Below are 288,358 nucleotides of genomic sequence, written 5' to 3'. Positions count from 1 at the left end.
GTCAAATAAATTTAAGATCCTGCTGCATTCTTTCTCTCAGTATTAGAGTCTCTCAGAGAGTTTTTCACTTTGAACACCAAAATTTGTAGGAATTTAGTGTCTTTGAACCATACTATCCAGTTTGCTTGATATTAGCCACTGACTAAGGAGGCAGAGGTAGAGGAATAGCTGTGGAGGCAGTATAATCTCATACATTTTGTTACCATAGAAAATGAGGCTAACAATCATAATCTTTATGAAGTTGCTTTTTTTGAGTGTAGATAATTGCATTTTCCTGGTTTATGTATTTCCATCATTATTGCTTAATGCAAATCACTCTCTATCTACCCAGCATGATTTATTGCCAGGATGTTTAAAAGGGAAGAGTAAAAGCTGAATTGCTATGCAGTGGATAAAATATATTTCAAATAATTTTAAGTATATTGATTTTTACCTTTGAAATTGAAAAACATAATTTAGGAGGGCATGGCTATTAATTTGAATTTGGAAATAAGAAATATATCTCTTGATTTCCTACCCCTATAAACTAGATTATAACCATGAATTTTTGAGATGTATTGTTTTATGTGATGAATTCTTCACCAGCCATCTATTTAGGAAATCTTATGAAAGCCTCCCAACTAAGACTAACCTACAGATTTAATAGGGTAGTAAACTTTACAGGGCAAAAACATTAAAAAATTACAAGACAGTTATAATCTGACATTACTTTTCTGTAACACAGTTAACCACATAGCATCTGTCTTGGCAGCCTAGTTAACAATCCCCATTCATTTCATCAAACATAATAAAACTAAACATGCGAAAACGAAAGTAATTAATTAAAAATCTTATGCTTTATTTAAGTTGGAGGGGTTCTTAGTTTTCAGAATAGATTGATTTCCCACAAGTTCCAAGAACTGAAGGGAAAGAAAACAGTCATGTAAATTACCTAAAGGTGATTACTTTTGAGGGTTGATTAACATAAATTAAAAATAACAATATTAAGATAAAACATAAAGAGTTCCCTTTTCCTCAAATCATAAACATCTTTCAAAAGCAAATGGGGTGAAACCTACACTTAAACATATAACTACTCACAGTTAATAATGCTGGTCAAAGAGTTCAATGAAGATGTATATACATCTAGCCAAATTAGCTAACAATAAGGTCAAACACGGAAAATTCTCTTCTGTATTCTTGCTAAGAGAATGATGTAAAAGAGCTTTAAGCAAAGGGGCTTTTTTGTTTAAGCAAAGTAGTGAACAACAGTAGATCAGGTATTAAACTAATTTAGCCAAATACTCTTTTTCTCAGTAGTGCTTCCTACTACTGCTTCTTTCACAACATAAAGCTGTGTATTTGTGATACTTCAACACTTACTTTCCCTATCTAATTTCAGTGCTAATATCTCATGTTCCATGAAAGATATTTATCATTGATGACTTAGAAGTCTGAATTTATACTTATAGATATGAGTGAGGCAACAGGATTTCAAACTCATTGATACTATTATATACATCCAGTGGAGTGCAGGTCAGGCAAAAAGTCATTTCTCAGACGTTCGATCGAAAATTGGCAGTTAATTGGTTACTTTCACACTTTAAGATTTTCCAGAACAAAAAAATTGTTTCAAGATTCTGAGAGTTTTGGTGATTGTTGGGGTTTCATCTTTTTTTTCTTCAGCAGCATTTTGGTCAGCCCTAATGTATATTGTTTGTTTTGCTTATGACTGAGTTGGATATCTTGTTATAAGTGTGCAGTGATATATCTGTCCCTAATCTCGAACTGACAGGGTTGTCAGTCACCAAGTACTCTGCATTTGATCTGAGTTACAACAAAATACACATCCCTGAGCAAGACGTCTTGTATGTTCCTCTTTACTGGTTTTACCATTCTTCAGATTATTTGATCATTTATCGAAGTCAGGGTAATAAATGAAAATATGTCTGATTTCTCTATTTTTTTCTGTATACAGTAGATTCTTTTTAATTTAACTAGGTAATTTGGGATTTATATGCTTATTTTCTCCCTTCACTAATTTCACCTTATTAGAATGTGACCTTCTGGATGTCTCTGAGGCATACATCCATTTATCACTTGTACTGTGAAGAAAGTTCCAGCTTTCCATCCCTGCCTTTTGTTAATAGTCTCCAAGTTCATATGAAATTGCTGTCCAACATGTCAACGGCAAACTATCAAATGAGAAACTCTCTCACTGATTTTTGTGAGAATAAAGAAGACAATTACCTCTAATCTAGTCTGTCAAGTTTCTGCTTCAGAATATCTCTGGCCCCTTAGGATTTATAGTTTTCTATTAACGCTTTCAATCAACCAGACACATATCTTTCATTCCTAGAGTCTACAATGCATTGGACTTTAAAAAGGACACTGCAGGTTCAGTTCTAACTCATTCTTAACTTCAATAATAACCACATGCCAGCATCTCAAATACAATTAATATAATGGGGGAAGATGAGGCTATATTAATAACCTTTGTCTTAACTGCAGTCCAAAGATTCAGATTAAAAAGTGTAAACATTAAGAAATCGTAGCAGTAAGGACCCTCAGAAGAACTTACATTCCTCAAGTACAAAAAGAATTTTTGCTAATATTTACTTCTAAAGAATGACCTATAGTTGCAATGCTGAAATAGAGAGCACAGGTAGTTCTGGGAATGAAGAACGCTCACTACAGTTCAGGTCACTATCTTTCTCTACTTGAGTACATGCATGAGGAATAATTTCCTATGATATTGGATACAAAATAAAATGCAAAGTAATTACCTATTTTTACTGATTTGATCTTTAACTTAAGTTATGATGATAGGGCAGAGGTTTCTGGTCCTAAACTAAATTTATTTTACAAGAAGAATCTAGAGAAAGTAATGAGTTTGCCACCTATTCACTTTAAAGTTAATGCTGGAGTTAGACACACTGTGACTGAAAATACAAATTTGTAAAGTCTAATGAGACAAAATGTAAAATGCCCTGTAATTAGCAAGATTCAGGACATCACACAGACAAGTCAATTTAATTCTATTCTTAGAAATACTCTTTCATCTTCCTGCGAAATGATCAATCATAGCAACTAGGGCCAGACCAGGGCCATACTTAATTAAAGATCTATAGGAAAAAATCCTGAAATCCTGCAACACTAAAAAACTGGGAAAAATAAATGTCATCCCCAAGACATTGAATAATCCTGTTCATAGAAACTGCTAGAATTCATGGAAACAAGAAAATTTTTAGTAATTAAAACAGTATTAACACAAACAAAAAAAAATCAGGGAAGGAAATTCTGCAATAAAGAACATAATACCCTACCTTACAATATCTTTAGCAGCCATATATGTTACTTGCAGCAGTCTATTTTACTTTCTTCCCAAGCAACAGTATCTTAATCACGACACATTGCTATATACATTAATCAACTGCCAGTAAGATGGTAAATCAGCAAATAATGTGATCACTTCTTGCTATTCTGGCTCCATGCAGTCTTCATATTTAGTGTCATGAAGAGATAGTTGCTCACAGATTAAGTGGTTTAGCTTTATTGGCAGTGTTGATTCTCTCTAGAAGAGCTATCTTTTACGTAATCTTTCTACACACACTCCATTCCCCCGGTTCTAAAAAAAAAATAAATAAAAAAATAATTCTTAAGCTATGGCATCAATAGCTGCAATATATACTGGGAGAAAACCTACACGGACTTCAACATTTGGAGAAATCTACTTGCCTCACCACAAGAACTTTCCTTTATTACATTTTTTTGTGGTACAGACACTTCTAGAGTGTGCTCTACTTCTTCCTAAATGAATTCCTGTAGAATGAAGCCCTCATCCTAAAACAAAACACAAAAAAGTTTAGAGAACTGTGAGCTGAAGCATGGCTAGTGGACTACAAAGGAAACGTACAGCTACTTTATTTCTACTACCTTAGATGGAGAGGTTTAGGACTAGATCACAGGAAATTTCAGTGCCTGTTAAAGTTATGGAGAAGATTATTCTGGGAGGTATTGAAAATCAAAATGCAGTCATTGGTCACAGCCACCACATCACCAGGAGAGGAAAGCTCTGCTTATCCAACCTCATTTCCTTTTATGACAAAGTAACCCACCCCGTTGATCAAGGGAAGCCTGTTGATGTCATCTTTTTAGATTTCAGTAAAGCTTTTGATACTGTCTCTCACAGGATCCTTCTGGACAAAATACCCAGCACACAGCTGGATAAACACATCATGCAGTGGGTGAGCAATTGGCTCACAGGTCAAGCACAGAGGGCTATAGTGAATGGGGGAACATCAGACTGGTGACCTGAATCTAGTGGGGTTCCACAGGGCTCCATCTTGGGCCCTGTGTTCTTCAACATCTTCATAAATGATGTGGACACAGAACTGGAAGGGATACTAAACAAGTTTGCAGATGACACAAAACTGGGAGGAGCTGTTGACGCCCTCAAAGGCAGGGAGGCCCTGCAGAGAGACAAATTAGAGGACTGGGGAGTCACCAACCATAGGAAGTTCAACAAGGGAAAGTGTTGGATTCTGCACCCGGGATGGGGCAACCCTGGATGTTCATACAGACTGGGGAATGAGATACTGGAAAGCAGTGCCATGGAAAGGGACCTGGGAGTCTTGGTTGATGGCAAGTTAAACATGAGTCAGCAGTGCCCTGGCAGCCAGGAGGGACAACCGTGTCCTGGGGGGCATCAGGCAAAGCATCACTGCACTGGGGCGGCCTCACCTTGAGTATTGTGTGCAGTTTTGGGGACTGCAATATAGGAAAGATATTAAGTTACTAGACAGCATCCAAAGGAGAGCAATGAAAATGGTGAAGGGCCTTGAGAAGAAGCCATATGAGGAGTGGCTGAGGTCATTTGGTATGTTCAGCCTGAAGAAGAGGAAACTGAGGGGAGACCTAGCTGCAGTTACAACTTCCTTGTGAGGGGGAAAGAAGGGGCAGGACTCAAGGGAGTGGAGTTGTGTCAGGGGAGGTTTAGGCTGGATATCAGGAAAAGGTTCTTCACTCAGAGGGTGGTTGGGCACTGGAACAGGCTCAGTAGGGCAGTGGTCACAGCCCCAAGCCTGGTGGAGTTTGAGAAGCATTTGGATGATACTCTCAGGCACATGGTGCAACTCTTGGGGATGGTTCTGTGCAGGGCTAAGGGTTGGAGTCAATGATCCTTGTGGTCCCTTCCAACTCGGCATATTCTCTGATTCTGATTCTGTGAATCTCAACCCAGCTGTCACCAAAATGCTCACTCTCCAATAGGCTACCCAAATCAGAAAATATTTCTGCCTTCTCACTAACAAAAGAAGCTTATTTACCACTAGAAATTCTGCTTGAGGGAGGTTCCATTTCATCCCCAGGAACACCATGAGAGACCTTTCAAACACTGATAACTCTAGGCACACACTAGATTTGGATTTCATTTATCTGCATATTCATGGGTATGAACAGAAACAGACTCACCTCTTGCAAAATTAAGGTTCTTCTTGCATTAAGAAAACTCTTTGAAGAGGTATGACTTCAGCTGGATTCGAGTTATGCTCACACACAGAAAGCTCCTTATGCCCTTCTGCTGCTTTTCTTTTTAAGACTTATTCTGCTTTCAAAAATTCATGGTTTTTACTATGGTCAAGGTCCTTTTGAAGGTCTTCCTGTGTATTTATAATAGTAAAAGTATATCTTTCAAAGCCAATATGTCATTTCCCTCAGCACTCTGTCTTTCTGTGTTCTCTTCCCAGAATCTTCTTTCATTCAATAAACATGAAGCAGTTAGCAGACATTCTTTGTCACAAGCATTAGCAAAAGCAGGCCCAGGGAGTTAAAAAAGGAAAAGAGAAAAAACCAAACCAAACCAAACCAAAACGACAGAGTAAAATGCTTTAACTAGTTTCTGAAACATTCAAATCTATCAGAAGAATCAATTTACAGTTCTTCAGCACTTTGTGTCAGCAGTTCTAAGTATTTCATTCTGGAGAAATAACCAAAGCAGCAAGTACATTGGCAGCAAGGCACCTATATTCCAGGTACTACATGGCATCTCCAGTGTATGGGAGCTGCCATCTTTTCCTTCTCCAAGGTTCAATCTCTTCTAACATTCTATTCTGCAAATCACATTCTTAAAAGGCCATCTACACACTGACATATTCTCTTAAAAATAGTGGGAGAAATCCCATCTCTGTAGAAAAAAATGAATCTGCAGATTTTGTCTGAACCTGTGCAAAGTTGCCATTCTTATTACCCTAGTTTGGCAATGATTTTACATGAGTTATAGAGCACACAGAGTCAAAACACCCTAGTATCATTGTGGGTATTAGATGTAAGTTCATTTAAGCATAAAAGAGATTGGTAGAATCAGAAATTTAACAGAACTTTCCTATTTTAATAGAAGTTTTCTGGTATTTCTAGCTGTAGAATGGTCAACACAACATAGAAATAGAAAATCTACACTACTCCATGCACGTGTTAGGATCCTTCAGCATAAGTTTTACTTATTTTTTGGAAGGGACCAGAACAAGAGAGTACTCCATGCACTAATATTGTGAACTATTACCTCTTCTGGCATATTCCTCTACCTACCAGTGTCCTTCCCTCGTTTGTGTGCAGTAGTCAACACAAGCTTCCCTAGAAGGCACCAATAGCTTCCTTGTATCCCTTCAAGCCCAAGCTTTCTGCCACAGGAATAACAGACGACCGGGTTGCCACAGCTCATAACATGATATTGTGAACTAAGCCCAGGATTGAGAAGGGGTGGGGGAAACTGTACAGTGATGAGAGACAATATTACCAGTAAAACTGTACAGTTAAAACTGTTACCCTGATCAGTACATGTACAGGAAATAAGGAGAAAGATTTTTTATTTCTTAGATCCAGGATTTAGAGAGAGAGATATCATATATTTTATACAATTGAGAGATCACACAGTTTGTACACTATTACAAATAATTTGCTAATTTCTAAGAGCCAGACTTTTGATATACTAAAGGTTATCAACATTTCCACTAGCTTTCAAATCTACATTATGTGGGCAATATAATAATTTGCATATTGCTTTGGATGTAGATTAATTTCAGCATAAAGCCTGCCTTTTTGATCATACCACACTTAGAAGAGAATAAGGAGGGTTTTACTGATTACATATATGCACATGACTGCACTTGTATTTATAAACTCCTATCTCTTTCACAGGTTATCTGCAGAACTTGTTGGTGAGTAGAAACATAACAGCAGTTCTTTACTATATAAATAAAACTGCTATTGTTTTTATCTTCAAAACAGACAGTATAAATTATCCCAGCTCCCACATCTATTTAAATCCTATACATGAGAAATTAATAAAACTAACTGACAAAACTGTAGCAAATTTTTTAAAGTGTACTTTATGAGAATAGAAACAACCTTCTGTGAGTACCAGGGAAACACCACCATTAATGCCGATGTCCAAAGAAAAAAATTCATCACATTCACTATCTCAACTCCTACTGTGATCCGGGGTGATATTAAACAGAAGCAACTGTAGCTGTGAGCAATCATGTCTTTGACCAAAATGTGTCAATACTTGGCTGAAAGGGAATACAATGGAGAAAACTTTTTTTCTGCCTTTCTTCCTTTTTTTGCATATCCGGCCTGAGCTTTCACACAGAAGTCAGACAAGAGATAAGCATTGAAAAGAGCAAACATTAAATGTAAAAGTTTTCCCCACAATGATTTTTTGTCATTTGCTGAGTTATGTAAAATGGGGATTTACTATGACAGCAAGTAGGACTTCAAAAGTTGGCTACAGTAATTTCTAGAGACACAAAAGGAACACACTCAAACAAGTCCTAAATTATTTCTGCAACATAACTTGGAGTTGAAATGGTAACGTGCACTGCCTTGTTTTATGGGACACTTACCTTTGTTTCCACGGCAAATGTAAGGGAAAGGTCACATTTTTTAACTTCACATACGAGGTCACTGACAGCTGGGAAACTTACCACTGTCACTTCCCTTTGACCTACACAACTGCAGTATGGTTACAAATATGATAATAAGTTTGGTAATCTTATTTTTTAAAAATATAGAAACATAGGAATGTTTGTATTTGGATTGTTTAGAATTTAGACATCATCTTCTGGATTTATGGTTCTTATGGATCAAAGGAGTATCCAAAATGTTTTCTAATCTGTTCACCTGCATACCATAGAATTTGAAAGTTCTACTTATTTTTCTTTGTATTGAATTCAGAAAAACAGAGAAAAGAAATTCTAATTTGTAAGGAAATTGATTGTTCTGAATGAAATACGAAATAAGAAAGCTGGTTCCTGTGTTTATTTCATGTATATATATACTATATATATATATACGTATATAAATTTCATATAACATTAAAACATGCTACTGCCTTCAGTGACCTACATTGGCTAAACCTCTGGCTATTCACATTTCATTCTGTATTAAAATATGACTACTGAATCATTCATTTAAGCAAAGCTGTACCACACTCAACATATTAATTGTGTTCATTTTTTTCTGTTTCTTTTCCTTTACATCCCACAGCATTGCTTAGAAATATAATATAAAATCCTCTCCCACAGGATTGCTTAGAAATATAATATAAAATCCTCTTCTGAGACTCAGTATCAAAGATCACCAGTCAAAGAAAGTTCTAACTTCAAATTCCATTTTGAAAATTATGGGGAGTTATTCTAATAGATTATTTATTTTAGAAAGATTTTTTTCTGAAATTCTTCTACCAAGATGCTAGCAATCACTGCACTGAGGTAAAAATGACTACTTGGACCACAGGGATTTGCTACTATGCACTTCAATCTTGGAGACAATCTATATTATAAACAATTTTTGAGACATTTCTCATAAAATGTCAACCATGCATGCCAAAGGCTATTTTCTTTTTTTTTTCTGTGATTTGTGGATCATATTTGCATGATTTTGCAATTAATCTACAGTGTAGGTTGTCAAATAGAAGCTATAACTCAGAATTAACACTCTGAATAGTTGAGATGCATTGGAAAACCCAAGAAATCAATTTAAGGTGCCACTCTCATGCAAGCTGAAGTTCACCTTTCAAAATGAGCTCCACTAAACCCAGAAAAACTTAATTTTATATCTTTTAATAATGGTATCTCTTAACATATACCTAGACTGCTGTTTGGTTTACTTCTCAAATATTTATTGTTTATAGAGCAAAGTCTTACTTGTCTTAAAAATGTGGGTCTTTTGTAAATATTTCAGCATCCCTGACTCTGGAGGTGGGAGAAAGTTGGAACTATATGATCTTTAAGGTCCCTTCCAACCAAGTCTGCCTCCTGCTCATATGAATACCATAAAAAAATTATTTCTGATCAATTTAGTAATTAACTTTAGTAGCATGCATGGGTCTTGATCAATTTTAAGAGCTTTTTCCAACCTCACTGATATATATTATGTTGAACCAAGATCAGGACCGATATTTTTAATTTAAAAAGGTGAAATTCTTGTATCTTCTGTGAGACTATATCTTATTTAGGACTCTTCAAATTTCATTTCATATAGTCTGACCTGAAACATACTGAATATTTTCTAAAAATACTCTCTGTTTTTGAAAAGGTCATCAAAGCACAACAAAGAATGAATATGTCATCTCAGGCATGTGAATGTTATTGCTTTATTCTACGTAATTTAATCATCAAACTTATTCATCTCATGAGACAGTAATTTTCCTCCAAGTGCAATTATATTTCACAGTAGGCCTGCTGATTAGGCAGAAACAGAAATAATTCACCAGAAAATTACAAAAAGAATTAATCATCACCAACATGTAAAGTAAAAAATATGATATTCAGCAGCCAATAAATAATTAAATTCCTTCTTTCCAAATCCACCAAAGCTTAATAGGAAGCATGTATATATGTGCCAATAAAGAATAAAGATCATATAACCACCCATTCAGGGTTTACATTTTGAATGGTGCAGGAAAGATAATTTATTGCTTGTTTCTTTACAAAACACTGCTCTAATAAATTAGGTAGAAGACAGCCCCTTATATTGTAAATATGTATTTTATTGCAAATTGTGTCTCAGTCTGCAACATTAAAATCCTAAAATAGAAAAATTTAAAGACAGTATTAAAATATAAATTGCTATTCTTACATCTTGTGTGACATTTTCATAGAATATCAAAGTCAAAAACAATTCTTTAGAAAATGACAGCCTAATGTCGTACATGTCTATTAGTTTCTGTTAGCCTACTCAAGAACAGGCACATTAAACAGGCACAAAAATCTTTGCAGGATTCAGGCCTAAGACTCTGTCCCTTCAAGTCATTATGTCACTTAGATATAGAAATTGCTTTGCTTATGGCAGTTTCTATATTAGAGAAGTCCAGCAGTACATTCAAAGTTCCTGTTAGAGAGAGTAAACAAAAAACATCTCTACAAGACACTGAAGAGTTAATTCAGATTACAAACTAAAATGTCAGATTCCTAGCAGTTTTTGTTTCAGAACAATATTCATTTCAACGTACATAAACTGAAATGTCAGGTTCCCTGAGGTTCCTCACAGCCTTGATTCAGTTGCTCTAGACTCAGTCAGATAACTGGTAGATAAAATATAGAAGTGAGGACAATAATATTCTCAGAAACAATGCATGACACAAGATTAAGTTTGTAATCTTGCAAATGGTCACTAACACTGATGGAAATCCTGAAAATACATGTGCTGTTGTACTGAGAACCTGTTCAGACCCTAGAGGAGATGCTGGCAATGAGGACAGCGCAGTGACAATAGAACTCCCCGTCACAGGTTGCTAATACTTGAATATAAATGAAATGTACAAAGCAACTATGTCAAGTAGCTAAAAATACTATGGAGAAGTACAGAAAAATTATACAAACATCACCTCAGAAATAGTAATGGTCTTTTGAGAAATATACAGAACCTTTTTCATTGAATTCTGGAGGTAGCTTAAAGCAGAACTCCATGAGGAATAATATATAACAAGCCTGAAAGCACATCCTGGAGATGGAATAAGATTTTTATCAACAGCAGTGAACATGTATCTTATACATATTTTTCTCATATGTATAACCTTTTTCCACGAGATCTATTTATTAACAATTTATATATGTATCATGTGTCTCCATTTCTTCATAAATAGTTATTGGCTTATATCTTCCTTGGCAAAGAAGTTCTTAAAAACCGTGAAAGTAATGAATATAGTAATTCTCAAGGAAGACTAAAGTAGTATAGACTCATCTGACCCTGAGTTAATATAGCTAAAATTAATCCCAATGTTGGAAAAATCACACAGAAGGGTCCGGGTCCTCTTATACACAAAGGAGAGAGATGGGATTTTCCCAGATTGAATCAATCCCATGAGAGATTTATCACCTTATGTCTTTTACTAAGACGTTCATAACAGAAATATGATTTCTGCTATGAAAATAACAGAAATATTATAAAAAGGTACATTTTCTGGATGACATTAAACCTTTCACTAGTGATTTTTGTGTTTGAAAAAATAAATAAAAAACATGTGAAGGACTTTGACATTGGAAAAAGCAACACTGGGTCTGATTCTGATCTCATTAACAACTCCTGTAGATAAAGTCCATATTTTGAGTAAGATTAAAACTTCATAAATTGTGTCTAATAAAAAGTTGCACAATTCCTCAATCATAGATTTGAAAATATTTAGCAGTCTTGGGTTCCCAGCCTTCTGTTAATTTCCCTGCATAACAAAGCCTCTTTTAAGAGACTAAAAGCAATTCTTCTGCATCCAGAACATTTCAACATTTCACCATAACAAATGTATATTCCTGCTATTAATTTACCTTACGTTATCTATAAAGAAGTGACAAGAAATGTAGAAGTACAGTACATTTCAGGTATGTAACAAGAAGGAAGAAGAAAAAGAATAATACAATTTACTTCAAATTTGTTTTTCTGCAGCATGGAAGTGGCTATAAAATTAGGCAGGGTTTAAATAACATCAGAACTAACTCAAACTTTCAAAACACAAAAAAGTCAACTGAAATGTCAATGTAATCAGTTCTTTCATGAGCTTCACTGATCACACAGTTATTTTTTCAATATGTTTTGCATCCAAGTACCTGTCTGATTTACTTAAATAATTATCAACAATTAGGAAGATAGCCTATATTAAATATGAAAGGGCATTCAAAAAATTGTATTTTTCACTGTGATGTATATGACATATCTTCATCAGTTTGCAAAATCATATGACAGTGTGACTTTTAGTTAGTTTTTAATACTGAAAAGAGCTCTAGCGTAACTAATTTGAATCAGTAAAATATATTATTATTAACTTCATTTGTGAAATCAGTATAAACTCTCTGAAAAGAAAAACCTGTTGCAGTTCTGCTAGTATAAGCCTTGCTATGATTAGGGGTGTATCTAATAAAAATATTCTGACCAAGAGATATAACATCAAAAACCCTTTTCATAACAGAAAACATAATCTTGTTCAGAGCTGTTAATTTTAAAATCCTCAATACTTTGTTCTTTTAATTATTAACGTGCTAAATGTGATCTTAAAACTGAGTGTTGGATACGTTTTCAAAAATACACATCTGCAAATGTAAAGCAGAAAAAAAAGGGAGTTGTTGGCCTGTCTGCACTTACCATCACTGCACAAAAAAATAACAGATAGGAGCACTCTCATACAAAGTTCCCAATTTTTTTTAACTGATTTGAGTGTAATCTATGCATACTCCATATATCAGTGTAGACATCACAAAAACTACTTTTATACCAGAACTTATTTTTAACATACGGTACTACACATTTCTGTATCAAAGGAACTATAAACTGAAGAAATAGAACCCAAAACACTTCTCTTTTCCTGTATCATTTAATCAGTCTGCAAGTTATACCACCCATTGTGTTACTTCCTTATATGAAAATAATTAAAATTAGAGTGCTACAACTTTGACTAATTGCATTAATATGTAACAGCCTGAACCAGAGTTTTCAGTACATCTATACTTCAAGAAGGGCATCTGTAAGGACTCAAGGAACAACAGGTAGATCCTCTGAGAAGCTATTTCAACAGAGATGAAAGACAAACAGATGAGCAGAAACAGACCAGATGGATTTACTAAGTGCAAATCATGACTGACCAATATGATTGTCTTCTACAATGAGATGACCAGCTTTGAAGAGAATGTTTGAACAAAATGCATACATGTTGAGACATTAGAAATGCAGGATTTCTATCAGAACATTTAAGGTTCATTTCTGAATCATTTTGGTAATCTAAAGTCACAAAATAGTTGATTTCAAGTTAACAACTGTACCAGTGCAAAAAGAATCTTCTATAATTGATAGCTAACAAGCTTCAATGAGAGTTCCTCTTTCAAAGTGAATATTAATTTAAGCCATATTCGTTCCTTCCGCAGCTCCTTCAAGATACATAAGTGTGAAAGATTGCAGGTAAAATTTCAAATCCTCAGAGTCAAGGTTTTTAATCTATCTATTTTGTTGTATTTAAGATAAATTAGAGATCTAAAGCAGAGCTAGAAAATCTGCAACTCTAGGTGACATAGAACCTTAATGTAATAGTTTTTTTCTATACTTCTTGTTAAGTGTTTTCTTTTTAACCCAGCAATGATTGTATGGATATAAAACCTTTCAGAATTACCAAGCTTTTTGCAAACCAATTCATGAACATTTTTACCTTTCTATGCTGATTTCTTTTTCTGAAATGTAAGCTATCAGTAATTTACTTTTGTAAGGTACAGAGAAATCAAACTACTTCAGGACTGTAAGAAATTTTTTATAACAGAACAAACTTCCAGAGAACCTTCATAATAAATACTACATTTATATTATAATGTATTTACATATAGAAACATAGAGTAATTAAGGTTGGAAAAGACTTAGAAGATAATTAAACATCAGCAAAGCACTACCACCTCAATGCCATAAGCACACATTTTTTTGAACACTTCCTGAGATGTTGAACTCCACTACTTCCCTGGGCAGTCCTGTCACTTGTTACCTGGGAGAAGAGACTGACACCAACCTGGCTACAACCTCCTTTCAGGTAGTTGTAGAGAGCAATAAGGTCTCCCCTCAGCCTCCTTTTCTCAAGGCTAAAGATATATACACATATAAATACAAATATGTATAAAAGCATATGGACATCCCAGGTGTCTAAATAATATATGTTCAAAATTGTCGATTCCAAATTTTTATTCGTAATTCTAATTTTCACTGAAATAGTGAGAACTTCCAACACACTTTTTAATAAAGGTCTTGGGCCACAAAACAAGTGAGAATTATTTACAGGAATAGTGAAAGGTATGGTTGAGTATGGAACAGACCTATGGAAGGCTGTACAAAATAAAAAGTTTAGGGTTAGTAAGAAAAAACACACAAATGTTCTCAAGAAACACTGTAAGCTCTTTCAAGTAAAAAAAATCTTTCAAGTAAAAAAACTAGATTTGAAGGGGGATAGGAACATAGCCAGGCTGGAGGGACACAAGGTATGTGAAGGGGAAAATGATAGCAGCCACCTAAGTAGCAAACTGAGGCTTAAGAGGCAATACCTCCAGCAAGTGCAAATACTCAAAGACATAACTACAAGAAAGGACTATGGGGCATCCCTTACTGCAATATTGACACAATCAAATACTTCTATAAGGTGCGTGTACACCAACGCACTCATGGGGAACAAGCAGGAGGAACTGGAGATCTGTGTGCAGTCACGGGGCTTTGATCTCAGTGCAGTTCCAGAGGTAATGTTGGACAGCTCACATGACCGGAATTTTACCATGAAGGGCTGCAAACTCTTTAGGATAGACAGACTGGGAAAGCATGGTGGCGGAATTGCCCTCTATGTGATGCCTTGGGACAGATGATGAGCAAATTGAGAGCTTATGAGTTAGGATAAAAGGGCAGACTAGTAAGGGTGACACTATCGTGGGTGTTTGCTACAGGAGGAGGAAGTGAATGAAACCTTCTATAGGCAACTTGAAGCAGCTTCAAAGTCACAGGCACTGGCTCTTAACAACCCTGACATCTGCTGGAGAAACAACACAGCAATGAACAAACAGTCCAGGAAGTTCCTGGAAAGATTGAGGACAAATTCCTGACATATTCCCACAAGTAATGGTGGCATACTCAACCTCATACTAACAAACAGGGAAAACCTTGTTGGAGACGTGTCTAACATATATGTTAGCTGTCCTACAGTCTTACTCAATAGAGTTCCCTATTTTACCAGGTCATGTTTTTTCATTACCTGCTAAAAGTGAGATGCTATTATATCTTCATTTTAATTAATAATGGATATAGTACAACTATAAAAATGACCCATATTTGATTATTGCTCATAAATCATCAACAGAAACTCTCATTAAGGACCTCTTCCCACCAACATTACTTAACTCATACAAGGTGAAATGAGAAAATCTGTCCCTGAGTTCAGACAGTTATTGTAAAAACAGAACTAAAGGACATCATATTTTCAAACTCACTCTAAAACTGCAGCAGTTCTCCTGAGGTATTATTATTATTTTAGCTTCTGATTTCTAGATGTAGTAGGAAAAGCATTTTCTGTCTCAATACTAGTTTCAGTACTTTTAATTTAGTTCATATTCTGATTGAAAAAGGAAAATCAAATTATTGGAAAAATTCATAGAGTTATAGAAAGATTTGAATCCAAAATGACCCAATTCCTGATTGAAAAACAGAAACGGTCAATTGAAACCCACTCTCTCCACTAGAAAATGTGATTTTTAGTCACATCACATTTCTCATAGTTCAGTTTTTCACATAAAATATTACCACTAAACCTACCTATTGTTCTACATATAACTGTTCATGAGTATGACATTATCATCATATGAAGGTTTCAAAATCTTTCTAGAGGCATTTTTTGCAGGCTTTCATACTGACACATTTGTTGGGAGCTGTAAAATTGCAGATGTGTCTGTACCCCCATACAGAGCCTACAAAGTAAGAAAGAACTGTATCCCAAAGGCAGTACTAAGTACATGCTCATAATGATAGTCTAGTTTTACCATGCTGGAAATGTGATAGCACCTTCTGTGCTATTGTTTTCTAGACGAATTTATGCTTGCATTTAAATATGCATATATTTACCCTGAATTTACAGTACTTCTTTTAGCCTGCTGCTCAGGACGCTTCTGGTCAGAAAACAGTAGTTGGTTTTTTTTAATTAAAACTTTTCCTAAATATCTTGAGACACAGTATCCACTTCAACCTATGCCGAAAAGTGTACAGCAGTTAATCCACTGAATATTTAAATGAAATCCCATTATCAGCATTTTCAACATTGGTTTCACTTGAAATTCTACACATTGGAAATGCATAAATAAATAATATTTACTTTCACATATGCAACTGCTGCAACCACAAATTCTTTCAACTTACTCATAAATTTTTTAAAGGTTTTTAATTATTTCTATGCTATTTGTACACTTTTTCTAAGAGTTACAGAAATACACAAATTGAAGTGCCAATAATGTATGTCTTGATATGCTGAATCTTATCTCAAATTTTTGCTATAAATATGTGTGGTTGTATCTGCATTTATGCATGTATAGGCACACTTACACCACACAAATACAGAGGGCCAGATTCTACCTTTGGATTCAAGTTTGAGAGCAAGACTCGTGTTTTGCTGGAATGTAAGTAACAGGAGACAGCATAAGTGGCTTTCCCTTCTCTCACGCCGAAGTGTAATCTCAGCGAGCTCAGCTTGTAGAAATAGTGGTAGCATGGTGGTCTACAGGGAAAGAGACACAAAACAGAAGACTATGATGGTGTCGAGTAGTCAGCTCCCATTTACTTACTCATGCAATCTGAATATAATTTCAATCAAAAGCAAACCAAACAGACTCATGACAAACTCTTCCAGTGCTCAGTGGTTTAGGATAATGTTATAAGACCTGCATTTAAATCCATTCAAACTAAGGGCCAGAAGCCCTTATCTTTTGCTTATCAGTTCAAATGACTCACGCCTGGAGTTCATGCTTTTGTGAGATTCCCTGTTTTCCACATGCATTTTACAGGAAGCTTAAGTGATTATGCTGAGATTACAAAAGTGACTGAATAATATCATGCTTTAAAAGTACATGCTGTAATTAGGTTCATAAATCTTCTTTGTGAATCCTGACCTTATTTTTTTTAAATCATTGAGCAAACTGTTAAACTGCCTCAGCATTAAGTGGAGTTAGCCCTTCCCATGTTGTTTCAGTCTCAACATTCATCTACTGCGGGTGTATTCATATTCCCATAGTCAAAACAGTGACAGTGCTGTTTTAAAATTAGACCTGTTTCTTTTTTTCAATTCATTTACTTAAGTATACAAAGAATCAGTGTAGGCATTCCTTTAAGCATAAGTAACTCGAAGACAAATGGTTCCATGACAAAGAAATTCTGACATAGCAGCTATATTTTTCAGAATAATCTTTATCTCATAAAACATTCGTATAGTATGATTTTATTAAACTTACTAAAATCAGTTATAAAGCACACACTAGTTTCAGTAAAACCAAAATTTCTGCCGGGGAATTCATCACATTAATCCTAAGAGCTGCCTTTTGTCTTTCAACACTGTAAAAAAATGAGTAAAGTCTAAGTCAAGCTTGAAAAAGACAAATGACTACTTACGGTAGAATGAAAATAAATATATTCAGACAGAAGGAAATACATAAATAGATTTATTTCTATTGCTTCCATAAGTATTCACAAGAAAATTTGTGTGGTTGTGTTGCATTTCCATTTTTGCTTACAAAAGGAGGAAGAAGTGATGTTTGTATACACAAGTCAAATGGATTTCAATTTTCGGTTGAAAATGATCCAATGATGTTGTAATTTCATGAGTTACTACTGCAATAATGACAAAAATTTGATTACTGAATCCTACAGGAATCCTATCATCATTTAATAATACAGATGTCCTAGATAAATGGTTCTTTGAAATTTCAGCCACATCAGGATCAAACAAGAAACCCCATGCAAGTCACCATTCCACCACTTAATCAAAACTACATTAAATGGTTTCATGTTCAGAATCAAATGCAAAATGTTTTACATTCTGCATGAAAAATCTATCTTGCATTTACGATATGCAGACACCCACAATTAAAAAACAAGGAAATCTAGCCTCAGTCACAGTACTGTTTGTATGTGCTGTAATTTCTACTTCTCGCACACTCTCAGATAAAACCTACATACATCAAATAAAATTAGCTCTTCCTTGTGATGTTTGTGTACTAGTCATTAAAACTTCCCTCACATTAGTTTCATTCTAACTTTTATGTTAAGTTAGAACATAAGTTAGTTAAGATTCATCTTAACTTTTTTCCTTTAATTTTAACTTATATGTAGTGGTAATATGCAAATAATTGAATACTAATTCTTTAATTTAGGAATAAAAATAACTACAAAATAAGTATTTACATATGTATTATTAAATAGAATATCTGATCTGAAGACCTATTTAAGGCAAAACTCTACTTCAGCCACAGGTACACACTTCAGCAAGGTTTTTGTTTAAGTAAGAACTGGAGGATCTGGGTTAAAGTAGTAAAATAATCAACTATGCTAATTTCATATTCACGAAGACATTGACCTCTTATAAATAATTTGACCAAATCAAAATTACTGTTGGTGTATGAAAGTGAATCTGAACAAGCATAGGGAACAAAAGTATCGCAATTACAAAAAGCATGATAACCTTATTCTACTAAAGGCTAGCATTAATTTTGTAAGGTTATTGAGAAAATACTTGTTTTAAAGAAGCAAAACTATAGAATGCTGATTTTTGATCTTTTCAAAATTTACAGAGTTTAAACAAGAATCTTCACCAATGAAAACACAAATAACATATTTTCTTCATTTTTTAGGATTTTAACAAAATAAATTGTCCTTTCTTGCTCCTCTCCTGGCACATAGGTTAAATATGCTGGGCCACAATGAGTTCATATCCTTAACATGCTATCATCACAACTGCATTTTTACTAACAGGGGACAATAAGCAATAGTCCACTGTCCAAATGCTTAATTTCCCTTTGAATATAGTAATAAACTCTTATCTATAAAAATACAGAAGTTTTACTTTTCAAAGACAAATGCAAATGTGTTGGATTTGATAAAAAGGGTTCACATGCAAACATTCATAAAACACACTGAGTAAAAAGGGATAAGAGGCAGAGAAATAAAAATTAACTACAAGGCTTTGTTTGAGAAGAATGCTGCAATAGTTTGAGAAAATTACAGGAATTTTATTAAATAAATTAGTAAAATAAATATATGGAGAATACTCAACACATTCCAAGAAAAATATCATTAAAAGTAAAAATGTAACGTTCTAGCAATGCTAAACAGATTTTCTGAAAGATTGATCTTATGCATATTTGTTCTTCAAGCAAAGATAAATATTGATAGAGTCCCACAGCTGTTTATCTTGCAAAAAAAAAATTAACATCATAATTTTGTATAACAAGTATACTCCAAAAGTGAACACAATTTTACATATATATTGTGCCCTCATAGTCATTCTTTATTTTTTATTTCACTTGTTTCTATTTTTTCCCTCTCTGTCTAATATTTTTGTTTCTATCACTGAATTCTCCCAGTGTCTCCAGCTCTTCTTCCATTTCTATCTTGTGTATGTCCATCTCATGCTTTACCACATGATAAACTTGCTATATTTTCCTTTTCCTTATTCACCCTCTCCTTTTATGTTCCATCTTTTCCAACTATACCATCAAGTGTAATATACTGCTGCCTAGCCTTGCAGTTATCTCGGAATACGTTACTGTATTAAAGATCATCTCAAAAAGAACCAGTGGCAAACTAGATGTATGTGAAATACCAACACATAATCTTGATTGACCTTACACCATGGGTAGTCAAATGGAAAAGGTAAGCAGAATGAAAGTACCTTCCTACACAGAAAACATTAAATTAGGAAACTAAACTATAAAAAATGATAAAGCTGGTGCTGTTTTTAGTTGTAGTAGGTAACTTTCTTCTAGACTTCACTGTGGTTTTTGCATTTATGACCCACAGTCAACTATGGAGCAATTGTACTTTAATGTTAAAGCCTGTGTGAACTTTCTAATAAAATCTTCAGTGCTGATGCCACTTGATGAGCAGTATCTCTTCCATGAAAAAACAGATGACTTCACCTTTCTCTACTGTCAGTCTGGCACCTTTCACAAACTTTGAGTTCCCTTTAATATACAAAAATAAAGAATTTCACTGTCAAAACAGGTTTGACCTGACAGATGAATTGAGTGAGAGATTTCAGAGATGTGGATAGTACATTACCCTTCAGCAATCTCTCTCATCTGGACTGAAACTGAAAGACACTAGCATATTTAATCAGGTTTTTTTTAAAAAAAAAAAAGAAACATAAAAGCCATCTTTTATCTCAATCTCTTCCAAATAAAAGTAAGATAAAGTAAAATACTACAGCATCTTGATTAGTACATTTTCCTCTTTTTTCCCCCTGCTCTGTTTCTGGCTTATAAACTTGGGCAGTTTATCAAGTACAATATCATTAAGGAGATCTTTAAAGCACAACACAGCTACTTTTTTAGATATTTTAAACAACATGGATATAGTCCTACAAAATTATTAAAAAACTGTTTACTTATTGTATCTATTATAAAAATTATTAAGATGGAAAAATATTCATGCATATAGAAACTCCATTAATAACCATAAGAAAAATCATATAATAAATCAATTTAATGATAAAAGGATTTAATGAAAATGTTATGATCATAAGCTAACAGTAGATGCAATCAAAATTTTTCAGATGTGGTCTTCTCTATTGGCTTTTTGAACTATACATATTCCTGTTTATTAAAATTTTTTTGAGGAAAATTGTGTGCTCTTAATGATCACCAATATAATTTCTGATTTGCCAGGATAGATAGAATCAGTTCAGTTTTTTTTAGTGATAGGGTTCAGAAAAATGTATACACACAGAAAACGTATATACATGCATTCATCATGGCACAAAAAATCAGCACAACACATTCCAACCCTGTCAGAAAGGAAGCACAAGAAAACCTGGGTATTCTCTTGGGATCGCTTCTGAGCATCAGTCTGGTATATACCATTCTGTGTTATCTCTACCGTGACATAACCATGCAAAAACCAAACAAACCAAACAGAAAGTTGTATGAGCTCATGACTGAGTGCCCCTGGTTTGATTCACTGTTTTTTAAGAGTACAAAGAAGTAGTGGAAATATAAATACTTCTGGTAGAGACTCGATAACTATGAAAAAACTTCTTAAACCTTTGATTTAATCTTTCTTACCATGGAGTCATGATGTAAGTTTAAAATATCTAGCTTATTTTCTTCTTATTTTAGCAAAACAAGTTTAAAAACTTACTTCAGGAAGGAGCAGCAAGGAGTTCCATTCCAAGGTCTCTGGCCAAATCATGATCACATTACACAGAGCAATAAATCTACCTTGACTTTACCTGATCAATAGGTATCTCTACTAACACTTATTTGTCATCTTGCACTTGTGTTCCTTGAATTTCTTCTCTTGGTTCACGCACTTCAAAGACACTTGATGCTCAAATGTAACGAAAAATTTTTCCTTTGAAATTCTATGCTCCTCAAATCCTTTAATAAAACTCACTATGTTTCTTTATTCTGAACTTTCCATTTTAAAATATGAAATAATTTGAAAATTACTGTATAATAAAATAGTTCGCTTCAATCTCTTTACTTAGAACTGAGTAAATTATTTTCTCTGAATAACCTCCTCAACAAAAAGTAGAACTGACTTCGAAGTATTTAGTAAATTTTACTGAAAATATCCTTCAGAATTAGGTACTGTTTTCTATCTTGTAATAGTATCGGATACTTCTGGTATGTGGAGTTGTGCCATACAGTGTGGCACTAAGTATATCTTTTCCACTAGTGTATATCAACAGAAAGGAGGTTATATATGTTATTTCTAGTTAAAATCTTAGCATTAGAAGACATTATCCATGCATCTAAATACTATTTCCTTTACAGGTTCATTAAACTGCAGTTAACATTATCCTAAAGAAAATTCACAGTTCTCCCTTATCCTGCCATCTCAAATATTGGATGTTTGTGTAAGATAGAGAGTAGTTCTGACAGAAAAGACTGAATAGTACTCATTTCACAACACTTCATCTCACAATTTATTTATGTTGCCTAAAGATATCACCTATATGTTATCTTTGGTTATCTTTAACAAATGATGGATGTGAAGTCCTCTCAGGACTTGCCCTCTTGCTTTTTCCATAAAAGTTTGGGTTTGATTTTTCCATAAAAGTTTGGTCTTGATTTTTCATCTGCTATTTTTGTATTTTTAATGGGTTTTCCTGGAGGTCTCCTGGGGGATTCCTTGGTACTTGATTTTTCTGACTAGTAAAACATAAACAAAGAATGTCAAAATAGAGACTAAACAGTTTTGATATACTGATAATTATGCCTAAATAATTTGTTTTCACTTGTGAGTATTTAATGTAACTAATACCAATGTTCAGATTTATTATGTCCATAATCTCTTTGCTTTCTAAAGTTAGTTTGATTTTGCAAAAAGTGAGAAAGCAACTGCAGCTCTTATGCACATAATCTCATATTTCAGTTACTGTGTAAAATCATGAACTGCAGTTAGACTTTATGGATTACATTAAGAAAAGTTAAACTATTTTTGATACCTTTAAAAATTTTAAGGGATTTTATACAAAACTACAATATGATCACAACTGATCTTTCAATTTCAAAGAGGAAACCATTAACAACTCGTCATCACTCCTTCCAAAATGCAGGTAACGTAGATCACATAGTATTTTTATGTGTTATTCAGTTGGAAATTATCTAGTTTAAAAGGACATCATAGCCAGCATGTTTCCAAATTCTCATTGTGGCCTACTTAGCTCATCAGTGAAGGGTTATTCCCCTTCTGGGTTCCAGTTCCCACTTCTTGAACAATTTCAGCCCTTGCACCATAGTACACATCAGAACACAATAGTACACATCAGGATTGTAAACAATCCTGAATCCTTACAACTTCCCTTTACTGCAAGGCTTGCTATGACTGGATTTAGATCGGTTAGTTGTTAGGAATTCAAGAGCTGTATCAGGCCAGGACTTAAATTTAATGTCCCAGTGGATTGCAAGTAGCCAAAGCTTGTGCAAATTCAGTGCATTGATATTTCTAGAATTATGATTAATACATATGGAACTGTCATATATACTAGAAGAAAACAAGAGAGAAAAAAATTTTAAAAAAGCCAATTGTACAATATTAAAAATTATGAATATAAAAATCCCGTTGAAGGTAAAATATAAACTAATTTTCATCACAAAAATATATTTTTGTTTTTATGATGCAATCTTTCACATGAAGAGACATTTTAAAGAATGTAGCTGTGAATATAGCCAAGATAAAACAAAAAAGAAGGATTATAATAAAAGCCTATCAATAATAAGTGGAGCACAGATGGCGTTCATCTCAATTCAGGAGCAGCAGAATAGCCAATAAAATTACAACATAGATAGAAATAAGTGGAACTTTTATTGCATGACAGATACTTTCCATGTAGTTCTTACTGTTTAAAAAACTAATATCTCAGTAACATTTAGAGAACATTTACATTTATGCACAGCTACATTAACCTATTAACTCTAAAATTTATGAGATAAATCTAGTACAGAAATCAAACTGTGACTGAAAACATTAAAGGAAAAATTCTCTTATAAGTAATACTGAGCTCCCTCCATGATTACCCAACTCTCCCCAGGTGAGGGAAGATGACTCTCAGGCTCAGGTACTCTGTGGCCTCATCATTGTTCACTGAAATGTATGCTGTGGATTTGAAACCAATTCTCCAGTTAAGACCTTAGACAGCTAAATAGTTTATGAAAATTACTTCTCTCTTCCCTCTGAGGCCTTTCCCTGTGTTTTCTAAAACAGGAGAGTGGTCCAGTTCCCTATACCCAAATGGCGACAGGAATGTATAGACTCTGAAGGAAGTATTACACCATCAATCTCCTTTTCTCAGAGGTGACTATTTCAAGGTTTCCTGTCAGCACTTAACTCCAAGAAAATAACAATATTTCCAATATACTCCTTTTATTAGTGTTCTCTGCTAGCTGATTTATGCAATGCTCTATGATATGTCAGCTATTGTAAGTCTCATTATGCAATACCCAAAAATTTCCTTACATGTCCTTCTCCAGCAATAGCTACACTGGTTGCAGTAGATAGTCTTGTGCTACAAAAACAGTGATTCTAATAAAACTATGACAAAAATTGCCTAAGTAAATCTAGCCCACTTCAAATGATAAAAAACCTCAACTGGTAGAGCTAAGGTGATAACTAGTTCAGGAGCAGAAACTAGCAACAGGAGTAGGCTGAAGGCAGCAGCCTCTCAGAGCTATTGTTACAGAGAATGACTGATGATTTGATATGGGTGTGTGTTACAGCTTCTAAGACAGATTCCAGTTGTGTTCACTGGCCATGTCCCAGCTCTGTGCCACCATATGATCTAGACGTATGCAATCTGAAAAATATATGTGCATCTTGCCTTGGTCTCCTTACTGAAAGAGACTGCACAGACTCAGTATAGAGGACAACCAGCTGACCAAGGCACACAGTGGATCACCCGTATCCACTATTTAGATGCAGCATCTCAAGTCTAGCTCTTCGCAATGAGCAAAGAAACTACAACAAACAATTTTAAAGTTAATTTCAACATATGGACTCCCAAATTTATTGGCTTTCTTGATTTGCATCTTAGAGCCTAAATCTCTAAGTTTATGCCAGAAGTTCTTTCTATAAACCACACAATATCTGTAAGAAAGCAGAGACCAGGAATCTAAAAACATTGTCATCAGTGGTTTTTATCCATTACTTGCTTACAAGTCTAACAAGAAATTAAAAAGTGGAAGAATAGTCTTTTCCTTTAGCCTGACTTTTTTTCCCTTAGGCCCTTTGAAAGTTGCTTATAATAATGCTAAAAGGGTAATTATAAGTAATTAAAATAAAAATTATAAGTCATTTCTGGAACACTCTCCTCTTTTAATAATTATAACTAATTGGAGAATAGATGAAAAATATTCCTGGGGAGAAAGACTTATTTGTGGACAAAAAGCTCAACATGACCTGGCAACATGCACTTGCAGCCCAGAAGGCCAAGTGTATCCTGGGCTGCATCAAAGGAGACATGCCCCACAGGTCAAGGGAGGTGATTCTCCTCATCTATTCTGCTATTGTGAGACCCCACCTGGAGTGCTATGTCCAACTCTGGTGCTCCCAAAACAGAAAAACCATGGACCTATTGGGATGAGTCCAGAGGAGAGACACTAAGTCGACCAGAGGGCTGGAGCACCTCTCCTATCAAGAGGGGCTGAGTGAGTTGGGGCTGTTCAGCCTGGAGAGGAGAAGGTTCCAGGGAAACTTAGAACACCATCCAGTACCTAAAAAAAAAATTACAAAAAAACTGCAGCAGGAGCAGCACAAGGGCTAGTAGTGAGTGACAGGACAAGCAGGAACAGCTTTAAGATGAAGGAGAGTAGGTTTAGATTAAATATTAGGAAGAAATTCTTCCCTGTGAGGGTGTTGAGGCAATGGCCTCAACTGGTTTCCCAAATAGGTTGTGGACTCCCCATCACTGGAAGTGTTCAAGTCCAGGCTGGATTGGGCTCTGAGCGACCTGGTCAAGTGGAAGGTTCCCTGCCCATGGTAGGGGCTTGGAATGACATGGTCTTTAAGGTCCCTTCAAACCCCAAAATAATTCTAAGTTGACAATTTTGAATGAAAAGTATTACAATGAAGGTTCTCCCACAAAAAAACCACCATAATTTTACCCAAGTAGTGGCAGTATAAGGCATGTCAAAATGATGAAACTGCTGCCTTTTATAGTCAAATTTTGAAGAAATCATAGAAATTTCAATTAAATCAGCAGGTTGTCTTGTGAAGTACCTGGACACTACTGGGAAACATTTTCAAAAAGTATTTAGACATTGCTAATTGGTGTGAAATCATCAAGTCACTTGATTTAGATCCACAAAAGACTTCCAAATGCAGTCATTTCTGTCTCCCATAAGTCTTGTCCAAATTTACATTCCTTATGTACGAGAGGCTGAAGTGTTACAGTGCATATCGCCTTGAATTACCAATACTCGATAATTATGAGAATTCATTCCATAGACTCGTAAACTAGGCATCAGTTTTAAAATACACTCAACTGATACTTAACACAGTCTAATAAAAATACTGTTATAATAAAAATCAGATTATTTATGCATTAGTTCTAAACCCAAAGGAATAAAATTATCTTATAAGCTGTCTTAAATCTATCTCTAAGCACTGTAAATCAGAATGTGTTTTGTAGTTATTCAAGTAAGCACTAACAAATAAGTTATTTTTATGCAGTCTATTTTATATATTACAGGTATCTGTGTCTAATTTTCTTAGTTCTCATATTTTCTGTGGAACTCTCATTTACTGGGAAGCTGTTTTTGAAAGAAAAACACATGATATCAGATTAGTATCATGAATTGCTCATGGAGGTACATCAAGAAAGACTGGGAAAATGCATAAATAAATGAATATATAGTTTGTCACTTTTCCATTAATTTAAACAGCTCATAAATTTAGAAATTAATTTGTTAGATGATTCACTATTTGCCAGATGACCAATTACAATCTAAATAAGAGAGTACTGTAAAAACCAACTTGACTTTCCAAAGAAAAAATATTAGGAGAGCTTGAAAGAATTATTACTCACAAATGGAAAGTTTAGCAGGCTGAGCGAAAATGCCAAACAGATCAAATCAAAAATACAATCAAACTATAAAGGTAAGATGTATACCAACCCACAAAAGATCTCTGCTCTCAATAACTGTGAAAGCAGTAACAACATTATGTCAAATCATACTACAGAAGAAATGCAACATAGTGTAGGTAATAAAAATAATATTCCAAAAGGTAAAACCATGTTGTTCTTCATAAAATAAAAAAACTGCCTGAAAAAAGCTTTCAAACAGAAAGTAGGAATGTGAGTTCGTCACAACTGTAAGTCGTAATCTTTTCAAAAACTATCATAATAGAATGTCTCAATAGGAGATACAAAATCCAAACCAAATGCTTTTGAAGAACAACTAGATAGCCTGCGTTAAAGACTTCTCTGTATTGACCTACCAAACCCACAATTAAGTATAGCCATTTCTGATCCAAGAAATCTGGTGTCTTGATTAGGTTTATTCCTGTTTCACTGCTATCACATATTTTTTGTTGTTTTTCCAAACTACATTAATCTATGTTGGCAGTCCAATGCATGGGCTATGAAAGTGGATCCTCTAGTCTGTCTCCAAATCCGTTTTAGCTCCCGTCGTGAAGGTAGGATTACTTTTATACTAGATACCCAATATGTATATGCAATATGACAGCAAAGATAGAAATCACAGAAATGGGCATCTTTCTGTTCCTTTGGACTATGTCCTAGACTCAAACCGGCCTACCTATTTCAGCTCACCTATTTTCATGCTATTTCCTAGATGCAAATTTTGTAATAGCCAACCCTTGCTTGGTTCTTCTTGGAGGAAGAGTGAGACGACTTTGTAATTGTTAGCTGCTGCACCTAGCTAAGGTTGTTTGTAAACCCTGCTTGATGTAAAGAAGTAATTGCATTTGCTTCTCAGCTTCCCATGCATGAGAAACCAGCACTTTCTGAACAATCTGAAACCTTTTGTCTACCCTAGAAGTTTAGTATTCTAGGGAAAAAATAATAATTATCTAGTGTCTTGACAGTTGTACCACAAATGAATAATGATCATATCTTATCAACAAGTACAACCACTGTTGTCTTCTCTCATCTCACATTAACAAGCTTTCAAAGACCACAGTCAGTGTCACCACCATTTCCCAGGGCAACCTATTCCAATGCCTGACCTCTCTTTCAGTGAAGAAATATTTCCTAAGGTCTGACCTAAGCCTCCCTTTGAGGCCATTTTCTTATGGTTAAAAAAATTCCTAATATTTAATCAGAATTTCTAATATTGGAACTTGTGTCTGTTTCCCCTTCTTGTTTCATCAGGCCCCTTGGTTAACAACCAGGGTTCATCTTGTCTCTTGTTAGGTAATTTAGAAGCAATGGTGTCAGCTGTAAGCTTTCTTTTTTTAAGGTTGAACAAACCCCGTTGTCACAGTCTCTTTTTGCACATCATGATATCCAACACCCAAATCCTAGTATCATAATAAAATTGAGCTATCTTCCCAGTCCTCAGAAAAGGTAATCTGAACAAAACAGAATATATTTGCTTAATTATTCTTAGAAGTGCCTCCACATTGTTTGATAATCATATGCCCTTTACTTTACCTCATGAACCCAAATTGGAAAAATGGGATTTGTGAAAATCCTGTTTCTTGTCAGTGTGACAGCAAAGTTCCTTTATTACCCATTATATGACAAATATTCACCCTAAAAAAATGTGACTAAGGAATCAACATTAGCAGAGGAACACATTATTTCAAATGGAAATAATGTATCAGTTTAGACAGTAAATTTTGAAGTCAATACAGCAGTCAAACCAAAAGATGTAAGGAGTGAGCTCTTATCAAGTACTTAATAACTGTCTTGTCCTTCAGAAGAAATAGGCAAAAGTTGCTTCCTTACAAAAGACCCAGCATTTGGTTCTCCATCTTACTAGTGTAATGCTCCCCACCCTGCACCCCCACACGCAGTAATATGAATTGCAAGTGAACTGCATTAATTGGCCACACAGCAAAACACCACAAACTGTGGAGGATTGCTTTAGACTTAAATTATGTCAAGGAGCTTTTAAGAAAGCACCTAATAACTAAGAAAACTGATGTCAGTAGTTACAATATCATTTTAAAACAAAATTTGGTATATTCTGGTGGATTAATATTACATTTTGACAATACTATTAAATTTGATCCATTGATCCATTAAAAAAAGTATTAAAATTTAAAAAATAAAAATTAAAAAAAGCCAAACACTGGAATAACAAGGAGAAATCCTGTTAAAACTAAAAGATAATATTGTCACCAAAACAACTGTACACCAGAATGTCTATGACAAAATGTAGGCTGAAAATCATGTTACTGACAACTAGATTAATGAAAATCTGGAGTCAAAGGGACAGAGCAAAAGCAACACATTTTTCTTAAAATGAAGCTTGACTATTCTAGAGAAAGGATTCCTATCTCATGGTTTTATATGACAGAGAACTGGTAACACTTGTCAGCATCAGTCAGCAGCTGAACGTCTTCCCACTTGCTTTGGCTCAGATGTTAAATTCATTCTTGAAAGTTTTGGTTAATACAGAGAAAAAGCAGTATCTCCTGGTATTTCTTTACATGCACTCTATTAATATTACCAATAGAAAAAGTACTTAAATTGTGTACTTACAGACAAATAATTATGTTACTATTAAAACATTTTTAATTATATGAAAAGCCAGTACACTGCAATGTTCCTTCCAACAGCATTTTCATAAGAGTTTCTACTTTAGGAAAGGTACTTCATGACCAAAGAGTTTCATTAGCTTACAAGTAAATTTAAGTTTTAGATGTAGTGGTTTGAACCACTACAATAGTCACATGGCCTCAAGAAGAAAGCCTAGCTAGGCTATATCCATGCATGATCTTCCCAAAGAGTGTCAGATGGTTAATATATTTTGAAGGAATAAAGAAGTTTTGCTCAATAGATGTGTCTGTTCAATATACAGAAAATACATAAGAAAGCTACTGTAGAAAACTCTTAAACACTGTGGTGTATGGCACAAGAATTTGCAGATCTGAAGAGGAATTTCACCAGACTGGCATATAATTATTCCTCTCCACTCATCATACTGAAAGAAATATGTGACTGAAACTGGATTTAGCATGGGTAAACAAAATAAGCATTTCAGCAGAGGAAGTTGCTTCACTATGCCTTCACTCTAACAAATGCCTGTGATCACAAATTTTCAGAATTATCTCAAAATTCGGGATTCTAAAGGAAGTGATATTTGAGAAGTGGTGGACAGAAATGTTTTACTTTACCTTCAACTGGGCAAAAGATTGAGTATTTTCATTAAAAATCTAGTACTTAAACAGTAATTCATGTATCTGACCAGATCAGTATAATAACTAAACACCGTAGATTTTTCCATAATCATTCAGAAATGTTGTCTAGAACAGAACATACCAGTTTATTTTTTGCTAAACATATTACATCTGTGCCTCCCTATTCCATGATACATGGTAAGTCAATTCCAGACAATTCAAGATGATAATCACATTTACACAGGCTAAATTTAACATTACTACCCAATTACAGCATTTGTACAAAAATCAAGCAGCTTCAGGATTGCTAATAGAACTTCAAAAATAACAGAAAGCAGATTATTCATTTATCTGCTACATTTAATTTCAACATTACACTCAGATCCATGAACTAATCATCACACTTTTTTCAGATCAGACAGTGTTTAAATGTTAGTATTACAAGATGCTGAAATACAGTTCTATCTCTTAAGTTACCGAACACATGAATGTGAGAACTTTCCTGTTTGGTGGTATTGAAATGACCCACCATTAAGAATTGGACAATTTACAAATACTATTCATTTTGCATGTATATTTCATATTATAATTAATTTATCATTTAACTGTTTTTGTTACAGTTAGAGACATGCTTACACTATTAATTGCGTAATTTCCCTCTGAGGAAAATTCATCAGGACCTTCATCAACAAATAAAACGCATGTATACTATTCATAAACACAGTATCAGAACCCAATGACTTAATCATTTTATAAGTTCTAATACTGTGAAAACATATAAAAAATGTAAAGAAAAACTTAACATTAGACTAATGAAGATCTAAAACTAGAATGTAATACGGTGACATAATGATGTCTCAAACAATTGCCAAAATATAAACCATTACTATGATAACAAAGGTAGAAAGAAAAAAGATTCATGCTGACAACCAGAAATACCCTAAATATTTCCAAATGAACTAATTATTATAATATGAGAACATTACAGCAGAAAAAATAATTAAATTTGGTGAATAACATCCTGTCTACAGGGTAATTCCCATAAGTGGTTGTTTCAGGATGGACTTAAACATCAAAATAAATTCTGTAGCGTGTAGACGCTTTTGCTGTTCATGTCAACAACTAGTGAATTTCAATTACAGATTGTAAAAAAAAAAACAAAACATTGTTCTTTCACTTGTATTGGATCTGTGCTTATTTCTTGAATTACAAAATTGCACACATTACAAAGCTGCACACTCTAATATCTATTCTTCTGATACTTAAATTTGTCACTTATGCATTACTGAGAGGAAGTTTGATATGAACATACCAACCAAAAACATCTTTTCCTGTATCAAAGTTACATGAAGTCTTTCATGCTCATTAGTTAATTTAAATGAGCAATCAGAAGTCATGCACTGTCAGTTAATTAGCCATTAAAAATAATAATCGAGGAACTGTGTGTGAAGTATAAAAATTAAAAGGAAGATGAAAAAATAAGAGAGCATAAAAGGAAAAGGACATTTTGCCCAGCGTAATTTAAACAGTCCTGCAGTATGCATAACAATTATTAATACTTTTGTTTTCTTCCCACCAGGATCAGAATTCAATGTGAAAAAACAGTAGTAAAAGCCTTTTGAAAATACACAAGTATTATCTATCCAGTACTGCAGATATATTTTCATAAAAGAATCAGTTCAGTGTAGTCAACAACACACAGTAACAAGACTTCATCATGAGTCCTAATTGCAGTAACTTTTAAGACACGGAAACAGTCATTCACCACAAATTAGGAAAAAATAATGCTTAAAATGCTAACAAAGAAAGAACAACATGTGCATTAAAAGTTAAATTATAATCAGACAGGAACATCTTGATAAAATCAATGTCATTGCTGTAGTAGGTGAGATGAGAAATAGAAGAGAGTACAAAAAATACAGAGAATAATAAAATTCTGAAATTCCTTTTCCAACAGAAACAACACGTTGTGTGGGTTTATTCCATTAAGAAAATTAGCATTCAATTTAAATCCTAGTATGGCACCAGATTTTTTAGCTAGGTGGAAAAGTCTTGTCGTATTTGCCATAAGCCTACCACTTCCAGAATATGAGGCTGCACAAAAACTTATACAATGAGGAAGCTGAGTAAAATAACCATCAGAATAATTCTGAATAATAAAAATCTCCAGATCCAATAAATTATGTAGCACGATAAGCAGACAAGTTAATCACTGTGTGTCATAAGAAATGCAATGAACCTTGACTATTTAGATGGAATACTGTCATTTGTAAGGATGTATCTAACCATAGAAGATCCATCTTCTTTTAACTCTCAGAGCCATCAATCAACCAATCCATGAAGAGAACTGAGATTTCTGTTCTAAAACTGGTTCACATTATACAACTTCAAAAAAATCACTGTCTTCAGAGGTAAGGCAAGCTGTTGATTCTAATGTCTGCTGTGGGGACCAATGTGTTGATGATCAAAACGGTACCTACATTCGATACCATACTGATGGAAGCCTATTCAACCTAAGGTGACTGAAGGCCCACACCAAGACCTTAAACCATCTTGTCCAGGAGCTGCTTTATGCTGATGAAGCTGCCCTCATCGCCCACAGAGAAGTAGCTCTGCAGCTTTTAACATCCTGCTTTGCAGATGCTGCTGAGCTCTTTGGGCTGGAAGTCAGCTTAAAGAAGACAGAAGTCTTCTATCAACCTGCACCTCAGGAAGTCTTCCATCATCCCCATTTATCCATTGGACAATCAGAGCTCAAATCAGTCCAGCAGTTTAGTTACCTAGGTAGCCTCATCTCCTTGGTCGGTAAGATTGACAGAGAGATAGACAACAGGTTAGCAAAGGCATATAGTACTTTTGGAAAACTCCATAAAAGAGTTTGGTGTAATAAACACTTGAAGAAAAGTACAAAGATCAGTGTTTACAGAGCCATAGTGCTGACTACTCTTTTATATGGTTCCGAATCATGGGTCATCTACTGCCACCACCTGCGTCTCCTAGAACTCTTCCATCAATGCTCCCTCCTTACAATCCTAAACATCCACTGGTCAGATTATGTGACCAATACATCTGTTCTAGAACAAGCAGCAGTCACAAGTATTGAGGCCATGTTGCTGAGAATTCAGCTGCGATGGGCAGGACACGTCTCCAGGATGAAGGACCACTGCCTCCCTAAGATCTTGCTTTATGGTGAACTTACCACCAGCTACTGCATGAGAGGAGCCCCAAAGAGGAGATACAAGGACTCCCTGAAACATCTCAGCCTCGGTCATATTGATCAACATAGCTGGTCTACTCTGGCCTCAAATCGGGAGATCTGGAGACGCACCACCTATAACGCTGCTGTTTCCTTTGAGAACACACGCAGGATCACTCTTGAGGAGAAAAGACAACGCAGAAAGAATCGTGTCTTGCAGAGTGTACCACCTAAGGAGTCTTTCTGCTGTGCCTTTTGCAATCGGACATGCCTGTCTCGTATTGGTCTTATTAGCCACCAGCGTGCTTGTAACAAATGTGGATAGAGCCTTTTCCAAGTCTTTGTTCACGAAACCTAGCCGTGATGGGACCAGTGAGGGATTAAAGAGCTATGGTTAATGCAAGCACAGGATACTCAGTGCTTGCATTAACTTCCCAAGTCCTCCTTCAGTTTAGACAGTTAAGTGGAAATATCTGACAGAATCATTATGAGAATAAGTTTCTTGAAAGTCCAATTATGTAAGCTGATTTCTCATGATAAGCCACATTGTTTTGAAAAGCATACAGATTTCTAAAATCCAGAATGGGACTTCAAGTTTGATCTTCAAGTACTCAGCAAGTAACTGCTGTACGAACTGCTTCCAGTGAAAATCAGTTCTAGAAACTTCCTCCAGAATAAAGTGGTTTTGATCTAGTCATCTGAAGGTGGATTTGGAGGAGTCTAGAGTCCATGTATGGGCAGTAATAGCCAAGGAGGATTTTAAATGTCTCTAACAAGGTTGTGTTGGCTCAGATGATCTCCGTAGAAATTTCAGAACTTACCTACAATCATACACAGAGCTTTCAACTGTCTAATCATTGACACGTAGTACACTTTCAGATACCTATGGAATCTGAGACATAGCAGGTGGCCTGCATGACTTCTGGAGCCTCATGTCACTCTGGAGCAGCAACTGGAGGTCAGGTAGGATACAACAGAGAATTTCAAACAGCAGTAGATGTCTATAAGAATCTCATTTCAGATGTCTATACTGGTAGCAATAACAAACTGTTCTGATAAAATATTTAAGATGTGGAATGATGTCTCAGTAGCAAAGAAATAAGGATAAAAGTTTTACACAACAGAAAACACGGAAAACCAGCTCTATTCAGCCAGCTGACTGAGAGGAACCGAAAGGGAAATATATGTTGTACTTCTTTTATAGTAGCATAAATGTCAGGAACAGCAAAAGTGCTTGGGGCATGTTCAAACTGCGTTCTCCACTGCCTGTGTATAAGGAAATCATGACAAGCAAATTGGATGTACTAAAGCTTGCATCTAGGAGGGAATGGTGGATGGTTGACACAAGGCACCTTGAGGAGATGTCAGCTTGACCACAAACTCAACATGAACCACAGAAATTATCACTGCGACCCAGCTGTGATTTTGAAAATAAAAGATGGGAGCTGAGCTGCTTCTTTTTTTACACTACATGCAAAACGAATGTAAGAAATAAAGAAGAAATTGAGCTCCACTGTGGCTGCTGAGGCTAAAAGCTCCAAAATTTGCACTTATATACTTTCTCTCAAAAGAGAAATAAATTTTATGAAACATATAGGAGTTAGTGTAACACACACTTTGATGGGTTTTCAGTGTTTAAAAAAAACTTGACTGAAAAAACCAAAAGGAATATGTTAACATGGTTGTAAAAATCAAGTTCCAAACTAAAGAATTAATTTAACAAAAAAGCCTACTTAGTCTGTAAGGCCTTGAATGGCAGCTTCTGTGTAAAGCAAGAGAGACAGCATCATATTTAAAGAATAAAACATGCTGAATTTATAAAATAATCTCTACAAATAGGAAAGTAAAATTTTCTGTGGTAAATAATGTGCTGGTTTGCAGTCTGCAGTTCTGAACTCTTGAAATATTGTTACCAAAGAAAAAAAAACATATCTTCTGAAGAAACATAGGCTCTGAGGGATACACATGGAAAAACAACATAACAAAGTTCAGTGTAATGTTATTTTTTATTTGTATCTTTTAGGAATGTTTCTGCTGCCAGACAAACACTTTCAACATATAGATAGATCTGAACAAAACCGTTGCTTAGAAAGACTGAGAAAGAATAATTAAGTGATGTTGAAATTATGATAAGTGAGAAGTGCATTTTTGTAATTCCTCCAAGATTTTCGTATTACAAACACTTTCCCTAAGACTCTCTGAAGTGTAAAGATTCTGATAACTTAATAATTAGAGAAAAGATCCTAAACATAAAGGGAAAGATATTTTATCATCTCTGACTTAGACTGAAGATTTCACAAAAGAAATAAATTTCCATCCTGGGAAATGAAGACCTTTTTCTAAATAGGTAGAACTCTTTTCTTTTGTTTTATTTTATTTCTCTAGTGACACACTACAAGCTCACCATGTGACTTACTCTATTTTTTATTTACAAATGGAACACAATCAAAACCAAATAATAATATGGAGAAACAGTTGATTCAAGAATAAATCTCGCTGAAGTTATAGCATCTGGCTATTAAAATATGATTTTAAATGCTAGCTATTCAAATATAATTTTAAATGCTTTTTCATACTTGCAACATCACTTAATCTTGTCTTTTCCAGTTAATACTTGTTCATTTTAATTTGTTGGTCTAACCTCTGCAGCTGTGACTATTTTTTTATTGATTTTTATAACCTTGAATAGTTATAGTTATATAACCTTAATAGTTGCGTTAAAGTTGTGGTTTCCTAGAACATCTATTTCTTAAAGTAAAACATGACCTAAAACAATGTTCTGAAAAATCAGACCAACTACTACTAAATAATGCTAAATCTTGGGACAGAAGGTCACATCCTGTTGCTCAGTATGACATGATCACATATTGGTTGAACTCATGATTCCAGCTGGTTGGAAACATGGACTCAGTTAATGCATGATTGACTACACTGAGGCCACATCCATGGGAGAAAATTAAGTATATATTTTAAGGAGTTGTTAACCTAGAAGCTTGGAAAAAATCCTGCTTTTATGGGATTTTCTTCATATGGGTCATTTTTCATATACTTCATGTATAATCAAACAGTGAAAAGTCATGATTTGATGCATGTTATGTAAATGACCTATGGATAAAGAGAGTGTTAAACTGCCTGATTGAGCAATTTTACTGGTCATATTAAATTGTTGATAGTTTCTTTCACCTGTGAACAACTCCTAAATGAAGAAAAATTCTTTCATTTGTTAGGGTAAGCTTTTCAGAATAAACCTCAGTATGAGAAATTTATAAGTGACTTGACCCTCTCTACATTGGGGAAAACACTGCCAAGAGGAAAAGAAGGTATTTTTCCTCAGTAAGAAAAGTAATAAAAAGCAAAAAGATAAAACTTACTAATTTGACAAAAATGGTATCACTTGGACCATTATTAGTAGTACCACTTACCCTTCAATAGTTCATTTTAAATCTTAGTGTATTTCATCAAACTTTAAATCCCTTTTAAAAAAAACAGAGGATCATATCCTTAGTGCTTTCATGATAGATAAGCCAGCATTGTCCTTCAGGCTTCATCTCCAGTGTCTTTATGTTATTCAAAAGTTATCATGATTCCCAGCAGAAGTAAGGTACAGTTCATTAAAACAGTTAGCAAATCAATAGTTTTTTTCATTGCAGTCCACACTGGATGTTATGTCCAGTTCTGGGTTCCTCAATATAAGAGAGTCATGGGCTTGTTGGAGCAAGGCCACAAAGAGCGACAAAAACAAGGAAGGCATTGGAGTATGTATATGATTATGAGGAGAAGCCAAAATAAGTGCTACATCCGGAGAAGTGAAGGCTCAGGAAGGCCTTACCATGTGTATAAATTCCGGATGGAGCAAGTAAGTGAACAGATTCTTTGAGGTGGTGTCTCACTACAGGACAATAGGCGCACACAGAAAGATGGGAAATTCCACTTAAGCATAAGAAAAACCTTTTTTACAGTGAGGGTGGGCAAACACTGGTATTGGTTGATTAGACAGATTGCACCATCTCCATGTTTGGAGATACTCAGAACCTGACTGCGTATGGTGCTGAGCAACCTGCTCTAGTAGATGTGTCTCTGAGGAGCAGTTTGGACTGGATGACCTCCAGAAGTGCCATCCAATCTTAAGAATTCTGATTCCATGTGATTTTGTATCCATGGCAGATTCTGAAAACTCATTTATTCTGTTCTTTCTTTCCCTTTTACCATACACAAATTCCACTAAATCAAGAGAAAAATGTTTAGATTTCTTTCCATATTCTGTGTACAGTCTCCAACAATTACATTTTCTAATTGAAAAAACCCACAAATAAATATGGAAAAGCCACCTTCCTCAGCCCCTAGCATTACACATGTATTCTCCTTGAAATGCCTCACTTCTTCCTTTACTTCACAAGTTTAAGTTTCTTTTGTACCTTCTGAAGATTAGCTATAACTCACAACCCATTCAAACATGAAAATACTTCCTTTCCTTTTCTACATCACTAATGACACCAATTTTAATAGTTAATTTTTGTTCATTATTCATTAATTTTCTTTCATTAAGTAATTTCTCTTTTTTTGATATTGAAGTTCAACTGAGAATTCCTTGCATTCTTATCAATAAATAATTTCCTAATAAACTTTTCCATACTGAAGGTACAAATGACACAACTTACATGTTTACATTACATGTAAACATTATCATCTACTTTGTACTATTTATAATTGCTATCAAGAGTTTGATCTTATATCCAGTCTCTCACCCAGAACAATGACAAATCTTAGAACCTGATCAGACCTATAAGAACGTACATAAAAAATAACTGATGTTCTGCTATGAGTCCAGCATTTTGCAAGCAGATTGCTTTGTCTTGTAACATGAAAAATGGGTTGGGCAGGAAGCAGCATTTATAAATTTACAGCTGAAAAAAAACCCTCTGTTTTAAAAGGCATTTTGCAACCCAGGTTTAAATCAGACATTCCACGCTGACAGTGATGCAAATCTACTCTAAAATGCTTTAGAAAGCACATTCTGTGTTTTCTTTAATGACAAAGTAAGTTTTAAGAAATTGTGTGTGTATATCAAAAAGGAAGTTGAAGCTGCTTCTGTGTAAAATAGGGAGTCTAACATAATTTAGATGGCATAAAAATTAATAATTATTTTACCAACTGCTCTATACAGTCTGGATTTAAATGCTCAATACTGAACAGCTTTCTTCCCCACTTTTATTTTTTTAATGTGGAATATTATTACGTACTTTGTTGTTCTAAGACCAAGAAAAAGTATTTTAATCATCTGTTTATCTTGCAAATGGCAAAATATAACTTCCTACATAAGTAAGAATACCATGGCAAGCAAAATGCTTTCCAGGAACATGTGTTCATTTTTTTAAGCTTCTTTTTTTTTCCCTTTAATAAATAAATAAAGTTGCCTGGGGCAAGTCCTAGCACAGTGTGTCAAGTTTCAGTCAAGAGCAAATATTTATGTCTGCATGCCACATTAAAACATCTTGAAGCAATAAAGCTGGTATTCAGAAGAAGTTTGGGGCCATCTAGTGGAACTTCAGTAAGAGCCAGTAAAAAGCCTGGGGATCATGACGAAATGCAGTTTGCTAGAAAAGGGAGATCCATGCTTCATTTTTAGCAGCTTTTTCCTCAAATACATCACGTAGCTTGCCACAGTTTTTGTTGGATGAGTTTAAGAATAAAATATCTACACAAAGACCTTACTGTTAATGTAAAAATTAAAAACTGCAGAATGATTCTCCAAGGACTGATTTAGAAACATCATCCCTAGAAACACATAAACCTAGGGTAGACAAAGAAAATACACGGCACAGTGTAAGGCATGGCAGCCACGGAAATTAACTACATGATCTAAAAAATTTTCTTCATCTTCAAATTCTGTTGTTTTAATTTGGCAGTGGAAGTTATACAGTGTTCAAGAATTATTCAATCAAATAAACACACACTTCCTTTCCTTGAAGAAGCAATTCAGATCCTATGTCAAACATATTTTTCAGTTTATATTATTTATCTTAGTTCTTGATTTTGACATTGGAATCGTGTGTGATTGGTTGATTGCAGAAAAATTAAATCTTTCAATGTTAGCCTCACAGCAAAATTTTCTACGTCAGCTTTGTATTTATTTCTGGGTGCAATTTAAACATTATTGGCTTTAATGTGCAGATCTTTCTATAGGGTTTATCATTATTATTTCGAATATCTCCACAATATAGTTCCAGATAAGATCATACAAAGTTTTATGGTTATCAATCTACTCATATACAGGAAAAATATATACCATCATCAGTGTTGTCTTCAAACATAGAACAAATGCTGTAGGTGTCAGAGTCCAAGTCTACTGTTCTTCAGTTAATGCTGAGAACACATTTGTTTTTCCTTCCCATAACAGACAAGTTTTTAAGTGGAGATGATAGAAAAGGTCATATAAAAGCTCTTTAATTATAGAATGACACTGCAAAATCTGCAGAGCTTTTTGATCTCTCTGTTTTATAACTTGTTAGAATTACCTACATGTAAACACTGTCACAACAAAAGTTTGAATTATTAGGAGTTAAGTTGTAATCAAATTAAAACTTAGGTAAGCAACTTTTATAAACTTCCACCAATAGCCCTTTCTCTGGTTATACTATTTTTAATGCTCATCACTTTAAATAATAGTTTCTCCATTAAATAAGTCTTAACACGCAGGATGAAGAAACGATATATTATTATATTTTCTGCTTCATATCCAACACTTTATTCCCCCATTCTTGCATAATCGAATTGTTATGAGAAGCATCAAAACTCCAAAGAAGGTGTTTTTGCTTGAATTTTGTTAGACACATTACTTGAGTTGTTAAGTACTGTAGTCATAGTACACTTCATTGTATACCGAGGCAGAGTGACAAAAGGTACATGGAAGATAAATGTGAATTATTGTTCTCTTTTATTATTAGGGCTTATTATAGAAAGTTTATGTAATATCAAACAATAATCTGTAGGAAATCAGGCTTCATTAGTGGCTCACAGAATTAATTTTTCAAATTCTTCATTCATAACACCCTATTGTTTCAGAAATCTCTGTGATATTTTGTGATTATGAATTTTTTTCTAAATAACCCTTGGATTAAGTGTCCTTTTATGGTATTATCTATGATGTATAAGCATTGTATCATATAACTTTTCTAAATATTACAAAATGTTTTTTCTTTAAATTTCACTAGCATAAAATAACTATGCATTGCAGTACATCATCACTCTCAACTTATTTCCTTTCTTAAGAATACTTTGGAAAAATTAAACCTACTGTCATACCATACAAATTTAGCTTTAATTCATGGTATCTAAATCAAGACACTGACCATTTCAAATCATACCTCATTAACCAGAGTTTCACTGCACACATTCAGCTTTTGGCTGAACATGGTCATTTGTATATAGAGTAGAAAACTTAAAACCTAAAAAATTGTCTTATTTATAATATACTTCCTTGATATTATGTGGCTTATTATAGATAAATTGCCATCTGGAAAGCACACAGAGAGTACTGTGAACTATTGGTTTAATCTGAAGAAAAAATAAATCCTGCATCATTAGCTGATGCAAGATGTTTAAAATATTTTCTTCACAGAAGCATTCCTTAAATATCAACACTGGTCCTATTTTCAAATACTGTCTTTCTTCAGTGCAATATGTTACTTGTCAGTATTTTGGAAAATCTGTCATAGTTGAGGAATTCCGAAGTTTTCACTGTTTCACGTCTTCTATACGCAAAAACCTGAGTCATGTTCCTTCACCATTTGTCCAAAAGATTTTTCTGTTTGGAAGCAGCTGACACAATTTAATCAACCAGAGAATTCACTGTCAAATGGCCTGACAAGCTCTCTCCCCTGAGAAAATACACTCTCACCTCAGCTTTTCCACTGCTTGCTAAGCCAAGAAGTGAAAAATTGAGACTTGGAATCATAAAGGGTTTCCCACACAGGACTTCAAACCAGAATAAACAGTTAAATATTTATAGAAGTAGGCCAGTAACTCTAAAACCTGTTTTCCTCACCTTCTGAAAAATACATTGCAGGCAATCTTTTGCTTCGGTTTATGTTATAAAGCCCTGTTATCATTAATGTTACTTCAGCAATTGCACTTTTATGTAACTTCAATCTGTTCACCCAAATGAATTCACGTTTTTTGAGAAGAACCCAGTAGATACAAAGATAGGCTGTTAGAGTAACTGCAAAGATAGGAAAGCATAAATCTCTCTAGCATAAAATCTGTCCTTAGATGCAAAAGCTGCAAGTGTTACATGAGAAAAAAAGTCACAGTCCAAATAATCAGTGAGACAGAGTTCTTCATTGATGGGATTCTATCAGCAAACGTATAAGGCAAGGAACTGGTTAGACATAAAAATCTACGTTTTCTCTTTCAGCATCCATGTGTCTTTAACCTTGAGTCAATCTCACTAGCCATATCTGTACAAATAACCAGGGACTCAATGGCACAAAGCAGAGTATTCTATGCTCATAGCCATATCTAAACACTCTTCACAGAACAGTCTATCCTCTCCATAAGGATTGTGAATCTCAAAACAACGACATTGTCTGAGTGGTAACTGACATTCGCCCAAAATGTCCCAGCAACTACACTAACAAATTGGAGATTTCATTCTATCACTTGCCAATCCTTAGGACCATGTTCTGGCCCTGTCCTATGGTGAATGGAAGAAATGAGGCTGTACACCACAGAGTTTGATTTTGGGATTTGTCCACAGATCCTTCTGGTGTTCCCCTTTTATCAGGATTCTTTTGTCAACAGCACCTGATGTTTGTCTTTTAGTTAACTGGAATTCCCAGGATCATCCTAAACTAATGCCTTGATCCCACACATACCCCTCTGCATCATGTGGTGGCTGTGTTCAGCAGACTGTTCAAAGTGGTTTTTGCTTTGAGAATGCAACACTCTCTTTATCAAAAACACCAATCAAGTCCAAAACACTCCTTTTTGATCCTAATTAACTTGGCTTAACTTGTTCCTGCACTGTCCATACAGTATGAAGCTGGACACTGAGTGCTGTTACAGGTCTTGATGGAGTATATGTTAATTGATTGGCAATGGTGCAACTTATGTTTGCATTTTAGTCCTTTAATTTCCACTTTGTCTACTATTTTTCTAGTTTTAAAGAATATTTGTAGAGTACAACAAACCCCTTAAACTGGTAAAATATTGCAGGACAATTTATCACAAAATCCTGGTCCCCCAGGATAGCCACATAAGAACTTGCTACATATAAGCTACTGAGCAAAACAGTGACAATACTCATTGCCCAGTCCCAAAATCACATGGCATCATCTCTCTACTCCATTATATTAAGCTCACTTAGTCTCAAAAATAGGGTTCATACTTATTGAGAATGGTCTCTGATCCATCCTAACTTCTAGACAGTGACTGGGATATGATGCGTGACCTGGCACAAGCCAAAAGCAAGTCACAGCACAGATAATTCAGTTCCGGTATCCAAATATATTCTAGGAGATTGTTTAATGTACTAATATGTTGTAATATGTAGCCAGAGGGACACAGGTTCTGGCACTGTGTATTATAGCTATAGCTATTTCCTAGAGGTCTCTTTCTGACCATGTTCCTGGTATCATTTAAGCGGAAGGGAAAGTAGAAGAAGGGAAGAATAATAAACCCCTAAGTCTCATCATGACATACAGACAAGATACAGCTGGACTGACCACCCCAGCCCATGAACTGGTTTTCCCAGGTACTTAAGTCATCCACTCCATAATCACTTAGATCTGATCTCTCTGCCTTTCAGTCTATATACACAAACAAACAGAATTTGGCTCTAAATTCAATTCAATAGGGAGAAAATAAAAAAAATATATTGCAAGTGTCAATTCCAAACTGATATTCTGTAAGTCTTCTCTATTCACAAATCACTCTTATGAGGTACATCACAAACAGCTGTACAAAGATAAATGCTACTGTTTAAATTAGATGTTTGTTTCATTAAAATAAATTTGAAAATGCAAGTCTAAGAATATAAGTTTACTGTTAGTTTTTTATTCACAGTAATGAAAAGGTTAATTTAAAGGGGTGTTACTATGGCATTTTGCAAACTTGTAGTTTAGTAATTTATATTGAGTATGTATCAAGGTAATAACCAAGTTTCAAGAAATATAGTTCTTATTTATATAAAAATTGGTTAGAATTAATTTATTTATTATTAACTTTGTTTATTCTCAGTAAGAATGGTAAAGTTTCAATGAAGCCAGCAGCCTAGCCCAGTTCATTTTGACTATATTTTATTGTCAAAGCAATGGCAGAGTCATTGTAAATCTCTATTTCAAATCAAAATCCAATTACAATTAAAAATGTAGAAATTTACCAAAAGGCTTTCCCTTTTAAGTGTCATGAATCCAATCCTGTTTTCCTGCAGTGCCATATGGGAAAACGCAAAGATCCTGTTCAAGATGATAATGAAAAGCTCTGACTGCCTAAGCATACTCAAAGGAACTCTGTATGGGACGCAATCTGCATCACATTGAGATTACTTTATACAGTATAGGTGTAGCAAGAATGGACTCAAAATTATATATTAAGTGAGACAGGACACATATCCAGTCATTTGGACTCTGCCTACTCTGCAGAGGGAGAAGACCAGACAAGGACCAGATTAGACTCATTGTATATATGAAACAGACTTACTCTGTATATGCACATAGCATTCAGGGCTTCCTTCAATCTTAATATAGCCCAGTATTTCATTTGCTTAAATTCCAGCAAAAGCAATTTGAACCACTCAGAATATATCTGGGGGATATAAACGGGACTTTGGTAGTGCCAGCCTTCCATTTTGTCTCTTATGTCCCAGGTAGTAATATGTTATTATAATGATTAATACAGCAGAGATGTCACAATGTAAATGCACATGTAGCAGGTCAAACTGCCAAAAACGGCTAAGAAAGGATATACAGTTTAACATTACATTATCAGTATCAATACTGTCTCAGAAACTCCCTGTAATTCATGTTAGCTGGATTAAATATAACTAAAACACATCTGTTGGGAAAAAAGCAGTTAGAAAAATAGTCTGTATGTATTCTGTGTGACCAAGTCTTAGCAGATTTAGGTTTATGATCTGTGGTTCTTACCTTCTAATTTTGAATGTTTCTTATCTCTTGTAGCAGTTTTATTCCAAATAAACAAACTTAACATGTGTGTGATCCAGGTCAGTCTCTCTGACTTCACACAGGTATAAAAATGAGAAGGCCTCACTTACTTGGCATCGGTTTCAGCTGAGAGATGAAAACCATCCAAGGTCAGATCTTTTTTACAGTAGTCAAGCACTGGAACTGGTTGCCCAGACAGATTGCGGAGTCTCCGTCCTTGGAGACATTCAGAACCTGACTGGACATGGCACTGAGCAACCTGCTTTAGTGGACCCTGCTGCTCTGTGGTTTGGACTGGATGACCTCCAGAGGCCCCCTCCAATCTCAACAATTCTGTGTCTATAATTAATCACTAAATGTCATCTACAGTTCACGCTGTCTGAACTTCTACCTGTACACTCTACAGCAAAGAATGCAGGAGAGTAATAGTTATTCTTAATTCCTGAAAATATTTATTGCCAGTCAACTGATATTTAAATAGTTACACAGTAAGGACAAAGGAAAGTTAGGACAATTTAACATTATCTTTTTATTCAAAATTTAGCATAACGAATCTCAGGCAGATTATTATTATTATCATATCAAATTCTTCCCTGAAATAACACACGTTAACTGTTAAATATAAACTATACAAGTGTCGCGGGTGGGAGTGGGAGGCTTAGACATATTTATTAAAAAGCAAAGCTTTGCCGGTGAGTCTCAAGGTACAGAAAGGACTCCCTTTCTTCCTAAACCCCTTCTCAGAGATGAGTCTAGGTGGCTCTCTGCCACCGTTTCTTTGGTCAGTGCAGTTCTGCCACTGCATTTCAGTATCTCTTGCTGCGGCTCACAGTGGAGAAACATCCCCTGGTTCAGCTACAGACACTTAGTCCAGTCTTACACTGTTCCAAGTCTCTGCAGCCCTCAACCAGGGACTAGGGGGCCAGAGCCCCCCCCAGGGGGCTCCTGCTGCTTCTCCTCGTGGCTTTCACAACATGGCTACTTCTTCTACGACAACTACAACCTCATCTTCTCTTCCGTTCTCTTTGTGCTATGTTTATATTTTGCAGAAGCACTCATTGGGTAAAACCTCAAAACTTCAAGGGTCACCACCCCCTGGGGTTTTACCATTTTATAACTTCAGAGGGAAAACTGTTTCCCCCCACCACAGCAACTAAACCCACTCCTAGCCTCGAATTATGTTAATGGTTTAAACTTAAGGAATTATAGATGTATGATTGAACAACTTTTGTCCCGCGGGTTTTAATGATTGGCAAAATGAGAATATTTATATAAAATGAATAATTTATTTTATACAAATGGTCAGACAAAAGACCTTAATTAGAACTTTTTACTACACAATATAAACACTAAAAATCTACTGGTAGTGTATAATATAGCATAAAGTAGCATAGTGTACTGTAACAAAACAATTATTGAAGCAGTTACATTAAAGCTAGCAAAAAGAAATAATTATTAGGTAGAGATCTGATATAACTCACCCATACTTGTGGGAAGATCTCTTTTGCTCAGCCTGAAGGAGTAACTTTAGAGGGCATCCTCAGCCAAGGGAGGAATCTCCACACATATACCCCAAGAAGGGTTATGTTAGAAGAATCTGACTGTATGCAAGGCGACTGGACTTTTATAGTATAAAGGTAAAATTTGAACTCAATCTAGCCACTTCTGTTAGGGATAACAAGAAGTGCTTCTACAAATACATCAGTAGCAAAAGGAGGGTCAAGGAAAACCTCCATTCTTTGTTGAACGGGGGGGAACATAGTCACCAAAGATGAGGAAAAGGCTGAGGTACTTAACACCTTCTTTGCCTCAGTTTTCAACAGTAAGATAGGTTGTTCTCAGGACAACTGGCTTCCAGAACTTGTAGACAGAGACAGGAAGCCGAAAAGCCCCCGTGTAATCCAGGAGGAAACAGTTTGTGACCTGCTGAGCCACTTGGATCCTCACAAGTCTATGGGACCAGAGGGGATCCATCTTAGGGTGATGAGGGACCTGGTGGAAGAGCTCACCAAGCTGCTCTCCATCATTTACCAACAGTTTTGGCTCACTGGGGAGGTCCCAGATGATTGGAAGTTGGAAAACATCATGCCCATCCACAAAAAGGGCTGCAAGGAGGACTCGGAAAACTACAGGTCTGTCAGTCTGACCTCAGTACCTGGCAAGGTTATGGAGCAGATCATCCTAAGTGATGATCTAAGTAGATCATCAATCACACAACACCTACAAGATGGACAAGGGATCAGACCCAGCCAGCACAGGTTTAGGAAGGACAGGTCCTGTCTGACTAACATGATCTCCTTTTATGATCAGATGACCCACCTGGTGGATGAGGGGAAGGCTGTGGATGTGGTCTATCTGGACTTGAGCAAAGTCTTTGGCACCATCTCCCACAGCATACTCCTGGAAAAGCTGGCAGCCCATGGCTTGGACAGGGGCACCCTGTGTGTGTTAAGAATTGGCTGGAGGACCGGGCCCAGAGAGTGGTGGTGAACAGTGTTGCATCCAGTTGAGATCCGGTCACTAGTGGTGTCCCACAGGGATCATGTTGTGCCTAGTCCTGTTTAATATCTTTATTGATGATCTGGATGAGTGTACCATTAGCAAATTTGCAGATGACATAAAGCTGGGGGGGAGTGTTGATCTGCTGGAAGGCAGGAGGGCTCTGCAGAGGGACCTGGACAAGTTGGAGAGATGGTCTGATTCCAATGGGATGAGGTTCAACAAGGCCAAGTGCTGGATCCTGCACTTTGGTCACAACAACTCCATGCAGTGCTACAGGCTGGGCACAGAGTGGCTGGAGAGCAGCCAGGTAGAAAGAGACTTGGGAGTTTGGATTGACAGAAAGCTGACCGTGAGCCAGTAGTGTGCCCAGGTGGCCAAGAGGGCCAATGGCATCCTGGCCTGTATCAGGAACAGTGTGGCCAGCAGGACCAGGGAAATGATTCTTCCCCTGTACTCAGCACTGGTGAGGCCACACCTGGAGTACTGTGTCCAATTCTGGGCCCCTCAGTTCAGGAAGGATATTGAGGTGCTGGAGCAGGTCCAGAGAAGAGCAACAAGGCTGGTGAGGGGACTCGAGCACAAGTCCTATGAGGAGAGGCTGAGGGAGCTGGGGTTGTTTAGCCTGGAGAAGAGGAGGTTCAGGGGAGACCTCATCGCTCTCTACAACTACCTGAAAGAAGGTTGTAACCAGGTGGGCATCGGTCTCTTCTCCCAAGCAACCAGCAGTAGGACAAGAGGGCAAGATCTTAAGCTGTGCCAGGGGAGGTTTAGGTTGAATAGTAGGAAGAAATTTTTTTACAGAGAATAATCAGACATTGGAACAGGCTGCCCAGGGAGGTGGTGGATTCACCATCCCTGGAGGTTTTTAAGATGAAACTGGATGTGGCACTTAGTACCATGGTCTAGTAACAACGGTGGTAGTGGATCAAGGGTTGGACTCGATGATCTTGGAGGTCTTTTTCAACTCAGTCAATTCTATGATTCTGTTCTATGATTCTATGGTTGACTGCTAGTTGCAGATCTACAAGCCAGCAGACTAGCTTATCTGTCAAATCCTGTTTCAAGAGCAGGATGCATATTCAAATTCCTGGTGAACCAGGATGGTCTTAGCATACTTTAACACCAAGACAGCACCCTGGTGCCAGCAGCTGATAGCTTGCATTCTGTTGGATTTTAGGTCTTATCAGGGGGTAGGCTTTCCTGCCACAACATGTATAAAGGAATGAATGGGTATTTTTTCATAGTAATTTAAACTGGCAGTATTCGTAATTAAACACTCATCATCATTTCTTTCTTTTTCCCCTCAGGCTTTTTAATTTCTATTTCAATTTAACTGTAGATGAAAAAAGGACATAGTAGATAAAACTTGTTCATTTGTACCCAAATGAAATAGACAATAAAAAAATACTTTGGCCTCACTCTGATATCCTTATCTAGTGACTGAGACACAAAAACAGGACATGGGTAACATCCCTTCAACTTACCAGAACTGGAAACTAAATGTAAGATATTGTCACCACCACAAAGTCTGAAATCCATCAGGCACAGGGCTCCACATATTTTTAGGCTTTAAACCACTTCCAAAGGGCTGCTCAGAAATCCCACTCTGCCAGAAATTGCCTGCAGATAGCCAGAAAAAGGTACTAGCCACATATAACTGTATGAAATACAGTTGCACAAAATAATTTACTGAGACAAGGAGAGAGAATGCCCTCTGTCAGCTCTCAGTCCTGAGTTCAAAATTCTCCTTGAAGACTGTTATATATCTTCTCACGACTGTAGCTAGTGATGGCACCATCCATCTCCAACACCACAGCCAAATGACTAACATAGTTTAACTAAATCACTGTGGTTTAAGTTCTGGCCTATAGTTATTTTTATGAGGCCTACTCCAATATGTTGCACTTATGTATATATGTAAGCATACAGAGTGAGAGTTTCATGGCTGGATTTACTCAGTTCCAGAACAGATTTATGTAAATGGTCCATTAAAATCCGATTTTTGAAATGGCTTTGGCTGTCTAAAGAGGCTGATCCACGGAGATATATATAACAGTAAATATATACAGTATATAACAGATATACAACAGTAGATAGCCACCATTATGTACATGCCAGACTTTATTTCTGCAGGGGTTTTTTTCAATGAAATTTGACCAATATTTTTGTGCAATCTTCAGTGCCATAGCACAGGTAAGCAACTACTCATGTTGGATATCAAACTAGTTAGATTAATTTTGTTCGAGTTGACATCTGCCAACTAGCTAATCTTGTCCCTGAAAAGAAATAATTCCTTGATTTCACAGGAAAGTGATTTATTACTCAAAGCAACTTAACTGCAGGTTAAAATTTTGCAACTTTCAGATTGACAGGAAATACCAAAAACTAGAACAACTCACAAAATACGTCGCAGCAAAAATAAGCACAAAAATGAGATCCAGCATGAGGAGACAAAGAAAAAAAATTGTCTTTGTTGCTAATTCAGCCCTGGTGAGGCTGCATCTGGAACTGGTGTCCAGTTCTGGCTCCTCAGCAAAAGAGAGACATGAAGGTCCTGGAGCAGGTCCAGCAGAAGGCAACAAAGATGATTAAGGGACTCTTATGTGGAAAGGCTGAAGGAGCTGGGCCTGTTCAGCCTTGAGAAGAGCGACTGAGAGGAGACCTCATCAATGTCTGTAAATATCTGAAGAGAGAGTGCCAAGAGGATGAAACCAGGGTCTTCTTAGTGGTACCAAGCAATAGGGCAAGAGGCAACAGACAGAAAATGATGCACAGGAATTTCCACATGAATATGAGGAAGAACGTTTTTACTGTGCGGGTGACAGAGCCCTGGAAGAGAGGTTGTGGACTCTCCCTTACTGGAGATGTTCAAGAACCATCTGGACACAATTCTGTGCAATGTGCTCTAGGATGGTCCTACTTGAGCAGGAGGGTTGGACCAGATGACCCACTGTGGTCCCTTCCAACCTGACCCATTGAGTGATTCTGTGAGTATATGGGGTTGTCATCAGTTGCTGTGTAATGCACTGAATTGCTGAGTCCTGAACTACATGGCTGGTACTGAAAAGAGTCTGAAAGTGTTCAGACCATTGATTCAGAATGGAGATTTTATCTGTGAGAAGCATTTGACCATCTGCTCTGAGTAGAGGGCTTTGGACCTGGTATGTAGGCCCATATGCTGTTTTCAAGGCCTCATAGAACCCTCTGTAATCACCAGTATCTGCATATAATTTAATTTTTCTGCTAGACTGAATTGGATATTGCCCCTACTATGGGAGAAACTCTCAAGGCCATACAGCAGGTGAAAATTGGCAAGCAGCTGGGATTAATGGAATTCCACCTGAAGTCTGGAAGCACGGGGGCCAAGCACTCCATGCTAAATTTCATGAGTTTGTGGTGCGCTGTTGGTAACTAGGTGAACTACCATCAGACCTTTGTGATGCAGTCATCATCACTTTGTATAAGAAGAAGGGAGATAAATCAGACTGCTCAAACTATCAGGGTATTACTCTGTTCTCCATTACTGGCAAGATCCTGGCAAGAACACTTTTGAACAGACTAATACCCACTATAGCAGAAGGAATTCTACCTGAAAGCCAATGTGGTTTCAGAGCCAACAGGAGTACCACAGACATGGTATTTGTTCTCAGACAGATGCAAGAGAACAAAACAGAACAAAGTTCAGAACAAAGGGAACAGAACAAAGGTCTCTATGTGACCTTTGTTGATCTCACAAAGGCTTTCAATACTATGAGCAGAAAAGGTCTGTGGCAGATTTTGGAACGTTTAGGATGTCCCCCCAAGTTCCTTAAAATGATCATATCACTACATGAGGATCAGTATGGCCAAGTCAGATATGGTAATGCACTTTCTGAGCCCTTTCTCATATCCAGTGGTGTGAAACAAGGTTACATTCGTGCACCAACCCTATTCACAATTCTTTTCAGCATGATACTCCAAAGGGCCACGGCAGACCTCAATGATCAAGATAGTATCTACATTTGATATTGTACTGATGGAAGCCTATTCAACCTAAGGCGACTGAAGGCCCTTACTAAGACCTTAAATCATCTTGTCCGGGAGCTGCTTTATGCTGACAATGTTGCCCTCGCCGCTCACAAAAAAGTAGCTCTGCAGCTTTTAAAATCCTGCTTTGCAGATGCTGCTGAGCTTTTTGGGCTGGAAGTCAGCTTGAAGAAGACAGAAGTTCTCTACCAACCTGCACCTCAGGAAGTCTTCCATCATCCCCATTTATCCATTGGACAATCAGAGCTCAAATCAGTCCAGCAGTTTAATTACCTAGGTAGCCTCATCTCCTCGGACGGTAAGATTGACGGAGAGATAGACAACAGGTTAGCAAAGGCGTATAGTGCTTTTGGAAAACTCCATAAAAGAATAAACACTTGAAGAAAAGTACAAAGATCAGTGTTTACAGAGCCATAGTGCTGTCTACTCTTTTACATGGTTCCAAATCATGGGTCATTTACCACCACCACCTGTGACTCCTAGAATGCTTCCATCAACGTGGTCTCCATACAATCCTAAACATCCACTGGTCAGATTATGTGACTAATACATCTGTTCTAGAATAAGCAGCAGTCACAAGCATTGAGGCCATGTTGCTGAGAACACAGCTGCGTTGGGCAGGGCACGTCTCCAGGATGAAGGACCACCACCTCCCTAAGATCTTGTTCTATGGAGAACTTGCCACTGGCTGCAGCAAGAGAGGAACCCTGAAGAGGAGATACAAGGACTCCCTGAAACAACATCTCAGCCTCGGCCACATTGATCTTCATCACTGGTCTACTCTGGCCTCCAATCAGGAGGCCTGGAGACACACCATCTATAATGCTGCTGCTTCCTTTGAGAACGCACACAGGATCACCATCAAAGAGAAAAGACAACACAGAAAGAATCGTGTCTTGCCGATACCATCCAAGGAGTCTTTCTGCTGTGCCTTTTGCAAGTGGTCTTGTCTATCTCACATTGGCTTCTTTAGCCACCAGCGTGCTGGTAGTAAATGTGGGTAGAGCCCTTCCCAAATCTTCATTCACAAAGCCTAGCCATGATGATGATGGGGTTGTCAAAGTAGCTATAACACTGAAGGAGGGCCATGGTTAAAGATTCTTTACAGCCCAGGAGCCAGAGACATAAACCTCTGGTTTTTAATGCTAAGTCTTCCAAGCCCTTCGTTCCCTAAATATCTACATCTGTGCTGGTATTGGCAATACTGATGTATGAAGAAACCTTCAGAATTTTTAAGAAACCATATGCATCAACTTCCACTAAGAAAAAAAGTTGCTCACAAATGGTGATAAAAAATACCCAACAGAAAGCACAAAAGCTTATCAGTCATTCAGGATTTGAATTCAAATTATTGAATTGTGTTTTGCAGTGGTCCATTAAGTCTAGCACTGTTAAAAAAAAAAGGGTAAAAAAAAGGCCACTGGATGTTTCTGTTATTCCACTTGAATTTATGAAGCTCTTGATTATTTCTGCTGTACTCTGAAGTTCCTCAGTGCAGCAGTAAAACTGAATAAATCTTACTGGTTTTGACTTGTTTGACAAAACAGAGACCTAACAGAGTCATCTGTATATTTGGGAAGATTATTCATTATTTGCACAGAATTTCAGGATAAAAAATGTAACACCCTAAAAGCTCAGTGATCTCTTGCCCAAAATCACTACCTGCTGTGAGCACCATCACTCTTACTGGTAAAAAATCACAGTTTTGTTTTGCTGCTACTGACAGCATTGATGTTGCCTTTTCAGAGCACGAACAGCTGAACTTTGTTACAGCCCTCCATATGAGAGCAGAGAGCTCTAAGATGAGCTCTGAAAAATTTTACAGGGTGACAATTACAGCATTAAAGAAAGAAAAAAAACCCTTTGATCATCACTGTTTCTCAGAGGAGCAACTTGACTAAGTAAAACTTAGGTGTTTTCTCCAGTAGGCAATTTGCCTTTCCGCTGTAATAGGTGGTGGGGAAGAGTATTTCCATACCTCCTCCTCTTCCTTTTTTATGCTTTCAGGTATATTTTGGTTGATGTACAGTAATTCACAATGAAAAACCTTGGTAATGCTAAGGCAGTTTATAACCCCACGGGACAGGGCAGCCCTTTCCTGCTGCCGCATTGACAGAGACAATTTAAATGGTCAAGGACAGAGGCCTGGGAAGCATAGTTGATAACGGGTTTCATGAAGGTTTTCACCTTCCTCACCAAGCACTATGATGGCCCCTCATGACCCCAGGAAGCCCAGTGTGGGGACCAGACAGCCCTGTGATCTCTCCTTGGGGTTCAGCTGAGACAGCTGGGAGCCAGAAAATGGTATCCTACCTCCCCCTACCCATCGACACATCCCGCCTGCTCAGCCCAAGGAGTCAGTCATTTCAGGGGGGCATGGATATGGGCTTTGCCAGGGTCAGATTCACAAAGGTGATGAGAATGCTGAAAACTCCTGAGGTTCATTGTCAAATATTGCAAATGTCCTGAGAAACATCATGTTCTGGGGTGGATGTTACAGGCTGCTTCCCAGTTAACAGAAAATAAGCTTTCAGAATTAGCAAGACCTACCTGAAATATGAGGCTTTTATGTCTTTGCATGAGTCATTCCTTTCTCATTCCTTTCTCTTACTCCATGTTTTTTTTCATGGTTGTTTTTTCTTCTCTAACAGATGCTGAGGTCCTTGGGGAGCACTGAGGAGGGCAGCCAGCCTCCTGGAGCTGCAGAGGTGGGGAAGAACTGAAGAGTTCAGCTGGGGCTCGTGTGGAGATGCCTTTCTCTTCCTGGATTTTTTTCACAAGTTTAGAATGTCACTCTTGAGGAGTTTCTTATTTTATCTGGATTTCCTCAACAGTTTTACTCCTTTCCAATAGGACAGTCAGCATAGAAAGGGGTACTAAGGACCCAAAGTCCTTACATGAAAGACAATATCTAAAAAGAGTTGTTTGGTCTAGTGACTCACAAAGTTTGCCCTTACACAGACAAAAAAAAAATAAGCTTATTTAATAACCAGTGAAGAAGTATCTGATTAAATAGAAACACAAAAAATGGAAATGCAGATAAACTAAAAAAAAAACCCCTTTTTATGATAGCATTACACACTGCATCATAGGCAATAACTGTACTGTGGACCAGAAAGGAACAGAAGACCAGCTATGAAGACCAGGTTGTTTCTAGGATAAGATACGAGATATCTCCATTGGTATGGAATAAAAGTCCTAAGGCTAACCTGGCTCTGGAGATGTGGAATCAAGTTTCATATTTTTTACAGACTTCCTGTTTACTGTCTCTATATCACCTTGTTTCTGCCTCAGTTTTCTGGACAAAATAGATATTCTGGCACTTGGCTGTCACACAATGTATTCCGAGAAAAATGTTACAAATGAGAGCTATTTCACTACTTTAATGTTATATTGGTTTTAGTTACATGGTTACATTATTATTGGTACACGCTGGTTCCGCCGGGGCTGCGCTGCGGGGCCACACACTGGCCTCCAGGCTGTACCGCGGCCACACAGCCACCAGGCACACCACACAGCCACCAGTGGGGATTGTGCCCTTGTGGAAGAGGAGAGGAAGAACTACAGAATGCACAGAGGTTTACCAGTCCAGCTTAGGGGAGGGGAAGGGTGTCGGGTGGGCCATAGGGGTCCTCAGACTGGCGGGAGGGTGGGCGGGGCAGTCCTGTATGGAGTGTCGCAGGTGAGCAGTGTGAGGGAAGATCTGTGGTGACATGGTAGGAGGAGGATAAGGCCAAGGTGGATAGTGGGTTCTTCTGGGGGGTTGAGGGGTTCTGGACAGGCTGGGGTCATGGGAGGCACCCAAGCCCCGGGTGGGTGCGGGGGCCAGAACAGTTTGGTTTTGGCTCACCTGCGGCTACTGCCCAGGTTTGGTTTGTTTTGGATTTATTTATTGCGTCCCAAAAGGGTGGTCAGGACAAAAGGATGTTCCTGGGTATTTCCCTGGGTTTGAGTATAGATGGGTGGCAGAAAAGTAGGGAACGAAGGGCCTGCCCTAACTGTTTTGAGTTGGAAAGAAGCCTATGTACCCCCATGAGGTTGCGAGCTATGCTGGTGATGGTACATGTCCTCAGTAGGGTCGCCCATGACAGACAGGTCCAATTTGAAGCGTCAGATAAAATATGTCCATGGGCAGGATGAGCTCGTTAGCCTTCTGGCAATCATCCTAGGAGAAGAACAACTCTAATTCCAAACCTGGGTAGATGGAGCTCGCTTAGCCCTGTAAGGTCATCCATCTAAGAGAAGGACAATCTAATCAAACCTACGTCCTAAGGACCTCGCTGTCAGCGTCCAAGCTTGCTAGGCCCTGGCAGATGAACTTTAGGATTAAAGGGTGAGTTCAGTTCCGCACATACTGCATCTCACCTAAAAAATTCATTGTGCAGGCTCGAGGGTGATATCCACATTTGTAAAGCCCTGTAGTGACAGGTGAGGGTCAAAACGGTAGGTGAAAGGTGCACTGGAAGTCGCAGACCCAACCCTGCATGCAGGTGGTTCAGGACATTGGTCGCCTGAGACTGACCCCAGAGATGACAGTCTCTTTGGGCAGCACCCTGAATGACCAAGTAGACTTTTTCAAGGACAGCACTGCTTGCTCCACTTGGAGAGGGGCCTAGAAAAGGTGATCTAACCAAAGCTCATCTCTGCCTTTCACCCGGTTGGTTAACCACGGCCAACAGGCATCTTCTACTAATGCAGTCACACAAAGATCAAAAGACAAAGGCATAAACCTGCCTTCAAAGGTGTACCCAAATTGACTCTCGCAAGCTGGAACATCAGAACCATGCTTGATACTGCGGATAGTGGACATCCTGAGTGTCATTCTGCCCTAATTGCCCACGAACTGTCACGTCTCAACATCGACATAGCTGCTCTCAGTGAAGTTTGTCTCCACAAAGAAGGCAGCCTTAGAGAACATGGTGCTGGTTACACACTCTTTTGGTCAGGTAAACCCAGAACCGAAAAGCATCTCTCAGGAGTTGGCTTCATGATTAAAAACTCTATTGTTCCTAAACTCGAAAATCTGTCGACAGGTCACTCTGACCACATTATCTCCCTACGCCTTCCACTCCACAACAACCAGCACGTCGTCCTCTTTAGTATATATGCCCCAACTCTCCAAGCTGACCCTGCCAAAAAAGATAAATTTTACACCGACCTGCGCCGCCTTACTCAAAAGGTGCCTGTAGATGATAACATCATTATCCTTGGTGATTTCAATGCCAGAGTAGGAAAGAACTTTGAAGCCTGGAAAGGAATATTAGGCAAGCATGGTGTTGGAAGCTGCAACGATAATGGTCGCCTTCTGCTAGAATTCTGTGCGGAGCAACAGCTCACCATCACTAATACTATCTTTCAGCAGAAAAATAGTCTGAAGACAATCTGGATGCATCCTAGATCCAAGCATTGGTACCTCATTGATTATGTCTTGGTGTGACGGAGAGATGTCCATGATGTCCACCATACCTGCATGATGCCTAGTGCAGAATGCCAAACAGACCATCAACTCGTGTGCTGTAAACTTAACGTCAGCCTTAAGTTTGATCAACATAACTGGTCTACTCTGGCCTCCAACGGGGAGGTCTGGAGACACACTGCTGCTATAACACTGCTGCTTCTTTTGAGAACGCACGCAGGATCACTCCTGAGGAGAAAAGACAACGCAGAAAGAATCGTGTATGCAGAATACACCATCTAAGGAGTCTTTCTGCTGTGCCTTTTGCAACTGGACTTGTCTATCTCATATTGGCCTTTTTAGCCACCAGCGTGCTTGTAAAAAATGTGGGTAGACCCCTTCCCAAATCTTCGTTCACGAAGCCTAGTCATGACGATATTATTATTTCTGAAGTTAATATTTTTTTATAAACTTTCTCATGTATTTAAAAAAGCAAACTATAGGAGTCATGCTTCGTGTCACAATTTATGTTGCCATATACATACACAGAAGAAATCAAACTAGACAACAAATTATTATTCAGGTGCTGGTTTTTAAATTAATAAGATGTTTAATTCTTCAAAGACGTATTTGGGTTTTTTTACATCTCCATACATTCACAGTATACCTTCAGTGGTGATAATCTTCATAACCTAACACTATTTAAAATTTAAGTTTGGAAAACACAATGCCTTATGTTGCATTTTGCATCAAAATGAGTGAGCAAAAATTTTTAAAGAGATGCTGATTCAAAACAGTGTAAACAATAAAGAACTTGCATTCCACAGTTATCACAACACTAAAAAAGTGACCCTGCATCTTGTATGAGCTGTCGAAACAGAAAATTACATATTAACATTGCATATGAAGGTCTGTGAGGTATTATATCTTCTGGTCAAAAAAAAAAATTATCTTAGCTAATTCTTTCAAAGTACCTTGGTTCTTTGTTTTTATATTTTCTGACAAATCAAGTTCCCTTTGCCAGGCACAAAACAATCCTTGGCAGTGAAGCCAGAGTAGATCTGCCAGGCAAAATGAAGATCTCAAGGGGAGATGTTGAAAGAAGTGTTGAGGGAAAACCACAGTGATATGACACCTGTGTTGCACGGGTTTTGTTAAAGTTGATAGCATCTCAGTGATCAGAAAAAAAAGAGATAGAGGCAGATAGGCAAGTTTGCCCTGCACTAATTCCATAGTCTTCTTCTGAGAGTGATATTTCATTTGGTCTTATGGGAGCAACTCAGGAATCCTCTAAGGAAAATGGTTCTCCAGATGGTTACTGGCCTTGCATCCTATATGAAGGATTTTTCTTCTTACAGCCAGAAGATATGATCTTCTTTAAAACCTTTATTAATGGCAAAGCCTTAATAAAATATATGTGTTAAAAAGCAATGAAATCAGCTGCTGTTTCTTCTCTCACTCATTCCCACTGAAATTTTGTCCTTGATAAGACATAGCTATTGCAACACTATTGTTTTCTAAATGTCATTTTTAAGGAATTAATTATGACAATTATGAGCTCTGAAACCCAATTTCTCCTAGGTAAATTGGTACCTGTGGCCTTAATTACACAATGTAATGATCCAACAACTCTTTCTCTAAGAAATCTAGTAACTTTTCAGAAACTAGCATTTTACCTTGTTTCAAAATAAGTCTTTTATGTCACTTCAAACACGCTGCTTGAACTCATAAAAGGGGAACACAGTTTCGATCACAGAAAGATTTACCTGTTAACAACAGATAATGCCAGGTGCTCACAGCTGGATAACGGACTGATCATGCCTGGTAAAGAATAATGATATATAGAGAATATAACTTTTCTTTTGTTTGTAACTAAGATAAAAAGATGTGTACATTCTCTAAACTTCAAAAACAAATAATATTTTAGCACATGGAATGTGGCAACATTGAAAATTATCTACAAATGCAGGTTGTGAAACAAAAATCAAACTACACCTGCAAAGCAATCAAAAACCCCATAACACATCCCAATTTTTTTTCAAAGAATTTGCATGGAATCAAAACCATGTGAAAGTATTTATCTTAGATTTATTTGGGGTTTAGGAATAGCATTCACTTACCAATTTGGCTTCTGGAAAGCCACTAGACCAGGGAAAAGGGAGTGGTCTAACTTTCTTCACCTTTTAGATATGAAAGGAAAAGTTCAATTGAATCATTTAAATTGAAAAAATTAATTGAAAAATTCTTGAGAAAAAGAGTATGACTAATTTAAAATGTATATATGTATTGGTTACAGGGCTTAGGTATTCATAGTGAGCATAATAAGCACTAAAAATGAGAATTTTTTTCATTGGGATCCTGATCTGTGAAGAAAAGGCTTTCAAGATTTTGCTGGTTTTATCTGGACTTTTGGCCCAGTTCATTTTTTTAAAAGGACCATTTTGACCATTCACACCAAAATCTAAATTTGGCTAATGAAATTATTCAGTTGCAAAACTTCAGTCTGGATGTATCTCTATTTTGAAATAACCACTATAACCACTGTCAAGTTAAGAAAATTTTCAGAACTAATATATTTCAGTGTAAAGTAGGAAAAAATTAGTATTTCCCCACTATAAGGACCATTGCAGAATAGACTTGTGGCACCACAAAAAGTACCCAGATATATGTGAAGCTCTTCACAGCCCAGTAGAGATTAATTTTACCTACTGGGTAAACAGGAGAGTTTTATGAAAGCTGAAGCACTGCATTCTCAGTGGACGAAAACAAAATCTGCCTATATATCTTATTGCTGTATTATTTAAAAAACAAACACACAAATGCAAAGATTTTTACTTGGTTTCTTTTAAGGTTTGGAGCTTGTCAGAAATTTCCTCGCATCCATTAGAAAATAAGGGATTTGACAGGATCAAAGCATTCTTCAGGAATATGCCAATTCTGTTGCAAAATGGTTGAAACCATTTAAGGTTGGAAAATCTAGTCATTTGTGGCCACTCTGCAACCCACCCCCCCAGCCCACCTCCTGGGAGCTTGGCTGCTAAAGTCCTTTATCTAGCCAACCCTGGCTGCTTAATCTCTTGAGCCCTGTAGAGGTTTTATAAATGGTCTGGTTGGCAGAGCTCTCAGCACCGTCCAAGCTCTTAAAGGAGCTGGTAAGGTTTAGCAGTTCCCTGGGCAGCTGGAAATCAAGATAGTACCACAACAAAGGTGAGCTCTCTAGAGCTACTGTAGCCAGCTGGCTCACATGCCACAGGCAATACCAAAACATCCTACCTCAGCAGCTTCCCAAGCTCTCTAAGCTACATGGGTAACCAGTTCCTTAATAACTCAGCTCTCTGGACATTCCCAGTAGTTTCTTTCTCATCTCTTCATCTTCCCGGCAACACTGCTTCACAGATACTCTTTTACAAGATGGACAAAAACATTAAAAAATGCATTTTAATTTTACCTCTTTTTTCTCCTTTAAATTATGCCTAATACTAATCATCATGCTTCTGAAATTTTTTTCCTAGTGCTGTATTTGGGTTTTAAGCAAAAAAAAAAAAGATTTTTGCAACAGTCAAAAATATACTTACCTGGTTTTCTTATCCAAAGTATCAGAATGACACTGAAACATTGTCACTATCAAAAACAAAAGGGGATGTAGGAGCAAGAACACAAATATTGTTTAAATAATTAGCATATCCTCTACTGAAGTTTGGTCACCACATTCTGCTTCATTTGACAGTTGAAGTGAGCAGTGAGGGAATGGAAGCTAAATGCTCATAAATTTTCACTCCATCTACCATTTCAAAATCTTAACTGTCACACTGGTCATAACTTTTGTATCTTGTTGATACACTTTCTAGTAATTCATCCTTTATGTACATAACTATTGAATTTTCTTTGGCAAACTTTTGCTTCTTGGCATATTGGATGACAACCAGAGTCGTCAGTGGAGCTCCAGGACCACATGTAATCTTCAGGAGAAGTAGACAGCTCATCTTACCTCTTTTTATAGAGAATATGCAAAGTTCAACCCAGCTCACTCAGCAAGCTGAGATCCAAGAATAAGAAATATAAGAGATAAAAGAACATGAGTAAAAAATCCTGATATTTATTGTAGAGTTGACAATTTCTGTGTAATACCAACATGAAACTAGACACACAGACTACCTATTTGTTTATGTACATCATGATTACTTCTAGTCTCCCCTGCCCTACTGGATTTATTTGGTTTTTATAATATGCAGACTCTCTAGTCTGAGCATCGCCCTACTGTACCTTTAATAACTCTTCTGAAGATGCAAAAATCTTACCTGAAGTAAAACATATTTATAAAGAAAAAAAAAAGAAATCAGAAATGTAATACTTTGTGAAAACTTGTATATCAAACAAACAAACAAAAAGAACCTACACATCTGCTTTCATTTGTGACCAAGCACTTTTCACTTTTAAAAAATAATCATCTTTTTGTTCCCTGTGTTCCTGATCTAGAAAAGTGAATTAGTCCTGAGGATCACGTGAAAAAGAAAAGCTCTGTGAAATCAGTTCACAGATAAAATAATAATGTCTGCTGGTGCATATGCAGTCTTGTGTGAAGTTAGTCTTGCTTCAAGCAGGGGCTTGGACCAGGCAACCTCCAAAGGTCAGTCCAACCTCCTCTGCAATTCTGCATCTTACTGCCAAGGGTATGCAGCACACAGCACATCTGTCATTGCAAAAACAGCCTGCCAGATAGCTCGTGTAATGGGATCATTGCGGGAGCAGAGAAGTGAAATGGCCTCATCTCCTGCTGCTAAGGACATTACTAGTCATCTCTTCCCCTCCTTTCTGACAGAAACTGCTGTCATTGTCCCAGCAGTAAGAGAACCAGATTTGTGTCTCATTTCAGTCACCCCATTTCAGTGTTTTAACCCCATTCACTGTGAAGAGAGAACTGTGTCAATGCGCAAGGTGTGACCAGGAGTGGGCAAAGTGCAGCAACCTGTCCCATTTTACCTCTTCTGCTAAGTACTGGCAACCTCTGTCAGAAAAACAGGGCAGGCAGGAGAAGTAATATTTGAAATTGCTGCAGCTAAATATATCAGAGCCTTTTCACAGGTTTTCGAATACAGATAGGCAGGGTAAATTTTTGCCTGCAGTCCCAAAGTTGCCTGCATGTTTTCTCAAGGTCATCAACTTCTGTATGTGCAATTGCTACTTCTAATAAATTTAGTTATTTCACGTGACATTTGCAGAGTTAAGTTCCAAGATACTCCTCTGCCTATAAGAGGAGCCACATGCCCCTTCTCTACCAGCTAGTTTGATTTCTCCCCATTTTGATTTATAAACGATTCAGTAATGCACTATAAAAAAAATCTTTTAATTACAAATAATTTTAAAGAATAAAGTCTCTCTTCTTTCATACAAATGGATATAAGCATGAGATTTCATAATACACAGCAATTCAACAGGATATTTTCATCTTTTCATTAGCAATCTTTCCCACTTATAGTATATAATTCCATTTATTTCAAAGGCAAAAAACCCCCAAACTGATTATGCTAGTGAGCTATAGCGTATGGTGAAGTATATTGAGGAGAGTGTTTTGCCAAACAAAAATTAACTTCCTTCTTATTAGCTCTGCTGTAGGCTGTTCATACCCACCCTGAGAAGACAGGAACCTCATTTCCAAGCTTTAAAAAGATTCAATATAAATTTCAATGAGTTATATTAGTAGAATTTCAATCTGTACATCTACTAAAATTCCTGAGAACCACTTATTTTAGGAAAGAGCTTTAATTAAAATTATGCTGAGGATTTCCGGACTTTATTCTGATTTTTATCACACGCTTGCAAATGATACGGTTCATAAATCTGATGATTTCTTTGTGCCTTAGTCTCTCCCACAAGTAAAATTAGATCATAATGCACAGGGGTGTTGAGAGCCTTAATTTTTACAGTCTATGAAACACTTTTTGATCTTCACCTAGAAACAGAAGTTTACTTATCTTCATCTTCTTTCACATTTAGTTGCTCGCATATAGGGAAGCAGATAAATATTGATAAATACTGCTTTGAGATGACCAGACTGTTACAGATCATTTGTTTTGCATGTTCACAACTAATATGAATGGAATTATTACGTATTAGTTTCAAAAAGCACATACATGTCTATTCAAGATACTGCTTTACTATCTACATGTTTTACAATACACACATACTGAAAAATGTAAAAGGTATGTGTTAGATGACAAAGACTTGTAGAATATAACTTTTTAAAAGTTATATTTCCTTCATGGATGTAAGGTTATGGTTTTATTTTATTTATTTGCATAATATCAAAAGATATACCTACCACAAGCATTATTTTTACTAATAAGGGTGATTCCCAGAGGCCTTGATTGGGTAGGAAGCACTGGGCTAGGGCCACAGCAAACTGATGGGCCTCGATCCATGTCCTGCATAGCTTAGACATTAAGATAGCCCAGGTTCATCCTAGAAAATATATTTGTGCTGCTGTAAGACGTTGTCTGCATCAGGGACACAAGCAGTAGGTACAGGGAGCTGCTGCGAGCTTTTTTCAGTCAGAGATTTAGTAATTTATTTCCAGGGTTCTGAGCATCAGTTGTCAGAACACCATTCTGGAGAACAACACAAACCAAAGCAAAGAGTATAGGGCAGTTCATGTGGAGACAGTGAAGCCCACTGAAGCCTTCTAAGAAAAAACATATCCTATATTACCTCTGTCTCTTCTTTTGGCTGAGTCCAGCAGCTGGTCCAATCCATCACTTACTTCCTGAGCAGGACATACTGTAGTGTGAAAAAAGGAGTGGGGAAGTGGCAGGGGAAGAAGAAATGGTAGGGTCATACTTACAGCCTTGAAATAGGTGAGAACCATCTAAATAGACTAGGAAGAGGGATGAGTTACAGTAGAGGCCTGTGGATTTGTGTGAAGCACACACGGTATGGAAAGAACTGACTATTCATGGGCTCTTCCCATGCAAGTCCAGCTATCAGATAAAGCTAGTTGGAGTCATGCTCAGTACAAGCAAATGTTGTGAAACACTTCTTGAAACATTTACAAGGGTTCTTTGAAATTACTTTAGAAAACAAATATTGAAGTTGAATAATTAATTTTTGTGGAACTACCCTTATATTTCTATGAAAAGTAATTCAGCCTCTCAAAAATATTACTTAGAAACCCTAAAAAAATAATTACCTTATGCCTGTTTTCACTCTAGTATCTGCTACAGACTGTCTGTTGAGATATCAAAGCTGAGAAAACATTATGAAAATCCCAAAGTAAAGCTATACCTCTGAGCAGCAAGCAATCACTGGACTTAATCTTGATTCTAAAAGGCCAAACACTCATAGTTTATGTTTCCTTATCTTGGAGTGATATTGTATGTGTGTGGGTGCAATTCTTTTTGCAGTGTAAACACATATGGCTATTTATATCCTAGCATTGCAGAAGTTAGCCTAACATGCTTACAGCAAGATTGCATTTAGAGCACATTCTCCTGGCTGCCTCTGGCCTGTGTTACACCATGCCAGGAGCACAGCACAGCACAGCATTAGCACTTGCATTACCAGCCACAGGAGCTTACCCTGTTATTACTTGATTTGCCCTTGGTGCTGAGCCAGCCCAAAGGAGCCTGAGCTACAAATGAGAGCTAAAAGGGTTTTGGACAGGAAAATCAACAAAATCCTCACAGCTACTGGAAGTCAGCATAATTGTGCATTCTTGATGCTGAGCAGGCATAGGTAGGTAGCCACATCAGCACACAGCTGGCTGAGAAGGCTCAAAACCCTATTTGCACAGTTCTGCTTCACACTCATTTTAAAGCATTGCTACACTACACTCTGCCAGGAAAAGAAGCTGCAACATCATGGCAGTGGCCACAGAAGGGATCAGAGAAGGAACTATATAGCCCAGTGGCTTCCTATTGGCAAGACATGCCAGTAACGCCTACCTCTTAGGGGTCTTTTGCATTTCCAGCCACCACTGCTGTAAGTGGTAACTCAGAGGAGAGCAGAGGACAGCAGCAGTATAGGTTGGTGTGGGGAGGGCAGGATGGTAGCAACAAAGAAAAAGCAGGGCTGGGAGGCAGAATGGAGAGTAGCAACAGGAGTCAGAAGCGGTGGGGCACGGAAGAGAGATTTAAGGCAGCAGCAGAGAGATTTAGCTGTGGCAGTATTAGGAATCACAAGTTAAGTCCATCCACAGGAACAAGATTCAGTTTGTGTTGCCTTTAAAACAAGGCAAGAAGAATTTTTTGCAATTAATATGGAAATATTTCCAGTGAAGAACATGGAAATGTGATTATAATAGTAATAACAATAATAGATAGCACTGCTTCACTATAAAGCCTGTTTTAGAGCTTAACTGTCGCTTTTGTTAGATTTTTCCTGGTATCCATATCAAATCCTATTGGTTACATTTAGCTTATTTTTTCGTGACACATCCTGAGTGGGCATTGGAAATTATCAGTTACCATAAAAGCCTTTATATCTTGTATCATACACTTCCTTACTTAAGGATTTTCTAGATTAAATGGAGCTTATTTCATAGGTCATATTTTCCAGCTGTTGATCAGTTTTACTGCTCCACTTTAGGATTCTCAATACTTTGTCTATACCCACTGTTCAGAAGTGAGCCCAATATTCCAGCTGAGACCCCACCTACACAAGGGAAAAGAAATTAACTCCCTTGCACATCTTTGAGTATATCTCAGACTGAAATATCTTGATAAACCAACAAATCTTCAAATCTTTTGCAGTTTAACACTGACATTAACTCTGAAACCTCCCAACCTTTTCTGTCTTTCACATATTCTGCGGCATTTAGTCACTTTTTCTTAGGTATAATACCTTTCCCTTTCTGTTACTATATTTGATATGGCATTTTTCCATAGAGTAAAAATAATTTTTAAACATGATCCTGTCTCCTACAGTTCTTGAAATCCTCCTTACTCGTTCATTATGTCATTCAAAACAGCAATATAAATACTGAGTAGAATTGTGTTCAGGGTAAACCTCACAGAATTTTAACTTAAAATGCCCTCATGTTTTTAGCCCATAGCACTGATAAGGTTTCTTTGACAGTAGTTTTTTTAAGCAGTGCATTCACTTTATAGCAATTAATCAGTTATTCCCCATTTGGTATGTGAGCATTAAGAAATACAATATTTTACTGTTTTTCTACACTCTGTGGATCAGCAAAGAAGTCAAAACCATAAAGGTAGTTTTGACATGATTTGTTCTTGACAAATCCACAATTACTATCTCCATCACTTTATTGTCTACTCAGTGCCTTCCCTTATTTGTTTAACCATTTGCTCTGGTATCCCAGTTAATCTGCCTGATGAGCTACTTCATATTTCTTTTTCTTTAAATACAGGTACTACGTGAAAGCTTCTCTAATGCTCTGAGACCTCTTGATCTTCCATAAGCTTCTGAAGACAACCACTAATAGTTCAGCAATTTCTTTGGCAACTTTCAACCAAATTTCACCTGACCCTGCTGACTAGAAAACTTCTAACTCATCTAAATATTCTTTAACCTGCCCTTTCTCTCTTCTGACCTGTGATTCTCTTACCCTGTTAAAATTAATTGCATCAAAGATCTGATTGCAATTAACCTTGAGAGAGTGAATCTTTCAGCCTTTACTATTTCATCATAGCAGACAAAAGCTTCTTCCATCAAATTAAAAATGTCTATATAGTACCAGCACCTCAGTAGAGCATTTTCATGATGCATCTCCAGGCATTTGTCCTCTTGGTAGTAAAAATACAGTTGTGCTCCCAAGCAATGCTGCTGGATTTTCAGGTCTGACCCCTCTCTCTGCTGATTAGCACTGACTGTTGTGCCAGGACCACACGATGTCTCCACACTGCTCCACAATGGCATTTTACCCCAGTGCACACTTAAAAGAGTAGAGATATCACACACAGAGTATGATGTAGGAGATTCAAGTGCTGTTTCCCAAACTGGGAACAACTGTTTGATTTTACATTTATAAGCAGGAAGTCAGTAGTCTTTTTAACACATTTAATATGGTGTGTTCCCATCTGGGTTATGGAGCACACACACAGTTTTTCTCTGTCGAGCTTTTGCTGCTGAAACTAGTCAAGTGAGACATTCTGTGCATGGAAGTCACTGAAATGGTGTCTGCTATGTCTGTGTTTGTGGTTTCTTCTTTCTGGTCTCTCCTGGCGGTGCTGTTTATTGCTCTGCAGCACAGATAAGGAAAGGCAAACATCACAGTTTGCAGGGAATGAAGAAACAATGCCAGGCAACCATTATTCTCTCTCCCTCTCTCATGCAAGGAAGAGAAATAAGAAGAAATTCAGCTTGCCTGTCACATAGTGATCATAACTGCCAGTTTGAGAAAGGAAGAAAGGAGAGCTATTTTCTGCAGGTAGAGCATTGATTTTTTTCCTGTGTGTGACTCATGAGTCTGTACCACACCGGGCTGCATGATAGAAGGGGCATCTAGATCCACCATGTGACAAAAAGTCACCCGTCGCAGGTCATGCTCTTCCAGTGGAGGTCACACCCCCTTCACAGTCTCATACCGCCTCTCTTCATAACCTTACATGACAAGCACAGCTGGTAAGCAAGAGAAACATCTGAGTGGTAGTTCCAAATAATGGGGATTTTGTGGTGGAAGCTCCTGAGATTTGATGGGTGGGATTCATCTGATCAGTCAGAAATGTCTGCATTTTAGCTTGTCACCTTGGTCTCACCTCAGGGCAAACGAAAGAAATGAGGAGTCAGAACAAGGAACATTCCCATCTCAATTTAGACATCTAAAATAAGAGAGGTGAATCATATCCTGAATGCACTTTCTCCCCATAGACTAGAGAGACAGTGTGACTAGCTCAGATGCAGGTATCTACAGTACTGATGTTAAAAACTAGAGAAGACAATTCCCAACCAGCACACCTGAGCCAAGGGTTCTGGCAAAACCAGAAAGCTGAACTGATTATCATGATGGGCTCAATTCAGCTGCCTCACACAGAGGTACCAAGTGCCCTTTGAGGCACCCTAAGACATCCAAGACACTCGCTCAGCAAATTCATCCACTTGTCTCTGTTCAAGGAATGCAAAATTTGACCTCAGCTAAGCAAAACACCTACCAGGTCAGGTTGTCCACTGCAATGCTGCTCCCAGTACAGTGAACCCTACAGTTCACAGCAGATGAACCATCCTCTATTACGAGATTGACAACAAAGCAGGGATTGAGATCGTGCAAAGCAACCCATAAGAATAAGCCAAAAAACGGTGCCTAGTTTGAAGAAACCTTTTTAAAAAACAGTTCAGGGCAATTGATGATAAAATAGGCTCACCAAAAGCCACAAAAGTAAGGAACAGCCCAGTAAATTATGCTCCATGATTGCTCTCATTTAATCCTTTTTACATTAAATATTACTTTCTTATTTTCAAGACTAGTTTCATACATAATCATAATTCCTTAGTTAATATTGATTTCCACTGTGTTTTTCCTCGATTTCTTTTCATTTTCATTACATACCTAGCAATAAATCTAGTCTGCATAATCATTATCATACTTCTTAAGATCTTCAAAGATTTCATAACAGGTTTAAATATTCCTCCTGTAATCTTATGACAAATGATTTTTCCCTGTCTGCTCACTATTAAAAATGGATTTCTGTGAAGGTACTTATCTGCAGCCTCCAATCACACATATACATTATTTGTTTAAACAACAGAAAAAGGCCTTTTTTTTTTTCCTATATCCCATCTCAGCATAAACAAAGCAAACATAAAACATGCAGTACATATCCAGCAGAAAAGGTGGGATGCACAGGAGTTTATTGTCCAGCTCTGTCTATGCCCGTTCTTGCTCCCAGGAGAGCCAGGACAATGCTGAGCGATTTTGAAAATTCTTTCTTCATACCTGGCTAGTGATTTTGACAGGGGAGGGGAAAGGCATAGGTTCAGTTTGAGATTAAGTAAAAATGTGATCAAATATCATTTACACTCAAATCACAGCAAAGCTGATTAAAAGTGACATGTATGGAAAATGTTCTTTTCCAGGATAAGACATGTTCTAATGATCCCTTTTCCCCACAGCCAGTATATCATCAACTGGACATCATAGAGCAGATGAGTTGTTCCGTGGGCAATCAATTGAGAAAGGCTATTTCCTATAGTATCCATCACTACTAGCTCAAGTCTTCAGTACCTAAACAGGAAAATTTCTAATCAAATCTTTCTCTATGGTTATTTTGTATAGTCTGTCTCCAAGATGACTCTTTAGTGTTTAACAACACATGAATTCCCAGTGCAGCCATCTCCTGAGGAGGGAAATCTTTTTCTGTTACCCACTCACATCTTTACACAAAGTGTTTAAAAACTTCAGATCCCTGAGACCTTCTGTCACACCTGTTAGAAAATGGTTCAAAAGGTTCAAAAGTTATAAGAAGGAAATATGCCATGAAATTATTAGTTTTGTTCTTCAAAAACCAGGCTAACCCTGCTAACTGAAGAAGCAGCCGATCTGTAAGTGGCACCAAAACCAGAGATTTAGGGTTGTGTAAAACTGGCCAAATGTAAGGCCCACAAAGCAACAGAGTGAGTGTCCTTGGTGTCAGCTAATAGTGGACATGCCACAGTACAGCCTGGGGTCAGTAAACTCAGGCCCAGCTTTACCTGAACTTAGAGATTTCTCATCTGTTAGCAACCAGCCTGTTTCAGTTTAATTTCAAATCATAAAGCAGATTTGTCTTGTAAGTTAGATTTGTATATATACTATTTTCTCTAAATCAAAAAATGTCTAGACTTAAAGGAGATTTGCCTTTGATAAGGCAATAATTTAAACCATATTTCCAAAGGATTCCTTTTGAATTACTTATGATTCAAAACAACTGCACAGGCAATTCAATTCCCAAGATACTACAGTATGGAACATATAATAAAAGGACATAGTTAACTTCACTTTTAGGTCTGATCAGATGCAAAAGGAAGAGAAGTTTTAAGAAGAAAATTGATGACACTGTGTAGACCAGGACAGTAGCTTCAAAGAGCATTTTTTAAAGAGACATAATCACTAAGTGTTAGGTATGGTGTCACCACATCAGCTGTAAGGCATTTATACTTTTGTAATGCAGGTTAAGGGATCCAGAATTTATCTTTCACCTTCAGAAGCTTCTGAATAGTAAGATGTGACCAAAAAGCAACATGGAAAAGGAATTCTCTACATCAAGGTCAACTATAAGCTTTTCTGCTAATCCAGTTGGGGATATGAAGAAGTGATAGCGAATTTTACTTAGGTAAGTCTCAAGTTACTATATTAGACTTTTTTATCTAAAGCAGAAGGGAAATGATGCTGGGGAAGAAGCAGGGAATTGGATTAAATATAACAAGCTCATATGTTTATGTGCAGGGCCCTTTGTAATAAGGAAATCAGTATTTTGCATCTTTATACCTTCTTTTATTTCAGTGTGCTCTACAAACACAGTTGACTGAACATATTGCTCAGTTTCCCTCTTGTAGAATGTCCACATCATTCCATTCACACTAAGAATAAAGCAGGAACAAAGTGGATGTTCAGATATGCAACAAATCTTTTCTTCACTAGATGGCACCCTGTCTACTCCTATGGATCATTGTTGAGTACGGCAAAAAGAAAGATTTCATTTTCATAGAAGAATATAAAATGATAGAGGACTTACTCTTCATATGGAATGCTTTTACTGCTTCTTTTGTGTTCTGCATCAAACCCCTTGTGTACTTGCAAGGGTAAAGCTTCTCATCGTACATCTATTTCAACTGTTTTACGTTCAATATTTGTCTCACAACTGATTATAGCCCAGAAATTTCCATGGGAGATGCACTCATTACAGTAGCTCAGACTTTAAGTAACAGTGATCAGAATAAATTATAAACATCAAAATACCACTTTCTCTTTTTCTGAAATAAGCATAGATCTAGAATTGATGACAATACTTTGTCAAATCCTCTCCAGGTATAAATCAATTTGGCTTCACTGGAGTTGATTGATGCCAGGTGAAGATCTGCACCTGCAATTTAGGTGCTGGCCTGCAGAGCACAGCTTGACTTGTTTTCTTTTGCTTCACTCCAAGGCATGATAATTGAGCTCATTTGGACACACTTCTTACTTCTTAGTCAAAACTTCCACCTGAGAATTGGATTTAAAATCAGTGCACGTCTCTTTGTAATAATTCAAAATAATCTTTTCACAAAGAGAAGAAGAAAGCTGACAACAGACTTTGGAGCTGAAAAATCAGTTGTTCTATACAGCATCAGTGATTGCACTCAATAACATAGCAACTGATACAAGTAGAAGCAAAACTCAGCTCCTTCATTTTGGCTCTTACTGCCACTAGATGATAGTATGGTAACACACGTATCGTTCAGCTGCACACTAGACCTTTTGTTGATGAATTCTTGGCAGTATTCACACTTTTATATGTAAAGAATACCCAGAAGCTCATCAATACTACATAGCTAGCCTTTGAATAGCAGTGCTTAATTATATCCCCTGTGATTTCAGGCATTAATATACCCAGAGTGCAGTGAATGCTATTATTTGGCCATAGACCCAAACTGGGCTTTATTTAAACACAGACATTATGCTAAATTGGTCACCTCCTTCTATTTTTGTAGCTATCCATCCAGAGCCATAGTGAGACATTTTGATGGAAAGGGCAAGATAATTACATTTCCCTAGCAGGAAGCAGGAGAATGGCTGGAGGTAACATTTACATTCCGCCTCTTGGGCATCCCACTCCCTGCCAGCTCTGCACATCCACTCATTGCTTCTCTCACCTTTTCTATTTCATGCTCTCTCTCTTGAGAGGACACTCCTTCTCATCCAATTGAAAAACTCCTGGCTAGGAGGAGACTCACACCCAGAAAAACACATTGAGCGCAGAGCTGCTGTCCTCTCCACAAACACTTTCTCTCCCAATTCACGTAGTTTGTACTCTTCTAACATGGCAAAATTAAAACCAAACTGTTCTTTCTCACAGCTACTCTATGAAGTAAATAGCCAAAATCCTCCACTGCACAATTTTTTCCCTAAGTAAATCTTAAGACTCTAATTTCTTTTTACCCACAATAACAAGGTCAGTTCTTCTCTTGGTAGGCTGGGCCGTGTCTCCCTGACCAGGAATATGCACCCCAGGGAATGGGTGAGTGGTCAGCTCCAGGGCTGCACAATACCTCTCCCATCACAGCTGGTTCCATGGAGCATTTCTAGCTATCTGCTGTGGACAAAATACCCACCTCTTGGTCCATTACCTGTGGCAAATGTTGATTGACATGGACCTATTGACACCACAGGGCAAGCCAAAAATTGAAGACCAGAATCTCCAGTGAAAAGAGACTGATCCTTGGGACAAACTCATCACACATTTATATACATAGCTAAGTGAGAAGAATGCTTGGAAATAATGGCTAAGGGGAAGCAGTTTAGAAAGCACAAGGGGGAAAGTCACATTGCATCATTGCGACTGTTGGCTAATTCTCTACTCTAGGATTTGATTCAGCCATAAGCATCTCAAGTCACTGAGTTTTCCACAAAAACTAGATCTGGATCTAGACCTAGGGGAAACCCTGAGTTTCTGCTTTACTGTAAATTTGGTTACTTTGACATCTTTGTGTTTTAATTCAGGATGAAAGTGTATTTGTAAGATTTTCAGGTTTTAAAAGTTTTGCATTTATCTTATTTAATGATTGGTTTGGACATTAGTGATAGTGCACAAACTGCTAATTATATGGCCTAATACTTAAATGAATAATTTTCATAATCAGTAAGAATATCTTCTTTGTAATGTTGGTTGAACTATCTATTGTTGTATATTCATAGTATTTACAGTGTCATAGCAAGCCCAGAAGAAGAAAGCAATTGCAACGTCAAACTTTTTCAGTATGGCAAACAGAACCCTCAAAAGATAACTTGTTCCCATTGGAAATCAAGACATAAAGAATAGAGTAAAATCTTTCAAGCATTACACTGAACACTGTCACTGACATGATGTAAAACATATTAACAATAACATAAAAACCTAATCCCTTTATGGGTCAAAATAAAGTTTTAGAACTCAGAAATTAAATTCTGACAAATTCCAAAAGTAAACATTTTGAAAAATGTCTACTTCAAAACTCTTTGTCCATTGTAAACCTTAATAGTATTTTACAATTAAAATTATTTTAATTACATCTTATTTCACTTTTCATCAAAATCTGTAACGAAAAAGTCCAACCAGCTGCTATTTTGTAATGCATATTTAAACTGGCATTTCCTGAGCTTATGAAAAATTAAGAGCTCCATTTTACTTACATGAATAAGGATGCTCTATATCCCATGTATGAATATTAATTTTTTTACAGTTCTTCTCTGTGATATAAGACTGTGTAAAACTCACAGTCAGGGAGAAGTTCTGATGCTAATAAACCTGTAACGAACACATATCTCCGGGGATAATCGTTTCAGCTGTCAGAGCACAGTGAGGAGCAGCTGGTTCTCGAGGGATGGCAAGCCAGGAGCTAAGCAGGATAACAAGGCAACTGGGAGCAGCACCTTCCACCAAGGAGTCAGGATGTGGAGAAGCAAATCTGAATGGTGATCAGGATTAGACATGATCCAGTGCTCTCCTGAGATGTCCACAGCAAAGCAGAGCTCTCACTGGCAATGGGACTCCCCTTGGACTCAGACAGTTAAATGCTTCACCTTTACCAAGCCATCTCCTAGAGCAGGATTGCACATCTGACCCTGACATCAGTAATACAACAACACAGTCTTAGCAGCTAAAGGTGCAGTGTATAGTTGAATGAAATACACATTTTATGTGAAGTAATTCAAGCACTTGAGTGGGTTATTATTATATTATGCTTATATTATACTACAAAAAGCAACTGCTATTGTTACCTTCTTAAAAGAATGCCCTTTATTTAAGAATAAAATAAATAAGGGCTATGGGGAAGCATTTATGAGGAAAAATCATCCAATCAAAAATAGAGCATATAAGAACAGTCTGAGAAACACCTGTGCCTTCTTCCCAGACAGACATGCTCCAAAGGCTTCCACAGAGCCACATGAAATGAGTAATGATATTAAAATGCAGGTTTTAATGCACATGGAAAATACCCCAAATAGAACTAACTTGTCAGCTTTCAACTGGAGGCAGAAATCAATGCTGCATGTAATGCTCAGCCTGCACAAAGCCTGCTGACATGCTTGGTAACTTGGAACTATTGTTTAAAAAAAATGAAATTAATTAGGAGGTACTTTTATTTGGGGTATTTTCCATGTGCATTAAAACCTGCATTGTAATGCCCACCTATGGAGGTCAGCAACTAGACAGTGAAAGAAATGATGAAGAGCTCATTCATTTCCAACCCCTCCATCATTTCTTGCCCAGTTCCTCAAAGGGGTAAATATCAGATGTGCAATCGTCGCTTCTTGCAGGACAGCCAGAGACCTTACACAGTAGCTTTGTTCCTCTTGGCCAAATGATGAAATAAGGGCTTTGTAGCCACTGTACAGGATCTGACAATGAAACTAATTTAGTTTATATCCAACACATCAAGTACTGCAAAACTATATCCTGAAGTACATGAAAACTAGGGGAAAGAAATGATTTTTTCCATTGCCTTTATTTTTTATCCTAAATTTTTATAGAACTTGAGACTGTTTAATGCTCTCCACATCGAGGCAATCTTTAAAATGTTGTGTGACTTCCAGCTGTAATAGGAGCATCTGGCATCTCAAAAAGCTTCCCACCTCTCTAAAAGGCCTCTTTTCATCTTTCTGAGGAAACTGAACAATACAACAGAGACTTTCAAAACCTAGGTGAGAAATAAACAGCAACTTCAGCACACATAATGAGGAAGCTCCGGGTATCTCAGGTTCAGGCTGTCTGAATATAGCTACAATAATTTGACAAAAGTATGTTGGAAATTTAAATGGTTTGTGAGGATTTCTACAGCAGGTAGGAAACAATCATGATATTCAAAAGGCGTGATTATAAACAAATTGCTCTACTGGCATTGTTAACTACCTGAAAATTCTGTAAAGAGTCTTTGAATATTAGTGTAGAACCAGATTAACGTTATTTCATATATTTCAATATGCAGTTAGAAGAATGACTAACATATAGGTATCATACCTATCTTTATTAAAAGAAAGTAAATCAATCAAAGGACCAATTCATTTTGAGTGATTGCTCTGGAGCTGAGCTGATATTCAAATAATATAGGATACTATAGTATGGATAATGATCTTCAAAATTAATAGCAAACATATATACATAACAGATTCAAATTCGCAGAGTAAATATATCAAGCAAAATGGTTTGTTCTTGTAGGCAGACAAATCAAATGGCAGACTCTGTGGATATGAACAGAATTGTATGGTTATTGATTGTTTACATACTACAGCACTGCAGAGTTGATATGAGTTGGTTTTGCCTTGTAGAAAAATCTCTGGGACCACATGCCACATCCACTATGGATATCTTGTATACCAATCTCCCATAATGAGCAGATACATATTTTGATTAGTATGTTATGCAAAGGATCATTTACCTTAAAAATAATCTTAAAGCACTCTGCAAGGTATTCCTGAAGAAATGCAGTCAGAGATTTTGCTGATTTTCCTATGCCTAACAACGAGATAAGATGGCATGCAATTGGCTTCTAGAAAGATCCAAAGTAATTTATGATTTCCTTTGTGAAATATGATGTTGTTGGGTTTTTTTTTTAAATACACATCACATTTTCCATCACATGCAATTGTAAATTTGGTACATAAATTATTTGTGCAAAGTTACTTATTACTGCTATATATATGATCAGGAAAATTTTGGAAACTTTTCTTCTTTTCAGGGGATCATCCTTACAAGCCCTGTAAACATGTAAGCTGTTTTCCTGCCAAAAGGAACTGCTAGCTAAAGCGTTTCTATGAGCTTCTTTGTCTATTTATGAAATCTGCCTTAAATTGTGGAGGGCTAGTATTTTGCTTGTTTTGGAACAACATGCACCAAGATCATATTAATGTGAAACGTGCTTACTTTAAGAAATTATTTGGGGTCTGAAATACTTCATGCACCGAATCATTCTCAACTAAGGAATGCAGAAAATCATCTTACTTTTCCCTTTAGCCAACTCCAAAACACCATCTGGATGGGAACCCTCTTTAAGTACTAAATTATAAGAACTTTCATATCATAGAATCATGGAATCATAGAATAGTTTGAGTTGGAAGGGACCCTAGAGTTTATCTAGTTCTAACCCTCTGCTGTGGGCAGGGACACCTTTCTCTAGACTGTCCTCCCTCACCACTAAAACCCAGTTTACTTAAATGCTTTCTCGTCATACATCTGTGAACAGTTTAATAAAGAAACATTACAAAATTGGTAGGACTTCCTATTTCTTGGCTTGCTTTGGCTGTTTTAAAAAAAAAAACAAACAAACTTTTAACAACCAACAAACCTACAGTAATATTTGTACTAATTAACTGGAGTATACAAAATATTTGTCTTGTTGCTGAAATATCCCTGTAGCACTACAAGCAATTAACATTTATAACTACAAATTTTGCTAAGATAAAAGACTATCAGGAATCTAATTCTAAGCATTCTAACAACTAGAGGCCAAATTCTGCCTTCCCTTTACAGTCATGTAATCACATTCGTTAACTGTTGTAAGGGCAAAATTTAGCCCCAAACCACATTTTTATCTAAATATATATATTTTTCTACAGAAAAATAAAAAAACAAGCTATGTCTTATGACTGCTCTTCCCTTCTAAAGGGTAAATACTGATATTTGAAATACCTAAATTGTATTTACAGCTGTACAACATTGGTGCTACATACTTGCAAAATGCCACTTGAACTCATAAACATGGAGTAACCTGTAAAATTGGCTTAAAAACTTTTCTTAAAATAAAGAAAGAGCAGAGAAGCTTAGACATTTTCTTTGTCAAATTCACACACAAAATACATGGTAATGTGACATGCAACATCATTCCACCCTCCAGAGGCCACCATCTCCACACAGTCCTCCTCATCATAAGCATTGTTGGGCTCCCCACTGCGCCACTTGTTGAAGGTCTGCATGGGTGACCGGTCAGAATAGACAAAATTTCCCTCTTTCTCTAGGTCGTTAATCCCAATGAAGACCCTGGTGAGCCCAGCTTGGTTGATGTACGAGGCAATCAGACTGTTGGCAGTCTCATCCTTGGGCATGCTCAGCGTCCCTCCTCTTCCATGGCAGTAGAGCTGGGCTTCCTTGTATCTCTTCTCTTCCTTCACCAGCAGATATATCTTATTATCTGTCTCACGCACACCAGCAACAGCTGCGGGGGAGGGCAGTGCTGAAAAGTGAGCACTCGCATTTCTATAAACCAAGTCACTGTACACCCCAAAATAGCTTCACAAATCAGATGTGGAACGGTGACACTCTCTACGAGCAATTGCACCGGTAAAATGAGGCAACAAGAAAGAAAAACAGTTATATAAAATTAACCTACCATTTTTTATGAATTTTAGTTCCGTTGTCAGCTGGGCTACTTGGATATCCATTTCACCAATAGCCTTCCTTAGCTGGCTGCACTCACAGGGGATGCCTGTGAAATGATACAGATATACCCAAATCAAAAAGCTACCCAATTTCAATAGTTATCTCAACAAGTCTATGAAAAGGCCCAACCTGACAGCCCTGGAGAGGGCTGTCTTGCAACTAACAGACAGAAAATTAGAACCTTCACTACCCTGCACCATTATATGATTCTCTATGGGCCTGTGCAGAACAGCTCAGCTCACTTCCCATGAAGCTTCAGCCCTGCATGATTAGTGCTAATCTAAACACAGATAGATATTCTCTGCAAACAACCACAATTTCTTTGACAACTAAAAACATTTGTCAAAATTTCCCATTTTCAGTAAAATTATTCTCTTCAGTTTTCTCACAGAGTACTTCTTTCACAGCAAAAACCTGCACACGCACTGTTTGACATTCCTCACAAGGAACATAACACAGCAGATTCAAAAGTTCCAACCATTTGATGCGAAATGAAGTTCTGTACTTTTGAAAATACAGAATTTACAGTAACTCTTACAATATAACAAGACAATAGAAAACCATCTATTAACCAAAATTGGTATAGGTTTGACAAAGCTAATCTGAATGTGAATACTAAAAGGATAATTGTTACATCTTTGAGCACAAATCTCCATGAGGATCAATTTCAGTTTGCATTTCTGTGTGTGAGTATTAAAATCTGCATTTGACTACCCAATGAATCATCTTAGGTGTCTAAGTCAGCCTAAGCACAGGGTACTTGCCCTGAAAAACTGTGCATGATGGCTAGGAATATGGTACCCTGGCTCAAGAATTAGAGTGACAAATTATATTCTCATGAGAAAACTAATTGGTGTACCTCTAGTGAACTCTACCAGGAAGGGACAAATTCAGTAAAATCTGAACCTGCTGCTCTTGTAAGGCTTACACTTCTTATGTCAGGCTTTCACCTGATTCTCTGGAAGATCTATATACCTCTGGAAGACCTATATACCTCATTAATACATATAATTATCCAAAGGGGGGGAAGCCAAGAGGATGGAGTCAGGCTCTTCTTGGTGGTGCCAAGGACAAGAGGCAATTGGCAGAAACACATGCACGAGAAGTTACATCTGAATATGAGGAAGAAATTCTTTACTGTGCAGTGACCAAACGCGGGAACAAGTTGCCTAGGGAGATCGTGGAGTCTCCCTCACTGAAGGTGTTCAAGAACACAATCCTGTGCCATATGCTCTAGGATGACCCTGCCTGATCAGGGGGTTAGACCAGATGACCCACTGTGGTCCCTTCCAACCTGACACATTTGTGATTCTGTGATCTGTATTCTTGACAATCTCCTGGTCTTATAACAATAATCCAGCTTCTAACCTCCTCCTTTGTGTTGGCTGGAAGACAGAGTGGGATATGCAGAGACGTCTCTTTGCACTGGAGATGAATGATATGGACAGTCTGCACTTTGGTACCTGCCAGACTTCCAGAGAGGTTACATCTCTGAGAACTCTGAGACACTGTTGTAACACATACACTACAAATCTAGCAACTACTGCAACTTCAATGATTATAAGTAATTTGAAAATATCACAGTGAAATAGTATAGTATCTATGTAAAAAATTATTCATTATTTCCCCCAGTATGTAAACAGACATAATTTTGGTGATGATGCATGCATGTTGTAAAGTCTTTCACATACACAAGGTGTGTTATGGTTACCTGGGTCACCATTAGGACCTGGTGGTCCTATGTCACCATTATCTCCTTTTTCACCTAAAGACATGAAAAAGAATATAAATTTAAGGTAGCTTTTTTTGTCAATAGTTCATTTTTTCTCTAGTAACAATTCAAATGTGGAAAGTAGAAATATGCTCAAGAAAAATAAAGATTTTTCTATCCTATTCATTCCACAACAAAGGTTGACAAAGCTATGAAATTTGAACACAAAGAATATATACCAATATCCACTTTTTGACATTCATGAACTTCACAGAACCAGTAAATTCAGATGCTGTAGAGGGAAAAGGGCTGGACAAAGTCCCATAGGAAGTCACTATGGAGTAGGCAACATTAGAAAGCAAGTCTTCTGGCTCTTAAAAGTCTGTAAAAGTACAGTGCATCTTCCCACCTGCTTCTCTTAACTGTCTACTCTTGTGTGACAGTGGACAAAGTTCTTTATTTAGCCTCAAACCAGGATACTCATGCTGCTTTAAGGCTAAATATACTGCTGTCAGAGGAAAAGGTAGCTGGCTGAGAGATGTCAGTAACCTGGCTGACTACAGTGTGAGAAAATTCCCATCATGGTAAGCTCTAAGACTTGGTAACCATTTTTTAAGCCCCTAAATTTTCTCAAACATAAATGATCACACATTTTCATCTGAAACACAAATGGAGAAACAATTCAATTAAGCATACCTTTTGAACCAATAGGACCAATTTTTCCATGCCGTCCTATGCTGCCTTTCTGTCCTTTGTCTCCCATTTCTCCTATACAACAGAAAGACAAAAGACAAAAAGTAGCAATGTAGCCTGATTCATTCAGATTCTAGTATGCGTGCAGCATCAGTTTTTACAATGAGCAAAAACATGCTATATCCCCAATATTTATTGAACTCCAGAGGTCCAGCTCTCTCCTTGTGAAGAACTTGCGTATGACAACCTAGACAGTGACTAAAACCTTGCAAAGCAATTGACATTAACAAGGCATGAAGGTGTAATTGAAAATGGATGTTGGCTGAGAGCCAGTGGAAAAGCTTTTGCAAACTTCTTTCAGCTGATCCTGACAGAATAATGTTGACAATGAGGGGGTAGGGGGATTGCTTCAGACATGAATCAGTGGAGTAAAACTGTCATGGAGTTGAGAAGACCTAAAGGATCCAAGCACAACTGACATTTCATCTAAGACAGTAGATCCACTGTAACTGAGGGCTGACTTTGGGCTTACTGTCTTATTTATACAATATAAATATTGTCATAGGAGATAATATTTTCCACTGTACCAGACTATTAATGGAGAGTGGGTATGGGGGGACTATAGGGATGAATGCCCTCTGAGGCTTCCATCCTGCAGAAACACAGGTCTGTTTTAGGAAATATTTATGCAGGTTTTTTTCAATGATTGTTGAAAAGATTGTTTCTTTGCTCTAAGCAACATCTATTATGTACCGTTTGTCTACACAGGAGCAAGGAAACAATGAGACAAGTTAGGAGGAAAATCTACCATAGGGATCCAGCAACTGGACTTGTACAAATTGTCATAGCTCAGCCTCAGTTGTGGATCTATGCAACTGAAGGTCTGTTGCCCTCTGTTATTACTGCAGCTGGACAGACATACATATTTTTGAAAGCTGGATAATATTATGACCCGTTTCATCATAATGTTTAACTTAAAGGTGTAATAAATAACAAGTTTCAGAATATAAACTGATCACCACTGGGCTAAGAGATGTCCTCTGTATTATTCCATGAAGTCTCAAGCAACTGTAACTTGATGGCATGAACCAAGAAGAAATAATTTCCTCTGAACTGAGAGAAGCCAAATGTGTATGGTTTGTTGGTCTAATTAATTACTGGCAAACTCTACAATCAATAATCTTCTTTTGTTTCCAATAAGTATCAAATTCAGACACTACTGAACACAGGCTGTCACTAGAAAGCAAAAATATTTTTCTGCTTTTCCTAATGGAAGAATGGAAATAATCCACTGAGCCAATTGAAGATCTGCTTTCTGGAATACAGCTTCATTTTCAGAACAGTTTCATGGCTTGACTTAAAGATGCAATCCTTTGGGCTGTGCAGGCTGATGCTACCACTGGATATTTATCCAATATAGATAGCATATTGAGAGGGTTTTTCCTTGAGAAACCTTAAAGCACCAGCTTGTAGTGACTTTATCAAGCGGCTCTGAAAGTGACCTTTCTTGCTTTACATATTTATGAATTGGGATTGCTGTAACAGATTATCAGATGTTTGAATACTTTTTCTTTTCAGGACAAAATTAAATAAACACATAGATCTAATGCATAAATAAAATACAATATATAAAATTAATTCACTTTCTTTCTCATAAATACTGCCCAGAAAATGAGCTGCTTCTCAGTCATAGCCAGTAAAAGCTACGTGATCTGGTCAGAAGTAAAACTGTGTTATCTCAAGCAATGAAGACATACATTAAATCTCCTGTGCTCATTAAAAGAACTGTTTGGATTTGGTTTTTTCTTACAGTGACTAACCCCTGCTTCCACTCCAGGGGTTTCCTTATTCTGCTTCTGCAGACTAAATCACAAGGTTTCAGGAGAGACACATCTGCCTTGAGGGTTTCAAAAGTTTTAATACTTTTTGTAAAGCACTTTTTAGTGGCCCTATGGTTGTCAAAAATGCAGTGTGAAGAGTCTTAATGAAATCAGGAAGTAAGAGCTGGAAAGAAATGAGGACATAAAAGAAATTAATTCTCCATAGACCAAAAGTGGGAAGTTGAACATGAAGTTCGAATGGAGAATATGAAGCAAGTTATCTGTTATCTCCTAGATGAAGGTGGCATACATTGGAACCAATTATAGAAGACTTAAAGGATTTTAAAAGGAACTGAAGATAAGGAAACTCTAAATGATCTTCTTGGTGGCTTTTTCAGGCTCAAAGAAAAAACAACAACAACAACAACAAAGGAAGAAATAAAATACCAGAGACAAACTGTGGGCTGCACAACCAGGGAAAAAATTTAGGGTTTTGGCTCTGTGCAACACTATAGATGGGAGTCATCATACAGTATGGCAATCACTTCAGATAGGATTAACTGGAACAGACGAGAAGGTATAAAACTACTTAGAAAAATAAAAAGGTGTCAGAAAGGCAAATCCAGCAGAAATACAAATTCATCATGTCACAGAAAAATCTAATTGAATTGTGTCAAAGAGAAGAGAGCTTTACTAATGTTTTGAGTTTACTAATGATTTGAAGACAAATCAGAAATTCTTCATGATTAGAGGACATCAGAGACACCTACCTAACAAGGAAAGTAGAAGTGTACCAAACCACACCAAAGGCCTCTTGACTCTAGTGCCATCTTTGACAGCAATCTGCAGAGGATACTTAGAAAAAGAACATAAGATACAGGCAAAGATTAAAAAGTCTTTCCCAGAGAGTACCTTGACAGTCTTGCAGTAGTCAGTATTCCCAATGCAAATAGTTAACCAAACTTGAATGAGAATGGTATTTTTAAAGGATTTAATTATGTTATAGTAGTAATCTACGTTCAGGGCACTTAACTTTTAAAAACTACTGGCAACTGGAAATTAGAAAATTCTCATACACCAATAAATTACAGCACCACCTTATGCTAAATAATCTGAATTATCCACACCAATGACGGTCGATGATTAGTGAGGGAACAGTGGTTACAACATAGTTACATCTTACATAGAATCACAGATTGGTCTGGGTTGGAAGGGACCTTAAACATCACCTAGTTCCAACAGCCCTGCCATGGGCAGGGACATCTTCCACTAGACTGGGTTGCTCAGAGCCTCATCTAACCTGGCCTTGAACACTACCCGGAATGGGGCAACCACAACTTCTCTGAGTAATCTATCCCAGGGTCTCACCACCTTCGTGGTAAAGAATTTCTTCCCAATATCTAATCTAAATGTGCCCTCTTTCAGTTTAAAGTCATTCCTCCTTGTCCTATCATCACAGGCCTTTGAAAAAGTCCCTCTCCAGCTCTCTTGTAGATCTCCTCTGTACTGGAGGTGTTAAAAGGTCTACAATAAGCCTTCTCTTCTCCAGGATGAAAAAGCCCAACTCTCTTAGACTGTCTTCATAGTAGAGGTGCCACATCCCTCTGATCATGTTCGTGGCCATCCTCTGGACTTGTTCCAGCAAGTCCATGTCCTTTTTAAGGTGGGGAACCAGAGCTGAATGCAGCACTCCAGGTGGAGTCTCATGAGAGCAGACTAGAGGGGGAGAATCACTTCCATCAAATTTTGCTGGCCACACTTCTTTTGATGCAGCCCAGGATACAACTGGCTTTCTGGGCTGCAAGCACACGTTGCTGGGTCACGTTAAGCTTTTCATAAAGCAACACCCTCAAGTTCTCCTAGGGCTGCTCTCAATCCATTCTCCACCCATTCTCCATTTGTGCTTGTTGAACTTCATGAGGTTCACACAGGCCCACCTCTCAAGCTTGTCAAGGTCCCTCAGGATAGCATCCCTTCCCTCCAGTGTGTTGGCTGCATCACTCAGCTTGGCGTCATTGGCAAACTTGTTGACAAAGATGTTAAACATATATTCTTATGTGAACAAACAGTGCATAATCCCAGGTGGCATTTTATGTAGTTGAGGCAAGCCAACTACATTCACCCAGCATTAACCACCTGAAAGTTGGGTTTTTTAGTCTAAACTGTTTATCTAAGCTCCCATGGTAGGCAATGGAGAAATAAACACCTCTCAGCAGTGATTCATCACACTCGTTGCAGACTGGTAGTTTAATGACAAAGTGAAACTTTGAAAGCTTTGCACAAAAAACAAGAGGGAAAAAAAGAATAGACTATTATCAATCTATACTGACTAGAAATCAGAATAGCTAAGAAAACTAAAGAGAGTGAGAAAAAAATACAATCTAGGAAGGCAGCAAAAACGTTTAAAGGATTTTAAAGTACACCCAAAACAAAAGAAATGGTAATAGTATGGTACATTCCTGAGTGGAGGAGTTTGTAGTTGGATGCACATAAAGACAAATAACTGCCCTCATGAAACATCTATATTGCTAGAATTATGTTAGCAACGTAATACTAAGCTGGCTCAGACCAGTGATCCCTCTAGCCCAAGATTTTGTTTCCTGTGGTGGTAGCAAAAGATGCAATACAGGGAGATCACACAATCCCATCTACTATTTGAAGTGTATTACAGGTAGAGTGCTGGATCAGTCCCCAGCAGCTTCAGCTATGACGGGATCTGGGGATTCTGTAACCTTGATCACAACCCTCTCAGACTCCTCTGTACACGTTCAAGAATCTCAACCTGTCCAGTTTCTCCTTATGAGGCAGCTATTCTTTTTCACATTTCTAGTGCCCCTCTCTTACCTTTCATGTCCTTCTTGAGAGACAGAGGCTAGAGCCACACTCATTATTCGAGACAGTGCGTATCAGGATTTTACACAGAGCAAAATCAGCTGCAAAAAGTAGTTCCCTGTTTTGTCCTTGGTGTCTTTTCTGATAATGGGCAGTGTTCTGTTGGCTTTGGGACTGTTGCTAATGACTTCAGCACAGTTCTTGAGTTTTAAGTGACAGTTTTGGGTTTTGGCATCATGTAAGTATGGATTAAATTATGCATCCCTAATGTCCCTAGGCAATATATTTATTTACATTGAAGCCCATCTGCCATTTTTTTGTCCACTCAGTTTACCACAGATTTTCTCAAAATCTTACTGGGTTCAGGTGGAACTGAAAGACAGTTTTGAACCAGATACCCACTTTGTGAATTCACAACTGTCAATGTCAGGACTTTTATATGGAATACTGCCTGCAGCACTCCTTAGCGAGCAATAAATTCATGTAAAAGTTGACTCAGAAACGCAAAGGATTGATTGATTACATATTAATGAGCAATCAGTAATAATAAAATATAAATTAAGATATTATTGCCTCTTTTTAGAATTTGATTATACAAATGACTGAGCACTCTGGCTCCAATCCAGTTAAATTAATGAGTCTTCTCTCCTACTTAAGAGGCTCTGCCTGTACTAGTAAACTAAATGCCTGGGACTGTTCCCTGGCAGTGGGAACTAGGTGGCTGAGAATGGTACACTCCACGATACTAAATTGTCTTACTCTTCAAGCCAGGATAATCACTTGCAAGCTGCTCATTGTGACAGTTCCCGAAATATGCCCAAGAATTACCTGGGAAAGTGTTAGCTGGCAAAAGCCAAAGTCAGTGTTGCTGTGCTAACACTGCAAAGGTACTGACACTTGAGTTCCAAGCCCAAGAACAGGATGAGACTTTGCTTAACATACCATTGAGTATAAATGAAATACAATGTAAAAAGGCTGAACTTAAAATACTAAAATAATGCGTTTTCAAATGGCTACAGTTCTTAGAAAATTAAAATGTCTTGAAGAACACATTTTTAATGTGCTGTTCCTTTGATGATGCATTTCAACAGCAAATTCACCCTTTCCTCCTTATTTTGATTGTCATAAAGTACTCTGGGAATATTCACAGGACTGTACTGTTACTGAACTATCTGTATGGAATTTGTATACATGGAAGTTATGGCCTCACAGACTGCATCATGACTCAGTGAAATAATGAAGTTCACTCCCAACATGGGAGTGCACAGTACAGCCATCTGTGCACGTAGTGACAGTTACTTCCATGAACTTCACACCCCAGAACTTGCACTGCAGTACACACTGCTTGTCTGAAACAGCCATTGTACTTGATACAGTGCTTTGTGCTTTACATAAGGCCAACACAGTTTTATATTCTGCTGACATGCTATGCATCATAATTGACCTATACAATTAATTAAAAGCAATGAAGAAAGTAAGTGGAATTTAACCTTAATCAGTACCCAAAGACATCTGTATCTCTGATGTCACCCTGAAGCATCAGGACAGTCAGAACAAGATTTATTTCAGGTAAGCACCAGAAACTTTTAATGTTTCTCAGTTTCTGAGTTACCAAAATCTGAAAATATTATGAGGAAAGGGTAGGATAAAAACATTTGCAGCACTTTCTAATCTTGAGCTGTTCATTTCAGGTCTAATATACCATAAGAAAACCATTTCTTTTGTAAGTTATTTTGTTATTACATACCAATGGAGTTCTAAGAAACTAACCGTATTTTCTTATATGAACTTGCTAGTAAAATGAAACAAAGAAAGGCAACAGAAAAAAAACATTAATGTGATTCTGATAATGTACAGCATTAATGAAAAACTAGTTAATTAGAATTTATTTAAAACAAGACCTTGTTTGTAGACATTTCTGGATGCATAAAGGGAAGCTGAAAAAATATGTTGCTACAGTAGAAGAAATTTTGCCTGTGTTTAACTGAAAGCACTTCTTAGAAAAATACCAATACAGTATGCATTAATATTTGATTTTCTCTCATCTCTTTTCTGTTTCAAGTGTGTTTTCTTGCAGTATATTTCCACTTCAGTGTTCCTTCTTTTAATCTCATCAAAATTTTGGACTTTTGGAGGTATGGAAAACTGGAAAATCATCATTACTATTAGAGTTAATCAAAGATTCCTTATGAGAACGATTTTCCAAATAAATCCAATTCAACAGTATAAAATAAATAAATGAAATGCTACATCATGGGTTGGACTGACTGAAAAAGAGTACTTCCACTTTTCAGATGGTCTAAAGCATTTTGAAGGGATTAAACAAACTACCAAGCTAGAGATACATGCAAGACAGTACAATGAGAGAGGTTCTCAAGAGGTTAAGACAACCTTGTGCCAAAGGAGGCTGAGAAGGCAGAGGCTCTTAGTGCATTCTTTGTCTCTACTGGCAAAATCTGCTCTCTGGCCTCCCAGTTCTGCACATCTGGTAGCAAAGATCTGAGGAGGACATGCCACTCCTGGCATTGGATGATTGAGTGAGGAACTACTTCACCTGGATGTACACAGGTCCATGGTACTGCCCAGAAGCATTCAAGGGGGATAAGACTGCTATCTGGCACTGTTGCAAGGCTGCCAAAGTCTAATCAGCAGGAATGCCATTCCTCAGGAACTAGTCCTTCACCAGGAGGAAGAAGAGGAATGAGCTCCATGCTGGCAGGAATGGTGCGCTGGAGGACACCGCTGCCAGTCAGAAGAGCTCGACATACTACAGAAATACATTGACAGGAATACCATGGGTTCAGCTAAGTTCCTCACTTGTTATACATTGATGAAGTCTGGCCAATGGCTGGCTAAAAAAAGGCCTTTGCATAAAAGGACCCAGAGATTTCTGGGCCCTCGTACCTGGGAAACAAACCAGAGTCCAACTGAGAAAGATGGTTTTGCTTAGCTTGCAGTACAGAAAGGTAAGGGGGGACCTAATTGCAGTCTTCCAATACTTACAAGCAGTTTCTAGAGAAGATGCAGCATTTTCTTCTCAGAGACTCATAGAGAAAGGACAAGATGCAATGATTACAAGCTACAACAGGAAAAATTTCAGTAGGCTTCAAGGAAAAGGTCTTTCATTATGAAACTGTTGAACAGACTGATCAAAAAGGATGTGGAATCTCCATCCATGGAGATTTTCAAAAGTCTACTGGAAAAAAACCCCGAGCAACCTACTCTAATATTGACGTCTGCCCTGTTTGAAGCAGAAGATTGGACTAGATGAGCTCTTTACAACCTTTTAACCTAAATTATTCTGTCATACTTTAACTTCATGCTGCATTACCTTGCAAGAGCTGAAATTTTAGTTTCCAATATTTTTTCTAGCAGTTGTCCTTGAAAGTACACCTACATAAGGTAAGTACACTGACTGAACACACATACATCTCATGGGAGTTATAAATTTTTCAATGCATTGTAGGGGGAAGAGCTCTAGCTATGGATTTTGGTCCCAGGGAAAACTGCAGGTATCAGACTCCCATAATTGCTTAAAAGAACAACAAGAGATCATGCATTATCATAAGGAAGTATAAATTACCACTATGATTGCCTTGAAAGGAAGACTGTAAACTCAGATCAGTAAAAACTAACTCACACCATAGTTCTGATGACAGGAATATCAAACCTTTAATTTCGATATTGAAATAAAAGGTTTTGACTACTCTTAATGTGAATCTTTCAGAACACGCACCTCCTGGAAAGCTTATGAACATCAAATTTCCTCCTTGCTTCAGGAGGAAAACAAACATGAAAAGACAGCACTTCCTGCAAGACAGCAATGCCATGTTTCTCTCACTGTATAACTGAACACTATTGAGCACCATTCCTCCCAAGAGCTCCAAATATTTTTGAACTACAACGCACACAGCCTTATCACCATTTTGCCATAGATATTACAGAACTGGGATCCAAAATATGTGGAAACACTCATGGCCATCTCTGCCTATTATGCCTTCCCTCAATGGTTTTCATTAATGAGTGTTCACATTCACAAAAAATAAAAAGGAAACAAGAAAATTGAACCTTGTGATTTTTTTCCCTCTGATCTCATGTGAGGTTTTCATTTGCAGAAGGCAAATTATGAAGAAGACATTATGATGTCTTTCTTCACAGAGATCTTTCTAAAAAATCAAGACTTTTTTTTTATTTCCAAATGAATCTTTTTGACCAGAAAGTAATACTTAGTCTACAAAGGAATGCATACAGTCGTACTGGTTTCAGCCAGGATAAAGTTAATTTTATTCATTGTAGCTGGTATTGTGCTATATTTTGGATTTGTGACCAAAACAATGTTGATAACACAGAAATGTAATCTTTATTGCTGAGCAGTGCTTGTATAGAGTTAAGGCTTTTTCTGCTCCTCATCCCACCACACCAGCAAGCAGGCTGGGGGCACAAAAGAAACTGGGAGGGGACACAGCCAGGACCCCAGAGAAATTCCCTACCACATGGCATTGTGCTCAGTATATAAAGACCAGGGAAGAAGAAGGAAGGGGGGTGTTGTTCAGAGTGATGGTGTTTGTCTTCCCAAGCCACTGTTACATGTGATGAAGCCCTGATTTCCTGGGGATGGTTGAACACCTGTCTGCCTATAGGAACTGGTGAATGATTTCCTTGTTATGCTTTGCTTGTGCATGGCTCTACCCATGAGTTTTCTCACTTTTACCCTTCCAATTCTCTCTCCCATCCAAACTGGGGGGAAGAGAGTGAGTGGCTACATGGGGCTGAGCTGCCAGCTGGGGTTAAACCACAACAAAAGTAATCAAAAATGGCCAAGGATGTTTTAGTCACCCAGCAAAGGGAGAGAGGATTCCCATCATCATCACCTCACAAGAAAAGACAGCATTTTGTCAGGAATGGCTTTCAAAACATCTTCTTTAACAAAATTACCTTTTTCTCCTGGAGGTCCAACTCTGCCTGGACGACCTGGAGCACCTTTCTCCCCCTTTTCTCCAGTCTCCCCTTGATACAAATGGAAAAAAAAGAAGAATCATATTAAACCAGGACTATTTTCTGTTAGCAGCAGTGACAAGAGTGCCATTCTCTCCAGTGAAAAAATAAAAGCAGATGCAATCTGATTTAACAGCCTTACTTGATGCACAGAGAACAGAATTTTCTTCAGTTGGAGTAAATATAGACAAACTCTAAGTCAATACATTGCTGAAGTCTCATACAACAGGTCTATTTTTGTGGATGTTACTTGCATCATCAACCTACAAAAAACCCAACAGTACCATTCACTTAAGTAGAATCTTCAGAATTAGTCCCCAGCTTAGCACATAAATTTCTGGGTCTGTGTTCACCAAACACTTTTTGAGCCTCTGCTAAGGATATCCTTAAGTCTCAAGTGCAAATGGCTTAGCTATAATCTCAATTTTTTTTAAAAAATGCCATTCATCAGACCTATAAAAAGGCATTGCTACATCCATCATTTAAAGGATCATTTCTAAGCATGAAAGAGTAACTCCCTACTCCATATCCTCAGTATATACTGTACCTTATAATCTCTGAGGTATGAACCACTATGCAGTGTACTGACAAGCACGTGGCTCATGGCACATCATTATAGTCACCATATTTAAACATCAGTTTCTGTAAATGTTTTCCTTCCTGGTTCCTTTCATTGAAAATTTGGGGATGCTTAGCTCATCTTGCCCCCTACCATTGTAGTTTGCCATTGACTTAACATTTCTTTCACAAACAGAAATTTAAAGAATGATTTACACAGTCACCTTGACAAAAAAAGATTTATATGAAGGAAAAGAAAGTTCTATGGCTCCCACAGAAATTAAGATGCCGGTATCTAAAACCCAGAGCCAGTACAGCGCACACGATGCCTCACCACTGCATTTCTGTAGAGGAGAGTTATTAACTGCTCTCCAGGAAGCTGAGGGGAGCACCACAGCAGTAAAGTCAAAGGTTATCATGCATCCCACAAGCTCTGCTCTCCGGCATAGCTGGCAGCTATGGTTCAGAGAGGGGCCAGAAAGATGGCATGCCACAACATGGTATGTTTCAAATGCACAGCCTCCAGCTCTCTTTCTGTCTCTCTCCTTATTGTAGACCTAGATGACTGTGAACTGAACTTGGTCCTCCGTCTGTTATATTTTCATTCTTCAGGCTGTCAGCAGGCTCCAGACCATCTTCCCTGCCTTCAGACATGCAAAAATAGACCATTCTCTGACCTTAATGAGGACAAACTTCACATAATCCCCAGTGAATAATATTGTTAGTATGAAACAGGCTATAATTTGGCACATTTGGGAACGTCACATTTTTATTATCAGGTAACCAATAGGCTTTGTATGATTGCCTTTCACCCCTCAGGGCTGGTTATGAGTTCTTTGCTTCCCAAACATAAATCCTGACAATGACTTTTCCCTGCTCTCTGGAGGCTGAGAACAGGCTATTACAGCCTATTGCTTTACACGTTCTTCAGAGTGAAAGCTGTGCATTAGGGATCAATAAAATAGATCACTCTTGCTTCAGGCCATTACACTTGCCTGCATTTATTCCTATAATAAGATGGCACCACGTTCCTTAGTGTGGGTGTTTTAGAAACTTTCTCTGGGAGGAGATTACCCCATTACAGGCCCAGCTAGAGACCACTCTGCACTTTTTTGTTATAATGTGTTTTAAGGAGCAAGACCTTGGCCAAGAATAACTGATCAGTGGTCCAGCTCAGCTTTGTCACATTTAAGTCCCTATTTTTGCTGTATGTATCCTGGGCACCGTGCAAGCTGAGGAAGCAAAGCCTGTGCAGGTGTCATGGGCAAAAACGCAGCTTTCTGTTAAGGAATTTCAATCAATTTAATATCTCACCAATTAACAATAACTTTAACTTTTGATTCATGCATTAGAGAAAGACACCTCTGTGCCTCCTTTCTGGTCTCCAGCCTCTTCTGGTCTACAACCGAGTCACTTCAGAGCAAGAGGTTGGGATCTGTGCATCACAGTCCCTACCCAGTTGCTCTGTTTTGGTCTTTTCTGCCAGACACAGTCCCTTTGCAGTCATATCTCCTGCTCAATCTCCTCTCCATCGCTTTCTGGATGTCTCTTTGCTTCAGCCCCACCGCGTAAAACAGTACCTTCTTCATCAGCACAGTGCAGCTGAGACAGGGTGAGATGTGCTTAGCAGTGCTCCACAGCGCTTAGAAAGAAATTTAGCCCTGTCACCAAACCGAGCTGCAGTAGGATCAGGGGTATCAGGCACAGCCTTGGCACTACTACAGTCTTCTTCTTCCATCATCTCTGGGAAAGATCTTTCTTAGTTCAGGTGATATGTCTTACCACTGCTGTTTATTTGCCCTTTTTTGTGGATTCTTTGGGACAGGATTTGTCTATGTTTATGTTCATATCCTCTCTCTCTTAAGCTGTACCATCTATGCGCAATGAAAATAGCACACCAAATATTAACTATGTGAGCTATTAAGCATTCTTGGCTGGTGATAACTTTCTTCCATTACTCATATTCCCTGGGTGAGTAGATGCATCATGTGTGGGTGTAAAATACTGTTGGTTTTATTTATCTATCATCAACTTTTTTATGTATTGAATGTCATTCAGACTATTAAGACAATTACTGCTTTAGATTCTAAAAGGGAGACAAAACAAGGTAGCAAACTGAGAATTTAAGCATTCAAGAATTGTTCCATGTTATTTTTTTTTCTCCACAACAGTAGTAACTTCAATTTCACGGATCTAACAAAAGGAACTGGACTTAAGGAGGAATATGAGTGAGCTATGTAGCAAAGCTTCATCATCCATCCCTTTTTCACACACAACACACTTTTCCCATTATTAATATTGTCAGCTTTCTAAAACATGGTTCAGTCTGCTGTCTGCCTTCTCAGAGTCATGGTTTTTCCATTCCTCATTTCATCTTATTCCTTTATACTCTCGAGTTTATAAAAAAAAAAACCCGCACGAATAAAAAACAAACCTAGTCCCTAAGACCTGAACTGCTGACCTTAAACTCATTTGTGCTTTTTCTAGTCTTGATGTCTTTACTGGTTTTCTTCATCATCCATTTCTACCTCCATTCTCATCTCATGCCCCTTTGATTCTTTCTTTTTTTCTGTGGGCTCTTAATTGGGTTTGTGTCTTTTTTTTTTTTTCCGAGTTTCCAGTCTTTTCATTTGGTCTCATTCTTTCTGCTCTTCTGGTTTTTTGTTTGTTTAGGTTTTTTTCCCCCCGTATCTCTTCCTGTTCTTCTAAAATTCCCCGTGCTTTTGGGTACTTTTCCCTGATGACTTTCTCCTTCACCACCCCATTTGGGCTCCACTTTCTCCACCACCTCTTCAGCTTCTATCTTCTGCCATTCTCATATCCCATGGTCTCCCTAATTTCTTCCATTTCTTCCCTGTACCTATTTTTCCCAAATCCTGACAGTGTCATGCCCAGTAGCAGTATGGTGGTCTGTTCCCCCACCATTGGAGATGTTGCTGGCACTCCAGCTGATGAGGAGATGGCGCAGATCTAAAAGCTGCAGTGAACAAATCCCACTGCATGGGAGCTGAAATTTGGGCACGTAGCCAACATCTGCTCAGTTTAAAGGAAGCCTTGGCCACCGAAATGGGTTGGAGTTGTGCCAGTGGGGGACAGCATTGTCACTTCTCTGAGCCAGTCCCTCTGACAGCATAGCTGGAGCATTGAGAGCTTTTTGGGGATTTCACATTAACTAGAGCTGTATCAGGCCATTTTGTGCTTCACTGAATTTGTACATCAATCTCTCTCAATTTTGCAAGGCTTACATCTCATGAAATGGAGTGAAATCATTAACGTATGATGGTTTTCAGGTCTATTTCTGCTTTCCAGGTTCAGAATTGCCTTTTGCCAAAGGGTCAGGGTCCTGCACTGTTTATACACTTCAGAAACCTCTGCTGTGTATAATAATAATAATAATGATCCTTGCACTAAAATGGTAATCATAGATGTTAATTTTGACTGATTACACAAATAAGGAAACTAAGGCAAAGAGGTCACAAAACTTGTCCAAGCCTGTCAACTTCTTTGAAATGAAAAGTCATTTCAAAGCTTCAGTCCCCAGTGCTGTGGAGTCTGACCCTTCAACTGATCTTTCATGTAATTTTGGACAACATATATTTAACTAGCTTGTGTTCTTCTCTGAAGTCACATTAACAGCACTATCTTGTGCCTTTTCCACGGTAAACATATTAAACAAATTACTCAAGTCTTAATCAAACCTCAGAATTGAGGATATAGTGTTGTTCTTTATAAGTAGGACATCTGCAGAAGGTCTAAATACTATTAAGACTTCAAAAGTCACTTATTGAAGTAAATAGAAAAAATAGCTTTTGGTTGAGTTCAGGCATCCAAAACTGCATCTATAATAATAAACAAAACAACAATAAATAATAATGAGTAAACAAAGGGCTTTTTTATTCCTAAAGTCAACTGGCCAAGCAGAGCCTGCACCCTACAGCCCAATTCTCTTGCTTCAAGCACAGGGTAGCAACACACAAATTGGGCAATGTCTAGAGAGGGCAGTTTACACTACAGCCAAATCTATGGCCAGGCTCTGCTCACAATTTAACTGTATGAACAACTGCAGAACAGAAGTGAGCCTTCTCTTACCAATCAGGTAACCAGAACAGACAGTGCCTGCAGCTCATACTATGTTCCTCAGGCAACTGGGTAAAGCCCAGGTTTGTACTAGAAAAGATTAATAGCTCACCTGATTAGGTGAGTTTTGTGATAGTACAAGGCAAAATTACAAGAAGAAAATGGAAGGTTCATTGTGTGGTTCTTAAAAAATGCTTTTTTGATATATTGTTAAGGATAAACTAATAGGATTTATGGGTTTTTTTTCCTTAGTTAACAAGTACTTCCCCACATTCATAGGCGCTAAATTCCAATAGAAATACTATAGCCTTCGCAAGGGAAATTACTGTTATTGACTAAACAGGGCTGGAATTTCACACTGTAATGGATGCTGTTGCTTTAAAATGCTAATTCTTCCCACTGGTTGATTTCTTATGTAAGGTATATTTTTTGCTATGAAAAGATCAATAACTTATTACACCATCTTCTTTGGGCAATAGTTTAGGGGTATATTTTATAAAAATGTTGTCTTTTCCCACAAAAACTACAGAAATGCCAAAAACCTAACTACTGTTTTCTTTCTACTAAAAAGTATTAGAGCTTTTAGAAATCAAGAGAATACAAACAAAATACTAGAAAACACAAAATACTTCACATTACATTGCAACATGGAAATTAAAACCTCTCCAGGTGTAATAAAGTAGGGCCTGATTTTGCAGTCTTTGGCTACATGTACCACTGTTGAGTATAAACCCAGAGAGAGCAACCAGGCAGTGTATCATAGTAACAAGCACTGCTGATCAGGAGCAAATTTGGGAGATTTGTATGCATTCTCTGAACCATGTTTATTTTAACACATTTAATTTCACCTTATGGACCTTAAAACTGCATTTTTAAGGAGGCTACAAATAGAACAAATAAGAGGGCAACTGAAAGGCACCTTCTTTGTCTCTGTTAGAAACTGTCAGTGGTGCAAATGAGCCTGTTAGAAGAAAAATATTAATATTTGAATAATGGAGTAGGGTTTCACATTACCTTTGAGGCCTGGAACAAGAATCTGAACAGAGCAGGACTCCTCTGCAATGTGTTGAGGATATCCAGACCTTAGTAGTGACAGGAAGGCAAGGCTAATTAGAGTCACCAAGAAAACCAGATCTCTCTTCATAATGAGCACTTACAGGTCACTGACTCCTAAACAAAAGAATGAGTAAACAGTTATAAGAATTCCAAAGACTCTCAACAGTTTCTGAACACATGCAGCATCCTTCTACTAACGCAATGTATTTTTGCATGCCACAATCCACACAGCATGAGAAGAACAGATGCAGTTCCTCCAAGCAGTTTGTGTGTTCCTCAGACACACATGCCACTTGCAGCAGCACATTTAGCAGTTTGTTTTGCCATTAGATTGGGTGAGATAAAGCTCAGAAGAAATTTAGTTAACAAGGAGATTAAGCAATGCTAATAATGGACAATTGTATGTTTGGGTTTCTCATTAGAGACAGGGATCTGGAAAGGTGAACAGAGAAAATACAGTATATGGGTTTAGAATCATAGAATTGTTTAGACCAGAAAAGACCTCTAAGAACATCAAGTCTAGCCATTAATCAGCAATGCCAAGTCCACTACTAAACCATGTCCCTAAGTGCCGCATGTACATATCTTTTAAATGTCCAGGCGTGGTGACTCAACCTCTTCCCTGGGCAGCCTGTTCCAATGGCTGACAACCTTTCCACAAAGAAATTTTTCCTAATATCCAGTTTAAGCCTCCCCTGGCACAACTTGAGGCCATTTCTTCTCATCCTATTGCTTGTTATTTGGGAAGAAAAGACCACAAACTCCTTTCAGGTAGTTGTAGAAAGCCATAAAGTCTCCCTTGAGCCTCCTTTTCTTCTGTCTAAACAATCCCAGCTCCCTCAGCTGCTTCTCACAGGACTTTGCGCTCCAGACCCTTCACCAGCTCCATTGTCCTTTTCTGGACACCCTCCAGCATCTCAATGGCTTTCTTGTAATGAGAGGCCCAAAACTGAACCCAGGATTTGAGGTGTGGCAAGTACAGGGAGACAATCACTGTGCTGGTCCCGCTGGCCACACTGTTGCTGATACAAGCCAGGATGCCATTGGCCTTCCTGGCCGCCTGGCCTTGCACTAAAAGATGTTAGTTCCTACTTAGAAAGAGTGGATACTGTTCTAAAGAGGCAAGTCAATAGAAGACGAAACTTCACTTCCCATCTACCTGAGCACTGGAATTATGCCCAGCAAATTGTCTGATACAATAGCCCTCATGTAAGTCATTGAGAGTGGAAAGTGGGTAATATTTCACTGTATCATGCAATGAAGTTACATCAGAGTCTTCAATAACTCCTGAAGAGGATAACCTTTGAAACATCCCCTTGTCCAAGCCTACAAGTGAATGGATTGCCTGAAATTAGGCTGTGAAGAGATGTCTCAGAAAATAACAGCACAGAAATGGAGTTTGTGTGAAAGGACCATCAAAAGACAGTAGTTAGGGGGCCTGTAGAAATACTTTCATAAAAGTGTTATTTATGTACTTCTAGTATGTTTTTCTAGTCTTTCTTTCACCAAAACTCTGTATTACACAAATAAGATGAAAGTCATATCAGGGTTTCAAGAGAAAGTACCTGTATATCATCTTTTATAGCTACAATACAGACGCGCATTTTATATCTAGAGCTATATTACTCTCTTCTCCCTGAATCTCTTCAAAAATAAGTCAAGTAAGATTAGGTACAGGTATGGGACCAGTACATGGTATGACTTAACATATTTGGGGTCTAGGACGGTGGAACTGTTAATTTTGGGATGATCTGAAGGTATTAAACAGCATAACAGACATCTTAGCAGCAAGACCATGAAGATGACTTTGAAGTTGCAGGAATAAATTGTTCCTCTGAATTACTGTCTAGTTTGTACTTCCATTATCCCCTAGGAGACTGCAGAAAGGGGGTCTGATGGGAGCAGATTTTATCTCCCTTCTCATGTGTGGAGGGTATGGCATGAGTCCCAGGTCAGGCTGTTCTGCCTCACAACACCCTTGCTACACCATCTGAAGCTACACCCACCCACACTGCAGAGAAGGGGGACTCCACAATACACCCCTAAGGTCTCACTGATCATCCAGATCTGGGGTAAAGACTTGTGAGCCCCTTTTGACCCAAATCTTTTCCTCATCTTTCCTTCCAAAGGAGAGAGAGCTGCAGCTAAAGGTCCATGCCTTAAAAAGGTGGTGTCTATGCTTGGGCCTGGGAAGAGCTCTAAGGCAAGAGATCTCAATACAGTCATAATCTAGTGAGCTACAGTGGGGCAGGAAATGCTAGGGAAAATCTCAGGTGCTGGGTAATCCTCCTATGGGGCAAGGGAGGAACACAGAAATCTGGGGATTTCCACAACACACCATGTGCTCCTCTAACGGGCCAGGCATGAACTGCTTCATAGACAAGCTTTGTCAATCTGAAAAAATATCCAGAAGACTGTGGAACTGCTGTTTAAATATTTAGGCCATGATAAGTTTAGTCACAATTGCAGCAATATCACTCAAGGCTTCTCAAGAGTGCAGGCAAAATTGACTTTTGCCACCCAATCATGAGGAACCAGAGTTAGAGGAGAGGGCATACCTTAAAATCAGGCATGGCCCATTAGAGTGGATCCAGAGGAGGGTCACAAATATGATCAGAGAAACGGTATCTCTCCTATGAAGATAGGCTGTTCGGCCTGGAGAGGAGAATGCTCTTGGGAGACCTCATTGTGGCCTTCCAGTACTTAAAATGGTCTTATGAAAAAAAGGAGAGTGACTTTTTACACAAGCAGACAGCGATAGGACAAAGGAGAATGGCTTTAAACTGAAAGAGGAGAGATTTAGATTAAATGCTAGGAAGAAATCCTTTACTGTGAGGGTGGTGAGGCACTGGAACAGGTTGCCCACAGAAGTTGTGGATGCCCCATCCCTGGAAGTGTTCGAGGCCAGGTTGCATGGAGCCCTGAACAACCAGGTCTAGTGGAAGATGTCTCTGCCCATGGCAGGGGGATTGGAATTGGAAGATCTTTAAGGTCCCTTCCAACCCAAGCCTTTCTATGATTCTATGATAAAGGTGAACACACAGAACAGCAATAGCTGGGGAGGAAAGGGAAAAGAAATGGAAATTTGGATGCCATGGAGAAGGAGCAACCAGGTCAGCTCCTCAAGGCTCTGACAGACAAAAGCAGCAGGAAAATATTTGCTGTGTTGCTGTCCTCTGCTGTTCTGAGGCTGGCCCTCTCTTGCCTATGCACAGGGACAGCCAGAATTACTAGAAATCAAGTCAGGCTGCTGGCCACTTTACAGCTATTTTCTAAGGTTATACAAATAATTTGAACACAGTCTTGATATATTTTTGAAGTATCAACATCTGTGAGAGCACTTTCCTCCAAAATACTTTCATGTGCATACTAAAATTACTTTACATACATTAAGCTCGAATCTGGCTACATCTCCCCAGGAGAAGACTCCTAATCCCAGAGTACAAGGAGTTGCATCCTGGTGTATCTTGCAGCCTAGAGAAGCTCACTGTATCCACCGTGGACAGTCCTACCTCTTTTTCCTGTCTGTGATTCACAACCATCAGCAAGTAAAAGAGAGAGCAACAAAAACTAGCCAGTAAAAAAGGTTGAGGAGAAGGGTGTTTCTCCAGATCTTCAAAGGTTTCTAAGGTCAGTCTTGGCATTTGAGTAGTTAGCGCTGGTTGACTAGAAAGTGAAGGGGTCCATAGCAGGAACAGCCTTCATAGTGCCAAGCTAGGGACCAGTGCTCCCTATAGGAAAACCAGTGAGTTGTGGTTGCAACAGTCAGCCAGGAGGATATGCCAGAGGCTTATGCCTGGAAGGCTCTTCCAGACACTTGAATGTAGGTGTTTAACCCTCAGCAGCAGCCACCCTTGAGAGAAAGGATTTGTGGGCTGAGTAAACAGAGGACGTGGGTCCTACCTGCCTCAGCCTGCAGGTGCCACCCCACAGCCCAGAAGAGCACCTGGTCACCAGTATGCAGGACATCCTAGGAAGGGCATCCCACCTTTTTTTTTGTAGCAGGGGCACTTCAGGATTCAGAAGATCAGACAGAGAGGCTTTCAAGCCAAGTGGTTCAGATACACAGCTGAAAGCCTGGAAATTAGGCAGTTTCAGCATGAGCACCCAGCAGACTGGTGATAAGGTTTCTTGATAGACAAGCTGGAGAGCAGAATTAAACAGCCTGAGATGGAAGAAGGAATTGAAATTAGGAGGGTGCTCCAGTCTCTGCATCAGTGAATAAAAGGCAGCATCATCTCCTCTGTCTGCATTTTATGAGGATTTAGATGTATTCAGACTCCAATTGAAAGATCAAAGACTCCAGGTATGTTAAATATTAATCTGCCTTTGCAAACTCCTACACAGCTCGGAAATGAGACAGACATTGAGAAGTAGAGAACTGTCAAGGCTGCTTGTTAGCTCTGCTCAGCAGCCAGATATGAAGGATTTTCTGGGGAAAACAAAACCTCCAATGAAGCTTCAGCACATTCCCCACTAGCTCTAGCTGCTGGGCTTACAAGCCTCAGTGACAGAGGAGGTACACCTCACCCTATTTTGTGTTAGGTAAGCTCACAGAGAAAACGGACTTGTTCTAGAAAAATTAGCTTCTTTAGTGTCAGTCAGGTCACAACACCCAGATCTGTACAAATGCTCAGGGAAATTACCTTGGTCTGAGAAGAGCCACTAACAGAAGAAATCTCTGAAGAGGTTGCAGATTAAATACTTTATAGAGTCTGCATCTGCAGTAAAGGGACACATTAGTAGTAGAAATAAAACCCAAAGCACTTTGGATATCACTTTCTCCACCTTTTCCTGCTTTCAAAAGAAACCTCTCCTGCAGCTAAAATTGCCTCATATGATTGAAATAAGAGTTTGATATCCAGGTATATGCCACAGCAGCATCTTTCATTTTAAAATCGTCAAAAATTCCTTGCCTTTCCGACCTATCTTCAAGTCCTTTCAGACTCAGATTCATAGAGGCATTTAGAAAACCAAGCCCCACTGAAAGTGGTCCTTAGAACAGGTACCAGCCTGTTTTTTAAAATGCCATCTTGGTCTCAGTATTTGGAGTATCTTCAGCATCAGTAAAACCAATGCCAGAGAGAAACCTAGAGATGTTCAGCATTTATAAAAGTATGAATGTTTTCTCACTGTCTATGCAGGGGTCAGAAGTTTAATTTGCAGCACTTATAATAGTGGCCATTAAATCAGTGTAAGTTGAAAGCACTGAAAAACAAAATTAGAAGAGGAGGAAAAGGCAGCATTTACTTAAAAAAAAAAAAAAATAGTAAAATGCCTCTATTTCCATTAGGAATGAAAACATATCAATGCAAACAGCACAACAATTTCCAAACAACTTTTGAGACCTGTCAGCTTTAGGAAATCTACCACACTTGACAAGAGAGAAGAGGCTTTACAAGCCAAACTTCAAGTGACAAGTCCTTGAGAGACCATCGAAGAACCCCCAAGGCCCCACAGGCTCACTCAAAACTGCTGCAGGACTGGCCAGGCCAGTTGGCCTCTAGCACTCCTTGAGCTCCCACACTTCCTCCCCAACACTGGATCGAAAACTTGGAGAACACTTCAGCCAGCAAATGCCTCATGCATGGAGTTCCCGTATCTGCCAGTGGCTGCTCCACAAGGGTCAGCAGCTTGTTACATGCTGTTATTTTGGATTTAGAATCAACAACACCGATGATCTGCCCAGTTGAAACCAAAGACTGAAAAATGCAGAAGGTAAATGATGCTTGCTGGCATTAGTGCTCAGCCAGCCAACAGTTATGGAGTAACTCTAATCCTCTGTATAATCCTATGGGATCTTTGAGCTGTTTTTATTTCACTATTACTGAGTTGTTTTCATTCTTATTATGATTTTTTGTTGTTATTTTTAAAACTATACTTTATTCTCAGGTATCTGAGCTGAATTATCTTTATTGTGAATAAAGTATGTTCCTAGTACAGACACACACATAAATCTGCAGAGCCACAGCCACATTTGGTGACTTTCCCAAGCAGGTTTGAGTCAGCACTACAGACATAGCAATAACTTTCAAGGGTTTTCACTCCCCTGACTTTTCAAGCCCTCATCATTCATGCCCCGACACCTCCCAGAACTATCTGGCAGCTTGTCTGTCCTCAAGCACCGTGGTAGGCCCTAAGCCACATTCTAGCAGATGCAACACATGCCCATAAAATCACGCCAGTGAAATAGCAGGCTGTGACACAGACCTCATGCTATTTCAAACATTTTGAACAGATGATTTAAATTAAATTAAGTCCCACGGTACAAGGGTACCACCAGTAGTCAGCACAGACTAGGGATAGGTTTCTGGGGGAAGCGGTGAGAGGCAGAAGGGACAAGCCTCCAGTGCTGTTCACACAAGCTGCTTTTCACCCCTTGGCCCAAGGGCTCCAGATCCTTCCCTGGGGAAGATGCCTTTCACACTAGAGACGAAACTTGTGTCACTGACCTCTTCTTTCTCCATTACAGCCTTGTTGATCATCCTAACCTACAGATGTTTTGTGTAGTTATGCTTTTACTTTATCTAAGCGTTTTCTCATTTGTCCTCCCAGCTCCCTTGTGCCTTACCTTGGGTAATCAAGAGTTCACCACTTAGCTAGACTATAAAAATCAGAATCAGTTACAAAGCTGTTTAAACAATGATCATTATCGTAACATTGCAATGCTCTCAAGTTAAATTCTACATGTTGATTTAAAGGTTGAAGCAATGGACTTGAAAGACTGAAAAAAAATCCCTAAATATTAATACTGTAGAATTGCAGAAAAAGAGGACCATAACTGCTGCAGTTACCAAGTCTCTGTGAAATCTATGGAGCATGGAGTAGTATAAAGCAGAGATATAACAGGTCCTGATGATGCTGAAGAGCAGCAACGTTTGTTGTAGAGGACAAAAGAGTGAGTCTAGCATTACCTAAAAACCTAACTGATAGGAAGTCTTTGGTTACTCCCCGAAGTGCACTTAATTCTGGCACAATAGAGCCGTTTCCTCAGCCAATATTTGTGAGGTATAAGGGACTATTAGTTCTGCCTGTACAATGCCTTTGACATATGTAGGAATAGTAGTCTCACTTTTCATCAAGAAGAATGTAAAAATTGAGACAAATTTTTCCTGATGTTGTTCTGCTGAAGTCAATGAATTCATGTTAGAATTAACTTACTGTAATCTGTGTTAAAAATATAAAATCAGGGCTTCAGGGTAAGATCAAAATAGTGCCAGAAGGGGGTAAGTATGTTTTCAAAACCTTTAACTAGAGGGAGATGGGACCCAGGTGCCAAATCTTTCCACAATATTTCTCTATGGTTTTTCAGTCACTAGAAAATAATGCTCAAGTAGAATTTTATCTTTATGTAAAATGTTGGTCAGATACAACTAAAGAGAATTTCTCCTGCAATGTTTAAATCAAAGTTCCTACTAGATTACAAGATCTCTGCTGTGTGCAGCTATATTTTACAAAAACAGTTTGCAGTTTTGGATGCCATCCTTAATATATGTCAGATCAAATTTTCTGTATTCTTTACCTCCCCAAAATGCCAAAAAAGACCCCAAACACACACAAAAAAAGCCCACAAAAACACCACCAACAAAAAACTTACCAGGGTTCAAATGTAGGTGTCAGTTCTTCTAAAACCTATGTCTAAACCATCTCAGTTCAGCCCCATTCCTACAAAGCATTGACATGAGTACCTGATGCTATTCCCACACATAGTTTTATTTCTGTAGGAAATAAAACACTAAGGATTCACCATGAAACAGTGAATACTGTGGAGAATGTTGCAGGGTACTTTTCTTTACATGAATAAATATATATTATGCACATATGCATTTGTAATTTTATTTATGAAGCTTTAAGGCATTGCTTTTCTTCCCTTCTCGTCCACAGAGGCTTAGGACTGGTTGCAGAAGTTCGGGTATTTGTGCAGTATTTAAGTGGTTAATACCCATTCAAGCAACTTATACTTTCCAACACATTATCACTCTCCAGGTGCTTGGAAGTTTTCCTAGGGGGGTCTGACAGTTGTTTTCTTGAGGGCACTGGACAGGTTCAAAAGGCAAACTGTGCATGGGGAGGGTGGTCCTAGTCCTGTAGCTACATTTTTGGAGGCACAGAGAACAGGCAGAAAGGTCTATCAAGGCCCCATCTGATCATCCCAGCCATGGCAGCAGTGGCACTTGCCTTTTGCACAACAGAAATGCCACTCAAGTATTGATCCAAAAAGTGTGAAGTACCAGTTATGGAACATCCTTAACTTAAAAGGATTTGAACCCACAGCTCCAGATCCCCAGGAGAGTAATTGCTAATATTGGGTGGACGCAGTCAGTGAAATTAGAATGCACTCAGGCATGCCACATTAAAGGATGGAAGGAAGTAGGGAAGAAGCCTGATGATGAAGCCAGCTCAAGCTTAGTGTGGTAGGACACTAGATTAAAAAGGGGAAAAATTAGTGTTCTCCCTTCCCTGCTTTCTGTTTTCATGTCCCACAATGGACTCACGTATAAACACAGGGGTAGATCAGGAATGCCCAGACAGAAGACAAAATCTAAGCAAAGCAGTTTATGAGGCTAGAGGAAGGGAAAGACAAGATAAGAGACTTAGAATGTAGATCACTAGTTGGAAAAACACAAAGCAAAAGTGAAAAACCAGAGGTCTGACAGAGAAAGGACAGATGACCAACAGCACCATTCCGGAGGGCAAGTGGACAGGAAAAATGTTTGCTTTTGGTTGCCACAGCATCCTACTGAGGAGAACAAACACAGAGCAGAAACAGCTTTTGTCCCCATTTTCTCACACATTAGATAAGTGACAGCTATTTTTAAAGGAGGTTCTAAAAATAATGGGAAGCTGCCTAAGAATAAAGACTGTTGCCCAGTTCCTCCCAACACTGCAAGTATGACACCTCAAAAAGTGAACCACAAGACAGAGCACAGCTGGCATTAGCAGATGCCTATTTATCAGAACAATTTTGTTTAGATACAGACCTCAAGCTGAGGCTAGTTATAAACAGACCCTTGGGTGGGATTTATCTGTTCAGGCTTAGGTGGTCAGTCTGAGAAAACCACCCTGAGCTCCCTGCATTACCAAGTCAGAGAAAGGCACCTTGGCACGTGGATACATTTCATCTCAACGCAGGATAGATAATTGACTCTGGAGGTACCTACTCATTGCCCAGTACGACTAGCTCAGCCTTGTAGGTAGGTGAGGAGTGTCCTACCATCACTAATTACCTATGTCAGTCTATGGGTGGGCTAACAGCAGCCTGGCTTCCTACAGCAGTCACATACTACCCTCCCCTTCTCTGTACTGTCACCAACTGCCAGCTGATCCCATCATGAGCTAGCACAGGTAGTAAGCTATTCTTCTTTCTGTAATGTTGTTTTTCTGTTGATTTAGATTCTCGGTTCCTGGTGAGGGTAAAATGGCCATCATTCCTGCAAAAATTATGCCAGGTAAGGAAAGAAATGCCCTTGGCAGCAGCTGAGATGGCCTTCAGTGTGTTGCTAAACTGTGCCCTCGCATGCCAGAAGCATACAGAAAGCAGAAAGATGCATAAGTGAAAGAATACAAAGGACTAAATTCACCAGAAAAAAAAAAGTCCAGCACATAATTAGAGTGGGAACATTTTAAAAGGAGGAGAGATATGGCAAAATACCAGGCTGCAATGGAAAATAATATCCAGCAAAAGATACAGACCATAGGAAGTAGAACGACATCAGGCATTTTGCAATAGCATGCAAGCCACTAAGAGTCATGGAAATGATCCAAGGGTGTTATCCTCAAATGACAAGCACATACTTCTTGGAATTATATCCTCAACATAACAAAACACCATGGTACATAAGCATGCATGATCAAAATCTGGCATTTGAACTGGGGCAGTATCAATGCAATTTCAACAAAAGGTTCTTTTTGTTCTCAGGCTGGGAGATGAAATAACACTCTCTATGTGATCCTATGCTGAAACTTTCCTAAAGGTTTTCAAAGGCAAGTCCTGCCTGATCAGCCCAGTGGCCTTCTATGGTGGAGTGACTACATCAGTGGACAAGGGAAGTGCTACAGAGGTCATTTATTAGGACTTCTGTAAAGTCTTTGGCACAGTCCCCCACATCATTGTTCTCTCTAAACTGGAGAGAGATGAATTCGATGAGTGGACTGTTAGATGGATAAAAAACTGATTGGATGGTTCCATCCAGAGGGTTGTGGTCAATGGCTCAGCGTCCCAATGGACATCAGTGATAAGTGGTGTCACTCAGGGGTCTGTGTTGGGACCAGTTTTATTTAATATCTTCTTTAATGACATTTGCAGATGACACACCTGAAGGATGGGAGGCCATCGAGAGGAATCTGGACAAGTTCAAGAAATGGGCCCATGGGAATACCCTTGGTTCAACAAGACCAATTGCAAGGTGCTGCACCTGGGTCAGTGTAACCCCCAGTATCAATCCAGGCTGGGGGATGAACAGATCGAGAGTAGCCCTGCCAAAAAGGACTTGGGGGTAGTGCTGGTGGATGAGAGGCTGGACATGAGCTAGCAATGTGCACTCAAACCAGAAAGCCAAACGTGTCCTGGGCTGCATCAAGAGCAGTGTGGTCAGCAGGTCGAGGGAGTTGATTCTGCCCCTCTACTCTGCTGTCATGAGACCCCACCTGCAGTGCTGCCTCCAGCTCTGCAGACCCCAGTACAGGGGGGACATCGACCTTTCACAGCAAGTCCAGAGGAGGCCACCAAGATGATCAGAGGAATGGAGCACCTCTCCTGTGACATAAGGCTGAGAGAATTGGGATTGTTCAACCTGGAAAAGAGAAGGTTTCAGGGTGACCTAATTGCAATTGCAGCCTTACAGTACCTGAAGGGAGCCTACAAGAAGATGTGGAGACTTTTTACAAGAGCATGTAGTGACAGGACAAGGGGGAAAGGTATCAAACCAGAGTAGGTTTAGATTAGATATTAGGAAGAAATTTTTTACTGTGAGGGTGGTGCAGCACTGGAACAGGTTGCCCACAGAAGTTGTGGATGCCCCATCCCTGGAAGTGTCCAATGCCAGGTTGGACCAGGTTTTGAGCAAACAGGTCTAGTGGAAGGTGTCCCTGCCCATGGTAGGAGGGCTGGAACTAGATGATCTTTAAGGTCCCTTCTAGGGGCCCTTCCCAGGTCATTCTGTGATTCTACGATATCTTCAATGGAGAAATGACAGCTGACCTTCATAGCAATAGTACTACCCAATGTCCTTTTTTTCTTAGAGTGTTGACACACCTTTCCAAGTGCAGATAAGGGAAAGAAGGCAAAAGAAAGGGGAACCTATCTAAACAGCTCCCCACGTTAACAGAAAATATATGGTTGGTACACAGAAATGGTTGTAGAAGCAAAACGCAGTGGGCAAATAAACAGGGTTTTATGGGTCTGATGTGACTCAGTAGAAGCACACACAAAGACACAATTCCAGCAGACAACTAGACATTGACAAAGTTCTCAGAAGTCAAAGTATTCTCACACTAATATGCTACAGCAGACTTTCACTAATCAGTCTAATATCAGTAGCAATAGTCATAACCCTACTTAAAAGGCATGCCAAATGGAACCTAGCTGAAGGAATATCTTCCAGTGGCAAAATTTCCTACAGCAGCTCTTACACAGACCACAACACCTGTGCTCAAAATCCTTTGCTATGTACAATGCACCAGTTGACAAATATTTTTAAAAATGAAAAAGAGTAAAAGTGACTGTATTCAGTGTGAGATGCTTTTGACAATCTCATCTCAGTTTGAAAAAGAAATATGAATTCAGGAAAAATAGACAGAATGTGTTGAACACAATTTGAAAACAAGCGTGTTTATCTGAATTCATATAACCTGAAGGTGCTACTTCCCTGACCTGTATACCATGATGCTTCTGCTACCAAAAGATTCTTTAGGATGATAACTCCCTTTGGGAATTTTTCATTAAAGTCCTTTCATCTAACCAACTGCCCTGAGAGATTTCTCTATTTTAATAATGTACATTTCTAGGGAATAATACAACAAGCTATGTTAGTAAGTGATAACTACTGGCATCTCCATCTGCTTTGGTACTCAGCAAATTCTCTAAGAATAGCAGCAGATGCACCTTTCACACAGTTAGAACATGACCACAGGCCAGCTGTGCACAAATTAAGAAGCTGCAGAACAGCTAAGCAGTGATCACTTGAACCTCCACTTGTGTCCGTTCAGAATTTATAGGGCATGTACAGGAAAAAAACTAATGCTACTGTTTTGATTTTGCAGCTACCAGTAAAATAAAAGGCTTCAGAGGAGTTAAAGAGTACACTAACCTGAAATCCCAACATCTGCCAGTTGACTTAAGAAAAGGAAGAATGAAGGACAAAAATGACATGTGTCGCAGTTACTCAGTGCTGCCAAAATGATGGCACCAACTCTACACATAGAGGAAACTCCACGTACCCAACACTGTAGTTGCAACATTTAACATTGCCTTCCCTAAAATTAAGGAACAATGGGAATGCAATCACGTGTGAATTAAATCTGAATGGGAAAATGCATGTTTAAACACAGGGTTGCTTAGGAGACAGAGTAAAAACTGTCAGACCAGATGTGGTGAGTTGATCTTGGCTGGATGCCAGGTACCCACAAAGACATTCTATGGGTTTTACATAAGTCATAAAAAGTAGAGAGTGACTAAAGACTTTTCGACGCGCCAAAATTATATGAAAGGCAATTCTGACACATGGCCTGGGTTGGAAGGGACCTTAAAGATCACCTGGTTCCAATCCCCCTGCCATGGGCAGGGACACCTTTCACTAGACCAGGCTGCTCAGAGCTCTGCCTAACTTAGCCTTGAACAGTTACAGGAATGGGGTATCCAAAACTTCCCTGGGCAACATATTCCAGAGCCTCACCACCCTCACAGTAAAGAATTTCTTCCTAATATCTAATCTAAACCTACTTTCTTTCAATTTGAAGCCCTTTCCCCCTTGTCTTGTCACTACATGCCCTTGTAAAAAGTCTCTCCACATCCTTCTTGATGGCTCCCTTCAGGTACTGGGGAGGTTGCAATTAGATCACCCCAAAGCCTTCCTTCTCCAGGTTGAACAAACCCAATTTGTGATGATATTGAAGAGGAAAAGAAGAAAATCTCCAATAAAGAGGTTTTTCAGCTGCAGCTCTTAACACAGCTCTTGTTACATCACCTCACTTTATCTCCACATTAGCTTTAAACTTTGAGTTCACTGCACCTGCGGGTGCTGCCTACAGATCCATTGCCCTGGAGTCTCCCCAGCATGCATGATGAGCCCTTCTCTTGCTCTGCCACATGTTCTCAGTATCTGTTTCCTTAACATTTCCTGAACGTAGCTCTACCCCAGTGAGCCATCAGAGACCTGTTTTCTCATTAACACCATTCTGACAAGGAAGTTCATTGAGACACATTTTTCTTTTCCTATGTAATAAGACATTTTTTGCTGTTCTCTGGGCTAGGCCTTCATTACATTCTTGTCTGATGTTTTTATCTTGATTGGCCATAATTACTGTGCCATCTAACATTTCCAGTTCTTTCACATAAGAATTTTTAAAAGCTCTTTGTTTTAATTCCCAAAAATTAGATGATCTCTTACAAATCTTTCTCTGATGATAATCAAAAATTCTACTTACAAGTAGAATAAAAATTATAAAATCACTTATATTGTTTTGTCCTTCCAAATGAGCAGATTGACCCTGGCATTCAGACCACATGGAGATCAAATCAACATCTGATCCATGGTCTCTTGAAGGCCCATGGATCATTTCTAAAGAGTCCACTAAAGATGCATAAATGCATGCCTATTTTCAGCAAGTTTCAGTATCTGCTAAAATCATCAGCACCATAACAGGAGATTTTGGGGTGATCCACAACTAAGCCTGATAATCACTCAAATTAAACTGAAAATCTTAGAGTGTTGTCTGTAGGAATGTTTTCTTGTTATTATTTATACTTATTCTGCAGTTAGTAAGCAAGACAAAAAGAAAATAATCACAGAGTGAGCCACGCTTAAGACTAGACAAAGACAGGCACCAGGAACCTAAGCACACCTATGTGTGCACAGCTTTGCTCTTCAAGATCCCTACTCAAAAACCAGTCAAAGCTGAGGCAGTTTCTCTTTCCACTCTCCATCCTTTGCCCACATTCTTCACCCCTAAACCTCCAGATGAGAGCTGCTTAAGTCAATACTACCACTGAATCTGTACCTGTGGCCTCATCCCATGTTCAAAGCATCCAAAAACATCTCCTAACAATTCAGCCACCTTAAGAGGCAGTAGGTTCCTGTGGTTTTATTGGAAAACTTGAGCACCTAAGCTTTTCTAAGTGCACAGACCAGGGATAGTCAACATCTTGCCTGAAGAGAACAAGACACTATTCTCCCACCTAGTCCTTTTATGCCCATCAAGAAAACATACCCAAATTCATTCAGTCTCCTCTAAGCACATGATAAACGGGAAGGATAGAAAACACTGCCATTCCCTTCTAAAACATGGTGGGGACATGCCATTCTCTTGCAAGCTAGCTTCTTATGCAGGCTAGCTTCTCATGCCAAAGGAATAGACTTCCCTGGACTGTTTAGACCTTCTCTTTTTTCTTGTATAAATTCAAAGCAGTATCAACAATCCGAAATTGCCTTGGGAGCTGTGGACACAATCCACAGTGGTCCCATTTCCAAATTACTATGTTGGTTAGAGACAAGGGCACCTTTTCAGCAGATGGGAGGTGGGGGTTTGAAGCAGTGCAATGAGCTGCATCTGGATCTCCTGTTTCCCAGATAAGTGGTCCCAGACAGTATGTTATTACATGATAGTTGGGTAGCAGCAGTTCATTTTTCAAAGAGAACTGTACAAAACTCTTTTCTCAGAGCCATTTTTCAAAGCCTCCATGCTTGAAGGAAAACTGGGCACACACATTCAAGGCAAGCTTCCACCTCCTGGAACTTGAGTTTCTCCAGGCACTTGGCACTAGAGATAGTGAATTTATCCACTCCTGCATCCAGCAGAGGGAATCATGAAGGACCTCTCTCACAAACAATTTTCAGACAGCTGCTGTGGCCCTCACACACTTGGTTGTCTGTGGTGAGTCACCTTCTTCAGCACATAGGTCTTCTCCATTCACTCCATATAACAGCTAAACATTGCTGATTCTTGGTCTGGAGCCTGGTATCGACCTTGCAGCACTGTGACACTTTGTTCATGTCTGTGCTTCACTCATGTGCTGTACTATTGGACTAGATGATTTTTTAACCAACCCAAACCATTCTATGATTCGTTGCAGAAGGAAACCAATGTAAACCCTAAAACTCCCCACCATCTGTCTTACTGCTCTGTCCTGGCCTCCAGGACACCCTATGGAACTTCTAACTAACCTTCTGATACAGTTTTGAGGCAGTAGCATTCGAACAGTCCCAGCAGCTAAGGAACCCTGGATCCTAATGAACAAGTAAGAGACTGGTGCACTAACAAAGAACTTGAGCAGACCAACTTCCATTCTTTTCTTGTCTACAGACATCTTATACAACTAAAGGCAAATCACCCAGGACTACATTTTTCTGAAGAGACACTTAAATGGGTGAGATGAGACCTTGCTGGGTTTTCAAAAATCGCCTCTTTCGAAAGTTTCAGGTTCCTACTAGGTTGTTTGCCTCTTGACTTCAGAGTTCTTAAAAGATCTTAAAATTCAGCCATGCTCCCTTGCGTTTTTCTGTTCTGAATATATAAAATGGAGCACGTTTAGCACAAAAGTTGGCAGAAGCACTAACAAAGCCTTAGAAACATGTACAGTTGTTTGCATGGATAAAAACGTCAAAAGGCTTTAAACCTTCTACTGACATATTACTCTGTTTTGAAGGGTCCTACTCTCACAGCTGAAAAACAGGATGGCTCGTGCAAAACAGAAGGAAGGAGTCGAAATTTAAGAAGCTGCCAACTAGTTATTGACCAGCTGATGCCTTATGAGCCCAGTCTGTGCCTCTTTCACTAGACTACCTTTTCCAAAATACATCTTAACACTCCTTTCATCAAGGGAAATTAAAATAGCCAGACCCTGACCACACAGCTGTATGGGAAGCATGGTTCAGCTGTGAAGTTCAGCCAGTAGTGAAAGGCAGTGCAAAGCACAAACTACGCTTCCCCAGAGAAACCATGAGAATATTTTTGGCTAAACGCTCCTGGTTTTCAGCCAAAATAATGTGACAAAAGAACTAAACTATCCCAGAGAACTGACACTTTACTTTAAAAAGGTATTTTGCCAGAAGTCTTCCTCCTTTAAAAGGATTCTGGCTCAAGAGTTTCTGAACAGCCCTAAAGATGACTAAATAAGAGCTTTAGAAACAGTGTAAAATCACTCAAAAGTAATCAGAAAAAATAGTTTTGAACATAATGTACAGTTACAAATTACACAGTAGATTTCTGCTGCTTCCACACTGCAATTCTCTGTTGACTCTGGGACTATGCCATGTTTAAAATGCCATTTTGACTATGAATTTAAGTTAAATATTTTCTTTCATACATTAATCCAAACAATAATTTCATTGTAACAAATACATCTAAGAATTTTATGAAAGACAGTCCAAACATTTTTAAAAGGAATACTCAGCTTGGAAGTCTAACTTCTTGTCTACAACATCAGAATACCTTACCGATGCTGCATAAGTAACATACTAAAATTTTAGGGATGGTATCACTGTTATAAGTGAGACCTTTAAATCAGTGTTTGTATTGTATTTTCTGATCACTATAATGCCTTAAATGTTCATGATCATGTAAACAATTATATAGATATGAAATATAAAAGATCTCAGCTACAGAGAGGAAAACATAGGGCAACAGTTTTTACATTTGCCATATTTTAAAAATCTTTCAATACCCAAGGGTCAAAGTTGTAGTATTTCCAGTCCAGTTGCTCTCTTTCACTATATGGCAAGTAAAGTTGGGTAAGATTCTCCACATCTATTTGATTTCGCTCGAAAACAATCCCCCTTCAGAATTTCACTGCCTATACTGAGCACATATATATGTACGCACAGAGGTCAGAATGGAAACTCACAAATCCCTTATGAATCTCAATTTTTCATAGCTCACAACTGAAAAGCAGACATACATGCCCTTCTGCTTACCAAAGTATGGTTTATTCTCATATTCCTGCTCATTTAGAACAAGATTTTTTATCTTTATACATCCTTATATCTCATTAAGCATTTCTGCATAGTACTACTTCCAACATGATTTGGTTTTCATTGAGATTGCTCTTAATTATCCAGTGGTGTAACTCCAGCTCTTACTGGACCTTCTGTCATGTTTCACTTCTGCAATGCCAGCCTTGCAGCTGTATTAAAAGATCACTTTTTAAAGCAGAAAACAGAGAACTGCCTATATCTGTTACCAGTAATTACAACCCGTTAATGAAGTAAAATAAGTTTCAATTGTAGAAAAAGTTAAAATTCATATACTGCTTTGTCCTTCCCTGCTAAATGGAAAGTGAGCTCTTCCAATGGCATTTGTATATTTTAAATACAACCCCCCTTAAACGAAACAGGAATTCAGTGATCTAACCCACATGGGTGCTTCACAGTAGAAAGGTCCAGTGTTACCCGATAGATATCAAGCTCTTTTTTTCCTTACCTTCCCTTACTATTTGGGGATTGTCAATCATATTTTGTCTTATACAAGGCAGCCCCCTAACAAACACAGACTTTTTCCTCTACTTGCTTCTACAGAATTAAAGCATAAAAGTCTCTTACCTTATGGCTGCTGAGAAAATGGGAACTGCAGAATGCTCTGTGCCTGCAGGGACACTGCACAGATGAACCTCATTGCTGCTGTTTACAGAAGTCTGACAGTTTTTAATTTGAAAAGAGGTTGTCTTTTGCTTTTCGACAGTTCAACAAATCAGACAAAACAGTTGCAAGTGTTATCTGTAAACAGCTTCCTGTTTGAAATAGATCAGCTGTCCTGCAGGATAATAATTAGGAAAGAAGTGTGGGAAAACTGAAGAGGTCCATGATGTAAGCTTTTTATTTTGGGAATGTACTTTTTTGGGAATGCACTCTTACTTTCCCCTCCTCCTCTCTAGCAGAGAACCCCTTTTTAACCATTTACATCTATTCAGCTCTAAGCCATGCATGCACACTGCCCCAGCACAACACTTTTCTTGCTTTGCTTCAGCAGATATGAAAACATATGAAACACAGCAGCAAGTGTGAACATCTTGCATGGATAATTAACACACTTTCCCCTTACTGAAATTCTCTGTTCTTGCCATTGCCTGCAGCATTCTTGACTTGAGTAAAACATGCGACTATTTCAGAGTCACATCTCAACACTTCACAACAACGTAAGTGCTGAATTATCCACATGGTAGGCATCTTCACAAATTATTTCTTTTTGAAACACCTTTTGATATCACTTTTGTGATATCAAAAATAGCTTCTAAATAAACAACTCTGATTTTTACCTTAAACAGCTAGACTAGTTTGAGCCCTGGGTAAACCACAGTACTCCACATATGTTCAAGCAGGAAAAAAACTGGGGCCAGCTGCCTGTGGTAAGTGGGATTTTGAGAACACCCCCCACTGTTACAGAAGTTTATACTTCAACACATATAAATGGCTTCTCTCAGTTTCCAGAGCAAATAGAGAGTAGCACGTATGACTATACCAATTAATACTCCCTAATGAATAGCTGCTATATTTGTAAGACAGTAGCTCTGATAGCTACAAAAAAGGCTTGTGAATTATCTGTCTGCCCCCTATGCTCACAGTTTTTCCAGCTAAGGTTTGAGGGGTCATGCTGTTAAGCAAGCACCCAGAGGGCTGGGAGCCTGGGTAACTCCCAATATGTGACCTCTTACTGGAAGAACAGGATTGGGACTTAAGGGCAGTAGCAGGGGGTTCTTTTCCATCTTCCACAGTCCCAAGATCAGGAAAGTATTAGAACACAGAAAAGGTTTTAGACTGAGAGACTTGAGGACACTGCAGTAGAATCACGTGTGTGTTCACCTTATCACCTCTCAGATCTACTCTGGTGGAAGGCATAGGTCCACTCCACTGAGAATTTTGTGGTGGGGCTTCCAATACAAGCTGATGACACATAGCACTAATGCACTCTTTTCCTGCTTTGCTCACGAGATTACGTATCCTCTCTCCCCAGCCCTGGGGTGTACAACTTCCTTACCCACCACAGCTCATGATTTTGCAGCCCACAGCAAAGCACACACTGACCAGCTTTGCTGGTAAAGATAAAAAACAGGTACAAAAAGAGGTAGTGATGTCTCATACTCAGGACTCCCTGTGGACTACCTTCATAAAGGCAGACCTCTCCTAAACCACCGTTTCCATGTTGGACTGGAACCTAGCTACCCCCCTCCATTGCTACAGACTCCTGTATTTTAACACACAACAAATGGTCATGAAAAGTTAAGAACCAATGATCACTTCCAGATCACATCAGTAAAGAAAGGACAAAATGGTAGAACATGAACATAACTGTGTAAAGAACACACAACTCTAATTTGAAAGTTTGGGGGATTTTTTTTTTTTTGCATATAAGCCCCATGAGTTCAGTGGGAGCAGGAGGCAATTAGCAGGATTGGGCCCTTGCAGCAACTTTGTTGGCAGCAACTTGCCAAGAAAAACATTTTGTGTAAAGAATGCAGTAAAGTGACTGCAGTCCAAGCCTTTGAAGATCATATTACCATGGCAAAGACAATTCCATTTACATACATATCTACTCTCCCTGTAAACATATGCAAATAATTTTGAGGCCAGAAAAAGAATTCAAGGGAGAAATAGAGCCATTCAGGAAAAGTTAGTAGAAAAGGTAGGATTCAACACTGGGGATGGAGAAGTGAAAACAAACATAAATTAATGGAATTCAAAAGGAAAGGGTAAACACTATAAATGCAGTAGAAGTGCTTTCTCTAGGAAAGGGAAAAATAAGTAAGTACATAGTTTTCTTCCACGTAAGAGGAAAAAGGCATAGTCCCTATACAGAAGGGCATAAATAACTTTTGCCCACCCTGAAAACCAAGTGGAAGCTGTGTAGCCATATTGCTTACATCATCTAAATCAGGCTACTCTGTGCAAACTGGGGTTCTGATGCACGGACCAAACGGGAGCAGCTCAGGCCATCAGCAGGTTGCAGTAGCTGTTGGCAATTAAGCTAAAGTTCTTTATTATGTTAACATGCCTGCCTGAGACACTGTAGCACCTAAGAGCTGATTCAAAAGACTTTCAGCCGCCCTTGCTGGATGAAGAGGGACAGCCTCCAGAGGCTATGGTATACTAGCCCACACAGATGAGCAACAAACTCTTGGACTAACTGAAACACAAAGAGGAAGCCTACACAGAGTGGAAGTGAGGACAGGTAGCCTGGGAAGAATACAGAGAGATTGTCTGAGTAACCAGGGGTCATGTTAGGAAAGCTAAAGCCTCAAGAGAATTAAAAATTAAAATCAGGCCAGAGATGTCAAAGGCAACAAGAAAACCTTCTTTAGGTACATCAGTGATAAAAGGAAAATGTGGGTCCTCCTTGGTAAGGAAATAGGATACATGCTTACCTGGGACATGGAGAAGGCCAAGGTACTCAACAACTTTTTTGCTCAGTCTTCACCAGTGTGAAGTGTTCCAGCCACACCTGATTCTCCCTTGGGTTTAGCAAAGCATCCAACAGTATCAGCAACATTCCCAGTCAGATATTCCCAAGGGATGAAAATTTCCAATGCCCAAACTCCTTAATAAATCAATATCTGAGCTCAATTGCTTGAGTTCAGTTTATTGCAGGCCATCACAAATGCTGTTCTGGCTCTTGAAAGTAAGGGCTGCCTCACTAACCAGCCCTTAGTAGGCCTCCCAGGGCACTCAAAATACTACCAGAAGAGGCAAGGAGATGCAGGACTCCTCCATGGTACAGACTTGCACACAGGCACACGGAGTGAAAACCCTCCACTGCTCTTGAGATAAATAATGATGTGTCCCATTCCCTCTGGCTTCACATAACAGTAACTGCTTAGCCACGCAAATAGGAAACTCTAATAAACATTAAGATATGTTTATTATATAAACATATATATATAAACATGTCTGGTAAAAACCTGTCTGTAGATTTATCCCTCTGAAGATATCCATCCGAATCACTTTCCTTAGCACAGCCCCAACACCACTGCACCTGTCTGTGGGCAGGTAGACACCAGCAGCTATCCTTACCACCTCTGCTGTGCAATACATGAGATGTATAGTGGGAAAGATCAGTCCAGACACAGTAAAACACAGCATTAATTTTATTTGCAGCTGTGTAAAATCTGGCCTTCAACTTCATTAGTGATGTTGCACTAACGTTTTTTTTTGCACAAAATTTATAAGCAGCATTCACTGCAGCGGTAGTGCTTTTTCTGTTAGTCCTCATCTCTCAAACTGAAATTCTCTTCAGTGCTTGGATTTAATTCTATCTTTGCTGCTCCAGGGGCAGAACACAACTGAGCCAGACATGTTAACTCAATATTCAATAATGAAAAACGTTAGCTATTCATCAGTTAGCAACAGCGAGCAGCAAGCGCATGTTGTTAAGATAAGAATGATTTTCCTGAAAACAAGAAAGAGTAACAGTAACTGGAAGGCAGAGGAGGAGATACCTGAAGTCACAGACTGTAACAAATTCAACAAACTTTATCCTCTTGAAGGCAAGACATAAATAAGATCCTTTACCTGTTGCTCTCTGCAGGGAACAGAGCACTAGTACAAAGAGATTTCATGTCACTTTTCTCTTGCTCTCAGCAGAAGGCAGGTTTTTCACAGGAGCACCCTTAAGGCAGGGAGCAAAGGGCAGAGCAAAGTCACTTGATTAAAAAGCAGTCAAGCACTGATCAATGTTGCAGTCAGAGCCCTGTGGAGGAGAGGAAAACTCATACTCCCACAGCCTGGCACCACAGTCTTCTTTCTGTGAGGCTTCATGACTTTCTGTAATCGGTACCTTTATCTCTGTCATTCTGATACACTTCTAGTGGCTGAGATAGCACATCCCACAAAGTAGAAAAGGTCTAGCTTTGGGCATTGCTCTGACTTCCAAATGTGACCAAGAATCAAACTCAGGCCTCCCACTTAAAAAATTCAGAAAAAACAAAAGCATAGGAAATAGATTTCAGTCCACAATGCAGGAGTGATAGGACTTCCTTCACACACTACTGGGAGTATTGCTACACTAAAACTCACCAGTTGTTTCCACCTGCACTCAAGAGGGGCTACTCAAACATGATGTTATCATATATTACCATATTAATACAAGATAGGTTAAGCACTTACCACCCAAAATTTCAGCAAGTTCTGCCACACTAGAATTGTGACACACCTACAGACCTTTTCAAATTAAAATCAGGGCACAGGCTTCCATACAGACAAAAAATATTTGAAGACATTTGTGAAAGGCTGCACATGAAATAAACAACTAAAGCTCTAATATCAGGTGGAAGGCTCAAGAGCACCTAACAGATGCAAAGGCTTTCCTTGCTTCTCATTTGGGGCTACTACAGGAAAGAACTGGTCTTTTCATACTGTTCAGTATGTGGCTGTCTCTTCACATTGATACCACTCACATACTACTGCTGCACAGGGTCTTAGTACAGAATGCCCCCGTTTTCACCTAGACCAGCTGATAAAACTCAGTGAGGAATCACATGTTCAGAGTTCAACTGTGCCAATATATGAAAGATACAGGAAAAAGTCTAGCATCATCTCACATGGAGTCTGTTTAGGTTAAGGTAACATTTGACACTAGCATTCCAGCAGCCTCATTAGCACTTGACCAGATGGCATCAACTGACTTTCCAGATTGCAGGCATGCACTTGATATGCTTGTCAAGGGACGGAGGGATTTGTCTGACTGGATCGCTGACACAAAGACACGAGGGAGTCTGTGAATGAAGGTAAACTAGGACTAAAGTCTTTTGCAAAGCACACAGCTTCGTATTTTTATGCCACAAATATCCACCTTTACTTGTAGCTTAGTTGATGTAAAAACCACAAAGGGCTTTGACAGTGTTATCCTTTCACTCAAAGAATTTGCTTATGGGGCCATCATGGGCCTTTGCATTTCTTAAAGTTCAAAAGGGCTTGCAACAAGAGCCAAGAAAAATCTATAGCCAGCTGGCAGTGCCTGGGAACATTTGCAAGCTTTACATTCAGTTTACTAGATTTCTCCTCCCCCACCTACTCCCTCCCAGTACTTCAAAAGAAACTCTAATGATATTTTTATTATGATGAAGAGATCAAATCTGAGTTACATTTCACCACGAAATAGGAAATGCTGTCTACTGAAGCCTGCTGAGGATCACCTCTTCTTGCAGAGGTTACACAGTCCCAGCAGACTCACCAACCTCTAACTAAAGATAGTTAACATCTGGTAAGCCTCCAAATACTCCCCAGACTGCTTCTTCCAATCCACACCAGCAAAGATCTATTTGCACAGGCTGCCATCTGTGACTGTTGTAGCAGGAAGCTTAGTAATGTCTGACTCAAGACTGGAATTATTTTGGGAGGACTAGAGCGGGTGGCATTTCCAACCTAAGAAATACCCATTTTAGCAGTGAAAATTTAAAATTCAAAAGTTCTGGCACTGCTAGTGTAAGATCTTTTACAATTATTCTCCACAAAAGGAGACAGGATTTGCAGTTCTTCTATACCTATAAATCCCCTCATCTAATTCTAAGGGAAGCAGATGAATTCTCTTCTGCTGAATCATTCAAGACAAAAAATAAATAGTCAAGGAATAAAGAAGGAATTAAATTATCCTCCAGAGACAGAAGTTTGAAAAGGAGGTAGGAAAAGGCTTCAAGGCAAGGCAACTTCTTCAAAGATACAGCCTGCTTTTTGTGCAAACATTCAAGCCTTGTCAGCAAGTAGCAGGAAATTACCCACTAATTACATCAGGGCACATATTTTCCTTCTCTCTGCATTCTCTGAACCAAAAGTTAACAGCACACAGCTATCTGTCCTGCCCTACTAAGTCATGCCATAACTTGTGTTAAAGTCTTGACTTTTTCAATGCAAAAGCAACACAGAACTTGTTTTAACCTTTTATCTCTCCACAGCTAAAGAAGAGGTGTCAAATGGGAAGCAACCAAAACCACTCTAAATGGGAAAAGGAAGTAAAGATACAAAGACCTTCAGTATGTGGTACTTGTCCTCCATTTACTCTCAGGTAGGACAATGCAAGTTATTAAGAGCTCCTATTACACAACTTCTTCCCAACTTAGCTCTCCACCAAATAGACTGACTCCATAACTAGTTGTCTTTTACTGTGTTAAACAATGACTATACTGAACAGGCTATTAGGAATAATTCATGTAATTTGCTCAGAACTTTACATGCCCAACTCCATGCTCCCCTCTGAGCTTGTGTAAAGTGATTCTAAACAAAGATACTGAAGTAAAAATGGGACCCTACCACTCAGCCATTGGATGCCAAAACACATAGTCCTTCCCCACCTCTCTCTGCACCACCAAGCATGTGCTGAACCATGTTAAAACATCACTCAAAAAAAAATCCCAAACATTTCTGAAAGCAAGATCAATAGCTACAAAATTGTAGTTTATGTCCAGTAATGTAGTCAAGCACTCAGAAGTGAAAATTTCTCCCCATTTCCTTTTGATATAGTTCAGAAAGTACAGGACCTGCTTTTAGGTAAGAACTAGAAGGCAATTTTGCCACTTAGAGCAATTTAAGTTACCTCAAATTTAACCTATACCTTCCCCAACACATTTCCTAAGAATTCAAACCCCTTATTCAGATGTCATTGCTTCGTATTTCAGAAGTCACACATCACCTGCTATGTTGACTTCTTCCTGTGTCAGGAACATGTAGGTCTCCAACTGGTATTCTTGTGTGCAAAACTCAGCAGTTCCACTGCTCTACAGTAATTCTCCACATTCTCCCCAAAAGGTGAGACTCAGAATACTTAGGTTTTTCACTGCCAATTCTTTTTGCAGACTCTGGACTCTTTTGTCCAGAGTTGTGCTGCAACAGTGCCAAGAACAACCTAAGAGGGCTATCGTTAAAATGCTGGTGGACTTAATATTGGATACACAAGAGTCACTCTCCAGACAGTAGAGAAGTCCCATGAACCAGTTAATCCCCATCTGCGTTTACGGAATTCAAAATTTAAATGAAATTACTCTGTTATATGAACAGTTGTTTATTCAGCCATTTTTTGCACTTTACAGCTGGAATTCTGGAAATTCAAACACCACATCTTTGCCTGTGAGCTTCTTGTAGACACCAGAAAATGTTTCCACCTGTGAAGAAAAATAATCTTGTTTATACATGCTGTGTAAACAAGTAACTCTAAGTTAACATACTTAATATACTCTAATATTTGCCACTTCATCTTCACTCTGACATGAGCTCTGAGGATAATTTTCTTCCAGATGAAGATGGCTGACCGTTTACACAGAAGATACATTTTGTGAAGAGTATTTGGAAACGCTTTGATTTGCAACCATGGGAGACCTTGAGAGTTGAGCAGGCCCAAACAAACCCCTCTAGAAAAAATCCAGGCAAAGTGCAGGCTGTATTGAGCACATCTGTTTAAGGTCAAAACTAAGTGCTTCACTTGAAAAACAATAAAACCAACTAAATAAAACAAACAACCTAACTGACTCCTAAACATACAAACCCCCCAACAAAACACAGTCTGTTCCCATGAAAGGAACCAATATAGCTACTTTACAATCCAGGGGTTTTAGCAAGTAGAACTAGAGCTTTAGTTTAAAACTATCTTGCCTTATCTTCAGCACCCTATTCGAGATACAAACAGAAGCATCTCTACTGCCAAAAGCCAAAAAGGACTCTTTTGCTGTATCACTAAGCAATCTCTTAAGTGATGTCAGAATGCCATCCTGACCTGCATGAGAAAGTAAGTTTTTACATTTACCTTGTGTTCAACATTGTTCTGCTGTGCTTTGTCCAGATGGACTTTTATAAGCCTGCTGCCGTCCAGTTTTACGCGGATTCTCTTGCCCACAATTTCACTGGGGAAGACCAGGTCTTCAAGGATAGCATCGTGCACTGCAGTAAGCGTACGGCTGAAATGCCACATTTGTATCATTAAAACACATCCTCTTGAAAACCTTGGTTTGTCAAGCCTTTTGCAAGCATGCTTTAGCTGAAAATTCAGCAGCATTTTTCTCCTTAATGCCACAGTGTGACAATATCACACTATCACAGGTTATGCAAAAATAAAAGCCAAATTCTACAGTGAGTGCAGGAACTTAGTGACATGGGGGAAAAGTAGCCAGGTTTCTGACCTTTTAGATCACACATTGCTTTGTAACAGCCCTGAAACATTCTTCTATTTCTACCTATTTAAGGAATATTTTATTTAAATTGAAGCCAAACTGTCCCACCTGCAATTCTGCCAGAGACACTTACTGGAAGAGTTTAAGTGTGCGAATATCTTCAGCTACACAGAATACATTCATAGCAGACCCAGTTTTGAAAACACTGGTTTCTTCATCTGCCTAAGGCCAAGCAGCTTAGAACTCCAGTGTATTATAGGAAAAGACTAGCTAGTAAGTTTAGTCCACACTTTGAAGACTGATGTCTACATGTGTGTTCTTGAACTGTCCAGAAGCGAGTCAAAGTGAGAAAAATTAGCCCAAGCTATTTTGCATGAGTCTAGAGGACTAATAAGATTTCCAGCATCTCCATCTTCAGTTTCAAGGCAGTACCACTAGTAACTAAGACCTGTGTCTACAGCAGCACTTGAAACCTGTGAATATTGGGATAGCCAAGGGAGACCAATCACATTTCTATGCTTTGCAATGCATACAGCAGTTTTACACTACCAGCCTGACCTCTCTCAGGTCCAGACAGGGACAGTCCTGCACACTTGCCTTCCCTCATGCAGAAACTGGCAGGATGCTAATCACAGACACAGATGCCAACTTCTCCAGCCACTGTGCAACACTAGTTTTAACAGAACACAGGTAGAGTCCTCCGAAGGCAGGACTGCAGACGAGTACTATGAAATTGTAGTTTTAAAATCTATGCCTAAAGATGGCAAAACACAGTAACACATACAACAGAGGTGTAATACTGGGGCTGGGAGAAGTTGCAGGACATGCCACAACTCATAAAGAGGATAAACTTTTAAGACAGACTACATAATGACAGAGCAAGATGTAGAACAGCATAAATGAGGCACTGACATCCAGAGAGACATAGCAGTGTTGCATGTCTAGCAATCAAGAGACTAGATAAGAGCAAGGGAGGCCATTTAACACAAATGACTATACTACTGCTAATAAATTCATACCCAGAGGGACTACTACTCATACCTATACCCCTCCTCAGCCACTCTCTCCCTCATTGCATCCCCTTCAGTGTGCCAGCCTTGACTTCTGTACAAGTTTAACATGTGAAGTGGAAGAGGCTCTTCCTACAACTTAGAAAAAAATAATTCTTGTCAGCACACTGTGATAACAGATAGCAAATTGGGGTTTCTTAAGTCAGCATTGCTGGCTAAAAATCAGCTACAGCTGTAGCTGGAAATACAGACAGAGTGCTAAGAAATGCAACACAGTACCCAAAGATGAGCTTTCTACTGCACACTTTGGCAGTCAAATGACAGATACTATTTCAAGCAGTAGCAGAAAGGACAAGACCACTTAAACACTTGAATTACTTCTCAAAAACTCAACTAACCATTATTTGACTAAACTACCATTTACAAAAGAAGGCTGTCGTACTGAATCAGTTTTATTTACTAACCTCCTGGGACGCTTTTGCTTGTTTTTTGTGCGGCTTTTTCTTGTTGGCTTAGGTAGAATCCTTCTCTGTTAAGAAAAATAAAACAACAACAAAGGGATTTCTCAGCATCTAGTGGTTGCAATATACTCAAAAACATCAACAATACATGTACCTTCTCTCCCCAACCAGAAAATGCATGAAAAATCAAAAAAGGAAGAGTTAAGGATACTCAAAGCTACATCAACATTAGAACCTCAGGTTACTTGCAGAAGCTGAAGTGCTGTATTTCTTTATTTTGCAATTACTAATCTTGTATTCAGTGCACTGAAACAAAAGTTTTGTATTTCATCCCCTCCTCCCATAAATACAACCACAGTAGTTCACTGGGTCTCATTAGCAATGTGGACACACTTCCCTGGGAACAGGAATTCCAGAGAATTTTACAATTTCTGTGAGACTGAGCCTCTGGTGCAACCCAGTGTAGTGAGCTCAGTCCCACAGACAGCTAGGTGACGTTAGTTTGAATAATGAGATGTATTACACAATTCAGATTAAACTCTGGCTAAAATGTAACCTGTTCCAAAAGTAGGCTCCAAAGGAATTTATAGCACCTAAGAGCAGTAAAACTTATTTTCTACTTCCCTACTCCAAGGGTAGATGTTTTAAAACACTGAGTTTTACTTGCAACTGTAGCCACCTGAAGTATTTTCTACCATCACACCACAGCTGCTCTGTGACTGTATTCATGATGGGGTTACCATAATCCCAACTGGGTCATGTCATACTCAAGAACACTTCACCTACAGCAGAACTGCACATGATCCCCTCTAAAATGCGTATTACTGAACTGACAAGGAATTCTCAAGCACATAGGTAAAGTGAGCTAGAGGCACCTCATTAAAATAAACCTTCTTGGTCACATGAAGATTCAGGGTAAAGTTCTCTGGCTCTTAAAACTATATTAATAAGTATTTTTCACTAATAACAGCTTGTCCACTCTGCAGACAGCTCTCCACTTTGTCCACCTCTCAGTACTGCCCAGAGAGCCCTCCATCACCTTCTCACACCTTAGCTCCTCCATAGATTTAGAACTTAAGTCAGCTTTTTTCTTCCTCTCCTATTAACTTGAATTTTGAGTGCTTACATTATGTAAGTTTAGTAAAGAACCTATTAATATTTGCTCCCATTTACTTTCAAACTCTGCTTCTCAAACATCTGGAGTAAGAGAGGTCAGAACAAGAAACTTCTATCCCTGTGAAAAAGCTTCACATCTCACCAAGTTTACACAGCCTCAGTTGCCAGCTGAAATCATTTTACCTAACATCCACATAACATTTCCTGCTGGAACAAAAATATGCATTGTATCACTGTTACCTCGAATGGGCAAGACAGAAGGGTAATGCAGCACTGGAACAGGTTATCCAGAGAGGATGTGGAATCTTGGATGTTTTCAAGACTCAGACAAAACCATGGCTGACCTGATCTAATGCTGACAGCACTCCCAGCTCATGCATGAGGCTGGACTAGATCACCTCCACAGATCCCTTCAAATCAACATTTTTATGATTCTAAAATGTTTTACCTGAGCAATGAACACCACATGTTTTCCACTAAATTTCTTCTCCAGCTCACGAACTAGCCGCACCTGAATCTTCTGGAAGGACTTCAGCTGAGGAACTGGTACGAAGATAATGATGGCTTTTCTGCCACCACCCACTTCAATTTCCTGAAACAGAAGTACAATGTTACCTAGGGGCCGAAAAGTAATGTTTGCTTTGATGGTGAATCCTCTGAGCACAGGTATTTGATAGTCTTGCTTATGACTTTGTGGGGTGTGGAGTACATCACACAGCAGTACTGCCTTAATGCATTTAAGACAAAACACCAAATAGAAAAACCTTTATCAGAGCACTTGTTTTGCTGTAAAGGAGTGACTGGGCAATAAGTGCCACCACTCCTTTCAGAGTCACATCCTCTGAACAGCAAAGCTCATTTTTTTTTAGTACGAAACTCAGATGCCAGAATAACTATACTGAATGCTTACAATCACATCTGCAACAGAGCTTACGTGCAAATAAAAAAGCTTCAAAAATCACTTGCCTCTAAAGCAGACTGCAGACAAAGCTTAATTTAACAAATCTCATATTTTTGAGCTACTGCTTCATGGAAATCACCTGTCCACCACTTGCCAACCCCTGCATCACTACTCAATCAAAACATTTCTTTCTCCTCCAAATGCCAGTAGGATTACAACACCCCAACACTTTACCTTTCCCCTAGTTTATTCTCCAACAATTGATCAAACCTAAAGTTTGTATAGCTTACAAAGCATTTTCCCACAAACCTGGCTGCAGAGGCATCCTCATTCTCCAATAGAATGGAAAGATGGATTGTTTTTCACCAGCTACATTCCCACGTAGGCCAATTCAGATGCCCACAGAAGATTTCTTACAAATAAAATCAAGCACCTAACTAAACAACAGAGACACTTCTAAAAGCTCCTCTCTGAGGACAGCTCACATTGCTGTACTTCAGTCAGCAGGGATATGGTTCTTCTGAAGGCAAGGCCCCTGAACTCATACCCAAGCTGCTTTCTGCACTGCCAGATTCTTTAACTCCACTCTAAGCAGCCATGCCCCAGTGTCTGTACTGTTGGGCCAGGGCAAGAACCAAAAGCTTATTTAAGTTTCTGATTGCAGTGACCAGCTTCATCGATGACATCCAGTCTCCCAGGCTGACTAACCCTAATTTTCTTCTTCCTTTTCCACTAATTGTCTTTTTCCTTTTCTTCCTTTAAGTTTCAGTTACCTGTATGAACTAAAACTGAAGTGTACAGGAAGGCTAACCTACATGATCAAGTCAGACTATCACACTAATCCACCTACCATCTATTACTTGGTGCATAACAAATTCACAACAAACTGATTTTACAAAGAGTATGAGAGTTGACGTTCCTGATGAAGTTTCTGCAACACCTACATTTCCAGCCAATATCCCCATGCAAAAAATCAGTTTCAAACCCCAAACCTAGTCTGCAGAGACAGCAAGCAGAACAACCATTTTCAAACACTTTTATTTAACATACCGAACTGCTACTTGAGTTTTTATAATGACTTTTCAGACTAGTTACCAAGAAAAACACTAAAACAGAATTCTATGTGCTAACAACAAGTACCAGAAGATGATAAGCCACAACAGCAGACAATAAAACCACCACAGGCCCTAAGAAAGGGCTGAAAACATTCATCTACTATGTTAACATTTACAAAAATTAAACACACACAGAGCAAGTCCCCATGCAGGTCTCCGTGGAGAAGTCCAACCTACCTTAGCTGCTGTGATGTTCAACTCCCGCAGCTGAGCTTTTAAGTCAGAGTTCATTTCCAACTCCAGCAGAGCCTAGAAAAGTGAAGTTGCAAAATAATCCATTGCATTTGTTTTAATTCATAAAAACTATTGAGCCCGAAACCTGTTCACAGTGCCAGGGAGCAGCTATGAACTTTTTACCACAGTTAATATCAAAGATTTAACTTCCTATAAGTCACACTGACATGCAACAAATTCAATTGTTGGGAACAGAGGCTAACCGGCCCATTTCCCAAGTAAAACTAGGAAAGAGAACACATTTAGATAGCCTCAACCTCAAAGTTTAGACTCTGGACAACTATCACAACACTGTTTCCGTAACTTGCAGTAAGTTACCAAACCGCAGAAGGAAAAGCCACACACATACCTGGGATATACCAGACTCGAACTCATCTGGCTTCTCGCCATTAGGCTTCACAATCTTGGCGCTAGAGCTGAACATGGCCTCTCTGCAACGCAAAAGTACATCTCGGCTGTGACCAGGCAGATGTCACCTGCTACAGTCAGGACTCTGTAATCCCGCTGCGCAGCCAGACGCTCCAGAGCGAAGGCAAAGTGCTCCAGGGCCCACGCCAGCCCCAGCACGCCGCTCCAGGCGGTGCCACCACGACACAGGAACAACGTCCCGGGAGCGGGGCCTGACCACCGCGGGCCCGCTCCGAGGCCCCGGGAGCCCCAGGGAGGCGGCCCCGCCGCTCCCGGAGCCCCACGTGTCCCCAGTGGATGCTCGGGCGGCGCTCCCGGGCCCCGCTCCCAGCTCCAGCCCCCTCCTCCCGCCTCCCCCAGGTCGCCAACGGGGGAGGGCGGAGGGAACCCCCGCCAGCCCCCACCCCGGCGCCGGGCGCCACGGCAGCCATCGGGCCCCGGGGAGGCGGTAATCGGGCGCATCCCCCCGCGGGGGTGTCGCGGGCGCCTCCGCTCCGTGCCCGGCCCGGTATCGCCGCAGCCCCGGGAACGGAACGGCAGCCCCAGCCCGGGCACCCACCTCTCCCCGCGCCGGCCAGGAAAAGGGCGAGCTCTCGCGAGACCCGCGCTGATCGCGGCCCGCGAAGGCGCTCGCCCCGCCCACGCTGGGGTGAAGCCAGACCCGGAAAAAGGGCAGAGTGAGAGCCGCGTGTCCTGGAAGCACACCCAATTTCCGCTACTGCGAAGCACGAGCGGACATTGAGAGTCCTGGCACAGGGGCCAGATTGGCACATGCGCAATGCCAGCGGGTCGGGCGGCAGGAGCTGCCCTGAGCCTTTCTTGGGGATGCGCTTCCTGTGGCAGGGAGCGAAGGAGGGGCAAGAAAAGGCCGTTCCGGTCTGTTTCTCGCTGTTGCTGCAAGCCTTCCCCACCACTTGCTTATTTGTGGGCCCAGGCGGCGTGAGGTGGCAGAATTCCCGGCTTGCGGTGTGGAGATGCAGCTCCTGTAGAGAGTCAGCGGGATCTCAGCGGCTCAGAAGAGCTGTGCAGAGCGGCGGCCACCGGCCCTGTCAGCGGCGGGGGAGCGGGCGGTGTTTGCCCTCCGCTCTCCGTCTCATCGCTCCGCGTTAGTTCTGCGGGCTGGGAGTTCACCCGGGATGCTCATGCCTTTCCAAATAGAGGACACTTGCTGGAACAGTGTTGGTGCAGTCACCCCTGCCCCCAGCGGGGCGTTGTGCTGGGGACACGCGGCCAAAGCCGTGCTAGGCCCTGTGATGGCAGCCAGGGAGTGTGGGTGATCATCGAGTGCCAGCGCAGGGCCGTGCCTGGGCTTTGGTTTGGTTTACCTCTATAAACACGACCTCTCAGCTGCTTCTGCTAAGGCAATGTCACAGCAATCAGTTACTAGACTGCTGTTAGACAAGAAATAAAGCCTAAGTCTTCAGCTGTGTTCAGGTACTAATTCAAGATGTGAGAGTTCTGGGCTTGAAGTATTCTGTCATCACTGGAAGCACTTTTTATTATCTACTATGTTATCTAACAAAGAAGGCTCTAATAATACTTGGGTTGCACACAAGCTGTACTCTAGTTCCAAAAGAAGTGACTTGCGTGTTGATTCAGGTGGAAGTGCCTGGCTGTGCATCTGAAGTGAAGCTAAAACCTTGCCTGGACAAAAAATCCCCACCTTTTCACTTCCCTGTTGGCTGATTTAGGGTCCCCAGTCAGAGGCAGGTGTGCAGCTCTTGGCACACACTGTCCAGAGAGGTTAGACCCAGGGGTGGGGTTCAGAGCACTGTTTCTGTGATCAGGTTCCCTGGATAACCCTAAGAGCAGTCAACTTTAGCTTGTAATACCACATTCACTATTAATATGTAATGGTGTGTGTGAAGTCTGTTACTTAAAAAAAAATAAAATGCAATAATGGAGTAATAAGCTCTTGTTGTAAACAAAAAACTGACAAAGACCACCAGCACCCCAAGCTAAGCAACCTCAGCATCTGCTGAGTTTTCATGTTTTCTAATATTTTCTAACATTTCCAACATTTGTGGGCTTTTTGTTAAATTTCTGATAGCTAGAAAAGCAGACTGTTCAGTTCCCATTTTTCTCCCAAGACACTCTTCTCTGCTAGCATGAATTCAATGAATGGGAAGAACTGCCCAGCTCATACTGATGGCCAGGATTAGTACCTATAGAGACTGGAAATTTGCCAAACAGTAGTGATCAGGATCTGATTGAAGGGTAAAAAAATAAGAAAGGTAACAAGTAATAATCTCAGCAGTCCAGTAGTCTGCACTCAGTTTATGCTGTGAAATCAGTTATGAGGGGGAGAAAGAATAGGTGGTGTGTGAATAGATCAAAACTGGACTGTTCAGAGCATTAATGAAGTTGCAATGTGCCTATAGCTTCCCACCTCAACCTATTAGTGCTACTGAATAGACCAGGATGCTGCAAAACACCAATGACAGAAGACGGTGTAGAGAGATGTTCCCTTTCAGACACTGAATTTACATTAGGAGGATGCAGTGTCAAGGTCTGTGTGGGCTTTACCTGGTCAATAATGCCTGGTACCCAAAGCAGCTGACAGTGATTTTCAAGAATCACTGTGGGCATGTGATCTTTAAAAAAAAGTTATGTCAGTGCAAAGTAACATAATTAATAAGATTCTTATGCCATGCAGACTCAGAATGGGCAGGGTGAAGAAGTGGAAAGAATAAATTAGGTATGTAACAAAAGTATCCCAACAACAATAGGATAAGGTCTTGTGATGTTATGAATATAATAATAAGTAATATAATACATGGAAGAAACAGAAAGATGGCAAGGCTTGTTGGGGTCATAGTAACTCCAGAACTGGAAGAAAAACTGAGTCTATTACTAGTTCACTTCTCTGAACAAGGCTTGTACAACCACACAGGTTCTAAAGCTCATGGATAGGCTGTTCCTCTGAGGGTTGACTGAAGGCTGGGATCATGCTGGGGGGTTACTGCTTTGCAGCTTCACTGACACTTAGTTTTACACTGAAGTGTGGGCAAGTATTTTGTTCTGCAAGATTTCAGTTCTGAGAAGGAAGACAAAACACCTTATTTTCCTGTCTTATATTTTCAGTCAAGGTAATGAGATGGCAATATAACTTACATTTGCAGAGTGTGCTAAATAAAGTGACTACTTAGTGACCTACCCAGCTGAAAGCTCAGTTTTAAATAGGAAACGCTTGATTCAGGTCACATCAAATTTTGCTTTAAAACTGTATGTGGGGAACCACATTATGGTTAAACATTTCAACTAAAATATTTGTCAAAGATTAAAATGCTTTGCCAATGTGTACATTGCATGCATTAATGTGGGACAAAGTAATCAGCTAAGATTTACAGTGAGTTTAAGTAAAAATGTTGTTACAGACACACGCCCCTACTTAAAAGTGATGAGTGTATTTTTGTATACATAATATTAAGTCCTCCTTTTTTCCTGCAGACTGTCTATTATAAATACAGAAATGGCTGCTAAGAAAATTTGTTAATAAATTAATAAACTAGTTTTGATTTTAGTGTGGGAGAGAAACATGGGACCCTTATAAACTGTAAAACATGACTGGCATGCATAGCTCAATGGCCACTCTCATTCAACATGGTGCCACCATGTTTCCACCAAAACAGGGGCACTTGCTCTCCTTTTTTTTCCCTTAGCCACTCATTTGCAGCACTTAAGCTGTGGTAGCACAAGTGCTTGTGTAAACTTTGATTTGGCAAAAATTGGCTGGATTTGTGTATCTGATTAGCTTATTCTGCAGTGGCTACACAAGGTTGCCCTGTGTTAGTGTGACATTGACTACAAATGTTAAATCATTTACAAAACCTGCTTAAAGTCCTATCTGTACATATAATTACATTATTCTATATTCAAATGAGACTTTTTGTGACTGAGTGCTTCCGCTTTGCAGGTGGGAACTAAATAGTTCACTTCTTGGCAAGTCTTCATACCCACTTCAAAAAAACTGAGTTAGAGAGCTCAAAACATCCTCTCTGGCCCAGGCTGACTAGAAAACCCCCAAGTACACCAGTGCTACAGCAACCAGAGAGCAAGTACCACAAAGCAAGCACAGGTATGGCTTAGCCTAGCAGTGCTAAATGCCACTGTAGCAAAAATGCCACCTGTCATATGAGGAAAGGAATTCATCTCTCCTGCCACTGCAGCACAGCAGCCCCAAAAAATCAGCAATGGAGATGCAACAGTAAAGGTAGGGCTGGATGACCCTATGCAGCCTCAGTTTTACCAGCTGGGAGAATAAGCAATGAAAAGGGGGGTGTGGTACTCAGTGGACTTCAAAAGTCTTCTTTTTTTTCCCCAGTTTGAATCTGAGTTCTGCATGTTGGTCATGACAGTAGGAGAGTTACTGTTAAGTCCTTTCATGTAAACAGAGAATGAGTGTAACAGAAAGTCTTTTCTTTCTGCTTATTTCTCCCATGACTTACTGCTCGTTGCTCCTTTAGTATGTGTTAACCAAAGAAAACTACGAGTAATGAAAATGTGCAAACCTGTAAGGAATAAGAAATCCTTCTATTATAGAAAACCATAATTAAAAGAAAAGCTAACCAAGAGCAATAAAATAAAAATATCACAGGCAGGAAGTAGTGAGAAGTCTCAGTGGAGACCTTTACAGAGACAACTGGTGTAAATAATCTTGATCTGAGAAAAGCAGACATAAACATTTCGTAAGAGTAATATGAAGTCTCGTGAACATGTTGGAGGAAGCAAGAAAAATGCAGTAATTATATTCAGATACAGCCCTGACCACATTGTTTCTGTATTCCACCAAGGCCTCTCAAACGCATAAACTCTTTGGTTTTGTGTGGCAGGAAATCTGCAGTATATGAGAAAACTGTGGTTTAAACATGTTTCAAAATGGCTTTTTGTAGTCTCTTTGCTAACTCATGCTTTCTTCTTCCCAAGACCCCCCACGACAAGTGTTATCCCATGCAGGAATGTCCTGGGAAGATGTCCTAAGGTGTTCTCATTGGACCTTGTCAACCCCTTCCTGTGATTGGGTGTTCCTGTAAGCCCCTTGAGACTTCTAATTGGTTACTCTGTGAGTCCTTCTAACCCTATAAATGTAACATCCCCCATAATAAACGCTCTCTTGCCTCCTCTCCACGCCCGTGTGCTGTCTCTGTGCCAGCCATGGAGCCACGTGAGTGGGAGGAGGGGAGAGCACCTCTCCCCTCCAGGCTCAGGACCTGAAGAAACCCCTGGCGCTGGAGTCCCCTCCCGTCCACTTAAGCCGTCAGAAATGGTTCCTCAAATGGAAATGGAACTAGAACTGGGCCGCCCCACGCCATGGGGGAAAAGAGATGCAGAGTTTTGTTTTTTGTTGTTTTTTTTTTTTAAAGAAGCATCATCCAGCTGATACACACAGTAATGTTGAACCAATTTGCTGTTTTCACAACTGAAGGCAAAATGAACCAGGCCAGTGTTTCACATTCTTGGCATTTTACCGGGCTACCCTTGTGAATCTGAATACAGCACTCTGCAGCTCTGGCACACTGTGGTCAGCTTTTTAGTGCATCTCTATTGGGGCTACAATGGAAATCCAGCCGCACATATGCACTGGCCTGTTTCTGGAGGCAACCATACCAGTGCCCCCATCTTCGCTACTTTGATCTCGCCAGCAGCTCAGTTGAGACGCTGAATTTGGCACATACCCAGACCTACCCACTTTGGTCTCCTGGCACACTGCACTCCAGATACAAGGATACGTGGTGTAGGTTGCAGCTGCCCACAGTGGAACTTCAACTTGCTTGGACAAGCATCTCATTAATGCACGTTAATATCTCACATCCTCCAAGAGGATAGTACCAGACCATTTTTAGTGGTGCTCAGCAACAGGAAAAGGAGCAATGCCTGTAAACTAAAACACAAGAAGTTTCACCTTAACATGAGGAAGAACTTTAGATGGAGGGTGGTAGAGAACTGAACAGGCTGCCTAGGGAAGTTGCGGAGTCTCCCTCTCTGGAGACATTCAACACACACCTGGAAGTGTTCCTGTGTCACCTGTTCCAGGAGACCCTGCCTCAGCAGGGGTTGAACTGGATGATCTCCAGAGGTCCCTCCCAACCCTAATGATCCTGTGATTCTGTGAAGGTGTTTCTCCTCACTTCAGGGGCCATCTCGGCACAAGACTCGGCTGGAACACGCTTTCCTGGAGCCCTTGATTTGAACAGCAGGATAAGAACCCGCTTAATGCCTTTGTTCAGCCTCCGACTTTTGGACCATGCTACGCATATTGACGCACCTGTGAGATCCCATTCGCCTTTTAACAACTGGGACTTCCAGAATGAGGTTGTTTGCTTAAACCGCTGCGATCTCACACACCTCGTGACCCACCTCCAAAACAACAGCTGACTTAGGATTGTAAAATACAGCTATTGTCGGGGGGGAGGGAACAAAAACAAAGAAAAAGCAAGCCCGGACAAAACCCACGCCCTGGGCCTTTCCGCTACTTTGTCCTCCCCGCCGGCCCGTAGGATCCCTCAGCGCTCCCGTGACGCGCAGGCGCGGCGGTGCCGGCCGGGCGGGCGGATGGCGGCGGGGCCGTGATGCTGCGCTGGTTCGTGGCCCTGCTCAGCCCCTGCTTCGCCACCAAGGCCGGCTCCATGTTCTACGCGGTGCGCTCGGGCCGCCGCACCGGCGTCTACCGCACCTGGTGAGCGACGGTCGCGCCGGGAGCCCGCTCCGCCCGGCCCGGCCCGGCCGCGCCTCACCGCCGCCCGCTCTGTTTCAGGGCGGAATGCCAGGAGCAGGTGAACAAGTTCCCCTCCGCCAGCTTCAAGAAGTTCGCCAGCGAGAAGGACGCCTGGGCCTTCGTGCGCGGCGGGCTCTCGGGGCAGCAGCAGCCCCAGCCCGAGCTGGCAGGTACCGCGTCCTGCCGGGGCTGAGGGAGGGGCGGGAGCGGGACAGGGCCCGGCCCGCCCGGGCTGCACGGCCGCTCTGCCGGCACCGGCTCCTGCTCGTCCTGTCACTGGCGGTACCGACACGGCGATGGATGTACCAGTGCAGCGAAGGTGTTTCTGTGGCTGCTTGGACAACAGTGCTTGTACCGTGTCTGTCTTAAGGGCCGTTGCATGTGTGTGTCTCCTCTTCCGTTTGATCTAGGATGAAGAATGACTGCTGTATTCTATAGTACTTTTTTTCCTGATAGCTCGGGGTGGTGTCAGGTAACAGAGTAACATTGCTAAGAGATGATAACCACTGTTGTCTTTAGAACTAGTCCAAATAAAACTGCATATTGTATGTGTTGAACTTTCTATCTTTTTTGTTTTTTGGAAGGTGCACTTTGTCTTCCAGCTGTAACACAGGAAAATGGTAGCCAGAGAGAGGAACTAAAATCCTTGTGTTGCAGTACGTGCAAAAGGCCATATGAGCAGTCTACAAATGAAGAACAGGTTGCTAAGCGTGTAAAACATGATGAATTATTCTCAACATACTCAACACCAACAGTCAGTGAAGATAAATTTTCATATATGGGTGAGGTCTTTGATAAGTCCTTTAATTCTTTTAATTTCTTTGCACTCTTTCATAAGCAACAAGTGTAACTATTAGAAAGCTTTCAGGGAGGTTTCTGTATGGCAGCATTAGGCCCACTGTTTCTTTTTAAAATGGAAATGTGAACCGTAATCTACTATTTCACATTGTCTTTCAGTGTAATTTTAATTGGCTTCAACTGGAATCAAGATACAGTTTAATTATATCATTATAGGTGTGATCTTATGCGTGTCTGGGTTACAGACTGTATTTAAGTATACAGACGTAGCTTGGAACTTCTGAGGTTGGCTGAAGAAGACAGGGACTATTGTGAGAAGTATGGGACTTGGGACAGAAGCTGTTTTAAGGCTGACTGGTTTGACAGCAGTGAGGGTGTGAAGCTGCAGTGGAACTTCTGGTTTTCTGCACTAATTCACCTGGCTTCTGTAGTTAACTTTCGGAAGGGCTCTCTGGGAAGGGAACTTTTGGGGTTTAATGTGCCAGCAGACATTTCTTTCAGCTTAAAAGAGTCTGTGTCCTTGAAGAGGTGCTTGAACTTCTGATTTTGGTCATTTTTTTGTAGGTGACTTTGTAGTTGTTTATACAGATGGTTGTTGCTCAGGTAATGGACGTAATAGGGCACGTGCTGGAATAGGTGTCTACTGGGGACCAGGCCACCCTTTGTAAGTAGCTGGATAGATTCTTTTTTTTTTTTTACAATACTAGCCTCCTTTTAAATATGAAACTCTGCTGTTGAGACTCAATGGCAGTGTTCTCAGACTAATGAGTTGCTGAGGGGAAAAGAGAAATCATCATTTCTGGGAAAAATCAACTGGAAATAATATTTTATGGGGCTGAAGCTATAATTCGAGTAATGCAGAAAGTTTTAAAATAGAAGTACATGTGCACGGAAGACTATGAATGTAATTGCATATTGATGGCAGGTCCAAATGTGCAGATTGCTCTGTGCAGGTGGAAGCTAGAGCTAGACTATATTCATCCTCCTTTACAAAAAGAAAAGTGTCTCTCTTGTATTTACTTTTTTAATGTGTAGTCATTATCCACTCTTGTGAATATTTGGGGTAACTAATCTACTATTCATTCCTTGGACACAGAAATACCAGTGAAAGACTTCCTGGACGGCAGACTAATCAAAGAGCAGAAATACATGTAAGTAGTAAATGTTCTGAAATGCTTCTCCACCTTAGATTGCAGTAGCACACTCATCACTGTTTCAACTCTGATCTTCAGAAGCTGGTTATGGAGTGGCGAGGGAAGTACACAAAGTATCCAGAGTTATGACTTGAAAGACATAGTTCTCTTCAAGTTTTATTGGTCTTTATTGGTTTTGAACAAGGTAATTCACCTTGAGAATTCCCAAATGTCATCAAGCACAGCTATTTAAAACAGCCTAACATTAGGAAAGCCTGGCTCAAATATGTATAGATTGCCTTGCATTTTTAATGTGCATGTTTCAGACTTTGGAGTAAGGGCTGCTGAGCAGAGGTTAAGGGGAGAATCAGCTTCTGAGGATGATAGGATCAGAGTGTCATAATCCTCAGATAAATATAACACACAATTCTAGGGTTCTAGTTCTGACTAACTTCTGTTGGCAACAGCAGATTTAGTCTTCCCTTCTCACCTCCTTTTAATTATGGTACTGCTACTATCCCACACTACAAGTTTGGGAAAGAACTCAAATGGGGAATTGATCTTAAAAGTACAAGAAGTTAATTTTAGTGAGAGACAAGTAGAGGTGGTGTTGGTGTGCCAGCAGTCAGACTTGTCACTAAAGAGCTTTTCACCTCTACATCCTCACCCAGCCATGTCTTCCTGTTATATTTCAGAGCACCAAATAAAACCCCCAACCTGTTAAGAGTTCCAGACTGTTGGAACCGATGCGAATCCTTCCTCCTAGCTAAGGAGAAAATGCCTAAAACTTGGTGTGCAGTTGATAGAGGTTGTGTTGGAAAATGGAGCAGAGAGCTGTTCCTTTGGCACAGAGTTGAACATCCGAATGTTTTGTGGGTTTTTTGCCAGTGCAACTTAAAAACTTGCCTCTTTGCCTGAATCATAAAGGTGTCATCTGCATGCATAATTTTGGATCCTCTACTCTAAAGCATGTTGGTAACCGTTGGTAGGGAGATTGCAGTAATACTCTTCATAGTTCTGTGTTGGCATCAGGTACTTTGTTGGTATTTTAATTGCATGTGGTCAAAATCCTGTTCTCAACTGTGACTGTATTGAAACATTCCTAAGGCAGCCTGCAAAGCGATAGAGCAAGCCAAGAGTCAAAACATCAAGAAACTGATCATCTACACTGATAGCAAGTTCACTATTAATGGTGAGTTATTTTATTTTTCCTGATACTTGAAGACACACTGCTTTCTCTTTCATTACATAAGGCCCACGGAACATGCTGAGTCCTGGAGAGAGGGATATAAGGACAGAATGTATAACTTAGCGCTCATAACTGCTTGGGGAAATACTTAAGAGTCCTCAGGCATTGCCTGCGTGAATTACGAGTAGCGTCAAAGTGCCTGTTACAGTAAAGGCTGACAGAAGTAGCCACAGGATTTTTGTCTTGAGATGTTCAGTATGACACAAGGTCTAGAAAAAGTGTCATTCCTGTATACACTGTTAAGGCTGTTCTCAGGAGATTACTTGGAAGTTGGTGTAGTAACCCTGTAGGTTTCTTATTGTTTTGCTTGGATTGGAGAGGCTGTCTTAACACACATGTTGAAGTTCCCTTGCTTCCAAGCTTTTAGGCTACACTGGCAGACTAGCCAGAGATGATATGTGCTCAGAGTAGGTACTGAAAGTTTCACCTTTATCCAAAGACTTGGAAAATTTAATTTTATTCCTTATAAATACCATATGAAGCAGCCAATAAGATTTAATTTCTGAATAAAACTTCTTCCTCTTTCTTCTATATTCCATCTATACTCGAGATCTTCAGATTTTGCTCCCGCGATAATGTGAACTGCATATGTATTTTTTCTTTGTATGTCACAATTTTACAAAGGGAGTACATGTGTTTTCTGTTTTCAGATCACTTTGGAGGTTTTATTTTGTGGGTTTTTTTTGAAATAACATTAAACAAAAACTTTTGATTAAAAATTAAATGTTGTACTTCTACTCTTTGTTTTTGCTTGCAGTTTGCTCTTGCATTCTGGGTCACTGAGGTGCAGGTTCCATTCTTGTTTAACTGAAGTTATTCTGCAAATGTGTCTAAGAGTTATTTTTTAAAATGCTGGAGAAGGAGGCTTGTGGTTAAATACAAATGGATGTGGTTTGGTTTTTAGGAGGTTTTGTTTGCAAGATTGGTGACTTCCTATTTGGTTCAGGTCAGCTTGTCATAAAAACAGTAAGAGTGTCTTACATTGTCCACACCAGCAAAGATCTTAGAGAAAAATAAAAAAGGATCCTTATATAAGGAGTAATATAGTAAATTTTCTGGCCAGCAAGGGAGGGACAGAATGTTAAGTTCTGTAGAACTCTGCTTACCTGGTCCTTCTCTGAAGGATTCTTTTTAGTGTACAAAAGCCATAAAACAGCTGGCCATCTGTTTTTCCCCTATGCATGTGTCTCCTCAATTTCTCTAAACAAACAAAGCAGCAGATCTGTTCTAGCTTACTGTACCATTGAGCATATCTTTAGCTTCAGTTGACTGAAGTTCATGAGATAATTTTGGTGTAATGCATGTATAAGATTGTAGTTTTTAGATTAAATACCTGTTTGGGAAAACATGTTTCGGTAATTCAATTGATAATGGAAAAATACAGTCCTGAAAGACAGCAATAGAGAACCAAACAAGAATATCTTCTATCTTCGCTGTCTTTGCCTGAGACTTTTATAGAGTTATTGTCTTATTAAAAGGCTATTGGCTCCATCTTGATCCTTGCTGGCTTCCTTAATAGCATTTTTATGGTGATGCTCCCTTTGCATAGGTATTACAAGTTGGGTTGACAACTGGAAGACAAATGGCTGGAGAACAAGTTCAGGAGGAAGTGTAATAAATAAAGAAGATTTTGAAAGACTTGATAAGCTATCAAAAGACATAGAAATTCAATGGGTAAGTTCCTCATTTCTTATTTTTAATGACAAACACACATCTTTTAAAACCTTATAAGTATGACCATAACTAAGAATTTTCTAGAGCATAATATTGTATATCCATAGATAAAACCATAAATACAGGGAAGCTGCTTTTTGTTTTAAAGCAAATTAGCAACATATTCTAGACTCTTGGAACCAGTATTTCATTTATTTAAAGGAATGTTTATATTTGTTTTCTATCTCTTATTACTACTTAGAAAATGCCTGCCATAGTTATTTTTAGTTTGTTAATGCTGGTAGCAGATGAAACTTCTGTTCCTGAAAATCTGACTTTAAAACATAACTGTGTCTTTTTGTGTCATCGCTGAATTTCTAGATTTGCTTTTCAGAACTCTCTGAGATGCTGGTTCATTGGAGTAACTCAATCACAGTTAAAAACTGTTAAAAATCGTTTAAACTGGGAAAACTGAGAGTGTGTTACCCAAATAAACTGACTCTAGTTTTCTATACCTTAACTGTGTTTCTTCTAAGAAAAATTGGTACAGAAAACTCTTTAAAATAACTATTTTTAAATTGCTTTGCTGTCCAGTAAAGAGGTAAACCAACTTCTGTACAGGTATTTCTGATAAAATGTATTCTTCTGTAACCTTTTAACATCAATGCTTAACATTGTAGGGAATATCTTCCCTCTTCTCCTTCTAACTTTTAGCCTAAATGTGTTATAAGACCACTGATTCTAGAAATAAATCTGTGTACCATTGACTTTGCAGCTGCTAGTTGAATATTTACTGGGCTTCTGTCTTTACCCTTTAGAAAACAGGATCATGTAGATCTTTAATCTACTTTTTCTATGGGAAATCTACTGCAGATACTCTTCTACTCATGCTGTTCTCTGTTACAGAGTTGGTGACTCCAATTTTAAGGCTGACTAGATTTTATATAACTACTCCTATTAGCTGTTGAGGAGAAGACAGTGTAAAAATTTAAAACTAAGACTAATTAAGACCAACTAAGTTCAGTTGCTCGTGGAGTATTTTACATAATTAAAAGATGCTGCTTTATGTACACTTCTTAAACCTGAATCTCTTAAACTCAGGAAGGGTTTTGTTTCAGGAGGAGCGCTGTGTGCCTGTTCGTCATTATGGTAATCCATTTGCTGAGGTGTGGGGTCCTCCATGGGCTGCAGGTGGATCTCTGTTCCACCAAGGACCTCTAGAGGTTCAGGGGCACAACTGCCTCACATGGGCTGCATCACAGGCTGCAGAGGAATCTGTTACAGTGCCTGGAGCAGCTCCTCCCTCTCTGTAGTAACCTTGGTGTCTGCAGGGTTGTTCCTCTCACGTGTTCTTACTCCTCTCTGGCTGGTGTGAAGCATTTTTGCTATTTCTTGAACATGTTTTTACAGAATAGCCACCAGCTTTGCAGATGGGCTCTGCTGTGTCTAACTGTGGGTTCATTTTGGAGCTGTCTGGATCTGCCTCTCTCTGATATGGGGGCAGCCCTAGGTGTCTTTTCACAGAAGCCAACCCCTGGTTGGTACCCACTTGGTACCAAAACACTGCCGTGTAAACCTAATACCATCTCACACACGCTTCATGCTTGTCTCCTCTCAGATCTTGTCAAATAGCAAACTTGATTTTAATTCCTCACCTTCTTCCACCACCCTTAGTTCTGACAAGGATGGGCTTAGGTTTGAAAGTTTTTTGAGTTCCTAATTGAAGGATGAACAGGTAAAACATCTGAAATTTGAGAGATTCTTTTAATACCCCGTTTCTGTATCCTAAGTGAGTGCTGATTGCCAACGCTATTAGTGGAATAGAGATCTCCTGGCTTTTGAGGGAAGATTAACTCAGTTTAAGTACTGAATGCTGATAGGGTTTTTTTCTCTTCTCCAAAACTGGGAATTTTGAATTGCAGCTGTCGTCTGCATTTCTTAAAGTCTAAGTTAGGTGGTCCTTATCCAATTCACTACTTCTCATAAAGATGATCTTCAAAATTTGGCAAGACTTTCCTTCAGGAAGAGAGACTATGGAAATCCCTGGGAAGAACACTTAAGGGCTAAATGTGAGGTGAGGGCCTCTGAGGAGGTGGTGCTGTACTATGAATGAAAGGGTGTTGTGTGATCAAATTTCATGTATATACTTTCTGCTTGGTTTCTTGCATATCTAATATTCCTATACTTTTGTCCTGACAGATGCACATTCCTGGCCATGCTGGCTTCCAAGGAAATGAAGAAGCTGATAGACTAGCAAGAGAAGGAGCTTGTAAACAAAAGTGCTGATATACTGGGACTAGAGACTGTTGCAGTGGGAGGAAAAGGCCTAACATGACAGCAACAGCTTGAGCTGCTGTAATTGTTTCGGAGTTGAACTTTGAACTGTACTTTATGCTGGCCTGAAGCACTAAATATATACCAACTTCTGGGAAGAAAAAACATGCATTTTCTTCTATTGCATTGTTTTACAATTGAGACAATATTTAATTGATATTGCATATTTGTGTTTATTTCATGTTATGGAAAGGGCTGTGGGGTCAGCGTTCTTGTAGACTTATGAATTCTCCATGAAGACCGACTTCTAAAGGAGTAATATTAAATAGAAGTGTTCTGTATTTTTCTCTTAGTGAAATAAATTATTTTTTTGTACAGACATATATATTGCAGCCCAAAATAGCTGGGGGCGGGGGGACTTTGGTTGATTTGGTAAGAGGTCACCTAACACAGCGATGTCCACTGATCCACTTTGGCATTCTGGTGTGGCAGCATCTGCCTCACAGATGGGCTTGTAACACTCACCTTTGTGTGCCTCACAGTAACATCAGTTACAGCACCTGTAGATTTCTTTGTCTTACTTTGCAAGATAGAATGAACAAAGTAAAAAGCCAGGTCACAAGAAAACTTGGACAATGAATTTTTATTGTTCTCTCTCTACCTGCTTCATGTCCAAGCTCTTTGTCTCTGGCTTTCTGTTTCCATTAAGTAGGTTTTTGTATGCATACTGGTTCTTTTTAGCATTGTTAGTTCCTCTTCAGTGTTGTTCCAAAGGTAATAATTGGCCATTTTATCTGAAATAGAAGATGATCAGCTTCTCCAGATCTACCAGATGTCAGGTGTTTGACTTCATTTTTTCGAGTCAATGCTGAGATTAATGGAATAGCTAATATGCACTTGAACGGGAGAGTCATTACCAGTAATCAACATAGTTTTCTTTTTTGTGCAAGTATAGAAGGAAGAGCAAACAGGTTTGGTGTGTTATCTGTGTCATCTTCACTGTACGGTACCTTTGTACCATTAAATAGTAGGGCTTAAAGCTTGAAGTCACTGAAGTGGATTTGTATTTGTTAATTGCTGTACAGAATGGTTAGAGCTGCAGAAGCTTGTTCTTTAGTAAAGATAATGCAAGAGAACTATTGAGGCAAAGTATGAGGTCTTCTGTATTCAGTCACACAGATTGTGGTAGAAGGCAGAAACTGGCTAGCTAGTAGTTAGGAAATAAGTGAGGATTTTTACTTTTTTTCTGTCATCCAAACCTGCACAGTAAAGCTCATCTAGGGGTAAGGAGGTCACTCATTAGATTTTCCCCTCTGCTTCTTTCATGTGTATGCACACAGTTACGTGTTCATTTACTTGAAAAGTTTGGCTTGAAGGAAAATACCCTGTTACCCCATATTAGATCTCCAGTTGAGGCAGAACAATGTGACAAGCAGTGTACTGAAGAGGTGGGATCTAATAACCTGCCTATCATACATCTTTAGCTAAACATGTACTATTTGCTGTATGGAAATATATTTTTTTTGAAAGAGAAGCTTTGGAAAAAATGTAAGTAGTGGTTGGTAAGTCATTACAACTGTGTAATACTGAATTCAAGCAACTTGATTACCTGAATCTAATAGGTAGATTCTAATAGAAAATCTAATAGGAAAGAGTTTTATATTAATTTGATACCAATGTTTATTTTTCTTACTCTGGAAATTCAGGACAGAAGAAAGTCAAGCAGAAGGTTACAAGATTTAGGCTGATTAAAGGATAGAAAGCAAATGGTATTTCTTAACAGGGGCTTGAGGGCCCACAGAGGATGTTGGAGTTCAAGATATTCTTTTCAGGGCACTAGAACTTCAGTAGGGTATTGGCAGTTAGCAGCCATGACATTCAGTGGATTGACACTGAACTGGCTGGATTTGTATGTGCTTCTAAAAATGTTGGGAATACCAGCATTAGATCAGCTTATCTGTAGTGTTATGGGACTTGCAGTTAAATTTATTCCAGAATTGCTAGAATCATAGAATGGTTTGGATTAGAAGAGACCTTAAAGATCATATAGTTCCAGCCCCCCTGCCATGGGCAGAGACATCTTCCACTAGACCAGGCTGCTCACAGCCCCAACCAACCTGGCCTTGAGCACTGTCAGAGATGGAGAATCCACACATTCTCTGGGCAACCTGTTCCAGTGCCTCACCACCCTCACAGTAAAGAATTTCTTCCTAGTGTCTAATCTAAACCTACTCTGTTTTGAAGATTGATACCGGGTGTTACCCTGACCCAGGTGCACTTGATCTTGTTGAAGCTCAGGATATTCCCATGGGCCCAATTCTGGAACTTGTCCAGGTCCCTCTGGATGGCCTCCTATTCTTCAGATATGTCAACTGCACCACTCAGCTTAGTGTCATCTGCAAATTTGCTGAAGGTGCACTTGATCCCTTTGTCCATGTAATTAATGAAGATATTAAATAACAGCAGTCCCAATATGGACCCCTGAGGGACACTACTTGTCACTGATGTCAGTCAGGACTCCGAGCCATTGACCACTACTCTGGATGCAACCATCCAACTAATTCCTTATCCGATTAAGAGTCCACCACTCAAATCCATCTCTCACCAATTTAGAGAGAAGGTTTTGGAGGATCATGTCAAAGGCTCTACAGAATTCAGATAGATGGCATCTGTATTTTGTACACTGATGTAGTCACCCCCCCATAGGAGGCCACTGGGTTGGTCAGGCAGGACTTGCCTTGGTGAAAGCCATGCTGCCTGTCTCAAATCATTTCCCTGTCTTCCATGTGCCCTAGCACAGCTTCTAGGAGGACCTGCTTGATAACCTGCAGTGCTTAAACGTGAATACTATACATTAAAAGGATCTGTTACCTTTCATAAGAATCTGAATAGTAGTGGTTAAGACACTTTGTAAGTATAAAACTCGTTTTAGGAAGAAAAAATACCAAGGAGGGATTGTTTTTCAGTTGTTTGTCCATCTTTATATTGCGTTTTGCTGGCTGTTGGTTTATTTACCGTTTTTTCCTTTTTTTTCCCCCTAATTAATTTTTTATTTTTCCATGTTGTGGGGTTGCAATGCAGGTCTTTGAGTCTTACCAGTAAGTTCAGTCAGAAGATTGTGGCCAGAGCAGACAAGATGCAAACACTGTCACTGCTGGGTCGGGGCTGCAGCCAGCACGTTACCCCGGGGGGCTGGTGAGACACCTCCTCGCTCGGGGAGACCTTTTCTACCCCTGCCTGAAGCTGTACACCAAAACGAAAGCTGCACGCTACGCAATGCACCCTATTCCGCATGTTTTGAGCTGCCAAGGGTGCCCTTTAAGGCTCTCCCACAGGCCGCGGGGCGGGTCCGTCCCGCTCCCTGCCCGGCCTTGGAGCCCCGCGAGGCGGGCTCTTCCCTATCCCGGCGCGGCCCGGCGGAGCGGTCCGGCGGCGGGATGGTGCAGGCCTGGTACATGGATGAGTCCCAGGAGGACCAGCGGGCACCCCACCGGCAGCAGCCGAACCGCGCCGTCAGCCTGGAGCAGCTGCGCCGCCTCGGCGTCGTGTACCGCCGGGTACGGGCGGGGAGAGCCCGAGGGGATCGGGGCTGGCCCGGCGGGGATCGGGCAGCGAGCGCGGCCGCTGGGACGTGTCGCCCGGCGGAGGGGAGGCCCGGGTGCAGGTACCCAGTGTCCCTGAGGCAGCCCCGCCCTAGGGCGACAGGCGCTCAAGACACCTCGGGGGTCCCGCCAGTGCCCTGAATTGCGTGTTGAGCAATGGCGTCCGAATGTTTGTTTTTTTGTCTTTCATTCCCCTCGCCTGGTTTTTAGTTGGATGCTGATAATTATGAGACTGATCCATGCCTGAAAGAGATCCGGAGAGCAGAAAATTATTCTTGGATGGATATAGTGACCATACATAAAGACAAGCTTCCAAATTACGAGGAGAAGGTACGCGGGTGTTCGGCTTCAGTGCGGGTTTCCTCGCCGCGTCTGCTGCTGGAGTGTGCAGCCAACTCCTGACACCGGCACACCCCAGCGGGGCACTGGGATGACACTTCCAAGGCTAAAATACATCCTGTACCCAAGTCCTTTACATTAACAAAGCACTTTTGATATTATATAAAGATAGCAGAGGCCTTTTGCTTCTGTAGATTGCCTTTTAAGGATCGTTTCCATCACTCTCATTTGAAAACTAAGATTCCTACTTAGGAGAGCCCCCCCCCCAATGCTGGCCTGTCCTCAGAGAGCCTCTCGGGGATGAAGGCAAGTGTTACCATCTGGGCATAGACTTTGAAGGCTAAAACATCCTAATGGCTTCTTGCATAACACATCTTTTTTAGTAAATGTCAACCTCGTGAAATTGGAGGGATACATTCCCTATACAAGAAGATTTTTTACCTTGGGAAGCTGGTACCTTGACTATTTCATATTCATATTTCATATTCAGCTGAATGCAAAGGGTGCCAGCCTCTCAGGTGAGCCTCCTAGAAGGAGATTTCTCATTCCAGCCGCAACGTGCTGGCTTGTTGCTCTGACCTGAGGACAGCAACCCAGTGACACTTCAATATTTTTATTAAATTTCCATTTACCGGTTTGTTTTAAGCCCATTGTCTACTACTGGTTTTTAATTGATGAGAAGGTGAGTCAATTAGTAACTCAGATTGCTGGGAAGGCATTACCTGATGCAAAGATGGGCCATTATTTACTGGACACAGGGACTTTTGCTCATCTTGCCATGCTGGATCAGTTCTGGCTCAAGGACATCTGTACAAGTGTGGCTAAATATCATGCAGACCTGAGGAGGGGGTGATGGTACCTGGCATTGCACTGCTCTCTGCACTAACCCACTCAGGTCTCTGTTAATTGAACCCTTAAAACATGTTTTGTATTCTGTGTATGTACAAAGAACTCACCAGAGAAAAAGAGAATGTTGCTGCTGCTACCTGCCAGGAGAGTGCCTGGAGATGGGGCTCACTGTGTGTGGGCAGGTGTGACATACTGTTTACATCAGATTGCTGTAGATGGGCCATGTTTGGCAATAACTGCATTTTCACAGACAGCTGTAGTACCCCATGCAGCTAATTCAGCCCCACAGAAGTGTAAAAGAGGCGGGATAATCTGTAGCTTTGTTTTGGCTTTGCATGTTAGGAATAAAAAGGCAGAAAATTACCAAACTGAACAAGTGCAAAGACCAAATCCTGCAGTGAGAAGTTTTACCCATCTCTCTCTGAAACAGGTATCAGCATTACTGTTATTCAGAGAATAGTTATGTGCAGCTAGAGCTGCTGTTTCATGTCAGAAATTCCTATCTTCCAAAGGAAATGCAGCAGCCTGCTTAGAAGTGTCCTGAAATAGGGTCTCTCTGGCTGGCTTGGCCATGTTAACAATGTTGGTTTTCTCTGTTAGTTAAAATATGGTTACCCTTTGAAAGCCTTTCTCTGCTCTGCTGTGTGTTTCTAGCAGATTTCTTTGTGGTTTTCCTGCATTCAGTAGTTTTAAGAAATACTTGCTATTCCTAGATAAAAACATTTTATGAAGAACATTTACACCTAGACGATGAAATTCGCTACATCTTAGATGGATCTGGCTATTTTGATGTTCGAGACAAGGATGACAAATGGATCCGGATTTCCATGGAGAAAGGAGACATGATAACCCTCCCTGCTGGCATATATCACCGATTTACACTGGATGAGAATGTACGTTGTAGATTACCGTAAATTTTGATGACAAATCCATGTGAGTATATATCACATTAGTAACTACATGCCCTGAGACTCGCAGTTCATTAGGAAAACATATTAAATATGAAGTAGGAGTGTGAAAAATACTAAATAATTTACAGCATCTGAACCTTTCATCTCCAGGTCACAAATCCAGCTGCTTCTAGTCAGCTGTAACTGCAAGTCATTGCCACGTGACATCTGTAGTGTATCTGGCGTGACAGCGGCCAAGCCCTGCGGCTGTCCCTCCCACAACTGCCCCTGCTGTCTGTTGAGGTGGAGATGGTGTAGATGGATCCTTCTGTGTTGCCTTGTTGCGTATTTTTGAGGGAATAGAAAAGCATATCTGTGTCCAGCAGTGGCACTTTTCATGAGTGTTACATTCACCTTCAGGGAAAGGATTTAAGGATCCTGAGCCACTACTTGCAGCTGCTGTGTGCTAAAGTGGATGCTGGCTTCACAGCAGGTGACCTGCTTTGGGAAGGTATTTTTGGCAATGGGAGCGTGAGATTGGCACATGTAGTCCTGATATGTGTTTCTGTTCTTGTGGGCTTTTATAAACTTGTCTGTAACCTCAGAATTGTCCCTGCAAAATGGGGAAACGTGTGCTGTCTTCTGCTTGGCAAAATCCCATCTCTGGCAAAGTCTTGAGAACGGTATTGTTTTTAATCAGCTGTCCAGATAGCAGTTATCATACATGTCAAAAAAGAGAGATGCTGCTTTTAAGAAAAACCTGATTTTTTCCCATCTGCAGCTTGAGATCCACAGTGAATCAGATACATTTACTATTTTTAGACTTTTTCTTTACATAGACAAAATGTCAGGGGTTATGGTTGAATCCACAAGAAGTGTTAAATGTTTATTCACTCCAGAATCTTAATACAGAAGTGCCATCTTCAAAGTAAATTCTTTGAGTGCTTCTAGACCCTTGCATTTTGCAGCTAAGTTCTTTCAGTATCTAACTTTATTTTTGCCATTGCTGAGCACCTGGGTGCAAGACAAGCATTCATCAGTTTTACAGAATAGGTAGAGTCTAAATGGGTAGCATTGAGGACAGAAGAGGAGGGTTCCCTATAACTCTATGGTTGGAGCACTTCTGCAGGATATAAAATCCTATTTTCTGCTGCCACAGCTGTACTTTGCACCAGGCGTACTTTTGGTTAGCTGGTGGTAGAGGCTGTTGCTTTTCCTGACTTCAAAGCTTCTGGTATTCCCCAAAAGCACTGTGTATCCATCTTGGGTATTCTGATCGCTGCTGTTTATCTAAGCAAATAGGATTTAGATGCTGCGTTGCTCAGTATTGTGGATCCTCGGGAAAAGGTTTGCATAAGACAGGATTTTTTTGGCTTCTTTGAAACAGGGAGAAGTACTGTCCCTGGCTGAACTGGAGGCACTGGTCATGACACAATATATCACAGCAGTACATGGGAGCAGGAACAGCAGTGTAGTGGTATAATTTTCTGGAACGTATGAAGCTTTCAGTCCATCGTAAAATGGTTTCAAAAATTTCTGCAGAAGTGCAAGCGAAACCTTAACTTCAGAATGAAGATCCCTTGAAAAGGAGCTCTTAAATTACTTGTCACTTTTTGTTCTTTGACAGAACTATGTGAAGGCAATGAGGCTGTTTGTTGGAGAACCTGTCTGGACAGCGTACAACAGGCCGGCTGATGACTTCCCTGCTCGGAAACAGTATATGAAATTTTTGGCTGATGAAGCACAGTAATGGTGTCTGAGACCTGACAGGTGGAACAGCCTGAAGCCCTGTCAGAATAAATGTGCCTAGTGGCTTTTCACTGATTAAACTTCTATTTACACAGGCAACTGGAATCACAGAATCATAGAAAAATTTAGATCGACAGATTATTTGGAAATCATTTAATCCAATCCTGTGAAGTACTATGCAAGTTTTAAAGCTAGACCAAGGTGCTCAAGACCCTGAGGTTTCCAAACCTGGTGGTGAAGGTTCCACTGCTGTCTGGGTGCCCATTTCAGCACTTAGCTGCTCCAGTGGCCAAGCATTTTTTCTTCATGGCCAACTCCCTGGTGGCAGATTGCAGTTATGGTCTCTTGCCCTTTCATTTAATACCTGAGAAGAGTCTGGCTCTGTCTTCTCCACAGTCCCTGCTCTAGTGGGAAACTGTAGTTAGGTCTCCTCTAAGCCTTCCCTTCTCCAGGCTGGACAAACCAGTGCCCTTGGCTGGGCTCCCTTCAGCACATTTTGTCCTAGTTCTGACTGCTGAGGAATGTCACTTGTCACACCTGACAGTTAAGCTTGAACCACTGACTGTTTTGAGCCCAGTGGCCCAGAAGTTTTTCACCCACCTTGTAGTTTGTATCCTCAGTCTGGCTACAAGGCTGCTGTGAGACACGCTAGTGGAAGCCTTGCTGGTGTCAAGGTAAATGGCACCTGCTGTCTCCCCTCTGCCACAGAGTCAGTTGGGGGTCAGGCAAAATGCACCCTTGGTGAATTGGCATTGACTGACTGCTCCACATCGCCTGGTACCTGGAACAGCTTCCACAATGCCTTATTCTGTAACATTCCCGGGGACTGAAGCGAGGCTGAAAAGCCTGCGGTTCCCCAGATCTTCTTTCTTGCCTTTTTGAAGGTGGCAGGATTATTTGCCTTTTTCCTGATCTCTGTGACCTTTCAAAGATGCCAGCAGCCTTGCAGTGACATTAGCTAGTTGCATTTACAGTTGCTCAGGAATCCGTTTTCTAGCCTTTTTTTTTCCTTGATATTTCTGGCAGGTAGAATTGGGAGAGGTGGGCTACATTAATATTCATTTTGCTCTGAATCCATGCTAATGAACTATGTAGGATTCTGGTTTTAATTAAAGAAAATAAACCCTGCTTCATTCTTGTCTAAAAATGTTCATAAGACAAATTTGCATAATCGGCATTTTAGTATGCAGCTTCCCAAGTTCTGCCCTGGTACAAAAAGCTGTGGTTTTCTCAGTAGAATGTTGCAATTTGCTCTTTGTGAGTTATTAATAAAATTACTTTGACCTGCATATGTTGGTTTTGTGTGGTTTTTTTCTTCCTTTTGCTGATATTGAGGACACAATGAGCAACAGTGTTACTGGAATTGTTAATCAGTTTTTATTCTTTGTGCTGACACTGACTTGTTCTGTAACACGGGATAAATCACTGTGTGCCTCAGTTTCTTGAGCTGTTGGGGGGAGAAGAGTAGACTTAGACACACTGAGCTGATTTTCAGTAAATTCCTTGTGGTTACACAGGACATGCAGCTCCTCAGCAATGGTCATTGAAGTATTTTGGGATGAATTTGCTCTTCTCAATGACAAATTATGTCAGCTGGGAAGATGTGCTGCTTGCTCCAGCTCTTAATGGATGATGAGCTGACTGCAGCCTCTGTGGTGAATTCAGACAGATAAAATACAAGCTCCTGCTTTGCAGTCTCCTGAATAAACTTGACTCTAGAAATAAGCTGATACTTGGGCCTACCTGGATTTTCCCAATGTAGCAGATGATGGATAATTGAACTTTCCCACCGTTCTCCCCTCTGAGCATGTACACAGTCATTCTTCAGTAGGCAAGTGTTTTCCTCACTTTGTAGCAGCATTACTATTAACCATTTCTAGGTGTTTTATTTCTTTAACTGTTTCTGGAAGTGAAGTTGCAATTTTGAAGTGAAATTGTGCTAAGCTTTATCTTAAAAGTTGGAAAGGGTAAATAAAAAAGCCATATGTTTCCTGCTTTAGGGTCTTGTGTTATAAGCTAGATGAGATGCAGGGACACAGCTGACATTCAGCCTGCCAGTGAGGGCTCAGTTTGTGACAGGGGGTGCAGGCACAACCCATGCTTGCAAAATGCAAGCCCACCCAGTGCTCCATTCAGCCCGTACTGGCTTTTGTGTGGTGGTCCATAAGCCTGTCTGAAAAATCAGTGTTACTAGCAAATAGGAAGTTTAGCTGTAGTCACACACATCAGGTAGGCTTGCATGGATGCTGTGTTGTGCTGTGCTGTGACATGTGCCCCATTGGCTCAGGGATTTGTGTGCCACTTGTCTAGAGGGAGCACTTGAGTGTTCTCTTGTACAGCACACTGGGGCTTCCTGGTCCCAGAACAAACTTTGGGATTTTTCAAGGTACAGCTACAGGAATAAATGACAGTTACTGCCTGCAGCAGGTTTTATTCCTTTGATTTATATGCCACAGAAAATTGTGTTTCTGAATGTAAAGTAAAATGTCAGCTTTCTCCTGGTGCTGGTATCAGTCCCTGGTATCCAATCTAATTCATCCCCCTTCTGCTTTTGTTTCTTTTTTTTTTAACAGAAGCCAATGTGAGACTGTTTTTATCTCCTATGGGCCTTTCCATTTTGATCTCTCTGCCAAAGAAGAAGTGGAGGCAGCAGGATGGGCTCTCATGACTCGCCCCTTACAGCACAGCTATCCTCTAACAGACTGGGGGAGTGACCAGGAAGAGAGACCAGGTAATGCATTCTCCTCGGGAGATTTACAGTTTGGAGCAGTGATGAGGGACGGACAGTAAAGCCACTGCCCACAGCAATTGCTTTCAACAGCTCACTGATGTAGGATGTGACCTGGGAAGCAGGACTGAACCACCTTGTTTTGTTGCCTCTCTGGAGGAATATATACACCTGGTACAGCTTCCATCTCCTGGATGTCAAAATAACACATGATCACCCTGCTGAAGATCGTTCATCATTTTCACAGCACAATGCATTCTGCTGCTGAGAGATGGTAGGGGCTGTGGGGTCTTACAGTCAACACTTTTGAGTCCATGCCCTTTAGTGCTATAGGTGTCTTTGAAAGGGTGAAAGCTTTGCTCTCTGAAAGTGTTTTTTGTCAGCCAGGAAAAAAGCAATTTGGTGCTGGTATAAAGATTCCACACCTGCAAAGAGATTACATGAGAGACTACAAAGGGAGGAAACAGCTGGGCAGAAAAAAGCATTAATAGAAAACACTCCAGAATGTGTAGAGGTGGGAGGGAGAGCATGCCATTCCTTCAGATGGAAAATGCAGTTTATTTTCATGGCAATTTTTGTGTTTGTTTTTTTCTTTCTTTTTTTTCCCCCCCCACATACCTAAAAGTGCAAAGTGAAATTGATTTTTGTTCCAAAAACATCAGTCTGATTTACTCATAGTGGAAAATCTTGGTATATTGATGTAGTATGAAAATTTATGTAAGTAGTTCCAGCAGCATCGTGTTGGCAGCATTAACTCAGGCAAGGGGAATATTTCAACTCCTCCAGGATTAGAGTTGAAAAAAAAAATTAGGAGAAAAGGTACTGAGTCCAGAGATTTGAAGATAGCTTTTTTGATACCTAGGTATTATTTTCTGCTTTAATCCAAACTTTTCCAAAGTGGCACCTACCCCATTTTCTCATGAACATCTTGAGAGGCTTTTCTGGAGAGGACTCAATGCAAACTGTGGATGGACAATAGGATTTTTAATAATTTAGGTGGGCAAATGGCTGCAAAATCTGTGACACTGCCCTCCCTTGTTGTATGTCCTGGGGCAAGTTTCTTGGGCTGGATTTTTTAATGAAAAGACATTTCACAGCCAGTTGGTGGTTAACTAGTAACATCCATATCAGACACTTAGGGCTGCCTAAAAATAGGTGAAGGGAAATGCTGCTGGTGATGGGTGTCTTGCCCTGCACTGCTGGGAGCAGGAGCTGTGCTGCTTCTTGCAGCTGCGGGAGCTGGGAGCTGCCTGTCCTGGTTGCTGAACTTGACAAGTATAAATCTTCATGCGCTCAGAGCATCGGGTCCCACTGGCAGAACAGGCACTCTCCTGCCTGGTTTCTGGCTCCAGGATTTAGCTTGAGCTGGGAACTTATGAGAAGGGACAGTTTCCCGACAAAGGCTGTCATTTAATATCAGCTGGCAGACAGCAATGCACATAAAGACTGAGGTGCAAACTGAGCAATGCTTGAAAGAATATCCCTTTGTAGCCAAATCATGGATTTAGATGATGGCCAGGCAGAGGCTGTGGACCTGACCTGTGCTCTGCTCAAAAATGACATCATCTGTTTGAGAGTCTTCCCTGAGAAAATGATAGAAATTCTCAAGATTCCCTCCCCTCTCCCCTGAATAGGGTCACTACCACTTGTCTTCTATTTCCTCAAGCCAAATAAACATATCAACTCATTGGGGGATGAAGTAGTGTTACAATTTAAATATTCCTGGCGCAAAGATCCAGATTTGATCTGATTTGCTGTATGCATTGTGATTTTACAGCTTGATTCCCAAAACATTTTGTGTGTTTGCAAAAAGATACTCCTCTGCTATACCTGCAATTTGAGAAATCTGTTTTTTATGTGACTGAGTCACTAGTTCTCATTATTTATTAATTGTATAAATACCCAGATAAGGCAAAGAAGCAAAATTTGACAAAACAGAGCGCTTGGGGAAAGATTCAGCAGTTAAAGGATTGTCAATCTTTTTCAATTCTGTCTTCCCCTGCTGCAGTTCTCTCTGGGATACCTGCGCTAATTTTGTTTCATTGTCTGTGCTGCTTCTCAGGGTGCCAATTAATAACTGTTGTGCCTGTCAATGAGCCATATTGGCTGGTAGAAAATTGGGCTGGGTATGCTCTGGGATTGCCTTTGGTCACGGACACAGCCCAGAGCAGCCAAGCTGAGCTCTGGGCTCTGGTTTCCCCTGTGATCACAGGCATTTGAGCTGGGAGAATTTGATTTGGGTTCACCCTCAGGCTTTTTTTTCCACCAAATGATTCAGGCAACTTAAAACTGACCCGCTATTCCTGGGAAGGAGGCAAGTTGTCCTTGGTGATGCTGTAACAAGGCGACACAAAGTTGTGGCTGGGTTATGCACAGGCTGCTACCACAGGGCTGGGGCTCAATCCTACAGCCTGCCACTGGAGTTCGTCCCGGAATCTGGAGTACTTGCTTACACACCTTGCCTTGCAAATAGTGTTTGTTTTTTGGACTTTTTTTTTTGGTTTTTTTTGTTGTGTGGGTTTTTTTTGTTGTTTTTTTTTTTGTTGTTGTTTTGTTGTTGGATTTTTTGTTTGTTTATTAATAAACAGCCCTAGTAATTCTATTCTGCAGCCTTTTACTTCAGTATTTTCAATTTAGCACTGATAGTCTTGATAGTTTTTCAAAGCCAAAGAGCAACCTTCTCCCTCCTTTCTTCCGTGCCTCAAACAAGTAACATCCAATTTTTTCTGTCTTTGTAGGAAACTTATAAGCCATTATTGCTGGCTTTCAGGTGGATTCATTTTAGTGACTCTCATACATAATAAACATCAGCAGATGATTGCCCAAATGTAGGACAGGATCAGGTGTTGATCCCGAACAGTTTGGAAAGGTGGCACCTAGGTCCTTCTCCCACCCACACCTTCTTCTTCCTCCCTGACACCAGGGTTGTGACCATCTTTCACACCTCTTGAACATGAGACTGCTTAAATTTGTAATTCTCAAACTCACTGGGAGAACTAAGTGGGAAAGCAGCTTTCCGCTATCATTGTCTGAAAGTTAGTGCTGGAGCTTGTTTGTATTCAGCACTACAGAATTGCTGTTCCAATGCCAGAAACTCTGTGCAGGTTCCTACCTTGTAAGGTACCTTACTGGTAAGATAAATTTTTCCCCAATGCTTTATTAAGTGGGTGGAAAGCAGGGTGGAAGGGGTGGATGGCATCTTCCTTTGAATTCATATTATAGGTATGAGCTAATGGATAAAACTCACCTTGTTCTAACATCTTTAGTCTCCTTGGCCTCTGCTCAGGACAGCAGCAATACAGGTTGCTACCTGAGCAACCTCAGAGCAGTTGGCCCTGGCTGCTGTGGTTCTTGCCTACTTGAAATACATTTAAATCTGTATTTGATGCTTCAGTCCTGTTTTCACACATTTCTCGGTTGCAAGTTGAAGCAAGAGAGGGAATGTATATTTCTCACTACAGCCAGATACAACTGGCCATGGCAGTACCACCCATCCTGCAATCTTCTTTTGGACACCTACAACACATGTGGTCCATGAAGAGCATCAGCTGATGTACAAATAAGAGAGACGTAGCTTAGCTGTGCACACAGATTATACCCCGCTTATCCCTCTCTGATTTGAAGAACACCTGCAACAAAGGCTTCAGAGAAGGGTTGTCTGTCTACTTCGTATTAGGCCGATAGTGCAGATAAAACAGGAGCCTACCCAAGCAGGGTGGCAATTCCAAGCACATCCTTTTGCTGAAAGCCTCAGGATGAAGATGAATCTGAAGAGGGTGTTTGTTGGCTTGGTGAGTTTTTCCATCGGGTCAGTGAACTCATCCAGCTTGTGCACGAGTGCTCTTGCTGACATGAAGGATGGTGTAGGTGGAGGAATCATCATCCTTTCCAGTACACTAGCTGAAGTCTATTGTAGAGTCTCAGGCACATCAGCACATGCCTTTTGGGGAACATTTAATGGGTCCAGTCCAAAAACTGAGGCACCAGGGAAATGTAAATGACCAGCTGGTTAGGGGATGCCATTATCACCTGAACTGCAGTTAGGTGTTAGAAATGGCAGATAGATGCTCAAATCCTTCTGAGGATCAGGGTCTCTGCACATAATGCAATTATCTGAATCTCTGAAGTACAGCTTCTTTGCTCCTCTTTTAATAAAAGTGGGAATTTAAATGCAAAACTTCTGTTAAAGCACATTAAGCTTTAAGACTTGAATACAACAATCAGCTCATTCAGGCTCTGCTTTCCGCTGCCTTTCTCACTTAGCCAGATGACACATGCATGCTGTGTTTTAGAACTGAGCTCTGCCCTCATTTACACCAGGAACCCTCATTAAATTCAGCTGAATTCATTGAATTTAACAGAATTGCCTGGTGTAATTAATGTTTTGAGGACAAATTTTGTCCTTAGCTTTAATGCTTTAACATCATATAGAGCATTTAGATGTGTTACTGGAAGAATATAGGGAATTCAAACACTTAACTTGTATATATGTTAAATCCAAACCATAAAGTGACATTGACAGTCTTTTCTGCATTTCATAAACAGTTAACAATTTGCATACATCCAGCAGTGACAATATGCCTTTGCATTTAAATTTTAATTATTCTGCAAGTCTACCAGGATGTCACTTGTTTAATGGCTCACTGAGCTTAGAGGTCACCCAGTCCAAGTCTCCTTTAATGGCATTTTTATCCGAGTAAAAGCTTCTACTAATAAGAACACAGCAAACATACTGAAGTGAGACCTATGTAGTAATACACATGAATTAGAATGTAGAGAAACTTGGAGAACAGGGGATTATATTTTCAGAGTGTTTCTTTTTAATGGTTATTTGACTCTGACTAGGATAATAAATTTTTATTCTCTGCCGATCAGAACACAGGCTGTCATTTACATGTGCACTATCAGGCACTACTGAATCAAAAAAGGAAGCATTTAACTCCTTGACTGTACAGAGGCAAGTGGCTTCAGCATGCTGGATGATAACGGATCATGCTACTTTCACTTAGTATTGGAAGAAGCAAATGAAGCTTCCTGAAAGTGTAGAAGATAGTACAACAGCTAAAAGCGTGTGAATCTCTGTTGTATTATTTTACATGTCACTGTAAAAATTTTTAACTGGAATCACAGGATAGTTTGGGTTGGAAAGGACCTTTCCAGATCATCTAGTTCAACCCCCTCCTATGGGCAAAGACACCTTCCACTAGACCAGATTGCTCAAAGCTCCACCAGCCTGGTCTTGAACACCTCCAGGGATAGGGAGTCTACAACCTCTCTGGGCAACCTATTCCAGTGCTGCACCAACTTTATAATGAAGAATAATTTCCTTATGTCCAATCTAAACCTACCCTCTTTTAGTTTAAAACTATTGTCCTATCACTACATGCCCTGGTAAATTGTCAGGGGTCTCAAAGTCTTTGAGAACAATGGTGGTCACATACCAGGACTTCTTTTTATCTCCTAAGAAACCCCATGCCCGAGAAAAGTGACCTATGCTGGAGGAAATGTACTACAAAAATAACTTAACAATGAATACATACATACCAAATCACATTAACAGCTGTAACAAGTGAAAACTACAGTGATTTCTACTCACTTGTAACAACATAAATGGAGAATTTGTCCAATTACTGTTAAACCTTGTCTAAAACCATAGCAGTATTTAAAACAAATGTAAACCCTCATAAATAATAATGCAAATGTAACTACTTTTAATTTGCTATTTTAATACTCACTGAAGTTATGTAAATGGTGTTTAAACCCAGCTGAAGCAGGTGGTGCTGAATATTTCATTTTTTAGTTTACTAGTAGTACCTTAGGACGAGTCTACCCAGGTGGTGCACAGCTCAGATCCAGCTGCGGAGCCTGTAAGCCAAGCCAGAAACAGAAATACCAACTGACTGAATATTTTTTTCAGTTGATTGGTACATAACTAGCTGTCACTTCAGTGTACAAATATGACCTGTAAAACATAAATATCCTGTAAAAATCGAGCAAGTTATGTCTTTTGAGGTGATCAAATCTTATTTCTATGCATGTCTAGACTGCAGAAGTTTTCAAACAACCTGATTTTTGAAGACAACTCTTTGGTCCCCATACAGTATCTCCAGATGGACAAGCATAAAAATGAGTTACTGGTTACTTAAAAATACAAGTGGGTGTATTTAAAAAGAGTGCGTATTAATTGATGGATGTGGTCTTAAAAAATATAACACATTTACAGAATTGTCCCATGGCAGTGATTTATGATAAGAAGCTACTTCAACCGTTAAAGATTAAATCTCAAAACAATAAAACCCCCAAATGAACAGATGTATATATTGCATTCATGTACAAAGAGTGGGAATATTTGCATTGAATCATTACAATAGAGATGAAGGGAGAAACATGGGCAGAGATGTGAAATACACTGATACCACAGTGGTACTGTGATTCCTAAAAAATCTGTATTCCAAGGGATGTCAAAATCAGTGTATGCAGATACTGTTGCCTCACTGATAACTGCCTTGTGTCCTGCACCCCATTTGCTTCCACTCTGTGTGGCCTAACTCATAGATACCTCTGCCTCAGGCTCTGCATCATTTTCCCTGGGAAATACTTTGTGCACAGTGTTTTTGTTTGATAATAGGAAAGGAGAGGAACTGTGTTGAAAGGGGTTGAGTTTCTGCTTTAACTGACAGTGCTCCTTTCTCTGCCCAGCAGAATGCCAGAGTGGAGCAGCTTTCCAGAACCCAGGTGTTTTAATCTGAAAGATTTAATTGCAACACAAAACCCAGGGAGACCACTTAGTATAATCCCTCATATTGTGGGAAACTGATACTATGCAGGACTGTGCAACTCCCTCACATGCTCTCTGGACATGGTCCTGGGCAACCCTGCCACTGAGGGCTTGGACAAGATAACCTTCAGCAGTTCCTTCCAACCTCAGCCATGCTGTGACTGGATGGTGGTTATTGAGCAACCTCCTCTGAGAGCCTTGGACACACAAAGGTGCAATACCCAGGAGTCTGATGGGGACAAAAGAGACACACACAGTATAAGCAAGTGAAGTGCATTCACAATTTCCTTTCTGTAATACACATACTGATATTCTGTCAGTAAATCTTAGCTGATGAAATCAGCTCATGTGATTTGCTCACTAACTACTGAAAAATCATCAAGACAATATAAGGTCAAATTCAGTTTTTCTTACAAAAGAATCTGAGTAGCTGACTGTATATGTATATATATATAACTGAACAGTAATAGACTTGTAGGGATGAAGCAGGCTCTGGGTCACCACAAAGTCTTCACAATGACAGGCCTGTATAGAGCCAACAGATTCTATACTAATGCCACTGAATATTCATAATTGAGTAGACTTTATTTCACATTTACACATCAGCAAGAGTATATACAATTTTAAAAAAATTAAATTTTTTCTTTGCTGGAAAAAATTAGTTGGAAATGATCTACCCTAACTTGAGACACTGGGTATTAAAGCTGTCACCCTCTTTGATAGCTACAGCCTCTAGAAGTGCCTGCTTCTTCTGCATACTGCGAGACGACTCGAGTTCATACATAGTGGTCAAGTTGAAGAGAACACTCTCATGTAGGTAGTGTTTAGGGTCCTGCTGAACCATTCCTTCCAATTGCCGGAGGGAATCCTTCAGTTTTCCCAGGTAAAGAAGACAAACAGCAGCATTGTTGTTCGCCTAGAGAGAAATATATTGTAAATAAATAGTGTGTGTGGAGATATATATATATATGTATGTATTTACAAGCGATGAGAGAGAAAGAAAAAAGTCTAACATCTGGATTTACAACAGATTTACTGTATGCTAAGAATTACTATTTTTTTTTTTTGTGTACAAAAATTAAAATACATTATCAATTATACAATGCAGTCCTTTTCTTCTTGTTATTCTCAAGATCCACCCTGTGCCAGTTAGGACCTGCTGAGTTCTAAGAGCGGAAACTCTAAAAGACAAAGTCTAAATTGAAATATAAATAGTATAGGACATCAGTTAATTTTGAAAGCCAAGTGAAATAGATTTCAGAAACTACATGAGCCTCTGCATACTGTCATTTTCATAGGGTTTTTTTTAATGACTTCACTATATCTTCAGAAGCGTTTTTCTCTCTGGCTTACATATAGAAGATCCACATAAGCAACAGGAAGATATTATCTTATCACAAAGGCATCTACAACTGACTTCAAGTAAATCCAGCAGATAGGGCAGTCTAAATACATCATAAATGATCAAGTCAGCTTCCATTTTCCTTACCACACAAAACAGGTTTTATGAGTTACCGAAAGATTTTAACAGTACAAAGTCATATAACATGTTTAGCAGCAGAAACTTTCGCACTTTCTGAAAGCTGGAGATAAAGGAAGAACACAGCCTTTTAAAAGAAATATTTTTCTCTACGTTCAGGAAACCTTACAGATCTTTTGTGATTTATAATAGACACTATTTTACAGCCTGCAAAATGATGCAATTCATGTGCTTCTTAAAATCAGTCCCCTCAGCCTTTAAATGGCCTTGGATCAGACTATTGGGGGTGAGCTGCCTGATTTCTTAGAAATACTCTTACATGACCATGCAGTGAAAACTGCCAGGTGTAGAAAACCCAGAGGTAAATAAATAGCTCTTCTTTGATGTCCACTTGTGATAGTAGCCCAAGGCTCTGATATGTAATGTGTTAGAAATGTCATGTTTAAAACTAAAATATCCCTTCAATGTTGTGTGAAATCAAGGTAATCTTATACATGTTGAGAACTGCCATTTCTTTTCCTGACATGCATGCCTACACTAAAAACAGTGACTGCAAAAAAAAAAGTGCTTTTGCAAATAAAAAAAGTGCTTTTGTGATAAAACAGAACGTCTCAGAATTTCTACGTGCATCCCTAAGTGTTCATGCCCTTCATATAGACTGGTTCTTAATTTCTCATCCCGTTTTCCATCTTATCCTTATGTACACTGAAAACCCTTTGGTACACATGCCACGTCCAATTTTTCTATAAAGCTCTGAGCATACTCTGGGTACTAATTAAATCCATGCATGAAGTATTACGAGAATAATTTAGGTGTTCATTATAAACGTAGCAATTTGGAGATTTACCACAGCATTTGATGAGTCGATCCTTAAAATTTCTGTGAAAAATCGATGAGCTTCTGAGAAATTATTCTGACCAAGGTGGAGAAATGCTCTAGAAAGTAAGTGACATATAAATGAGTTCTCCTGAAAAACCCAAGGTAATAATACATTTAAAAAAGAATGCACACCATTTTTTATTTTTCTTGTTCTAGATGTGAAAGTTTCTGACATTTGTTCTTCACGGTGTGAAGGAGACACTGATTTACAGACAAATGGAATGACAACTTGGATCACTCAGCTATTATATATTCTGCCTACCAAAGCAACAGTCTTCATCGTGTTTTTAGTACTTTAAATGCAGATACTCTCTTCCTGGAATTATTCTCTTCATGAAATTAGCCATATCATTTTCAGAGCACTTTTGAATAGCATCTTCTAAATATATTAAGCCCATGTGCTAACCACTGCAAACTGAGCCCCCGTCATGCAGCTCCATTTACTACAATGTATTCAAGCATGCTTTGAAGCTACCAGGCGGTAACTTTCCTGGCAGATCTGATTGTAGGATAACGGCCCAAAATAGCTTCTCCTCTCCTAAAAGTTACTTATGCAAATGCATACTGGAAAAGCAGAGGGAAAATATGCAATGTCTGGAAGAATGAGAAAAAGCTTTGTAAAATCAACTGAAGGATCACAATTTCAATGCAGGATAATATGACTGTACCAAGTAATACAGATCTCCTGGGTCTGTATGCCATTCAGTCTCACGACAGATGTAGTTACAAAAAAGAGAGAAAGAGAACAGGATTGTCTCAAGGGTGGTTTAATGATCACCTTGCATACTTTGCAAAACTGTATTTTAAAATGTTTTATTTAGCTATTAAATTATCTACCTGTTCATTAAAACCATAATTTGGCTCTGGAGTCCATCCAATTTGTGAGTCACTTTCTCAACATCTTGAAAATATTTCTCTGCAGTTTTTATGTCTCCAATCTAGACAGAAAAATCATAAGAAAGTTACCACAAGAAAAAGAAAAGAGATACATCCTGATTATATCTTTCACAAAGAAAGATGTAAGACACAAAACATAGCAAATATATCAAAGTCTATTATCAATTGTTTGGCACCAAGATGACTGGGTAACACCTGTTATCAAACAATGTATTTGAAGAGCCATATTAAGGCCACAGAAAGCATCCCAAAGTCATGTGCACTTTGCCTAAGGCCTCAGCTGGGGTTTGTGGAGCACTCATGGACTGTAGGGCAGGGAGGGCCCACAATCCTCGCTTGGCTCTTTTGTTGTAACCAACTCCAGAGTTCATAAAGTAGCTGAAAATGAGACAAGGTCAGAGCCACTGCCAGTGAGACTGGGCGTTACTCTGTAGGAAGACGGACACAGGCAAAAGCTGTCAATAAGGCAGGAGAACTGGAATACGGTAGCCTTGTAGTTAGCACAGGACCCACAGCTGGTTAACCCACAACCTCTGGGTCACAGCCAGGGGCCACACACCACAACATGCCAGAAAACAACCCCAATGCAATGGGCCACTGAGGTAACTGGGGAGACAGTCCATCTGCAGACTAAGAAACACTGGTGAGTGGGTCGTGCAGGCTGAAAGGAGAGATTTGAAAGCTAGCATAAAAAACTACAGATTTTATGGGAGGAGGGGATGAGCAAAGGGATTTCTAGAAAGGATGGGGTATTTCACCTAAGAGTATGTCACATACATTGCTATTTGAGATGAAAAAAAAATATTTGAAGAAGGCTCCCTTGGAAAATAAATTAGCAGTGTACTTTCAGGCTGGAGAGATGGAAGAAGATCTTAGTACTGAGTAAAGAAGTACTTAGTACTGAGTAAAATAAATCCATCAGAATCTATCAAAAGGAGTAAAACTGAATTAGTTCAGAAGCATACAGCCATGGAAACCAGGCAGCCCTCAGGTGAGGAGATTTCAGGAGCCCTTAAGAGATCACCTGTTTGTTCAAGAACAGGACAACACTATGAAAATGTTTGTGACAAATGTGTTGAAGTTTCCTTAAAGTTCTCTGACAGTGAGTATTACACATCTGAGTCTTACTAGGAAACTTATCCAGAATTCTTAAATTGCCTCAGTATTACAAAATACACTCTATCTTACTACAGTTTTTACCTCAACTTTTTGTCCTGTCCATAGTGGTCAGGGAGAATGGTATAAGTCCGCTTTTTTAACAGCCTTTTACATATCTGAAAATTTTTACTTTTTCCTTCTAGAATAAGAATCCATTTTCAAGCAAATCAGGGTTCACTCCTTTCTCACAGATAATGCTTTCTGGTTTCTCTGATCATTCTTGATGTTATTCTCTAAACTCTCTCCTGTTACTTCACATGCTCCCCAAGCGTTCACCTAAGATGTCACAACACTCCAACTGATCTCTCTCCAGCAGTGAGAATGGAAGAATCATATTACATTTCACATGTGAATATGGAGTTTGCTTTTACACCAGGTATTTTGAAGTCCAACTGGTTTACCCATGTGTATTTTCTTACCCTTAACCTAATTCCTTTCTACAGAACAGTAACTTGTTGTTGCTTCCCATTTTGTACATTACTCCCAGCCTTTGGAAGCATTTTGCCTTTTGCTGTTTGAATCAGAGTCAATTTAACATTTCAGTTCCTCAACTTGTCAAGATTATTTTGCATTCTGATCATGCCCTTCTTAGTGTCTGTACCACTCCAAGCTTGGCATCATCTGTACTTTTTACAAACATGCTTTTCATTTCATCATACAAGTACCTAACCAAAAAATACAAGCACTACAAACCCCACAGACATTCTTGTGGAAAAGATCATCTAGAAAGTCATAGTCATCAGTGAATGACTTTCCAACTACACTTTTCAGAGACAGCAAACATCCACCTGAAGGTTTCATCTTGATTTCTTCCCAATTTGGCTATGGGAATATCATAGTGGCAAGTATCCAAAGCCCTACTAACACCACTAATATTAAACAGATACTGGTTTTCCTCTAACCACAAGAGTTCTCCCTTGTCAACATAAAGAAATTATTATTCTTTACATTTATGAGATGATTCAGTTGAACACTGCAGTTAAAGATGCAACTGTCCATCTACCAAGCATTTCTGGAATAGCCATTAATAGTTTTATCTCATGAAACAGATGCATTTCTCCCAGGTGTAATGTAATTGGACTCAAACAAAACAAACATTCATTCTAAAATCTTATCCATTCAGTTATAACGTCAAAGAATACAATTTCCCTCTATAAATAAGACTAAAGATGTAAATCACCAAGAAAATAATTACATTTAACTAGAGGATAATGCTGGCACAAGTGTAAATGAATCTGTCCTTGAGTATTTTTAGCTTAAAAATTAGAAGGAATTCCTTAACCATGAGAATAATCAATTTCTAAAGCAAGCCACCAGTTTGCTCCACTGGGAGCTTGATGAGTCCAAATCTAATATGCTTTGAGACTAATCACACATTATTTGTGATCAAGAAGAGTTCTCATTTCTTAGCAGCATCTTGTATCTTCTCAACAAACATGTCAAACTCTTAATTCTCATTTTTCCCACAGAGGGGAAACAGTTTACTTTTTTTGGGGGGGAGGGGAAGAGCAGTTAAAGAAATAATTAGTTTTAATTAGTCATTAAAATGTTAAAGTTTAAAGGGGTCTTCATCACTTAATTTTATTTAACTTAGTTCAGAAAGTGTGATTTCAGTATCTAATCATAATTAGCATAACCTCAAATAATCATATCCTCTAACAAGGATGCTCTAATATATTATGTGTTTAAGTTTGTTGTTTGTCTGGAAACTGAGATTATTTTTCTTAAATACTCCTATTTATTGCTTTTGACTCTGTTTTGCAGCAATCTGTTACAGAGGGTAGGGTCAGGCAGTTTTCTAATTTCTAAATTCTTTAATGTAGTTATTTAGACGGCAAACTTGGATAGGTTGGTCAATAAGCAGAGTCTATTAGCAAGATACAATGTAATCCGAGAGACTAAAATGTGTTTCCTCATTTCATGTGAATTTCTGTTTTACTGGGCAGGTGATTGCTGACAGAATTACAGTGCTTCTGAAAATTTCTCTGTGACAGTCTCTGTCTTTTCCTGCATTCTTCACTTCTCTCATCCTCATTTCCCACTTACTTAAGGCAACAGCTAAAGGCCATACCTCAGATTTAGACCTCTTTATGCTCCACTTACATGTGAAGATAAAGAAGATATGATGCCTTAAACTAGTAAGCTCAATTTAATTAAGAAAAAGTAAATCACACATAAAGTTTTACATGTTGAAAAAGATTACAATTTTTTTCTGTTCAACTCCTGAATTACACTTCATTCTACATTACTGTTTTCTTTCGTATCTGTGATGTCTATTGTCAAACAGTATCTGTGGCTGATAAGCAACTGGAATCTGGCTCCCTTACACCTCTCCTGGAAAAACTTCAAAGTTATCAGCACAATATGTGGTTATTTGGAAATCATTACCTGTTTTTGAGAAGTTGTAACACTTGAACATGAGAAAATTGCTTTCCCATTTTACCTGCAAGACATATTATTTGTTTTCCAGAGAGTGCCATGTCAACCGTGCACACATACCACAGAGTGATCTTACCAAAATGATGGTGCCCAGGCCTGCAACACATTTGTCTTTCTTTAATTTGAACTTCTTGGCTTTGTTTACCTGCACACTGCCTATTCCTCTTAATATATCAAAATCTTGCATCTGTTGCAACAGTACCACCCAGAGAGAGCTGAAGATTGTGTCACAGAAAAAGACAACAAGCCAAACAATAAAACCTTATCTCCTTAAGGTGCTAGAAGAAAGGAAAACATTTGCATTCAGAAATGATTCTTTTTAACTTCTGTCTAGATCACATGAAAACATCCAGGACTTCCCATATCCCCTTTTGCTATGTCCAGTTCTGACAGTAGAACCACTAAGCCCTAAAGCCCTGTTGTCACAGATAGAACCAAGGAGGTCAATGCCTTCAAATGACTCTGTAAGTCAGGAGACGCTTTCCTCCTGGGAGTGACAATTTTTCTATAGCAAATGGAGCTACAAACAGACTGGAGAGTGTGACACTAGGGCAGACACTCTCGTCAGCAAGGCAGTACCAGTAATGTACCTAGTCATTTTCTCAGTAAGACCAAAACTATTAATAACTTCCATTTCCAATAGTATTATGCATATTTACAGTACTGTTCATTAATATGCATAATTACTAGGTTGCCTATTTAGATAATAATTAATGCATGCAGCCAATATTATAAAATTGTTCTATAGTGATGCAGATCCACTTTAAACAAGATACTTTTAAAGACAGACATGCCTACCACACTGTGAAAGCATGTTCCTGCTGAGAACTGAAAATCCCTAATTTAATTTGAATGACATTCTATGATTTCAAGCAAACAATATTAACAATTATCTATCAAGAGAAAATTACTCCATTTCAATATAATTTTAGAACATGAATGTCACAAATAAGATAATTTGTAAATACTTGACAACTCAAAATTAGATTTATCACTAATAATAAAAAGTAAGCAGATAAAAAAGTTTGAAATATCAGTATCAGAAATATGGAAGAACTGCAAAGAACTTGCGAGATACTAAGAGTTAAAACAATCAGATAGCTATTTATATGAATAATTCTATGAAAAACAAAAAGACATCTATTTTTACTTATAATCATTAAGTATGGTTACACGGACATTTATTATACTTGTACTGTCCTATTTTTTTCTTTTAATGTGTCCTCCCCTGTGTTCTCAGGGATATAATCTGGACAAAAGAAGGACACTCATTTTTTTCAGGATAAAGATGGCAGTTAGTGTGACTGAGAGCTGCATGCAGTCTGAGGCAGTGAGACATGAGATTTTTAGTGAAATTCTGGCTCACTGACATCAGTGGAGCTTTACTGCTAGTTTTAGAGAACGCAGAATGTTACTTTTTGATTAAATTACCAGCATGATTTTCCACAGCATTTTCTTTGTTTGCTAATACACTTTTAATACTAGAGGTGCTTCATATTTCCTGGTTTTATCTAATATCACATAGTAGAAGAGTTTTGTTTTGACCACTGCCTCTACAATTTGACATGTGCCCTATAAAAATAGCTATAGTTTTAAATGCAACAATTATTCTCTACATAGCTATCAACAGCAATATTACCTAGCAAATTTAGAATAAAATGCATACCTGAAGGAAAATCCTTCCAATTCCACTCAGCAACTGAGGCTCTTGCTGTGGGTAATATTTGATGACGGTGTGGTAAGCATCTACAGCAAGCACATAGTCCTAAGGGTAAAAAGCACACAATCAGGTATTTAAGATCAGCATTCTTCACCCTTTATGTGGACTTACTCAAACAGAATTAAAGTAATTGCAACTCGTAAGTGGGACAAAATTTCTGTCAATCACTGTAGGGACTAGTAGCTGATTATATTGGTCTTTTCTCAGTTATATGGGAACTGCATACACAGGGGATCTTTTTTTCCCTTTTTTTTTAACTGGATCATATTCTTTCAGTAGCTAAACGCCAAAAACTGAAACATTTACTCTTCAGCTTAGATTATGATTTAGGATAAAAGTCAAGCACTTTCTGTGTGACTGGGGGTATACATACTTGAGAAATGTCTCATGTTTCAAATATATGTATAATTTATATGGTTTAACAAACTATATTCCGAAGCTTTAGGAACTGCCTGTGCACAGACTTGTGAACAACACTGCACGACAGAAACTGCAGTTCTGCACATATTCAGATCACAAACTAGCACTACTGCCAAGGGAAACGACATTTTCCGTCTCTTCACCTAAATTGCTGATTTTTTTCTACCATACTGCATAAAAGCAGGTAATCTAAATAGAAAACTCACTTGGGCTAAAACTAAGTGAAGGGTGGGCTGGGTCTGATTTCCAGAAACCTTTGCGAGTGACACCACTCCCCATCTACATGAAGGCTGTGCAGGCAAGGGGCAGCTCTGAGATCTGCCTACTCAAGATGCAGTGCCACTGTACCTTCCAGCTAACGACCAGTGACAGAATATTAAACAAAACCATGGTCCCATTTCCCACAGGAAAGAAATGGCCTTGTGACTGGTTCCTGCAGTCCAGCTGTTTCATGGTTAAACTACAGTAATTCAATGATCTGGGCAGTACCTGACTTTCAGAGCCTGGCTACACAGGGTTTGGCAGGCACACATGAGAAACACTGCATGTACTCTGTGCTGACTGAGGACACGCTGTGGGTACACTCACGGGGCACAGGGCTGTGCCAGCCTCAGCTACAGCTCCTTGGAGAGACCTCGAGCAGAGGCAGGAAGTGCCTGCCTTCACTTACAGAGGCCAGGCTATGTAAAGGCAGAAGACTCTCCGTGTTTTAATAATTTGGTGCTTCCTGACAGTCCTGCCCTTCAACTTAATACATGAGTTTGTGGTGGATGTTAGGAAGCAAAAGACAACAAAGAACAATCTTTCAAAACTACAAGGACATCTTGGAATACTCTCTACCCTACCATTTTTCTTGGTCAAAATATAGTACTCATTTAACTTTTCCCTAATGTGAACACAGCTACTAGCAAAGGTGGTTTTTCTTCATCTCCTGCATAGTCTGAGGAAGCAATGTTCCCCAGGTGTAATGAATTTCTTTTCCTAAGGATGCACTTCAAAGTACTAAACCCTGTATCCAACTCTGGAGTTCTCAGCATAAAAAAATATGAACCTGCTAGAGCAGGTCCAGAGGAGGGGCCACAAAAATGATCAGAGAGCTGGAACACTTCTCAATAAGGAAAGGCTGAGAGAGTTGGGGTTGTTAAGCCAGGAGAAGAGAAGGCTCTGGGGAGACATCCTTGCAGCCTTTCAGTACTTGAAACAGGATTATAAGAAAGATGGAGACAAACTTTTTATCAGGGCCTGTTGTGATAGGACAAGGGGTAATGGTTTTATATTAAAAAAGGGTCCATTTAGACTAGATATAAGGAAGAAATTTTTTACAGTGAGGGTGACGAAACACTGGAACAGATTGCCCAGAGAGGTGGTGGATGCCCCATCCTGGGAAACATTCCAGGTCAGACTGGCTGGGGCTCTGAGCAACCCAATCCAGTTCAAGATGTCCCAGCACATGGCAGCAGGAGGTTTGACTAGATGACCTTTAGAGGTCTGTTCCAACCCAAACCATTCTATGTGGAACATATTAATAGTCTCTTATAAACAAAAATCAAGACAAGTCTTTGGAGTGTGATCTGTATATGAGATGAATTATATGTCCTAGAATTGTAGAAGCTGACTTAAATAGCCCAGGAAGCACTCTGCAGGACCTTGCAAACAACTTGTATATTGTGGGTATAATCACTAATTCTGAACAATTAATTATTAACATTTAGAGTTTATTCCAAATCTAATGTGCCATGATATATTCACACTTATTACTGGTAATGGATACAGAATTATACTGTTCTGTGGCCAGTCACAGAGGCATCTTATCTGGCAGTTCCTTATGATGGGGCATATTGTAAAATAGGTGATATTTAATCTCACTTACTAAAGACTGTTGTCATTCACAGTTTTGCTAATGTGACTTAATACAACCGAAATTGTCTGATAGAATGATAAATACACAGTGCCTCAGAGGAGTTAAGTCTTGATTGATACAAGGTATAGTTGTGAGGAGTAAAACACGTTAAGTATTGCCAGTAAAAATCCCAATGACTACATTTTGTGATACTAAGACTTAAAGGTAGGGCTGAAGTATTATCATGGTATTTAATTTCTAAAGATTAAGAGCCTTCAGATTTTCCACACCTTCATAAAAAAAAATCCCAAGAGAAGGACTGAAATTGCACAATTCAGGATATGAATGAAAGTTGGCCTATTGTTTTATAATACAATAACTCTTTTATTATAAAAATTTGGGGCTAACATTACCTATACTAATCCAAAATAGTTCTAGTAATTCACTGGACCTACTTGCACAAAAATTTCAGCTGAGGTTATGTTTTTCCTTTCAAGCACTGCAGTATAATTGTACTTCCCTTCTTGGTCACTTGCATCATACATTTTCATGTTTCCCTCATCACCATCTTAACTACTTAAAATATTAATTATGAAATATTTAGAAATAAGCATAAATGATCACAATGTGTAGAAGTCTGAGAGTAGGTTCAATAACCCCTAGATTAAAAATCAGCTTTAGTTCTACAAAGCATACAGTTCATAAATACTTTATTTAGGTGAAAGAGGACAAGGATACCTTACCCTTCCTCTCTATCTAGTGTATTTGTGGAAAGGTTATGAAAGCAGAGATTCATAGTGCTGTGAATCCAAAGAGCTGTACTGCAGCACAGTTAGGCAAAAGACATGATGATTCATGCAGTCTTTCTCCTTTAAATCATAGAGGAACCAAAGTCTTTCAGCATCAGTTCCTTGTGTTACTAGCACAAGCTGTTACTTCTTCTTGGTACAATTTTAATTGTATTAGACCCAAATTAAAATCAATTCTAATGCTTTTGTTTTACAAAGGGCAAGTTCTACAAAAGCTAAGACAACACTGAAAAAAACTAAAAAGCACAAAATGTGCCTTTAATTAGAGTGCATTTATAATATATATGGAAAATACTTCAGTGTTTATTCCTTAGAGAGATAAAAGTCTGGTAAGATAATGTCAAAAGCGATTTTAGCTCAGATGAAAAGAACTCTAAAAGTTTTCAAGACACTTCCATGGTGATTTAGTAAAGTGACAGACATTTTGCAATTAGAGTTGAAATGAAGCAATGCACATCATCAGCTGCATTTTAAATGAATATTCCTCAGGCTGCTATGTTCAGGATATGGTTTCATAGTGACTTAAGCCCACAGTTCTTATAAATGGAAGCCTACAGTGACAGGTTACATGGTCTCCCCTTCTCTTCCTGCTGTATTTCCACATCCTTCCTTAAGCTGCCCTTTGTTCACAGGAAATGGGAAAGCCGATTGACATCAGTTGCTATGATTGAGATCCACCATTTCTTCATCATTTGGTTAGGTCCAGTAGTGGTGCATGGAAGGAAGCTGGAATCCATTTAAGAAAGGTTGTACAAAGAAAGAGGGATGATCAGAAAAATAAGGTGTATTAAGACTGCCTTAAATTTCTACTGAACTATCACTGGTCACACAGATAAAGGGACACAGCAGACAGAATTCAGTACCTTGGACAGATAGTCCCAGGTTCCACTGCAGGTTTCCTGCACAAGTCTGGGTGAATCACTTTCTTGAGCTTCACTCACTAACTTCAAAATAATACACCATCTCAATAATTTAATGAGATGTTTAACTATGAAACCAATGATGCCATATTTAAAAAGGCAAAAATCATTGCGCTATATAAACAGAACTCCTTAATTCAGAGAAGTAATGCAGAAGAGACATGATGTGAAATAAACCTAATTAGAGTTGAGGATAATTAAAGTAGATTTAAATAGTTATAATGCCAATATCTAATCGAAGTTTTTTTTTTTAATTTTCAAGCATCAGCCCTGACAAGATTAAATACTACTGTAGTTTTTTTGGCCTAAGAGGTTACTTAAAGAAAGATAGCAAATTTTTATTTTTTTCATACTGATGTCATATAGTTTTACTTTAATAAATTATTACTATTAATCTACTACTAGCACAAGGTATTCTATCACCGAACAGTACCTGGGGATCAAGCATAACCCTGTTGCAATATTGTGAGTGGTCACTAGATGGCAATACATGGCGCTGACTTGGAGAATGAAATTGTTTTTTTTTCTTAAATTACATATACTTGAAATACTTGAATAAAAACAAATGCAGTTTTTAAAGTATATTACAGAACAGCAAAAAAAAAGGTGGAACTTTGTTCAATTAATATAATTGTTCATGGGAGAACTTAGAAAAGTGTGTTTAAAAATTATTTGAAGAAATAGTTTCTTGCTGAATACTATGCAAAGTGGAGAAGATGATTTCAGCACTGCTGCATGTTAGAATCATCTAGAGATATTTCTGAAAATTGAAAGACTCACAACTACTCTATAGCCAATGCACTGAAATGCAACATGCAGTTGTGGATAATCTAGAAGTTACCATGGGACTACAATTTAACAGCTGTGAGATATGCCCTGAATACAACTGGTCTTAAGAAGTATCTGAGCTGTAGTATTTCTGAAGTATCATTTTCAAAAAGATGGTAATCGGTACTCAGAAATACATTTCTATTATTCAAAGAAAATAGCACTAACTAGACCAAACCAGAGGAAGGTAAAAAGTGTGCATGCATGTGGATTTGTGTGTACATGAGAAGAAAAACACTGAAAGAGTTAAGAACAATTCACAGTGAAAAGTGAACTTCTTGAAAATACATATACCAGCATTTTCTTATTTATATATTCTACTTTGTTTGGGATGGCAAATCATGCTTTTCTTCACTTGTTTTTTGAAAAAGGAAGTTCTTTAAAAAACGAACCTGTGTCATGTACCTACCTCAAAACACAAATGTTTGCTAATTCTTAAAAATATCTCATAGTTTAATGGACAATTATTTCTATTCAAGACAGAAGTATTTTTATCGCAATATAATTACGAAAACAAATATATGTTTTCCCTAATTCTCATAACAAGGATATTCCATTTCATGTAAAGCTGGATAAATGGCTCTTATATTTAGAAAAAAAGAAAAGCATACTTTTTGAGCTATTATAATATTAATAATGGAGCCCTCTTTGGGAAGTACCTTAGTAAACATCAAGGGATCACATCTGGCACGACCTTTGGCAATTGAAGAGCAGGGAGCCAGGAGTGCAAGTCTTGGCCTGTGAAGATTATACTGCTGATGGCCCTGCTCTGAGGCTGTTGTGCTAACTGATTTGTGAAGTACAGTTAAGCTCAGGGTAATAGCAGTTTGCTGCAAGAATGACCATAGCTCTGCTTCCCTGACCACAAGGGGATTGGCAGAAGTTGTTTTATTTCTACTTCCTGAATACAAGGAGAAAGCTAAGTGGGTGGTACCAAATGGAGTAGAATTGGGAAAAAAGTAAGGAGGAATCAAGGGAAAAAAACTCAACTGTGGAGGCTAGTCACTTTTGCTTTTATTCCTTTCTATTCCACCTCTATCCACTAGTGAGGATTTAAACTTGAAAGATGATATATTACAACTGAAATCGGTTGACAGGGGAGGACGTATTTAGATGTTCTGGATCTTCATCAGCTACAAAAGCTACAACATTATTAATCCTCACAAACAGAGCAACATTCCTAATGCAGTCTGAAAAAGATAGAGCACATAATTGCTTTTAATTAGAGCATTTAGTTAAGTGTTTGAAAAATTCAATTTAAAAATGCAAATTCTGTATTGTTATTGCATGTTGTCTAGGATGATTTGGGGAGAAATAAGCACAGATATGTTCCCAAAGAACATTACTGCAAATAGCTATCTATTAAATAAGACATTATTAAGTCTAATTAATACTTCACTCAGCAAAACCTTCATGTACTGTCAGGTAGTCTTCTCTTATCTCTGCACCAGTAATTCACTTGCACTTTCTGTGACATCCTCTTCTGGAATATACGGTACCTCTGCAGTTCTGCCACCCACGTACCTTCATCATTAGCAGACAGTTTGCCATCGAGTACATCACCCGGCCCAGACGTGACCTCCACAGCTGAACAGAGGCTGCAAAATAAGAGCAGCTTGTGAATTTGCACAAATAAATTAGAGGTTCTTTCTTGCCATCAATTACTGGTCCTATGAATTACGATTTTGAAAGGTCCCTCTCGTTAACACCACTGGGTTTTAGCCTAGAATTTTTAATTCCCAGCCATGCTGCAGCATCAGAGAATTCTGCATCTCTCTGAGGGAATTGCTCAAGCAGCTCTGGGTAACAAACACGATGCAACAACGCAGAGCAATAGACAGCCACTCAGCTTTCAGCTCAGGTCAAATATTAAACACCAAAATAAGCCACGCATTTTCCAACATCAGAACAAAAGGTGTATAAAAGGATCCAAGTGATAATGAGCATCAGTTTAAAAACACCTAATCTACAGCATTAAATGTGATAAATTCAAAAATTAAACACAGCTAGAATGTAATTCCAGAGCCAAAACATGCAGAGTGAGAAATGTCTGAGTGGGGGACTGTGTGTGCTTGCCTCTGGCTTAGAGATATGCTGGAAAAAATCTGCCAAGCCTGTCTGCTTTCCCCATGCTCCTGGAGCTTGCAGGCATTAAAAGCTGCAGCAGCAGATTTCTCCCTCTCTCTTTGCAGACAGACTCCTGATGTTGTAAGAGAACGGTTCACACAGATCCTTATTTTCTCTTGTGTTACAGTACCCCAGATCAATGCTAGAAATATTCCTCTAATCCTCAAAAATAAACACCAGGACTATTAATTTAGAACATTTGAAAAAGAAATGTGTCTCAGTCAATCAGCTGTCAAGGTCACGGTAATGTTTTGAAAGTGGGTGGGGGGAAGGGAGAAGAGGCTATTTCAATGAAATTGTGAGAACTGAGACCACTCATTTGTGTCATTAATGTAGTCTCTGATGAAAGCATGGCAGGTTACACAGATAATTCTTTCAGCACACAAAAATGTCATTACAAATAAGAAGAGCTTGGTGAAATGTCTACTTTCCTTCCTGAAAAAGAAAAATCCTTCAATCCTCTCCAAAAACAAAACAAAAAAAACCCAACTCATGAATATTCTCAAATTATCTTTGTCAAAAGAGGGGTATCATGGGGCTCAACACTGAATCCAGTATTTCATCCACTGAAACTTAAAATCATTAATTAGTCCTAGCTTTTTGTTTTAGAATTCCCCCTTGACCACAGAATGCTAGTGCTACTAATGGAGAGGATGCTGTAAACCATGAGCAAATACCTCACGACACATTTCCTTTTTTCTTTCCTTGTGGGTGTGTCTAAAACCTGGACATAATTAAATAACTCCCCTTTATTACTTCACTTAAGTAAATACCTCCTTTTTTGCATGTCCTCATAGTTTGGTAACCACACTCAGCTTTTTAGGACTTAGGTGACAAGTTACATGTTGATTCCTACACTGTAGACATCTAGGTTTTCTGTTAACAATCAGATAGCACCAGCTACAGTTCTCAAAAAAGGACCTCAAAGCAGGCAGGCCAGATGTCTTCAGTCCATGATATAAACTGAACAGAACTTCATCTGGAAATTCCTGTGTAGCCCTGTGTGATGAGGCTTCTTAGCACTGGCAGAAAGGGGTTAAAGAAAACGTGCAAAGCAGTAAACGAAACCAAAAACCCACCAGCAGATCATTGTATGTTACTGAGATGCCTGAAACCCTCTCTGCAGGTCCATGCAGTCATGTTTCCACTCTAAGCACTTCCTTTTCCTTGTTATTCATCAAGGAGTCTGTACTCCTCACTGCCATTCATTTCAATAGGTGTCCTGTGCACTGTGAAGTTGCAAAATTGGCATCTTGTAGAACGTGTGGTGCAGGCAAGTGGTGCAATGCTAAATCTCTCTGCCTGCTGAAAAGCTGGCAAATGAGGTGTTCTGTTCCAGACTAGAGGAGATGTACATGGTAAGTTGATTGGTGTTGCACCTCCTTACACCCACAGCATGGAAATTACAGGCTAAGCATAATCCCTATAATGAATTAGGGCTGTCTTCACATAAAGTTAATAAGGTTTGCTTCAGCTAGTCTCAGATGGAAGAAAGCAAACCCATTATCAGCCTCCTGGAGCTACAAATGCAGCAAGGAAGCAGAGAGGGAGCAGACCTGGCTGACCTCTACAGACAGTAGCAGTCAAGAGTCTCTGCAAAAGTCCCGTGGGCTTTTTGGCAGTCTTAAACCTACAGGCAGCTGCATAGTAGACATGCAAAGATCCCTCCAAATTTTCTGCAGCCATGTCCCTTGGTAACTACTAGCTGCTGATTTTCTAACTATGCCTCCTCCTGAGGCCATCTGAGCTCTGAAGCAGCAGCAGAGAGGAAAAGCAAGGAGCTAGAAACTCATGAGCGAGGCAGAATGTAGGACACAGGATCATGACACATCTAGGAAGAAGTCCTTGTATCTTAATGGGGGACCAACATCCTAGTTTTAAAATGGTAAAAAGGAAAAGATATGGGCATAAGGACAAAAATCTGGTAGAAAGGGCTAACAGGGAAAAGTAAGTAGAACAGAGGCAAAAAGAATTGTAGATACAAGACACAAGAACACAAACTCCTGAAGAGCTGTGGATAAATCTTCAACATGATTCCCCTTTTCCTAACCCTATTGAGAAGAGTAGTAAAGGTGTTCAACTGTATCTGCAAACATTTTTGTAATATATTCTACTCACGTGTTAATATTCTTAGGACATATAGAAGGTGTATTAAGTCAAATACAGTGAAACATTCAGGTTGTTTTTACATCCAGTCAAAATGAAGACCTGGCAGAAGAATAGTTTACACAGGTCTGCACCCTTCTATAGAGACACTGTTTTAAGGAATTTTTTATAATAATTTTTTTACTCTGGTACTAACTCTGCTTGGCTTCTTCCTATCTCAGAGCCAGACTTTTACTTCCCACATGCTCCAGGTGAATATTATCCTGGAAAGAAGTTGGTAACATTCCTTAGAACTGTTAGCTGAAGCTAAAAGGTTTTTGTTTTTCTGGTGTGATGTTTTGAACTTGTGCCAGGCGCTATAAGGGGTCCATATAATCCACAGCAGTGCCTGAAATGTCACCTCTTGTCCAATTGTCAAGTATACTCAAATGACTTCTTCCGTTTAAAAAAAAATGCAGGACAACTACTTTGTCCTGATCACCCCTTTTTATGCAGTAATGTACCCTGTACTATTGAAGTTACGCAACTAAGATAGAAGGAATAGGAGAAAACATAATTGGACACAAAATCATGAAAATGATGATGTAGCTCAACATAATCTAAATATTTTTCTAGTGCCTTAGGTGTTTTCTAGTGACTTCAGGAGTCTAAGCACCATGCAGCTACAGTGAGACTAGACCATCTATGCAGCAGCACCCTAGGCCAGTGTAGCCATTGTATGATGGCAGTTCAATCTGAAAAAATTGAGTGGATGTCAGACATAAGGACTGAGAGGAGTTGGTCAGACAAGGCTTAAGATGAAACATCCATCTAGCTGTAACAGCAATACACTTATATATTCATCACTAAAGGATAGCAGACGTTCTTTGTTTCTTCTAAGTAGGAAAAAGAATTGATTTAGTGCATCAGTTCGATCAAGGGCAAAACTGTAAAATTAATTCCAGCAAATAAAAGTACAAGTGTATCATTTTGGAGGCTGAGTAGACAATGAGATTACAAAAATACTGTTTTAACCACTCTGGGGCACTCTTGTGAAAATTTCTGGCATACTTAGGCAAGCAATAAAAACACACTGTCTGTGAAAAAAATATTTAAAGAATACCTACCTTGTCTGTTCTCCTGTGTAATGTTAGTCATACTTCCATCTTCAGCTAAGCCTTGTTCCAAATTTTCTAATATCTGTAGTAAATTTTTTAAAGTAACCGACAAGAGTTTAAACAGCACTATATATTTAATGCAAATTATCTACAATTGACAGACTACATGTAAACCAATTCATGCAGGAATGTTTCACCTAGGTACAGTTCAAGATTGCTACTTATTACCATAGCAAGATCAAGTGCACAAAGTAAGAAAGCCATTGTACAGTAGAAGGATGTTAGAATTCAGGCTTATGATACTTACAGAACATTAAATGTCAGCACACTCTAGGGACATTCACATTTTGTTAAGTAAAATACGAAATATGTTTCACCAGAGAATGGATGTTAATGACCACAACACAAGATAAACTGATTTTTTCACAGAAAGCCACTGCCTCCTGACTCCCTCACCCTAAGTATGGGCTCTAGTTCCATATTTTTGTCTTTATTGAAGTATTCCTCTTAGTTCTTACTGCAATTTCCTTCTCAAACTTTAGGGTTTATTGCTTCTTTTTACTTTTCATAGATTTTAAATCATGTAAATTGTTGAGTGAAGGAAACATTTGTTGTTTCACTGGAAGAATGAAAACGTATATTTAATGAAGCTTGTGTCTTAAGCACTTTCAAAATATGCATGCAAGGCTCCACTTGAAACGCAAGTCAACTTCGCTTTTCCTAATGCCATTACAGTTTCTCCAAATTTGTTTTTCAGTTCCCACAGATCACCCCACTTTTCCTGTTATAGATTTATAACTTTGGTTGTAAAACAATGCTTGAGATTTCCTTCAAAAAACATTAAGGTCACTTGCTCTTTAACCAGCTGTTGTGGTTTGCCAGTGAGGGAAATACAGGGTACTGCCTCTTCTGGGGACTGACTGCACTTCCAGACAGAGAGCTTTTGGCTTCTGTCAGTATAAAAAGTAAATGTCTTTTCCTACACCAACAAAGCTTTCCTATTGTGCTCAGTGCTTCATAAGGGAACACTTAAAAATCATTGCAGGAAATCCTCCAAAACAAAGGCAGGTAGAATTAATCTAGTCTCAGAAAGTGTGTTGGTGCCTTCTGCCGCCAATGAAGATAATCATTACCACCAGAATGCCAGCTCATGCCACCAATTTTAGACATCTTAAAGTTGGAAGAAATTGCCCTATGAGATACCAAGCTCTTTTCACAGACTAGAATGAAATCTTGAAGTTAGATGCCATAAATTTAGCTACAAGAACTAAGGAGCAAGAAGAGACAATGAAAGCAGAGCAGTTACCACCTGCCAGCTGAGCCAGGCTAATAAGAACTGTTAGCCCATGACAAACACAAGGTAGTATGATTTATTGTAAACTTTGTTCACAAAGGGCTGACTGAACTGCCTTATCTCAGATTTTGAGAGACTATGAGCATATACTATTAGATACTGCAGCTTAGCTGATAGGTGGCAATTTATGAGATGGCAGTGGCATGGCTGCAGGATTGACTCTCGGTCCCACTTTCAAAAGCAGTGTTGCCACCTAGAAATCACTTAGAAACAAAAGGGGCACATTTCAGTGTTAAAAGCCTAGTGTACAATAAGGCACCTTGTCAGAGAAAAAAATTTCTTCTCTCCCACAAATCCAAACCACTTTATAATCTATTTTCTGTGGTCTAAACCCCATGATCTTTCTCCTCCCCTACAAAATATCTAGTGATGGTTTCTCAGTCTCAATAAGGCTCAAGGTTTCTACTCTTGAAATGGTATAAACATAACAAAGGGCCTTCATCAAGGAGACAGGCTGTCTTGTTTAAAAAGACAAGTTTCTCTGAAAATGTACTCACTAACATAATCAAAAAGGAAAGAATTAGATATTCGCATAAAATTAGAGCATTGCATTAACCATTCTGTGACATTACTTGGGGATATCTAGCCCTCACCTCAACTTAACGTAATTAAAACAGAGCTTGGTGCTGATTTGAGGCTAATTGTTTTATTCCCTGGGTTTATCTCTTTTGCCCTTCTTAAGTATAAGAACATCATCTGCAGTTTTCCAGTATCTGGGCATTTCCCCAGTTTTCCAAGAATTGCTTAATAGTAACATTAATGATTCCAACAGTTCCTCTGTGTAAGCTATTGCCATTAGTTTGATATGAAATACTTAGCTGGTAAACTATACTATAGCAATATCATATGAGATAGCTCTAACCACCCATATTCCTATTATAAACAAAAATATGATTGAACACGTCTATAATTTACTTCATCAGTTTTACATATGATCTATGCTTTTTCTTGTTTTGAATATTTATAAATGCACAATCATTAGTTTCACTGGCTAGTATAACTTCATTGAGTCTTCTGTTTCATTCCCTATCCATTGCCTGTGTGCTGGAATTACTAATTTATTCATACCACCATTTGCATCCCTAGTTTGCTATTCTTATGTATCTCTTGTTAATACCTTAATTCCTTCTTCCACAACTTTTCATCAGCACTAGTTTTTTAATCAAAATAGCCTTATTCGGTGCTTCTGGAATTCCAGCTTTTTGAGTACTCAGACTGGTACAAGGATCATTGTAGTTTCTACAAACTTACCAAACAAGGTGTCAAGACAAATACCCTCTAGACTTAAATAACATATGACAAAGAGAATATTTATGTCACCTAAGAAACTGAGCCAGAACTGGAAGCTGAATGAAAATGAAAGCCCAAAATAATCAGTAGCTAAGAGGCTGAAAGTTCACTGATTTGGAAGTGAAACAGAAGATTAGGAGATATGAAGAGTGTGTATGGAAGGGCCAGGGAGGAACATAACTCCGCATGAATGAGAGTGGTGGAACTACAGAGTAGCTGATGGACAAATGGCACAAAGTATTTCTGACAATTGGCAGAGGCTTTTTTAGGAAGCAGGAATGTTAACCCATTTGCCACTGCTCCACCCACCTGGTAGAAGAGCCCAGTACGGCTCTGGCACTTGAAGGATTACATTTTAAAAGTGAAATACATTATACGATGAGGTGTGAGCATTTCCAGGAGCTCTCCCTCAAACATCTAGGAAGCGTAGCACAAACAAGGGAAGAGTTTAGGTTAAGCCCAACTGTTGTTCTTTTCACATTTTGGTCTCCAGGTAAGCATTTTGTAGCACTCAGTATTATTAGCACTAAAGTGATCATGCCTATGTTTTTAAATGAACACTTGAAAAGAACAAACCCTTTTGTGATTTAAATTGCTATTGTTAATCTTACTGCCTGCCTGTTCAGAGACCATTTATTTCAAGCAGACTTACAGAGGCAAGAACTCATTGAGGCAGTTCATGTTGGGAAGACCAGCAATAACACAGAGGCAGTAACAATTTCATGGGATTCCTCCCCCAAGCTATAACACCCATTTGGCACTACAGATAATTTATTTCCCAAATGTCATACCTATAGACAAAGATGTAAAATATCTAACCAGATCTTGATTAGAAATTTGCAGGAATACTGGAAAAGGTAAAAACATCATCGAAGGAAAATATATACAGATATGTGGAAAAATATATACATGGAAAATGATTTGCACCCAACCTCCAAACCTGCTTTCAGGTACCAGAATATGTAAGGAGATGGGGGCTGAAATGACCAAGTAACCAAAATAAATATGATTACATGTTTAACTGGAATAGCTAATCTAAAGTTGACAAGTGTTTGTAGAATATATACAACAAAAAGCAAGAAGGAATTAAGCAGATTAAAAGCAAGTATTGGATAGGAAGAAACCCCATAGTTACATTAAGGAATAGACATGAAATATAAAGACAAATTTTCTTATGATCAGAATGCATTAGCATTACCCTGGAATAGCCTCCCAGGGGATGTGGCCTCAGCTCCATAGGCTGGCTCATTAAAAACTAGAAAACAACCTTGCATTGCAAAGAGACAGACTAGGTGAGCTAATAGGTCTTTTCTTTCTTCTAGCTTTTATGACTCCAAGTTCATCTCATTTACATAATGACTATTCCTATGCCCTTCTGTAAATACGGATGACCAAAGATTATTTTTCCACTTTTTAAAATACGGAAGTAAAACACTAGAGGCTTTTGGTTGAAAGCTCCCCAATTAATTCTGTTATAACCCAAATGGTTCCCAAGTGTCACATGGAAATATTAAGACTAATGAGTGTACATCCTTTATGTTATTTTCTTGGTTTTGCCTTGGGTTTTTATAAGCATTATAAACGTTATTCTTGAATGGTCCAATTGAGACTGAGAGATTGTTGGACAAATAGTGTTCCATACAAAAAGCAAAACATGTCAGCCAACCCTAACTTCAAATGGTTAAATTATCACCAATTTACAACTGTCTTTTAAAAACAGTTAGGTATACAAGCTGACCTTTCACACTCTTGTAGTCTTTGAATTGCTCCAAAAGACAAAGTATTTAACTGAATGCAAACAAATGAAGTAATCTGCAATGAGGTGTCTAGAACAACAGATCAGAAGTATTTCTCTGAGAAGGATGGTGTGTTTTATTTTTTTGTAGTTGTGTACTGCACTTTAAAAAGGAGCATCCATCGGCAGAGACAATGGCTTGTCCTGGCTACTGTATCCTAACTCTAGTGGAAAGTGAAAGAACCAAAGGGAGATCATTCTTTTTCTTGCTGCAATTGAACACACCATCCTGGGAGAAACTTTGCAAACACAGGAAGGCAGAGACAAAGAGGTGACAATCTGTGAACCAACATCAAGTGCAGAGAACAGGGGACTACTCAGAAGAGCTTGCAGAAGACATATAGTCAGACTCAAAAAGCTTCCCCCAAGGGCAAAAGGGATAATTTGTAGTGATCTAGGTAACTAGCAGTTGATGGAGTGAGAACAGGAGTAAACAGATCCCTCTTCGAGAACTTAGCAGGGAGGGAAATATGTATATAATAATTTGCAATTTGTTTTTATTTCTATTTCATCTTCTCCAGCATATCTAATTTCCCTTACTTAACAAATGATCAGCCTAGTTCATATTCAAACAAAATCTTGTATTATAGTTAAAAGCTTCCTTGGTACACTGGATAGGTTCTAAGGATATGCACTTAAAGGAAAAGAGCAGAGGCAGACACCACAAGGTTGCAGATGACTTAAAGGTCTTATAAAGGAGAGGAGGGGGAGGAGGGAGAGACTTAATTTCCTTTCACTCCTCTATTTACCAACAATCTCTAATCTATGGAGAATCGTGGCTAATCACACTGTAACTGAGATGTGGCCATTTCAATAGTTTGCCAGATGCCTGATGAACACCTTTGCTCAGCAGTTGCTCCCTCATTCACATTCATACAGTTTTCTCTCTTTGTTACAAGATGAAGGAACTTAGAAACAAGTTCAGTTTTTGGAATCTAGTGGCACCTTCATGATTGAGGGCAGATAACCAGATTGCATAAAACAAAGATATGAAACAGTCGATCTGCTCCAGACCAGGGTAGGTAAATGTTAGTAAAGCACCAGGAAATCCTGCAACAGAGGCATATAGCATTTCCTAGAGGAACAGAATTACTTCAAACTGAGGACCATTTATAAAGAAAACGGCTGGAGTGAACAGCCTGCCAGGAATATTATGAGATGAGATGGTCATCAACAGGTAACTGTATTTATGAAGTGCTAAGAAGTAGCACTTCTTGGCCAAATTAGATACATCTCTCAGCCGTTTCCAAATCAATTTTTTCCAACTTTGTAACAAATGCCATATTCATTTCTTATTGCTTAAACCATTCATTTTTCCTCTCATAATACAAAGAACTGGACTTTTTACTGTAAACATTTGGTTATCCTAGCCATTGCTGGGCTAGAAGCAAATTGATTTCATATATGTGAGGCCATATAACTACACAATTGGCAATTATCATTTCCCTTCACTTCTCTTATCCAAGTTATTTAAGAAGTAAATATAGGAAACTTCCACGGAATACTGAAAATAAATTGCATGTATTTATCTTATATAGTTTTGAACTTTCAAGTGTCACAGATAAAGCAATAATGTTGCATTTCCTCTAGACTTTATCTCATGGTAACAATTCATAATCACTGCTGCATTAGACTGCCCGGAAAAGATGTAAAAAACATTTAAGGACAAATGCTTACTGTCAGCATGTTGGTTTTAGAGGAAAAAGTTAGTGCTCACAACCCCATGACTCCAATTTCAGCACCAACAAATCCCATGTTATAATTCGGGCCATAATTTTGTATTATACTACTTGACAAAACAAACCAAACCTCCCAAAACAAACTCAGCTGGTTGTACTTATATTCCCAAATGACTGTTGTTTCCAAATCCAGCTATTTGGACTATTTCTGAAAAATCAAGACTATTTCCAAAGGATCAAGGTCATTAACAACTGTCTTCAGCTGGATGCAGCTGAGTGAAGGAAAGAAATCTCCTCTACTCGCCCTTTAACACATCTGCTCACTGTCCTTCACATCTTGTCTGGCAAAAGCACAAAAGCTGTCCCCTGTTCTACTCATTTGAGTCAGAGCTACCACAGAGTAGAGAAGGGTGTCTCCTAAAAGGAAAGAGGCACTTCATTACTTTTAAAAGCGAGCTCCATATTTGGATCAAGATGGGAGTAAAACAAGCCATCATTGAAACTTAATGTTCTTTTTAAGGACAACAAAATTTATTTCTTAAACATTAAGAAATGTTAGCGCATGGAGATGCTGTTACCTTGGCGCAGATTATCTTCATACTATGAAGTCTGTCAAGTGATTCTTGAGGATTACCAAGGTACTGAGGAAGTTCAGCATGTAAAATCCGCATGGAGAAAGGAACCATGGAACCTAGAAACACAATTAATTTTGTTAAGTGTGTTTGTTATAATGATCAGTTAGTGATTTGCCTACATTAAACACTAGTGTATGTCATAAAGTCCATTTTGCCTATCTATCTTTTTCTTCTCCTGATGAAAGATGTGAAAGATGAGAAAATAGGAAACTTTTTCTCATACTATGTGACATGTTGTAAAATGTTTTAAATAGGCAAACAAATGTAACCATAATCATGAAGGCAAGAAGCAGGTGCACCCACTTCAGATTTTCAAAAACAAGGCTGTGCAAGGAAGTATAATGTTTCATTAAAGATTTTTATAAACTAATTAAAACAAAGGATAAACAAAAATGAAGTTTACTCAACATTACTCCTAACATTTAATAATTATATATATATTTTACAATCAATGCAAAAGAAATAATACAAAATTACCAGCCTTAAAAGTATGCTTGTGAATGAGTTATATAATCCGGGCATACAAAACCACTTGGCATATTTTTGTGTATTTTCTGGTTCATTCACAACATCGAAGAATAGGGAAAGAAATTTAAGCAATATGTGGGGAGAAAAATGTCTTTATTTTCACATTATCTTACTCTTATCTTTATTATTATTACAACATTTACCAAAGACCCAATTTTCTGAGTTTATCAGCATCCCAGCTGACTTCAAGGGCAGTTTAACAGAACTCACCTTGCTTTCAGATAAGTGCACAATCCTGATACACAGACAACAATAATGAACTTAAACTAAACTATTGAAACCAAATCAGACCTGGAAAAAGGAGAACTAGGCCTTGCAAAATACTGTGCTACAGTTCTAATATTTTAATATATACATTTGCTTACTTTAGACATATTCTAAGGGGATTTCCCTTTGAAGTCACCTCTTGCCTCATCTTTTCTCAAAAACAGGACTCAAGCACTTTCTAAAAACATTTTTGCACCTGTTCTTAACAGGCTTGTATGTCAAAAAGGTAAATGCTATATAGAATGAGTCACTGCCTCTAGACATTTTTTAAAAGGTTGACAAAATTTTAATCACAAAACTCACTAATTATGACCTTCAGAGTAAGCCACTTACATCTACATAAATTCTCTTTTCCCAATGATAACTATTCCCCATGGATTCCATGACTGCTGTGTTCCTGTAATGGACATACACATCAGCTTAAAGTACCATCATACGTAGAATAGATATTAGGAAAACAAAACTGCCTTTAAAATTCTATTAAGAGAAGTGTAAGAGTTTATTCAATCAGTAACAAAATATATGAAATATTTTATGTATATCCTGACTAGTACCTAACACGACACAAGTGAAGACACACAGTCAATGTAGGGGGAGAACAACAATGAAAAGTAAGGTGAAAATAATTTAAGAGTAAGTTCCGTGCCAGAACACCATGGAAAAATTGCTTTGTAGACACATTGTGAGCTGTACTGCAAACTTAGTTCACCAAATGTGAACTCCAGCTGGTTGTACCTCTACCACCCCTGTGGCAACCAAGTTGCAACTCCACTATGCAAGAGTAATTCTGCCAAAAAAAGAGCTCTGTCTAAAACCAGCTAGCTTGGTACTGTTCTTTGTCGAGAAAGTAGTCTTAATTTACTGTTGATGAACATTCTGCTGCACTCAATGGGATTAGTGAGGCAAAGGTAAAAAAAAAAGGAATCTAGAGTTTTAGCAACATTTTGGTTAATGACTGTGTTGCAGCATTGTCAATTCTGAACAAGTTTGTATCATTACGTCCTCTTGTAAAATGCAGCAAAAGGTCAAGTCAATTAACAATCATACAGAAAATCTGGATTGGTACCAGAACAGCTCAGTGTACAAGTACATGACAGGTATTTAATGAAAGAGAGATGAAACATCTCACATTACAGATTTTTATAAAATTTATACAATGTTTTGTAAAACACTTTTTTGGGATTACATATTTTGTAAAGTGTTGATCTTATGTATTGTTGAATGAAGCCATGCTACTAAGATCCATGTCAGGGGAAAGAAGAACCCATTACCAATCTACATCATCAGAAGTGGTGTCAGAGGATGTCAGAATGATGAATGTGACTCCAGGATAACTTAGACTCCATAAGAATCTGATTTATTTCCTATCACAACTAAGATCTCAGTTGTAACAGGCATTTAGAACTATATTACTTCAAAATATACTCTACTGATGTATTATTTCTCAACCACTTAGCATTTTCTTCATGGTCTGTGACCAAAAACATTCCAGTGTGATCCTCAGTGTTATATCAAGTCTGATGACCGATCTCTTAAACAAAACTAGACGGAAGCTGGCCCAGGATGTAAGGCTAGTCAGAGGAAAGACTTGTCAAACCAGAATTTGTACTATGATTTCATGCAGGAGGATTTAAAACTCTAGCATCTATTTCTTCTATTTCTTTTCAAAACTTGTGACATAAATAGAAGAAATTTTACTGTAAATATCCAGCAAATCCATCCAGTGGATTTCTGTTACTTACTGCTTATTAAACAGGCTGCTAACTTTATTTAAAATATCAGAAATACTGTTTCTGCCCTCTTCCTCAGTTTCCTTGGAATCCTTCTGAATAGATTTTTTTTTTTTGAAGAAAGTACAAAACTACACACATGCTCTCCTACAAACTTTCTTATCAGTCCATGTAAACAGTATTGTGTAACTGTAGGTCAAATCAGATGAGCAAATTGCTCATAAAAAAACAGCAGCACTTATTCAAGCCACTCATCCAAATACAGACCTTAAATACTGTGCTTATAAAAAATATGTTCCTGTCTACAAGTAAACTTCTCTTTAGTTAAATGATATGAGGTGTGCATAATATATCTAATTAATTTCCTTCACTAATAAACTGACTTCCTGGATAAAAAAAATGACCATAAATTTATTTAGATTTGGTAAAGTTTTCAATGAGTGCTACTTATATAAAGTGCTAATACATTTTACATACACTTCTCAGAAAGACCTGCATGGCAGTATTGAAAATGCATGTGAAGAGATCTGTTCACAAGAATAATTTAGTGATTAACAGCTGTGTAAAAACTGGCAAGAGTTGAGACTTTAAAATGATGTGCCTGAGATTTTAGAAAACACTGTAATTTTCATTTTACATTGTTTAGGTTAACAAGAAAACAACTGGGAGGAGGTAAATGACATCTGTTGACTTTAGTAGATCAATAATAACAGTGTAAGGAAGGTCTGAAAGGCAGGTTGCAGAATTTGGAGTACAAAACTTAATGATAAAAACAGATTAGTAGGGAAAAAACTTATACTTCCCTCAATGAACATGGTTACACTGGGGGGGGACAAAACAAAAAAGTAAAATTAACTACATGAACACTCAGCTGTAACAAAAATATACGTGCTTGTTAGACTAAAAATTACATTACATTGTCTGTTCACTTACTGTTAGGTCACATACTTAAAGCACACAGGGCAAGACATATTTATTTGTAACAGGTTCCTATACTAGGGATAAGAAAATTTATACAAACTCTGAATTAATCCCATGCTGTCTTTTGCAAAACTATTTGGAATTAAACCCATATACTCTATTATATTTCACTCAGTACTGAATTTAACAGGGCAACATGTCAAGGAAGTATTTAAAACAAATAGTATATCCTGTGATTAAAATGTTTGCTTAGGAGTATAAGAGAATGCATTTTGCTCTCTACTTCATGCTTCAGATTTCTACAATAATGCCCTCTTACACAGTAAAACCATGTCAGCAAAGCTAAGGTAATTTCAACAAAAGGTAACACCCTGCAATTACAGGCATGTATTGAAATTTTAAGTTAAATAGGTCTTATTCTAGCTTGATGTTTTACAGTTGACCTCTGTTGCTCCTCTTCAGGGGTTTCATAATAAGCTATAAAAAATTTATAATGGAAAATGGTTTAATTTTAAGACAATTTTCTTAGCTATCACTTTTAAATACATTGAAGAATCTTTTCCAAGAATATGATTTTTGACTGTCACTTTTGTATGAATTACTCCTTCGTATACATATATGTATTATCAGCATACAAAAGGCAAAACTAAAAAGTAAAAAAAGGTCTACTGAAAGGAAAATGGATACTGTGAAAGCAAGGGAACAGATGGAATAAATAGTAAGATCAGGTTAATTTTCTAAGACCACAGATTTCAATTTCTATTTCTTTATGAACAGCTGCACATTTTCATAACTGTCAAAACACAAACATCACCCCATGTCAATCAAATTCAAAATGCAGCCCTCATCTGCAGCCCTGTTAGAGCAGAAAAGAGTATTCCAATGGCCAGCCATTGTATCTTCATATTTTATTGTTGCAAACCCAGTAACCAGAAATGCTTTCTGATCTGACTTCTACAGCTTATTCAACAAATCTTAAATACTAAAGAGCAGCAGAAGGGCAGATACCAATTACTACAAGTATAGGGTGGGATCTTATGACAGTAACAAAAGAAAAAAAAAAAAAATCCTTCCTTCACTGGGTAAAAGAGAAATACAGAAAATCTAGTTTCAGAAAAATATTCTGCTTTATAAATACATATACATACAGAGATGTATATCCTTGCCTTTATATGCACACATATATTTACCAACAGCGTATGTGTATAATTTATAAGATTTTTAAGAGGGATAATGTAGTAAGTTTGAATCCTAGCCTTGCTGACTAGCAATTAGAAGTATACTTAAAAATCCACTAGTTTCCAGACTAGTTTCCAAGTTTTTGTTTATTCTTTTCAATCCAGAGAGACTGAAGAAGAGATAGGAGCCTAAATGTTTGTAACCACTTAAGGAAAACTTTTTGAAAATTTTATCTGAACTTTCATGCTTGCATATTTTTTACAATTTAACTGCAAGTGACTTAAGAACACAGACTCTGAATCTAGATCTAGTTTTGAAAGATTTCAAAATTACTTTTTCAGTAATTTGGAGTTACTTGCACTGAAACAAGAAAAAACATAAGAGAAAGAATAAAGAAAAACCCTACAACAACTGCCCTACCTCAAAGAGATCACGTTACATCATATCTACTGATAGATAGCTGTAGTAAGGCAGAATTTAGAAATTACTTACTTACTCATAGTATTAAGAAATCCTATATTAAGCTGGTACTGTCTACAATGAGACTATGTAGCCTTGGGAAAGAAAGCTCAACTGAGTACTTCATCAGCACTCTACCCCCCCTTAAAATTATACATACATTTCTTAACTAAAATATCTACGTTATTTCTGAAAAATTTGTATTTGCACATCTGACTAGTCTGAATAACCAACTGGAACCACAACACTTGAGTGGTATTTATTCAAGTCCTATTAGCTGATTTCACAGATAGAAGGTAGCTCTGAAGCAAATGAATGGAGAGTGTATTTAAAGACACAACAGAGATATACACAGTAATGTAAAGAAAATAATGGGCAAACCAGTTCCACTGGAGGCTTTAATATGTTTTTTTACTGCCAAAATGAGCCTGAATGAAGAACTCTCCCAAGCAACTGCCAAGACTGAATCAGTCTGACATGAGAGCGTTAATGTCAGGCACCATTTGTGGTAACACATGAGAAAACTAGTGCCACATGTAACAGTGATGGGAGTAACTTTTTTCTTCTGCTTTCCTGCAAAATGTTAAGGTCTGCAATGATAAATGGAAGAAGGAACTGAAGGGCAAAAAATCAGACATTATTAATGGACAGGAGCACTCTATATGCCATAGTTTCTTCAGTCTGTGCATTTCTCCTCTTATCTTTGTTTTTACATTGATTATTCCCTCTTGTCTCTTCACCTACCACAATTATTCTTCTTTTTTGCCCACACCACTTCCCATTCTGCTACAGTTCTCCCACTGACCAAAACCTGATACGGCTGAAAAAAAGAGTATTTTACTTATAGCATCATCAAACCCCATGGATAAAAAAAAAAAAAAAAAAAAAAGCTTCAACCAGGCTGCCTCCTACTAGCATAAAGTAAGAGAGAGGAAGAAAGGAAGACAGTAAACTCAAAATGGCCAGACAGCACCACAGAGGCCTCACACACAGGAGATAATTTCCCCAGTCCAAATCTGTCCTTACTTATGGCATAGGCTGACATTCAGAAACAGGACCAAGTTTCTGAGAGCAGGTAGGCCTTGGAGCTGTACACAGTCCTCTGCACTACACACAGTGCAGGTGTCTGTAAAATGTCTTTTGTGGGTATCAGAGATATAATTCTGTGTGTTCCCCTCGTTAACACAGTATCTCTGCGTTAGACATAAAACAAGTTTCTCATTACATATTTTTCTGTTTTATAAGGTTATTAAACGTAATAACAATAATAATTTATTACAGTTCACCTTAGACGTCAGCACTGAAAACTTATTTACAATAGGGGCTTGAATGACAGTTCTAGACCACATATGATACGATTCCTTTAGGAGGATCTGAATTTCAAAACTGAATAAAAGAAACAAATTAAGAGCACTACTTGAGTAAATAAGGGCACATAAAAAATGAAATCTTCAACAACTATTTTTTCAATCCGTTTTTCCATGTATTTCTGATAAAACATCTAACTACAAGGGGTAGTAGTAAAGTCATAAAAGTAATAGAGACCTAGTAAAATATGCTAAAGCAGTAGTTATGATGTCTGGAGTCACACTATTTTGATAGAAATATATATATTTTTATATATTATATATTATTTTTTTAAACTGTCACTATCCATCCAAAAGTGTCAGCCTATTGTAGCACACACTAGTGTATCCCTAGAGTTGCAACACAGCCACACTTCAAAAAAACTTGTCCTAGAATCAGTCGCAGAGTTCATGGGAAGGTGTACAGTATGAAATCAGTTTCTAAAACACATACAACTAGATATTTAATGACATGTTCCTCACTTAGGCAATTTCCACCAGGGAACAGAGAGTGTTTTCATTCAGAGGAATACAGATTATGCTCTTTCTTCACAGGGAGAATGAAAAGAAGAAAGGAAAAATAAAATCCACCCCATGTTATATAAACCTCTGGTCAGGGAATGAAAGTCCAATTTTTGCTTATGCAAGTTTCTTTTCTTTGTAATACAAAATAAATTGTTCTCAAGTTTTGTAGCTTTAGAACACTGATCTTGGTAGCACTAACTTTTCTGTAACTTCCTGATCTACTAACCAGAAACAAGACCAAATTATCTCATAAAAGCATGAAATAGCATTTTAATGTTTCATTTTAATTGTTGGCTCTCACTTGTTCAGAAACACATAGGCATTACCAAGCGAAAGGCTATCTCAGGTTAGGAAATCTATCATATGAGAGTTCATTAAATATCACGAGGAACACAGAAACAAATTATATGAATAGAAGTGGGTCAGACTGTGTATATACAAAGTCAAAACCCTAAAAAAATATCCTGAAATTCATTAGTCATGAGAACAATGACAAAAATTCAGCCTTATATACCCCACAGAGTACAATGAGATGTGCAGGAAGCAATCTGGAACAGAGTTCTTGACCTAAGGACCTATCTATTAAAAACCAAAAAAATGATATATAAAATCATACTTTCTAGCTTCTTTACACAGATGAATTTAAAAGAAATAGATATATAACTGAATAATTTTAAGATCTTACTAGAAAATGGAAACGGTTTGCTCTCTGCCCCATATCAAACAGGAATGATCTAAGAGTGACTTAACTTATTCCACTGAGTGATACGAGGATCCCAGACTACGCTCCCTGACAGGTTGTACACCTACAAGCAATGGAGATGACTGAAGAAAGAGCACGTAGAAGCCAGGAAAGGAAGAATTCAGAAAGACTAGATTTTACAGCCATGAAGAAAACAACAGTAATGGGATCCATGCACAGCATGGCTGCAAATGCCATACAAAATATGAGGATGAAATGGAGATTAGTAGCGCAGCGAAAAGGGAAAGAACTTTAGAAGGAAATTAAGAGGAATGTGTTGGCCATGTTAAGTAAAATTAATGGAAAAACATCTTCCACTCCTCATAGAGTTACTTGTAACTTAAATTCTTTGAGGTATATTTCTCTGAGATTAATGGATGAGAGATTATTCTCACTGCTGTTAGAAGTTCAAAGCTTTCCTGACTTCAGGCACAAACCCCAGAAAACTTTCTAATTTATTACATTTTTTATTATATTTTGAATACAAAGAAATTATGCAAAATATTGTATGTATTACAATTAATGTGTACATTATTTATATCTATACTCTCATTTCTTAAATTGACTTTTAAGTGCTTACTCCATTTATATACCATAAATCAAAACTAAAATGTTGAAACAAAACCTTTTCTTTTATGCTTGTTACACCACAAAATGATATGCAAAATTACCAAACAGCAGTGGATTGTGGATTCATACTAATAGATTTATGAATGATTTATCTATATTTTTTGTTTAAATTAGCCAGTTAATGATGCGTTTATACCAGATTTCTTTGTCCATAATCCAGCACACTGTAGTTTAATGTCAGCCAGAAAAGAAGTGATTGTTTTCTCCTATATCCCCACGACTATCTCATCGATACCCTCATAATTTGTATGAAGTAGCCACAGTGGCTGAGTGGTTGTTGCAATAACAGTTTGGATTCAAAGCTCAGTCCCAGAACAGGTGCCTGCATCAGTCAGCCAGACTATCCAGAGCTGTTGCTATTTGTATGATCTGTGGCACGAGGACTCAAGCGCCTCAAATATTGACATGACCTGCAAGGATTTTTCTTTGACAAAAAGAACTTATTTTTAGTATTGAAAAAGATGTGGAAACATACATATGGCCTGGGGAAGACTAATCCTGTGCAGCACTGCATCAAGTGCAGAGTTGCCCAGAGATAACCAGATTCAAGGAGCTGTGCAACCTGATGACCAAGACCTCTCTCAGTCTTGAAAATTACACAGTTCCTTCTCAGTGGATTGCCCGTGATTGCTTGAAAGACGATGAGTTACATCAGAGGGACTTGTTCTAGGCAGTCCACATTGGCCTTGATGGGCCACAACTGATTCTTTGCATCATTTACCTTCTGTAAAAAAATCCCAAACTTTCTGACACCAACTTCCCTTCCTCAGCAACCCCAAAATCTCAGTACCTTCTATGTTACCCCATCATGACTACCAGCATCTCATGTAAAATGGACTATAATTTTTCAGAGTGGCACTGGCTATAACAACTGTTTCTTACAAAGGTTTTATTATACACTGTGGTTCAAATACGAAAGCCAAAGAACATTAACAACACTCAACAGTGTACTTGTACCAAAGAGTTATTTTTTCTAAATAACAGATTTAGAAAAAATAAAATTTCAAAATAGCCTGAACAGGAGCAAAATTGCTCTTAAAACTAGCAATTTTTCAAACCTGGGCTTCTAGAGGACTGGGATACCCTGAGTAGAGGAACTATGTGGGTAATCTATGGGCTATTTGGAGTAGTGGGAAGTAGTGCATCTGTAACTCGAGATAAACTGCTTATAAAGAATTTAGTTTTTTCCTCTTCAACAATGAGATCCATAGTAAACTTCTGTTTTTATTTACTTTCAATTATTAAGCAAATAATATTACACTCAACCATTTCTTAAATTAAGGAGAATTATTAAATTAGCTCTAAATTTCTTCTTTTAATCTTAGGAACCAGGAAATAACATCTGCATTAGCACCTGTCTGCATGGGCATGCAAGGGTTAAAAATAGCATACTGATAGTACCTGGATGATGGTAAGAGGAAAAGCTTATAGATTCTGTTTCCATAAACTCTCTCACCACCTTTCACAGTCTGTTTCTGGCTAAAACATAATATTTAAGCTTGGTGGTTTTTAATTTCAATACTATAATCTAAACTATTATATTTACTTGTCAAAAACATTCCTTTATAGCAGCATCATGAAATACTCTGCCTACCTATATTGTTTTACTTCTTGTTACTCCTTATTGTAATCTCCATAATGTGAACAATATTTTAATGTAGTAATCAATCATGTTCCTCTGGGAAAAACAAACAAAACAAAATCAACATAATCCAAAGTTCACCAATGCTTTAGGATTAAAAAAAACTGAATCCAACTAATATTTTATAATGACCGGTAAAATCAGCAAAAATAAAAAGCATTTTATAAACCAAGTGTTTTACCTTTTCGTCCAGGGTACACGTGAGGGTAATATTCATAATAAAGATCAGGCTGGTCTAAATTTCCGAACTGTTCAAATTCCATTTCTGCATTTTGGAATAGATTCAGTTTTACCAGCAGTGCTAGTCTCACAAACCACAGCTAAAAATTAATACATATAAAAAAAAGGGGGAAAGTCTGTTATTAGGTTCAATCACAAGCCACATCCAAATACAATTTCAACTTTCTAAGTTCTTCTGATAAAAGCTGAGTGAGTTTGTATGTTACTCACTGAATAGAATAGGGATTTATATTGACATGCTCTTTCACAAAATACTTTTCATCAGATCTTTAAAACAAAACACAGAGGACTGATGGTTTAATCGTTTGTAAAGATAGTGAGATTTTGAAGATGAAGTTTAAAAACTAGCCTGTTTCAAAATTAGAACATCTCTCTTTACCCTGAGTTAGCATGTATGAATTATCAATCTGATATATTAATTGTTTTTCCAATTTTACGCTATTCTTAAAATCTCTTAGGAACTTTATAGTTACTAGGCCCAAAAACATGAGTTCTCATCTGGGTTACATCTGAACCACTTCTAATATTTTATTAAATTGGGTTCTTTCTTATCAACATGAAACACATTCTCCCATTTGAAATCTTACTACAAAGTTCACAGTCTAGATAGTTCTATGAACTCTAGCACAGCAAGTCTTTCAAGACAGTAAAACAGTTCATTTTGCTAGTGTGATTACCTTTAAAAGCATACAATCAAGATCGAATTCTACTTAAAAAGTAAGTTTGTTTTAAATGAAGACCTACTTTCCTTAAGCAAACACAGAAAGTGACTTACTCCAATGCTTAAGTAAGCTCAGTTTTTAGGTTACAATTAGGAAAAGAAGTTTGATCATGTTAAAAAAAATGCCACTGTGAATATTGTTGGAAAACAGTGACAAGGGTGTATCTGTAAACATACCTGTAAAGAATCTGTGGTATGGTTAGCAGGCTGTCCACTTTTTTTATAGCCTTGACCATGGGCAGTTAGAAGCCGCCCACACAAGTCAACTGCTGCCCTCCAGTTTTTACTGCTCTGGGAAGAAGAAAAGAGTAAGTAGCAAAATCATAAAGCCCCTAAAATGCACAACTGCTTATTTCGCCTGAAGTAGCAACATGTACCCATCAGTAACAATGACAAGGTCAAGAGAACTGGCCAGTGAGAAGCAGAATGTTGTTTGTCAAAGTTGCACATCTAATTAGGCAAAAAGTGAAATCAAGCATTAATATTATCAGATCACTAAACCAAAGGAATATACAAACCCATACAGAATTCTAAAATTAAAGCTATATAATATTTGATAATATAAACGAATATACTATAATATCCACAATTTTGTTTTCTCATCAAAAGGAGAAAAAAACTCCCAGCCATATATTATCAATAATCACAGTCAAATTACTTTACTATTACAAAGTATTCAATGTCTATTCTTATCTCACTGACTTCAGTATTTCAGATTATAACCCCTAGTGCAGTTCATTTAATGAAAATAAACTTTCCTAACATTGCCCAGAACATTCCTAGCAATCAGGAACAAAGGACAAGAAACAACACAATGCATAAAATGATAAATTCAGAACAATAACAACTGTTTCACCTATACAATGTAAACATCTGAATTTCCATTTCATGACTAACTTCAAAATGTTAAATTTATTTTTTTATTCATAAAACAAAACTATTCTTAGTTAACAGTCCTGTTACACTGCCATCCCATTAATGCATAGCCTGTATAGCCTTGTATAGCCTGATGCAGCATACCAAGACCTTAACACAGACTAATGTTTCACAAGTTTTAAGCTGTCATACTTTTCTATCATACAGAAGGGTTTTTCAAGAGATATATCCAGCAGGTCATTCTGAAATAAATATATCTTATTCCTGAAAGTAATATTTCTTTCAAATAGTTTCTTAAATACATTAAAAAAAGGTAGTAGAAATTGTCATGTTGTCTGATGAAATGATAAGAAAGAAAATATATTTATATTGGTGCTTCCAAGTTCAGATACTAACCTCGAACTGGTATTTTATTAAATCCTCTCCAATGTTTTAGAAAACATGTCGATACAGCAAACAGTTACATCAAAAATTAGTAGTAACAACTGAAGAGTTTTCATACTTTCTGGGCTCCATTTTGCAGCCATACAGTTCAAAGGGCCACTACAGAGACCACCATGCACTAACCACCTCATCTCTCTCCCCTGCAATGTCAAATGCCAGATAAAAAGCTGAGTTTCACTAGAAATGCAGAAGCAAGACAGCAAGACCACGAACCAGCATGGCAGAATCTGAGACACCTATGCTCTTATGGAAGAGCAGGAACTGATAATGCCTTTACAACATCCTTCAACATCTACCTGTATCAACTTAGAAAAGCAGAAAGATACTGACACAGATTACCTGAAATTCATTCTGCTTCTGGAGAGACAAATTAAATTCTTATTATCCTTAGAATAGAAGCAAACACAGACTCAAAACTGCACAACTTTTCTTCCCAAATGAGAGTTAGGATCCAAAAATAATAATGGATCATTTATGACAAACTTAGTTGCTACAATTTTTTAAATTCTATTTTGGGCATGGACAAAAAATACTTTTTCTTTATAGAACAAGACAGCCAGGAAAAGCAAGTCTGACAGTCATTGTGAAAACAGTCTCTGCTGGAAAATGAAACATAACATTCATCAAGATTTCAAAATTAGAGCTGCCTGCTTATCATGAAGCATAATTCTTTGTGGAAGCTTCATAAAAGGCTCCTGGCAGTACAACTTAATTTGAAACAAACTGGACACATTATTTTCTCTGGCAAATTGTACCAAACTTAGAGTTGCCAGTCCAGCAGAAATCTTTCTCCAGTTACTTCAAACACCCCTCAAAACCATGCAGGTCAGTCACTTTCACACTTCCTATGGTCTACAAGCACACGGTCCTAATAGTCTGCATCCCTTGTTACTGAATTTAGTTTGTAAGTCCTAAGTTGAGGCCTAAAGCAAGTATGGACACTACAGCTTCAGATACAGCATCAAAAATACTGAAGACTATTTTCAAAGACAAAAATAATTATTCTATGATGATCAGGACACGGTCATCTATCTGCTATTGTGTAAAAACATTAATTTCTCCAAGAAAAAATACTGTCAACCAAATATTGCCAACTAGGTCACTAACACAGCAGCAGCCGGCAGCAGAGAACTTCTCTCCACACAACATTAGCATTATCTTTTTCTGCCCTCCTCCCCCCTGAAATATGAAGTTGTTCTTTTAATGAAAGCCACCAGTTTGTATGATTTCTGTACTTTTTGAGCACTGTTAGTCCAGATATTTATCTTGTGAAAGGAGTTTTTTGGTCCATATACATAACCAAAAATTAAAAGAAGAAAAACAAAAACACGTCAGTAGTGACTGATGTACACATACCAAAGCTGGGCCAAGCAGAGCAGCCACCCAACAGACAATGCACTATTCCCTTCAGACCATCTCTGTTCTTCAAAAACACAGAAATCCTGGGGGAGGTTTACATACAGACAGGGAAACTGCATAGTAAAACAGGTTTCAAATGCAATTCTTCTGTCTAGCAAAGCAAGTCATGAAGACTGGATGTCTGTGGAAAACGTGTTCAGCAATAAAAAGGGAACTCCACTGATACACAATTTATAACATTATTTAGTCTCTCAGGAAAAGCACTGAAATTTTATCCAGTAAGTAGAAATGCAACATTTCCCACAAGCACCCAGCTACTATTTGTGCTACTTGTATCTTCCATCTTTTCTCAAATCAGCGACATGAGAAATTGCTCACTGATTTAGAAACAAAAGAACAATCCCCTCCCCTATTTTCAAGGATAATTTTTAACTTATTAAAGTGAGTATGTATGCCATACCACTGTATCCAGATTTATTATATTTGAAAATATATGCAAAAGTACAACATTAATCACATGCAAAAGTAGCAGTATATGACTTTTTTTAAATACACTCAAAGGGAGTCATTAACTCTACATGTAACACCATTAAAGTGATTAAAATGTCCTCCTCCACTAGCTATGACATGCTTCTCCCCTGTAAATTACATTGGTAGAGCACTTCCACATCAGTTAAGAAAATGTAGTTAGTAACCCTTTCCTGGCCTAGCAGCTTGAAGAATGATTGTATTTTTAGAGCAAACACTGTATTTATAGTGGCAAGATACAGCAGTCTTTTTTTAGGTATAACAACTACCTAAGACAAAATTTTCTTATGGCTTACAACTCAAAACATCACAATAGAGGGGTCTCTATTAAGACAGACTGTGCTATTTCTTAAAATGAGTGTAAACAATCTAAAATACGGAATAACAGGAACTAACATAATTGCAGCTTGCACCTTGTATTTGCTGCTGTAAAACAAAGCAACATTGTGAAGACAAGCTCGTTTACATTTATTTGCTCTAGACGTAAATGCGTGTTCCTATGCCAGATCGATAAAACTTTTTAGAAACTGAAAACTCAAGATATTTTGCTTTCAGTTGAAAAATATAAAAACCTTCCCTGTACAGATGTATAATTCTATTCACTAGTTATTACAGAATTATTTTGCTGAACTGCCCCAGCACTCCTGTATCTCTTACAAGCCTCAAAGTTATAAAACTAATTCAACTACACCAATTCACACCATTACCCTACCAGTAAAACATTTCCAATTCACTGTTACCCATTCGATAGCAGAAATTCAAAATGCGAAAGTACAGTTGTTCAATAAACTATCTTTGGTTTACTGGTACAAATCTCACTCAAAACAACTACAGACCAAAACAATTTTGTTAACCAAGTTTAATAACCTTAGTTCAGTTCCTGCTGAACAAGAATTTGTCTTAGGCATGATGCTCCTGTTGGTGGTTTCATCAGAAAAGGTGCACCTCTGGAAGCTCAGCTTACTAACTTCTTGGTAACTTTTGTTTTCTAACAACTAATTGTACTTCAGGAAACTTTTGCAGACTTTGCACTCTGATTCCCACAAAAGGACATCAGCCTCCAACATTCTTTGCTGCAAGTAGAAATTTCATCTTACCCACAGAATTGCTTTTAACTTAAATGGATGTGAAAAGTTATTACTCTATCATGCACACTGGAATCTATCAAATTTAAAATACAGTTTTGTGATCCTGGTGAAAAGAGCTGGTATCTGCATTTCTGGATGTAATCTAGGAAATACTGTCACTACATGTAAGGAGCACATCACCAAAGAGGGATAAGATGATTCACAGTGTCAGCACACGAGATCTTTAACCTGCAAAGTTGTGTAACTTACAATGTAATGTGCACTCTGGGCAGTGATAACAAAAAGATGTTGGCTTCAATTGGAAGAGATTCTGAGAAGAGCTCCTAAGATGCTTGTGAAGGTATCCATGACTAGATTACTAGAGATGGGTTATTTTTGGAATTGCCACTGCTGTTTACCCATACAAAGCAGCAGGGGAGAGGAAGTAAATACTGAGAAAAGAAAATTACTTAAAAAGCAACATGAGACCAAAACACTTAAATTGTTGTAAACAACTTTAGCTTCGATTAGAAAGAAAGATTTTGAGAGAGGACTGATTAGAATTCCTTTGATTAGCAAGCAAAGGAATGAAGTTCTGGAATAGCCTTTGAAACTAGCAGTAGTGTTTTTTTGTTTATTATTTAAAATAGACAAATAGGAAAAGAGAAGCAATTGTATAGAGAAGCTTCAGAATTGCAGCTGGAGACCCTTGGTATGAAGATTTGGGATACTAATGAGCCATTTAGTATGTTTTTCCCATCCACACAGGATTAAAACAGTAACCAGATACTAATGAAGTGGTTTCCTCTGAAGCAGACAAACCTGGAATAGCATTCTTTTTTTCTATATTTTTTCCATTCCATAATACAATGGAGTCCACCCAAGATCATCTGAGAATTCTAACCTAACCAGTTTTTCAGAACAGAACCTAACATTCACTTTTTGTTTCACCTGCCACTGGTGTCTTCCTACAACATGTGACAATTCTTGAGACTAAATTTAGATGTGATCAGTGACTGTGTTATTAGACCTCTATAGACTTCAGGGTTTGGACATCAGTTCACAGGTAAACTCTTAAATAACAGGTATCAGTCTGAAGCTGAAGTCTATCCTAATTCCAAGCATTTCTCTTCTGTACTGTGGACCCATTTGAAATACAGTCTTTTGAGTTGCTGCAAGGGATTGAGTTGAGTGATAAACAATCTCACTAATTCTCATGTTCGTGTGTAGTTCAAGGATACCAAATAAACTCCTAAGGAAAAAAATTGTAATGGTATGGAAACTGCGTAGCAATATTGCCAATGTGCATCAGTCTTTAACCAGATCTTAAATGAAAATATGTCCTGTAAGTGGTCCTTTGCATCAAAAGATTTATTCACTGCACATATGTGGTCAGGAATTCACTCATAAACAATGTAAAATTGGTGATTGGTGACAGAATACTTATTATATGTCATTCTGGCCTATGTATTAAAAAGTATATATACTTTTAATTAGTATCATCTAGCATGGGATTTTAATGTTTCTAAGTCTGAAATCTCTTTCAAACATTAAAGACTGTTGTCAATCAGAAATAAATTTTCTACATTTAGAATTTCAGAAAAAAACAGCAATGTTTGCAAGGGAAAAAAATGACCAACTAATTATCATCATAAAAAGAAACAAAATTCTGCAAATGAAACTGAGAAATAGTTATATGGTATCATAAAAAAAAATTAACAGCTAATGATTGAGAGCCTTGAAAATTGAAGAACATTCTGACTTCTAGCTGAATGGCTGCAATTTTATAAAACCCCCAACCCTTCTAATAAGACAAGTTTTTAAATAAAAATGATCTACAGGTAGCAAAAGATGCTACAGCTGCATACTGCCTCCTTAGCTTCGCTGCCTTGAGCATAAGAACCTTAACACGGCTCTTCTGGAGCTTAAGAGCATGTTCAAAACTAAAACAGTATCAGCAGCAGCACTGTATTTAAGCTACAAGGTTGTCTGCAGCCCAGAACATCTTGCATAGACACCAACTACCAGGCTAAACAGGAAAATGTTCCCCATTCCCCTTCTGGAAGAGGGAAAGAAAGTGCAGAAAAAACACTTGTCCTGCTTAGACACTGATGGGTACAAGATTTCCCCATAAGATTTTGTTTTCCCCTCCAAACTCTCAAGCTAAGCAAAACATTGAGACAAATTGAAAAATATCTGTCTCTAGGATGGAGATCACAATCTGTTTTTCGGCTTTAGTTTCCAAAATCACCGCTGAATTCCTTTAACAGTGCTTGCTGAAACCGCCCAGAGTATTCCTAACATGACAAAAAAGTTGTCTCTTTTGAAGCTTTACAAGTCAAGTCACACGCTTAGATTAAAAGATGTTAAATATCAAATACAGACTGTACTAACACTTGTAATTCCTCACAGCTTTTCCTCAGTAATTTTTCATTCATTTTGTTCAAAAATAAAATGAGTCAAAAATACCTTGTCATGTCACCAGACTAAATAAGGTTCAGTTATGTAATAGTAATGAGTTTCATACAGGAACACAATGGTAGAAGGAAGGTTCATGCGGCTGCCAGATGCGACTATTTACAGGACAGAAATATTTACATTAATTAAAGGATTAAATTAAGCTTTCCTTTGGAAGCAATTTACTTTAGTTTTCCTGCACTGAAGTAAAAAATTAGGCATTACCATTTACAACTTGTACATCTTGCCTTTTGTAAAACACTCAGGTGAAAACATAAATACGTATGCAGATAAATAAAAAAGAGATTAAAATCTGTTTTACAACCATTTACAACACACAAAAAAAATTACAGTCACTTAGGATAACCTTTTTTCTAACTTTTGTATATTAAAAAAATGTTTACTGCATGATTTAAAACCAAATATTTAAATCCCAGCGTCATTCCCTTCAAAAATTACTGTAGTTTGGTGAGTATTATGGCAGGATCACGGATAGACTGATTTGTAGATTTTTTTCCCCAGTTTCTCCACACATTCAGTAATTCTCAGTTATCTTTAGGGAAGCATAGTATTTAATACATACTAAATTACAAAGATTGTTACTTACAATTAGCTGTTTCAAGCCCACAAATGACTGCTCCACAGAGCTGGTGTTCAAAACTTGTCTCTTCACCGCAGCTTGCTCCCCCAAGAAGCGAAGCATTAACTCTTTTACTGCATCACCCTTGGCGTTCATGGAACAGAAACAAGACACATAACAAGACTCTTTTAAACATTATTTTTGCATAATAAGATGTAGAATTAAGCTCAGCAACATAGTTCTTTCCTCTAGAGAAATACTTATTTTCCAGTACTTTCTGTGTGAAATAAATATAACTGCACGTGTATTTACAGCATTGTAATGAAAATTTCTACATTTACTCCACATAACTTGGTATATTCTTGGTATATTCTAACCGGTTTCAGTTAGCATTGACACATTTGGGTTTATCTGCTTCTCACATTATTATTGCTCACAGATCTTACAAAATATTCCTCAAAGATCTTATGAAACACAATCAGTTTTATGGGTTTTCACAATGTCTATTAACATTGAAAGGTGCAAGCTACTGATCAAAGATAAACATGCACACAATAAACTAGCCTTACATAGCCACAGAAAATAAACTTGAGAAATCACAGAACAAAGTAAACAGCAATCCTTCAATAAGTGTTCTTAATTTCAAAGGAACTAACTGCAAGAATCAGTCAGAGGAACTGGGCTACCTGAGCTCAATAGCTTTTTGCTTAAAAAAAAAGATGAAATTAATAAAATACAGCTATGTAAAGACAATTGATACTAAATGTTGGCACTTTCCCCGTGGACAATGATGGGAAATATATTTGTGTTTAAAGAATGAGACTGCAACTACTCTTTCACTACATGGAAATCCTTTACCTCTAATGCTGTCACTTATCCTATGAATAAATAAGATATCCATCTTTTGGATAGAAGAGTCCAAAGGATTAAGAAAAGACTGTGTGCAAAATTACATGAATACAGAAGAATTCCTAATCTCCCTCAATAGCATTTTGGACCCAACAGTACTTTGAAGAATGAAACAGCAAAAATGAACATAATGAAACAAAGGACAGCAGACAGCAACTCGTGAAAAAAGGCATAATGGAAAGAGCACAAAAAGCTGCACTCAGACTCGTTCTGACACTCGAAGAACACAGGTGCAGACAATCTGTACCATTCACAATCCAAGATAATTTAAAAATAATGCTTCTTGAACGATCACCAAAAGCAGTTGAAATAAAAAATATTCAGTATTTTTCTTGGCATGATTTATCCACATAAAACCTATCTGAAAAAATTTTCAGACAATACACTTGTTACGCAAACACTTTCTGAGTAAGCAGGGAAAAGAGTAAAGGATCAAGCTCTTCGATATACATCATGCAAAATTTCAGTCCTTCCCTGAAGCACATTTGCAGTTCACTCAATGTAAATGCACTTTACAACCAACTTCTCTGTCCACTGCATGCAGCCTGGTTTAACATCTTGGATTAACATTTACATTAGCAAACTATTCATACCAAAGCCATAATGACTATTGTTGGAAGCTGCTTTAACATTGAAAACACGCCTCCCACAATGTTTCAGTTGACATTTCAAGTACTCTACAATTATGGTTTCAGTTAAATACACAGTTTGCATACTAGCAGGGTATGGAACAATGTACCAAAGTAGGGGATGTCAAGTCAGTCAAGTCATGCACTCAGGCCACTGAAAAGCAGTAACTGAAAGTGAGGAAAGTTGCCTAAACATAAAGCACTTCAAAACTTGTCCCTGCTGACATATCTATGAGACTACTTATATTGCCAAACATCTTCTTTTAAATTATGTACTAAATGGTACATCTGCATATATGCACATGGCCAGATCTAGGGAATCATCAGCACAAACAAGCCTTTAATCGATGACTGGACTGAAGAAAGTGAGCAAGAACTATTGTGAAAGAGAAGCCCTGCAATAAGGAAGCCCTCATTCTTGGAGCCTGCAGAAGGGATCATTCCTTCTGTCCATCCCATTAGCTGTCAGGAGAGGCATAGCACACACTCTTGAATAACTCATCAAGGTCTAAGGGATATTTTGGGCAAGGTGGGAAGGACAGGAGGAGTAGCAGCTTTCTATCACAGTGTTTTCATTCATGCTACTTTTCAGGCTCTGTGACACAAACAAACGTTTTAAGATAAAATTGACCCAAGAAGCAGCAGCAGCATGGCATATGTCTAAAACTGGTATAATTTATTGATTGTGACAGAAAACTAAGATTTGTCAGTTAATTTAGCTACAAATCTGGACCCAATTCATTCCAGAAACTTTTCTAATAGCTCCTGCAGATTAGGAAGTTACTGCAGACTATTCTCTGCTTTGCATTAGACTATTGACTGATAATCTTTGTTACTCACATTTAAAGATTAAAATATTCAAACCCTCAACACCATCTATCTAAACAACAATTCTATTATCCAGAGACATAGATATCAAAGAGTAGGATTAGCCTATTTCAAGAAAAAACCCCAAAACATTACGATAGTCTTGGCCAGGATAAAATTGCTTCATTAGAAATCCTGAATAGATCTGAGTGAAATTTCTCAAATTCTGAAAAAAAAACTTTATGCCTTCTCAGCAGTTGGAAACTCTGATAGAAGCAAAAAATTGAGTTTTCACTGCTATATTTTTTGCTTCATGATCTCATTTGGAGTTTTCCCTTTAATTTTGGGGTTATCCCTTCCCACTGCCTTGCTGCAGCACTCAATCTTTCTTACAGGTTATACCTTTCCACTGTTTAGGGAAGATAGAAAAGATGCAATTTCAGTTAGTGTTAAAATTACTGAGAACACTGTGAACATGAGTGAAAAAATCTTATTTCCCAGTTGGTTGCAACAGTGAATTCCACAAACAAACAAAGCTGTCTTTTTTCACACTGGAGTACAGCATAGAGGTTTTGTATATATTCCAAATTCAAGCATTATCTTACTAACTAGGAGGACCAGAAACAAAGTACTTAAAAATACAACCAGCTTTGGATTCTAAGGAAATTGTCAACACTGGTTTTCAATGTACCCAACAAATGTCACTGTGAATAAACTAGATCTGGTTTTATCCCTTTTACGTTATGAGTAGGCAGTGACGCTGACTTTTATTAGGTTTGAAGTAATACACACATGGTGACCATCAGCAATAGGAAGCACTATGATATACACATTACTGGATAGCTCTTACACAGTATTTCTAAAATATAATCATAGACTAAGATGCAGTAACAGGCTCTTACCTGGATATTATCAAATTTTAATCCAGGCATGGTAAGATTCTCTTTATCTATGAACACGGTGCTGTATTGTTGTGTGGCAACTGAAATGAGAACATTCCTTGTTTCTTCACTAGGAAGCCAAGCATCATTTCTTCTATCTAGTTCACTCATATTTAAGGCTGTGGCAAATGGGTCATCACTCCCAGCAAAAACAGCTTGGATTTGTGAGAATGGCTTGGGGGATTGAGTTATTTCTAGAGATGAGGGAGGACCACCTGCTTCAGGTCTCCCATTGCGCACAGGGAAAGTAGGGTTAGATGAAGCACAGGAACCATCTCCACCGTTAGCAAGAGAGGACATTTGTTCTGGAACTGAAGAGCTTGCATTGGGATTACTAACAGAAATAAAATTGGATGTGGTAAATGAATCAAAAAAATCAGAAGCTAAAGTATTAGTGTTAACAGTGTCACCAAAAAACTTGCTCAGACTAGGACTTGGTTGAACCACCTGTGGATTAGACTTCACTGGAGTCTCAATTATACTACCAAAACTGGGAGATTTTACCATCTGAGGTTCAAAACCATCAGGTAGGAACAACTGTGGCTGGGTACTAACATTGTTTGCTTGGCTAAAGATGGTGCACACAGGAATAGGCTCAGCCTCAGAAGAAGGTTTGCTAGTACTGGGGGACGATATTTGGTCCTCAGGTTTGCTTTCATCAATATTATTTGGTTTTTTATCAACAGAATTGTTGTTTTCCACCTTTGGTTCCTCCTTCACTGCTTCCTGAATTGATTCTTCCTTCAAAGATGCCTGATCATCTGTTCCAATCTCAGAAATGTCTTTGGGTGTTTCTTCATGTTCAGTTTCACTCTCATTACTTAAAAACTCCTCTTTATCCACTTCTGCTTCTGTTTTTTTATTATCTTTAGCTTCCATTTGTTGTACAATCTCCTGGAGACAACCAAGTTCACCTGTGTCATCTTCGCTATTGTTTGGTGAATCTGAAATAATTACACTCTCCATCATTTGCTCATTAAGTTTGTCTACAAAATTATTTGAATCTTCTGATACAGTTTCGTTCCCTTCAGACTCAAATTCATCTCCACCAAGATCAATGGTTTCCTCATGAAAGAGAATTTCCTCCTGAGTTTTCTGCTGGACTATGTCTCTGTTATCATCTTCATCTGAGGTGCTCTTTGCATCCTTAGCATTACTTTCATTATTCTCCATGGTAACTGAAGAGGGAAAAGTATCCACCAAAAAAAGAATTAGTTTTGTTTCTCTGGTGCTGGTCAGGTGTCACAGTGAAACTCCTAAGAATCATATAAACGCTAAAATTCTTGCTTTAAAAATATAGCAATTTCACTATATGACATCTTTCATTTAACATCTAACCACAGAATAAATTAATTTTGGAAATATATTCTCTCCATCCTTTCTGCACATCGCAACAATATTGGGATTGAAAAGCAAAGGCCTCCACTGAACACAGGCAAAACAATTTAATAGAATGCTTTGGTTGGAAGGAGATCTTGAAGATCATCTTGTTCCAACCTCCCTGCCGTGGGCAGGGACACCTTCAACTAGACCAGGTTGCTCAGAGCCCCATCCAGCCTGGCCTTGAACCCCTCCACGGATGGGGATCTACAACTTCCCTGGATAACCTGTTCCAGGGCCTCCATATTTGCTTCAAAGCTCGCAAGCCCAGCTCGGTCCCCGTTCCAGCGAAGGGCAGCGCAGGGCTAGACAAGAGGGACCAGCGCCCGGCGGAGCTGCAGCACCCCCGCGGCCCCGGGCTGGGCTGGGCTGGGCTGGGCTCGGCGCTGCCTCCGGTGCCACCGCGGGTGCCCCGGCCCGGCCGCCCCGCGGGGGCGGGGGCGCAGCCTCCACCCGGAGCAGCCCCAGCGACACCCGCCCACCCGGACGCCCTCCGGCAGTATGAGAGCTGCGCGGCCGCCCCCGTCCCATTCCATCCCATATGTCCCATTCCATCCCATCCCATTCCACGCCATCCTGTCACCTCGGCGCCGCCGCCACCTCCCCCGGCGCCGCTCCCCCCTCACGGCGCCTGCGCGAGGGCCGGGCCGCGCGCAGCTCCCGGAAGCGGCTGGCAACGGGCTGCGCCGAGGGCCAGAAAGCATCGGGCGCGGGCGGGGGTGCGCGGCGGGGCTGAGGGGCCGCAATGGAGGACGACGCGCCGGTGATTTACGGGCTGGAGTTCCAGGTGAGTGCGGACGGGAGGATGAGGGAGGACTGGCAGTGCCGGTCCTGCCTCCGGGAAGGCGGTGGCTGCGGGGTCGCGTGTGTGTGGTGGGGCAGGGGAGAGCACACGGGCGTCCCCTCGCTCCCCCGAGCAGCATCGCGGGCACCGCCGGCTCTCGGAGGCTGCGTCGGGTATTTTAAAGGTACCTGAGCAGGGGGCGGGAGCCAGTCCCCGCTCCAGAACCCGCTGCTTGCGGAGCCAGGGCAGGACTCGTTCCCTCAAGGGCGCTGGGGGGAATCCTGCCCTGTCACCGCGCCTGGTCCACCGCTGGAGAAGCCTTTGCCGGGCTCTGGGGTGGCACGAAAACACCTCAGTCTCGAAGAGATCCCTGTAGTTCATTCTGCCTTCTCAGAAAGAAAAAAATGACTAAAACCGCTTTTGTAAGGAGAGAGCATGAAACTGTTTCCAGTAAGTTGCGAATTTTAGTTGGTTACATCCTGCTGTAAGTTACATGATCTTTGTGCGATCTCTTGCTGTGAGTTCCATGTCTGTGCATTTGTCCCGTGGAACAAATCTGTCCATCATGGTAGTGGTTATGCCTATAAGGAAATGGAACTGTCTAGCTTAGGAATTTATTCGTCATCTCCTTAGAGGAACACAGGTGTTTAATAAGGTTCCTACAAGTTCTGGGAAAACAAACAGGAAGGTAACTGGATGGGTGAGCGGGACCCTAACTCATGATTCCCCCAATAAGGGCTTTACCCAGCTGTTACATGTTCTCTTTGGCAACAGCTGGCTTATCATCATTGTAATATAGAGTAATAGCTGCAGAAAAAACACAGCACCTCCTAACAGAACAATTCATTCTACAGTAGATGAATGAATGTAAATATCTACACAAGCACTTTTTTTTAGGCACCTTTACTAAAGTACTTGTGGAAAGTAGTACACAAAGGTTCTTTGTAAGAGGTGTCCTGGCTACTGAGCCATGTACTCTGTAGTCAGACTACACCAATAGATCTCCTTAGCAAATTGTGTATTTGTTTGGTTTCCTCTTGTACAGGAGCTGGTATGTAAAATTCACCTGTTCTAAATGTTGAATGTACTGAAGTCTGATGATATGCTATCATTTTGTGATTGTCTACAGATAGCTGTAACTCTTATTTCAAAATTAATAAAACTTATTCTGCAAAAGAGATTTCAGTATAGAATATATATCCTGTACTTAAAATTCGTAGCTCCTTTCTAGTAGGTCATATATAGTGAGTCTTCCAGCAATTTTGGAAGGCTAGTCTGTGTATTGTCTGGAACCTCCATGGACCTGTGCTTCCCCCACCCCAGCCCCCCACCAAACCATGTATCTCCTAGAGACCTCTTCTCTTCTGCCAGGTATGTAAACAGGGTTGTCTGGCAGGAGGATTAAAGAAAATGGATGAAGAAAGTGGCCATAATAAAAGGAAATTACTGCTAGTACAGATCACTTGGAGAGAAGGTGAGGAAAGAAGAGATGGTTTATGGGTAAGCTGGAAAAGGGGCATAGACGTGAGGGTTTTATTTCTGATCTCCATTAACTCCCAGTGTAGCTTTAAAACAAATCACATCTCTGTACTTTCTGAAAATGGAGAGATTTTAATGGAGAGACTTAAACCTAAAACTAGTCTGGTCTTTCTAACTTGTGTCTCCAGGTCTAATAAGAAAGTTAATTTCTTTTTTTAAGCCTCATTTCTTCTGTGTTGCTAGATAATAATGGTTAGCTGCATCATCACAATTACTGCTTCTTGTCTGAAAGCATCTCTTCAGACTAATTTTTCAACCAAGTTTAAAAAATTTTGTCTTTGTTTCTTATGGTTGGGTTGGGATTTGTTTGTGTTTTTTTAAAAAATGTCCGGTCTTTACTTCAGCTCTATGACAAGCTTATTCAAAGTTGACTTTGAAATTACAAAGTAATTAAAAGGAGGAAGGGATCTTCTTACTCTTGTTGCAAATAAAAATTATATTTCACTAAACGGTGACATGTAGAAACTACAAGAGGGATTGTGGACTGAGAAGCAACATGTCTCCAGCAGTCAAGAAGAATCTGTCTTTGGCCACTGACAAAGTGTAGTTTGCAGATATGCTTTTCATCTGATCTGATGTGGCTGGGTTTATAAGAACTTAAAGCTGATTCCTACTAGGGTGCTATCCACCAATTAACTTAAAATTATTTCTGTTCATTTCCATGTGCAGAATGTGTTCTGATGTATTGGCATAAGTAAGGTAACTTAGAGTAATGAATAAATACATTTTTCTCCTTTTTTTTTTAATCCAGTTTTCATCAAAAAAAGATTTAGTGGAACAGGAGAGTCTTACTTAGGGCCATGTCACTCACAGAAAGTTCTAACACTCGAGAATGAAAAGTAAAGATATTCTGAGCAGTTATAGAACTGTTTATCACTACTTAGCAAGTGTAAGTATTGTGGAAAAAGTTTTACCAAGTAACAGTGAGAAACAATTTTGGTTTGCTTTTGTCTGGGGTGGAGATAAGGGGGAAGCTAAACATCTAACAGCAAAACAAGAATAAAACTAGTGATAGTTTTCTGCATGATTAGTTAAATTTTTGAGCTGGTTAGTTCCTCCTGTTTTACCTGACATCTGGAACTTCTGTTTGTGCTGTTTTGAATGTTCATATAACCCCAAAAACATAGGTTTTAGGAGTGTTTTTTTCGTCTCTTGAATGTGTCTGTGAGCTGTATGAACATTGTACAGACAATACAAATTATATGTGAACTTTAGGGTGCATCGTTCTTTTTGTGACTTTTTTAAAGACAATATCCCACCATATTTGCTCCGATCATCTGACTGTAGTGAAAATGAGAAAATTACAGATGGATGGTGAATGAAAATGTGAGTTGCTACTTGAATTGAGGACTGAGTGATGTGACTGTGGCTCATGACGATGGATACAGACCAACAAGAGTAGCTGCAGAACATTTCACAGAATCACAGAATATGCTGATTTGGATAACCCACAAGGATCATCAATTCCAGTGCTTAGCCCAGCACACAGCCATCCCCAAGAGTCACACCATGTGCCTGAGTGTGTCATCCAAACACTTCTTGAATTCTGTCAGGCTTCTTCTGTCTTCCCTGGGGAGGCTGCTCCAGCACCCAACCACCCTCTGGGTGAAGAATCTTTTTATCCAACTAAACATCCCTGACACAACTTCAGGCCATTCCCTTGGGTCCTGTCACTGGTCACCACAGAGAAGAGATCAGTGCCTACCCCTCCTCTTCCCCTCATGAGGAAATAGTAGACTGCAATGAGGTTTCCCTTCAGTCTCCTCCATGCTGAACAGACCAAATGACCTCAGCAGCTCCTCATGTGGCTTCCCCTCAAGGCTCTAGACCATCTTCATTGACCTCCTTTGGACACTTTCTAATACCTTAATATCTTTCTTATATTGAGATGCCCAAAACTGCACACGATATTAAAGGTGAGGCTGCCCCAGTGCAGAGCAGGTCAGGACGATCCCTCGACCCGCTGGTGATGCTTTGCTGATGCCCCCCAGGACACGGTTGTCCCTCCTGGCTGCCGGGGCACTGCTGACTCATATTCAACTTGTCGTCAACCAGGACCCCCAGGTCCCTTTCTATGGCACTGCTTCCCAGTATCTCATTCCCCAGTCTGTATCTACATCCAGGATTGCCCCATCCCAGCTGCAGAATCCAGCATTTTCCCTTGTTGAACTTCATGTGGTTGGTGATTGCCCAGTCCTCTAATTTGTCTCTCTGCAGGGCCTCCCTGCCCTTGAGGGAGTCAACAGCTCCTCCCAGTTCTGGGTCATCTGCAAGCTTGCTTAGTATCTCTTCCAGTCCTGTGTCCAAGTAATTTATGAAGATGTTGAAGAATACTGAAAGGTTGTTCTTCTAAAATGAACCTTGGTAGTATTCATCAATATTCTCAGTTATAAAAATGTGATGAATGAGGTCCCAGGGGTATCGCTAAGTGCTATGTTTTGTCACTGAAATTATGTGCTTCTTGTCCAGTGTAAAGTTGATGTAGGTTTTACTGTCTAACCTGGAGTATCTGGTATGTCTACCCTGTGTTGAATTGGCTTTCATTTTCAGGGAGTCACGATTTTCTCCATGTTATTATTGAGGGTTTAAACAGCGATGTTTTGAGCAGGTGTGTAAGCATACTGAATGTCTCAAAATACTGTATTTGCCTTAGTTTAAACTTGACTGAATGATGCTTATAGGCCTGAAATGAGCAATGTATAGAGGTGCTTTTGGGGATAGGTATTTGGCTCAAGACTACATCTTTCTTGTTGGGGACCCCTGGTGGTCTAGTGGTTAGGATGCAGCACTCTCACCACTGTGGCCCAGGTTCGATTCCCAGTCAGGGAAACTCCACTGGGCAGATGGAGCTCATCAGCCCTGTAAGGCCATCCATCTAAGAGAAGATCACTCTAAACAAACCTACGTCCTGAGGACCTCACTGCCACTGTCCAAGCTTGCTCAGCCCCAGCAGATGAACCTTAAGATTAAAGGGTGGGCTCAGCTCAGTGCACACTGTGTCTCACCTAAAAAATCCACTGTGCAGGCTCAAAGGGTAGAGACCTTTCCAAATCTTCATTCACAAAGACTGACCATACATACACATCTTTCTTGTTTAAAAGCATGGGTGAGGGAAGAGGAACATTGCTTGTGCCAGAGTGTGATAATTATGGAGCATGTGTTTGGCACATGTAATGGATTTTGGGGATACCACAACACTGAGCTGAATTTCAGCATACCAGACCACTCCTATTGTGTATTAAATGTCAAAAGCACATGGACTTGCAAGGCAGAAGGATAATGAGCAGGAGGCAAGGACAGCAGAGCACAGGGCTGTACTGCACAAAGACAGCTCCAGCAGCACTCTGAGATGGGCTCTGGCTGAAGCAGGCTTGGAAAAAGTGCAGTAATGCTTTGTCAGAGTTTGTGTAATGCATTGTGGTCTTGTCCTGCTCTTTGAATAAGCAACACTTGCCCTGTATTGTATTGTCTGTTAGTTGTTAACAGGTTTTATTAATCTGAATACAGACTATTGATTTTTAGGACTTACCTGTTTGCAGGAGTAAGGTGAAACTTAATTTCCCTAAAGCTAAATGTTATTTTCTGAAATAAGAAACTTCAAGCAGTGCAAAATACCAACTAAAATATATTGGCCACAGGTCTCCTACAACGTGTGTATACTTATGTCATCAGTATGTATTGAGAATAGCTCAGCTGACCTACCTGTGATCGAGTCGAAGGCAGGTATAGATTTATTGAAAGAGGGGGTAAAAGGGGACTTCCTGACAAGATGCGTGTCACTTGAAAGTTATCCAGGGAAACCCGTGCTGGCTGTGTTCTCAGTGTGGGAGCCTATAGCTCCTATGGGCAGGGGTGTTCTCTTCCCTGGGAGAGCTTTTGTGGTCTCCTGTGGGTTCAGAGAGAGCGGCCTAAACAGAATGTACATAACGATTTTGCTACAGCTTTAGCATTGTCTCTGGAGGATTTATCTTGAAAATTAAAATAGTTCAAGAAACTACATGATAATGTCTTACTGAAATTCCTGCCTTTTGTGTCAGTTCTCTTTCTTCTCCGAGATTACTTACCTCATGAGTGCCAATCCTCTATATTTTGAACCTTTTGTGTTTCAAGTTTTACTAGAGGAACAAAAGTAGCTAAGTGGTAAAGCTCTCTTAACTAATCCCCCAAAGATCTTCATAATGCATGAGGTAGATCAGGTGAAAAGTATTTCTTTTAGGGCCCTCAAGCAATTAGTAGATCTTGCTAATATTAGGTATGGTACAGACTAGTGGCAATATGAAGATACAGTTATGTGAACTACAAGAAACTCTTAAATGGTGATTGTTACTTTTATGGTTCATGATAAATGAATGGGTTTTGTGAGGAGGATTGTGCTATGCAAGGCTTTATGTGAGGGTTGCATTTGTTGCTGTGAGGGTTTACAGAACCTGTCAGACTTTGAATAGGGTCAGTGCGCTAAATATGTCAGTGGTGGGAATTCTTGTGCTGTGAAAGACTTGGAGAAAGCAGCTGTCTGAGAGCATTGAAGGTCACCTGGGCATGTGTGCTGCCAACCTCTTCACTTTCGTCAATAGAGTCACTGCAGCTTATTACAATCACTGAGGGAGGGTTTCCTACTGTGGTGGGAGAAACAAGGCTGTCTTACCTAAGTAAAAATCCAAGTATACTTACTTGAAAATTGAAATTATGCCAGAAGGGAAAAATAACATTCCTGACATTAGCAGTCTGGGCTTGTCTGGGAGGTCAGGGAACTTGTATTTTGCTTCTAGTATGAGGTATCAGGAAATCCATCTTCTCTCCACCATCCCCCAAGTAGCAGTATTCTAGTTCTGGTTTTCAGCATAAGCAGATAGTCAAATAACTTTAAGTTCAGATTCAGGGACTGCAAATACTGTGTCCTTACATTTTGTATTGCAAGTTCACAGTTTGATAGTACAGATTGATTGTATGAATTTCAAATGATACGTGTGTTGCAGAATTATTCTGCTTGTATTAAAAGTAATACAAGTATTTAAATGTTGGGGTCTGTTTTCTAGTTTGTTGATACCAAACCAGTTCAATACATGAGCAAGAGAAAATTTGTGTTGGAGAAGTACTGATTCTTTTTTTTCTTTGCCTATTACTGCCCTAAATAATAATAGTCAAAAAAAAAAAAAAACACCCACCAAAAATCAAACCAAAACCCAAACTGAACCACAAAAACCCACCAAAACTTTGTGCATTTGGCTGGTATTGCAAAAGATGTTGAGAAGGGAAAGTTTCAGAAGAACTTATGAATGAAGTGTAGAGAATTAGTGCATTGCAGTTCCATAATGCACTTATTTTAAACCGGCCTTCTTTACCCTTTTGAAGTTTCTCATTGTGTTCCTCCAGATCATCTGTTGCTATTGTCAAGGACCTTTCACTTTGCAGACTCTGTTCTGTTTTTTCTCTCAGAGGTTTTTCTTGTTCTAGAAGTGGCCTAAATGGTCAAGGGCAAGGTAGAAGGTGATCTCTGTCTGACACCACACTGAGCATGGTGTAGGCATGGACGTGATGCCCAGTCTCCAGTTAGTCTTACCTGACTTCTGTTACAATGATTGTTGTTCCTTCTACTTTATCTTTCTGCTACTGCCTCTCACGCTTGTAATCTAGGCTTTTGCATGTCCTTTGCATACCTGTTTTTGTAGTGGATTTGCAGTTAGGTCTTTGTCCTGTTTTATAAAACTGCCTGCTTTGAACCAGGCATATTTCCTCATAGGGCTGTTGATAAATACGAAATTTGGACATGGAACCAAAAAGTTCTTTGTTGTTCATGATGTTTTTGCTTTTTAGTATTTTTTCCTGGTCTTAGGCCTTCTTTAAAAATGAAATGATCTAACTATGTATGTCGTTGCATTGTCTGGCACTATCAGTTAGATGGGATTTTGCTGTGACAGTGTGTGTAAGGATTACTGGTTTTCTCACTGTTTGCATCTTTCCTATCGTTATGTGCCCTTGTGAAAAGTCCCTCTCCAGCCTATTTGAAAGCCTTGTAGTAAACCCTTTTTGGGCTATATGCAGTTTAGTGTTCTGTAGGTGCAGACTTTTAAAAATAATAATTTCTATTGGTTTAAATTTAACGCATATTCATTATGTTATGCTTTTTGCTTATTTTCTATGTAGTAGCTGCAGTCATGAGGCAGGAAGCTTTGTGAAAGATGTAATTTGCAACCTGCTCTGACATGTTGGAGTACAAGATGACAAACTTAAGGCACTTTCCTTGATCCTGACAGCACTCCAAATTCAGTTATGTTGTTCATAACAATGATTACTTGGTGTCTTCATCTGTTGAAATAACTTCCTGTTCTCTAAAAGTAACTCAGATTAGACAAAATTATCCGTATCTTTGTGCAGGAGACAAATGGAAGTCCACTGTACTGATATTGCTCTTATGAATCAGATCTTCCTGATTTATGAACACTTCATGAGTTTGAACCTTGTATTGTATGTAGGCATGTTGTAGTTTTTTATGTTGGGAAATAAACAATAGTGTGTTTCCTGTTGTGAAATGTGTTTAAATACTTTTCTCAGGCCTTCGATTTTCCCCTCCCCACCTCCTCCCACCCTGCAAAATGGGAAATAAGTTAAAAATATGTTAAGGAATAGCTAGAGAAGCTGATGCATAAATGTTACTAGGTATTTATAGTGTTTGGGGCACTTGGTGTCCAACCTTTGAAAGCAGCATGATAAGACTTACTTAAAAAGCTTTAAAAGGGGTGACAACCCATCTTTTTTTATTTTATTAAACATCCTGGAGGTCTTCTCTTTGACTTACAGAAACAACAGAAGCTTGTTTGATTGAAAGAGATACATAGCTGTTGGCTTATTTCTAGTGTTTTCTTCAAAATAAGTGAAAACAGGCCTTTTGAGTGAAAAGGAACTCTGCCAAAGATCTGCAAATGTAAATTCTGTTCAAGACAAAATAAAAGCTTCTCTGCAGTCATCTCAGTGGACTTCAGACAGTGTTTCTGATTGACAGAAACAACTAAGCTTCTTGTAAGTAAGAGCTGCATAAATAGGAGAGTACAGACAAATTGGTTTGGATTCACACTGATCTCTAATCTGTATTTGAGTGTTTTGAACACAAACTACTCATTGAATTATGTTCTCTAGTGCTTTTTTTCCTTTATAAATGTATAAATGCGAGCATAGGCTATTAGCCTATACTTACTAAACTTATTGCATTTTTAAACTTTTTATGCTTCGTCTTATGCAAAATATTACGTTGTCTGAATCACACATTGCAGATGCCAGAAAAGAAGGATCTGCTTTGTAGGAGTTCAGAGATGATTCTGAAAAATTAGTTGATTCTTACTGTTATAGCCAGATAATGAGTTGGATGGCTTTGCTTTATTTAAGTAAAGTCAAATAACTTCAAGTTGCCATTCTAGAATTAAATTGCTCTACATTTAGGTATTATGATATAATGTGTTCCAGATAGTCCCTTCCAAGCTTCTAGGCAGCTTTTTGACATTAATTTAACAACAAGTTTCAAATAGGACTATATTGAAGTGTTCCTGAATCCAAAATGTAACTAAGCTGCATGACATGGCAATAAGAAGGGCCATTCAACAGTTTGCCTGAATCCTTCTGAAATATTTGCTTGCAATACAGGCTTTAGTGTCTGAAGAGATCTGAAGTATTTTATGTCAAATAGGATGTGATTTGCAAAAATTAAATTTTCTGTTTGGATAAAAAAAAATCATATTGAACAATATTGTTAGGATATCTTTTGCATGGAGAAGTAGTGGATATTCCTCATAGTTAACTTATGGTTGCCAAAAGTGCCTTTGAGTGTTAGTTTACCTCCCATTAACTCAAAATTAGCCAAGAGAGTCTCTGCAAATGACTAGTACCAACTAGCAGATGTGGGTTTAGTTCAACCTATACCTTATTTCTCAGTGTCTCCTGTGGTCCTTAACTGCTTTGTTTTGCTTCTTCCAAGACTGCAGTTGGTGCAAGTTGAAGATGCAAAGCAGAGAGTCTCAGATTCCCATTAACATAATACAACAAAGTAATAAGATTATTACTAAATTTTGATATGTAAATAACAAATTATTTCTCCCATCATTCAGACAATTCTTATCTGTAATGGTCTGGAGTGGAAAAGAAGGGGTTTGTTTTTTAACTTTTTTCTAAATTTGGTGGTTAATGATTTTTTTTTTTTTTCATGAGGGCATCTTCAACCTGAGTGGTATGAAAAATTCTAAAAGAACAACCTCTTTCTTGGATATTGTAGATAGCATATTTAAGAATTTTTCACTGTTCTATGGAGTTTTTTCAGTTGATAAAGGAGAATTAGTTTAGAAGAACCGCTATATTGAATATTATCACTGTTATAATGAAGGCCAGGTGATTTATTTAGCACCAGCATGTTCTCCACACCTCACAAATGTGAGAAATTGCACAAAAAGTGTATTAAGCAAAATGGACATAAAGGGCAGGAAAATCTGCAGTTTGTAAGAATGTAAATGCTTAAAATGATAATTGATATATAAGCTTCAAGATTTTTGCTGAAATTAATGGATTGTATTAATTGAACTTTTCTAATGGCTTTCTTCTTCCCTAGGCACGAGCCTTAACACCTCAAACAGCAGAAACAGATGCAATAAGATTTTTGGTTGGAACCCAGTCTCTTAGATATGATAATCAGGTAATTTTTCTGTCAAGTGTCAGTTGTAATTTTTCCCTGTTTTTTTAAATGTTGTTCCAAAATCATTCTTCTTCCTTTCTCCCCCCGTTGAATATGAACATTGTGATAGTCAAGTTGAAGACTTCTGTGAGTAAAATGTAAAGATATTGGTAAGATATATCGTCAAATGAAAGCTGTGTGTGTTTTCTGAAAATTAAATTGCTCTTCTAAATTTTATGACTAAATCAGATTGGTTTAGTGAAGAAAATATTTTTGTTGCATTGGATCTATAGATTTTCTGGAGCTATCTTTAAACCGCAGAAGAGAAGAAAAGTAAAACAAAAGTCTTTAAGCCTTAATTGCCTGTAATGAGACTACTGCTACATGCACAGTTAAGTGTATGTGAAGCTTCATAAACTGAATTTTTCATCATTAGTTATTGACAATAAGCTGTGTCCTTTCTGGTCATAAGTTTAACAATTCAAACTGAAATTTGAGTGACTTTCATGGCTCGATTTCTATTGGGCTGTCTCCTCTGCACTTAGGAGTACAAGACTTCTAATTGTACAGCAATTTTAATTTTTGTGACTAAATTGCAGTAAAATTCATAGTGAAACAAGTGCCTGAGGCTAGAAGAGTTAGAAGCTGTACTGAATGCAGGTGGCAAGGCTTGGGTAGCAGAAGGGCTGCATTGGTGGCCTCTGAGAAGAGGCCAGCGGTTGCCCGTGCCAGGCATGGCTGGTCCCAATGAATCTGCTGCAGGACACAGTTGAGTCAGTCAGTGTGATGGCATCTCTGTGAAAATGTTTGAGAGAGGGGAGAAAATGCTGGATGGAAAGAGGAGGAGCAGTAGAGGAAATGACAGAGGTAAGACCAAGGTCAGGAGAAACAGAAGATGCTTCATGCTGTAGCAGGTATCCACTGCAGCCTCTGGAGCACCTATGCCAGAGCAGGTGGATATTCCTGAAGGAACTGTGTCCCATGAAGGTCCCATGCTGAAGCAGAGGAAATGAGTGAGATGCAAAGAGCGTCTCACAGGAAATAGTATGTACTGCCCATAACCACCACTGCCCCAGACCCCCTGCCCCATTTGAAGGGGATCACAGGGGTCTGGGGTGCAGTTAAGACTGGGAAAGGAGGGAAAGAAGGTACTTGTTTATTTTAAGAGGCAGTAGATTAATTAATTCACCCAAGTCAAGTCTGTTTTTCCTGGAACAGTAATTAGTAAGTGAGCTCCCTGTCTTCATCTTGACATATAGCTTTCTCACTCCTGTTCTTCCTGGTTTCTCCCCCTGTCATGCTTGGGAGGAGCAGGTATCTGGGTGGGAGTCTAACTGTTAGCCAAGCCTAACACACCACAGAAGTCCCTAGAATTGGATAGAGTGACCAGTTCTTCTGATAATGGTCTGTAATGGGCTGCATAAAATGAACTCAAGAGCCATAGCTCTGGGAGAAGTGAGCTGTCAATTCCCAGTGAAGTTTTGAGTTCGTTACTTAATGGTAATACTGAATGAGACTCAAGGAAAAATTATTCCAAGGCATAAGGGGCATGGAGTATTCAGATTCTTTACATTTCAGGTAATACTTATGAGAACAGTAACAAAAGAAGAGGCAGACAAACTTAGTTAACTAAGTATGTATACTCAGTTATATTTTTGATTGTGCTGTTTCTGATGCTCTTCAAATATTGGTTATAATGTGTCTTTCTACTGTGATTTCTGTGGTGGTTTTACTACCTGGGCCAACTAATTAAATCCTGATACAAAATTCTAGTTAAAGAATGGTTCTTACTTATCAGTTGATATCCAGCAGCTCTTCAATAATTTAGATGTTTTGATTTAGATAAGTTTATTGGGCATATACTGTGTATTTTAGAAATGTTTACATATTTTACAACTTTGAGTACGCTTTTCTTTTTCCAGTGAATAACATTAACAATAGAAATGCAGGACCATTCCTAGTGTATTAACAGATGTTTGGAGGTTATTGGCCTTTAACTGTGCCTCAGGCCATCATTTCCTCTCATCTAGTTGCTAATCCCCAAGAAGTGCCCTAGGCCTCAGCTCATTATTGCTTAATTCAGCACTAGGTTCTCTAGATTTGCTTGAAAATTTTTCTAGTTACCTGACCAAACTTATGAGCTGGCTTGCAACCTTTAGAACTTACCAAGTACTCCACAGTGAGAAGTTTTATCATGTGCAGAATATTTCTTCCCTTCTAATCATGGACAGGTGTAGTGCAATTGAAAGACCAGTGATTGTACAGCTGGCGTGATAACTTTTGCCTTGTTGAGGTTTTTTGCTGTATGAAGCAATTTTAGATATTCATAGGAGAATATATTTTAGGTGAAAATATTTTCCTGTTAACAGTAATATTTCAAAGGCAACGAAAATGTTTATAAGATTTTATATTCTCTCAATAATTGACATATTAATAGTGTGTAGTACTTGGCATTTGGTTCTTATAACTTGCTGAGAATGGTTTAAGTAGTTTCTCTGATGTACTGTGTAGTTTTAGAACTTTTGTCCCCAGTACTTTCATTGTTGCTAAATTTAATGCATTCATTGTATGCATTGGAAATACCAAAGCATGTCACTTACTCTTTTCTCATCTCTAATTTCCATGATTTGTATAATGCACTGGTAAGGCCAAACCTTGAATCCTATGTTCAGTTCTGGGCCCCTCACTGCTAGAAAGACACTGAGGTGCTGGAGCAGGTCCAGAGAAGGGCGATGGAGCTTATAGCTCTCTACAACCACCTGAAAGGAGGTTGTAGCCACGTAGGGATTGGTCTGTTCTCCCAGGTAACAAGTGACAGGACTAGGAAGAGGAAGTGGCCTCATTCCCCTCAGTGAGGGACTTAGGTTGAGCTGCCAAAGGAGACTCGAAAGAAAAAAAAGAGATAAGGTTAAACTGATCTTTTTTTGAAAGGCAGGAGGGCCACTCTTTAAGAGGGATATGCAGTTGTTGGGGTAGATGGATAGTGTCCTGATTCCTAGATTCAAGGCAAGAAATGAAGTTTGAAAAGGCAACTTGCTAATCAACTGCAGATGTTCTTACATGCCTTGGATGACAAAATGGAAGAACAATACAGGTGATGAGGTTCCAGGATTATATTTGAAGGAGGAGTTGCTGATAACTGTTTGGACAATAAAGAAAAAGATAACATGTAAACTCAGCCCCTTAAAAATAACAGTGTTTAATATTACAACTTTAGATTAGGTTGAGATGTATTTAGTAGCTTCTATATTTTAAGGAAATCTTCTGTAATTCTGCATAGCTAAGATTTTTGCAGTGATTCAGTATTTAAATAAGTAGACTTAATTCAGTCACGATGATAGGATATCTCTTGGCTTTTTTCCCTCTTCATTTTTCACCAACTTTGAAAATGAATTTTTAATGAGGATACAGTTCTCTAAAATTTGTGAGTCTTTTAAAATGTATTTGTTCACTATTGAGGTTAGGGGAATTAGTCCCTTGAGTAAACTTACTTCTGTGTGTTATGCAGGCTAGAATCTTCCTCAGTTTCTTGTATTTTTGAGGCAACTATAGAAAAACAACTAACTAAAAATAGGGAGGAAAAAATTATAGTAATGTAGACCTATTTAAAAAAATACAGCAAACAAACAAGCAAAAAACAAAAATGAAAATAATAAAAATCAAACTTAGTTCTGTCTTTTAAAAATATTACCTATTTATTTAAATATTATTGTTTTTCTTCCTCTTTCAGTTCAATATTTTATGTTTTCATATAGTATAAAAAGATTACAAATTTGTATCTTGTTAGAGGTACATAACTGCTGAGGTGAACTCTCAAAAAATTTCTTACTGAGTTTAGAGTATTTGTTTGAAAGAAGAAGAATTTCCCTCTCTCTCCTTCTTTCTTGTAGTTTGTTTGAGTTCCATGACTTAGGTACAGAATTGGTGCAGACAATTAGACTAAGAATTGTAATGTTATTTTTGTTTATTGCTATTAAGAATTGTTAAATTGTAATATGAATGGCTTATTGACTATTAGCCATAAAATGAAAAATCACCTTCAAGATTGAAGTTGAAAATTGAGAATAAGCGTAGTATTTCCTCAAAACAGGGAAATTGCTTGTGTTTTCCTGGAAAAGTTAATCCTGCATGAAATCAGTGATATAGTAAATTGTTGGTATAACAATTAATTAAAATAGATATCGGTTATAAAAATCTCATTAAATTGCTCCATATAGTCACCACGTATAATTAAGACCCACAGGAAAACATTTGAAACCCTGATGTTCTCTTTTATTGTATTTGCAGATTCACATAATCGATTTTGATGATGAAAATAACATTATAAACAAAAATGTTCTCCTTCATCAAGTGGGTGAAATTTGGCACATTAGTACCAGTCCTGCAGATAAAGGTGTACTAGCAACCTGCTACAATAAAAGTAAGTCCTTTTTAAACATGTTCGACTTGTTAAGGTGTTTTGATATTTTGGAATGTGCAAAGTTTGAACATCTACCTATGTGGAAACACTTTACATTGGAATTATCAACACAGGCATTTTTCAAAAAATCTGCTGTACTTTTACCTATACCGCATATTATACCTATATCCTTAGGTTACCTTGGTTAGAAGTCAACTTTTGCATTCATGCTAAGGAAAGCAGAAGAATAAACCTTATGCTTCCCTAAAGAATCATAGAATATGCTGAGTTGGAAAGATCCCTCAAGGATCATCAAGTCCAACCCTTTGCCCTGCACAGAACCATCCCCAAGAGTCACACCACATACCTGAGAGAATCATCCAAACTCCTCTTGAACTCTGTCAGGCTTGGTACTGTGACCAATTCCCTGGGGAGCCTGTTCCAGTGCTCAACCCCCTTTGGGTGAAGAACCTTTTCCTGATATCCAACCTAAACCTCCCCTGATACAGATTCAGGCCACTCCCTCAGGTCTTGTAACTGGTCACCACAGAGAAGAGATCAATGCCTGCCCCTCCTCTTCCCTTCACGAGGAAGTTGTAACTACAGTGAGGTCTCTCCTCAGTCTCCTCCAGGCTGAACAGACCAAGTGACCTCAGTCGATCCTCATACGGCTTCCCCTCAAGGCCCTTCACCATTTTTGTTGCTCTCCTTTGGATGCTCTGTAATGGCTTAATATCTTTCTTATATTGTGGTAACCAAAACTGCACATTATTAATAGCTGTTTTTAGAAATTGCTTAAAGAGGTCTTAAAATGTGGCATTGAAGAGAAGTGGAATTATGTACATTTTACATTTCCCAGGTCACTGAATAAGCTAATGGAATAGGGTGAAATGCTCATGAAAAAACTTTGAAATTTCCCCCTTTGTATTGGGAGAGATACTGAATTTTCTTTTACTTTCTTACACTTACAGATAGCATAGCTGAGGTATGAATAAGGTCTTATGCTACTATATGGAAAGAAGATATAGTAGATGCAAACAGAAGAGCACTTTTTCACAGCTCTTCTTTGTTTTTTGTTAAGAGGAACTTGCCTTTTATATAGCAATTTTGGGGAATATAAAAAAAAAATTTAAATGCAGTGAAATCTTTCCATAGTATACAGTTGTTATCATTCCTTGTAATATTATCAAGACATTTAGACTCTTGTTTATTTTTTTCTTAATGACTCTACAGTTAATTCTGCTGCCCCAAAGTCACAGACAACACTAGCAATCTTGCTGTATGTTTTGAAATGCAGATGATCTGATGTAGTTTGCTTCTCCTTTCTCTTGTAGGGATAAAACTTAGCGAAACAGTGTAATAGGCAAAGCTTTTTGTTAATCTCTGCTGAGTGCTAAGAATTTTATGGGGGAATGAACATGCATATTCAGCTGGTAACAGCTGGTTATTTGTGGGGTCAAGAATCAAATGGAAAGTTTAAGCCATGTCTGTGTGTCTGAGAAGAATTCAGTTAAATGCTGCTCTGTATTCTTTATTCAAGATACTTTGCTAGGGTATCAGTATACAATTAGGTTTTTATAAGGAAAATACTTCCTGACTCTTAAGTAAAAATTAAGGAAAACTCTTCCTTGCTAGCACAAGTATTTACTTCTTTGTCTATTTTTGGCATTGCATCATTAATAAACCCTTGTATCTTTTCATTCTCAATTGTGACATTAACTAGAATAATAATGGTTCCAATAGCATTGGAACAATTGTATCTTTGTATATTAACCAGAAATTCCATTTTCTAGGACATTTTGTTTTTATACAAAGAAAAAAATTGTGGAACTGTTTCTCTACCCCTCCTCACGCACACATCTTAAAAATGCTGACTTAATTACAAAGGGAGAACTTATTTGACTCAGTTTCTGCCTTGATTATGGTGGTCCCCCCTCTCACCAATCATGGATATATTGCTTATGCAATTTTATACTATTACTACGGATGTTATAGGAAGATGATTTTAGTATCCATTGATAGGCTTACTGGTTATGTATACTCTTGCCTAACCTTCGGAAAAGATCATGAATTTACTATGCTGGAGGCACAGCACTTGCCTATACTGCATATTTCTAACATACTCAGCAATATTTGTGCTAGAAATATATTAAGATCATTCATGTGTAACTGGCATTGCTGATAGATAAGATGTGTCTTGAGAAGACACCAAGAAGTAACTTTTTCCAAATGCATTTGGCAGCTATTTAATGTCATGAGAATTAGGGATGTTTTATTTTATCCCAGATTCCTTAACTGAAGGGAGAAAAGCATATAAGTATGTGGAAGAAGCAAGGTATAAGAGGAGAAAAGAAGGATTTAAGTCTAAATATCTTTGGGACAGAGGAAGAAAGCTTTATAAAATTAATACTTGAGATATCTAGATGATCTCATGCACTATTAGTTAGTTGTGACATGCTGATGCATCATTTTTCTCCTCTACTATGGCAACTCAACTGAATTAAAATAGGGGTGTCGGGGTTTCTTTTCCCTCTTGAGCTGGATAAGATTCCTACTGACAGCTTTAAAGTAGGTAAAAATTAAGGGGGGAAATGAGTTTAGTAGTCTTCTAGCTTTAGAAGTTAAATTAGATTGTTTAAATTCAATATGATACAGATTAGGATTAAAAAATCTAAAGTATGAATTCTTGAGAGAATGGCACAATTTTCAGAGGGGTTTGGGTGATAATAATAAGTGGCAATAAACTAGAGTGCCACAGTTGCATTTTAATTGGTTTAATGCCTAATCTCTGAAAATTTGCATGTGGTTATTTGCCTCTGATATTTATTAATATCCTGAAGGTATGTTCAGCAAAGCAGAAATCAAATAATTTACTCTACAGTAGCTCAGAATTAAAATGGAGGATGCTGTATTTAGTGGAAAATCCCTGTCAGAACAATTCTAGGAACATTACACCTTGCCTTTTTTTTTTGCTTTTCTGACTAGCTGTAGTCGTTTGACTTTCTTTAAATTAAAATGTGACAGGAGTGACACTTCTAAAAAGTGAATAAGAGAGGTGACAAAGTAATTAAGGAGATTATAGCATTTCTTAGTAGAAATGCACTTTCAAATGTCAGAAAAGAAGAATGACGAGGTGGGGGTCAAGAATGTACCCTCCAAATAGTGATATGAACCAATGAGAATAATGATACACTAAATATAAGTTTAGAAATGAAGATAAATTAGTCTTCAAGAAATGGGTAGCTATCCAAGAGCTCTCTTCAACTGTTAAGGGGGAAATCATTTCACATGTGTGTTACTACTTAAACTTTGAAGGAAGCTTTCTTTGGTATTCAGAAGAGCATCCTAGCCTGCTATAGGGTACACTTTCATTGTAAAGAGGTGAAATACCGAAACCCTGCAGATCGCACTAGAGGGCAGTCACTTGGGAACTAGAACAATGAAGACCCTGGCAAAGCCCTAGACCCCATTGGAATATGATCCATATACAGTCTCAGTATTACTTAAGTTTCAAGCTACGGGAGGAGAAATCAAAAAGCCATTTGAATGGACTTTTAATTGTGTTCTGAGGCACAGACAAATACCAACAGGCAACAGGCCAGGGTGTGTCTAATACAATTTTTGTATGTAAAGTAGGTGATGGAAGCCTCAGCTCTAGGGTTGGCTGAAAAAAATTGGGACCCTGGATTAATATTGTGATTAATATAATGTTGGGTAATACTTGGAAATATGTTGATGATGCCCTTTTTGTCATTCCATCTTATAATACACTGTCTTTAGGTGTTTGGAAAATTTCTGAGTGAGGTGGATGCACAGTGGTAGGTACAAGTTGTATGTGGGGTTTGTGTGCGTGTGTGCCTTGCATATGCTTTGTTTCATATAGTGCTTCTTAATCTGTTGTCTTGTTTATACTTCCCACCACTTCTCTCACCTGCTATTTTAGAATACTGTTAAAATGGAGGCAGGCTATTTTTTGTGGACTAATAAAGTAAATTTCAGCTACATCATTAAAGGAATGGGATTTTTCTGTAAGACTTTAAAGATTTCTGCAGCAATGCCAGTTTGTCAGCAGTGGATGGCTTCTTTCAGAGTGAGTCTTGAGTCTGATCTCTGTGGCACAGAATACTAACTAGAGAGGGTGAATGATCATGGTGATGTTTGAGAAAAACTGTCATTCTAAAATAATTTTTAGAAATATAAAGGGAACTCTTAATCTGATAAGTTTCTACTTTATTCTTTGCAAAACCTGAGTATAGCTTTCATTATATCCTATAAGCCAGAATAAAAACTCAGATTTATGCATTGTTCTGAGATACAGATTGATCTATTTAGCGTGTCAGCAAGAAATTAGTTTTGTTTGAATTTTAATACTGTGTAATGGCTAATTACTTGGGTAGTTAGTGTTCTGGGAGATGTTCTACAGACAACGTTTGAGAAGTTGAGGAGTAAGGCAAACTTCTGCAAAGGAAGTGATGGGGAGATACAGAGGAGGAAATGGAGAAATGATCCAGACTGGAAATTCTGCATTAGTGGAAAATGCAGTTCACCTGCTGAAGCTTGAATTGGATCTAGGTAGCAGACTCCATTACTGTAAAGGTTAGTTTTCAGGAGGTGATTGTGTGCAGCTACTTCAGCCTGTCTCCTGTCTGCAGGGGACGGATGTGCTTGGGGGGACAAAAGTGAATGACCAGGTCTCGAGAGCATAATTTTAGACAATTGTACTGTTAAGTGTCACAGGTCTGATGGGGAAGATGCTTACTGAAAGGCAAAGTGAGGAAATTAAGGCACTAGTATAGTTGGAGAAATAAGGAGATCTTGAGGAATGAGATCTCAAAAACAACTAAGGGATATATCACGCAAAGGGTGAGTGTGTGGCTGCAACCACTTGTGAGAACACAGGAAGGTATGAGGTGGTAACATAACCTTTAGGCAATCAGTTCTAGGGAAGGGTAGAGAAATGTTACAGTGGTGAGATATAGCCCTTAGGTGTTAGCATTTAAGAGGCTTTCTGTACCATTTAGTGTCTCAATAGAAAAATCTGTTACTGTGGCTAAATGTCTGCCTGTTTTGTTGGTTTTTTTAATTGGTGTTTTTTCATTTGCATTTTGTTTCTTCTTTCTCTGTGGCAACTAGTTACAAGCACCCCACAATGTGAGGGTAACCCAGGTTCTTGTTAATATATCCCTTGGGGCAGATTGGAGTGAGTGATCAGTGTTCGTAAATATATATATGTAGGGTTTATTTTAGAACAGTTTGGTTGCGATGGAAAGCAGGTATGTAGCCATTTTGTTTATTATTATCTATAGTAATATAGCAATATGAAAGCATAAAATTATTCCTTAGAAAATGTATCAGGGAAAAGAGAGAAAGAGGGGATAAGAGTTCATATTCACCAACTGTGGATCTAAGACAAGACTTGATCATTGCAATTTAGTTGTCTGTTGGTTGAAGTGATGGTCTTGATCCTTTGGGGGTGAGAAAAGAAGCCCATGAGACAGAGTTGGGTGGATTGATACACATTCAGGCCAGGCAGGAACACCAAGCAACCCCTCTGCAGAGGTGGGGAGGGGAATTTACGCTGTCTCTTGCAGCAGACTCTATATCTGTTGCAGCAGTTTTGGATCACATGCAGTCCTCTGGTGGAAAACCGCAGGAATGGGTCTGGGGGTCTCTGGGGGTCTTTGTTTATGACCCTTTCTCAGCTGCCTCTCACTTCAGCGCTGTTGAGCTCCATCAAACCTTCTCTTGGGAGGTGCGAGGGAAGTTTTCCAGCTGAACAGAGGACAATTACCATGATAGAAAGCACCATCCCATCTCTGCAGGGTAGCCTGTCCTTCTGGGGGTGGAAACGTGGCCTCAGCAAAGCACCTTGGTGCCTTCACAAAAGGGCCAGTGTTTTGAGTCATTCAGATGAGTCTGTGGGTTATGGCCTCCCCTGCTGAACCCAGCCAGAGCTGATTGTCAACACAGCTGCTGAGAATGGCTTTTGTTGTGGATACATTCTTTGCCTCCCAGACTTGTTTACTTCTCCTCAGACCTGAGATATTTGGCCAATAGTACCACCTTTACCTTATATCAAGTTCCTGTCAAGTGGCATAACTCAGAGTCCAGCTCCTGTCAGGAGGCATATTTGGGGAGGAGTGGGCTTCAGTGGTTGCAGAGCAGTTGGCTACAGTGGACAAAAGTCTGGTGATTTTGACAATGTTTAAGCCATTAACCATAACATTTCAGTCTTTCACACAACTCCGCGTATTTTCCGAGACCTTGTTTTTCTTCCTTTACAAGCCATTTACGGAAATGATCAGTGAAATAATTTGCTGAGTCTTAAACTGTTGAATTGAACCTTTAGTTTTGATGCTGCTATAAAGATGAACAGTGGTCTGGAGACTTCAACTTCTCTTTTAACTGTTTCAAACTGTGCTAGCAAACTAAACAAAATTATTATGCTGATTGTTTACGCAATTGTGAATTGGGTTGCAAGGGTATTTTCACAGCCACAAGAGTACCTTTATGTAATGGAAAACTTGAAAATTAGCATGTGACAATATAGACCACAAAAATAACAGCATTAAAGTCTGATGTTTGCAATAAATTACTTTAATGTTGTCAAGCAGGTGTGGAAACTGCATGTGTGAGCTATATCAACGCTGAAAACACTTTAAGAAGAAAACAACCCCTACCTACTAGCTTGTAGCTTGTGAGGGATAGAACCTGCTCACTGTAAAAGTCTTAATGTTGCATAATCAGGTTTTGATATCAGTCAGCTGGCTGCTCTTGTGGGTTATTGGGGGGGGGTTTTGGTTTGGGTTTTTTTGGTTTTTTGGGTTTTTTTACAGCAGTATTGCTGTAGTCATAGTTTTTGCTGGAAATTTTAACCCACAGAGTAAAATAAATAGTAGCAGGATATTAGACTATTTTAAAGTTACATATGTATTCCAATAACTTGAACAGGGCCACGGCATTGAATTGAGGACTAACTTGCAGTAGGTCCTGCTGTTAAACTGTGAGTATGCTCCCTGGGCAGTTTTAGTGTGGGCCACCTAGCACTCTCAGATAATGATGCTCACAGGTAGTTCAAGACAGTCATGAATAGTTGGAGTGTAGCCTCCTTCTTTCAACTTGCTCTTTAAAAATCTGAACTTAACTGTGCTAGCTTGTCTCAGGGCTGGAGACCTGTACTTGACTTTATTTTAAGTAAGTTGCCAAAAAAAACCATACCTGTCATGGTTCTTCATTGCAGACTTATATAAAATACACAGATTGATTGCAAGGAAATGTACAAGTACCTCAGAAATTGGACGAAAGACATGATAAATATGTATATGAAATATGTTAATGTATGAAGATCTGGTTGAGAATTTCTGTTCTGCTAATCTCAGTGATATGGTGTTCTCTTGTGCAGCTTATTCCACAAAATAAAGAGTAATCATTTTAGAGAAAATGTCATCTTTCTAGAGAAGAAGGTATTTTGATAGAGGTATCCTTTTTTGTACAGCATTTATACAATGTCTAGTGCTATGGGGTGGTTGTGTTGTGATTAGAATCATAAGGTATTGTGCAGGTATGTCTTAAAGAATGTTGATGAATTAAAGTGAAAACTTCATCCTTCTCAATTTGAAGGGAATGTTTAATTACGGGGTATTAGGTGCACACATTCATTGAGGCAAAATAAATCCTAACGATGATAATTGGCTAATTTGTACAGCTCTTGCTCCTGAAGAGGGTTCTTTTTTTTTCCTAGCTGCTTTCAGTTACCAAATGCTGAATCAGATGATGGACCAGAGTTGTTTACCAGCTTGTTGATTTTTGAGTTTATAGAAAGGTTCCGAGTTGAGGTTTAACAAATGTTCATGTTTTGACTAATTAAAAGGGAGTAATTCAAACTCTTAAATAATGTTAATAAGTCATATAGAATATATTATCATATAGAATATACTAAAGAATTGTTTCAAGAGTTGCTTGTGATTTTTTTTTTCACTCATGCTTCTCATCAGAGTGATCTTCAGTAGAACTTTTAAGAGAAATTGTTCTTTTTTGATGACGTTGAGACCATAGGCAGTCCTGAGGAAAGATCCTAATGTCACATGCTGTCTGGTACTTCTGTCATCCTTGAGATATGTGAATGCAGTCTTAGTAAGGACAATTGAAAGAAATACAGCTATTTTGAAGCAAGGAAGTTCTTCACAATTCTTTATCCTGTGCTGTTTGAAGAAGTTTGCTCATCAGTTATTTCTCATAGGGTTTTCTTCTTAAAAAATCCAGTGGAAACAGAGCATGAGAGACATGTACAACAAGACATGAAAATGCAAGGCTGAAAAGAAAAATATGAATTTGTCTTCTGCATAGATTTTTTTTTTTTTAAATAATATGACAGTCACAGGTCTTTAAAACATTAGGAAGGTCATGTAGTTCCATCCCTCCTGCCATGGGCAAGGACACCTTCCACAAGACCACATTGCACAAAGCCCCATCCAATGTGACCTTTAACACTTCCACTGCTTCTTTGGACAAGCTGTTCCACAGCCTCACCACCCTCACAATAAAGAATTTCTTGCTAATATCTAATCCAAACCTCTTCTCTTTAAGTTTCAAGCTATTACCTCATGTCATATTACCACATCCCATTATAAAATGTCCCTCTCCAGCTTTTTTATAGGCCCCTTTAGGTACTGAAAGGCTGCTCAAGTAGTTCATGAAGGAAATGCTTCAACAATGTGTAAAAAAAAAAAAAAAGTATGAACTGGAGCTTAAGCCCTAAAATGTTTAAATGTCCACTGCTGTCTGAACAGAGGAAGCAATCCTGAGGTATTCCTGTTTATCTCCAAAATTGGTCAGGAGGAAGGGGTACATAGGTATCCTGTCTGATTATCAGCATAACCTTTGACTGTATAAATTTTCTTGGACATAACTATCAGTTCCCCAAAGATGGGGAAAAGTAAGGAATGATACAATGATTTCATTTGTTAGTGTGAACTGTTCTCTTTATGGAGTAGATGGTGAGGTGGAGCAAGTAATTTTACCTTCAAGCTGCTGTCTCTGTGAGAGTTAACCTTGTAAGTATATAAGAACTACCCTTAAGTTTTCCTTCCAAAGGAAATAGTACCAACCTGTTGATCAGACCAATGACTGGTTCATCTCTGTCAGTATTGTGACTCCTGCAGCAGTACCAGCAGATACGTAGAACAGCATAAACAGAACTACAGATGAGGTTCTAGTCTCTCTTTGAGACTGCCTTCTGCCAGAAACTTTTGTAACATCAATTTCCTGTCAGCGACTCACTGACCAAACTCCACACCTTTTCTTTAAGACTTGTACTATTTTTGTTAGTGTCACTTAGTTCTAAGATTTCAAGATTTGGCCTGTAATTCCAATTCTTTCACCTTGCCACTGCTTTTCTGTTTTTGTAACCTTAGGTAATGTTCTTCCCAAGATGTTTTCCTTCCAAGTTAAGTAGTCCTAACCTGCTGGACATCTGATATGGCAGTTGCTCTGTGGTCTAATTTATATCACCCTTCTCTGACTCTGCTATGCCCTCCTTTAGATACAAATTCTAGAATTGCACTCTCTGTCTGAGATATGGGCTTATAAAGTTTTCGTGGGGCTCTGAAACAATCACTTCTCTTTTATTCTCAGTGCCCTTTGTAAAGATACCCAATGCTTTGCTGACTTCCATAGCTACTGCTGCATATGAGGCTCAGAATTGTCAGTCTTGATACAAAGAGCTTTTCCCTGAGTTGTAACCAGTTGAGAGTGCAGCATCATGTGGGGATGGCTTCAATTATTTCTCTCTACGTACATCAACAAACTTTCATAAACAGAGAAGCTCATCTTTTGCTTTTTTGACCACCAAGGTTCTTTGAGTCCTTCAGTTGTTCTCACCTTTGGCATGCAGTAGAATTACCTGAGTGTAATGTGTCAGCTCTGTAAGACTAGGAATTGACACTATGACACTAATAATGCTGTTTGGGGAGTTCACAGTGGAATGCCTTCTCTGGCTTTAAATTTAGCCTTTGAGATAAGTCTTTGTTTTAAATCCATGGCATAACACTGGATGAATTCCTTTCACTAGGAAGAGGAAAAACTACATTTAAAAGCAGAATCTCTATCAAGCATAATAATAATTTTCTAGGTTGCTGTTATCTTTTGTGTTTGTGCTTGCCCCTGATTCTCTTTAAGAATTCAATATCTTATTCAAATCCATGGAAATATATGGGGACACAGATTTATTTTCCTAGTGTAAATGGATTTTGAAACTCTGACAAAAATAGAGTCTGAGCTTCCATTATGTGTAGGGACATAGAGAGCCACCAGAGGGCAAAAGGAAGTGCTAATGGAGAAGGCTGTTATCTGCAACTTTCCTCGTGCAGGCAGGCACGTATGCACTCACACATCTCATTTTTCAGTTTTATTTCTCCAAATAGGATAGGTGCCCTGGTGCAGCAGTTATGAAGACTCTGTGTAAATAGCTTGGGTTTGTAGATCCAGGACATATAGGCATGCAAACACAAAACTGGTGCTTAATTTTGTTGAAAAGTAAAATAAAGTTTGCGTTTAAAATCTGTTATTTCAAAACATTAAATCTGCTATGAGTTATGGCTCTCTGGTGCCTTTCTGCAGAGAAAATTCATCAGTAAGGATGCTGGAAATAATGCTGCTGGTGATGCTTCAACTGCTTAGTATTGAAGACAGCAGGTGACACTTTTCCCCTGCTGTAGTAGAAACACTCCATGTAGGGAAATCATTGGTATGGCCATGAGTCATTAAAATGGGAAGGGAAGTTGAATGCTTCTCTTAATCTTCCCAATTGCTCTTCTCAGTAGTAGTGGTGGGATGTACAGAAGAAAGTTTATTCCAATAGTTTGAGGGAAGAAATAAATGTGCTTGGTGTTCTCCTAATGTTCTTAGCTTGTACCTATTCTTTTCCTAGGAATTCTGCTGTTACATGTGATTTGTAGTGTTCCTTTACAAGTAACTTTCAGTAAGTTTTTCAGTGAAATGGTTGACTTTCTGATCCATGTGATTGAAAAAGAATACTACACAAGTGGTAAACAGTTTGAGAAGTTGTTCCATGTTAATTTCTGTTCAAATTTGAAGGCCTCCGTGCATAGGTGTGTAGTGAGTTCTGTCCAAATGACAGGTAACGTCTCTGCTATAATCTTATTCATATGTAAGACTGCTGCAGGAGTCAAGCTCAGTAGTGTCTCAGCCAATGTGTAAGAGCAGACACATAGTGAAAAGTGTAAGAACTGGGTAACCATATGTAATATAATTAACTTGAAACACAGATCCTTGTTATCCCTTGATTTAGGATTTCGTCTCTATTTGACAGCGATTATCAGGATAATTGTAACATTTGTAGTACGAAGCAAAGTAGAACTAATGTCATAAAGAAGAGGGAGGAGAGAAAATTACTGAAATGCAAGTATTACAGGATGGTCATGATATTTAAAAGATTGCTTTAAATACAGAAAGTGGAAAAATGCTTTTGAATTAGAACTGTCACTGAAGATAATCCCTTGAATTATCAGGCTACTCTATACTTCAGTGTTAGAAGGCTTCATTCTCCTCCCCCTTTTTTTGTTTGGGTTTTGGGTTTTTTTGTTTTGTTTTGTGTTTGTTTGTTTTTTGTGGGGTTTTGTTTGTTTTTTGTGGGTTTTTTTGTTTGGTTTTGGTTTTTGTTTTGGCTTTTGTTTGGCTTAGAACAAAAGAAGTGGTTTTCTGTCTCTAATTTCAAATAGCTTTTTAACTCGGTTTTCAAATATTGAACTGAACTGGTATAATAAACAAAGAAAATGTGTTATTTCGTCATCTCCAGTCAATGCTATTGTTGCAGTAAAAAACATTTTGCAGATGCACATAAAGTCTTACAGTATGTGTTTCGGCATTCTTATCCAACTAGTTTGCTAAATAGGTTAAAGTTAGAGTCTGGCTTTTTTCTGGTTTGTGTTAGACTTCAGAGTTATTCCAGAGTCATGCAAGTGAAACCAAGTATACTATGCAAGTTCCTTCCAGTAAATATTAAGGTGTTTTGCAATCTCACCATTGTTTGCATTCCTTTTTTTGTGGCCTACTTTCTACCATAGAAAGATAGCCTGCTTTAGCTTCCCGATATCCAATCTTTCTTGGAAAGCTTAAAAGGCTGAAGGAGTGTCTTCTTGCTTACTCTTAAGAGAGTGGTAAAGATTTTTTTTCTTCTTTCTTTCTTTTTTATTTTTTTCCTCTTGCTGGCTTATATCAACATCAGAATTCAAATACTAGCCATATCTTAAATATTTAGCTAATTGATAATATTTTTGCTAAAGTAGCAAATCTGGAGTTAGTCTGGTTATCTGATGACATCAAATTGTAGTGTATTCTATTACCTCCATGTCCTTATATGAAACTGCATTAAAATGTTTTGAGGACTATCATATTTTGAGGTTTTTTTTCCCTAATTTTAGGTGATAGTTTTCAACCTTAGTATAGATCCTTCTTCTTGCCCATCTTAAATATAGGAATGCCATTTACTTTCTCAAAGTCCTCAGGAACCTCTCTCCATCACCATGACCATTCAAAGACAATTGAATATTAATAATTTCTAAATTATATTTTATATACTTTTATAATTTAAAAATATATAATATTTTATATAATATTTTGCTTGTTGATATCTTGAGATGTCAGGTAAGTGAAATTCAACTAAGAAGAAACCCAAACAACTAGATACATTGTTCTTGTATTAGTAAAAGTAGCTTTTTTGTTAAATTGTAGCATTTGTAACTGACTTAATGAACAGAATATTGTGTGTATCTCAAAATAGTGCATCTAGCTAACACTTGTTTATAATTATTTTCTTCCATGAATTAGTTTTGCTTCATGTGTAAACACATCTGGACTCTAGCTACCCAAATTGGCTAGATAACGTAACAATAAGCAGATTGTGATTCTGAGATCTAAGCTTTGAATCCCAAGTTATTGCTGGAAGAAAGTTTGTGGTCACACATCTGGGTTTCTGTTGAGGAGAAGCACCAAGGGGAGACTGCGAAAGGGTGGTATGAGGGGTAATGAACTTATTTTGGAATCAAATTAGTGTTTAGAACTTGGTCCATCAAGCTTGAGGCAGCCATGTAAACTGCTCGTGTTGGATGTAGTGGCATTTGTCCTGCTTGAGATAGATTTCTATGAACTGTCATTCTATTTGTCTTTGGAACTCCTGTAGAATAGAATGGAGATGCTTAAGGTTATTTAGATAAAACCTTGACTATGCCTCTCTCTATTAAGGTGCCTGATTCAATGACCAGATAAGTGATCTGCAGTTCCCATTAACTTGTTAAGGGGTATAGTGTTTTAATACCTCATGAAACATCAAGTGGGAACCTTAGTGCATTGGTGTCATCTCACCTGACTTCACTGACAGCTGCCATGGCTTTGTTGGTGATGAAAATGAGTTGCCTTCATGAGAGTCCTTTTGTGTGTGTAAAAGTATCAGTATGGACAATGCTGTTCAACTTCACTCATCTTAGTGATGATGGAAGCCAACATGTAAATATGGTTCATTAACTTTTATTGCAGCTCTCCTCAGCAGAAAGTTAAATGTCACAAATGACTTTTATATGGCCAGCCATTGCCTTACTGCTTGTATGTCTCCCACTGTTGCATTATGGTTTGCTGGTGGTAACAATACCAGAAAGATCATTGCAAACAAACCAAAGCATGTAGTGCTGGTCTCCATTCTTTTCTGCTGTGTTAAAAGACATAGAGGGATATATCCATAAGTCATTGCTGTGAGTTATGAGATCTGGTCATGTGAAGTGTCCAAAAGAAAGCATGCCTGTTGGTGCTGCTGAGCAGCCAAATTGTGCCTGAAGAGCAGTATTCAGCTCATCAGTATAGTGATGGTTGCAGTTCTTTGCTTGGGCTGTCCTCATATGTCACAGTTCCAGAAGGGCACTCAGTAAATTTTGAGCTCCCTCAAATAGATGTATATCTGCAGAGTATATAATCAAAAAAGGTCTGTGCTGGAGTGTTGTCTCAAATCACCTTGAGATAGCATAAGAAGCATCAGATTATAAAAAAAAATGCCTTGTCCAATTTAACTACCTACTTTCTGCACATTATGTTGTCTGTTCTTCCATAGAAAATGGTGGGTGTAGCCATCTCTCCATGTCATACCCAACACCTTCACACACCTTTAGATCATTCTATCTATGTTGCATGTTACTGTTTTTCTACTAATAATTTCTACTTTCATCTCCAATGAAAATATACTTCTATCAGGATAAAAAGTGAGCTGCTATATTTCTATGGGTTTTTTTTTTTTGAAAATCAAAGGCTGTCTTTTGATAGCTAAAAAAGTGCATTTAAGTAATGGAAAGAAAAGTTAAACCACCTATAACTATTCTTACATATATCTCACCCCATATATTTCAGAAAAATGTAAAATCAAAGACTACACAGGCTTTTAGGACAAAAGATGAAATTATTAACCCAGAAAAAGAATCATGCATTGTTTCCCTCTCCTTTTGCCTGCGAAGGACATGTTGTCAGATAAATAGAATACAGTTTGTCTTTTTATGAACTGACTGAAAAGGCTACAAGGTTATTCTTTTTAAAAAAATAATATGCATATCTGAGCAATTTGTTTTTTCTTCATTTTATTAAACTCAGAGAAGGATGTTTACATTGATTTATAAGGAAGAGTGATAAATGTTTGTCAATGGAAAGAAGGAGGGTTCTGAACATGAGCTTGTTCCTGTCATACTGAGAGCATTAATGGGCACCAGCTGGGCTGTAGCTATAGCAGCTTCACCACTTCAGCCTTGCTCAGCACGAGCTGCTGTGGCAATGCTGCAGAAGGGCCTCTTGTGCAGATTTTGGAAGAATACACTTCAGTTGTTGTTCCCTGGGCAACAGAATAACTGCAGCCAGCTGGCTTTGCACCACCTAAGCTGATCAAAGAGCAAACCCTGTCAGGCACTGATACTTCAGCTCCTTCAGCTTCAGTGTGAATGTCTGCAGGCGGTGATGTAGGAAGCATTGTCATTCAGGTTTCAAGGTTAAACACAGGGGAATGAAGTAGAATGGCAGCAGAAAATAAAATGAAAACATTGTTCCTGTAGACACTGCAGTCAGATGTTTATAGCTATTGATGATAGAGAATTAATTTTAAAATACTGAATTACTAGTGTATGTATAAAACATCTTTTGGAATTACTCAAAAAGAGACTGGGAGACTAGCAATAATTGGCTTGAATTTTGAGAGAAGGAAAAACAATCAAGGATGATTTATCATAGGTGTTTAATTAAGAAAGACCATAAGGAATGATTGAACACAAAGATTAAAATGCTTTGTAAAATGATATGATTATGGAGGGCTAAGCAGACCTAGATCTGGTCTGATGTAAGCATCTGTCAGGTCAGGACTGCAGTGGAATGATGAGTTTTTTTCAGCAAGTGGCACCAGAAGAATGAAAGGTGGATGATTGAACAGTAGTGAACTGTAACGTTGGCTGATGTGGACCTGTATAATTGAGATCTAGATCCACTTGAGTATGCTGGATGAGAGTGGATGGGTGGAAAGGGCAGATGGTAGAGCTTCCTGTATGTCCATTTAACTCTATTCTTACACTTCTCTCCTTATGTTATTGTAACACCTACTTAACAGCTTGTTTAAGGGGGGAGTTAACTTCTTAAAAAAATACTGTTTTAAACTTTCATATCACATAACAAAGGTTGATACTGTTTTTAACCAGTCCTCTTAAAAAAAGTTTCTCCTTTATTTTTTATAACACGTACATTTGCTGCCTGCAAAAGATAATAGATTCACTTTTGGAGAAGTGACTCCAGTGAGTGAACTGTTGGCAGGCAGAACACGGATAAGCCATAGTACTTACTGACTTTTACCAAGTTCTGGATGTGCGTCAATCCACAGCTGAAAGAGGAAAGCAAACAGAGTTGGTGTGTTTCTGCATGTACTCAGATCTCTTGTTTGCTGAAACTGTGGAGTGTTGGTTAGTATCCATGTTGAGGGTTTGGTTTTTATATTCCATATATTCTTTTTGGATGTTTCATATTTCTATTTGTTTTAGTAATATTTGACGGAAGTGTCTCCAAAGTAGTTTCAGGTGGGTCTTTTTGCCTTTTGTTTTTGTTTTTGTTTTGGGTGTTGTTGTTGTTAAAACTCAAACCACTAAACTTTTAAGTAGAATAGTTTCTTTCTCTAGGTTCCTTACAAAAAACATATTTGAGGAGAGAACATTTGAATAAAGCATGAGAAAATGAAATTGCTGGGTTGTTTTTAATTGGAAAATGACAGTTCCAACATAATAAGTATGACATTTTGTTCTTAATAATGCAAAACCAAATAGAGGTCTAAGTGAGAACACTTACTCTATGATGAGAAACTAAACTGTGTCTTGTTCATCTATTCTGATTTATTATGTAAGTCAACTAGATATCAGCTGGTTTCTTAGTATGTTTACTTAGTATGTTGCATGTTAAGTCCTTTTTAAAACTGTTATTTATTAGAGAGGATAAATTACAAAATCTGTATGAGCAGATTTTGACACCTGATGTTCAGTTGCATTCTTTGTAATTTTGGAGTCTGTGGCATTTTCTGAAGGAATCTTTATAATAATTCTGAATAACTTGAAATTTTAGGTTCTTCTCTTAAAATCTGGAAACATGACAGAGCTCACTTCTTTTATTATGTAAGTCTTCAACTGTAGAAATTGCTGATGTAAAATCAAGGTTTGTGTGAAGTGCATAGACCATCCCTTCTAGCTTAAAAAACCTGCAAATTCATAAAAAAATTGTAATTTTCCCCAATGGCAGGAATGAATTCCAACGTCCTGAACAAATGTATTGCGTCTGGAGTCAGCAGTCTGTGTTCTTATATCCACATTTTTTCTTTTTGCATCTAGTTCAGAGATAATTGTGTAGTTGTTAAGGACTGTCTGCTGGCTACTGTGCTCCAGCAGCAGCAGTGCAGTGAATTGATGGGTGGTGTGCCACGTAACTCTCTAAAGGAGTAACGAGTACTTGTAGTTAGCATAGCATATGTGTTTCTTTTTAAACTCTCATTAGTATCTTCCTTTTATGTTTACCTTTCAGATAGATATATTTCCCACACTTATTTCCTTCTCAGAGGCTATGACTTTAAGTTGGAGCAATTCTCCAAGGGGGGCAGTGTTTAGAGGAAGATAAACAGGATGTTCCACCTGTCTACAGCTTCTCCGTTTTTTTCCTGTGTTGGAACCAGGTGGTAGTAGAAAGCTGAAAATTGTCATGGAAATAGTCCTCGTTGAGAAGTCCAATGCTGCAATGAAAATTGGTATTGATTTGACCAAATTGTGACCCTTTGCAAACTGTACACTCTGCATGCAGAGGGTTTTCTCACTTGCTCAACTTGTAAAGGAGGCATCTAAAGATGGCCTCACGCTCTGTAGACATGATTCTCTCTCTTAGGCTTTGGCTGAACTCACCAAAGTTTGTTTCCTACAGTTGGTTACTGTACCCTTATTGCTACCAGCATCATGTGTAGTTAGTTCCTAGTTCAGTACTGTCAAAGTGTAGGATTACTTGTTTATTCTTTAAATTCTGTGTTGCTTGGTTGTAAGCCTGGATCATTGCAACAGAACCAGGTATATGCATACAGTCACTCTAGCAGATGGTATCCTCTGCCCAGGAGATAGTATTGATGGATTTGTGGAAATGGTGCTTAGCGGGGGGGTTGTTGCTGTTGGAACAGTACATTGAGCTCCATTCTTAGCAATACCTAACAAAAGGTATACTGAAGTTGCATGATGAATTAGACAAGGAATTCCTCTTGAATGAGGAGGAACAAATGTGACAATGATTCAACAGTTTGTTGTCTCATTCCTGGATCATTTTATGTGAACAGTGTTTGAGGAATACAATTAGACACCCTTCTGCAAACCTTTCACTTATTCTCTCTGAAAGTTCAGTAGTGCTTAGTTTAACCCAATAACATTTTTCCTAATACACTCAGTGATAAGACTGCAACAGAATCTAGCTTAAACTTATGTATTCTCTTCTGCATTGGTGCTGTAACTAATAAAAATTCTGGTTTCAATATGAAGTGGGGACGCAAAAGTGGTTTCCAACTATGTTAATAGTTCTAAGGAAGGCATAGAAGCATGATGTAGAGACACTGTGTTTAACTTGTTTTTCTTTCTTTTGCAGAATAACTGGCATTGTCATTTAAATATTACTTTCATATTGGTCTCAACATTTTTAAGGAATGAGAGCTGGTAGATAAAAACGTTGTCTTTTTATATGCCTATGTGCAGTAGTGTGATGTGAATATAGTAAAAAATGAGGAAACCTGGAGTTTCTCTTTGCCTGTAGGCATTCTAGGCAAGCAATGACACTACAGAGGTGGTAGTGAAATTACCTAGTAGCACTGGATTTTCAAATTTTAATATGATCACTTGGGAAATAAAGCTATGTGGGTAATGCCACAGATACTGCATACTGTTAGTAAACTTGTCGTATGACTGTGAGGAGCTTGTTGTAAGACTTTGATTTCAATGTAGTGAGAGTTAGTGCTTTTGTTTGTGTTTCTGTAGGTTTGTAGTCAGTGGTTATTTGATTAAGAGGAATTGTGACCCAAAAAAAGCTCTACTTCATCTGTCATAAGAGTGATGCTTTCACTCAGCACTTACATTTACCCTCTCTTTTACAAGGGAGAAAATGGTGTGTTTTAAAAGTTCCATATATAAAGGGAAATTAAGCCTACCTTAAGGCCAGTCATATCTAAAATTACTTCTTTGGTTGGCTGTGGCAATTCCATTTTGGTTTCACACATCTGGGAATTAATAAAGTGTCAGAACTGTAGATAAGTACATAAAAAGTCAAAGGAGAAATTAGTAGTGCTCTGAACAAAGTCTTTGTTCTACATATTTCAGCCATGTAACTAATTCCAGCATTTATCCTTAGTTTAAAATTAAAATTGGAATATTTGCAATGCACATACAGTTGTTCATGATGGATGGTCATTCAACAGCTGGAAAGTGGTCTGTCACTTTCCCTGAGCATCATCAAATCCAGCTAAAACCAGAGGATGATGTCTGTACCAAGTGTTAATGTTTTGTGCGTGTTGGCTTTTAATGTTATCCCTTCCTGATGTGCAATTAATTTTATCCCTCAGCACTAGTCCCAGTGAAGTGAAACAGGCATGGAATGGTACAAAATTATGCATATGAAATTCTGCACCAACCTGTACTTCAGTTTTCAAACCACCAAAGTCTTATAGGAGCCTGGGTCAGATCAAGTGTCAGGGGGATTTCTATAGATACATATACAAACATACAAGCATATGCTTTGACCTCCCTCAGTCTTCCAAATAGTGCTTATTTAGTTGTTTTAGAGTTTTTAATCTAGAAATCTGATTGTGCAAGAAACTAATGTTCCAGTTTTAAGAAGTTAAAATGTAATTTCAAGGCCTTGTCTTAAAGTTGTGGTGCTGTGTTAAGAGGAAAGATGGTTTGACAATGTTTCTCCCTGCCTGCCTCCATCTAAAACTTGCATTGCACAAAGGTAAAATACTTAGCATTTCAATCTTTTTATGAAATATAAACTTGATGTTGCACTTCAGTCTTCACTCAACTGATTTGGCATAAGTGCCAGTAATTTATTGTTTGTTAAGGTTAAGAATTCATTATGTTACAGGGTGCTTGTGTAACTACTCTTTTCTGTTGCCTAGACAAGACAAGGAGAGCTGCAGTACTGCAGAGGTTATTACAGGAGTTTGTTTCCCCTTCTTTTGTGTTGTTCAAAAGAAAGTTAGATTTGTCCATTGTGTATTTGCAAGTTCATTGCTTTATGGCTGTGTGTATATGACATTTTCCCACTGCTTTTTGAACAGATGCAGGGCAAAGAAATGTTAATACATTCACTCTATGTTTTACCAACTACAGTGTTGTTTGATGTAATTTTGGGACCACCTGACCCATCTACTAGCAGAAAAAGTTGAAACCATAAGAATGTGGTCTGCTGTAATTTGTCAGAAAAAATATGGAATAGAAGGTTATTATGCAAGCTTTAAAGGCCATTTCACAGTTATAAGAGAGTTTCAAGGAAAAAAATGTGAAATAACACAACAGATTTTTGTAAATGAAATTACAAATCTGATCTGAAACTGAACAAGGATAATGCAACATCAGTGCCAGATATTGCTGTAAATTTCATACCTGGGAGTGGAAAGGACTTCTTTGGTTTCTGTATTCAGATATCTGCTGTGTAAGGTATCTCATTATACTTAGATATATTCTAGTAGGGGTAATTTAAAATTATATCAAAAGGGAACAATACTTAAAACCAGTCTCAGTTCTTTTCAAAATCTTTTGCGTAAATATTTCTATTTATTATCTAGCTGATAAAAAAATACTTTAGAAATGATAGTTAATTCTTGATTATTTTTTTTTCGATTTTCAGCTATGTAGTGCAAGTTTTACAGATCTGTTTCTAGCCGCTGATTACTAGTTGGAGGCTTGTAGGTTAAATTTCAACTAAAAAGGAAAAGGGTAAATGGAAGGTAATATTTATTAGGTGGTTCTTGGAGAAGATTGGACCTATCAGTGTATTCAAAAGTGTTGTCTAGACTACTTTTTTTTCCTAAAATCTCAGTTTCCTGAATATTAAGTTTGTTCGTGACATTTTGAGCAAGTCTTAAGACTTGTGGTGCTGTGCCAAGAAGAAGGATGGCTTGAGGAACATCTAGTTTGTTTTCCATGGTTTGCTTTCGTGTTTCTCTTCATAGATCTTGATGATACTGGAAAAGCTCACGTTTTATATGGGCAGCACAGGCCTTTCAGTAATTATAATCTAACAGGAGCTTCTCTGCAGTGTTCATTAATGTTCTGTCACATATTGAGGCAAAACATTTGGTAAATCTCACCTTCTTTAACTATATTGCACTTTGAGTTTAGGTTATTTATTATTTGCATGACATACACAGCATGGATTAGCCCTTTTCTAAGGGAAGACAGCCATCTGCTGCTGCTTCTTTCTCTTCCATAGCACATGGATTTAGAGTAAACCATTTGCCTGAAATGATTTGGAAATAGCTGTTCAGTTACCATGCTCTACAGTTATAAAGGTTCAATTAAGTGTTAATAAATAGGGGATTATCCATCTCTTGATACTGTATTCAACTTGTATATCCATATTACTGTAGAATAGTTATGTGCATCATACATATATTTTATATTCATTTTGATCAAATCAAATACCCAATGTTTGTGTGTTCTGAATTCATATAAAGTCGTTGTCCTATAACTGTTTCCTTCTCACAGGTTTGACCTAACTACCTTTTTTCTAATTTATTTCATATGCCTGCTTTTTAAACATGTCTATGTTCTTGCATTTGGGACTATTTACTATGTATCAATCCCTTTTTGTCCTATTCTGTGTTGAGTGCCTTTTTTTCCACTTTGAATGCCCTGATTGGTGACCATTATAAGAGACACCTTTTTTCCCCCTGTTCGTGCCATTTTAGACTAGGAAGACTTTTTCAGTCTCCTTCCTTCCTTCAGAAAACACTCTCATTACAGTTGTTCCTGTTTTCCTTTCCACTGATGGAAGCTGGTCACATTTACTCATGGCTCTTGACTAAAATCATCTAAAATGTTCTTGGAGGTAGAACTTTGAAAAGGAGGCAGGTGAAATGACCTCAGAACAGAAAACATGTTGTTCGTTGCTGCTTCCAGTCTGGACTTCTCATTTAACACATCCTTTCACAGGCGGTCGCTCCCCCTGCTTTTGCTTAATGTAGCTGTGACTGGTTTCTTTGTTTCTGCTGTAGAGGATAATCCCAACCTGTTCATTTTAGGCGAACCCCGGACCAGTGGCTGGAGCAGCAGGAACATGTGCAGTGCTCCTCCCATTCTGCACTGCTACAAAGTGCTGTATTGGGTGATGGGCAATGCCATATGTGCATATAGTATTTTCTCCTCAATCTACAGTGACCTGTTCTTTATACATTGTAATATTTTGCTGTATGCGTGTAAGTTCAGTTTGTCTTTATTCTTCTGCTGTTTTTATTTGCTAGGATTAGAGGCATATACTTACATGGGAAACCTAATTTGTAGTAAACAGTTATTGGTAGTAAAGGATATGAGATGAGGCTCTGGATTGAACTGAAGCTAGCCCTTAAAAGAAAAATGTTTAAATGATGTCTACATCCTTACTGTTAAGGAATTGTGCAATGTAACTTGTGTGTCTTTTTCATTAACACTAGTATGGGGAATAAAGCATGGAAAAATTGCCTCCCAAAGAGTTTTCATGAGCATTTAATTTTGCCTTTATTCAGGGAGAAGCACATTAAATGTGTGCTAATTATGAGTTTTGCAGCAACTTGACTGCTAACTTGAGGTCTGTGTCTGTAACCACGTTCTGCGCTCATTGAATTCATCTTGGTATAATATTTTTAAATATTTCAAACAGCAGATGTGCATTGCTTATAGATTTGTGTAAATGTTGATGCAGTGTATACAAAATACGTCTCCATACAATGATCTGTTGACATTATTCTCTGTTGCTTAGCTTCAGACACTAAAGTCATGACATGTGCTGCTGTTTGGAGGATGCCGAAGGAATTGGAATCAGGCAGTCATGAATCCCCTGATGATTCATCAAGCAACACTCAAACCCTGGAGCTACTCTGTCACCTTGACAACACAGCCCATGGCAATATGGCCTGGTAGGATTCTGCATATTTTATACTCCTAGAAAAAGCCTAAAGGATAGACCCATGCTGTTAGTTTTGTGCAGATTTTTGTAGAAGCTATGCTATGCACTTTAAAACTATTCCATCTCTAAAAAAAAGGTACAAATTGGATTTTTAGTACCAGATGTTTCATATATTAAAAACACTTATTAACATCCTGCAAAAACACATGGAGTAACAGCCTGTGTACTGTTTTAATGTGTTTTCCCCTACCTACCCCCATCTAAAACCTTTGTTGCACAAAGGTAAAATTTCAATCTTTTTATGGAATATAAATTTGATGTTACACTTCAGTCTTTCTTTTTTAGTCTTCACTCAACTGATTTGGTATGAGTAATTTATTTTTTGTTAAGGATAAGAATTCATTGTGTTCTGTGGAGCCTGTGTAACTACTCTTTATCTGTTGCCTAAGACAGAACAAGGAGAGCTGCCATACTGCAGAAGTTATTAACAGGGGTTTGTTTCCCTTCCCTTTCCTTTCTGATATTTAAAAGAAAGTTAAATTTGTCCATTTGCAGGTTCTTTGCTTGGATGTATATGTGACATGTTCCCACTGCTTCCTGAACAGATGCAGGGCATATCATAAGTTTTAAGTATCCAATTCTAGCCACAGATTCCTAGTTTGACCCTTGTATCTTAAATTTCAACTGAAAAAAAGAAAAGGTGAATAGAAGGTAATATTTATGTGAGTGGTTCTTGAACAAGATAGGACATATCAGTGCATTCAAAAGTGTATTGTATAGAATACTTTTTTCTAAAATATAGGCTTCCTGAATGTTAAATTTCTTCATTGTAGTATGTTTTAATTCTTTGTTACACATTTTCATATGAATACTCCTCTTTATATCTCTTGTATTATTTTAATTCACTTTTAATTCACCTTTTGATAATTAATACTCCCAACTATATTGGAAAGTGAGTTTTGTTTGTTTTAATCTTTACCTTTTACACCTTAAGATTTGTCCTTTTTGTATTTCAATTTTCTATAATCTGTTTCTATTTAATGCTGGAATACCAGAACTCTGTATGGTAGCCTGGTCACTAAAGGAGGAATAGGGAGCATATAACTGCTTTATATCAGGCTGTGAATTTATGTGAATACCCAACATATTTTTTTCCCTCTAATTACAGCTTCATGTGCTACTTTCTGTCATGTGCTGTCTGATTCTGTTCATACTTAGTGTTCACTTAATGCTCTGCTACCATTTAATGCCCATTATCTATGTGCATGTATATATATATATGTATGCATGAAGATTTGAAAATGTCCAGTGTTACAGAGAGATAAAAGGTGTAAACAGAATACTTGGCATTAGTGCCACTCACATCATCTCATGCAAGCACAGCTGAGTTAGAGGATCTTGTTCTAGAGCAGGCTTTTCTATTCCTGTCACAATCATTTTGGAAACAGCTCACATAAATGAGTAAATTAGGCCTTTTGTGCTGTGTGTCTCACTTAACAGGCCATGTCCCACTGAGTGATATGTTGGCTGTGAATAGCAACTTAAATGTTCTTTTCTATTGCACTTTTTGGATGTTCAGAAAAACTTGAAACTACTTTAAACTTGGTACAATTGTTGTTAGAACCAAACATAAATCAGAAAAGCAATTTTCCTCAGTGAAAGGTATAAATACTTTTCAAACCTCAATGTAAGACCAGCATTCTGGTCCACAATCAGTATGAGATCAGTGATGGTCTGGCATCACATGCTGGCAGTAAGAAGGACAATGCTTATTCTGACTTTCTCATTTGCATTGTCATTAGAGCATACCCTCTAAATTTTACTCAGAAAGCACAGGCTGAACACTGAACCCATGACCATGTGCACTTAAAGGAGATTGTTTTATTCACAGGGTGCAGTAGAGCAGTGTACCACAACCACTAATGATTTGATACAGACTTGATTTTTTAAAGTTAATTTTGAATATTATTAGTCAGAATACATGCTAAAAAAAATCAGATAAAAAACTGGGCTTTTATCATATTTTTATGTGCTTGGCCCAGAAAAATGGCAGAGTAGTCAGTACAGTTTAAAGGTGCAGAGTGTAAGTTTGGTCTCAGCCTTTGTGACACTGATTCCACAGCATAGATGCTTCATGATATTCATGGATCCGGTTGCAGATCATAAGTAATTGAGATTTGACTGTAATTAAGAGATAAAAAAAAAAGCAAAACTATCTTGAAAATGGAACTGGTTATGTACTCTGGCAGCTACCACCTGCCTCAGAGCTTTATTTACTTGTAGTTTTTTCCTTGTTTTCCCCGCTTTTCTTTATTTCTTAACATATTTTCTTTAACGTTTATCTTCTTGCATTGTTTTTCTCTTGTATTAAAAATCCTTATACTTGAAAATTACCAGAGTTTTCTGTTTCAAGTATAATGCACTAGGAAACATGAGAGGGGATTTTTTCCCGGTCTGATGTGTCAGGTATTGGTTTTGTTCAACTCTTCACTGAGGTTAAGAACTGATACTGTGTTTCTTTACCTTCATCTCATCTCCTTTATGGTATGCTGTGCTCAAATGTCTCTGAAATTTCTTATTAAAAAACAGCAGGGACATATTTAATACCAATTCTCTTTTGTGAACCAAGACCAAAAGAGCATTTTCAATCAATTGTGACTAAAATTCTAAACTTTGCTCACGTGTGACTGAACACTGTGTTCTTCCTGCTCAAGATCTATTGAAATAATTTTTTAGTCTTGACAGAACTTTTGGCAAAAGTCTGATCTCCAAGACATTACAAGCAAGTGAAAAAAGAAAATTGCTTTTCTACACTTCCATTTTATCTGGATTGCATGAGTTACTGTGTTTAAAAATTAAGCATAACAATTTGTTTTCGGTTACTGAGATTGTTTACTTGCCTCTAAGCTTTGAATTTGGGACTCATCAAAATTTTTACTCAAACTCTTGAATGGCATAAAGAGAGTTCAGAAAATTAAGCAGGTGCTTAAATTAGGCAAGCAAATAGGCCTTTTAATTGCTCTGTTTGGGTCAAGCCTAAGAGGGTTTTTTTCATCCTTTACCTGCGGTTCTTCATATGAACCAAAGTGGAAAGACTTCAAGTGCAAAATTTCCAAGTGAGTTACTTTGTGTGAAAAACCCCAGATACACATGGACATTTGTGTGTTTAAAAAAAAAAAAAGGCATTTTCAAAAAATTTATTCTGTAGATAAATATATGTATTCGTACAGTGCTAAACACGCATAACTATAGGTATATTGCTCTATGCAATGTTTTAAGATTCAGTTAAAGGAATTTGCCATTGAGTATCTTGCACAGTCTACATAGGAGAGGCCAAGGAAACAGGATAGGACAGCAGTTAATGACATTTTCATTACTCCTCTGGGTGCAGCTTGGAGGAATCCCAAGAATTGTGTCTGAAACCCTGAAGACTTACGTTTTAGCAGTAACCTACTGTTCTACTTCTTCCTCGGTTTTGGAGGAGACTGTTGGTAGTAGACTTGACAAGATAGTCCTTGGAGAAGAAGGATACTACAGGCCATGAGAGAAAGTGTAATATGTGGGGTCTTGAATTCGGAACACAGCAGGGAGTTTCTCCTCTTGTATCTGCTGGAAGCAGGCTTGCCTGTATCTCCTTAACATCCTATTTTTTGCTTTCCAAATGTGGCAGGTATAAAAAAGAGTAGATTCTGCCTGGTAGCAAGCTGTGTACTTCAAAAGAGAGGGGAACAAGTGAAGTAAGTTGGATGGTGGTCCATGGAGTGACTTTGGAATAAAATATAAGGGAAATAAATAAAGGGGAAGTGTTATATGGACAATGAAATAGAGCTGTAAAGGGAAAATCAGTGGAGATTACAGAGGCAATAGAAGTGGAAGCCCAAAAGATGAGGAATGAAGAATTCATGTTTTGTAGAGAAAACAATCATCAGCTGCTAATAATTTGGAAAGGGTTGAATATGTTAGGAATAATGATAGATGACTTCATTAAGCTTCTCTGCTAGCTGAAGTTCATTTTTTTTTTCTTTTGTGTATCCCACTCAATCAATCCTAAACGTGGATGTGCAAATATTGCCACATCTAAGAGAACTTAGAGAGGAAGGCAAATTATAATTTTTTTGAAGTTGCAGATGTTTCAAGAACTCTGGGATGTTTATCACTAAAGTATTAAACTAGAACTTCTAATTCACAAAGAAGAAAGTTACTATAAATGAGCTATTCCTACAGACTTTGAGTACTGAGATTTTACTTGGTATTTCATCGAAGGTCTCCAAACAGAGCACTGTGAAGTATCATCTCTTCCTTGGCTGTGTGATTGCACAGTATAAAGCAACCTCGTTAAGGTTGGCTTCCTACAGAAGTACAAATTTGGTGTAATAGTCCTTTCAACTTGAGTAGAGATTTACTTAAGATAATAAGGTCCTATACATAACATTTTATTGCTTCACTTTCCTCATATTCATTCTATTAATGCACCCAGTCACCTGATCAAAGTTAAGAACATTTGTAATTGATGCCCTGAGGACAGGTGAGTGCAATCCAGAAGTGTTTTACTTACTTTTTTTGGCCTTTAAATAGTATTAAAAAAAACAAAACCCCACAAACAACAAACCACCCCAAAACATTTTCAAGTAAAAAGATCAAGAGGTAAGAGAATCTGAAACTCTAAAGAAAAGTGAAAATGGTGTTTTTAATAGCTCACATGATTTTTAATAGCTTTCACATGATATTCCGGTAACAATTCCGTTTCCTGTCATGATGTTGGTAACGTTTTGTCTTCTCTACCAGCTGTTAGGCATCGAGATATATACATTAAAATTCTAGCTTAGTGTTTCATTAAAAAGAAAAAAAGAAATCTAGAACAATTTAATAGTCTGTACCTAATGAATATAAACCTGAAAGTAACACTACTTTTAGAAGGATCATATTGTCTTGAATATGTGACGTAATAACTGTTATATATGTTTTATAGCAAAGACATATAATAAATACAATCATAACTTTTTAAATTTTATTTTAACACTTCGCATGTCCCAGTATCAGAAAAATAATTATGAGGGCAAAGATGCCTCTGATATTTGTATAGGGGTTTCTTTGAGATTGTCAGGACTGTCAATTCCATATCCTGGTATATAAACTGAACTCTGGGGTTTTTTAGGTTTTTTTGTTACAGCTGTCCAGCAGATACTAATTGTATCTTCACATAATGCACAAAATTTCAGAGCTATCTGAAATTGTCAGCATTTAAGAATAATTCTTCCACACTTGGCTCATTCCATACATTTATATTCTCCATCAGCCACCTCTGATATTACAACAGTGAAGTATAGAGAAATTTTTTGGTTTTTTTAAACACTTCCTGTATGACAAGTGTTTTCACTGGGAGTGTATTTTAACAGCTGCTTATCAGTACTGATAATACCCCTTGTGTTTTGATCCTTTCTAAAATGATAAAAATTTTAACTGTATCATATGTTCTACTTCCCTCCCTGCTCTCTTCTTAATTCTGTGTGATCCTGAATTATTCACAGGATTTTGCTCTCTTGAATTTTGATTATTCTTTATTGTAAATAAATCCAAATGTTCAATGTTCAACCATTAGTTGTCTTTCTCATATTTTCTCTCCTTTTCCCCCCTTTTATCATCCTCTCAAATGTGTCTGGAACCAGCACAGTAATTTATAACACTAATTCTCTCTTTTTCATTCTCTTGAATGTTTTTGGTAATTTCGAGGGGTTGTATTGTGCAAGTTTAAAACTTTAAGCTGTTCAGTGTAATCACATTTACTAGGGAATAAATGCAATACATTAATTGGATATCAAAATAATGAAACATTGTGTGATGTGCCCAGTTTACTGTGTTAATTTTTGATTAGAATTTATTTGACTCTAATCTTTTAAAGCTGAGGAAAACTTAATGAAAGTAAAATCTGACACTGAAGCAAATACTAAAGAAAAAATATTTATTTATTTATTTATTTATATGAACTTATATAAAGTATTAGTTTAACTTTAGGAGATTAGTTTGGTTGATTGTATTATGGTGCTGATAATGCCAAGGTTGTGCATTTGATCCTTGTATGGGCCATTCACTTAAGAGTTGGACTCGATAATCCTTGTGAGTCCCTTCCAACTCAGAAGATTCTATGATTCTATGAACTTATGATCACTTCTGATAATTTCAACAGATTTCGTATCCTTAAAATGAAAATTAGTTTTGAGGAAGTCTTTGTAGTTGTTTGGATTCATAAATCACGATACAGAAAATAGTGCAGAAATCGTGTTACTCTACAAGTGAAAAATAATGGGCTCGTAGAGTACTTTTTTACCTCTTCTTCCCAACTTGAATGTAGTTTTTTGCTTCTGTTCTCACCATGCTGTTGTATTGCCTACTTTTACTGACAAATTAGTTGAGATTTTTCCTCATTGAAAGAAAATTGATCTAATTTTAAAAGGATTTTTTTTTTCCTTTTTATAATGTCACTTTAGCTATTCTTAGCACTAAAATGTGAGGATTGAAGTTTACATCATCTGATTTTGCAGGTTAAATAGACACTGGATGGTTTTTATTTTCAGTTCTAATTGAATTGCTTAAAATGTTAGAGAGGAATGTTAAAAAAAATGGTGGAAAAAATCAGTTGTGCAGGAGAATTTTATATGTTCATGAGGAACTAGCTTTGAACAGGTGCCTCTGTTTTCTTGGTGTCGGACTCTAATTTGGTCTCCAAAACGCCATTAAGCATTTATTATTTAGAATATATATTCCTCTGAGTAGAATTCTTTCCTAACACAATATTCTGGGATGACTATAGATGTAGCAATATTGCTGACACTTGCTTACATAGTAGTTAAAAATTCAGGGCTTTGAAATGTCTTTTGGATGTCTATTGGCTGAAAAAAGTGACCCTTGTACATTTGTGATTAAATACCTCTGTGGTAAAATGTATGTGAGCCCTGAAGGGGAGCCCTGCAGCCTCACACAGCCCATCCATCCCAGTGCTCAGTGTCGGCTGTGGTGATGGAGAGGTAGATCAGTGAGACCACAATAGTGACAGTCCCAGCCACTTCTTGCAGTCTCTTTACCTCCAATTCCCCAAGAACCCACAGCTGCTGGATTAGAGGTGTTAGAGAGTACATCTGTGCCAGGTCTGTGTACACCTTTATCATTCTTGGGTTTGCTGCTCTTCTGAACAGGAGTGGTGATTTTCCTCAATAATCAATGCAGATCCTAGGCATTTGTAATTTTCTTCTTAGGCACATGTTTCAAATCACTGGAGAAACATACTCAGAGGAATATTGTGTTTTGTTGGGTTTTATTACCCTGACCAACCGTGGAGTTTGTTACAAACAACAATAAATTAGTAAGGATATACTATATCCATATTGCCATCCTTTGCAAAATCCCATATAAAAACACTCAAATTGTCCTTCTTAAAAGTAGATACGTGTTTCCTTGAAAATGAGTCTACAGAGATTGCTTTTGCCCACTCCAGCTGTTTCACAAATAAGTTTGTTTGTAAGGACATGGAAAAAACTATTGACATCCTATGACCTTCAGAGGCTGGGCAGGACTTATACCTGACAGGTCTTTGTGTGCTTTCTTGCCAGATATTCATCCTATTGAAGTCTTTCCTGGGTTGACCACCTGGCTGATTGTTGACAGACAGACCAGTTATATGTTTCTTTCCTGACATGTCACATATCCATAATAGTCACTTTGGTGTTTTTTAAGCCCTGTTTAAGCAACAGAATGGAAGTGGTGTCTGTGGCAGCAGCTGCTCTGTGAGCAGTATGTTGTAGAATAGTAGAGGTTATGTGACTTCTGTCCACCTGCTTTGAAAATGAATCCTAACTGTACACACAGTTTTCTCACACCCCTCCAATTTCTTTGAAGAAACTCATGTATGTGCTGGGTTTTCTTTTCTTCTGCCCATGCTCTTCATTATATACAGTGGTTAACTCTGGGTGACAGTAAACAATTACCGTCTGCTTATGTGAAACGTGTTACTCCTTGCTTTGAAGGTATTCTCCTGTTAGTGTTGAGACAAGGTAAAAACAACTTTTAATAGATCTGTAAACTGTACATACTTTTTGAAACAGTTCTTTCTTCACCCTTTGGCTACATTTCTGGTACAAAGCATGTTGTCATTGAGTCTTTTTCATATTAATAAATAGATTTCAGCTCATCAGTGAATTTTTCCTGAAAAACTGTGAAATAGATTTGTCTGTGTAATAGCATCTGCAAATCCTCCAATCAGATACACAGTTTTATGCTTAATAAAGTGCTTTTTCTGGCATGAGATTTAGAGTTCAACTGGTACTATGGTATGGTTCAACTATGCTGTCAAAACACTACATTCCTACAGAAATTTAACTGCATATACTCTAGGCCTTTTGTTATTGTAGATGTCACCAAAAAAACCCTACAGCTGTAATGCACTCTGCTGTCTCAGTACACAGATCTCCCATGGAGCCGTTCTGAAACACTGGCATATAGAGAAAAGGACTTCCAAAGGAATCATTGTAATGCAAAGAAGGCAGGATATTTGAGTTTATAATGCATGAATTTTTCTGATGGGCTACACTGAGGTTGGAGGGTGGTCTGCTGACTTACCAAATGTGTGGGTGTGTTTTCTGTTTTGCAGTGCATGAGAGTTTTCAGTCTAGTAAAATTTTTCTGTTTATAGAAATAAATGGTTGTCACTTCTGTAATTACAATTAAGTAGCAGTTAATGCTTGCTTTGTCCAACACTTGTGGCTGACTGCAGTTCACATCTATGAAAGTTTTTTGCATGTTGCTTTTTTCTTCTTTAGTCCATAATGGAGGACTTTGAATTGCTCATTTGTAAAAGCTCAGTGCTTTTATTAATGAAGGTGTTAACAATCTTTTCAGCATAAAACACAGGCAATAGAGTCCTTTCATGTGTGCATTTGAGTGAATATTTTAAATTCTCTTATTTCTTTGCTAGGGAAGTGTTCTCTGTAGCATTTAATTTTTTAATATGAAAAACTATTAGCTACGAGCTTAATTGAAGCATCATGAGTCAGATGATAACAAAATAGGGTAAAATGCAACAAATATAATTGCTTGTCTGCTGTTTATAGATTATCTAAAGAGCAACCCTGAAGTTGACACTGAGTTTCTGAGTGGCAACTGTGAATTTGACAATTAACTTGTCCATTGCTGAAAACTGTTGGCATCAGCAACTGTTGGCCCACTCAGGAAAATGGTATTGCCTGGTCTATCTGGTTTCCATTTTAGCCATTATCACCACTTCTGCTGTGTTGAAAACTGTTCTAAATGAAAACTTCAGTTTTTCTAAAATTTGTATCTTGCTTCAAAAGTAATTTTTTCTTTTCACTCCCCAGTGTTTCCTGCCCCCCTCCTTCTCCATGGTGTTTCATGTTTAACATTCAGTCAAGAGTACAGAATACAACTGAACATGTTACAAAGGGTATTTTGAGTAACCTTTACTTAAGATTGTAAACTCTGAATGATCGCTATAACCACACTCATAAAACAATGAACTTTCATAAAATAAAAATTAAACATAAATAAAATGTACATCTCACAAGGATGGACCTTTTCGTTCTAAGGTATATCAGCTGGGTTATAACTGGCTCTAGTTAACACACTGTATTCAGCTATAAAAATTCTTTCACCGTGAAGCTCCATGACACTCAAAGGTGTGAAATTTCTTCCTACCTTTGAAAACATCAAACAAATTGTTTCCAGTCTAGCTTTTACAACTGGAAGTTCAGTGATTGGTGAAGGAAAGGGGCAGATACGTCAACAAGCATGAAAAATACTGGTCTCAGGCTGGAAGAGACTCATAAAGAGTTAATTGGTCCAACCAGATTTCATTGTCTATACTTAAAATATATCTACATGTATCAACACCAAATGCCAATTATATTTTCAGCAATATGTAAGTAAAATGGTGGACTTAAGTAAATGTGATCAGAATCAGCTTGAAGATTTCTTAGTTGCCTGTTAAGCTGTGTGATGATCCTGATGTCTTTTGATTTCACACTGAAAAACTGGATTGTGACAGGTTAGCTGTGATCACATACAGGTTACAGTGCATTAATTTTTTTATCCTGTTATATGTGTTCATAAAATATTTTAATCTATTTGAAGGATCGGAGGTATGTGATATATCTGTGCAGCACAACTACATGAAATTCTGAAATACACATGGCAGTGCCAGTTGGTTGCTTCTCATTATCATGGGCAAAATGTGGTTGAACATGTAACTGAAACCGCATCTCATCATTTTTATTATCAACACTCATTTTCAATTGCTTGTAAGTTTTTTCCAAGCTGTACCATGCAACTTTTCAAAAGTGTTTATTTGTAAATAAGATTATCAATACTACAGACAAAACAGCCCAATTTAAAGCAAATTGTAGAATCATTCTAGTTTCATGTTCTTGTTAAAACACATTTAAAAACATGATGGTAGCTTAATGTGCAATATGAAGTGGTTTTGTCCTAATTCAAGGCAGCTCGCTACAAATGGACTTCTATAAGTAGGTAATTTCCGTGAATTGACAACATAATAAGGATGCAGGTCATGGTTCCAGCAGAAGATAGACACGGAAGCTAGTCCTTTCTTTAATTTGCTATGTTGCCTTAGGGAAAAGTTCAGTGGGTGAGGAGTCAGCCAATGCACCCCTTTAGTTCCAGCTTTTCTGTTTACTTGGTGTTAATTTTCTTTTTGACATAGTTCTATTTTCTCTACATAGTCTGGCTTCTCTATAACAGCAAACAGGTGCAGTCATCTGCCTGTATACCTAATGTTTGTTTTACTAAAAGTGCAGAGTAAAAAGCAGTGATACTGTTTACAGAAGGAGCAAGAGGCATTTGAGAAGAACATATTAGTTGAGAATAAATGTGGTTTATTTATGGTGTGAAAAAATGACGGTGTCCCTTCTTTCTGCTACTGCCACTTTCTGTTTTCTTTTCCTTGTGTTTTGTACCATAAGATTAGATGGAGTTCCATCACTTTAGATCTGAAGCCAGACAGGTTATATCCACCATCTTAGGAAAATAGGAGTAATGCAAAATCTGGGATAAAATAGAAGCATACATAGTGTGAAGCACAGAGTTAGGAAGGTAGTGGCTGCCTAATGTTGGGCTCTCTTGTCCAAGGCTGCATCTACTTGTGCAACCTTCTTTTATCTGTTCCATCCAGATACTGAACTGATTCATGTGAAAAGCAAAACAAAAAATGACTAGACAAAAAATTTGTGTCTAGTCATGGACTTTTGACAGTTTTGAGAGATGGTACTTCAAATGTACATTGAAGATGAGAACAGCATTTCAAATGCCTCTAAATAGCTCAAGTTTTAGTCTACAGATGGGAAGAAGTTTCTACATTAAAATATTGATACTAAAGTTTTGATCTCCACCTTCAGCTATATTGTTACTGTAAAATGATTGGGAGGTTGCAAAACTTTGTTACAAAAGTGTTGGGTATGGAAGGCTCTCTTTTAATCTGTTATCTACAGCAAATTTATTAGGGTTGTAGTGCATATATTTAGCTGTGCTGCCCATACCAACTGGCTTAAATATGTTGCTTCTCAAGGGCAGAACAAGAGAGAAGGACTAATTCCTTGCATTCTTTCATGTATAGCATGAAGCGAATCACAGGTTAGAAGTATCTATTGATTAAGTCATGATGGCAGCTGCTGAACTGGAAGAGATTTGCATCAAAACTTTTGATTTGCAATCAAAAAATGATTTTTGTTGCACCTTCAAAAAGGATGCATGACATTACATCTCAAGAACTTTGAAGTGTCAGGCTGAAGCATTCAAAAGTTAGTGGACGTCAAGGTCTCTGATTGTTTTTCTGTGTGTGTATGCAGAATGACTGTTACAAATTGCTAGGTAATGGCAGATTTTGCACTTAAAATATGGGATGGCTTTCAGCTCAAGGAAACCAGAAGAAATATGGTTTGATATGTTCTGGAATAGATGAGATCTGCAGAATTAAAATGACTTTCTGGTTCAAATTCTGATTGGTTTTAATGTTGGATTGTTTTTTTGTTTATCTGTTTCTGTTTTACAGTGTTATGTGGGAACCAATGGGAGATGGTAAAAAGATTATTTCACTGGCTGATAACAACATATTATTCTGGGATTTGCAGGAAAGTTCAGCCACAGCTGTGGTAAGAAATTTTTTTTAATAGAACATTATCTACTCAAATGTAGTGCAAGCAACAATATTCGGTAGCCTAGAATTTGCTGATATTTTTAACTTTGCTTCAGAAATATCTTGTTGCCTTTAATGTGTGTGTGGGGAAATGAATATTCTATCAGTTGTCTTGAGTGTTTAAGAGCTAACTCTAGCTAGTGGGTAAATATTTTCCTTGTTCTAGACTTCCCTTTCCTACTGGTTTTGCAGTGAGTAATCTAAAATAATGTACACATTTGGTGAATGTGTACAAGGGAAAAATGGTGATCAGTAAAGCTAAAGGTATATTAACTCATGTTGGTTAATAGCATGCAGCCCTTTAATTTACAACCCTTATATGCATAGGCATAATATAAATTTCTCTATTTGCTATGTGCTGTTTTGGAATTCTGAATATAAGTGTTATTTTGTACTATACTGTTTATTCAGATTATTTCAGTTATTGTTAAAAGCTTCTTGTTCAGGAACATGTATTAAAAAAAGTGTCATTGGCATAGATTTTTGTCTGATTATGCCATGTCATTGATTGTATATGAAAAACTTGGAATGTTTCTGTATGGAATCATTTAGGTCAGTGTCTGTGCTTAAAAATGGAAACTGATTATGTCAAGGATATTATTATTATTCGGTTTATATGTTGCCATTTCTAGATTTAACTCCTAAAGTCAGGGTTAATTTTTCTTCCTGAATGCTCAATATCAGGTTTTTTTGTGTCCATAAGCTCTTCTTTGTTGGTACCATCTGACTGTGTACAAAGAAATGCACACAGTTATTATTTTGAGTTATTATTTTGCTAGATTTCACATAGTATCAATGTAATGTAATATAGTTTAATCCTTTATGTTCATAATTAAGCCCTTTGGGTTCCTTCACTAGATGAGAAAACTTCAGCTATTTTTTCACCTGCAACTTCAATTGGTGTTACGTTGCCTTCCAAGGCTTCTTCAAATTAGTGTTTGTTTTTATCAAACTGATGTTGAGAGTTTCTGACAGCTTGCCTCCAGGAGCTTGTCTGTGGCATTGTATCCACTGGATTTGCATTACACCTGCATTTAGTTAGTATTTCTTTTCTAATGCCTGCATAATACACAAACTCTTTTAGAATGTTGAAAAACTACTTTGAGGGTGGTATTGCTTCATGCTATACCTCTTCATGTCTCTTTGAAGTACTGGGACTACTAGACAATTTAGCATTTTCCCCTTCTCCTACTTTCACTCTTTGGGCAGTTCTGTCCTCTCTTGCTATAATTCTTTTGAATGCTAATTAGTATTTTCACTGTTCCAATCACTTTCTCATAACTGTCTCAATTTTCTTCCTAATCCTAACCTCTCTGAAATGGCTCTGCCGATGGGAGGGTGTTGGAACTAGATGATCTTTAAGGCCCCACCAAAGCAGACTATTCTGTGATTCTCTATTATTTCCTTTGGGATGCTGTCCAGTGTGTTTATCAGTTTCTCTGTGTGGGAATCTTGTAATGAATGCCAAATTCCTTTTTAATTCCTCATTTTATTTTGCTTGGGATTTATTTACTAGAATTTGGTATTTTGTCTCTTCCTTATACTATTCCTTTTCTCAAAACTAACCCCTCACTCCATCACACAAATATTTGTGCATATAACTATGATTTCCATTTTCTTTTCCCTTCCATTGCTAGCATTCTGCTCTGCATAATTTTGGAGAGGAGTAGACTCTTCAACAAATTATGTAATTTCAGCATGATTTTGGGAATCAATATTTCTGTCCTCAAAGAAGTATTCAACTTGCTGATCCTTTTCAAGTAGTGTTCCTTATGTAGAATATTTTTTTATTGTTAGTTTTAAAATATGCCTGTACTACATCAAATATTGTTGGCACAAAAGGACTCCAGAAGGCAAAGTAAGTGATAAAGGACCTAAGGGGATTAAACCTGTGACATTTGTTATATGCTTATATTTGACAAAATGAAACAAGTAAAACCAAATGTGAAATTCTGAATCAAAAAAACCCCTGCTTCTAGTCATGAAAGCTAAGACTATGAAAGTAGATATCAACCCTTGACCAACATGTTGACATAGGAGCATTTTGAAATGTTTGTTAACAACTTTTGTTTGCAGAAGTTAAGAATGTTATTTAGATTTTACAGTCAGGCTCTCAGGAGACTTGATATAGAATTTGACTGATTCTCTGTATTTCCATCTAAAATAATCTGGTATCTCATGAGAGTGCACTGTAAATGAGAATTATTTGTGATTAAAATTTTTTACCTGAAAATAACTGTTTACCATAATCAGTCTTCTGCTCCAGCAATTTTGAGTTGCTCTTAGATGATATTCGCTTCAATACTAAGTCAGTATATAATGCTTTTAAAGTGAAGTCCATGGAAACTTGACTCTCAGACGTATCTCCACACGTCAAAATCTTAAACCAAGTAAACCTCTTCTGAGATGACTGAGTCTGTTGCAATTCTGTTGAATTTTTCTGTGCAGCAAATTTGTCTCAAACATGTCTGTGGATTCCTAAGTGGAGTCCAGCTGGACAAGTCTGAGGAAAGCATTGGGCATCTCTTTAAAATGCCTGCTATAGACTTTCTAGTAATTCACATGAAGACAAGCTGAAGTCCAGTAGGACTGGACAAAGTAGACTTTTTCAGGACTAGAATCAATTGCAGTATATTTCTGAAATCTTTGAAGATCACCTCCTTCCTAAGAGATTAACTCCCCATTAAAATCCATATAAGCCTGAAAAACAGTAACTGTTATTCTGTAGCCATGTAGCATTTTATATTTGCAAAAAATTATGTAGGACTGATAGTTACAGGGAGCAATGAAGAAAAATAAGCCAGGTTTCATTACAGAGATGGCTTTCTCTTTAAAAGAAAAAATAATTAAAACCCTCCACCAAAAATTAACACTCTACCCCCTACTTAGCTGCTATAGTATTTAGAATGTGAGAGAAATCTGTGAGAACAGGTTGGTTAGAAAACAGATAACATTGGTAGGGGTAACCAGTAGATATTTTCCTTTTGGTTATCACCGTACACAAGAAGTGTTTGTAACCAATGAGCTGTTGGTGAAATAGTGATTTCTTTCTGTGAGTATCCTGTTTATAAGGAATTGTTGAATGCATAATATATCACAACTCTGAAAAACATGTGATTTGTATTTTAATGCTTTTTGATCAGAATATAAAAAGACTTTTCTTGAATAAAAAAGAGCTTTCTTGGGCCCAGAAAACTGATACAGAACACCTACAGCAAAAAAAATCAGGTCTTGGTACATTTAAAAAAGAGGCATGTTAAAACAAATTAGAAAAAACACATTTGCTTTATATTAAGATACACAGAGAGATTATGTAAATGACAAGAAACATTGTGCTTAGTGTTCGTTAAGATAAAAAGTTGTCCATTTTTGGCAGCTCTTAGCCACCTGATGTCTCATCACCTGTCATGCTGTTTGGTTCAAGCAGACAGTGACTAAGTAGTAAGTAGCTCATATTGAGGAAACTTCCTTGTCTGACTGTCCAGGAGCCACTCCCCTAGTCACACTCCCACCGCCAGAGACTTTTCCTGCTGGGACTGAAGCCCCCTCCCCAGTGGGCAGCTCCACTGAGCTGACAGGTCCCTGCTTGACTCCCCACACATCCCACAGTCAGTCACACAGTCAGGAGGTTTCCCTACCGGATCAACCCCAGGTTTCCCAGAGCAGAGGCTCAGACTTGTGGTTGCCTTTAGTAACTTCATCAGGGTGCAACAACAAAATAACAGCTGGAGCCGGTGCCAAGGAGGGACCCCAACAAAGGAAACTCTGGGCTTTTTTACCCTCACAGTCTATACCTCGGAAGTCTGGGAGCTCCTGCTGTGTCTGTGAGTGTCCAGTCACGTGGCGGGCAACACAGGTCCATCTGCCCTTTGTTGTGCAAAGGGTCAGTGCCTGTTCCCAGCCTCCTGCCTCAAGCTCCCATAATTTCCCGCCACCCAGAGCTCAATGTACAGCTGGCACTGCAGCTGCACACCAAGCTACCTCAATGTTTTCCCCAACACTAGTAAACATGTATTCTGTAGGGACTGTTGAGGGGAGAGTGTCTTTACAAAGTATACGTGTTCCTATAGACTTATAAGTGAAATAACAATGTACCTTTGTGTGTTTATATATATTGTTAGAACTGAATAAATCAAGAGCCTAGAATTAAGGTAATAAAAATGTCCGCATGTTGAATTTTTTTTCCTATTTTGTTAAAAACATGATGGTGCTTAAGTTGATTAACATCATCATTGTTAACTAAAAGTAAGATCTGGTCCACTGTATCTGTATTAGATAGTAGAGGTAAGGAGGTACTCATTACATTGGTGCAGAACTGGTCTTTCTGTTTTAATAACATTTCAGTTGCTTCCTTTTTGGATATATATATATTATAGGCAATATTCAATGGTAAGTGGCAAACCAAATGCTACTCTTTATGGACTTTTCATGTTTATGAATAAGTTTGTTTAAAATTCAGGTATAACAGGTGAAAAACTGGAAATATATCTTGAAAATTTGCATAGGCCAAAATTTCTACTTGTCTACACTGATCAAACTTTCTGAGTCTTATTTGGTGTATCTTTTGTATCTGCCTGTGGTTTCAAGTCGCATTGTTTCATTAGAATTAGAATTTTAGGATTCCCAATATGTTCACAGCTTCTTTGTAAAAGAATCACTGGTGTGTTTGTTCTCTGAATTATTTGGTCAGTTTGCTATAAAAAACATTTTCTTATCATAACTTACTATACACTTCACTGGATTCATTTGGGGTGTTTTCTGCTTTTGTTTTGGTTGGATTTTTATTTCCTTTCCATGTTTTTTTGCTAACATGTTTCCTCATTACAGTATTTAATACAGGAATATTTGCCTGTATTTGCAATAAGACAAGCTTCTCCTTTCCTTTTGATCACTCCCTTTATTTTTGTTTTGAGGACGTTACCTTCTGAGGTGAAACTAATCTTATGCTCGCTGCATCATTACCTTTTGCAATTAAATTAGCCGTTCTTCGCCATTTATAATCATTAGCTGTACCCAAGAGAAGCCCAACCAATCCACAAGGTGTGAGTTGAGTCTGCTGAGAAGATGACAGTTAATATTTCTGTGTATACACTTAAGGTCAGATGTTGCCAAATCAGTAGAACTCTTCCTTGGGAAAATGCAATATGTTTGGCATGGCAGATAAGTGCAACAAAATGAAATGGAGATATTAAAATCTAGATATTTTTCTGGTTTTCATATGTTTTCATGAAGGGATGAATAGTGGTGTGGTTTTGGTAATTTTAATCCAAGTTACTAGTTAGATTCCTTCTGAATTTCTTGTCCCTTCTGGATTCTTTAGCAGTGTTAAGATATAGGTGGTCTTCATTCAGAACAACAGATAGTATCTGACAGTGGCATTCCAGGCAAGGCAGAATATATTGTGGGGAAGATTTCACAGGCTATCTGGATAAAAGTGATGTATCCAAATATAGGAGGATGTTAGGAATAAGCATGAGATGCTTTCTTGGCAAGATTGCTGCTGTTTCTCATGGTAAGGAAATACCTTGTGGAGTTCAGTGGAGAATTTTTTTAGAGTGCCCCATAATTACTGCAAGTAGCATAAACATAGATTAATTATAGGAGGGCAAAAAACTGTCAGAAGAAAAATAAAAGGAAAATTACTGGATCAGAAAGAGGATAGAAACCAGCTCTTAAAGAGTTGGAATCAATTTTATTTAATGGTCTCCTTAACGATGGAATAGAAGTAGGAGTGAAATAATGAAAATTATTGCTGACAGAACATGAATCATCAGTATATAGGAATAACAATGTATTTCAGGGAATGAACTTGATGTTTTGTTTAATTTTTCTAGTATAAAGCAGAAAACTTCTGTTTAAGGAATAAAAATATTTTCTTGCTGTGACATAGCAACTCAGCACTTAAAAATAACTGGATTCTGCTACTTAGTTATTGTGAGAGTAGCCCTGAACTGCCAGTATGATAAGGCTATTTGAAAAGGCAAATAGTTGAAGGATGGTTCAGGAGACAAGAACAGTTATGAAAGGACTATGTGGCATGGTTGCCTGCAATGGGAGGAACTGAACTCAATGAATTTAAAGTCCTCATCAACATTAGTGTTTCTGTCAATAACAAACCAGAAAAACACTCATGCCTTCTTAATATCAATCTCAAAATAGTCTGCTTGGGTTTGTCTACTTAATGTAGCCCTTACTATATCTTTCTTCCAAGTACTTTCCTGTTCTGTTCTTGGACATAAGTAAACTTTATGTATCCATGTGTCTCTTATCAAGGAGTCCATTGCATAAAGAACCACTTTCTTTTGTTTCCTGTTGAATCTGACTTGTACAGGCTTCCTTTGATGGCCCATAGATCTTTTCCTGGAAGAGAGCATGAACAATTGGTTCACTGTCTCCATGCTGCTTGTGGTGTTTCTCCATAATCTCTGTACTCTTTATAGTTTAATATATATTGGCTTTTGGATTTTTTGAAGGATATTGCTTATCCTTTCCTCTTTCCAAACCAGCCCTTGTGAGACCAAATTTTGAAGGAGAAAAAGAGCCATCTCATTCCTTACTGATGTTTTGATGAAAATAAGTTGGAGTAATTGATATTTTCGCAGTTCCACTTAAGCACTTAGGAACAGAGTTAAATCCATCTGATAACCATTTCACATTGTTCAGCATTTCCTCTAGACGTTTTTTCTGAAGTCAGTGTGTGATCCTTGCACATTGCAAGAGCAATACCTAATTTTGTTGTCTAAAAGTAGACATTCAATCTTACTCTGTTCCTTTCTTTTTTCCTTAATGTAAGTCACATTTTGTGTAGTAAAATAATACCATAAATCGTTTTCCTTCAGTATCCAGGGAGGCCCTCAGACCTGCATGTCTTAATCTTCTGGGCAGCACAGATCCAAATCTTCACGCAAGAATAATGTCTAAAATACACCTTTGTCATGTTTTCCTTTCCTTTTGTAGTCAACTTTTCTACCTTAAAAGAGGGGGAGGAAAGGGTTCAAGATAAAAACAGAGCTTGCTTACCTGTCCATATATTTAGGTATCAATTAAAATTAGAGCGAAAGGTTTTTTTGAACCTTCATTTGTGATTCTGAACTACCAACTTTGCTTCCTTTATTTCTTGTATTTCCAGTAAGGAGACTTGTAGACCTCCTTCTGTTACAGGATTCCTTCTTAGGTATGAAAATTTCCCTCCCTTGTCTCTTAATTGTCCTTTAAATCCAGTTACTTTCAGGTTCATAGAAGACATGTAAAAGAACATAGAGTTGATTGAGAACTTGGCAGAATATGTAGTTGGACATCCATACAGGGAAAAATGTTGGCCCATCTAACGTGTGTAATTTGTTTCATATGCTGTTAAGGAATAGCAGGGTATGTCTGCTGGCCTCAACCCTAAACTTTTGACTGAAAAGAAGAAAACTTTGATCTTTTTATAATAGTTTATATTATAAAAGTTGAAATGGAAAGACTTAAAAATTGTCTGGAATGCTGGAGAATGTATTGTCTACTGCTGACAAAGACCCTCTTCCCTGAGTCACATTTTGGATCTGTGATGCTTTCCATCTCAAGAACAGATTTTGGAAATACCTGATAGGAGATATTCTTTTTGTTGGTACTGTCTTACTGTCAGTAAACTCAATTTCAAGCTCAAACTCAAACCAAAAAGGGGCAGCATCCCAAGGAGAAGACTCCAAGTTAACAATCTCCAATCAGCCACAGTAAGAGACAGTTTCCAGGCAAACCTTCAGACTAGGCTCGAAAACATTCCCACAGCTTCTGCAGATTCCTCTCCTGAAACTATCTGGCACCATATTAAAAACAGCATCCTGCAAACCTCTGAAGAATCCTTAGGGAAGAATCCTTAGGGTTCTCCCTCAAGAAGAACAAGGACTGGTTTGACGAAAACAACCAAGAAATCCAAGACCTGTTGAGGAAGAAGAGAACCGCCCACCAAGCACACCTTGCACTGCCATCCTGTCACGCAAGAAAAACAGCCTTTTGTCTCGCATGCAGCAAGCTCCAACAGAAACTCTGTGACATCCAGAACAAGTGGTGGATCGATCTAGCTTACTGTCAGTGTTAACATTTACTTCCTTCCCTCCTCCCAGTCTGTCCTTTGTATGGACAAGACTGCTAACTAAAGAAACTTAGTATAATATTCTAAAAGACCCACACAAGCCATGCATATTCTCTTGTGCCTGGAATCTAGTGTTTGTCAAAAATCAACAGTGCATTTTATTATCCTGCATCCAGTGTCCTGTGCAGTGTCTTTTATTTCAATAAGTAACCTGCAAGTTGTAGAAAGGCCTTCAGACAGTATTTGCTCTGGAGGAGGAATGGTGCTAGAGGAGTAGGTTTGGCCACAGTGTTATTACATTGTTCATTAACACATGAGCAAAAAATTTTTGGAGGGCAACACATTTTAGGTAGCATTAGGTAGACTTCAATGATAGAAGAGTTGTAATTTCTAGATTTTTAATGGTAATGCTAAAGAGATGTGATATTCTTGGTGGAGCTGTAGTAGTAAAAAGTTAACAAAATACATAAATGGACATTGGAACAATATGCAAATAGGTTTAAGCAGTCTTGTACTGACAGCATATTTTTCTGTTGATGTCAGTTAAAGTTTATTTAAGCACTTTGTATGTTTTAGTCTTTTTCATCCATCAAAGTGTAATATTTCTGCTGAGAAATCTAGTATTTAATAGAATATTTATGTTGTATTAGGATCCAACAAGATCCAGCACAGCTTTCATGAAATACCTCATAGTGAAATAGTGAAATGTTTTGAAATATGGAAGTTGTGTGAAAGATGACCAAAGTCATGCTATCTGCCTAACTGCTCAAAATTTGTATAAATTTAATATCTGATTAAATGCAAGTACTTTGGTTTTTCTTCCACCCATGTAGATATTAAACAGTTTCAGAAAGTGATTAGAAGTAAAAGTAATTTGCAGTGTCTGCAGCTTCATTTCTCCTCATGTGCACATGGAATTGGGGTATAACTTGCTATACAACTTCAAAGAGAAAGTTGATTACTTTGGACCTTCTTTTCATTAACTGTGGAGATGCAGAGCTGCCTGTTCAATGAGATGTAAGCCCGGTTTTGGAACTGAAACCTTTAATTATCACAGATAGTAGATGTGTGATCCAGTATCTACTGTTATTTCAATGGACATGGGCACCTGGGCCTTGATATTTCTTATTTTTTATTTTTTTTAAATTTTAAAAGCTGCTATGTATTTATCCAAGGGTCTTCAACACCATAATTCTGTTCCTACAGATAAAATTTGGCATTTTGACATTGAAAAAGTCTCGTAAGACTGTTAACAAAGCTAAATGCGTGTTTGTGTGTGTGAGGCAGCTATGAATTTCTGCAATGTGCCCATATTGTCTATCTACTGTTTCAACAAATGATCTAAAGCTGGTTTTTTAATTTATACAGTAGTACAGTACTTCTCATATTTCTGAAGACATTACAGTGCATAAGCCTTTGTAAAAATTACTCTGAGAGAGAATATTAGCTCTAGCTTTTAATTTTTTTCTCTTTTTACTTTTTTATCCTAGGAGATGGTAGTCTGCACTTGGAGCAATAGGCTATTGAGCAGTTTTTGTCTTCAGAGGAACTAATTTCATTGTAATGTTACATTTGGAAACATTTCCAGATTTGTTTTGTTGTTTTAGCTCTCTAGTTCTGCAGCCTTGGAAGGGAAAGGACAATTAAAATTTACTTCTGGAAGATGGAGTCCACACCACAATTGTACACAGATTGCGACAGCCAACGATACCACTGTTCGAGGATGGGATACACGAAGCATGAGGTAATGAGAAATTGCACTCGTGTTCTCTAGAGAAGACATTCTCCTTTGGAGATAGATTTTTTTTTTTTTCGTTGCTCCTAACATTTTATTTTTTTTTTAGATAATGAATGTGGCAAACCTATAATTTATAAAAGGAGTAGTTGTGCTTGCGTAGCTCATATATTTATGATTTAGTGAAGGGTTTTCTCTGGTTTTCCCCCTCAGCTTCAATACTAACTTACATACTGAGTTTTACCGAACTATGTATCAATCTCAAAGATGATTTGTTTAGTACATAGGGATTACCTTAATGAAACTGTTCTGTAATTCAGCCTGAAAATGATTTAACAACAGTCCTGGCCATGTGATGAACTTTCTTCATAGCATAGTATTTAAAGGTGATTTTAATCTTTGAAGGCAATTCACAGGTTAAGTTCACTCTTTACTATTTTGATTTTAACAAATGGAGTTCTGTACAAAAGATTGTAGCATGCTAGTTTAAGAAACCACTGAATCTATCAAAATAATAACCAAATAAAAGCTTCGAATATACCTAATAAGGTGTTTTCTGCCCTGCTCAGTTATGATTTTGATAAGCAAAGGAGTGATGTTGTGCACATCTGTTGCCATGACTACTAAAGCCTGTGCAAGCTTTTTTAAAATACGCTTTATCCCTTTAGCACATAGTAATTTATCACTAAACCGAGAAGACTGATGTCTTGTAATAACTTTTGTTGCCTTAAAGGTGGATGACTTTAAATTTAGTTCTGTGGTTCCTGCCAACTGAGAGATGTAGCAATAAATCCCTGTGTTTGCCAGCTTTGTGTGTTTTTACCAAAAAGGTTTATTTAATTAAGGAAAGGAAAGGTAAAAATACAAATACAATAATTAAAAGTCACTTCCTGTATGTTTGTCATCAAGTTTGAAAGTCCTGGTCTTTGCTTTATGAAATGATACATAAAAATCTAACTTTATGTGGATATTTTGGTTTATAAGGACTCTTTTAAATGAAGTGTACAAAAGCGGAAGGAGAGGTCAAAGGAGAAGGGTTTTATTAAATTTACATTTTTGGTGATATTTTATAATCATCCTATTTTTAACATATAGCATGCAGACCTTAAGATTAAAGCCTGTGTTTCAAAGAGAAAATGTTAAATATTGTGAGGTCTGCTTCATGCTCTGTCTCATTAGAAAAAGCATCTCTATCTTGCATTAAATGAGTTCTCTGAGTAACTTCTGTGAAGGTAGATAGTCCAGATATTAATAAGATCCTCAATGAAAGGTGTAGCTTGGTTAACACAAACAAACCCCACAATTCTGATTGCTTTAAGTGAAGCTCAGGTTAGATAGTCCTTAAACCAGTTTAAGTACTAGGCAATGCCAAAGAGCTGTTCACGGTATACTTGAAAAATGTATGCAAGGATAAGTCTCATCTGAAATAACACTGTAATATGTCTATAATTATGTGAATATTTGATAATGATTAGTTAGGCTAGAAGTGGGTGCTTAAAGTCAGGGCAGTATAAACTGTGGCAGTATAAGATGCAAAAAATGAGGGGGGAGGGAGGAATCAAGGGCAGAAAACTGCTATACCAGCAAAGAGAGGAGCCAGAATAGCTACTTCTGCAGAGTGTGGTTATGATAGCTGTGAGATAGCTGGAGTACATAATTTTGGAGATATCAAAGAAGGAGAGGAAAGAAAGATTGTTAAGAAGACTCCTAGACTAGACTAAGAAGCAGTCTTATTCAGAGAAGAGCTTGTGAAGAAGGGGAGACAGACACTAGGCTGATTTGATTTAGAGAGAGACTTTTGAGGAAAATTCAAACTCCAAGAATAAATTCTAAAAAATATGAACACAGAATAATTTGAGAAGGTAGAGCCAGTAGCTGGAGAAAATGTATATGTGGTCTGGCATTAATCTTAGGATCTATAAGTGGGAAATTCAGTGCATGTATTATTGCTGTAGGTAGGATGATAGGGTGAAGAAAAGAATATTCATATTTGGGAAAGAAAGGGATTAAGTGGTCAGAATAACAGTTAAGTTGGAACAAAGGCTTTCATGGTGAGCAGTGCTGAATACACAGTGGACTTTGATGTTTCTTTTTAAGCCCTTACATGCTATGAGCAGTGTAAGAAAAAAAAAAAAGAAAGGTGCAATAAAGAAGTGTTTTACTGCTACAAGCATGCTTAAGACTCAAAATTTTTCCCATAGACATATTTTAAGAAATTAAGAGGAAGTTTGAATTTGATTCCCAGAATACCTGGTAGAAATACCTGAAGGATATCCTTAACCTCTGAAACTCAGAGAAGAGTGTTCATGATGAATATTGAGGTAACTTCCCTTGTGACTGCTGTAGATGTCAGGATAGGGCTTAGTAGAAGCCTTGTATACTTCGAATCTCTCCTTATGGAGCTATTTTGCTTTGTAGGTATTAGCAGCAAGAGACTGTTTCATCTTGACAGAAGACAATAAGAATATGAAATTTTCACAAGAAATATGAAATTTTAGTCAGTATGTTTCCTGAAGAGAAACATTTTCTTTTAAAGAAAGGAAGAAGCTCACAAAGTGTTGACAAGTTCTAGGGAAAATTGTAGGAGACTGTCAAGTCTAAGCAGAACTTTAGATGGTAGATGGTGGCTTTGAGAAAACTGATAATGCAACTGTGGAAAAAAAAATAAAACAAAAAAACCAACCAAGCTGAAGAGGCGAGATAGGGAAACAATCTAATGGAACATGATGCTTGAGTAGAGATTCTGGGTTGTTGGCAGTGCTACAAATGTTTTCTCAAGTGGTCCAGATGGATGAGTATGCACATGGCTGAGTAGTTTAAGGGCCACAGATAAATTAGTGATAAGTGCCACAGGTCAGGAAGGTAAGTTCACTATACAGCAGTAATAAAAAGCTGTTGTTCATATCTCTTGCATCCCTTGCATCTCCGCTTTTCATATAGGGAGGAGCAGATGTCATAGATAGAGAATTAGTGTAACTACTTAGGAGTGGAGAAGCTCTTATCTGAAAATATTGTGGTTTAGTAGCAGACATTTTATAACAGTTGTTACACAGCTGTGCTAGAATCATCTGGAACTACTGTTTCCTTTTAACTCCAGATGATCCTAATGCAAACATGGAAAGAGCAGAGCTTCAAAGGAAGCTGAGAAATCTATACAAGTCACTGTTGTTAACAGCTGGGATTTCCCCAAACTGTGCACTAGCAGTGGGAACTCTAGGTCTACGGATGTTAAGGGGATTATGCAAGTTTCCAGGGAAACAGATTCCTGTCAGTGAAGTGCAGTTAGCTTTTTATAGACCATTTAATTTTTTTAATGTGTTTTACAGACAGATATATTGCATAGAAAATGCACATGGACAGCTGGTACGAGACTTGGACTTTAATCCCAATAAACAGTACTACCTGGCTAGCTGTGGAGATGACTGCAAGGTGAAATTCTGGGACACAAGGAATGTCACTGAACCAGTGAAGACACTAGAGGAGCATTCCCACTGGTAGAACAAATTATCTGCATGCTGTTTTGTGGGTGGATGGCTTATGTAATTTATTCAGCTAATTATTTTACCATTTAGGAACAATGCAAACTAACTATGTTTGTGCTATTGTGAATAATCATTTTTTTGCATAGAGGAAAAGTTTCAACATGTCAGTGTTCCTTGCGTAATTGTGAGTTAAGAAAATGTTAGTCTAATTGGCAAGAAAGTGTTGTTAACATTGTTGGGATTTGGGATACACCTTTGAGAAGCACAGCACAGGACTTGGCTGATAGGGGCAGCTGGGACACAGGTGTGCCTTCCCAAATGGAGGCTGATCTGATGCACCTGATGTGCAGTAGAGCAGCTGTCATCCATCGTTCTGTTGTTGAATGGTTAAAACATTTGGTAATTCAGTCCCATTTTTTTCATGCTTTTCAAAGTCCTTCAGTCAGAATATGCAAGTGAGTAATTTTATTCTCTGAGAGAACCTTTAGAATCTGTATCTGCTGCTCTGGCCTGTGGTTGGAGTAAGGAGAGACTGTTGTCTGACATGTGCACTCTTCAGTGGTTAAGAAAAGATGAACAGTTAATATTTAATAAAATTTGGGTTGGAGTAATTATTGAAAAATAAATCTGGACCCTGAAGCTTCTTTGAGGGGAATGAAGAAGTGAATTAACAGAAGCAGAATTTATCCTTTTTCTTTTCCAAAATATTCAAAGAAAAAGAATAAAACAAGAACCTTAAGATGTTTGTGTTAAATTGATATGTAAAATTTGAAGAGAAATATAATCCTATTTTTGTTCTAGGATCTATTTTAAACTTCACTGTCAGAATGTTGTGAGATTTTTGTTTAACAGGCTAATTCTAATCCATATTTCACTTTGGGGAAATTTTTATATAGAGAACTTAAATATTCATCTGACTTATTCAACAATGAATTGCCATGTACCCTCAAGGAATGATATCATTGAATGGTATGTTTTGTTATTTTGTTGGGTTTTTTTTAACTTATTTGTTGAATTTTAAATGTACCTCATAAAAAACAGATTATATGAAAGCTTAAAAGCCAAATGAAGATGGCAAAAAACAGTCTTTGAAATGAGACTTGTTTCTTCTATGTATACTTACAATGTTTAAAAGATCAATGTTAATGCCACTCTTAAAAGAAAATGTTTAACATTGATACACTACCTACCAAGAATCTTGTTCTTTCTGCTTTAACTTTTTTAGGGTCTGGAATGTCAGATACAATCATTCTCACGATCAGCTGATCCTTACAGGAAGCAGTGATAGCAGAGTTATCCTGTCTAATATGGTATCAATTTCTTCTGAACCATTTGGACATATGGTAGATGATGATGAACTCAGTGACCAAGAGGACCAGCATCAAGAAGAGAAGTATGAAGTTTCCTGAGTTTTATGCAGATGCTTATAATTGTCTTTTCATTGTAATGTTTTACATGCTATTTTTTTTGCTGACTAGGATTTTTGTATACAGGCCTTTCAGGTAAGTAGTTTTAATTCCCACTTCATTCTTTACTCAGAGTCTTGGGTGGAACACACTCTTTAAATCCGATTGGCACAGTCTCTCTATGTTCAATGGGGGTTGTGGTGTTCACAGGGGTTGGTGATGCTGAGGGCCAGTTCTAAAGTCCACTGGATCAGTGAAAAGATTCACTTTAAGGGAGCTCTGGATCAAGTCAAGCACGTAGAATAATCTGAGTTAAGTGAGAATTTGAAAATATGCTTTTGTGTTTTCTATGTATGTGTTGTAACCTTTAGGAAATGTTACCAGTCTAAAGAAAAAAATGAGGTTGATTTTTATCCTGTTTTGGAGCACATCTGATTTGCTATTAAACAGCACACAAATGTTGAAAAAGAGAATGTCTTTTTCAGGTGTATCTTGAAATACACCAGAAAGAGCATGTGTGTGTACAACTAATGTCTCTAGCCAGTCACCTTCAGACCAAGTGACCAAATCTCTCTCAAAAGAGGGTTGAAATATCAAGTGGAAAGAAGGGAAAAGGCTTTTTCCTCATGGACTACTATTTTTCATGTCCTGAATACAATAACTTGTAAAAATACTCCTTGTATTAAATATAAAAATGAAGAGTATGTGCCAGTTGTATCTTCAAGGGTTTGTTGTTTTTTAAAAATTTAAAAATTTTAAAAACGTTGAATTGTAATACTCTTCCACACAGTTAAGACTCCTTCCTGAGATCTTTAAGACTCAAGTTAATTTTTAATATATTTGAGAGTAAATTTCCTAATTTTTATTGTATTTTTACCTGGAGACAAAAGCAAGTAGTATGTCAGTTTAACCCTTCCTGGTTCAACCATGTAGAACTATGCATGAATCTACCCACTCATTTATTCTTACCAGATTTGTTACAGTAACTGCCTACATTTTAAAGTTCACAACTGAGAAATAATTATTTGGAGATAACTTTTTTCTAAGGAAAAGAATTCAAGTTCACTGCGTAATAAATAGACAAACTAAAAGTTGCTATATTCTGTTCTTCCTAAGGATTTGTTGTTAGTGGGTTCTCTTTTCAGTTTGTCTGTGTATGTGTTGGCATCTTGGGACTTTATATGCTCCTGTCTTGGAGACCAGAACATGCTTTCATAAGCAATATAACTAGGACTATTGCATGAACATCTGTCTCTTGTTGCAATCAAGTTACCTTCAGTTTCTCTTAACTGCTGATTCAGATCAGAGCAACTAGTTTGCTGCCTTCTCTCTACTTTTTAACTGCTGCTGCTGTTGTTTCTTATAGCAATCACAGAAATGTAAGCACAGGTAGTCTCCCTCTATCATATCTAAAGTCTCCCTAGCCTTTATCATGTGTCTCATAGTAGGCAGGAGGACAAATTTTAAAAACAGGAAAAGAAGATGTACTTCCCATGTGTATCCTCATAGCTCCTGACTATTTGCCATTCACGGACATTTGGTGCTTTCTGAATCATCTTTGGAGACTTTGATTCTTCCATTAGGATTTTCTTTTGTCATCAGCCATATTCTTGAGTTTATCTATTCTCACTAACTGTGTTTTTGTTTGCTCCAAAACATGTTAGCTGTGCAAATGTGTCTAGAAGTAATATGCCAACTGTGTTTTTTTTCTTGCACTGAATAAGGAAAGGCTTCAGTGCTTTCTGTTTGGGAAGCCCAAAGCCTCTGTTGAAAGTAGGTAGTCGAAAATGAGGATCAAACTGTCCACAGAGAAGAGCTATAGGCATGTGGCCAGAGGACAGCTGTGCTGTGTGCTAGTCAAGTCCCCACCCTGGATTATTTAATGCACAGTTCAAATATGGGGAAAAAAAATCAGCTGAAAAATGGGGAACGAAATGTTGTACTAGCTTAATTTCTAGCACCTTGATCCAGAGATAGAAAAAAGTGTACAAAATAAATTAAAATAGAACAGATGAGTGCGAGTACTTGGGATGCATTTAGGTTTCATTCCCCAAGCAAAGCTAATATGCCTGGATAAGAACACAGGGAGTGCTTTTCAATGCCCGCATTGGAACAAAACATTTTAAGCGGGATCGTTCCACATCTATGAATGCAGTTGGTTAAGTCAGGCTTCTCCTTGACCTCTTTCTTTAATGGTTTTGCACTCTGCTGTTGCTTTCTCCCTGCAACACTGAACTTTCCTGAATTCTAAATCTCCTGAAGATGTCTGTCAGTGCCTGTAAGACACTTGCAGAGCTCTGGTAACTGTCTTCCTCTAAAGGGAGATGGTGACTGTCTTATATCCTTTCTTCAGTCTGTGGTCATCCAAACTCCTGATGTTAGTAAGTAAGTCTATATATTGTTGTATTCAACTAGTCTGATAGTCATTTTAATTCTGCAATAAAAAAAGCTACTAAGTTCTTGCTGTTTAGTGTGGCCATCTTTACTCACCAGTCAGCATTCCTTTTCTTCTGTTATCGCAACATATTTATTTGCCTTCTAGGTTTGAATTTTGAACTGTTTAGGTTTCTGTTTGGCATACTGGAAATGTGCAGCATGAGAAGACTATTTGCTGTCTTAGGAGCACCAGCAGCAAGGTACATGCTGCATCTACAACAGTGTTTTCATACTTCATGACTTCTGTGGCCAGAACTTTGTGACAAGGCTCAACTGATAATGGAGGACTTGCTCTTTAATTGAAAAAGCCTATTCTGTATCCATAACAATGAAAAGATTTATATGGTCAATAACATTTTGAGCTTCTACATCAGTCCCAGCAAGGAAGCCATCCTTAAACTTTAATTCAGTGGTAGGAGCTACCAGCTCCCTTAGCTTTCTTAGGGGTTTAGGAGCTTAAGATGTCTGCTGTTTCACTAGCAGAACTGATTACTAAGGTCAGTATGCTACCTTCTCTCCTATGTTACATTTTTTGACAATATGTTCTAAGATGATCCTTGTCTTTGTTATCTTTTGCGGATTGTACCAGAAATTTCACGTTAGGAAATGCAGTTTTAGAGTTTTTCCTGAAGGCTTATGTTTCCATCTTTTTCGTCATAGATGTTAAGCACAATGTCCTTTGATACGAACAGAACAAGATCTAATACAAGCCCTTCTCACCATTATATATTTAAAGCTGAGACATGTGAAGGATTAGTCCTTCCAGTACAGAGTATCTCACTTGAGATTGTAAAGGTTTTAATGAGATTTCTCATTAAAATCTTAATTAGAATTAGAATTATTCTTAATTAAAATTAGAATCATCTTCAGCCGTCAGAATGGACCACAGAAAAAATGGTGGCTGCCCTCTCCATTGAAAGAGACTTCGGTCAAGTTCCATTTAAAGGAGCTGGTGGTTTCTACTTTTTGTGATAGAAATGTAGTTTGGAGCTTTTTGAATAATAAGTTATGTGGTTTCATGATAATACATATGAACTGTGTGATCTAACATAACACCTTTGTATGCGCATCTGTGACTTCAGGAGAGATATTTGTCAGCGTTGATATTTTGAAAAGGATTTGCCAAACATGCTGAGGCAGGCTTTCAGGATATTTTCACACAGCTGTCAATAGTGTTAATTTTTATGCCATTTTGCTTGTGGCATTTATGTCTTGGAGAAATCTAGAAGTCATAGGATTATGCTATGGAATCAACCAAGAGATTCAATTAATTAAAACAGCTTAAATAGTTTCTGTTTTGGGGAATGCTAGGATTCAGGACTTTACTTCATTGGATGTGAAAGAACCTGGGCCAGATTTAGTGCAGCAGCACTTTTCAGTCTCTGGACTATTTTACCTTAAAAGCTCGTAGTTTTTCTGTACTATTTCTTTCTTTAACCCTCATGAGTAGGTATACATTCCTTAATTTATTTTGCATATTAGGACATCTGTGAAACCTGTTATATAAAAATACACTTTTCCTGTTTTTAAAGATCATGTTTTCCTGTAGAAGCAGTTCAGAAAGCTCTTTTTTGAGTTAAAAAAATGATAAGCCTTGGAATAGTGTGAATGACCAATTATTATCTATAAAAATTGTGTTCAAGTATAAACATACTTGAATTCAGTTTTTCTTAAGAGAATGAAGAAGCAAGTAGTGTGTTGTCTAATCTTACCAGAAACAATTTTCTCCTGAAGTTAAAGGGAAAGGGCATCCACATGGTTTATTCTGGAATCCAGTGCCATGCTCTTCAGGATTCATTTTTGGATGCTGCAGTACCTGTTGCTGCTCTATTGATTCACTTCTATTTCATAATGATTTTTAGATTAAAGAGGATTTAATTTTGATGGTGATAAGGAATTAATGATTTTTGCTGACTGAAAACCATTTTTTATTAAATATTGTGGTGACAAAACAGGATTGCAAGCACTGCAAACTTAAGTGGTTGTTAGCATGAGAAGTAATTGGAAATAACAGCTCTCTACATGAAAATAATTATCCAAGGCCGAACAGGCTTCTTTCTCAAATCTGTAGCACAATTAACCTCAAAGTTATCTGGTAAAATAAAAGCTCCTCTCTTTTCATAGAAGCTGGTCAGGGTCGTGCTATTTGAATAAGATTACAAAGAGAACGCAGTCCAGTTTCAGTTCTCTGTGGGCACAGGTCTAAAATTTATGCATGATGTAGGTAGAGATTGCACATTTCATACTGTGAATTCTTAGTGGCATAAGAGTGTAATGCCCTGTCAGTTGGTGCAATAGAAGAATACATATAAGAAAATAAAAGGAATTTTAGTCTGGTCAGAATGAAATCTTTAAAATAGTATGGGAAAACAAGAAACTAGAGAAGCTTTTTAAAGGGCAGTAAGGTGTAGGGCAAGGAAGAAAATAGCTTACTGAGCTTGACAGGCACAACAAGTGATTACCAAGTATGCTTATCAAATGCAGTCTACACAGAGTGTTCTATCAAGGGATCAATAGGCCAAGCACCTACACCCGTGGTACACTGAACTAGCTGTAGCATGGCTATACATGCTATACATAGCTGTTTTGTACACATATAGGCATGCTATATATACGTAGCTATTGTTATACCCACAGCCTGAGGCTTTTATGTAAAAACAGATATATCTGTTTTGGTGACAACCTGAATTATACATATTAAAGTAGCATAGAAGAAAGTTTGCTTCATATCCAGCTCTGTACAGCTACTCTTCCTATTCCTGATCTTCTCAAACTGGGAAGAAATTGCAGTTCCTGAACTCACCTCCCTGTTCCAAAATCTGCCACAGATACCTGACTATCCTAGTATCCAGTCCTCTGTGTTCAGTGTTACGTCTTTAACCTAAGAAAGCTAATAACCTGACCATTTTCATCAGGAGCTGATAAGTACAAAATGGAAAGTTTCTGAGATAGGAATAATGCACATGAAAGTATAGCAATATTCTTTTAAACATTGATACTTTATGAATAGAGTATTACAAAAAGTACACTTGTCAGTGCTATGACATGACCTACTGTATATTAAGGACAAATAAAATTGTAGTAACTGATACCAACAGAAGGGTAATTAAAATATCTAAATAGACAAAAGCATCATAAGATACTTACAAGTTGATTTTTATGTGTTCCACTGGTATGTATTGTGATGAAAATAGTATTTTTGTAGACTTTGTTTATATATATATATATATATATATATACTTAAAAGGTATTTGTTACCTCAACAGTTATGACACTGACATTTATTTAAGTCTTTAACTTCTTGCATTAACCATATTATATGTATAATCTGGGGAGTTAGAAGAGTCTTTAATAAGTAAGAATGTGTAAAAGATGAGTAAAATTTCATTGAGAGTAAATAGATAATTGTGGGATTAAGAAAAGGAACAATTCTACGTACCCTAGATTCATATAGATTCAAAAATGGTGTCCTCAGCCTGTTTTTGGATTACCAAAAAAAGCACACATATAGCCAAAATGTAGAGAAATCTGAGGTGTTTTCTTGGAAATCTCTTAGCATTGGGTAAGGTCACAAACAACTTTGCTCTTTTTGGTTTTTTTGGGTTTTTTAAATTTTTTTAGCGCAGTCTTTCACATACATTAAATGAATTCTGCTCTTTATTTCACTAGCCTAATCCTTCTGGGTTCATTAGCCATTACACAATTTAAAGACTAATCTGTTTTCATTCATCATGTTTGTAAAGGATGCTCATGGGCAGTTTCTTTTGGATGTTCTATATTGTTCCTGAGACACAAGTTGTGATCAACAAGTGATCACTTCCATAAGTAGTCTATGCATAATATTATCACAGATCTATACTATTTAAAACAAAAAAGCAACACCAAAAACTGAACTCATGTGACCTGAAGAATGACATGGAATAACATGGTTTCTTTTTCTGGGAAGGCACAAAATATACTTTCCTACCCAAGAAAAAATTCAGTGTATAAACAAAAGACAGTTAAAAACTATAGTTATAAATGGAAATGCCAAACAGAAGTTCATCTATGGGCTTCTTTCCTGAACACTCATTCCCCTATGACTTCTGTAAATTAAATTAGATGAGCTGTGTTATTTAAATGAAGCACTGAAACAACTCTGAGCATACAGAAAATAGTATAATCTAGAAGCTTATTTGTCCTTGTTTTTCCAACCTTTGGTTAACTGAGACTCCTGGTTAACTGAAAGTCGGTCGTGTCCCCTGACAGCCATGTGCACTGTGCATTACTCCCCTGCTTATCCGGAGAGACATCTGAAACCTTCAGAATAATGGAGTTGTGGGTAAGTGGGTGAGCACTGCGTGAAGCACATTGCTGTCTGGGGACATGACCAACTTTCGCTTAACAGGGCATGGCAGTTAACAGGAACTTAGAAAAACACATTGCAGGCTGTGAAGTGTCTGTGTGTGTTTGTTAGCTCTCTGTTGTTAGATGGTTTGCATCAAAGTAGGTATTAAGGAGAATTTCAAAACAAGCTTGCTCTTTGCAGTTAACCAGAGGGTGCATGTTGGTTGTGCTATGACCTTTTTTTGGTTAGTTGACCTTTAACGCAGCACAAGTAAATTATAAAAATTCTTGAAACTACATATCTGAAGCTATTTTGCAGTATGAGACTACTTTTGGTGTCTTCATTAAATCCAATTGAATTTTAATTGCAGTGTTAGATTCACAGCTGGCTCGGCTGGCTAGGTGGAGCAGGGATATCCTGCAAGCAATTTGACTGTGTTACCGTGTAGTCTTTGTGATTGCAGAACTGCTTTCAGACACCAGTGGTAAAGGGCGAAGACAGCAATAACAACACCTCATTTCTCTAGTAGTAGCATCTGTTTAAATGATTGAATGGCATTCACAAGGCTCTTTGGCTTTGCTTCTGTAAGGAGTATTACAGCTGTAGTGCAAGGCTGTTCCTAGGAAGTGGAGGGATGCTACTGAAGGGCTGACTGATTCCTGTCAGACAGAGACGATTCTCTGTGGGTGAAGGAGCTCTAAGGTCATCCTCTGAAAAGTCACCTACCCTGTAGCTACAGAGTAATGTGCTGTAGTGGTGTTCTGAGAGGAGGGATTTGCTTTGTGAATGGAGGGAAGAAGGGCTGTGCTCAGTTAGCAGAGCACAATCAATGACTCTTGGGTGATTTGGACTTCAGAGAGTTGCCTGAATCTGTTTGTAAGTATTTGCAATGCAAAAGGGAATCTGTCTGTCTTTGGTGATGTAGGTTACCAGGAGCTTGGGTTTTGCAGTGAGAGGGTGAGATATACAATAGTGGGTGATAATCCAGTGCTGATATAAATCTAGCGATGGGAGATAAAAATCAAAGTGTTCAGAGTGGTGCCTCCATCCCCATTCCATTACTCTCGAGGGAATGGGTCCAGGATGGCAGCGCAGGAGAGACTGATGTTAGGGACTGCAACTTCTTACCTATCTACACATCTCTAAGACTGTCTATTATTTTAAGAATTCATTTAATAGTGAAGGGGTAGAGGAAGGGGTGGAGCATGATGAGAAAAAAGATGTTGGTAAAAAGGTGTGTTTAAGTGCGTTTAGATCATGCAGTGTAGTTTAACTTGCTTTAGAGAGTGAGAGAGATGCTTAGTGTAGGTTCTGAGAGACTTGGAAATTCACTGGTTGAGAGTAAGAACTACTTTGTGCCTGCAAATGGGGTCTTTAGCATTGACTTGACTTTTTTGTGCTATCTAAAACATACGTACATGCGAACATATGGTATAAAACATTTCCCTAGAACCTAGTACTGCATTCTTATACTTTAAATGAGATTTTACATATTTAGATGTTAGTGACACTTGATATTGCTTTTAAAATGGAGTGTATTCACAAATCCTTACTATTTTTGTTTGTTTGTTTGTTTTGTTTTGTTTTCTTCAATTTTAGGATTAAAGAGCCCCTTCAGGACAGTGTAATAGCTACCTATGAAGAACATGAAGATAGCGTATATGCAGTTGAATGGTCCTCAGCAGACCCGTGGCTATTTGCCTCTTTAAGTTATGATGGGAGACTTGTTATTAACAGGGTTCCCAGAGCTCTTAAATATCACATACTGTTATAATTTGTTTGGATTATGATGGAGTTGTTATCTTGATGTACACAACCGGTAGGTATTGTTTAGGGGTTTTTCAGGATCTATTTTTATTAAGTATAGATGTTAAAATTTTGTTAAGAATGTCTGTACTAATATAGACACTTCTAATTTGTTTTTTGTATTTGCCTTGGGGAAACTATGGTGCATTGTCTGAAGGCTGTGCTACGTAGATGATTTTTTTTTTTGAGAGGTTAATCACTTTGTGAACTATAAAGTTTCTGGAGATACTGGGTTCTTTTCCTACTATTGCTTTATTACATCAGCTTTATGCAAATATAATGAATTACAGAAATGTTATTATGCTGATACAGGACTGGGACAATGTAGGGTGCATGTAGCAGAAGTGATCTACTTGTTTACAATAATTATATTTTATATTTCTTATATAAACAGGATTCTGCTCTTAACTAGGGCTACATTCTGTTAACTGTTCTGGCCACAAATACAGTTAGGAATGGTCTTAAAAGGCTTTCTTAACACAGTGTAATAATCTTCCATGTTTGCATGTCTTCAGAAGAAATGTTTTTTGTGATAGTGAAACCTTTTAGAATATATTTTTCATTTAAGCCTTATGGTAGTATCAACAAAGTACCATCCTGTAATTTATGAACTAAATGCAATTCTCAGTTATGTCTTGTTACTGGAAACTAAGTTTGTCTTTACCAAAGTCTGTTATATACTCATGTAATATGTTATCCTATATTTATAGATTTAGTTGTGCTGTGAGGGGTTCTGGAGCTATGCCTTTGTTACCCTGAAAAATCTCTTTAATATTTGCCTACTTAGACTTTCTTTTTGATCCTTCTGGCTCTGTGCCAATCTGCAATATGCTGACATGATGTAGCAGGCTTGCAACTAAGCACAAAATATCCTTTGCTATATCCTACTCTTTGCAATATGTGACCGAGACATTGGTCACTGTCTTGTTACAAATGCTGAGAACAGACAGATGCTGCACTGTAGGAGATCACGCAGGAAATTTGAAATGTAGATGGAAGGCACAGTGAAACACGCCTGTACATACTGACACCCCCCCTCCCCTGGCATAGCTTGCACTCAGATGGAAATTCTGCTGCTTGCTCTTTGTGTACCCAGCCTAACTGCAGCACTAATTATTCCATGTTGCCTTTTCACCACCATTACTTTCCTTTGACTTCAGAACCTGGGTATGTGCAATGGTGTTGGTTGCGGTACCATTGTGTAAGACCACTCTGAAAAAAATGGCAATGAACATGGGATGGAAAGATCAATACCAACCTCTTACAGTGATTCCTTCTGTTGCTATGGCAACTGTTGGTGTTAGTGTTGAGGGACAGCCTGCTGCTCACCTCTGTTTGTCCTTACCCACTCCTGGATCGAAACATGTCCAAATGTGATTTGTTGTGTATACACAGCTGCTTCAGTGAGATCACGCTTCGAGAGTATGACTGACTGGTATAGTCCAAAACAGCCAGAAAAGATGACTGTTGAATTCTATTTCTGGCTTTCTTAAAGAACTTACTTGGAAGAATTCATAGGAGTGAAGTAATCCAATTAAATCATTTGCATTATTGTTTGTATTTGTGTTATGATGTTACCTGTTTGCTCCAGAATTAATGCTTCATTGGAAATTCTGATGGTCTGATTTTCTGTGTTAAGATTTTAAACTTGATCTATTTTGAATTGTTCCAATACGTAATTAGGCATGAGCTATTCACTTGTATACTGTAAGAAAAACTACATTTCCAAATTGATATTGCTTCAGTTGTCTGAATATCGAAATCCTTGGTTGGAGTGCTTTATATGCAGAGCTTTTAATCTTCAGACACAAAGCCTTGTTGGGTGTCGTGTCTGTCCCACCTGTGCACCACCCTCTCCACGCCACCCACCCCAGGAAAAAAAACATATACCTCTGCAGTACACCTTTGGTATGCAGGGAAATTCTTTAAAAATTTTCTTCACATTAGCAATAAAGATCTATTGAAACTTTATTGTCTAGCAATGTATATGGCTTGCAGTGTGAAGGTGACAGGGAAATGGCATAACCCTGTGTGGGGTTTGACTAGATTTTTAACATGTAATAAATGCAGGATAGATTTCAGAGTAATTTTTATGTGGTTTTATTTCCTTTAATATTGTAAGCTTATATGAGCTGAAAAGCTCTCTGAACAAATAATGCCAAGAAATGTTTTCTTTTGTTTTAATTTTGTTAAATGTGTATATTACTCAATAGGGAAGATGAGAGGGGATGAACACTCGAAAGGAAGGGACTAGTAGGTCTAATTTGAATGAAAATGCATTACAGTAGACTCAAGAGAGCAGGAAGGGTCAATTTTTAATCATTTTCAGGTGTCTGTAAAGTGGGATCTGAGCTACATGTACAACACTGGCAGCAATATGGAAATGACCTTCATAAAGGAAAGGCTTTTGACAAGGTTTCATCCCAAGCTGTTAGAGCAAGCAAGCTGCTGTAGGATAGAAGAAAGGGTTCTAAGATGGTTAAATAACTGCTTAAAAGATAGGAAATAGGAAGCAGGAAGAAATTACATTTCCTGGCAAAAAAGAAATTACTGATGAAGTCCACAAGGATCTGTGCCTAGGCATATGTTTCACACGACCTTTTGGAAAAAGGGCTGCATAGAAATACGGCAAAGTTTGCAGAGACTGTTCAGAGTAGTAAATATGACTGAAGAACTATGAAAAGGCCTTGCTTCATGGAGTGGCTAGATGATAAAGTGGTAGATAAAATTCAGTGCAGGAAATGTGAAGTAACTAATATGGGAGAACAGTTATTTTACATTCTGTGGGCCACCAATATATGGCTGTTACTTGGAAGTAAGATCTTGGAGGTTTTGTAGATCTTCTAAAACATCAGATTAATAGAGGTTAAAATTTTAATTAAATAAAATTTTAATTAAATTAAATTTTAATTAAAAAAATGTTGGGAATTACTAGCAAGCAAGTAAAGAAAATAAAACATTATTAATCCCCCAAAATAATACATATATTTATACATCTGTGGTGTATGTGCATCTTGAATGCTGTGTGTAGTTCTGAGTTCTTCCATCTCAAACCCAGTGTAGTAAAACTGGGAAAGATTTTAGAGAAGAGTGACAGGAATGATGAATAGCATGCAACACCTCTATGAGGATAAGTGAATAGACTGAAAGGCAGATGGTTGAGAGGGAATGATAAAAGTCCATAAAATCACAAGTGGCAGAGGGAGAGGATGAATAGGAGTGATTGTTCAATGTCTCTCCTGATACCAGAACTAGAGGTTATTGAATGTAATCTGCATGTGGTGGCTCAAAGCATACAAAATAAGGTGGTCTCCACAGGCATGAAGGTGAGCTCTGGTACTCCTCTTTAACAATCCCTTCCCCCTGCAAAAAAAAAAAAAAAAAAAAACCTACACAAAGAGAAGAAAAAAAATCTCATTAATGTTGAAGTTTACATGACTTGAAAGTAACTGAACCAGTACTTGAAAGATGAATCCATTAAAGGTTGCTAAATATAAAGGCAGCATCTCTGGCTTAGAAGATCTTTTTGAACCGTGAATTGCTGGACACTACAAAGAGTACTGGCAGAGAATCCCTGTGTGCTTGTCCAGTCTTTAATTACCTCCCTGGACATGGGCTATTTGCCAGTAGAGGTAGAAAAAAGAAGTTAACAATAGTCTCTTACATTGCTCCTGCATGTTTCTCTCTGCATGTTTACTTCTGTTGTAAGGTGTGTTTTAGGGAATTTCAGAAAACACTCATATCTCAGGTGAATTTCTTACAGAATCCCAGTGTTGTTTTTGGAAACTATCTTGTTGCAAAATACTCCTTGGCAATAAGACTGTGAAGGCAAGCAGATTTGTGTACAGCAAGGAGTCCATCTCTGCTTTGGAAGTTGAAATCATGGTCTGATTTATCTCACAACTGTGGGTTGTTTCGGTGTATCAGAGAATGCTGTTTATACAGTCACATGTCAGCATTGGTAAGCACAAAATTGTTGTGTTTTCAAACACTTCTTAAATGACTTTTCTTTCTTTACAGACCGTGTCCAGATAAGAAGCTTTAATAGGTCTTGATTTTGAAAAAGTGAGTTATAGTATTCCTTAAAAATGTCATATTGTCAGTCTTGCCATCTAAAAATTTGTTTTATTCCAGGTGCTGAAAATCTTTTGTCACCAATTTAATATATGTGTCTGGTGTAGAATTAAAAAAATGCTTGAAATGTGGTATTTTTATTTCACAGAAAGTGAATTACTGAAGAAGAAAGGAATTGATAATATTTTTTAAAGGTTTTGAGCATGATCTAAGTGAAACTGATCCAAGTCAATACGAGTCTTGGCCATTTAATAAGAAGCTTTAAATAACAATCTGTTTTACTTGAACTAAAATGGTACTAATTTAAAAATTAAAAAAACTTAACAAAAAACCAAAAACACAACCCACCACCAAATGCCAAAAAACAACACCTCTCAATGTGGACCTGAACTTCGCCTGTGGTGTTAGTGCTAAAATTAGCTTGACCTATACTGAAGCCCATGAAGTTAATGGAGAGCTTGTCAACATTAGAATGAATGAAGAACATGTATTGGATGGCTTGGATAGTCTTGATGTTTGCTCTAGACCAGTTGTCCTTACCTTGTACCTTTTTGGTTCACAAAGTTGAATGGAAAGAAGAAACCATGTGATCTGGATCACATACAACACTAAAATTAGTTGAAAGCAGTGCTTTGTAAAGAATTAAGCTTTCAGCACATTTTATTTTTCAACAGACAACAGATAGCATTAGTTCTGTATTTTTCTCTTTATTTGGAATTTCTTAATCTTTCAGCCTGGTACCTCTTGCAGTGTTTGAGACTGAAATTCTGCAGCTAGTTTAAGATGGACTTCAACAGTATCGTCTGCTTGTAGTCTGGCGTGGTAAGACACTACTGGGTAGATACGTCTTTGACATAGCTGTGAAGCAGTGAGAAGTAGGTAACGATAGTTAAGATCAGCATTTGGACGTGAGTTCATAATGCTATAGAGCTTTCATTTGGCTTCACAGAGGATGTCCAGGGTATTTTTTTTTTCTAGAGGATATGAAGAAAGTGCATTAAGTTTTGTTGTGGTACCTGACATATAAGTGTCATTCTGAGGCTGCAGAAAGCCTGTGAAGTGACCGAGAGAAAACTGCAAATCAGTTTTTAACGAAGTCTGGCCTCGCCATAAAGGGGAGCTGTAAGGTGCGAAGCCATGGATACTCTCCAAAACAATTTGCACATTGCTTCTTCTCATTCCACCTGCCACTTTGGTCAGTGAGAAGCTAGTGAAGTGAGAAGAAAATGACACACAGAGATCTGGAGTAAATGACAAAGGAGACAAGAAAGTAAAAGAAAGACTGACAAATACAGAGTGAAAAGTGAATTGAAAAAAGATCAGGGAAATTTGGATCACTTGGAAAAGAGAAATAGGAAAGATGGAAGAAATTGGCAGTAAGTGAAGTAAAGAAAAGGGTACAGAGGTAAGGAGTAAAAAAACCCCAACAATAGTATTTGCTTCTTTTGGCTGTGATATTAAAGGTCCTTGAATTTCTGCCATGTTAATTTTCTGTGTTAACTGATTTAAGCGTTAGAGAATTGCCATTTTATGTTGCAGCATTTTAGTTCTGATATTGAAGATGGTTCATATGGATTAGTTGTTGATCCATAAGTTATTAGTCCAAACATGTATGTTTTAGGGCATTAGGATTTTTAGCAGATATCAGGTTGTCCCTTTCAGTGCAGTTGTCAGATGGAGTAATCAACCTGAGGGAGCAGTAACCTGAGAGGTAGGAAGAAAATTTCGAGTAGGCTGTTAATCTTGAGTCACACTAGTTAAATCTGCAGAAGCATCTGTTTATGACAGACACTGTTTATCCCCCTGTTTATGACTTCAAGGGAGTGTCATAGTCAGAACATCTAAAGATATCGGATGTGATTAATAAAGTATCTGAGGCCCACACTAACTTACCTTACAGAATTCTGAGCTATTCTTGAGAAAACCTGTTTTGACACAACAGCTTTTCGTGCTGTGGCAGCTCCAACTTCGTAAAGGGTTTTAGTGCTCCAGCACAGAAGATAGCTCTGGGGAGAAAGAGATGAATGAGTCTTACTAAATCCAGGAGTCAAGCTCCCGGTGTGGATATGTGTGGCAAGTGGTTGCTGTTGCCCTGGAGCTAGAGCAACAGCTGCCAAGCAGCTGGGCTGAGCAGGGAAGACCTGTAATGTACCTTCTCAGCAAATTGTCCATTTATTCCAATGCTGCCCCGAGTTCAGGATTTTGGCATGAGGACCTATGGAAAAGCTCCTAAACAGAATGAATTGAGGAGAATGTAGAAAACCTTGCAAAACTCAAAGATACCACATCCTAATTGGTAAATCTAGATGAGCTGAATCCTGGGGTGGCAATAGACTTGGCAGACAAATTTGCTGAGCCACTGCCAGTTTCTAAAAATTTGTGAAGGATTCAGAAGACAAGACAGACTGGCAAATAGCAGAAATGGTACTGATATTTGGAGTTATGTGGAACAGCAGTGCATGGAGTTGGATAAGGAAATGTGTTTCAAAGTGAGGAAATTTTAGCCAAATTATGAATGTTTTGTTTGTGTGTTTTTAAGTGAGCTTTTTTTATAAACATCGGTCAAAATACTAGCAAATATCAGAACTTACACGATCTCATTCATGCAGCAAAGTGTGGATTATCCATTTTATTACACGGAATAGCCAGAATTATAGCCCAACAGTTTGTATGATTTCCCTTACAGTGTTCTGTTTTCCAAAGAGGATGGGTGGAATATCATATAGAATGGTAAATTGAACTTGTCTTCAAACACACTTGAAGAAAAAAAACTGCAAGTGTTTTTCATCATTGGAAAGAGTTTCTGTTAAAGCAAGTAATGAACCAATTTTGTCTCTGGCTCGAAAATAGTAGGTGGGGAGAATACCTGGAACTTGACTTTGCAAAGATGGTAAATAAGAATGATCTGTTTTCCAGCATGTAGTTTGTGGAGTAAAGCACTCATTTTAGTACTTCCAGCCATGTCTCAGTATATTCATATCAGCATTTTGAGCAGAAGTTACCTATCTAAAATTGCTTCCAAAAAAAAGGATTATGTTACTCAGGATAATGATATACCAGCACAAACAGGAAAGCATCTTCTTAAGAATGTTTCCTTATTGTCGTGAGAGTTGCTGTATAACATTTATTTTCAACTACAAAAGAGTTAGGCTTGGGTGGGTACATGTCTGCCAGTAGCAGCTGGTAGGTGGATGGAGCCATAGATGCTTTGATGTTGCCTTTTTTTTTCCTTAGAAGTCAATCTGGGTGAAATGGGAGAAATCTGGTGTGTCTTAATATTGGAAAGTCTGTTAAGGAAAGCACAAATGAAAGCTTCGTCACAGTGGAAGCTGTTTAATCTGTCGCAAAGCAAACACCAGAGAGCTTCGACAACTGTTCTGACCATGCTGTCAGTTGAGAATGACAGTTACTTGGATTCAGTTTCCTAGATGGATGCATATTTCTGATCTATGTTTTAATCATCTATTTTCAGTGTTAATACAATTTGAATATCTTCAATCTATTGTGTGAATGACTTGGATAAAAGCTGTACATTTTTCTATTGCAATTCACAGGCACTTCTTCTAAGGCAGAGGAAAAAGCTGCTTTTGTTTTTAAGTCTTCATGCTGCTTTATCAGGAGGTATTCTGGTTTCTGTTTCTGTGTCCTGTACCTCAAGGCTCAAATCACAATTTAAATTCTACAGGCTTTGGACTGATCATTACTGAGAGCTGGGAAGGGGTATGGATGAAGTCTGATTATGACTGACGTATTCATATTCATCAGAAAACAGAGTCACCTGGAGAGAACGAGGGGTAATTGTTGCAGTGCTCCCTCCGTCACCGCTTGTGTGGAAAGACATTGGCTGCTGGGAGGAAGCTACCTGAGGTTATTAAGATTAATACTGCTAGAAATTCCAATCAACTCACACAAGGCTGCTCCTCAAGGCTGTCAGATGCCTACTGCCTTCTCTGATTCAGGCAGGGCCACATCAATTTTGAATTTCCCAACAGAGATTGCTATGATTTATGAGTTTAGGAGGCTGATAAATGTGGTTAGTTGAAGTGTTCATGAAATAATTGAATCAGAATAATTTCAGTCAGCTGTGCTCAATTTATTTTGTCTGATAACCACAGGAGGGTGCAATTTTGGATAGGGAGTTTTATTTCAAGGATTCCTATCACAGGAAAACATTGTTGAACCTGGAATAAGAACAACTTAATTTTGCTGCCAGGCCTGTATGACAGCCTTATAAGCTGCCTTAGAACCCATCAGAACTGAAGAGTAAGTACCTTGAGCTCTTGTGGTATTGCCCATGACAGAGGCTGAGTGAGATCTGGTTTATGTATGCATTGTGGGATGTCTGCTGGGAAGGGTAGCTAGAGTTTTACTATTTAGTGTTTGAAAACCACTTTACTGTTCAGTTGCAAGGACATTCTTTTTACATTTGTTTGTAGCAAATGATTTTCATTTTTATGAAGTGTTTCACTTCTGGGTTTTGTGATTTTATTTCTAAAGTAGTGATCAGCATCAGTTCTATCCTTGCAGCAAAGGAAGCACCCATGCATCTCTGAAAATTTTTATATGAAACTTTAAATATAAATTTGTCCCTACAAGTTTATCATTTGTCTACTGTAACTTTCCCACATAGTTGAAAAAAAAATTACATTTCAGGTGGATTGCCCTAGAAAGAATATTGAATGTGAAGGGCACTGTAAAACCAGAAGGTGAGTGGTTTACAGTGTTGTGATGACTGGATGAGATCAGCAGAGAATGGGAAAGCCTAGCAAGCAGAGCAAGGGAACAGGTGAAGCATGCTACAGAGAAGTATTTTCCTGTTGTCATGGACAAAATAGTGATGATAATCTGAGAGCTGCAGGCAGGGGAGGGTATGTGTGAAAAGGCCGTGGCATGTGGTGATCTCTGTGTTAGTCAGTTCAGGTATCTTTTGAAATGTGCAAAGAGACTCTGCAAGTAGGATACAGGGAAAAATCTAGCAGGCTGTTCAGTCAAGCCCTAGTGTATTCCTCATGTCTGGTAAGACACCTGAAGTGAATTTTCCTGGCTAGGAAGATATTGTCCTTTGTGCTACTTGGAACAGAGTTGTAGGATTGCCATCTTTCAGCTTCATTTATTCCATTAGGATTTTAGACATTTGCATTTTCGTGTCTTTTCCTTATTGAATCCTTCAGCGGCTAATGTTTCCTTCTGCAACAGGATTTCCTCTTTCTGCAATTTTATGTTTATCCTGTGTGGCTTTTCCCCATAGACATTCCTTTTCTCAGAACCCATCAGCCTTCTGAGAAGTCATAACATAGCTAGGCAGCATGCCATGGATGACAGAGGTTGTTGAGGGAGCAGCTTTCCCAAGAGTCCTAATCTGTGTAAGATAAAAATGGACAGGTTTATTCTTTTGTGAGCCAGGAATGTGGGCTGCTACAAGAGATATGTGTTAGCCCAGATAGTTGTATC

The 288,358-nt window shown here is 38.2% G+C and overlaps 6 protein-coding genes and 1 long non-coding RNA gene across 13 annotated transcripts in view; 4 read left to right on the top strand and 3 right to left on the bottom strand.

The window, feature by feature from the left end:
• Positions 1 to 2,650, top strand: part of LOC113946172 — a 9,277-nt gene extending 6,627 nt beyond the window's left edge. The window contains exon 3 of the long non-coding RNA XR_003527333.1: positions 2,638 to 2,650. This is a non-coding gene — a long non-coding RNA (uncharacterized LOC113946172). The remainder of the gene's footprint in view (positions 1 to 2,637) is intronic.
• Positions 2,651 to 75,740: 73,090 nt separating this feature from the next.
• COLEC11 (collectin subfamily member 11) lies at positions 75,741 to 113,392 on the bottom strand. Of its 5 annotated transcripts, XM_027641094.1 has the most exons (9): positions 112,362 to 113,392; positions 102,206 to 102,326; positions 98,600 to 98,773; positions 94,567 to 94,724; positions 88,858 to 88,929; positions 79,274 to 79,345; positions 78,578 to 78,631; positions 76,817 to 76,912; positions 75,741 to 76,660 (listed from the first exon to the last, which is right to left on the bottom strand). In XM_027641094.1, the coding sequence occupies exons 4-9, from the start codon at positions 94,694 to 94,696 to the stop codon at positions 76,251 to 76,253; spliced, it is 834 nt and encodes a 277-aa protein (XP_027496895.1). In that variant the 5' UTR covers positions 94,697 to 94,724; positions 98,600 to 98,773; positions 102,206 to 102,326; positions 112,362 to 113,392; the 3' UTR covers positions 75,741 to 76,250. The 5 variants fall into 5 exon arrangements, with proteins under 5 accessions (XP_027496895.1, XP_027496897.1, XP_027496896.1 ...); XM_027641096.1 differs by lacking the exon at positions 98,600 to 98,773 and having other exon boundaries at positions 94,567 to 94,722; XM_027641095.1 differs by lacking the exon at positions 102,206 to 102,326.
• Positions 113,393 to 119,781: 6,389 nt separating this feature from the next.
• On the bottom strand, positions 119,782 to 126,222 carry RPS7 (ribosomal protein S7). The gene is made up of 6 exons (XM_027641098.1): positions 126,091 to 126,222; positions 125,685 to 125,756; positions 123,940 to 124,083; positions 122,379 to 122,443; positions 120,541 to 120,691; positions 119,782 to 119,902 (listed from the first exon to the last, which is right to left on the bottom strand). Exons 1-6 carry the CDS (start codon positions 126,163 to 126,165, stop codon positions 119,825 to 119,827), a joined length of 585 nt encoding a protein of 194 aa, XP_027496899.1. The 5' UTR covers positions 126,166 to 126,222; the 3' UTR covers positions 119,782 to 119,824.
• Positions 126,223 to 132,647: 6,425 nt separating this feature from the next.
• RNASEH1 (ribonuclease H1) lies at positions 132,648 to 140,352 on the top strand. Of its 2 annotated transcripts, XR_003527301.1 has the most exons (9): positions 132,648 to 132,825; positions 132,904 to 133,034; positions 133,449 to 133,646; positions 134,227 to 134,326; positions 134,759 to 134,813; positions 135,903 to 135,987; positions 137,594 to 137,718; positions 139,642 to 139,771; positions 139,897 to 140,013. XR_003527301.1 is itself a non-coding variant. In XM_027641090.1 (8 exons), exons 1-8 carry the CDS (start codon positions 132,719 to 132,721, stop codon positions 139,981 to 139,983), a joined length of 888 nt encoding a protein of 295 aa, XP_027496891.1. In that variant the 5' UTR covers positions 132,648 to 132,718; the 3' UTR covers positions 139,984 to 140,352. The 2 variants fall into 2 exon arrangements, 1 of the variants encoding a protein (XP_027496891.1); XM_027641090.1 differs by lacking the exon at positions 139,642 to 139,771 and having other exon boundaries at positions 139,897 to 140,352.
• Positions 140,353 to 143,349: 2,997 nt separating this feature from the next.
• Positions 143,350 to 148,689, top strand: ADI1 (acireductone dioxygenase 1). 2 transcript variants are annotated; one of them, XM_027641092.1, is made up of 4 exons: positions 143,350 to 143,528; positions 143,784 to 143,903; positions 145,475 to 145,694; positions 147,279 to 147,392. In XM_027641092.1, the coding sequence occupies exons 1-3, from the start codon at positions 143,409 to 143,411 to the stop codon at positions 145,673 to 145,675; spliced, it is 441 nt and encodes a 146-aa protein (XP_027496893.1). In that variant the 5' UTR covers positions 143,350 to 143,408; the 3' UTR covers positions 145,676 to 145,694; positions 147,279 to 147,392. The 2 variants fall into 2 exon arrangements, with proteins under 2 accessions (XP_027496893.1, XP_027496892.1); XM_027641091.1 differs by having other exon boundaries at positions 143,353 to 143,528; positions 145,475 to 145,654; positions 147,279 to 148,689.
• An 8,768-nt stretch (positions 148,690 to 157,457) lies between these two features.
• TRAPPC12 (trafficking protein particle complex 12) lies at positions 157,458 to 205,953 on the bottom strand. Its single transcript, XM_027641099.1, has 12 exons — positions 205,870 to 205,953; positions 203,868 to 205,084; positions 200,648 to 200,764; positions 193,487 to 193,600; positions 192,530 to 192,668; positions 182,323 to 182,435; positions 175,636 to 175,708; positions 171,821 to 171,894; positions 165,426 to 165,524; positions 160,103 to 160,203; positions 159,234 to 159,321; positions 157,458 to 157,822 (listed from the first exon to the last, which is right to left on the bottom strand). Exons 2-12 carry the CDS (start codon positions 205,077 to 205,079, stop codon positions 157,580 to 157,582), a joined length of 2,373 nt encoding a protein of 790 aa, XP_027496900.1. The 5' UTR covers positions 205,080 to 205,084; positions 205,870 to 205,953; the 3' UTR covers positions 157,458 to 157,579.
• Positions 205,942 to 280,916, top strand: EIPR1 (EARP complex and GARP complex interacting protein 1). The gene is made up of 9 exons (XM_027641100.1): positions 205,942 to 206,073; positions 216,200 to 216,283; positions 220,550 to 220,682; positions 243,207 to 243,363; positions 255,424 to 255,523; positions 265,249 to 265,385; positions 268,703 to 268,870; positions 270,084 to 270,251; positions 278,627 to 280,916. The coding sequence occupies exons 1-9, from the start codon at positions 206,032 to 206,034 to the stop codon at positions 278,799 to 278,801; spliced, it is 1,164 nt and encodes a 387-aa protein (XP_027496901.1). The 5' UTR covers positions 205,942 to 206,031; the 3' UTR covers positions 278,802 to 280,916.
• The last annotated feature ends 7,442 nt before the right edge of the window (positions 280,917 to 288,358 follow it).

Source organism: Corapipo altera, unplaced genomic scaffold, assembly GCF_003945725.1.
Source record: "Corapipo altera isolate COAL_440 unplaced genomic scaffold, ASM394572v1 46, whole genome shotgun sequence".
Lineage (NCBI taxonomy): Eukaryota > Metazoa > Chordata > Aves > Passeriformes > Pipridae > Corapipo > Corapipo altera.
This window is presented reverse-complemented; position numbering and strand designations above follow the sequence as displayed.

Bases quoted from the DNA above. Each gene is read 5' to 3' on its own strand.
- EIPR1 (XM_027641100.1), top strand. From the start codon at position 206,032: ATGGAGGACGACGCGCCGGTGATTTACGGGCTGGAGTTCCAG. The intron at 265,386-268,702 runs GTAATGAGAAAT...TGTGTTTTACAG, and splicing joins TGGGATACACGAAGCATGAG to ACAGATATATTGCATAGAAA. The intron at 270,252-278,626 runs GTATGAAGTTTC...CTTCAATTTTAG, and splicing joins GACCAGCATCAAGAAGAGAA to GATTAAAGAGCCCCTTCAGG.
- RPS7 (XM_027641098.1), bottom strand. From the start codon at position 126,165: ATGTTCAGCTCTAGCGCCAAGATTGTGAAGCCTAATGGCGAGAAGCCA. The intron at 122,444-123,939 runs GTAAAACATTTT...TTTTCTTAACAG, and splicing joins ATGTGGTGTTCATTGCTCAG to AGAAGGATTCTACCTAAGCC. The intron at 119,903-120,540 runs GTAAATGTAAAA...TTTTCTTCACAG, and splicing joins AGAACAATGTTGAACACAAG to GTGGAAACATTTTCTGGTGT.
- RNASEH1 (XM_027641090.1), top strand. From the start codon at position 132,719: ATGCTGCGCTGGTTCGTGGCCCTGCTCAGCCCCTGCTTCGCCACCAAG. The intron at 134,814-135,902 runs GTAAGTAGTAAA...AACATTCCTAAG, and splicing joins ATCAAAGAGCAGAAATACAT to GCAGCCTGCAAAGCGATAGA. The intron at 137,719-139,896 runs GTAAGTTCCTCA...TTGTCCTGACAG, and splicing joins AAGACATAGAAATTCAATGG to ATGCACATTCCTGGCCATGC.
- ADI1 (XM_027641091.1), top strand. From the start codon at position 143,409: ATGGTGCAGGCCTGGTACATGGATGAGTCCCAGGAGGACCAGCGGGCA. The intron at 143,529-143,783 runs GTACGGGCGGGG...CCTGGTTTTTAG, and splicing joins TCGGCGTCGTGTACCGCCGG to TTGGATGCTGATAATTATGA. The intron at 145,655-147,278 runs GTACGTTGTAGA...GTTCTTTGACAG, and splicing joins GATTTACACTGGATGAGAAT to AACTATGTGAAGGCAATGAG.
- COLEC11 (XM_027641094.1), bottom strand. From the start codon at position 94,696: ATGAAGAGAGATCTGGTTTTCTTGGTGACTCTAATTAGCCTTGCCTTC. The intron at 79,346-88,857 runs GTAATTTTGTTA...TCTGTTGTATAG, and splicing joins TGGACCTCCAGGAGAAAAAG to GAGAAATGGGAGACAAAGGA. The intron at 76,661-76,816 runs GTAGGTTAATTT...CTCACTTTTCAG, and splicing joins ACTAAAATTCATAAAAAATG to CACTGCCCTCCCCCGCAGCT.
- TRAPPC12 (XM_027641099.1), bottom strand. From the start codon at position 205,079: ATGGAGAATAATGAAAGTAATGCTAAGGATGCAAAGAGCACCTCAGAT. The intron at 160,204-165,425 runs GTATGCATTTTA...TTTTCTGTCTAG, and splicing joins TTGGAAGGATTTTCCTTCAG to ATTGGAGACATAAAAACTGC. The intron at 157,823-159,233 runs GTAAATCTCCAA...ATTTCTCTCTAG, and splicing joins TCGACTCATCAAATGCTGTG to GCGAACAACAATGCTGCTGT.